The sequence below is a fragment of the Opisthocomus hoazin genome, chromosome Z (genome assembly GCF_030867145.1).
Source record: "Opisthocomus hoazin isolate bOpiHoa1 chromosome Z, bOpiHoa1.hap1, whole genome shotgun sequence".
Taxonomy (NCBI): domain Eukaryota; kingdom Metazoa; phylum Chordata; class Aves; order Opisthocomiformes; family Opisthocomidae; genus Opisthocomus; species Opisthocomus hoazin.
This window is the reverse complement of record NC_134454.1, coordinates 15,564,721-15,853,078: the sequence shown is the minus strand read 5'-3', so window position 1 is coordinate 15,853,078 and position 288,358 is coordinate 15,564,721. Positions and strand designations below refer to the sequence as shown.

The following is a 288,358-nucleotide window of genomic DNA, read 5'->3' as shown; positions in this document are numbered from 1 at the left end:
GTGCGCTCCGCACAAACTTCCTCCACACGGATTGTGAGCACTGGAGTTCATCTGGGTCTGTGGGTACCTGCTCATCATCTGTGTCACAGTAAACCAGCTCCCGCACAGCTAATTCCCTCAAGTACTGAATACCCCTTTCCATATTGGTCCATTTGCCAGGATAGCATACAAATCGTCACTGAAGGGGTACCTCTCCCTCACACCTGACAGAAGTCTCCTCCAGAGGCTGAGGACTTGTTCCTTTTTCCCAATGGCCTTGTCAATGCCCCCATCCCTGGCCAGGGATCCCAGCTGCTTGGCTTCCTTGCCCTCTAATTCCAAGCTGCTGGCCCCGTTATCCCAGCACCGCAGCAGCCAGGTGACAATGTGCTCACCTGGGTGGCGGCTGAAATCTTTCCTCATGTCTTGCGGCTCGCCCAGGGACAGGGACCGGGTGATGATCTCTGACTCTATCTCCCGCGATGACCCTGGCTCATCGTCATCCCTCCCGGAGCGATCTGTTCTCTTTGCATCTTTCTTTAGTTTTACGGGGGCGACTGCTACCGGCACAGGTTGGTGATTGGGCTCAGCCGCGATGCCTGCAGCTGGAGCTGCAGCAACTGCTGTGCCCACCGGGAGAGCCAGGACAACGCCAGTGGCTGCAGCAGCCATGGTGCTGGTTGGGGGGGCTGTGACTGCCTGCTGGGCTGGAGGGTCTGCAGGGCCGGCTGGGTGGGATAGTTCACTATCAGCTGGAGTCAAAGGCAGCCAAGTGGTACGCTACAATTGACATTGCTAATGCATTCTTCTCCATCCCTTTGGCAGCAGAGTGCAGGCCACAGTTTGCTTTCACCTGGAGGGGCATCCAGTACACCTGGAATCGACTGCCCCAGGGGTGGAAACACAGTCCCACCATTTGCCATGGACTGATCCAGACTGCACGGGATTGCTTTTGCTCAAGGACCTGGGTGTACCTGGTGGGTAATGCGGAAGGATGGGGAAGTCCGATGTGTACCTCATGGGGATTTGATTTTGGGTGAGAATAGTCCTTAAACAATAAATTGTATAAAGTTAATTGTTAAATAACCCTGTCACTCTCTGTTATCACTGGTATAATTGTTATATGTTATACCAGTAGTAGCATAGTAAGAATCGTCCAGATTAAGAAGGATGGACTTTATGATGAACCCTAGCAGAGCACAGAGATGATGGAACTGGACCTGGTTTTCAACAACTGGCACCCAGCAACTTCATCAACACCTCCTGCAGTCTGTGGGCACGGGCCGCACCAGACACATCAGCCGTGAGCTCCGGATGCAGCAAGTGACCGCCCACCACACATCACCTCTCCTGCCACGGAAGACCATTACGATAGATGGAGCCCGAAGTCCTGGATGAAATGAACTCAATGGACACTTCAGAGTGATGATCCATAGACTAAGGGAATGATATCTGGAGACAGGAGAAGTGGTGGTGATCAGTTGGACAATGGGGCACCTGGGCATGACGTAGATGGTATGGAATAAGGGGTGGATAATGTCCTGGGTTTGGCCAGGACAGGGTTAATTTTCACTGGAATCCAGGAAGGGGCACAGCCAGGTGGGCTGACCCCACCTGGCCAAACAGAGCAGGGTATTCCATACCATGTGCTGTCATGCTGGGTTCCGGCAGGGGGGAACTGAGCGGTGGGAAGTCAGTCGCAGCTTGGGAGGGCGTGGCAGCGGCAGCAGTCAGTGAGAGTAGCTCTCTGCTTTCTGTTTTGTGATGTGTATTCTCCTGATTGGTATCGTTGTTGTTCCTGTTTCCCCTGTTTGCTGTTCTGTTAAACTGCCCTTATCCCAACCCACCAGTTTCTGCCTCTTTCTTTCCATTCTCCTCTGCATCCCAGCGGGGGGAGGGGCGGTCGCGTGGCCCTTTTGTTGCCGGCCGCAGCCAAACCATAACAGCAGCGCAACTCTCCCTTTGTGTTTCTGTCTTTCTTGCTTTCTCTAATCAAAGCAGAATCTGACATCCTCAAGGTCCCAAAACACATCACCTAAGGCACCCACTACAGGGTCAGGGCTGGTCATGCTGCAGTGTACCATATCCCACTTCTGACACCAGAGTGCGAGGGCGTAAGGCAGCCCTGCCAAATTATGGGTTCAGGATACGGTAACAGACACCAGACCATCTGCTTCAGGGATAAACAGTTTAAGTAAGAGTACAAGAGAAAAATATCTATCACTAGTACAATTATCTGGGTTGCAGCAACAGCAAGTTGGGCTAGACCTAACACCCAGGCATGCAAAGACTTACACGGCCATGGCTGTCAGGCAGGCAGCAGGGCATGACCTCTTCTCCAGACAAGTGACCCGGACTGGCCAATGACCCTGGGGAATGCAGATCCCCTGGCTGGACTCTCCTTCTGATCATCCAGCCACAGAAGCACTGTTTGGGCTTGTTCACAAAACATCACAGCCCACCCCTGCTCCCTCTCTGTGCCAGGTCTGCCCTTGGTGCACATGGGGCCTGGGAATCCCGCACAGGCAGCATCGCCCCGCAGTCCTTTCTGGGCACAAGCCTGGAAGCGCTGTGTAAGGCAATGAGAGCCTCACAGCTCCATCATACGCACCGCCCTCAGAAATATCACCCTAGGCAATACCAGCCTTACAAGGACCCAGCTGGTCTTGCAAAGGCAAAACAACGGCTTGCGTATGGAAGCCGCTATGCAGAATGAAGGAATGAATACACAGGGTCCTGTGAACTGTGCGAAAATTCCTAGCAGACATGAAAAACATAAGCACAGGCTCAAAAGCAGAAAAAGCTCTCAGTTTAATCTACGAATGACCACAAACTTGGGGCTGACAACAAGCAGACTGAATTTATACCAGCCTTATGGCAGATGTTAACAACTAAGGAGAAGCCCAATAAAACAAAACAATAGCAGTATAGAAGAAGAAAGAAATTGAAAGAAGAGGTATAGAAAGAAAGCACGAAGCCTATGTTGAAAGATGAGGACAACTGTACCAGTAATTTTTTTCTTTTTGAAAGAAATAAAAATCTTCTAATAATGCCCAAGTTAGTGAACTATTAGAGTATCATTTGGCAGAGGCCTCTGAAAGACTTTCAGCTTGCCAACGTGCAAGTACCTTTCAAAGGTGAAAAACAGCTGAAACTAGAAACAGCGCTGGACCAATCCACTCTCAAAAGTCTCCTGCTCCTTTCACTTATGTATTTAAAATAAACTTTTACATTTTCCAGCTGCCCAGTTGTTTGTGTGAATACATCCTGCTCTCTTGCACCGTGCATGCAGACATTCAACGAATACTTATGGAATCTTCCAACATATTTGGAGACATCTACTCTCAATTTATTTATTTTACACGAACCGCAAGATTGATTAATTAATATTATACTGGTTTCTCTCATACATTTTATGGTGTTGAGAAAGCTTTAAATGTAAACTGTATATTTAAACTGTCTGCTGTGCTGTTTTAAACCCACAAACAACTTGTATGTGATCCACTGTTTCAAACTTCAGATTTTAACTTAACCACTTTTTAAAACATCAACTGCACGCTACTGTAAAAAAATAATTCAGTCAAAAACAGGCTGGTGAATAATGTCACGACATTTGTTAAGACAAGGAAATAGTGAAACCAAAATGATTCCCTCTTATTTTTCCACTGCTAGCTGCATAGCATGACTAACAACTTCAGGAGCTTGTTGCGCTGTCTTCTTCCTCATCTATATTGCAGGCACACTGCTGGTTCTAGTGGTTATAGCTGATGTTTCAACAACCACAGCTAAAAAAAAAAAAAAAAAAGATAATATTTAGCACTAAGTGTATCTGTTCTCCCACAAACTACAAAGGAAAGACAGTACTGTAACGATACATTAGATAGCTTTTCCTCTATCATAAAAACAGCATGTAACGCATGAAATAACCACCTCTATCACATTACTTGACATGCTCAATCACTTGAGTTTTGTCCTGCCAAGGGAATACGGTCCCAAAGGTGTAGCAACTGCTCTCCGACTTGTGGTTCCAGCTCCTAGAAATGAGCAGGAAATTAGAGAAGTTATTTCCACTGCTGCTACTGAACATATAGAAAGTACTTCTAACAAAAACTTACATGAAGTTACTGGTCATTGCTTTCAGTCTTTCTGAAAAAAGCTCACTTCTTTTGCTTTTGAGACATACATTAGAACTCCCTGCAGACAAAGGTTTTTTTTACCGGGGCTCAAGAGCAGACAAAAACTTCCACAAGCAATCCTGGCCCATAGGCTGGTTGTTTTTTTTTAATTCACAGTAAGATGTCAGTTCCTAAGAAGAGAATCCTGACTGAACACACCACCACCACGTACAAGAACATACGCACCACATACTTTCTACTTTCCACAGGCCACCTCCTTATTATTCTCCACACCTTGAAGTCTAATTCTGTCAAGTGTGGTGGAGAATGCAGAAAGGTAGGTCACAGGTACTACTGTGGCTCTTGGTGGAATCACAGACATTAAATTATGAACCAGTTGTTTTTAAGATTGTTAAGACTCTTCAGGTCAGAAGAGCCACTTCCAAGAGAAGCACTATTAACTCCATCACGTGATACGTTCCTTTCCCTGTTCTGACAGTATGTTCCTTTCATGATTCTTACAACTCGAGAATGTTTGAGGAAGTAGAAAGAAGATGATCCAACAAGTTTAGCTCTAGAATCTCATATCAAGGAGATGTTTTGGGAGGGGACTGGGGAGAACGCAGAAACTGACACAGAGAACTCTTGTGCCAATTCTCTTCCACCTTCTTGTAGCTGCATTTAGCTTGAACAGACTGGAGGACTGTCCTAAGCTTTATTCTGCCTTAAATCTCCAGATTCTCTTCAGTGTTTACAGGAAACTCAAAGCTATAATTATGAACAGTTAATTGGGTGTGACAGGCTGTCTTGTGGAACAAATCTGAACCAACCAGGGAACCAACCTCCAGAACCAAAATTACAAACTCCAAAAAACTTTTCTTTTTGGAAGCATCCAGCTTTACATCTTTTTTTTTTAAAATGCACATTAAGCAATAAACTGCTTTGATTTTATTAAAAAGCCTCCATTCATTCAACAGTGATGCATTAGCAGAACGTACAAATGTGCATCAATGAACCGTGTTTCAGATTAACAGACAGATGAGGACAGCTGAGACAAACATCAAGGCTAAACAAGCTAATAAACAATATACAGTTCTGCCAAGCAAAGACGACTTCAGAAGAGAATAACACTACCTGGCCATCTCTGCTTATTTGTACTTTCTTGTTGTCATTCCAAGGGTTGACCAAATGCTGTGCAAACTGAAAAGGAATGCTTTCTTTTCGGATCCACTCCACCTTAAATACTCCTCCAAAACCAGCAGATCCCCAGTCTGGACTTTTCTCACACCCTATCTCTGAAGCCATTCTAGCAAAACCCTGGAGCAAAAATTGAAATATGAAAGGAAAGACATAATTAGAGCCTATCTGCTTACGCTGGAATTCAATAAATGACTGGACTTCATGTGAAACTTTCAAATTAGTTTCAAAGTGATTCCCATACTCTCCCCCATGAAGCTGAATCTTTTAAAATGTTTACATCTAGAAAGTTAAATAAGTATCACTTGTTTTTCCACTTCAAACATGCCTTCTAGAGTTTGACTGCAGAGAATGTCTCTCAATCTCTCACAACTACCATTAGTTTTTTTAAGCTTTGTAACAGAGGTTGAAAAGGTGGTGTAAAAACATTTGAAGCATAAGGAATCAAGATGAACGTTCTATTACATAATAGTCCATTAGCTATTCCTTGTCAGTTGTCGATATTTTTGGCAGAAATCCTTTCCTTCCTATGTTCCCTCTACGTTAACAAACTTTTACATAGCATTAAGAGCGTAGCTGTTCTTCAAAGAAAGAAGTCAAAGTTGCTTTTACTTCCTTCTTCAATGAAGCAGGAAGAATTCCAACAAGACAAGTATTCAGAAAGAAAATGAAAGAAACCCCAAATCCAAGATTGCTTCTTTAAGAACACACCTACTTGCCCACACACCAAACAAAACAAACAAAAAAACCAAACCGTCACACACCCAACTTACGAACTATTAGGCCAATTTATACCTGTTATGACTTAAGAGTCCAAGAGATGCAGTGTACCGTGTAAGTTTTTAGCACACAGCACTGTTGTAAGACATGCAATCCTCTATAGATCAAGCCAGACTTAAATAGAAATGATCCAAAGGAACAGAGGAAAGGTTGGAAAGTAAAGAGACATTTGGTAGAAGAGAGTATTATTAGGAAAGTTAATCTCGCGTTCCCTTGAATGCCCAGTGCATTGACGAAACTGGAAGGGCAAGGCAACGTCAACCACCTACAATTCTGACTTCAGCATGTCTCCCCCTCCCAGCTTCCTCATCTAAGAGCACCACCAACACGACAGCCCATTTTCAGTGTCCGCTGCGATGCTGAAAATTACTTTCCGCTATCACATCTGCATGTCAAATCACCACAACTATATCTCACCGTAATCCTCTGTGATATCACCAAGATAGCTGTGTTTGAACTAGTTCACTAGATTTTAAGTTTGGCTGACTTTTATGAATACTTTATGTATGAAGAGGTAAGTTGAACCTTCTTTACCTGGAACATCTGAGTTTAGCCCTCTCTATACCACAGCTAACCTGCAACTTTGCACTACCAGGTCAAGTCTTTAACTTCAAATTGGCTACAATTTTGTCAACAAATTGTTGACAAATATCTTGCTAAACTTGAAGTCAAGACACAGCTCTGGAAGACTCATGGCCATGACTTTCCAGCTTCCTAACTTTTAGAAACTAGAGGTCAGGTAAAACAAATTTTATTAAAATTTGTAATAAAGACATCTACGAGTTTCCTGCCTTTATAAAGCTGTGACATAATTACAACTGCTTGTTCACTTACAGTATTTGTCTTGGCATGCAGAGAAAAGAGTAGCAATCCCCTGCTTTGTTTGGATTTTTTTGTTTGCTTTGTCGTCGGGTTAAGGGATATGTAGGGTGTAAACATTCTGACTCAAAATGTTTGGAGGCAATTCAGTCCTAGCCTTTGAGTGACAAACTGAGTTAGCTAAAAGGGTGTATTTCAGAGAACAATGAAGTACTCTTTCCTCAGCAACCAGACACATTTGTTTGCTACTCTACTTATTAGAAGGTCAGAAGCCATCAACAAAATCCTCCGTACCACACATTCATTTGTTGCACTGTGCTAAACTATGAACCAAAGCTAATATTTAGTACTAATTAAGGACTCACCTGAAAATGTCCAGACCCTTGAACAGAAAATATTAAGTAAACCATGCTGCTCTCCCAAAAGGCTCTATTGAGTTTTCGTTCATTACTTGGTGTAGTAGACCATATACCCTTCTGCTGAGAAGTATCAATGTTTTGCAGGTTGCTACTTTTAATTATAAAGTACCGAACTGGCATATTTGGTGTTGGTGAAGGAGATTTGGAACCCTGGAAAAATTAAATTAAATTAAACTAAACTACAATAAAATATCCAGGCTTTAGTTCTAAAGTTTTACACACATGAAGACAGAAATCCCTTGGCTGCACTCCTGCTCTCCTCCCTCAGATTCTACATGAAACACAGAATCTTATCTGCTGGTACTGCCTGAATTAGTTTTGAAATGTATTTTACATCTATTTGGCATTTGTAAGCACTTTCCAAAATAATTCTTCATTCGTGAGGGGCAGGTAACAAGTATAGCAGAACAGGTCTAAATAGTCTCGTGATTAATTACAATTCTTTGAAGCCTGACACACATTCAGAAGACATAAATTAATCATTCTAGGCTGTAGCCTGAAGCACACTACTTGTATTTCCACCTTCATGAAACATAAGTTTTCTTCTTTTCACATCAGCTGAATTTGAAAACTGAAAGACTTAAAAGGAATCAGTAAATCGTCCAATGAGTCTGTGCCTAGAGGAACAATGGGTTTTCCTCCTAGTGTGATATCTGTGTGATATTACTATACTTTACTATTAAAGTACACAGGGAAAATTATGCCAACAACATCACTAAAAATGTGTGCTTTGTTAAAATAACCATCACAAAAAAAGCAAGCAGTCACAACAAGGCAGATAACACATAACAGAATCAGTATCAACATATGCTATTACAGAAACAGGAAGGTAGAATCCAAAGAATTCAGAAGTGCATGTACTGTATACTAATTTAGAAAAAAAATTAGTACACCTTTACCATTAATTATATCAAGTTTAAAAAAAAAAATCCCATTTCTTCTGTTTGGGTAGTTTTACCTCAGCAGTCTGCAAAGAATGCTATTTTTACTGTATTAAACTAGCATAACAAGCACATTTAGTCTAGATTCCAAGTTCCAGAAAGAAATAAGTATTACGAGAATCTAAGTTAGATTCTTAATTTATCAGTACATAGTATCTGATTGTTGCTGAAAGATAGTAGTAAATCTATTTCTCAAATTCTATTAATTTTGAAGAGTGGGGTGATTTGTTTACAAGAACTCTACCTTTCCAGATATTGGAGAAGAAGGACTAGCACAGGGGCTAGGATAGCTACTGCTGTCTGTAGACTTCACTGATGATTGATCTGACCTGTCATCTGAAGTTCGTTTGGAGTGTAAAATGTTTTTTTCTTTGTACTTCTTTGGCTGGTGAAGTGCGGGAGGTGTAGATTTCATTAAAACTCTAAAAAGTAAAGGTAGATGCAGGACATACCAGGATTTTCATAAGCTGCCACAGAACAATTTATATTTACATATCAGCCTACTCCATGACTATATATATATATATATAATTACAGTAATTCCAAAACATACTAAACACTAACTAAAAAATACTGACCATGAATCGTTTTTGAATGCTAGGGTTGAATCTCTTCTGACCACAATTCATGGACAAGATTCCTGACTACTCTCTCGAACAGCATGGACACATATGAAATACTTCTCAACTACAACGCAGCACAGGACAGTATCAAATCTTTCAACTGCATTTCTATTGTTTCTTCCTTTTGGTTGCTAGCAGAAATTCAAGTGATGCTTTTATAGCTAAATAAATTACAACCTATAGTCTTTAGATCTTAAAAGCTTACTTTTCAGCATTAGAGGAGTCATCAGAGAATTCAGTTTCTGCTGAGCTTTTTCTACTGTTGGTTGACCTCCACGTAGATGCTAAAGGAAGTTCTTCAGAAGTCATAGGTCTTGGTCTCTGACCAATTCCTGAAGGCTGCTGCAAACCTGCAGACTGTTCTTCGGTACTTAAAACAGCTACAATTGCTCTTACAGTTGTTTCATCAACTTGAGACCACGGTTTAGAAGGAGCTCGCATACGACGCAGAAATAAGCTATGCCACTTCTGTCTGAGTTGCAACAGCAAACCAGCAGCCTGTAATGAATTTCAGTTGTGTTAAAGACTACTAAAAAGTAGATCAGACAGGTACGGGTACCGTATGTCCTTCCTATCAGGCAGCATCTGGCAGTCTAAAATGAACAGGGTCCAAACTGAAAGGCAAGACTAAAGTGCTGGGGAGTGAGAGAAAACCCCACATTTAAACTAAGCTGTTACCTTTTCCTTCCTTGGGTGCAAGATCATTTTTAAAACATTTTATTTCATTTAGCTCTGCATCAAACTTAAAATTATACGGTAAATCCACAAGACTTTTTATTTTTCACTTTCAAATTTTATTTTTCTTTAAAAAAAAAAATTTTCACGCTTCACGCCCTTCCTCTCAATTCATTCTGTATTCACACACTCTTCATTCACACCTGAAGGAAAAGAGCTCTAAGTGATATATTTTTCATCTGCAGAATTCTGCTCAAATGAGCTGAGTGAATTTAGCAGACTATGGTCTAATTCTGATGTTATCAGAAATGCTTCCATTTAAAAAAAAAAAAAAATTCACACCTTCAAATATCTCTAGAAAAGACAGTATTATTATTACATCTGGTAAGTCCAAGTGTTTCATAACCCATAAACTGCTCCATCTTCTACCACAGCCAGAGCTTCTCAATGACCTGAAGACTTAAAAAGGTTGCGTCTTCATTATTTCCTTTTTCCAAGATCAGACAGCAACTTTCTTTCAGCAACTCTAATTTTGGGTGCTCCATTTTGATCCAACTTTACGCCTTCTCTCAAAGAAGGAAATACAAATGTGCCATCATGCTGTTCACTCAACTCCCGCTCAGATTTTTGATTAACCCAGCTCATGCTAAGGCCTGACGTGTGCTGGGAGACACGCCATCGGGTCGAAGCGAGAGCACCATGCAGACAGGACAGGTGGCCACAGAGAGCTGAAGGGCCATTATGCAGCCACTGTCACCTGCAGCCATTATCTTTTGTCTGGCAGTTTCCTCAGAATCTGCTAACTGATGGAAATGGACTAAAGCTCCAAGCTGGAAGGAAAAAACATCAGCTTACCCAAAAACCCCTCCAAGCAGATCCAACAGCAGCTGGACTGCTGAGGCCTTCCTGCTCCCTGGTGTGATATGGGGGATGCCCGCACCATGATGGAGGAAGCAAGATGAGCACTCTCACCAACAGCTAGGTAACTAATAATTTTTTCTTTTTGTTCACAGGTGCACGAATTGAGAGTTACAGGTTATAAGTCATGAAATCTTATGACTTGGAATCGTCAATAAGTGAATTCACCCAACATACTAGTCTGGGCAAAAGGGGACTGAATCCCTGTTTGCTTGCTGTATTTCTTAAGAAGCTCATGAACTAAAGATTAAACCACAGAATACGTTGTCCTGTTAATCTGAGAGACACAAATAGACCGTGACAAGACATTCTTACAGAAAATTTGTGGTTACCAAAATGTTTCTGAAATCTTTTCAGGAAATATGACATAAACATCCTTCTAAAGAAACAAGCATTGGTGTGATAAATCACATACTTCAGGGTCCAGTTGGAGATGGAGCCATTCATCTAGCTTCAGCAGTGCCCCATTAGCAGTTGTTTTGTCCTCCATCTCACTGTCACTGCTATCATTACATATTCCATCCCCTGAATTAAATATAAAAGGTGCATTAACATTCCTCTATTATTTCCACTTACATACAAAAAACTGAACACTACTGTGTTACCAGCAATAAAACAAAATTTAAAAGGAAAGTGGGTTTAAAATGTAAACATTTGTAAAATCACTTTTTATCTTCTGCAAATACACCTCAATGAAAAGTCTCTGCTTCAGTTAGAACTCAAGTCTCCACACCCGCTGATGGCCCTGCTATGTAAGCGTCTGTGTTGATGTGATCTGACTCACTCGTGTACCTTCATCAATACCAACAAGCAAGTATCAAACTTTTGCCTGAAGCTGTTTGCAAAACCACACATTGCTCTACACTTTACTTCCTAGTAAAACAGCAGATTTAAACATCCATAAAGAAAAAAAATTAAACATATTATGGCTATTAAATAGGGCTGTCATTTTTGTAATTTTTTTTTTAAGTGCAACTGAATCAGCATAAACACTATTTTAAGAGTAACAGTTTAAGAGCAAGACAGGAAAGCTTCAAAAATAACTTGGACTCTTACTTTTATTCAAACTAGTATTACTAGAGAACTGGAAGAACAATAGCTACAGCCTTCCACTTAAATAAAAAATTCTATACATTCCCTATTACTTCTAGTTAATAGTATAGCTAATTGTCATTACAAGCTATCAGTAGAAAATAATCATTAAAAGGCACGTTTCAGCTGGAATTAACACAAATATTTGCCATTCTGATAGTTTCTATATTATTATTAATTTCGAATAATCTGCTTCAAAGTACAAACTAGTCTGTAGAAAAAACACATGTATTACACTTTTCAGCATTGCTATTGTCTTTAGACATTCTGTTTGTATTTTTTATTTCATTACAAACTACACTTCTGAGACTTCAGAACTAGGTAAGTGTATTTATGGATATGAATCTATAAGGATTCACAAAACTGAGACAATTTGTTACTGAGTCTATAAACTATTCTTGTACAGCTACAGGAACTATAGCTCTGTTGTTCTAAGAATTAGCAAATACACGCATTAAGGATTCTTGAAAAATAAGCCTTCCACATCACATAATAGTATATACCAATGGAAACATTCCAAATCCAAACCCCACTATACCTCGAAAGGATGAAGGTTCCTGCAAAGCATTACTTGGTAATCTCGCTGGTCCACAGAAGAGTGACACAGTGACAGGTGTTACAACAGAACAGCATCTGATATTTGCAATCCTGTGAGCTCTCGTCATCTCATCGTATATAAGCCAGTCTGTGGGGAGTGCCTGAACGGCTGCAGCTTGCCCATTTGCTGGAGGAATCTGTGCAAGAGCAAGTAAGACTAGGCTATTGTACCCTCTATTTGTAATTAAAATGAAATTTTAACATATTTCTTATGTATGTAGAAATAAATACATAAATTTTTGTATACGCATAAACTTACACACACAAATAAAAAGATCGAGAACTCAAATAGATTCACAAATTATCCTACCACCTTGAAACAAAATATTTTGCTTTAAAAAAGTATCTAAAAAAAAAAAACAGTTTCAGAGCAGAACTTCTTCCTGCTATTATAAGCAATGATTCTTACATCTTTAAAACAGTTTCATGACTAGGTTTTCTTACCACTTTGTCTCGTTCCATCTAGAAGAAGGACTAACTGAAATAAGTTTTGATGAAATAATACTGGAAAAATAAACCAATTCCAATTCTTTGTTCTACCAACTGCCAGGAAAAATATTTTCTAAAAACGTGGACATTCAATGCACCTGTTGTTTTTAAAGTACTGACAACTATGAAGAGACATTCCTAAAGCGTTTGATATAGTGCTCTTTTTTCATAGAATTACAGAATGCTTTGGGTTGGAAGGGACCTTTAGAGGTCATCTAGCCCTACCCCCCTGCAGCGAGCAGGGCCATCTTCAACTCGAGCAGGTTGCTCAGAGCCCCGTCCAACCTGGCCTTGAATGTTTCCAGGGACGGGGCCTCCACTGCTTCTTTGGGCAACCCGTCCCAGTGTTTCACCACCCTCGTGGTAAAAAATTTCTTTCTTGTATCTAATCTAAATCTCCCCTCTTTCAGCCTGAAGCCATCACCCCTTGTCCTATCACTGCATGCCTTTGTAAAAAGTCCCCCTCCAGCTCTCTTGCAGGCCCCTTCAGGTACTGGAACGCTGCTTTAAGGTCTCCCTGGAGCCTTCTCTTCTCCAGGCTGAACAGCCGCAGTGCTCTCACCCTCTCCTCAAAGCAGAGGTGCTCCAGCCCTTGGATCATCTTTTTGACCACTATAAATTCAAAGTGATTTTACCTTTTTATACTGAGGTTGACTAAGTACAGAGGTAGGATGGAGTCGCACTTTCTTCTCCTTTGGTCCAGTCAAAACCAGGCTTTCTCTGTCTGCATGCACTAGATTGGGATACATCCCAGCCACTAAGGCAGCTTTAACCACAGCCCAGTTTTCAGAGTTAGTATTAACATCTCTAATATCGGCTCCTCCTCTGGCTCTAACAAAACCTGAAGAAAGAAGAGGACAAAAATATGTTATATTTGCTTGTATTTAAGATCTACTTTTTTGCTTCTCAAAAGGAATTTGGGGGGAAAAAAAAAGTGAAATAAGCTACAAATTTATTGCATTTTTCACCACTGCCAACCTTCAACAGCACCAAGAAGAGCCCATTACACTGAACTCCTTCCTAATAATGGGTTTTATACTAACATAGAATAGAACTACTTTTTACAACACTGAGACATTTTCTGTGGAAACACTGTATTAGAATGTAAAAATCAAAAGGAAATGTATCTCACACTGAAAGCCAGTGGCATGTGGAACAACCAGGGCACTGTCAGTTAGATCAGCTGTTCCCCAGCCACACTCCCCCACTCCAGCATCTGCACCACGCCCAGAATGAAAATTTACTGGTTTGTTTCAAATTAAGGACAGGAAAGGACAGCAGTGAACACTATTCTTCTTACAATTTGTACACACTTGTACTAGGTATACACTTGACTCCAAAACTATGTTAAAATTTTTTCAAAGCTATTTACCTGAGGCTCTAAGCTGGCCAAGCAACTGTGTTCTCATTCCTACGATGATTTCCATCGTGGCTTGAGACAGAAAGTTCTTTTCACAGAAGGCTCTCTCCCAGCCATCACTGCGAGCCTTCTGCCACGCCTGTAAAGAATTTTTTTTTGTTTTTACATTTGCCTACTGATTTGGTTAGCTAAAATAACAAAAATGCACTTATTTACAAAAATGACATTTATGTCAATACAATGAAGGCAAAAACCACCCTGAGAGAACGGAAATGTATCAAACCAGATTTTTTTTTCTGGTTAACTACTAGATTCTCTTTACCTATCCCCTAAATTAATATAGTGATCATTATGTTATTATTGTAAGATCACTATATTAAGTTATTATAAAGATCATTATGTTAAGATCCTTATTTCAAGTTATCAGTGTAGCAAGATATAAAGCGGCACCTTGCTGGAATATTCAGAATTGAACCAGGTTTGAATACGTAAACAAAAAATCTGACAAAAAATATTCCCTCACAAATTTATGAGCCCAATATACAGGAAATCCACTAGGCAAAAATCAAGTTTGTTCTCTAAGGACTTAATCGTAGTCTATCATTCTACATCCAACTTGATTGGTACATCATTTACTTTGATATGTGATCTGTTGTCATTAGTACTCTTTCTGAAGATGAAATAATACCTGGAAAGCCCTGAGAAGCGCCATATGGTCACTAAACGTTCCTGCGGCAAAACGTTTTCTACACAGCATGGCTGCACGCTTCTGAGAGGCCAGCGTAGGTAGGACAAATGGGTCTCGATATGCAAGAGTGCAAGCAATAGTAAGAATAGGATCCAGGCACTTCAAAACTACAGCACACAACACCATTTTACCAAGGTGTGGCTCTACTGGTAATTCAGTGAGATGATAACCAAGTTCAGTCAGATCTTCCCAAGGGTCCATCGCATCTATTGTCTGTTTTTTTTTAAAAAAAAAAAAAAAAAAAAAGGAGGTGGGAGAGGGAAACTGGACTAAATTAATTTACAATAAAAGCAGAGAGGATGCGAGTACTGGCTATTAATTACACTTGTTCCCAAACGCCACAAAAGCAAGTCCAACTCTACACACTTTGAGATGAGATTTTTAAGTGCTCTCTTCCCTTAACATGGAAAAATACATCCACAGACACAAAATGAAAACAGACAACACACAAAAACTCAAAGCAACCTTAAGTAACTGAACAACAGCCTCAGTACAAACAAAACTCAGTACAACATGTTGCCACACCACAAACACAGAATCAAATACAATTCCCATCTAAATCTACTCCTCTGCTGACCTTAAGCATTTGCACAGCATTTCTCACAATTAAAGCTGGTGGAGGATCAGGAGCTTTCATAAGAAAGTCAACAATTGGACAGTTCACTGGAGCCAGAAGTTTTGTGTGTAAACAAAGCTCCTGCAAGTTAAAAAGCAAAAAAAGATTGTTAAGATTGTGGAAAAAAAACCCCACACACTTTTTTGGAGTTAATAGTATGGTTTCATGACAATACATTTTTTAAAAGTTAGAACTTATAACTGAGCGTGCACCTGAAGTGGCATTCTTAGAAGTTCTGGAGTCTGAAATTCCAACATATTCTGAAATCGGAGCCTGCTGAAGAGACGAAAACACACTCCGGGCTGACAGCGCCCAGCCCTTGAAAATAAAATGCACAAAATCATTGAAAATTGGAATTTATTTTTAAAAACAAAACAAAACAAAACAAAAACAACACACAGGCTTAGAATGGCAATGTAGAAGTAGGTCTAGGGAAAGGTAATTTTGTCATGAAGTGTAAGTCCCACATGCGAGGTAAGAGTTTTCCAGTACATGGATTATTTCTGATAGTATGGAAATTATTATTATAGTTTTACCCCAACACTGAAAGAACTGGAGAAACAAAAATAAGCCCTATCTAAAAACAAAGTGATGTGGGTTTTTTTGCTAACCTAAGATCAATCCAAATCTCAACTGTCCTTTGCTGCAAGAAATATAAGTCGTAAACTTCATTTCTTCCTCTTCACATCCCCCAAACAGTTGGAAGTTACTCTGGGAGTAAAAGGTAGAAGGAAGACCAAACAACTTGTAAATAATGGGACAGAGACAGCAAATGCTCACATTCACAGTCAGATTCCAGCAGGTTAATGCCAGTATCATATCACCAAACATAAGCATTTGTTGCTACATATCCTCTTAGCCCTCACCCAGTGATAGAAAGAATACGATAAAGGCCTGTTAAGTCATTAATAGTTTGGAGAAGGTGAATAAGGAATCAATACTCAACGTCTCATCTAACTCGGGGATGAAGGGGCATCAGCTGAAAACTAGCAATAGGCAGCCCTTTGCCCACAGATAACTTGTGAAACACCTCACTGGACCCTGTGGCTGCTAGTGCTACGTGGGAGAAAGAGGAAGGAGAACAAGTGCATGGAGGGAAAACAACCTAGACCTAATGTAAGCTTTGGGAAACGCCTGAGTGTCACTTCTCTGCAACTTGGGAAATGACTGCACAGAACAACGTGCTGACCCTTAGTTTTCTGCAGAGACTGAGCATAGGCCATGGTCCAACACTACACTGGACACTATGTTACTGGCTAGTAACATTACCCAGTGTGGCTGCTACTACGTTGTGCACTTTATCCTTAACAGTCTGGATGGTGGATATCTGCAAAGTAAAATTTAGTATGAAGCATTTATTACCTGCCTTTTCTCTGGATAGCACTGGCTTTTGAAATCCACACCATTTTTAGCATTGTAACACAACTCAGTGCATCAAAAGACTTCTATAAAAGCAAAGCAAGGAACATAAAACCAAGATTGAATAGGGTATATGAAATAAAAGTTATTATTTAAATCATCAACAGAAGTTCTCTAAAAAAAAATACTAAGCGCCAGCAGCTTCTGGCACAAAGGTATGTTTTCAAGTCCTTAGTTTCAACTGAATTTATGCCACCTTCTTTGCAGTATCTTTGTGCTACACAGTCTTCTAAATTACTGTTTTCTAGTGCATAGGTAATTTTAAGACAATAAGAGACACAGGTTGTGTTTTGTGGTATCACAAACCAAACAAAAATATGTTATTATATTGAAGTCTTCCTCTTTATCTCACTTGGAAATTATGTCCTTATTTCCCACATTTGATGCAAAATTACAAAAAAATTGTATTACCATAAGAACTCCAGAAATTGGGTGTGCGTATCTCCCGTGAAATCCCATTTTATTTTCTAAGCCATACACCTGGTCTTAAGCTGCCTCATTATGTTATCTAACTTTTCTTGAACAAGTCATTAGGGAATGGGCATTCAACACTTCAAAAATACAGACATATCAATCTATCAACCTGCAATAGCTTTTATAGGGTTTTTAAACAGCTAGCTATTTACAGTATTTGTCATTAAACAAATGGATATCAAAACTTCTCAGTGAGTTTTGTTGCTTGACATGCACTAGCTCTCAGCCTACTATGCAAAAAAAAAAACCAAAACAAAACAGTTCTCCAAAATTTATGTGTTATGGATTTTAAAATAATGCTAGGAAGTTTACTTCCCAAACAAAGTTTAAGCTAATCGTACCTCTTTCATCTTGCCTGAGTCAATAACAAATACCACATCATTGACTGTTATGCTGGTTTCTGCAATATTAGTAGAAAGAATCTGCAATTAAAAAAAAAACAAACACCCAACCTATAGTAACCGTAAAGTCAATTGACAAAATAGATCATATAGTATGTGACAAAGTCCTCTGATACTTGCTATTTTGCGGACGCCAGAAGGCGGACTTTTAAGCACCTTCTTCTGATCCGAAGTCTGCATATTTGAATGAAGCATGAAAACCTGGTATCTAACGCAAGACAAAGAGCATGTTTTAAGAATCTTCGAAAGAAACAAATCAAAACACAAGACAACTACAGAAACGACAGTTTTTACCTGTGAGCATTAGCAGCAAATCTCTTGTCATCAGAAAGAATACGGTCCCTCAGGCTAACTATCTCGTCATATCCAGGAAGAAATATTAAAATTGCTCCTAAAAAAGAAGTTGGTTTGCAGAGTTAAACAGAAAATTCACTTCAAATACATTTCAGTACTGCCTATACTAGCACTGGGAAGGTTTTACCTGTTTGGAATTACTGAAAGAAGCTGGATCCACAGCAATTTACTGGGAGTGTGCCTATATACCTACCGGCATCACAAGTATGACAAATGTTATAAAGCAAGTGCATAATCAGGTCCAGATCCACTTTTGCATCATCAAAACTGTGATGATAAGCTTTCAGTAGTTCTCTGTCCTCTGCACTAAGGTCACTACCACTTGTTTGGACCAAGGAACTTTCATCCAGATTTCCAAATTCCACTGAAGCACTAAAACATACAAACACACAGGCCATAGTCAAGGTTGTTTAGAGTTTGCATTCAGCCATCAATTCAAGATTACATCAAGACCAACAAGACTAGTCGTCCTGAATTTTAATTCTGAAGTGGAGCAGAACTGCATCTCCACAATACTATCACTGATTTAAGTGTTAACCCACCAAAGCGTTACTTTAATTTTACTATACTTCATTGAAACAAAACCACAAGCAAATGTGACAGAACTTGAAGTATAAAGACACCATTAATCTGTTAAGGAAAAATATTTAAAAGAATATTTAAAAATAAGTATTTAAAAGAAACGTATTTTCCAAAATCTTCTATACCATAACAGTTAAGCAGGTAGTACACTAAGAGAAACTGCACTAAGAGAAACTATAATAATACAGGTCTCTACAAAATTGTAACCAAACTATGATAACTGTATGTTAACAAAAAAAAACCCCAATTCTTAAATGGCCCAGTGTACATGTTACTCCTATAAAATTTCTTTAATATGGCCATCATGTACCAACAATATACAGATAAAAACCACACAAGAATAGATTTGTTTCCGCAATAAGCATCTGAAATTAGTAGTACATGGTATAGAATCTGCGTCTCCTCCACACATTTATTTAAGTTACTACAACCACATCCTGCCTAGATATATAATCCTGATAGGAATATCCATAGCAAGATGATAGATGCTAATAATATAAAAGAAGTCCTACACCACTAGAACTATATTTATCCTAGGAGTTATGCAAATGCAATCGCTATGATAATGAACAGAAATAAACTTTTTTTTTAGATAACTGTGTTTTCAAAACATTCATATTCTCAAATAAATCTTGCTATTTAAGCGAGATTTTAAAGCACAAAAAGTTTAAAAATGTTCTGATTAAAAGAAGACAAAACATAAATTTCCCTTTACCGTGTTACACAACTGTTTCTGCAGAGCAGTTATAGCTTACCTGTAGGACTCCAACAGGTCAACCACCTCTGTCTGTCCAAAGCGCTTCGCCCAGTCCAAAGCCATCCTGAAAAAGTTGCGTAAAGATCTTTATTAATTTCTCACTTCAAAAGATGCATATGAATAGCATATTACGCGAGGAGAGAGCTGACACCGCACTTTTCTACCAATTTCCGCACTACTGTTTAATCAGTGCTGCTACAGCTGGGTCTGCGACTTCCCATTTTAAAGTCCATAAACAGGCGTAACAGATACATGATTTTTAGACTCTTGCAAGTCTTTTACCAAGAACGAATCCCAGTTTGACACAGAAGTTCACATAAACATGCAGAAGGAAATGAGGAGGAAGAAAGTGCCATGCCTTCAGAAGCCACACACCAATGTGCCGAGACAAGCCATGCCTTTTTGCAGTACCCTTTACTAGCTCCTTTAACTCATCCCGAGAAGTCACAGCCCAGACGTTTTTCTCCAAAATGCACGCAAACATTGGGCTTTTTGATGTCTTATGGAAGTTGCCCCCCTCACAATGCAGTTCAGTCTGTTTTCCCTTTAAACCGCACTCCTCCCCAAGTTTTTCAAGTGGTAGTGCCAAATATCATACCCCTGGGAAAGATACCAATATGTATCTTTCCATATTACAATTATTTACTACAGTTCATGTTCATATGAAGACACAATTCATGGCCACAAAAATCTGAATTTTTACAGATTCATAAATATTTTTACATCATACAACTTTATTTACAGATATTACGCAGCAAACAGTTTTGCACCTGTAATACACTATTTTTAAATCCCATATAGGTTATTCTCTTAAAATAAGAATCAGCAAACATTTTGGGTCTAATTCAATCAATCCAGTGAGGACGATTCCAGTTTCATTTCTAACCAGTGTGTTAAATCAAACCTACTGAAACCAAAAGTGTGTATCCCACACTCAAGACTGTCTTCTGTAAATTCTAAATTGAATTCTTAATTAACAGTGTGATAAACAGGAGGTAGAAATTGTTTAGACTGTCAAAAACTATTAGTGCTTACAGAAGTCTGATAAGCTAGAAATTTCTATAGCATCTAATATGCTTTCTCATTCGTATATTGACAAATAAATCCATCTCTTTGCATTTACCAGCCATTGGATGACTTGCAGTGGATACTTGCTCCCATACTGATCAGTTGTTCTACTTGACTCAGAAAGCCTCTCCCTGAAGCAATCATTAGTGCAGTCGCGCTGGTTTCACTGTGCCTATAATCAACTGAAAAGTGAAAAAAAAAAAAGAATCAGCAAAACCCATATACATGTTGTTATTTTTTTCCTGTAAATGTAGTATGATTGTAACTTTGAAAACCTAGGCCAAAGAGAATTTGTCTCCTCACTCCACCCCACCAGTCAGTCCGTGTGAATTTAACTCTATTTCAGAAACATAACATCTGTCAGTACTTCAAAACAAGTACAACAACAAATAACTACAAAAATCATTAAGTTTGCTAACTCCATTCATTTTTTCAATAGGCATCAGAATTCAAAGGTAACAACCTTCAAAATTGGAGATAAAGTAGCCACAGAAATTCAAGTCACTTTGTGGTTGTTTATTTCTATGTAAAAGGATGAGAAACTTACCACTGACATTTTCGGTTAAAATGAGATGGAACACCTGAGCAAAGGAATCAATATCTTTATGCAACCAGATGTCAGAAAGACAAGAATCCATTTCTTTTATTAGCCATGGTTCAAGGCAATTCGCATCTTTTTCAGTCTGAAGAAAAAAACAATACTGAAAGATAAATCTGTTTTCAAAGAGTTGTCATTATTCTCACACACTAGACACAAAGAGTTTGAACAGTTAGTTTTCCAAGTAACATCCAGAAATACAGCATTCAGATATCAGTTAAAGCATTTCTTGTATCATATCCAAGTACTTTAACAACAGCAGTACAGTCATTTGATCTAAACAAGTTATGTACAACTGAAAAGCACACTTTAAGAGTAGTTCATGCTAACAAAAAAAAATCGTGTTTTCAAATACATTGATATCCCTCTAGAAACTCCATAGGAGTAGTATCTTTAGAAAACAGTTTTTAATTGGGTAGTAATAATATAATGCAGATTTAAACATCTCTTCCAACAAAAGGAAAAGCTTACCTGTTGATTAAATACTGTGTCACCACCATCATCCAACAGATTATACTCTTCAGTTGCACTTGGGACAGATCTCTGCCTCTGAGATTCCAGTTTGCTATTATTTTCTTGAGCAGAACACCACTCAGTAAGAGTGCTTTGCTGTTTTTCTTCTAGAATGCATAAAGTATTTCCAATAAATGTTTTACAGTCAATTATCCATTGTTTTCAGCTACAAAAAATTATTCTAGCAAGTCAAACTTTCACCTATTCAATCTCTTTTACGGAATCTAGAACGCTCTTACCAGTCCAATGTAAATCCCATAAGTAAGGGCACCCAAAGTTCACCATTGCAAACATCTGCTGTAAGAACAAGGTAAAACATACCCTTTGGGTGCTTAAGCCCCTAAGTCTCCAGTATTCCATCTTACAGCGTTCAAATGTGCTTCCTAAGTAAATAATTTCTACACAATTCTCAGTCCAGATCTTTCTCCAGAAGTGAAACACTGAAGAGAAGGGATATAGATAGCTCCTGCATGTGAAAACTAATTTCTTTGTACAAGTAGAAGAAACATTAAAAGACACCAGTGCCTTAACTGAACTTTTCTATCCACAGTGATCAGAGTCAAGCACCAGGATAAACATACATTTAGGATTTTATGTTACACCTTTGGATTTTGCCTTTTTTTTTTTTTTTTTGGGGGGGGGGGTGGGACGGGACATAGTGTTTGGTTTTTTTTAAATACACACTAGGATCACTGCTTTCAGTCGTCAGGAAAACTTCTCAAAACAATATATCTACTTAATCAATTGAAAAACAACTGTATGAAGTTCAAGTATGTTTATGCTTCTGGGCTACATACACGAAATACATCCATGTCTGAAGAACGCAGTGAAAAATGTTACTGATAAGAACCATTTCCATGCAAGATGTGCAAAATCCTGCCCTCTTTAATGGCTGCACTTTAATTTGCACCCAAAAGTCAGCTCTATCCCAGCTGAAACCAGGACAACACAGTATGTTCTGCAAAGCCCCCAGTCACATGCAATTCTACTCCATAATAATTAGGAAAAACAGAGCATTTATCAGCCATAAGCAAAAAGCATGCAACCACTGAAAGACAGTGAAAATATATTATTTTAAAGTTACACAAGCTACTTGAATAATGTAAACACTGAGAGCTAAAAGATACTCGCTGCCATCTAATCATGTCTCATTTAATATTCTGACTTTGAAAATCTAACAGAATCATCATATTTAGCTGTTCACTCAATGAGATCCACTGCCAATCCTAATAGTTAACAAGTCCACAAACCTCGCTGCTTCTCTTTTTTGTACTTTACCATCTCTTTGTTTGTATACCCAGTGCTTCGTAAAACATCCTCCAGAAACATCTCTTTAACTTCAAAAGGTCTTCCTTGTACTGAAAGCACACATAATTAATACAATATTAGATATTCCCTAGCTTCATTTATAATCTTAATTTCAGAAAAGCATTTTTGAAGACACAAAAAGTGAATTAAACATTATTAGGGCCTGATTTAAGGAATTACTGCTTTCCTTGAAAAGTCTTGTAAGTCTATCTTCATTGGGGTTTATTTTCTCAAAATTACTGGGCCAGTAAACTCAACAACACTTCAAAAGTGAAATGCCAGCTGGGTACATTGTTTCTCATTAACCTCTTCAATTCTATTGAGTGTTACAGCAAGAGATGCTCCTAAGATTCACAGTTATTAATTGCAATTTTATCCAAATGAGAAAAAGAAAAGAGCCATTTTTGTTTAGGGTTCCAAAAAAGAATTCACTGTGTAAACCTGCCACCTGGATTACAAAATATAACAGCAATTAATACAGCTTTAGTGCAAGATCCCACAAGCAGATTCCCACCTTTACATTAAACCACTTTTCTTCCATGAGAAGTATACCAGGAGAAGGACTTCTCTCAACTTTCGCAATCACTTCAGCCAGATTTGGCTTTTTTTACTGAATACTTGCTGATAAATGAGACACTCCAATGGTATTTATCTCCTAAATAATCTACCCTGAATTCTTTTTGAATATCACTGTTTTATAGACCTTATGTATGGATATTAAAGGAGGGGTTTTTTCACAGGAAGTATTAACATTTCTAGATCTTGATTTCTGGTACCTTAGCAGACATTTGCCACAGCTGAGGTTAAATCACCTAGGACTTATCTTCAGAAAGAACAAGCTACATTTCATATATTTTTAGAAGCTGTCATGGAGGAAGTCTTCCAACACGGATCACAAACTCTGTACCACAGGAACCCACAACCACAAAATGTTGGTTTCTGTGGTCAGGATTTTGTCAGCTATATTGTTGAAGGAGGATCAAATCTTTTTCACAGCATTAACAGACAAAGTATCTAAACTCTCTTCTTTTAATTCTTAAATTCTCGAAAGTGAAAAATGGAAAGTATCTCTTCAATTGTGATTAGCCTATGAAGACGAGTATATGATAATGGTATAACCACTGAGGTAAACGGGAGAAAGAGACTGTCATCGGCATTTCCTGAATAAACATATTGATCGAAACAAACAGGAAGCTACAAGAAGAGTAAACTGGAAAGCTACGCAACAATTACAGGCGAGGTTTCTTCCTTCCAAAAAAAAATCTGGAAAACACTGAAATCGTGTGTAATTTCCAGATTCCTGCCTCCAACAAGCTGCAAGCCTTACTTTTCTAGGCAGCAATTAGGAACGAAGAACTAAACACTTGTATCTGTAAAAAAATAGATGTCTTATCAGGAACATTCACTGAAATAAACTGACAACTTGCAGAGAAGATACTAAAGAGAGTGATCCAACCCATGTCCTGGGACTGTCAAGTTTCTTAAAAAAAAGCTGACATACAGACAGCCTACTTGACTGCTCTGAAAAGAAAGCATTTCTCTTAAAAGCATCTTTTCAAAACATTATACTCGGATATCATTGTTGAAAAAGGAAGAGGACTGCAAGGTGCCAGAGGAGGTCAGTCATGCAGAGAACTTGCAGGCCAGGAGTGTGACGGGGTGAGGGGGAAAGCATCTCCCACGCATCTGTGTTTTACCTCTACTAAAGGTCAGTCCAAATGAAATTACAACAGCAATAACAATAACTTTTCTTTGCATCTGAATGTAACCTAACTGCGGATTACTGAGTCTGAACATAAACTAATACAAACTGCCATGTCTTTTCTCAACGTTTACCTAGATCAACAGTTAGTAACTTCCTTTAAAATAAAGAACCATGTGATTAAAACACGAATACCCAATTTGCCTAGGACTGTAATACTGAAGTGACCAGGTGGACTTATCTGTGTTTTATCTGGTAACCAGTAGCAAACTTGGTGATGCCTGAAGAGTAGAACCTACCAGAACGAATTAATATATATCACTCTCTTGCAGATCCTAGAGCCAGGACATCCCTGCACTTACAGAACTCCCTGGGATAAAAACACTCTGAAGCAGATGCAAATAGTTAAGAAACCACAAAAACAAACAAGCATTGCTGTAACTCTCAGTGTATGCATCATGTTCTCTTACTCAGAACGGTTTGCTACAGTTTAATAAGATCTGTAAGTCCTAGGGCAGGTATACTCAGATTTAAGAGTTTACATAAATACTTACTGTATATTACTGGGCAACTTCCAAAATATCTAATAAAGAGATTTGCATCTAGAGCAGCACTAGAAATAATTAGTTTTAAATTAGTCTGTTTTTGCAACACGTCTCTCAGTTTTATTAACAAGAAGTCACTGAACCTATCCCTCTCATGTACTTCATCCTATAACAAAAGACGAAAAAAAAAAAACACACACACAACAGAGAAACATCACAGATGTAAGATTATAACTTTTCATAAATATGAACTTTTTTAAAAACTCAAATACATAATTTGCTGGTACATTACAGACACATTAGAATGTGTAAGTCTAGCTTAAGTAAGGATTTTCTTAAAAACTACCCAAAAGTCAAAAATATTTCAAAAAGTTTATATTATAGAGATATCTGAGCAGACTGCACTAGTAACGCACAAACCACATACACCTTGATTTTAGAGGTTAAAGTGAACTTCTGAAACTTCTAATTCTTATAATCTCGTTTTCAAGATAATGACACAAACCGCAAATCCTACAAATCTTATTTTCATAAAACCTGCTTCACAACTGATGAACATTTAAAGAAATGTATGATACCACATAGTCAGAAAAAAAATAGATTGCTTAGATCCATTAAATCATGTACAAAGCTTACCATTAATTAAGGCACATGACTAATTAGCCATCTTTGTTGGTGTGTTCTTTTGGTTCATTATATATTACAAACTTATGAAGCAGGGACCCAAATACAACATTTTTAGGCTGAAGTCAAGAATGCGTAAGTCATTCTCACACTTTTTTCCATTTTGATAAACATGCAAGGACCCAGAATTATTATGAATTTTTCTTGCAGTAAACATTCTAGTTCCACTGAATTATCAAACTCCACCATAGCAATATTCACACAATCATAAACAAACACACTTAAGTAATTTGCTGAAAATTAGACTACTCATTATCTTGAAAACATCTGGGAAAAAAAATGGACTGCAAACGCGGTATTGCTAAAACAAGCACATGATACAAGAAATTCTGACAGACACACTCACATTGAATCCTATCTACATAAGCCTCCCTAAGGCTTTTATGCTTTCTGACAGAGGAAGCTCAGAAAACCGTAGTGCTCTGTCCTTCACAACTGTATCATGATTCCAAAATTAATTACTGCCATGAACCTAAAATAAGGTACTTTTACAAAACAAACAAACCAAACCAAAACGAAACAGTGCATGCTACAATAAAGGCTCAGGAAGTACTTAACGTTAATTCAGACTCTATCCAAACAAGCACACCTTAAATGCTCAGCATGTTAATAAAAAAACTAGGATCTTATCTTCCAGTTAAGAAGCAATACACACTGCCCCACTTCACAGGAAATACAACATGATTCTTACCACAATAACATGGGTCACAGTTGAGAGAGTGCTGTCTCCTGCCATTAGCGTGCGAAGTAGTATGCCATTAGTGCAAAATGTTAACAGTGTCTTCGGAGAAACCCTATTGAAAATCCATAAAGATACTTCAGGTTTTCACACCATTTAAATGCTGCTAGCTTTCCACTACTTGCTGAAAATTAAAGGACTGAACAGCTGCTCACCAGAAGTGGAATTAGATTATAATTCTCTCCCCAAAGAATTCACGCATACTGCTTGTTGTTGAACTCTGCTTGTTTCCAGAGTTCCTAAGGAATATTAGTGATTATGCTCCAATACTTCAGACGATGGATTAATTAACAAAGTGAGATTCAAATGTACATAAATCAACAAATAAATGAAACAGAACCTTAAGAACCTCTCTATGTTGTTTAATTCACTGAAAAATTCAGTGTGGACTGTTTTGGAAAAAGAGGTTCCAATTCTTCACCATATGTTTGGATATAGTCTTTGTATTTGTTTGTATGTGGTGAGTTGACTCTGGCTGGACATCAGGTGCCCACCAAAGCCGCTCTATCACTCCCTTCAGCTGGACAGGGGAGAGAAAATACAATGAAAGGCTCATAGGTCGTGATGAGGACAGGGAGAGACCAGTCACCAGTTACCATCATGAATAAAACAGACTGAATTTGGGGAAATTAGTTTAACTTCTTGCCAATCAAATCAGAGTGGGATAATGAGAAATAAACTAAAAAAAAAATCTTTAAACACCTTCCCTCACCCCTGCCTTCTTCCCAGGCTCAACTTCACTCCTGAATTCTCTCTCTCCTCCCCCCGAGTGGCGCAGGGGGAAGGGGAATGGGGGCTGCAGTCAGCCCATCACACGTTGTCTCTGCCGCTCCTTTCTCCTCAGGGGGAGGACTCCTCACACTCTTCCCATCCTCCAGCTTGACATCCCTCTCACGGGAGACAGTCCTCCACAAACTGCTCCAATGTGAGTCCTTCCCACGGGCTGCAGCTCTTCACGAACTGCTCCAGGGTGGGTCCTTCCCATGGGGTGCAGACCTTCAGGGAACAGGCTGCTCCAGCGTGGGTCCCCCACAGGGTCACAAGCCGGGCCAGCAAACCTGTTCCAGCGTGGGCTCCTCTCTCCATGGGGCCACAGATCCCGGTAAGAGCCTGCTTCAGTGCAGGCTCTCCACAGGGTCACAGCTTCCTTCGAGCGTACATCTGCTCTGGTGTGGGGTCCTCCATGGGCTGCAGGTGGAGATCTGCTTGACTGTGGACCTCCACGGGCTGCAGGGGCACAGCCTGCCTCACCATGGTCGACATCACGAGCTGCAGGGGCATCTCTGCTCCAGCGCCTGGAGCACCTCCTCCCCCTCCTTCTGCACTGACCCTGGTGTCTGCAGGGCTGTTTCACATCATCTCACTCCTCTCTTCAGCTGCAGTTCTGCAGATTTTTTTTCCCCCCTTCTTAACTATGTTATTCCAAAGGTGCTACCACTGTCACTGATGGGCTCGGCCTTGGCCAGCGGCGGGTCTGTCTTGGAGCCGGCTGGCACTGGCTCTGTTGGACATGGGGGAAGCTTCTGGCAGCTTCTCACAGAAGCCACCCCTGTAGCCCCCTCACTACCAAAACCTTGCCACACAAACCCAATACACTATACTTGACTGAATCACAAAGAAATCAGCTGATCATTTTCAAATGCTCTAATTTTTCTCTTCAGGAATTTCAAACTCTTAAAAGTTACTATTCTCATACCTGTGGCAGAGTTAGCTGTGCAAGTAAAAATAGCAATTGCCACCCCTTTTCCAGCGCTGCCACCTTCAGTACCCAAAAGCTGCTTTGTATCATACTCTAGAACTCCTTCCTGGAAGACATGAGCTCACTGGTTACCAGATGCGTATTTCTTTCCAAGTTTGCAATTCATCCCTCCTTTCAAAAATCCTCCTAGATATCAAATTCAGGGACCACACCGAAGACAGAAATGCTTTAATTTACCCATCTCTGCTCTTCTCTCTTCTTCAGCAGCCTTCCAGAAATCATCATCACTGTCCAACAGATAATAAAACTTCAAAATTAGACCCCTGTGTTACTGTAAACACACTCACCTCACATCTTTTTCGCCCAGTCAGAAATACTGCCATCTCTTCCTTTTGCGTGAATCTGTGGATTCTTCTTAAGCAGGTTTTCTGCACTGCTTCCAGTAATTCTTCCATTTTGATACGACCTAGACTTTGTTCTTCTTCAGCCAGCATATACCTCCACACACTGATCATCCACCTTGTTTGCAATTCATCTTCACTAGCTCTTTTCAACCCTTGTGAACTTTTGTACACATATTCAAATTCTTCTTTAACTTGGCTTTGCTGCTCAAGTGCATTCATGCTCATCAGCTATGTGGTATCTTTACCCATACAAGCAACATAACCAGCTATACCTTTTCCCATGTGCTTCTCAACCATATTCCAGCCGCTGCCCATTCCTGGAAATCCTGCTATCCATACAGTTCAAAGAATCCAGAAACCACACACAATCTTCAGACTTTCATCTAACCCTCCTCTGCTTCAGGAACAACTTCCCCAGGTGACCTAGAAAGCTCCACTTTTGTATCACTTCACGCTTTAAACATAAGAGCTGAAACAGAGCAAATTTAACCCAAACTACACTGGTAAATAATGCTCAACTTCATAATTCACTTCCGAATTTTGCTTATTTCCTTTTATGTCCCCTATCAGCTCTCACAACCTAGCATTTGTTACAGCGTGCTGGTCTTCCTACCTATCTTCAAAACTTGCAGAACTTTTGGATCTACACATGTTAAAAGTAGGGAGAAAAAAAAGACAGAAAAGTGTAGACTTGATCTGAAAATGAGACAAGGAATTCCACACACACCCCCAAGAAGAAATAAAGAAAGCACATGCAATTCACTTACATAAGACAGCTTACTACGTGAAACTGCAACATACAGTAGGAAAACTGTCCTTTTCACTCTGAAATATTCCACTACCTGAAATAACATACCCTACTGATTCCTTACATACTGAGCTTTTACTAGGCTGTATCCCAAAGACACTGTGGTTTAAATGTGCACAAGACTACAGATATCAACACAAGATCAATTGACTTTAAGAAATATCATTAGTACCTGCTTTCTAATCGAATCTGATAACCAATTGTCTGGCCAATCTTCTCTCTCCTTTCTGCTGCCACTCTTTCAGCCACAGCAATAGCTGCCAAACGTCTTGTCTGAGTGCAAAATATACGACAGGGAGTTCCATTTTTGTAACAGTCGTCAAGAAGGAACTGAGGGATCTGTAAAAAAGTGGTTTAAATGTAATTCTTAGTTTGATAAAGTCATCGGTTTTTTTTACCACAGTGAAACAATTTAACTGCGTCTTACTACTGCACAGGTTGCAAAAGGATTCACAATAGGATTATCACTGCAAACATACTTGAAGGGGTAGAAAGGCAGCAAAAATAAATTTCTGACTAAGTTTCAAAAAAAAAAAAAAAAGAAGTTGAAGCTTCTCTCTCCTGCTTCAAAGAAATCTATTTAAAAAATACCTGTAGGTCTATCAGAAAACTGTGCAGAACCATTTATGCTTTTAGTAAGTATCTGCTGGTTTAGTATTTCAAAAGCAAGCAAATGAACTAGAACGCAGGACTTCTGGCTATATAAGAAAACAAAAGCCTTAAAACTAGCGTAAAGAAATCCCTTATTACAGAAATATTACAAAATTGGCATTAGCTTTGTATAAATCCTGTTATATTTTTTATTTCATTAAAGAAACATACTTGAGTAGTTTTTCCTGATCCAGTCTCTCCTACAATCAAAACAACTTTGTTGTCCTTTATTATTTTGACTATTTCTTCCTGTTTTTCAAAAACTGGCAGTGATTGCCTGAAGGAATCAAACTCTGATTCCCCTCTCTTCACTGGAACCTGCGGGATACCGTTGTTAAGTCGTCCGCTTGTCTTGTGCACTTCTCTGTTTTCTGTGAAGAGACGTTTACAATTTACTTAGATACAAAAGAAGGTAAATAAAACACTGCTTAAAAATCATGCACAAAAATGAACATTCCTGACTTTATATGCATCCCTACAAAGTGACAAACCCATCACAATTTTAAAAGACATATTAATAGTAATGTATCCTGTTACAGTGCTTAAAAGAAATATTGTTCAAAGGAGTTATTACTTTCATAGATATTTTGAACAGACTATCTGAATGCATTGTTCAAAGTCAAAAAAGGTCATGAAGAGCAAACAGAGAAACTAAATCCCAGAAAAGCAGCCTGGCATATTTTCTTGGCCTTTGTATCATGTTTACACATTCACTATATAGTCACTGCATAGTAACCTTTAAGTTACTCCAAACTGACAGGCATGCCTCCTTTGAGTCAGTCACTCACAACTTAATGCTCTAATCCATAAGATTTGTCTTAAATCATACAAATTGAACCATGCTGTACCCAGTCCCCCGGACCCACACAACACAGTGTGATATATTAGAGAGCAATACTTAAGTAGCCAAAGAACCTGCACGTCTTCAGTGCCTACTTTAAATTCAGTATTGTAAATGCTATTCTACAATTCCTTAATGATTACTTCTCAGAAAAATGAAAAGCTTGCTGTAAATTCAATTATACATATTTAATGTGATGAACAGATTAATATATTAACAGATTAAGATATTAAATTACAAGCACTGTGTTACCAAGGCAGACACAGGTTAAAAGATTAAAAGAGCCAAAAACCATTCTGGAGAAGTAAAGAAAGATAAATTTTACGGTATTCATTAGTTTATGCCTTACATTTCTAAGGAATTGCTTTTCAGCACTTGCATTATAGTTTCCTTCTGTTCACTAAACAATCCTATTAAACAAATGAAACAACTGAAAAAGAAAACTAGCAAAGGCAGCACTTAAGAGCATGAACCACCATAAATCAGAAACAGCCAGTGAAAGCAGGCATACTGCTACAAGTGTTTTCTGCGTACTACACCCAGCTTTGTACACAGAAACACAACACAAAACTCTTACACTCCTAAAGTAAATAACCTTGCTAAAAGCATTCTTTAAGAAAAAAAACACAATATATCAGAAGTCTGTCTTCCAGTGAACTCTTTGATATTCTAGAAATCAGGAAGTCTAGATGGTAGTCCCTTAGGGACCAAATCTATTTTAGAAGTCAATGAAACAAAAAAAAAGCTTCTTATTTTATCAAGAACATGAATTTCTATAAGCAGAATGGCCTGCCCCATTTTCTCATAATGGTGTTCTTATACAGCAGTCACAGTAACACCGCACTTCAATTTCACCTCATGGAACTCGTAGGAACAAACATTTCAGAAATGTACTCCCAAATAAAATTGATTGGAACTAGCTCAAAGATTCAAAACCAACTTGGCACAAGCAAGACAGTGGAATGTGGGTGACATCACTGCCTAAGTTTCTCATGACACCAGTTTTAAAAGACCGTAGATTAACAATTAAAAGCCAAGAAAATGAATGGGGTTGTTTGGAGGGAAAGGTGTCATTTGGGACAGGAGAGGAGACAGAAAAGAAAGGACTTTGTTTTCTGGTTGGGTTGTGGGTTGTTCTTTTTTTTTAAGCAGTGTGGATTCACAAATCCGTATCAGAAGATACACTGAACATACCAGATTCAACAGCACATGCACTGCCTCGCTCCGTCTTTGGCAGAAGTTCTGTTCGTTCTTTATTTGTGACAGGAAATCTCTGAATTAAATTCCGAACAGCATGTTTCGTACTGGGAGTCAAGCAACAAGTCATTACTGCACGTGTTAGTTCTGATCCATTCTTCTTCCTTACAGTCAGGTATCGACTTGCTCCTTTTCTGGGAGGAAAAAAAATAACGTATTTTAGAATAAATAAATAACCTATTTACCTCAATGTAATGATCTTTATCATAATTCTTTCAAGATGGCTGTCAAATTGTTTTCAAATTGTTTTCAAATGTTCCTGGGGTGCATCAAGAAGAGTGTGGCCAGCAGGACAAGGGAGGTTCTCCTTCCCCTCTACACTGCCCTGGTGAGGCCTCATCTGGAGTACTGTGTCCGGTTCTGGGCTCCCCAGTTCAAGAAAGATGAAGAGCTACTGGAGAGAGTCCAGCGGAGGGCTACAAGGATGGTGAGGGGACTGGAGCATCTCCCCTACGAGGAGAGGTTGAGGGAACTGGGCTTGTTCAGCCTGAAGAAGAGAAGGCTGAGAGGGGACCTTATAAATGCCTACAAATATCTGAAGGGTGGGTGTCAGGAGGATGGGGCCAAGCTCTTTTCAGTGGTGCCCAGTGACAGGACAAGGGGCAATGGGCACAAACTGAGGCACAGGAAGTTCCGTCTGAACATGAGGAAGAACTTCTTCCCTCTGAGGGTGACGGAGCACTGGCACAGGCTGCCCAGGGAGGTTGTGGAGTCTCCTTCTCTGGAGATATTCAAGACCCGCCTGGACAAGGTCCTCTACAGCCTGCTGTGGGTGACCCTGCTTCGGCAGGGGGGTTGGACTAGATGACTCACAGAGGTCCCTTCCAACCCCTACTATTCTGTGATTCTGTGATTCTGTCATAACTAGAAACTTCCAAATAATGTTCTGTGTAGCACAACGCACACGAAAATAGCAGAAGCATCCAAATACCCACCACCAAAACCACCCTCTATTCACATGCAGTAGTGCAGCACGAGCACTACAGACTTTGGATGACTACACCCAGCACAGCCTTACAATTAGGCCTCCGTAATGTAACGCTGCTCTGCTGCCTTTCCGTTAAAGGTGTCTCACTGCATCTGCTCCCCAAAAGACAGCCAGCTCCCTCAACCACACTGTCAATCAGTACCAAGAGGTATTACACAAAACTCCTTTCTAGACTAATTTAAGAGATTTAGACGTTAAAAATCAACAAATAGCCATAACGGACACAGAAGCAGCCTTCCAGTGGTATTCCAAGCCTTAATGAAATCCAACAGATCAGATTCCCAGGACCTTCATTATCAAAGATTTACAAGGTAGAATTAGGGCCAAAACACTTCATCATAACGCTGCACTTGTTTTTAGGCCGAACTCGGATACTGAAAGGCGGAGAACTGTTCTAAGTACATTTGAAGCTGAACTACCTTGTGCCTGGGCTGCAACGACATAATCAACACTCTCAAAACGTCTCCTAAGGATAAGAACAGAAGGTCCCATGGTGAGCCCCACGGCTGGCAGGGGTAGTACAGCAGTGCACATGTATGGGATGCAGCACTCGGGTGCTGTCAGGGGTGGCTTCTGCGAGGAGAGGCCAAGGCCACCCTGTGTTGGACACAGCCAGCTCCAGCGACCCACCATGGGCACAGCTGAGCCCCTCAGCCATGATGGTGGCAACTCTGTTATAACATATTTAAGAAAGGGAAAAAATGCTGCAGAGCAGCTGTGAGAGAAATGGGTGAGGACAACGTGGGAGAAACAGCCCTACAGACACCAAGGTCAGTGAAGAAGGAGGGGGAATAGGAGCCCCAGGTACAGCAGGAGAGATTCCCCCCCAAACGTACAGAAGAGACCTCAGTGGAGCAGGTTTATTCTGAAAGGAACTTCAGCCTGCAAGAAAGACCCCATGCTATTTTCTCCCCATGTCCTGTTCAGGAGGTAGAGTGAGAGGCCAAGGTGCCTGGGGACCTGGCAATCAGCCGCCAAGGTCAACCCACCACAACATGGTTGCTTTCTAAGTTGTTGGCTGGCGTTCACCTCCTGGGCAGTGCAAGATAACATTTCAGAATAGCAAAAATACTGAAGCTGGAACAGTACTTGCATATGCATGTCCAGGGAAAGGTTGGCAGAATTGGAAAAATAAACTGCAATGCTTCCCATGACAATGCTCCCAGTCTTCAGTAGTTTGTCTGTCAGCCACTTAGAACCACAGAACCATCGGGACTGGGACAGACCTCTACACCTCATCTGATCCAACCCTCTTGCTCAAGCATGGACACCTACAGCCAGGTGCCCAGGACCATGTCCAGATGGCTCTTGACTGTCTCCAAGGATGGAGACTCCACCACAGAATCACAGAATCACAGAATGGTAGGGGTTGGAAGGGACCTCTGTGGGTCATCTAGTCCAACCACCTCCCTGGTCAGCCTGCACCAGTGCTTGCTCACCCTCACAGTGACAAAGAAAGTGTTTCATAATATTCCAAGAAAAACTCCTGTGTTTCAGTGTGTACCCACTGCCTCTGGTCCTCTCACTGGGCACCACTGGAAAGAGCCTGGCTCCATTCTCTTTGCACTCTCCCTGCAGGTATTGGTATACATTGATGAGGTCCCCCTGAGCCCTCTCTTCTCCAGGCTGAACAGCCCCAGCTCTCTCAGCCTTTCCTCCTCGGAGAGATGTTACAGCCCCTTCATCATCTTGGTGGCCCTTCACTGCACTCTCCCCAGCATGTCCATGTCTCTCTCCCACTGGTAATCCCAGCACTGGACTCAGCACTCCAGGTGTGGCATCACCAGTGCTGAGCAGAAGGGAAGGATGCCCTCCCTTCACCTGCTGGCAACTCTCCTCCTCACTGGGGGCCTGGGGGGAATTCAGGAGACAGCCCTGATGTTGCGTGGTACACTGGTGTGTTACCAACACCCTTCTAGCTACCCACACAAAGCACAGCGCTATGAGGGCTGCTATGGGGAACGTTAACTCCATCCCAGCCAGACCCAGTACACTACACTGCTAACAACGTTTAGAGGAAAGCATACTAGCTACCAAGAGTTTATAACAAGTTTCTTCAAGTGTTCAAAATACGCATGCTTAACTCAAAGGAAAAAACTGATCACAAAATATTGTCCTATGGTTCCCAAACAATAGCTTTCCTTGTTTATCAACTCTGTGCAACAAGTACAGACAGACTAATGAATATTAACACTAAAATCATACTCTTTCTAGAAACTCCATGATGAAAGCCAATCATGATCAATCTTTTAAAGACTGATCATTCCAAAAGTTATTGCAAGCATAAACACTGAGGAAATCTGGGGAGACGAAAGACGAGTAGAACATCTGAATTTATTTTAAAAGGAAATCCATGTTTCTTAAATATGTTACGCATTATTACAGTCAACAAAAGTATACCGTTTATGTCTTCCCAGGTGAATATTCCCTTTTTCTTAGCTTGTTAAACGCCAGCTCAACTATCCACCAAGCTTCGTGTCACCCTGGACACCCCACATTTAAAAAAAAAAAAACACACACAAAACAGAAACAGGGGGTAATTGTCCCACTCTGTACTGCACTGGTGTGGCCCCACCTCAAGCACCGTGTGCAGTGTTGGGTCCCTCAATGTAAGAAGGACCCCATACTATGGGAAAGTGTCCAGAGGAGACTGACCAAGATGGTGAAAGGTCTCGAGGGCAAGACTTCTGTGAGAAGAGGCTGAGGTCACTTGGTTTGTTCAGCTTGGAGACTACCAGGCTGAGGAGTGACCCCATCGCAGTCTACACCTTCCTCAAGCGGGGCAGTGGAGGAGGAGGTGCTGATCTCCTCTCTCTGGTGACCAGCAACAGGACACGGGGAAATGGAATGAAGCTGCGTCAGGGGAAGTTCAGATTGGACATTAGGAAACGGTTCTTCACTGAGAGGGTGGTCGGTCCTTGGAACAGGCTCCCCGGGGAAGTGGTCACCGCATGAAGCCTGTCAGGGCTCAAGGAGCATCTGGATGACTCATTCAGTTACATGGTTTACTTCTAGGTAGTCCTGCGAGAAGCAGGGAGTCGGACTCAATAATCTTATGGGTCCCTTCCAACTTGAGCTATTCTATGAAACAACGACTAAAAATACCACAGAATCTACTAGGGAGCTGCTCAGAGACACTCACAAAGCTCTACAAAGAATCAGCATGTCTACCAATTACGCTTAAGCACATGCACCGCACAACCCAAGCATGTTCCTGCTAACCGTTTGCAGACACCAGACAGGGGAACACTCTATGTTCCCAAAATATGATGTAAAGATACATAAGTTCAGCCGAATTTATTGTCTCAGGCATTTGTGCCAAATATCAGCTATACCACTCCTGAGACTGGAACCACACCGGAAGCGCAACTTCACTTGAACAGCACTAAGCTTGAATAAGATCTTCTCAGACCAAGCTACACGTTCAACACAACCAGTGCTGAACAGCATTTACTCCCTCATTAACTACAGGTCAGAGTACTGGCGATTTACACTACTTCTGCAAGAATCACGAAGTATCACCAAAAATGAGGAACTGCAAATGCTGCTGTGGATTTCCATCAGTCCACACATACCCAAGTTACACATGGCACTCCACCCATCTGGGTTTTTCCTGCAACCTTCCCTGTCCTGTAGCTTTGCCACCTGAACTCCCAGGGGAACTGGATTCTCAGCTTTCACGCAAGCTCATCAGGTCAACAAACAAGGGTTTTCTCTTCAAAGCTCAGAGCAGGGTAAGAGAAAGAAACATCATAATACCTGCATACAAACCCTTTTCTCCTGCACTTCTCAACAGAAGCACTCTTTTGGATGTGCTACTCCAGGTTACATCTCACGCGTCAAGGTATGAGATTCTATGCCCCTATTCTACGGGCACACAGTAGTGCATGAAAAACAGAACAGATTTTGGTGAGAAGTCTTTTCCATGGACCCGTGAAATCCACAAACAGTGTAAGCGCATCCTACCTCAAACTAAGCACAAGTTTGGTTTTTTTAAGGACACATAGAATCATAGCATGGTAAGGGTTGGAAGCAATTTTAAAGATCATCTGGCTCCAACCCCGCTGCCCAAAGCAGGGACAATATCCACTAGACCAGGTTGCTCAGAGCTCCATCCAACCTGGCCTTGAACACTGCCAGGGAGGGGGCAGCCACAGCTTCTCTGGCCAACCTGTGCCTGTGTTTCACCACGCTCATGGTGAAGAATTTCTTCCTAATATCTAATCTAAATCTGCCCTCTTTTAGTTTAGAGCTGTTCCCCCTTGTCCTATCACTACACACCCTTGTGAAAAGTCCCTCTCCATCCTTCCTGTAGGCCTCCTTCAGCTACTGGAAGGCTGCTATAAGGTCACTCCGCAGCCTTCTCTTCTCCAGGCTGAACAGCCCCAACTCCCTCAGCCTGTCCTCATAGGAGAGGTGCTCCATCCCTCTGATCATCTTCGTGGCCCTCCTCTGGACCCACTCCAACACATCCATGTCCTTCCTATGTTGGGGGCTCCAGAGCTGGACGCAGGACTCCAGGTGGGGTCTCATGAGAGTGGAGTAAAGGGGCAGAATCCCCTCCCTCGACCTGCTGGCCATGCTCCTTTTGATGCAGCCCAGGATGCGGTTGGCTTTCTGGGCTGCAAGCGCACATTGCTGCCTCATGTTGAGCTTCTCATCCATCAGTACCCCCAAGTCCTTCTCCTCAGGGCTGCTCTTGAGCCACTCTCCGCCCAGCCTGTACTGGCATTTGGGATTACCCTGACCCACGTGCAGGACCTTGCACCTGGCCTTGTTGAACTTCATGCAGGCCCACCTCTCCAGCCTGATGAGGTCCCTCTGAATGGCATCCCTTCCCTCCAGCGTGTCAACCACACCACACAGCTTGGTGTCGTTGGCAGACTTGCTGAGGGTGCACTCAGTCCCACTGTCCATGTCGCTGACAAAGATGTTGAACAGCACCGGCCCCAGTAGCAACCCCTGAGGCACACCACTCGTCACTGGTCTCCACCTGGACATCAAGCCATTGACTGTAACTCTTTGTGTGCGTCCATCAAGCCAGTTCCTTGTCCAACGAGTGGTCCATCTGTCAGATCCATGTCCTTCCAATTTAGAGACAAGGACATCACGCGGGACAGTCTAGATGACCCACAGAGGTCCCTTCCAACCCCTACTATTCTGTGATTCTGTGAATGCCTTGCGCAAGGCCAGGCAGATGATGTCAGTTGCCTGTCCTTTGTCCACCAACACTGTAACCCCATCATAGAAGGATACCAAGTTGGTCAGGCACTATTTGCCCTTGGTGAAGCCATGTTGGCTGTCCCCAGTCACCTCCTTGTTATCCATGTGCCTTAGCATGTTTTCGAGGAGGATCTGCTTCATCGTCTTGCCAGGCACAGAGGTGAGGTTGACTGGCCTGTAGTTCCCCGGGTCTTCTTTTTTTCCCTTTTTAAACATGGGGGTGATGTTGGCCCTTCTCCAGTCAGTGGGGACCTCCCCAGACCGCCACGACCTCTCAAATGTGATAGAGAGTGGTTTGGCAACTTCATCCGCCAGTTCCCTCAGGGCCCTCGGGTGCATCTCATCAGGCCTCATGGAACTTGTGCACCTTCAGGTTCCTTAGGCAGTCTCGAACCTGATCTTCTCCTACAGTGGGTGGTTCTTCATTCTCCCAGTCCCCGCCTTTGCCTTCTGCAACTTGGGTGGTGTGGCTAGAGCACTTGCCGTTGAAGACTGAGACAAAAAAGTCGTTAAGCACCTCAGCTTTCTCCACATCCCGAGTAACCAGGTCTCCAGCTTCCTTCCAGAGAGGGCCCACACTTTCCCCAGGCTTCCTTCTCTCACTGACATACCTACAGCAGGCTTTCTTGTTCTCTCTGACATCCCTGGCCAGATTTAATTCTGTCACGGCTCTAGCTTTCCTAATTTGCTCCCTGGCTACATAAAGCACAGCACAAAGACAGTATTTTCAATCTTACTTTTTAAACTGTTTTCTCCAGTGCTACTCCCTGCAACTGCGCAGGACGTGCTAGAAACACAGATCAGTTTAACGACAGTCATGAATTTGCATACATTTGCTCCAAAAAGAGAAAATAATAAAAAATCAGACTCCAACTCACCCTTTACTTTTAGATATCAGTCCAAGGGACTGGCAGAGCCGGTGAACAAACGCCCTTTCAGTACTAGTGAACGAAGACGGAAATTCCATTTCTAGAAAAGACAACGAAAAACACCAACGTCACAACGTCATGCGCAGCCTTCGTGACGCACCGCCTCGACGCCACAGGTCTGACCACGTTCCCCCAGGGACAAGGGCACCGACGGCAGCCGCGCCTTCGCGCCGGTAAGCGACGCCGGGCCCGCGCGCGAGCCGCCTCACCAGGCCGCAGGCAGCGGAGCGGAACCCATGCGGCGCCCCCGGGCCCAGACGCCTCCCGCCGCCGGCCCAGGCCCGGCGCTCGCCGTCGGCCCGCCCGTCGGGGCCCGCCCCACCGCGCCCAGGCCGCCGCTACGCACCTTGCTCTTCCCCGTACCGGAACCGCTCCAGGGCGAGGTTCACCGCGATCTCCACCTCCTCGTCGACGCGGACATCCTTCAGCCCCTTGCCCCGGCCGCGGCCCGGCGCGCGGCCCGTCGCGGCGGGGGCGCCCGAGCCCCCCGAGCCCCCCGAGCCCCCCGAGCCCGGGCCGGGCTGACGCGAAGAGGCGCCACCGGGTCGCCACATAGCGCAGGGTCCCAGGCGGGTGGCAGGCGCGGCGCGGCCGGCGGAGGAGCGAGGGCGGGCCGGCGCAGCGCCGTGACGCCAACGCGCGGGGCGGGGCGGGGCGGCTCCCGCCCGGCGGAGGCTCCGCCCCCGGGGGCGGTCGAGGGAGTCACCTCAGCGCCCCGCGGCGGGCGGCGGGCGCGGGGCGGTGGCGGAGGGTTCGCGCATTGTGCTGGGGCGGCTGGCGCGGGGAGGCGGTGCGGGGGGCTGTGGCGCGTTGCCGGCCGTTGGCACCGCGGTGAAGGGGAGAGGCGAGTGACGGAGCCGGCCTCCCGCAGCAGCCGGGAGAGGTGGCAGCGGTGCCGGCGGCTGCAGCGGGACTGACGGCGGCGTGGCGCGTGCCCGGAGCTGCTGGCAGCCGCGTACAAAACTGTGTCACAAACGGAAGGAAAACGTGGTTTGGTTTGATTTTTTCCACGAGGCTGTGAACGGTGTGTGCCACTGAAACAGCGCGCGGTTGGCACCGACTGAAGAAGTAGCACTGATACCTGTCTGGTCACAAAACACGTCGTTTACCTGGATGGCGTTCAGTGTGGGTGGGTGAGATCACTGCAGCCCTCGGCCTCTTCGCTGTGAAGTGTTACTTGCCCCCGATTTTGCAAAAGGCAAGTAATTTTTGGAGATGGCGCTGGAAGGGGAAGTTGTGTCGCCATTCAGCAGCGTGGGGGATTTGTTGGTGTCGTGAGGATTCTCTGGTTCAGTAAAGAACCCTTTGGCTGAAACCATCCCCCCTTCCCTGTTGCCCTTTGAATCCAAGCTGAAGACACGAAAAAAACCCCACCCTCCTGGACATGACACAGGGTTGACTGCTGAAGGTTGCTGCTTTGGAAACATCATTCAGTCAGGAGAAGAAATACTTTGAGGAGCAAACTACTCCTCAAGTGTGAACTCAAGTGGAGAACTAAATAAATAGCAAATAAACACTGATGGTCTGATGTAGCTGCCTGAAAAATATCTCTTAAAAGACCTCTGCCAAAGCTGTGTAGCAAAGCTGTATACAAAGCTCACTTCGGCATAATTCTGCACTGAGAAGTGGCACTGGAGCTGAAGGTTTGCTCTATTGTAAGGTTGGTTTTAAAATTTTCTCTTTTTTTTTTTTTTAATCCAGGTCCCTTCCTATACATCTTCAACCAACGTACTTAATGCTATTTGCTTGCAGCTGTTTCTGTGACATGCAGTGTTGTCATGTTAGAGCGCATCACATTTATTATGAAAAATTAAACTCCTTAGCTTAACAAGGTAAGGATACCTCTTACCTTCCTTAGTATCAACAGTAATAAATGAGACATCATGACTCGTTTGAAAGAGTCACGTCAGAAATCTTTAATGATGAACCCAGATCTGTTACCAGTTCCTGTGTCCCAAGGGCATCATCTTGCCTTCCTACCAAAAAACCATGTGATTCTGCAAAGTGATTCCTTGAGCCCTATTCTGATCTGAGTTTGCAACCTTGTGTACGCAAAAGCTCACAGAGATAACTAGCTGTTATGTTAGGTCTCATCTATATAGTTAAGAGCAGGATGAAGCCTGAGTGCAACCTGCCTAACAAATTTCTTAATATATAGCTTGCTTCTTTTCATTGTTGTGTTGACTCTCCAATGCTATTAAGTGTGAATAAAAGAGGAAAGTATAGTCACTCAAACAAAAAGACATGTCTCGAAGCACACAGGGAGGACAGACATGGAGAAACAGAGAATCATTTTTATATACTCCTCCTGAAAAATAAAGCTGCAGCCTGAATTCACAGCTAATGTAACTCGGCTGGTAGCATGACACTAGAGGCTGGTCTGTCTCCAGGAGCTTAAGAGAGGAACTCATAAAATATTAGTAAACAAAGGGAAGCCTGACTTAGTAAACTAATAGTGTTTGAATTTAACACATTGTAAAGATGAGTGGAGCGCTGGCACACTGAGCATGATTTAAACTATCTGCTTGATATAGATAGTCACTACAAATATGGCCCAAAAAACCCTCAAACAGCCAATAAATCATTCTTCCCAAACTGCTGACACAAATTAGAGGAGTCAGCATTTAGGTAACAAATCTACTGAACGCAGAAGGAAGATTTGCTTGATAAAGAGTTGCCACCCAGACACTGCAGGCGGCAACGAGTGTCGTGCCGTGCCCAGTGAACTAGTTGTCTGCAATCCACACTGAGCGTACGAAAAAAAAGAGTGAAGACAGAATTGTGCCTTAAGCCCATGTCTTGGGGCAGCTGTGCAAACTGGTCTCCTGTTTCGGTGAATTTACTTCCAAAAACAGTGTGACTCTGGACCCCCTTTGAGGTTGCCCTCCAGCTCCAACTGGCTTGTGCACAGTGGCAGCCCTGGAAGAAGGAGCAGCAACAGACCTTCTGGAGCACATGGGATCCAAATGTCCCCACACTAGCGTGGCACAGGGCATGCCCCAGTTGAGTGTCACACAGGTACAGCTTCGCAGCAGTTATGTCTTCTCTCAGGCTTTTGAGAAAAGACCTTTACAGACAGGTCTGTGTCTACAAGCAAAGGCAGTACTCTTCAGCATTCAGCCAGGTCTTCACCCAGTCTAGCATTCTAGCTCCAGCTCAGGTACATATTATCATAGAATCACAGGTTGGAAAAGACCTCTAAGATCATCAAGTCCAACCGTCACCCCAACACCACCATGCCTACTAAAACATATCCCAAAGTGCCACATCTACACGTTTTTTGAACACTTCCAGGGATGGGGACTCCACCACCTCCCTGGGCAGCCTGTTCCAATGCCCAACCACTCTTTCAGTAAAGAAATTTTTCCTAATATCCAATCTAAACCTCCCCTGATGCAACTTGAGGCCATTGCCTCTTGTCCTGTTGCTAGTTACTTGGGAGAAGAGACCAACACCTGCTGCACTACAACCTCCTTTCAGGTAGTTGTAGAGAGCAATAAGGTCCCCCCTCAGCCTCCTCTTCTCCAGTCTGAACAGCCCCAGCTCCCTCAGCCGCTCCTCGTAAGACTTGTTCTCCAGACCCCTCACCAGCCTCGTTGCCCTTCTCTGGACACGCTCCAGCCCCTCAATGTCCTTCTTGTAGTGAGGGGCCCAAAACTGAACACAGTACTCCAGGTGTGGCCTCACCAGTGCCGAGTACAGGGGCACTATCCCCTCCCTGCTCCTGCTGGCCACACTATTCCTGATCCAAGCCAGGATGCTGTTGGCCTTCTTGGCCACCTGGGCACACTGCTGGCTCATGTTCAGCCGGCTGTCGACCAGCACCCCCAGGTCCTTTTCTGCTGGTGTCCTGGGTTCGGCCAGGACAGAGTTAATTTTCACCAGAATCCAGGAAGGGGCACAGCCGGCTGGCCTGACCCAACCCCAACCTGGCCAAACAGAGCCCGGTATTCCGAGCGATCATTTCCATACCTCGGACCCTATGTCTTAGAATTTGTTAATAATCGAACCCAGCCCGTGGGGAAAACCGGAGGGGATACCTTCCCCCACTCTTTCGCCCCCCCTCTCTCCTTCAGGCTGGTCCTAAAGGCTTTTGAGAATTTCGAGTACCCATGGAATGCTCAGGGCAGCACTCTCCTTTTGTTATGCCTCCTGAATGGATTGCAGGTCTTGTTTAGGGTTAAACAAGTCGTTAAGAACATCATGCAGAGACCTGCCCCGAGGCTGGATAGCTGTGAGTGGCTGGGTGTGTGGGACAGCATGGGCAGGTGTCTAGAGCAGTGGGCACCTGCGGTGTGTTTTAAACTCACCCCTGAACAAATACAGCATCTGGACAATCTGGTAAAATATCTGCAAAAAGTGAGCTGCCACCCTGGGAACTCCAGAGAGACACAAATCACTGCAATGTACTGGGGTCTGGCCCACGCCTACCAAGCCCTGTTCAACCTGATTCAGTGCCCTAAAGGGGAAAGGGGAGGAAATGAAGCGGCAGGCACTGCGACTGGCGCTGCCCCCCCAGCCGGCCCTGCAGCCCCTCCAGCCCAGCAGGCAGTCACAGCCCCCCCGACCGGCACCACGGCTGCTGCAGCCACAGCTGCAGGGTCTGCCTTGGTTTCCCCAGCGGGCACAGCAGTTGCTCCAGTTCCAGCCACAGGCACAGTGACTGAGCCCAGTGACCAACCTGTGCCGGTAGCAGTTGCCCCCGTAAAACTAAAGAAAGACGCAAAGAGAGCGGATCGCTCCGGGAGGGATGACGATGAGCCAGGGTCATCGCGGGAGATAGAGACAGAGATCATCACCCGGTCCCTGTCCCTGGGCGAGCTGCGAGACATGAGGAAAGATTTCAGCCGCCACCCAGGCAAGCACATTGCCACCTGGCTGCTGCGGTGCTGGGATAACGGGGCCAGCAGCTTGGAATTAGAGGGCAAGGAAGCCAAGCAGCTGGGATCCCTGGCCAGGGATGGGGGCATTGACAAGGCCATTGGGAAAAAGGAACAAGTCCTCAGCCTCTGGAGGAGACTTCTGTCAGGTGTGAGGGAGAGGTACCCCTTCAATGACGATTTGTATGCTATCCTGGCAAATGGACCAATATGGAAAGGGGTATTCAGTACTTGAGGGAATTAGCTGTGCGGGAGCTGGTTTACTGTGACACAGATGATGAGCAGGTACCCACAGACCCAGATGAACTCCAGTGCTCACAATCCGTGTGGAGGAAGTTTGTGCGGAGCGCACCATCCTCACATGCCAACTCACTGGCAATAGTAGACTGGAAAGGTAAGGAGGCACCAACAGTGGATGAGGTGGCTGTCAGATTCCGGCAATATGAGGAAAGTCTCTCTTCCTCCCTTGTCTCAGCCGTGGAAAAACTGGTCAAGCGACTAGAAAAGAATATGTCCTACTCCCCACCTGTACAGGCCAGTGTCTCAGCTATTAGGGGCAGGCGTTTCTCTGCTCAGGAGAGGGAATACAGAGGCTGTACACCCCGGGGCACCCTGTGGTTCTACCTGCGTGACCACGGAGAGGACATGAGGAAGTGGGATGGAAAACCCACCTCAAGTCTAGAGGCACGAGTGCGTGAGTTGCGAGGTAAAACAATCACAAAAGGGGATTCTTCTAGGAAAAATGCTGCTCCAGTTTCCAGCAGCCAGCTCTCCAGACCAGGTAGACAGTTTGATCTTGATTCCGATCCTCTGGAAGGGACCTCCAAGTCATTTTTACAGCAGGTGAGCAGCAAATTCTCTGACCAGGATTAGAGGGGCCCTGCCTCCAGCCAGGTGGAGGAAAGGGACAACCGGGTTTATTGGACGGTGTGGATTCGGTGGCCTGGCATGTCAGATCCACAAGAGTATAAAGCTCTAGTGGACACTGGTGCACAGTGTACTTTAATGCCATCTGATTTCAAAGGGTCAGAGTCCATTTGCATTTCAGGATTGACAGGGGCATCCCAAGAGCTGAGTGTATTGGAGGCTGAAGTGAGCCTCACTGGGCAGGACTGGCAGAAGCACCCCATTGTAACTGGCCCTGAGGCTCCGTGCATCCTTGGGATAGACTATCTTAGGAGAGGGTATTTCAAGGACCCAAAGGGGTATTGGTGGGCTTTTGGCATAGCTGCTGTGGAGACGGAAGATATTAAACAGCTGTCCATTTTGCCTGGTCTCTCGGAGGATCCTTCCGTTGTGGGATTGGTGAGGGCTGAAGAACAACAGGTGCCAATCGCAACCACAACGGTGCACCGGCGACAGTATCGTACCAACCGAGACTCCCTTCTCCCCATTCATCATCTGATCCGCCAGCTGGAGAGTCAAGGAGTGATCAGCAAAACTCACTCACCCTTTAATACTCCCCTATGGCCAGTGAGAAAATCTACTGGAGAGTGGAGACTGACAATAGACTACCGTGGCCTGAATGAAGTCACACCACCACTGAGTGCTGCCATGCCAGACATGCTAGAACTTCAGTATCAGCTGGAGTCAAAGGCAGCCAAGTGGTATGCTACAATTGACATCGCTAATGCATTCTTCTCCATCCCTTTGGCAGCAGAGTGCAGGCCACAGTTTGCTTTCACCTGGAGGGGCATCCAGTACACCTGGAATCGACTGCCCCAGGGGTGGAAACACAGTCCCACCATTTGCCATGGGCTGATCCAGACTGCACTGGAAAAGGGTGAAGCTCCAGAACATCTGCAGTACATCGGTGACATCATTGTATGGGGTGACACAGCGGAGAAAGTTTTTGAGAAAGGGGAGAAAATAGTTCAGAACCTTCTGAAAGCCGGTTTCGCCATTAAGCGAAGTAAAGTCAAGGGACCTGCGCAAGAGATCCAGTTTCTAGGAATAAAATGGCAGGATGGGCGCCGTCAAATCCCAGTGGATGTCATCAACAAAATAGCAGCTATGTCCCCACCAACCAGCAAAAAGGAAGCACAAGCCTTCTTAGGTGTTGTGGGATTTTGGAGGATGCACATCCCAAATTACAGCCAGATTGTGAGCCCTCTGTACCACGTGACCCGGAAGAAGAATGATTTTGAATGGGGCCCTGAGCAACGACAGGCATTTGAACAAATTAAACGGGAGGTAGTTCATGCTGTAGCCCTTGGTCCAGTCCGGTCAGGGCAAGATGTTAAAAATGTGCTCTACACCGCAGCCGGGGAGAATGGCCCAACCTGGAGTCTCTGGCAGAAAGCACCAGGGGAGACTCGAGGTCGACCCCTGGGGTTCTGGAGCCGGGGATACAAAGGATCCGAGGCCCGCTATACTCCCACTGAAAAAGAGATTCTGGCAGCATATGAAGGCGTTCGAGCTACTTCAGAAGTGGTCGGCACTGAAGCACAGCTCCTCCTAGCACCACGGTTGCCGGTCCTGGGCTGGATGTTCAAAGAGAGGGTCCCCTCTACGCATCATGCCACCGATGCTACGTGGAGTAAGTGGGTCGCGCTGGCCACCCAGCGCACCTGAATGGGAAACCCCAGTCGCCCAGGAGTTCTGGAAGTAATCATGGACTGGCCAGAAGGCAAAGATTTTGGAGCATCGCCAGAGGAGGAGGTGACACGTGCTGAAGAGGCCCCACTGTATAACCAGCTGCCAGAAGATGAGAAAGAGTATGCCCTGTTCACGGATGGGTCCTGTCGCATTGTGGGGAAGCAGCGGAGGTGGAAGGCTGCCGTATGGAGCCCTACACGACAAGTCGCGGAAACTGCCGAGGGAGAAGGAGAGTCCAGCCATTTTGCTGAGGTGAAAGCCATCCAGCTGGCTTTAGACATTGCCGGTTGAGAGAAGTGGCCAGTGCTCTATCTTTACACCGACTCTTGGATGGTGGCCAATGCCTTGTGGGGGTGGCTGCAGCAATGGAAGAAGAACAACTGGCAGCGCAGAGGCAAACCTATCTGGGCTGCCCCATTGTGGCAAGATATTGCTGCCCGTCTGGAGCAGTTGGTTGTAAAAATCTGTCATGTGGACGCCCATGTCCCTAAGAGTCGGGCCACTGAAGAACATCAAAACAAACAGCAGGTGGATCAGGCTGCCAAGATTGAAGTGGCTCAGGTGGATCTGGACTGGCAACATAAGGGTGAACTCTTTATAGCTCGGTGGGCCCATGATACCTTAGGCAACCAAGGAAGAGACGCGACATACAGATGGGCTCATGACCGAGGGGTGGACTTGACCATGGACACCATCGCACAGGTTATCCATGAATGTGAAACATGCGCTGCAATCAAGCAAGCCAAGCAGGTAAAACCTCAGTGGTATGGAGGACGATGGCTAAAATATAAATATGGGGAGGCTTGGCAGATTGACTACATCACACTGCCACAAACCCGCCAAGGCAAGCGCTATGTGCTCACAATGGTGGAGGCCACCACCGGATGGCTGGAAACCTACCCTGTGCCCCATGCCACTGCCCTGAATACCATCCTGGGCCTGGAAAAACAAGTCCTGTGGCGACATGGCACTCCGGAAAGAATCGAGTCGGACAACGGGACTCACTTTCGCAACAGCCTCATAGACACCTGCGCCAAAGAACATGGTATTGAGTGGGTGTATCACATCCCCTACCACTCACCAGCCTCTGGAAAGATCGAACGTTACAATGGGCTGCTAAAAACCACTTTGAGAGCAATGCGGGGTGGGAGTTTCAAAAACTGGGATACTCATTTAGCAAAGGCCACCTGATTGGTTAACACCAGAGGGTCCACCAACCGGGCTGGTCCTGCCCAGTCAAAACCTCAGCGCCCCATAGAAGGGGATGAAGTGCCTGTAGTGCACATGCGGAACATGTTAGGGAAAATGGTTTGGGTTAATCCTGCCTCGGGCAAAGGCAAACCCGTCCACGGGATTTCTTTTGCTCAAGGACCTGGGTGTACCTGGTGGGTAATGCGGAAGGATGGGGAAGTCCGATGTGTATCTCATGGGGATTTGATTTTGGGTGAGAATAGTCCTTAAACAATAAATTGTATAAAGTTAATTGTTAAATAACCCTGTCACTCTCTGTTATCACTGTTATAATTGTTATATCTTGTACCAGTAGTAGCATAGTAAGAATCGTCCAGATTAAAGAAGGATGGACTTTTTTGATGAAAACCTAGCAGAGCACAGTCATGATCGAACTCGACCTTGTTTTCACCAACTGCCACCCAGCAACTTCATCAATATCAACATCTCCTGCAGACTGTGAGCTCCGGATGCAGCAGGTGACCGCCCAACACCACACATCACCTCTCCTGCCACGGAAGACCATTACAACAGATGGAGCCCGAAGTCATGGATGAAATGAACTCAATGGACACTTCAGAGTGATGATCCATAGACTAAGGGAATGATATCTGGAGACAGGAGAAGTGGTGGCGATCAACTGGACAATGGGGGACCTGGGCATGACGTAGATGGTATGGAATAAGGGGCGGATAATGTCCTGGGTTCAGCCAGGACAGGGTTAATTTTCACCAGAATCCAGGAAGGGGCACAGCCGGATGGCCTGACCCAACCCCAACCTGCCCAAACAGAGCCCAGTATTCCATACCATGTGCCATCATGCTGGGTTCCGGGGGGGGGCAGGGCACGGCGGGAACTCACTTGCAGCTTGGGAGCACGCGGCGCCGGTCCTGTCCGAGAGAGCGGGTCTGTTGTACAGTCTGTTTTGTCGTGATTTCTCCTTATCTGTATCATTGTTGTTCCTGTTCCCTCTGTTTGCTGTGCTGTTAAACTGCCCTTATCCCGACCCACCGGTTTCTGCCTTTTTATTTTCATTCTCCTCCGCACGCTGGCGGGGGGAGGGGCGGACACGTGGTGCTTTTTGTTGCCGGTGGCAGCCGAAACCAAAACACCTGGGCAGCTTTCCAGCCACTCTTCCCCAAGCCTGTAGCGTTGCGTGGGGTTGTTGTGACCCAAGTGCAGGACCCGGCATTTGGCCTTGTTGAACTTATACAGTTAGCCTCGGCCCATTGATCCAGCCTGTCCATATCCCTCTGCAGAGCCTCCCTACCCTGGAGCAGATCAACACTCCCTCCCAGCTTGGTGTCATCTGCAAACTTACTGAGGGAGCACTCAATCCCCTCATCCAGATCATTGATAAAGATGTTACACAAGACCTGACCCAAAACTGAGCCCTGGGGAACAGCACTTGTGACCGGCCGCCATCTGGATTTAACTCCATTCACCACCACTCTCTGCGCTCGGCCATTCAGCCAGTTCTTTATCTAGCAGAGAGTACACCCATCCAAACCATGGGCAGCTAGTTTCTCCAGGAGGATGCTGTGGGGAACAGTGTCAAAGGCCTTGCTAAAGTCCGGGTAGACAATATCCACAGCCTTTCCCTCATCCACTAGGTTGGTCACCTGGTCATAGAAGGAGATCAGGTTGGTCAAGCAGGACCTGCCTTTCACGAACGGATGCTGGCTGGGCCTGATCCCCTGGTTGTCCTTCATGCGCCCAGTGAGCGCACTCAGGATGAATCGATGAATTGAGAAGTACAAAAGGAACATACAACAGATCATTCTGAAAAACATATATACACACTGGTTTTTGCCTTTTTTTCTATCCAAATTCTTAGACATGGTGGTTTATATATATTCCTTATACATTTTCTGCTAATAAAATTACTAGCTGTAGATTTCCTTATTAGAATTAACAACTTGTAAGACTTTTTAAAACCCTTTTTCAGGGTTGGCCTCGGAAATACCTTCTGGCTAAGGCTTACACAAAACAACTCCCAGAGTAAGAGTTATTTCCTTCTATCACCATATCTCCAAATGCCCATATATTTTTTATGAGAACCATTAAGAGACAGCAGCATTTTATGCCAAAATATATCTGCATGTTTAAATACAATTATGCATTCTTGTTTTACCCTCCTCAGAGGCACTTCTATGACGTAGCAGTTTTTGCTGGCTTGTTTTTAATTTGCAGAATATTTTGTCTCTCATGAATACTGTAAAATTCTACAAAAGATGCCACTACTGAGAGAAAAAGAACTGTGAATTTATGAAGCAAAATTATCCATTATGTACTGTGTAAGTGTATTGTGTCAGATTTGACTGCAAAATAATTAATCTTTTTGTGAATTTTTGTTTTTAAAGATATTAATGGTTAGGGTTGTAAGATTTGTTATCTCTTGAAATATGATGCAGGAATCGCTGATGAGTTAATATTACTTTGCAAGATCAGGTTAGTGAAAGAGCAAAAGATTTATGGGTTTTTTTCAGTTCCTTGATTACAAAAAAGACATTGTGGTATGTTTTTAGTTCAGACATCATAGTAAATTTGTAACCAGAGAGGTATTGGCTGTTATGGTTATTAGTGAACCCACAAAATGAGTTACATACTTAGAAGTATTTAGGGAAGTATGGCTAATGCAAAATTGTACTGGGAGATATTTGTTTGATAAATTACCAGTGATCAAAATGGGCATCTGTTGCTTGACTGCACACAACTGTAAACACTGATAGTTCCCCAGAATTTTTGCTGCTGATGTGGGCTGTATGTGGATGATTGCCTCCTCCCCATTTATGTTACCTCTTGTATCATGTACTGACACATAATTTCTTGTTCAGCTGTCTCTTCCCTTATTCACTCTCATTTTTATTTCTTTTTGAGACAGAAGGAGAAAAGTCTATTGATCAGTTTAATCAATGGTGAATCAGTGTGTGTGTAGAGAAATATTTACATGTGTGCTTCTATCTGTCTGCCTCAGTCCTTCCTTAAATAATGTTTGAACCTTTTGAACAGTTTAAACCAAAAATTAAGGAGGAGGTAAGTCTCAGATGCCAAATTCCTCAAAGCTTAATGAAACTAGGCAGCAGAGTAGAAGATAGAAATCCTGCTCCTACTCAGCTGAATAGAAAGGCTGCAGCATGAGCTTGCACTCCTTATTACGTAATGGAAAGAGTTAAAAAATGCATCAAGTCCAGGACAAATTTTAATCAAAGTTTGTATCACAGTAACTCTAGAAAATCCAACTAACCACATACTTCTGTTAGGGATTTGTGGAACCAATTCTTTTATTCATTGCCACTCTTTTCTAAGTTACGCAAATTTTTTCCTCTGCCCTCGTTCACTGCCAAAACATGTCCTCACAAAGGGTTTCAGGACAAGGGTGGTGGGCAGCCTCACAGGCAGGGCAGTATCATTTGGTAACATACAAGTTTGTTGGCCGTAAGGTAAAGAAGAAAGTGACAAGCTATAGTTCAAGTCTGCAGCCTTTGTCCTGGAAAAATATTGCCATGGCTAGTTACATCTGAGTCTGTCTAAAAGCACAGGAGTGTATCTGCCTGAACAGACTACTCCTGTTCCAAGCCAAGACATGGGAACCACTAGAATTCAAGGAAACCTCCTTACACACTCCCAACTCACCTCACTTCTGAATCATTTGTCTCACTGAGGTTCATTTCGTTTAGGTTCCAAGATAGGAGTTTATTTCCTTTTTTTTTTCCCTGAATAAAACACTCACAACAACAATATGATTCTAGAAGGTAAAGTCACACTTCTTTGTCCAGTGGAGAGAACTGCTGAGAGCAGGAGTTAGCATCGACCTCGGCTGGTACATCTACACCACACTGGACACACAGCATAAAGGTATTAATCTCATTGTAGGAAGAAGTGGAGTTGCACTACAATGGTGCCGTGTGCACTAGCACACCCTGGCTACCTTGCTTAAAGGAATATTATTAAATTTAAACTTACTGCTGGAAATCTTAAGTTACTGGTTGTTTTGTTTGTTGGTTTTTAAGAAGGTTAATCTTGGAGTGCTATGGCTGAAAGCTATGTAGCAGGAAATTTTTTTCTTTTTTGGTCAATTGGTTTTGGTCATTTGGCAGCTTTCTGTGTAGAGTCACTTTAACTTTCTTCTACAAAACCATCTGTAGTTAAATTTTGAGAGGTGTACAACGGTTTTCTTTTACTATTGTTCAACACCTAACTGGAGATAGTCTTGACTTTCAGAGACCACCCAAACTTGAAAGCCCTGTTGATCGGTCGGGCAGTCTTAGGAGTCCAGCACCTTTGGAAATCAGGTGTCTCACGCCCATCTTTCAGAGATCTCAGATTTTGTGTATATAAATATTGGAGAATAAATGAAGCTAGTACTACTACAGCATTGTTATTAATTTTTGCAATGGCTCTCTGGTTTATTTTTGTATTTGTATTTGGAAATAAGGGCATTATGGAAACTTGATTGTAGAAAATAATACTGAAAAATTGTGGATTCATTTAACTTAGGTGAAAAGATAAACAAAAAACAGACTGACAGTTAAGAACCCCAGTTTCAAACTCTCTTCTTTTGAGAAGCATTATGCCTATTTTCCAAGAGTGGATAGGCAGCAGTATGGAGGTCTCACTCCTTGCCCTCCTTCCTTGTTCTCTATTCATAATTTTCTGGACACCACACACTCTTCCCACCAGGGACAGTGAGAATGCATTTCAGAAGGGGTTGTGCCTTCTACTGCACAGTATGTTCTCCATTTTAAACATGTTTTTTTGCCATCTGAAACTCACATTTTTGGCTGCAGGAGTGAACAGCCATATAATTCATAGCTGGCATCAGAACGTGGGTAACTACAGCTTAGACTGCTGCTTCTCAACCAATGTGGCACATCTCCATTTTAAAAGTTAGATGTGGGTCACGATACAAGCCAGCAAGCTCAGCTGGTTTTACTGTCTTGCATGCCATACCACAGCTAGCATATCAGCTGTTCCTATCAGCTAGGAGGAACTAATGCAAGCCATTTTTTATTAGGAAAAGTCAGAAACCATTGCACTAGGTTTTCTTGGCATTTACCTTGAAGATGCAAAAAATGAACTGCAACTGATCCCCTAGAAGGGGGAAAGCTAGCAGGAATAACTTGACATATAAATAACCAACTCAGAAAGTTCATTAGCAAGGAGCAGAGAGAATATAAGGAATGGATGAATTCCTGATTTGCAAAGAAAGCTACTGCATGAAGCATAAACAAAAGATGAAGTGCCAACTGGGAAATTTAGCTGGATTACAGAAGATGTGGGGGATTAGTCTAAAAAGAGAAAAAGGTAAGAACTGGCTAACTGTGAGGCTTGGCAGATAGCACCAGGATGGAGGTAGATCATTCTTGGAAATTCTTATGGCTGTGTTTTGGACCCAATTTTGCTACATTGGTATTGGTGGCTTCGCCAGGGAACGCTTCTTTAGGACTCTGTATGGTTACGAATTTTCATTCTTAGTAAGAAGAGGCATGTGCTATATGCACAGAATGTGTGCAAGAATTCTTGTGTGTGGTGTTGAACAGCTAGTCTATGGGATCCGGCTGGAGAAAATGGTCTTGTGAGTGCCCAGCTCATCCAATCCTCAATGTGAAACAAACACCTTCAGTAAACAACTGGTCTCACACACGAGCAACATCCTACACAGGACTGAGAAAAAGCATGTCCTAAGACTAAGAGTGACACCATTGTATGTCAAGAGACAGAATGTGATGTAAATCTTCAAAGACTGCACACTACAGCCAGAAAGAAGGATACCTGCAGTACTCTCTACTTGCATTGTCTTGAAAGAGTACGGAACTGTGTGGGCTCCATACCCTGGTGCTCTGGTCATCCAGCAAGAACCAGCGTGAGCAACCTAGTTGGGTTGCAGAGACTGAGAGAATATGAGAGTGAGTGTGCGCACGCTTGCATTTGCAAGTAGTTTTAGTTAATAGAACACCACAGAGACTCTTTGCCTTCTAATGACTTACTTCATCAAGGTACAATAAATATTAGTAGTTAGAACTATTGCCATCAGTTATTATACTTGAAAGGGACTGTGCAACATGAGAAGTGTGATAACGTTGCTGACTTTACATATTCATGAGCCATTGTCAACAACAAGGAGGATCAGGTTGTTATGTAGGAAGAACTGGACGTCTCCGAAGACTGAAGTAATAGGAGAAGGGTAATATCTGATAGTGGGAGAGAAATGCATGTGCTTAATAACAAGATAGTTTTTTCCATATACAGAAGTAGGTTAGGAAAAAACTTAGCTGACCTCATTAATCACAGGATGATAGCATAAGAAACATAATGTTACTGTGAGGCAAATGCTGTTCTAGGCTGTTTCAGAATACGTGTTTCCAGTAGAGACAACAGACATTACCACTGACGCTGCTGGTGTATCAGTTCTTTTCACACGAATAGGAAAGACAGGACTGATTAAAACTTAATTAGGTGTTGAAAAGGGTGCCAAGGATATGAAAGGAAGCAAAGAAGCTATCCTATACACATGAGATGAGACTGTTTTTTCGTGAAAGACGAAAATGTTTTTTCATCTGGCAACACGAAGGCTGCAAAGAAAACTACTTTTCTCGAAATGCAAAGTAGACAGAAGGACGGGGCAAGGTGTAAGCCACGAACAAGTTCCGAGCGCTATCTGACAACGAATTTCTGGAGAAGAAAAAGCAAATTATGTGCTGTTCAGGTAAAGCCTGTTCAGTGGAAAGGAACTGGATGCACCAAGCGGGGCTGAAGCTCTGCGCCCCAGGACGCTCCCGCTGGGTCTGACACCCCGCCACATGGCCTGAGGTGCGGACACGGGGACACTGCAAGCGCTGGGTTTTGTCTCGGTTCGTCCCAGATTGCCTCCCGCAGGCCTGCCAACGCCGACCCGGGCCGCAGCACACCCGAGGCCGGGAGCTGGGCCTGCCGGGCGGACGGGAAGCAAGCGACCCCCGGGCCCCCCGGCCGAGCGAGGGCTGCCCAGCGCTCCGTGGCTGGGCTCCGGCGGCTAGGCCGCTCGCTCCCGGCGCCGCCGCGGTTCCTGGCACCGGGAGAGGCCGGCGGGAAGGCGGCCCGAGGCGCAGGCGAGGTCGGGCGCTGCGCGGCGGCGGTGCGGCCCCCGGGGGGTTGGGGGTGTCCCGGCCGAGGCGGGAGGCGGGGCTGCAGCGCGCCCGGCCAGGCCAACTCCGGCCCCCGGCTGCGGGGCCCCGGGCCTGCACACGCCCGCCCGCCGCCGCGGGGCCGCGCCTGGGCTCGGCGGGGCCGGGTCTGCCCGCCCCCGCGCCGGCGTCGCGCTACCGCTCGCACTTGGCGAGCGCGGCGGGACCGGGAGCCCCGGGCGCCTGAGGCGGCCTTGCCTCCTCCTCCTCCTCCTCCTCCTCCTCCTCCTCCCTCCTCCTGCGGAGGCGGGCGCATGATGGCGGCAGCCGCCGTAGCGGAGGCGAGCAGCGCCGGCAGCAGCAGCGATACCTCCAGCACGGGCGAGGAGGAGAGGATGAGGCGCCTCTTCCAGACCTGCGACGGCGATGGGGATGGCTTCATCAGCAGGTACCGACGGCGGGAACAGGTTGTTTGCGCCGCTGGTACGGAGCCGTCCCGTCCTTACGCACACCCTCCCCCCCCCACCCCGGCCGCCCCTGAAGCGGCGTCTCAACTTCTCGGCCAGTCGGAGCGGGTCTGCCCAGCACAGCAGCCGCAGCGGCCGCCGGCCCGGACCCGCTGCGGCGGACCCTCGGGCTGCCCCCCGCCGCCACCAGCCCCCGGCCGCTGGCAGCCCCCCGCCCGCCTGACCCCCGGCCTGCCGGCTGCGCCTCCAGCCCTCTGACCCGGGCAGGGGTTGACCGCCTGATATTTTACCAATATCCTTGTTACGCCGTCTCGCTTAAATTCTTCCGCTGGTCCCCAGCTAGTTTTGGAGTTGTGACCCGGGCTGGTAGATTTTGAGGGGAAGGTGGTGAGCTGGTACGTGTGCAGTAGATGGTTGGAAATAAGCCGTCCGTAATGAAGTGTTCACCTATCTGGAAGTACTGGCAGCACGTTTTGGTCAGGGCTGGGTTTTGTTGGAAGGGTGTTTCTGGAGCTAGTGATCTGCTCTGACACCACAGTTTAAAAAATACTGAACTTCGAAAGGCAAGATTTTCCAGAGATGGTGGCAACTTGCATTTTCCAGAGGACGGGGCTAGACTGTTCCGAGTGGTGCCTAGCGACAGGACAAGGGGCAACGGGCACAAACCGAAGCATAGGAAGTTCTGTCTGAACATGAGGAAGAACTTCTTCCCTCTGAGGGTGACGGAGCCCTGGCACAGGCTGCCCAGGGAGGCTGTGGAGTCTGCTTCTCTGGAGATATTCAAGACCCGCCTGGACAAGGTCCTGTGCAGCCTGCTGTAGGTGACCCTGCTTCAGCAGGGGGTTGGACTAGATGACCCACAGAGGTCCCTTCCAACCCCGAACATTCTGTGATTCTGTGAAACCTGTGCTAGTTGCAGTTAGTAAGTGCCTCTAGAGAGCGGAGTCAGAGTGAAGGAGTTTCTTAAGTCTGTCATCTAAACCTGAAATCTAAGAATATGACCCTGCAAAAAGGCTAAGTAAACTTAAGTCCCCACTGTCATCTCTTTGGCGCCAGAAAGTTGTTGAAAATCTGTTAACAGCTGGCAGTCACTTTAAAAATAAGATTAAAGGGTCATGATATTTCTTATCTAAACAGCTCCCTGAACACTCTTTTTTCCCCATCCTAATGATTATTTTGACAGTTATGGTTCTGAAATGTAAACTTTTAAAATGTATGCTTTCCAACCAGTGTGTTAAGATTGCTTCTCTTTCCATTTGTTTACTGTCTTCATGGAAATTATTCTGGTGTCTGAAAACTTAGGATGTTCACTTAAAGTGTACGCTGCCTCCTCCGAGCACACTCACTGGTCTGTCCTGTGATGCTTTTCTGCAATGTAAACTCAATAGACTTCTGTCTGTTTATAATTTAAAGACCTTGCTGGAGGAAGGTTAATGGTTTAGTGCTTCGTATGGACAGTTGAGAGATGCTACCATGACACAAGCCACTCATTTCTGATTGACTTTTCTACATTGCCTGAATTTTGTTCCAAATTTGTGTTCGGTACATTTCAAAATGAGTGTTTCTGAGTGTTGCTTGAAATACACTGTTGAAAGCTCTCAAAACTCCAGGGCATGTCTGAGGAGTGACATTGGATTCCGGCAGGAAATGGAAATGAAGCCCAGGGGCTAGAGGTTCAAAGTCCTTTAGGAGATGGTGGGTCTGTTGTTGAAGGTTGCTAACACCTTGCTGCAGAAGGGAGCCTTCAAGCCACAGAACTGGTATGGCCTTGATCAGAGAAAATAGTGTTATAAATTAATGTCTTCCCTTAAATTTCCATATTTGTGAGAAAGTAGTGAATGAATATTTAACAAATGATCTTTGGCATGAGAGGGCGTTGTTTACTTTTCTTGACTTCGTTGGCTAGCCTGTGTAATCAGTCTAGGAATGCGTTCCTTGCTTTGTGTCCTGTCGCAGTTTCCCTCATGATCTATTTTATGGCAATGGCTTATGCAGGAGCAGACTTGCCCGGTGGTTTCTGGATATATTTGTAGTATGCACCACCATTGTCTTACAGACAGCTCTTTCTGATTCATGGACACACAGCGTCCCTGCTAAAAGTATAGCTACTAGGGTTTTGTTGTTATTTACAGTCTTAGTATTTGGGTAATTTCATTGTTTTATAATGTAATGAATTAAAATAGAGGCAAAAAAGTTACATCTGCTCTTACACTAAAGTTAATCTTGCAATTCCGTGCATACTGTTTGTCTTGCTTATGCTTTTCCTTTTTTTCATGCAGGCTAGTTGCTTGGTTTTCCTGTTCCCTCTTGCCCTGCTTCCTTGGACTTTCCTTTGCTCATCCCTGAGGGCAACAGTTTCTTTGTTGCCTGCCTTGTAGGCGCAGTGGAGATGGTACGCTGACTTCCGCATGTTACTGTGCCTTTTACAGCAGGTTAAACATTGCAATAGAGCTTAAAACAGAGTAGCCAGCACTGTAAAATTGGCAGCTTCCTTATGGAATAGTAGCCTTCCGTAGTTTGAGCGTCTTTTTCAGAACTTACTTATTTTCAGTGCAGTGGGGCTGCAGTTTGCGGTTTTGCAGCTGTTATTCAGCATAAGTTGTCTTATCTTTCAGAACGAGTATCCCTTCTCTTCTGCTTGCAGGGCTGAAGCTTGGTCAGTCATTTGTTTGCGTAACACATGCAGCAGTTTGTTTGTAAGATTTCTTTCTTTCAAACTCCAGATCTGTTACGGAAGAAATTTTTTTTCTTGCAGAAAAGGCAAGCATTTTCTATGCATGTTTATTTTGTTCATATTGCATGGGGAAAAGAGCTATTTGCATTCCTAATGAAGTGACATGGTGTCTCAGCTGTGGAAACGCTTTGTTGTGCATCAAACTGTAAACCTCTTCAAATAATAGCAGGGAAGTAAAGGCACAGATGGAGAGGAGGAGCATGTCCTGAGATACTGATTAATTTTCAGGATCTCACCTGAGATACTGGTTAATTTTCAGGTTCTAAATAGTCAGGACGATAAAAGTGTAATTAAATCTGTACCGTTAGTGGTTATAAGCAAGAAGAAGCTGAGTGATGGAATATCAAATGCTAAGCCTGTGTCTCTGAGCATTGCACTTGACGTGTGCATATTGAAATTTTGCAACATCTAGCAAGACAAAAGCACTAAAGACACAAGAATCAACACAAGAATTTTAAATTCTTGGTTTGTACTGAAATGGCTTTTTCTTCCTTTGGGATTGATATTAGTTATTTAATTATACTAACATCTTGCAAGTTTTTGGCCTTCTTCTGATACTTCAACACTGAAAGGTAACTTTACAGAAAAAAAAACCCAAAACTGCAAAACAGTCCATCAGGCTGTGTTCTGAAGGCTGGTTTCTGAACGCTTGAGATCAGCTGCATCAGCCTTGCTGGGAGCAAAATGTAGCCTTAAACACTGTTTACAGCAGAACTTTGTTTTTGCAGCTGTAGCTGAATTGCGTTGTTATTAACAAAAAGCTGTTAACTGTAAAAACACTAATTGCATTGATTTGTTTTGCTTTTTATTCTGTTTGCTTTGAAAAGCTTCAGAATTTGATGTTATGGTTAAAAATATATGCAGCTTCAGAGGCTTGGTGCATTGAGGAAGACACTTGTGCCCCCTTTTTTTTTTTTGAGGCCGTTACATGTGGGCTCGGTTGGTGTCAGTGGGGAAAGTGAGAGCATGCTGGGGTTTTACAGGTGACGGGCTAGATGGATGTATTCTTTAGAATCTTAATTTCCTTGTAGCTTTATTATGTGTGGATTGTACTGAAGTTCCATTTAGCGCTTAATGAATTTCATCTTTACTGCAGAATTCACTAAACAGATTTCCAGATTATTCTATTCTAGCACTGCAAAATCTAAATAAGCTAGCTTTGAATTAGCAGGAAATACTTCTGCTTGAAAAATGAAGCTATGAGCTGTGGAGATAATGGATGAAGAAAAAATTAATTTCATTAATAACTTAAAAACGTGCTAGTTTTCTGATTTTAACTTTTAAGCATGGATAAGTAATTTCTAGGGTAATGAAGTAGAAAGGTAAAGCTAGTGATTAATACAGAGGGACAATTGTCATCATATTAAAAATAATGGAATGAAATTATGTTTATAGAATTCGTTTGAAAATATTTTCCTCTGTGTACACGGATATTTTTTTTACACCAGAATGTCTTACAGAACATCTCTGGTAAAAGTAGAGTAAGGTGTTTAAAACCCTGTAAACCTACTAGTTTTGTCTTGAGTTTATACAGCCTGTGATATGCTGAAATACTGCCTCCTTTGCTAGGCCTTCACAGAAGCAGTTAAAAGGAACCTGTTGGATCTGATTAGTTTTAGTGATACGTAGCTTTGGGAACTCAAAACCTTTGCAAGGACAAGCTGATACTGCTCTTTTTGATCGGCTGCAGTAGCAGGGCATTCCCAGCTTTCTTGCTGAGGGTATTTTGGCACCAGCCTAAGTGTTTCTGCATCTAGTGGCCACATGCCATTAGAAAAGATAAAAAAAAGTGTTTTCAAGAAGACAAAATATGTATCTATTCATTGTGATTTTAGGGGAAGAGATTCTGTGGTCTCTGTTACTCTCCGCCACAACCATTACCATTAAACCTTTTTTAGGTGGTTGCTTTTCCTAATGTGCTTGAACGTCTGTGCTTAACATCTAGAGATACCTGTTGAAGCACAAAAGGACTGATTAAATGAAAGGAACAAAATCAGTGTGGGTTGTCTGTGACCACTGAAGTTACTGTCTTGGCTGTTGTGCTGTTGTTATGTGGGGTATACAATATTCAAAACACGTGCTGTGTCATAGCAGGTCAGTAATTCTGGCTGACATCCGTTTACGGTTTTTGGTGTATGATTAAATAAGCTGGGTTTTTGTAGCTGTGGAAGAAACTGTTTATTGCTGTAATCCAGATTGCAAACTAGTGTTCATGTAAATTCATTTATTAACTTGGTTGAACTAGATCCATTTACAGGATTCCTGATTTTTTTTTTTCCTTGAAATTTACTGTAAGTAAAACAAGTACTGTTGAGAAAGGTTAAATGCCTGAACTGAGTGCCTTGGAGTCTTCTTAAATGGGTTGAGAGTAGCCTTATAACTGTAGAATTTTGGAATAAAAATAATCCTTTAGTTATTTAGCACATATGGTCCTTATGTAAAACATGAGATGGTTTACTCTTTATTGCCTGAATGTGGGCCAAACTTTTAATTGATTGTAGTATAGTCGCACAGAATTTGTCCCATTGAGTTTGGCTTGGTGGAGCCTCAGGAGAGAATACACATTAAACAGAACTATGAAATGACAAAAGTGTCTCTGTTTATTGTGTTTAAAAAGTAGTATAAATGTTACATTTTCCTTAAAACAATCTTTTGGTAGTACTTTTTTTACTTTCTCTTTTAAAAACAGGTAATTATTGCAGAGAGTTTGGAGTGAATATAGATGTTTCCCAAGACTGACTTTTCTCCTTGCAACTATTGGAACAGGATACAGTATACTTTACGGTGTAGCTCCATATGAAACCACAAATCAGGTTCATACAAAGCATTGTCAGAGATCTTGTCCAAGCATTTTGTTTTAAAATTAATATATAAATTGGAGGTAGTGAACTGAATGTCATAGAAGATGAGTAAATGATGAGCTCAGAACTGCACTGCACGATGTTAGGAGGGGGTTAAAAAACATGAAGAAGATACTGGTGTGGAGTAAATTGTGATGAACTTGTGAAAGGTCCTGTAAAGAAAATAAGTAAATGAAACAAGTGCATAGTATTTAGTAAGATATTTAGTGAGAACTAAATGGATAGATACTGAGTTCCGGATTCATCAGTAGGGTAACTGTTACACTTTCACTGGAGTTGAAGAAGCCAGAGGTTTGGCCTTGTGTGGTTAGTAGCCTGCCTCTTCTGCTACTCTTCATCCTGCAGCGGCACACTGTGTTAATATTGAGGTGAAACATTCACTGTTCTCAAGGGAGCTGACTGCAACTTGTCAAGGTCTTCAGCCATATAAAGAATGTATCTGCTGCGTGCCCATGAGGTTCTCAAACTCCTCCTTTCTGCTGTGTATTTCTGTGTTTAGCAATTAATAGTTTCCCAGTGTTGGTGAGAGTCATCAAGCCGAGTGCAAACGACTCTGTTGACAAGAGAAAAAGGCCCTTTTTCTCAAAGGCGGTACTTTCCAAAGCAGTTTTGACAGTGGTCAAAGACAGTGGACAAGAAAGCATATAGGAAGAAAACATGAGCAGGCTTTTCCTGTCACTGTATTTTATTTCTTTAACTTCTGATTATGCTGTGCTGTGATTAAATTGTTTTCCTTTTCACACGCAGCATTAGGACAACTAGGGGAAAGGTGAGCTGAGGCTCTTGTGTAGGGGTAGTAATGTGGACTTGGAGTGTAATGTTGAAATGATGCCTTTTCTGAAATAAGCCCAATGTATAGACTTTAGAAAAAGATCTGAACAAGGAGCTTTTTTATCATTTGGTTCATATGTACACTAGTAACCTACCGGAGACTCTTCTGACTTGGTAATTGCCTCTAAAATTATACTGAGCTCTGTAAATGCATGAACATAGGCAGGTTTGTCAAAGATTTTTATCAGCCTCTTTTGCTGTTGAGGACATAAAGTTTTACATATTGTACATGCAATTCTGAAGTCCCATGGTGGTAAAACACGGGTTTTACCCATAAGATGATCATTTATGAGCCCATGCAAATACGTTCAGTCAGCATCTCTGAAAACTTAATCTGGACATGAGTTAGTATTCTGCATGTAGATGCTTTCTAGTCCTTGCAGGCTATTCTGTGCTGGCTGGAAGCAGCATCAGGAACAAAATGTCTAGGCAGAGGCTGCTGTGAGTGCTCAGATGTCAGCAGTCTAGGGAATGATAAAGCCATATATCCTACAAGCAAGAGATTTAAAAAAGATTGACTCTAACAGAACAGATGGAAATAAAAAACTGTCTTTGAAGACTTATGAGAGAAGTAGTGTTATTTTGCTAGTTTTGCAGGTACTGGAGTTTCAAACTTCAAAAGCAGTTTGGTCCCAGTACTGTACAGTCCTAAGTCTGGCCTCAGTCCAGCTATCTAACAAGGGAACATCATTTAGAAGCAGTCTGCAAAATGTCACCAAGATGGGGACGGGGCTTTGCTTAGTCCTTGTGTTCAGTCTGGCTCTTCATGTTGCTGGTCCCTTCTTACTGTGGAGTTGGAAAAGTTGTGACACCTCAGTAGAAGATTTTATTTTCACTTGAGGTCTGGACCATTTGCTCTGTGCTTTCTTTCACCACCTGAAAGCTTCAAGCAACTCCGTTTTAGGAATTCCGGCAAAAAATGCCTGAGCCTTGGTAAAACTGACTTTGTCCTTGCACTAGTTTTTGAGTGTGTCTTGAAAACAGTTTCAGCTCCTGGGTTCTGTTCCTAGACTTAGTTTTATTTTTCATCCATCTCCATTAGGAAGCTGTCACAGGGTCTGTGATCCGTGTAACTGAAGGAGTGCTTTTAGATGGATACAGCACAATACTTACTGTATGCCAAATAAGATGGTGAGTGGAAGCACTGTGCTGTTTTTTACAGGACTGTCGTCTGTTTTCTCTGTTTCCTTGGGACTTACCTTAGTCAGTGTTCGACAGCTGCGTAGAATTTTGTGGAATTTTCTCCACAGGTCCTCCCAGAGCATCATAACTCTGTCCAGTTCTGGGCTCCCCACTTCAAGAAAGATGAGGAGATACTGGAGAGAGTCAAGCAGAGGGCTACGAGGGTGATGAGGGGACTGGAGCATCTCTCCTACGAGGAGAGGCTGAGGGAGCTGGGCTTGTTTAGCCTGAAGAAGAGAAGGCTGAGAGGGGACCTGATAAATGCTTATAAATATCTGAAGGGTGGGTGTCAGGAGGATGGGGCCAGACTCTTTTCAGTGGTGCCCAGCGACAGGACAAGGGGCAATGGGCACAAACTGAAGCACAGGAAGTTCCATCTGAACATGAGGAAGAATGTTTTCACTTTGAGGGTGATGGAGCCCTGGCACAGGCTGCCCAGGGAGGTTGTGGAGTCTCCTTCTCTGGAGATATTCAAGACCTGCCTGGACAAGGTCCTGTGCAGCCTGCTGTGGGTGACCCTGCTTCGGCAGGGGGGTTGGGCTAGATGACCACAGAGGTCCCTTCCAGCCCCAAACATTCTGTGATTCTGTGATAACCAAAAAAGGAATAAGTTATGGAGGAAGACAGATGCACCAGTATAAATGAGAAGCCAGAGAGACACCCTGTGTGCTTACTTTAGGATGAAGAAAAAAGTATCCCTTTGTTAAATATTGTGTCTGGAAAGCATAGGAAAAGTCAACATTCATTAAAGGCTTAGTCTGTATTTGTTATAACCAATATATAGTCAGAGGAGTATATCCAAACTTGAATTTTCTAAACCTTTTGGTTTTTTTAATTAGTTAGCTGGAGCTATTAATGGCATGGTTATCGTTGGCATTAATAACCTGGGAAAAGTGACCTAAGTATATGTCTCGGGCTTGTTGTTACGTGGTGTTATTGTGTTCTCTTTCTTGGGAGCTTGATGTCCAGGTAGATTGTAGTGTGGAAAAACTGAGCAGACAGTAAGTCACTTGAGAAGACAATTGTCAAACTTTTGGATTCCTTTGAAAGTTACCGTCCAGGTAACTTGTAAGTGCGGAAGTTGTTTCTTATCTGTATTAATTTTTATTCAATTTTACTAATTTTTAATGAGGTTGTTGCTAATACCATGTTGTATGGATTATTACTGTAACAGGATTGAACCGCTCTTGAAAGTCAGTAGTTCCCTTTTGTGGCCTTGAAGGGGGAAGTAGCTGTTAAACTGGGATTTTTTGCCTTGTGTTTTCTTGGGTTTCTTGGTGGCAATTCTGAAAGTTTGTAACTTCACTAGCATACTTACTACTCTCATCTCAAGGGTGATGGGGAGCAGGGGACCACACAAGATGCTTTTGTACCTGGCCTTTCTAGCAAATCCATAGCCCTGGGTTTATAACATAGGAACCACTGGTGGCTGTACTAGCAGTATGACTGGGACTACAGTAAATATTAGAATTTGTCTTATTCATGTATGGTTGCATCTTCTGCTGCTCATGGCAGACAAGGCAGTTAGCATTCTGCTTAACCAGTGCTGGTTAGCTCTTGTTTCTAAGGAGCAACTCGCTAGATGTTTTCAGCATTAATTTGCCAAAACCTATAGTTTGAAATTAATGAATGGGTTGGCTGTTTTGGGAGGCACTTGGGTCAAAGAAGAGTTCTGCCAGTGGGTGGTTAACTCCTTGTGTTCCTTTGTCTCCTATTGTTTGTCCAGTTTGAGGATGCCACGTGCAAGTATTTTGCTGGTGATTATGGGTAGATTCTAAAACAATTAAAAAAGAATTGTGTGTCTTAGATTGGTGGAGTAGGGTGGTTAGTGTCTGACATTGATTCGAGCAACAGGTCATGTGTGTTTTGATGGCGAGCAAGGAGCCTCACAAGATGCTTGGGCACCTGGCTGTTCTTGCATATGTACCACCCTAAGCTAGGTATATGCAGTCCTTATGAAATTAACTGGAAAAATAAGTGGAGGTTTCATGTTTATTTGAAGTCAGCTTATGCTGCCGAATGAGTTGTTCCTCTGTGCGTGGTCCTGAAATTTTGCTCTGTCTGCGCTAGAATTTGGTCAAAGAACTGCCCTGGCTGAAAGCTAGCTCATTTCTTGCCAGTGTGGTCAGTTCATGGTTCTGGCTTGTTATAAGACTGTGTGACTTTTAGTGTTGGCACCAGACAGGCGTGAGAAACTCAAGCTTGGGGTTTAGTTGTGATCCCTCTGATGACGTCTGCTTGGATTTTTAAACATGGTTCGCTTCGAATGCTCTGAACTAAGAAACAGCCCTAAAAGTTAATTCATGACCATGAAAATGCCGTTGTTTTAAGAGGCATAAAACTACAGCAGAAGTTTTATTTAGAGTCTTGGTATCTCAGCTGGCAAATGAAAGAAATTAACAAGGTTAGTGTTGTGCCTAATATTGTGTTGTCCAAAGGATGGCCTTCAGATGGCATCTGGAGAAAAACAGTTACACTATGGATACATGGCTTTTCAAGTCCACCTTATTTTTCCTGTGAATGTTCATAGGCATGTTTTAGAATAAATAGCACATATTTGGAATTCGTCCTAGCATAGTGACAGTTTGCATGCATGACCTTGTATGTTAATTAATGTAGCTGTAATTAACTGTAATTATTGTAATCAGCACGTTTGATGTCTCTTTTGATAGTTTTTCTGTGGCAGTACTTTCTTATATTGAATAGAACAAAGCAGTTTTTATGTGGTATTTGCAGTTATTCAATGAAATCCCTCATGCAATTTTTAAGGGTGAGTTAGGTAAGAAAGACCAGACTACCTCTGAACGAAAGCTATGCTCCCAGTAGTTCCTACCCTGTGGTAGAGTCTGTAGGTTGAACTGATACTGTGTTTTAGCAAAATTTGAAGCTAGTAAGAGGCACACAGGAAAGCACAGAATGGCAGAGATTCTGTTGACAAGCTCTGCTTCTCTGTTGATAAACAGACCTTTGCTTGCCTGCAACAGTTCTGTCTCCAGAGATGACAGCCTTCGCCAGAAATGGACACGCTGTTCCCCCAGGTCACGAGATGCAGTTTGTGTTAACAGTTTGATGTAGATGTTCCAAGTACACCGCTGAAGTTATTTCTCGTGAGCAGAACGTGCATTTGTTGTGCCATCTGTAGAACATGCGTTTCTGTTCTGGAAGCTACTGTGGCAAACTGACAGGCTTGTCCACGTTGAGTATGACACAGGGGCGAGACGCACGCTCCGTAGTGGGAGGTATTGACTGTCGAAGGAACCTTCCCCCTGCTTTCGTGAGGGACGGAGGGGTGGTCTAGGCTGCGTGCCTGGAGTAGCATGGTGAGAGGCGGCCAAGCCAGGACGGAGCAGTGGAGTGAAGGCCTGGCTGGTTGAGTTAATGGATAAAGCATACCGGGCTCTGTTGACCCTGTCTCTTTCCTGCTGCTGCTCAACATGGTGGAGCTGGGTCAGGTTGCAAGTCAGTTGTGAACTGGCAGAACATGCAAGGCTGAAAATGAAACTAGCAAGGAGTTTTAAATTTTAACAAGAAATTGTGCCAGAGGATACGGAAACAGTAACAGGAAAACCAGGGAAAGGCTACCCAAGAGAGGGAGCCAGTGAGCTGTTGACGGCTCATGCTGAGAACCATGAGCTGTTTTCTCTTTTTTTATTTCCGACACTGAAAATATCAAATATGGTGAGATGGTTCCTGCAGATAGGACCGGTTACAAATACCTTGGAAGGAAATGGGAAGAAACAAGTTAGAGAGTACTTGGATTTGTTTCAATTAGTTGTACTTGAAAATCTTGATGTAAGATTCTTAAAGACAGCCTCAGAACTATTTTGCAGGTTTTTTCCTGAAATCTTCCAAAAGAAAGAACTAACAGAAAACGGGGAAAGATAAAATATGCTTCTTCTCTTTAAAATTGTGGTGAGATGGGGATCAGTCTACAGACAGCCTATAACAGGCTGAATATGGATTTGTTAAGAAAAAGTTGTGTCAAACCCATTTGATCTTTCTCAAGTCTAGTAAGAGCAGTTAGCAGTGGAAGTGAAAAAATAGATGCCTTCTGTTTTGTCATATTAAGACTTTTGATGTTGTTTTGTGATGGTTTTAGGCAAGCCAGAGGAACAGAGTAAGGGAGAGGGTTTGGTTTGTGGGGTGTTTTTTTCAAGCTGTACTTAGAGATCATTAGATACCAATAGTTTGTTTTACAAATAAAAGTTGGTATCAAACTGAAATTGGAAGGATGGCCTGGGCCAGGTCAGTACTATTAAGCATTAGTGACCTGGATGACATGATAACGAGTAAGCTTTCTGAAATTTGAGATGCCACCAAGCTAAGGAAGATTGGAAACATGCTGGGGGATAAAACCAGAGTCAAAATTGGTGTTCAAAAATTGAAGATATGGCTTGAAAAAAAACAAGTGAGTTGAAGTAGGGATAAATGCACAGCAGCACACCTGGTGGTAAAAATACAGGATGTGCAATTGAAGAAAAACCTCTGAGATTTGTAGCAGTTCTCAGGTTAAGCTTGAATTAGCAGTTTCATACTATTGTGAGACAGGACTTCTGCTTCCAATTCTTCTGCCGTTTTCAGTGTATGCTTTAAGCTGGTGTCTGGTTGGCAGAGGAGTTGGAGATAGACAAGAGTGGCTCACTGAAGATGAGTCATTTCCATGGTCACATTATGTGGTGTATTTCTGTGGAGTCACATTTTAATAACATAAGGCTAGTTCAGTTGACCTGTACAAGTCTGAGAATGGAGTTCTGCACTACTCTTCTTTAGATTTAAATCACAACTGAAATCTCCTTGCTTTTCCTTTACCTTTTCTGTTTCCCAGAGCAGACACCTACCAGCTTCCTTCCCTCCAAGCTATTATCTCTCTTTTTCTTCTCCTGAAGCTTCACTTGATCCTGTAACAGCAGCTGTGTACCCTGTTTCTCCTCACTGTGCCATGCTGGGAGAGTAGATCATGTTTGAGAATCTAGGAGTAGTTTTTCTTTAGAATAGTTTGAAACAATATTGTGCTCCTAGTGCAGAGGTTAATCATTTCTGTACTTTAAAAATGCTGACATAATGTGGTCAGTGCTATGCGCCTCTGTTCTCTCTCCTTCCTGATCCAGGCTAATTTCTACCTGTGAACATGACCACCTCGCTTATTTCTGCAGCACTTTTCTTATTTTTTTGAGTCAGATGCATTTTCTCCACTGTTAGTACTTCATTGCCTGTCTTCTGCTGTTAGGTTATTTGCTGAGTTTTGCGATTTGTCTCCTGTGCTTGTGTTAAGCAAATGTGCAAGACTCCATGTAGTGCCATATAGACTCCAAATACGCAAAACCCAGTGGCTGTGGAATAAATACCTCAAATACCCTCTTGTGGGACTGTGGTCTGGTTTAGTGATCTTAGTGACCGTTTCCCCCCCCCCCCCCCCCCCGCCTTTTGCTTTCAACTTTATGTTTAAATTTTGCTTTCATTCCTTCATATTTGGGGGAAAAATGGACAAATAAACCCTGTAACTAGCAAATATCAACCAATGTTCTTATGTCTTCTGAAGTTTTCATGTAGCATGAAAAAAACATCTGCGTGAATTCCCTTTCTGGTCACAGTGAGATGCTGAAGCTGAAGCCTCAGTGCGAGTTTTCAAATCTCAATATCAACAGTATTGTTGCTCAGCATTTTAACAAGTGTGTCCAGCTAATTTGCCTATTCTGCATCACATCCTGCCTAACATTCATTACTTGCCAAAAACGTCAGCTTAGTTTCAGATGTCTCGTTTACAACTTTTGCCTTGCACTGACAATATATTTGATACACAGAAAAGAGAGAGTATTGGGACAGTAAATAGGAAATGGACTTTTACATAAAAATTAACAATGTGGGTGTTACTGCATGTCTTTTGCATTCATTTAAAAAGTGATTTGTAAGTGTAGATGAATGCTACTAGCTACTGTAGTACTGTGGAGTTTAAAAAAAGAATACTCTGGAAACAAAATTCATTTTGTTAAACAATGTATTGACTATTCCAAATATACATGTAAGAAATTTATTTTTTAGACATCGATTTATCAGCTTTTCTATGTATGAATAGTAATGATGAGAATGAACACACTTTATTAAATGGAGATTAGAACGGAGGGCCTTCTTCCCTAACAGCAGCTGCCATGCAGAGGTATTGTTGCTGTAAGTTTGCAGTTCTTCATTATTTGCCCTTTCTTCAGAGCATCCAGGTAGTAGTAGGTGGAAAATTCCAGCAGTTCTGAAGTTGTCCTGATTATTAGTTCAGAAGCTGTAACTTTACTATTGCTGGGCGTCTTCCTTTAAAAGATAACATAGAAATGTTGAATGACTCTATCAGGATGGTCCGCACCCGGGATAGTAATAGCTTCTGCGTTGTTAAACCATCTAAATTAGTAATAATTGAGGCAACTGGAAAATCAAAAAATACCTGTTAAAGTATTTGTAAGTGAAACAGTCTGTGGAAACTGGTAACTGTTGAGATCGTGATAAAGGTAATGAAATTTCGTGTTTCTGAGTGTAAATTGATTAAAAAAACAGAAATTTATTGCTTGTGGCCATTGCTGGTTCTGGAAATTAGTTCTTCAGAAAAGCATGCTAAATAGGAACTAATATGGATGGTTGTCTCCTTTCCCGGACTACCAGACTGCTGTGTCTGCTAGCGAACTTTGCTGAATGGTTTTTCTGGCTTGTAAAGTCAAAACATCTGTCAGGCCTTACGTGGAATGCAAAACTACATAAATTCTCCCTCCAGCACCACGTGTGGGTGAGGACCTTGTTTTAATCATGCTTTACAGACAAGGCAGTGGACATAGTCTTCTAGTCTGGTAACCTTCAAAAGTGATCTCTGTATTTGGGTGCTTACTTAGAGATGTTTGGTTTGCCAAAGATCATAGTGTAATACAGAGAGCTTCTGTAATATACATTCTCTGTTACATATGCATTCTAGATATATCAGATGGCTTTGGAATCGTAGTGAGTTACTCCTGTTGGTACAGATTGAGAAATAGGCATTTTGTACAATCTGCTTCATGTGATGTTTAGGGCATGTTATCTAGCAATTTCTTCCCCCATTTAAAATTCTGATGGAGGTTATCCTCTACTCTGGGCAAAAGATGTCACTCTCTGAGCCTTCTGCAAGTTCTAACTGAAGATTATGCTCTGTGGAAACCTGCCTGTACTTTGTTGCGCAGTTGTTGCTGGCTGTTTGCTCAATTTTCCTCCCAAAACTTTACCCGAAATATTGGTCCATGCAGTCTTTGTGTGATGCTATATTTTATCAGCTGTACATTTGTACTTAGATTCATAGAATCATTAAGGTTGGAAAAGACCTCTAAGACCATCAAGTCCAACACCACCATGCCTGCTAAACCGTATCCCAAAGTGCCACATCTACAGGTTTTTTGAACATTTCCAGGGATGGTGACTCCACCACCTCCCTGGGCAGCCTGTTCCAATGCCTGACCACTCTTTCAGTAAAGAAATTTTTCCTAATATCCAATCTAAACCTCCCCTGGTGCAACTTGAGGCCATTGCATCTCGTCCTATTGCTAAAACCGCTCCATAATCTTGCCCGGCACCGAGGTCAGGCTGACAGGCCTGTAGTTCTCGGGATCCTCCTTCTGGCCCTTGTTGTAGATGGGTCTTATATGGGCAAGCCTCCAGTTGTCTGGGACCTCCCCTGTTAGCCAGGACTGCTGGTGGATGATGGAGAGTGGCTTGGCCAGCTCCTCTGCCAGTTCCCTCAGCACTCTGGGGTGGATCCCATCCAGTCCCATAGACTTGTGAGTGTCCAGGTGCCACAGCAGGTCGGTAACTTGCTTTAAGTTGTAAGATGATGAGCTTTTATCTGAAGGTTTTTTCAATGGCGGCAAATAAGTGAGCTGGAGGACAGCTTTTTTTGTAAGGTTTGTTAATGAATGTATTCATGTGAAGTTTTAGTAGTGGTCAATGTGATGGAATTGCTCTGTCAGTTGAAGGTCTCCACATGGAAGAGAGTTGTCACAGGTCCTGTGTCACAAAGGTCAAGATGTCGTTGCCTGTCCTGGTAGGACAGGGAGTTCTGGAAAGTGAAGAAGATAAGCAGGCTGTCTAATGATACAGGTAAACCAGAGGCTAGTTTGCCTCTGAAGGGAATGGTGTTGTTATTGGCCAAGTGCTGGCTTACCTTCCTATATAGTGAACGCGTGTGCGGAGCTAGGTACATTAAAACTATTCCCTTTATTATGATCAGTTTTGTACTGGTTTAAATGCCTGCTGAGACAGCCCCAGGGGAGGAAAATGTGGGGAGACAGGTGGGAGAGTGGGATCATCGCTTTTGACAGCAGCAAGCTGAGCTAGTGTATACCAGATTCTTGCTTGTTTGTATGGAGAAGGAGAAAACAGCAAAGAAAGCTGGAGACAGACCGCTTTGGGAAGCCAGAACGATGGGCAGGAAAGAGGACTCGAAAGATAGATAGAATTTCAGAGTAGAAAGCTGCTTCTCATCTAGAGGGAAGCTGATTGGAAAGGCAGAAAAAATTGGTGATTTGCAGGAAGCAAATGGTGATTTGGCAGAAAGAAGTGAGGTACTTGTTGAAGGATTTTATTTGACCTAAGTCCGAATCAAAGACTGGTGAAGAAATTAGAGGTGGAAAGTATGTTTTTGTTTTGGTTGCATCCTGCTTTTATGTGCTGTCTCAACTAAGAGCAGCGTTCAAATTCTGCATGCTTCACGCCTTCATTCATGTCTTATGAATTTAGACTGTTGTTGCCTTTGCTAGATCACCACATGGTGAAATTCTGGAGGGAGGTTGAGCTTAAGGTATGGGGAAGACTTACTTACTTGTCTTCAGGCTTCGTGAACGCAGTGACACTGGCTTAAGCCTGCAGAGGCCAAGTAGTTGAAGCCCAGGCACTGAGGTCTGGAGAATGCTCAGCTGGAGGTGGGGACATCTGGTAGCATTTTCTGTCACATGGCAGCCTTTGTTAAGACCAGATTTCTCTTCTCTTTTGCAAGGACCTACACCTTCTTAACATGAAAGCAAAACCAGGTATTTGAGGAAAGTAGTCTTTTAGTGTGAGTAGCAAATGTGAGTTGTTTGAGAAAAAAACAATTCTGACATTGTTGTGAGGATTGATTGCCTGTGGTTGCTCAAAGAAAAGTCAAGGCTAGGGAACTGGTGTAATTCTGTGATTTATGCAGTGAGGGGCTTGACTTGCTGTGAGAGTCAGAGCAGATGGGGCACTGCATGAGGCCCCGAAACGCATCAGTCGGGTAAGTGTCTGGCAGCAGGTGCTCTGGAGATTGGTGGCTACACCAGGGAACTAAATTAAACACACTCCTACCAAGGGTGAAAGTGACCCAACTCCGGTGATTCCAGTATGTATTTTACATCAGCAACTTCTTACTGCTTCGTTTCCTGGGGATGCTATGGAGTGCTCCATTAGACAGGCATTTGCAGATTAGTCCTTTTTAAATTAATATTTCAAATAGATCACTGTTTAGCTACAGAATTGGTCTAGAAGTGACTCACAGCACAACTGTGTGGAATGGGTTTTCTTACGTTGCTTGTTTATTTACTCTGCTTGCCTCTAGGGAACTTGGGTGCACGTTTAATTTTGACTTTTCTTCTTCAAAGTTATTTGTGCACCTGGACTTCTTGTTGCATAAGCAAAGATTAAATGTTTCCTGGCCAAGTGACTATACCTTTTTAGTAGCTGAAAATTTAAATAGTGTTAAGTAAATATATAGTTGCCTTTGGTGCTATATAGTGGCTGCAGAACCATCCTTGCCAGACTTCCTTTATAGATTTGGTGGAACATAAGATGGGAAAAGAACAGGAAAATTACTCCACTGGTTCCGTTCAGGCTCACAGCCAACCCCTTGCAGGTATTGTGCAGCTTGCATGTGTGCTTACGTGGGTAGTTCCTCATGCTTACCAAAGCAAAAATCAGAACAAGGCAAAAGTGAGTAAGCAGGCAGTATGGCTATTCTAGGAAAGAGAAAGACTATGTTACTGATCCTGTTTTGGTGTCTAACAGAAGTTTCACTCATTTTAAGTTTGATCTTCCATTTACAAAACAAACCCAAAAACAAATAGAAAAATAACAACCACCGAACACTTTTATGTTGTAATTTTTAGAGTATTCACATGTACGCTTGATTTATATGTTTAACTGCCCAATATTATTATAGGATGCAGTACATATGACAGTATTTTTGTGCTTAATTTCCCTTGGGGGAGAAAATCTAAATGTTTCAAATGTCTATCATTAGGTTCATTTTTTAATTGTTAGAGAAATCCTGTAAATGGGGCACAAAAAGTGAAATTAAGCCTTACCAAGACTAAAAACCTTCTAAATATTTTAAAATATTACAAATTACAGTATTCATAAACCTAACTGTTTAAGTCCTGTAAGTCTTATCTACTCAAATCCTGTGGTTTTTTTTGAAAACTCTGTCTGTGTCTTCTAGTTGTTGTTTTTTTTCCAGTGCTCATCAGCTTAATGTGAGCAAGACTGATTTGTCATCAGACAGTGTTTAATAAAACTGTTCTGTAACAGGGTGGCGGGTGTTCATATGTTACATGTTAGCTCATACTTTCAGAGCATCTGAGTAGCTTTAAACGCACAGGCCTTTAGACTCTGAAAAATTCCTACCTGGTAACATAGCTGAGAATTCATTTGAAATATGTTTAGATGGGTTGAGTGGGTTCTCTAACATAGAGACGTCCTGTTCCAGTCTCCTGTGTGTCTGTCACCATAAAACGGATCCAAATTTTGTGGTAGTTAGTACAAAGATGTCAGTTAACTGCCACAGAAAGAGAACATTTAGGTTTAAGAGCAGATGTGCTGGAATTATGTACATCTCCCTGCCAAAAAGAAGCTTTCGTCTGTAATGAACTGGTGTCTTAGGAGAGACTTTTGTAGTCGTCTTGATTTTAAAAGTTGAATCAAAGTAGGTGGCTGGATTATTTTATAAATAAAGTTATTTTTGACAAAAAAAAAAGAGGATTCTTTCTTTTTATTATTAAGCAGAGGGAACATACCTACATTAGAACCCTTCACTGGTTGTGGAATTTTATGTTCCCAAGCATGAAGGGCTGCTTCAACTACATCAGTAGCAAACGGAATGCTAGGGACAATGTGGGGCCGCTGCTAAATGAGGCGGGTGTCCTGGTGACGGAGGATGCAGAGAAGGCAGAGCTACTGAATGCCTTCTTTGCTTCAGTCTTCAGTGCTGAGGCAGGCCCTCAGGAATCCCAGGCCCCGGAGGTAAGAGAGGAAGCCTACAGAGAGGATGACTTTCCCTTGATCAAGGAGAACTGCGTGAGGGATCGCTTAAGCAATCTGGACGTCCACAAATCCATGGGCCCTGATGGAATGCACCCACGAGTGCCGAGGGAGCTGGCCGATGTCATTGCTGAACCACTCTCCATCATCTTTGAGAGGTCCTGGAGGACAGGAGAGGTGCCCGAGGACTGGAGAAAGGCCAATGTCACTCCAATCTTCAAAAAGGGCAAGAAGGAGGACCCAGGGAACTACAGGCCGGTCAGACTCACCTCCATCCCGGGAAAGGTTATGGAGCAGCTCGTCCTGGACGTCATCATCAAGCAAGTGGAGGGAAAGAAGGTTATCAGGAGTAGTCAGCATGGTTTCACCAAGTGGAAATCATGCTTGACCAATCTGATAGCTTTCTACGATGACATGACTGGCTGGGTAGATGAGGGGAGAGCCGTGGATGTTGTCTACCTAGACTTCAGCAAGGCTTTTGACGCTGTCTCCCATAACATCCTCCTAGGGAAGCTCAGGAAGTGTGGGCTGGATGAGTGGACAGTGACGTGGACTGAGAACTGGCTGAATGGCAGAACTCAGAGGGTTGTCATCAGCAGCGCTGAGTCTAGTTGGAGGCTGGTAACTAGTGGTGTCCCCCAGGGGTCAGTACTGGGCCCAGTCTTGTTCAACTTCTTCATCAGTGACCTGAATGAAGGGACAGAGTGCACCCTCAGCAAGTTTGCTGATGACACAGAACTAGGAGGAATGGTGGATACGCTAGCAGGCGTGCTGCCATTCAGCGAGACCTGGACAGGCAAGGTCCTGCACCTGGGGAGGAACAACTCCAGTCACGCACCAGTATAGACTTGGGGTGGACCTGCTGGAGGGCAGCTCTGTGGAGAGGGAGCTGGGAGTGCTGGTGGATGAGAAGTTGACCGTGAGCCAGCAGTGTGCCCTGGCTGCCAAGAAGGCCAATAGGATCCTGGGGTGCATCAAGAAGAGTGTGGCCAGCAGGTCAAGGGAGGTTCTGCTCCCCCTCTACTCTGCCCTAGTGAGGCCCCATCTGAAGTCCTGCGTCCAGTTCTGGGCTCCCCAGTTCAAGAAAGACGAGGAGCTACTGGAGAGACTCCAGCGGAGGGCTATGAGGATGGTGAGGGGACTGGAGCATCTGTCCTGCAAGGAAAGGCTGAGGGAGCTGGGCTTGTTCAGCCTGAAGAAAAGGCTGAGAGGGGACCTAATAAATGCTTATCAATATCTAAAGGGTGGGTGTCAGGAGGACGGGGCCAAACTCTTTTCAGTGGTGCCCGGCGACAGCACAAGGGGCAATGGGCACAAACTGAAGCAGAGGAAGTTCCGTCTGAAGATGAGGAAGAACTTCTTCCCTCTGAGGATGACGGAGCCCTGGCACAGGCTGCCCAGGGAGGCTGTGGAGTCTCCTTCTCTGGAGATATTCAAGACCTGCCTGGACAAGGTCCTGTGCAGCCTGCTGTAGGTGACCCTGCTTCGGCAGGAGGGTTGGGCTAGATGACCCACAGAGGTCCCTTCCAACCCCGAACATTCTGTGACTCTGTGATTCTGTGTGATTTTATTTTTATTATGTTTCAGAATGTTTTTGAGACTATTTTCTTTTAAAGCTACCAGTTACAATTAGTTGTGCTTCTCAACATATAGATCTTTACATGCAGAAATGCCTGCAGATCTACGTGGGAATGTTTCCAGACTTTAAAATTAAAATGTTCATCTTTACTTAAAAATAAAAATCCTTTTGATAATGTTTGTAGATGGAGATTAGGAAAACTTGTGTCATTTCGGATTGCGTTATGCACTCCAAGTAAGTGAAATCTATTTTCAGTCATGCTCGTAGACCTCAGTTACTTGAGTAGTCTCTGACTTACTGTTTTTTGTAATTCATTACATCTGTTTTCGTGCTTCTGTAGGTTGCTTCAGGCAGTGTCCTTAGGCTGCAGATGCTACAAATGATACTCAGTTCTTATTTGCCTAAGAGGGGAGAAAGCTTAGCACCTTTTGACTGCTGGGAACCGGACAGTGATTTGTAGATGCCCTGGGTGGGCTGCAGGGAGATAGAAGACAACCAGACAGCTATTTGGAGGTGCCCTGCGTGGGCTGCAAGGGAGATGGAGGCTTTCAGCTGCCCGAGGCAGGGTAGTGGGAGGCCTGCCACCATCACCACCGCCTCCTTCCACCCCAGCTGGCCTCTCCGGGTGCAAGGGCAGCAGACCTCTGTCCTGGAAGCCCTGGGCAGATTCAACTCTACACTGCTGCTGCTCCTGATACTTATTCCCAAATTAACTCTCCTCTGGGGTGTCCATCAGTCCGTGTTGCTATAGACATAGCTTAATTGCATCTGTCATTCCCCTTGTAAAAATGTGAATGCTTTGTCATCCTTATTTTTCTTTGCAACAGCCTTGTGAGATTAATTGGTATTGTTGTCTTGATTTTTAAAAAAGAGGAACTGAGCTATGCTAGGACTATTTATTTATTTATTCGTTGACCAGATTCAAAGCTAAGAACAAAACTCTGACCAAAATTTTAGCTGCAGGTATCAGTCACCTATATTTGGCCTATATAATGTAATTAATTTGCTTATAATAAAGCCATTTCTTGTCATAAGTGAAGATTTTATTTATTTAATGCTAAAATACATGGTCATAGTGTACTTACTATTATTACACTCCAGTTTTACAGTAAATATCTCTGCCAGAAGTCTGTTGCAGCAGCGCTGGAATTCCCGTGTGAAGCAGACTTACAAAGCAGCACCTAATGTAACCAACGGCTTTTTCTGGCGGCTGCGTCTCTCTGAGTAGCAGCAAAATGAGGCAGGCCTGAGTCTGTCAGCTTTGTCTCCTGCTGGGTGTGAAAACTGTGAGCATCTGGAAAGGAGCAGAGGTGCTTTCTCTGTGTGCTCAGGAAGATTATTTGGTCTGGGTTTACAGTTGCAGGGTTCTGTTTGCCTAAGAACAGCGAGTTCTTTAGTGGTTTACATTTTGAAAAAACACAGTATGACTGTCTTAAAAAAAACCCTTCCCTTTTCTGGGGGGTTGATTTAGTCTCTGATGAAGGAAATGACTGAGGAATTTCACTGAGCAGCACATCCACCACCGTTGGAGAGTATCAGGTGTTTGTCTAATAGTCCACTTACATTCATATCCAATTAACATCCAATACCTTCTTTCCTGTTGTTCCCTGAGCAGACTTGTTAATGGTTATTCACCTTTCGTTAGTTATCAACTTCTGATTAATGATTTTTTTTTTACCAGCTGCTACTGTTGAGAATTCTTTCAAAATACTTAGTCTTACCTCAGTTTCAAAAAAGAAAAAAGACAGAGGTGAGGAATGTTATTTCCTGAGACTAGTACTATACCCTAAATTGAGCCTAAGGTATGTTCTTGAGGATTTTGTCTTCACATAAAAAAGAAAACGTCATTGATCATGGTGTTACTGACTTTTCTTTTGCCTGGATAGTATGTTTAGGGTTATTTGCATGCATCTCTCCTAAGAGCACATTGTATGAATTTGTAAATGTATCGTATGCTGAAATATCTTCCATGTTGATTTGGTTGCAGCTGTCTTTTGGCCAATTGCAGTTGGTGCCAGAGTATTTTTCATAGTACTGCCCTCCTCCCCCTTTTATGAGTTTCATTAAACAATTGTACCAAGCAAGCTTCTTAAGAGGGTTTTGTATTCAGAATGTTTGGAGGCGGGCTTGAAGCCAGTTGATTGAAATAATATTTCTCTTTTTCTGCTGTTTTCTTTGTATGTTTTCCTCTTTAGCTTACTGCTGTTCAGTGGCAAAAGGGATTTCTTTGGCCTGACCTGAGTAAAATGGAAATTTAAGTAGTCATTGATCTAGTCAGAAGATAATTATTTTAATTGTTATTATGTCACCTTTTCAGAAGATGCTGTGAAGATCAACAGCAGGATTCAGCTCTCCCTTTTGTCTGTCTCTGCTAGTAGAAGTATAATAGTGGCATGAAAATAGAGATTAACACTTAAAGAAAAATATTCCCCCCCTTTCCATAGTCTATGTTGTAATTTCTTGGCACCATCATAGTTCCTTTGTTGGATTAACAAAAACTATAGTTGTCTTATTGGTTTTAAATGTCTGTGCATTAATGCATTTCCAGATTAGACAGAGTTAGTATTCCTTTGCTTCTAAACTAAATTGTTGTTTTTTTCTTCTCTGTTCCCACTTCTCCCATCTTTTTTCCACTCTGTCCTTCCCCTGACCCCCTTTACCCTCTAAAAATATCCTTAGGAATGACTTGCTGATGATATGCCGCCAGCTGAATATGGAGGAGTCTGTCGCAGAGATCATGCACCAGCTGGGAGCAGATGAAAATGGAAAAATTTCCTTCCAGGATTTTAGTCAGTGCCGCATGGAACTGGTACGAGAAATCAGGAAGGAAGAAGTGGAGCTTTCTGTGAAATCGGATGACTCTTGTAGAAAGAAAAATTTGAGGGATAGGATAGCTTCCTGGCCAACTAGCAGCAATAACAGTTTAGGTAGGTATAACTTTTAAATGTCCTGTTGGTGTAATGTAACAAAAGATAAACTCTGGGGGTTTTGTCACCAATTTTATTGGCATCAGGATTTCCCCTAATGAGCTTTGTGAGTATACTTTGGCATAATTTCGTCATATATTATAGTGTTGTAACTGATGCAGTCTGATCAACAATAGGTAGGCTAGAATGTGTGCAGAACATCCTCTTTTAAAAACCCTAGCTGCACAAGACAACTATCTTTCTTGAAAGGACAGGAGCTGCAGAGCTCAGCTGGTAAGTGAAATCCAGTGAGCAATTTGTTGTCTGTAAAGCCCAGACAGGTGTGTAGGTAGAAATACTAAAAAAAAGGAGAGAAATAATCTTAGTCTTTTGTCTTTGAGATGTAATATACTGTAGGAATGTGGATGTTTCTTGGACGCTTTAAAAATCTTTCCACTTAGTGGGTGTTTGAGTGCTGGAAGTGCCTTGTGATTTTGAGAATACAAGAAATCTCCTTTCCTTTTGCTCTCGCTCCGCCTGGCAGGGGGAAGGGAGGGAAAGGGAAGAAAAAATAACTTGCTGTGCTATGTACAGGAACACGGGATGTGGGAAGGATCATTGCACTGTGATCAATCGGCATTAGATCAGAAATGTTAACACCTACAAAATACTTACTTTCATCCTGTAACAGATGCACATTGTCAGTGCTCTAGCTCCCTACAGCAGCTGCATACTAGCTAAACGTGACTGCTGGCCCATGATCTGGGACTGACCTATGTCCGTGCCTCAGATGAAGGCCCTCAACCTCTGACTGTATTTAGTTAGAGCACTGTCCCCCCAACCTTTTGTTTAGACTACATGAGCCTGGATTTTTTTAAACTACTTCTTTAACAAGAGTTTCTCCATTAGTCATCCTAATAGTCTTTCTTTGCATGTGTCCTAAATTAAGTTAGGAATACTTTTTACAGTCAGATATACTTCATATATCTTCCTGGAGAGTTTGCTTATCTGTGTTCTGGCTCCTCATGTAGCTGACCTGTTGTCAGAGTCCGGGTCTCTCTGACCAGGTTCTTCTAGATATTTCTTGCGTGAAGGTTGCCATGGGTTTTTTTTGCTCAAAAGTTGAGTTAAGACCAAAGATTTTTCCTGTCTTGGTATATTTTGCTCTGTGCTAATGAAGCCTGACTGTTTTACTGTACTGTCTTTTCAAACCTATAGGGAATTCATGGGTTTTGTACTTGTTCTGCCTTTAGTCTTGTAGATTCTGTAAGACTTTTTAGTAATTAAAGAACATACGGAGATGCTCCCTCGTGTAAACAGAAAACAGAATGGGAGGAAATAATAATAATGAGCATTTAGAATCCAACTTTTTTATTTGGCTGTAAAAGAAAACCTTTGTGGCAGCACTGTTGAAGATGTTCTACAGATCTTTTTTTAGAGAGGCAAGGAAATACCACTGTAATGTATTTCTGTAAGATAAACACTGCACAAGAGTATGAACATAATGAGAGCTGGGGAATGATGGATACTTGCAGTCAAGCTTGAATTGTCATCTGCATATGCTTTCATGCCTTTCATGTCTTTGAGGTCCCACGTATGTAGTAATTTGTGATCAAAGATTTGATTGTGTTATATTGACTGTTTGCTATTGCTTTCTAAACATTAATACAAGAGCAAATCAAACAAATTCAAACATATGAACTTGGTGGATGTTCTTTTTTTGTGTATCCTTTTTTTTTTGGACAAAGAACACAGTTTTTAATAAACATTATTTCAAAGATAGTTTACAGGGCTTTTTTCAAGACTAATTTCTGCATAATGTGTCAGCTGCTGATAATCCTTGCAAGCTGTTATCATGTTTCCATGTGGGGTGCATAAATTACAAAATTTCAAAAATTCATTTGGCTCCCACTGAGTAGCAGGCATCCTGGTGATCTGAAGTAAAGGAATCCAGCCTGTGTCATGGATATTATGCTGCGAGTGTGTATGTAATTATGCAGACATTACCAGTCAGACTGCCTTTTGTACAGGCTTTTCTTATAGCTGTTCACAACTTCTTAACAAAGAGTGCAAAAACGTATGCACATATCTAAATAAAATATTGTCTTTGCTACCTATAATTTTTGCATTTCATTATAAAGAAAGTAACTGGGAAAAAATGTTCTAAGAAATAATTGCATCTAAATGACTACTGAACTTTGTCTCGCCCATCATTATTTATCACTGGTAAGATTATTCTAATAATTTTGCCCAACTTTGCCCAACAGATGTTTCTTCTTCTGTGTTTCCAGGTGGGATGCAAAAGTAAGGAAACTGGTTCACTGGTGTAGTGAAAGTACAGGACTCAGGTTTATTAATACGCAGTCACGTATGTGCTCAGTAAACCAAACCTGCATCCCTATCTACCGTCTTGATAATCAGATGAGTGTATAGATTTAAAAGTTTAATCTTTTATTCGCATGCGTGAAAAAGGACATTTTCCAAGTTATTAAAATGATGATTTTTGCTGCTTGGATATCAGCAACTCTAAGCTACTATAATGTATCGTAGTTCCTACTCTACACTGTTAATGTCAATGGGAGCTTTAACAGTTATTTGCAAGTAATAACCAGTAATTTTTCTAGAAGTGAAATGGAATGTGAACTCTGTTAATTCTTCTGACCTTGTTTAAAATATAATAAAATTGAATAAAATATCTTTTGAGAGTGTTGCTGGAGTCTTGCAGTGACCGTATGCTACCTGACTCTTTGACATATCATTTCAGTAGGAAATATGGGAAGACTGTCAGTTACTGATCAGATCTGTGGGTCCTGTTTCCAGTTATGGAAACTGAAAGCCATGATGGATACAATAAATATGTGTGAATCATCTAGTGAGTGATGGAAGTATATTGCTTGGCAAGTGAGAGCCTATAATACAGCAGAACTCCACCTCTAATGATTTAATGCAAGAAGTTACCTGAACGGTTGTGGCTTCTGTCATGTTTTTCAGTGTTACATAGTTTTATATGTCTTATAGAAAAGCTAGAATTAGAATTATTTCTATTCCATGTTGTATAGATTTGTCTAGCTCTTTACAGGTAATCAGCAATTTGCCATTTTTTCCCATGATAAAGGACAGTCTATTTCTAGTACCCATTGTTTTTGAGAATGAACAAGAAATGGTACTGTTTATTACTAAATTCTTTCTTTAGACAGGTGAATGGTTTCCTGTCCCACTGAGAGCTGCATGTACTTACTGGTCTGATTTCATATTCTTGATAAGTAGTTATGAATACCGCAGTCCATAAGCAATCTTTGGCTGTAGGTTAGTAGTTAGTAATTAATTCATAGCCAGCTCTCCTGTTCTCTTTACTGAAAATAAGTCCCTTGAAAGTGTGCTATGATAATTTATTTATATTGTGGATCAAGCATGAGAATTAATCAAAGGAATGGTAGAATTTCAGCCTCAGATTAAGCGTTTGGGTAAACATGAGAGGCAGGCCAGATGGGGCTAATCATTACTTTTGCTTTGCATTAATTCCATGTTTGATCTTACTGCAAATAAATTGCTTTCAAGAAACTGATGCAGTGATTACATTTATTTATGCTATATTTAATTAAAAACTACAGAGCTCATGGACTCAAAGGTATGCTGCAGATTTTCTTGAGATTTATGAGCAAAGCTTCACCTTAGGTTCGTTTTGCTGGAAAAGCTGAGAATATCTGCTAGGCCAAATTTAGCTACATACGAACTTCTGTTAGCCATAAGTGGTTCAGTTTATTACTTTTAAACATTCTTTTGATACCACTGTATTTGTGCAAACCAGCAGAATATAGTTAATTTTTGGGGTGTGGGAGTTTGGGGTTTTTTTTTGGAAACATAGAGTGCCGAGTTCTGTGAGCAGCAGAACACATGGATCTGGATTTCCAAGTGATTTGTAATTGACAGCTGACTAATCTTAATAAAAATTGCAATGTACAGTATATCCTAGAATGATAGAATGGTTTGCACTGGAAGGGACCTTCAAGATCCCCTAGTTCCAACCCCCGTGCTGTGGGCAGGGACACCTTCCACTAGACCAGGTTGCTCAAAGCCCCATCCAACCTGGCCGTGAACACTGCCAGGGAGGGGGCAGCCACAGCTTCTCTGGGCAACCTGTGCCAGTGCCTCACCACCCTCATAGCAAAGAATTTTTTCCTTGTATGTAATCTAAATCTCCCTTCCTGCAGCTTGAAGCCACCATCACCCCTTGTCCTACCCCTGCATGCCCTTGTAAAAAGTCCCTCTCCAGCTCTCTTGCAGGGCCCCATCAGGTACTGCAAGGCCACAGTGAGGTCTCCCCAGAGCCTTCTCTTCTCTAGGCTGAACAGCCCCAGCTCTCTCACCCTTTTCTGTTAAACACTAGTGAATATACAAAGGATGGAAGTGATCCCTGCAGAATGGGTTCTCTGGTGTCTAATAGGGCAACAAACTTGGTTGAAACTTTCTTATGTTTTGAATATTTGTAAAATATAAGAACAGCTACTCTGCATTAGACCAGAAGTTATTCTGAAATGGTATCCTGTCTCTTAGAGTGGTGAAAAGCTAATGGTTAGAGAAGATAATAGGAATGAGGTGAGCGTGTAATGATGCTTCTCCATTAAATTTCAGTTCAGGGACTTTGAACTAGAGATAGTTGCACTCATTGATACATGCATTGCCTCCCTCCCTCTGTAATACTGTCTTACAGAACTGAGTCTCTGACCCGTGCTGGTCTTTGGCATTCATGATGTCCTGCAGCTAGGAGTAGCACAGCTTACCCTTTTGTTGTATGAGGAACAAACTCTTTTTGCTTTGCTTCAGTTTCCTGACCTCCTTCTTCCATGTGTGTGGTTTGGGGGTTTTTTTCTCCCCGCCCCCCCCCGTGTGTCTAATCAAGGTTGAGCATTGTATCACATTGCATTATTTTTCTCAGGAGGAGCACTAACAGTCTGTCATCTCTGTGTCTTACATAGAACTTGCAGGAATTTAGTATATTTGAGATTTTGACACTAATATCAACTATCTTAGAAATTATCGAAGAGCTTAAAAAATTGGAGGGAGAGGGGAAGACAGAGAGACAAGTGGGCAGAGCATGCCCAAGGGTGAAACACAGGAAGCTGCCCTTCTTGACAGCTGCTGCTACCAAGAGTCAATAGAATGGTTGGCCCAAACACAAGCATGTAGCTAGAGCTGGAGCATGGTCCTTAGCCTTCTTAGCACCACAGATCTGGCTTGTTCCAGGGTAGCATTACTGCTGTCCATGCTTCTTTGTCAACTCCAGTGGCAAGACATGGAGCTATGGCTTGCCATATGGAGTGTGGAACTGCATTACAGCATCACTTCTTCACTTTTTTCCTGGTTTGTGCTTTCTACACAAACTGCTACAAGCTTGAGAAACCAAAAGGATTCAGCTGGGATTTTCACAGAGGCCGTGCTTCATTTGGCTCAAGGATGAGCACTGTGATACATCCCACTTTCTAGCTTTTGTAAAACATGGCTTGCCTCTCAACACATTCCTGCTAACCCTCTCCTGATTTACGTGGTGACATGCTTTTCCCCTGCCCGCTTCTAATATCACCAATGGTTCATAAAACAGCAAGCAACAAAATGACAATGACAGACCACAAAATGAGGATGTTTTGTTTGTTTTCTTGGGTACACATGAATTGCCAAATTGAGATGGTCTTGAGTGGAAGATAGTTCGGGGGAAGCTGATTGTTTATATATAGAGAAAATTGCCATGTGAAGGAAAATATTTTTTTTTTCAAAAGTACAGTGCATACAGTGTAGATGCTGTGCTTGGATGGTATGTTGGAACTTCATCTAGTGTCTCTATGTTTTCAGGTTTTGTGTGCCCTTTTCGCTATTACTATATACACCTTTTTTTTACTAGAGACTATTAATTTCCAGGAAGAAAAGGATTATTGTCTCCCTTACTATAAACTTAAAATGAAATACTAGGTTGAGTTCCTGAGTACAATGCAGTTGTTAGCCATTAGTGTTCTGGCAAAATTTAGTTTGGTAATTCAACAGCACCACGTTTCAGGAGACCTTAGTATCTAGACTGCTAATAAGTCAGTCCCTTCATCCATTTCTTGTGTCTGAATAGAGGAAATGGTTGTCATGTCTCAACGATAAATCATTTCAGATTCAAGGAGAGGTGTATGAAGGTGTCCTGGATAGTGTGCTTTTTTTGGTTTTCTGTTTTGTCCTTTCCTATATGGCCAGTGCCAGTCTGCTGGCAAGTACTGAAACCATGATAGTTTACATATACACATTTCTACAGTAATTGAAATAAATTTGAAGAAGGTCATTTGACTGAAATTCCACAAACATTTGTTAATAATAATACTGCATGGCTTGGGCTACTGGTTTAAGAAGCCCAGCTTCTTCATGCACAAAGCTGTGCTGCATGACTGGCAAATTGTAATGAGAGAAGCTTTTTCTTCCACCATATACATCACTAAATGTTTTACTTCCTCAAGACTTTATAAGGAATGAGTTACCTGATACAAACTTTGATTGCCTACTTAGGATTTTTTCTTAGCAAGCTCATTTTTTTATCTGTCCTAATTTTCGTGTAGGTATTCAGTTTATTTTTCTTAAGATTTTAGGTAGGCTTTATATTTGGTAAAAATCTGCTTAGAAAAATATGTCATGGAGTGTTAAAACCCAAACGCATAAAAACCGAGATGTTACTTTAGTAAGTGAGAGTGCTGTTAAGTTCCAAATTGTTCTAATTTCTTTAAACGTGTATTTAAGTATTTCCCAGAGTTAATCTATTGTTATACCCTGTAGTGAGTCTGGCAGCACAAAACTGCAGAATTCCTGATTCTGAATGTGTCAGTATTGAGGATACTTCAGTGAACTTGAAATACTGTTGAGGTTTTGTGATGATTTGAAGAAACATACCAGTACGAAGTGAAGATGTTATAACGGTAGTTCAGGGACACAGGGGAGATGAAACGTAAGCTGACTGCCCTTGGTGTGCATACTACACTTACGATAATGCCTGTAAAACTGCATGAGCCTTCAGCAGGCGTGGAGAAAAATAATTCGAGAAGATTTATTTCGCCGAGTGATGTCTACAAGAGAATTCCTGTCTATTGTGAGTATTAGTTTTATATGTTCTCAAAGGCAAAGAATTGTACTCTTTCAGTCAAATCTTGATTTCTCTTTCCATTTGTTCTTCATCATATTTTCATGCCAAAAACGTTATACTCTATTAGGTCATTTGTTTGATACTGGTGAGTATTTCTGTGATCTCTGTAATCCTATCAAGCCTATGCATTGTATGTTCCTAGTACTAGTGAAGGCACGTAAAATGCTGCTCATATTCTATCGAAGCATACTTGCTTGTCTTGGCATAATACCAAAGTGTTACTTTTTGTTCTTTGAGGGGTTTAGAAAACACTAAATATAAACAAAAATTATTGAAGGTGTCAGATGCATTTTTCTGAGAAGTCCAATTTATTATAGCAAAAATGATTGATTTGGTTCAGTTTTCCTCTTAGATCTAATTTCATGAAACAGATTTTTCCCATGGACCAAGCTGCCTTAGTTAGGGTGGTGTATAGCTGTGGCTTCCTCCCCTTGGAGTTTGTTATCCTCACTTCCAATTCTAATGAAAAAAGGACTAAAGCAACATAGCCTAACACAGTACCTACTATGGAGTGTTCGTCAAACCGGGTAAGAGTAATGTGGGAGGAACAACACCTAGACAGTGATCCCACAACGCTTGTCTCAGAGATTCCTCATTTCCCATAACTACTTCTTCCGTAGCAAATTATTTCCTTGTAGGGCACTGGAGAAGAGTTGCAAAAAGTTCTGATGAGAACTTTCGCTAGGACTGAATGCTGATTTGAGAATGCAATTAAAAATTATGCCTCTGAAGACTGTTTTTCCACAAAAAGAAAAGCTCTTGTATTCTGAATTCTCCTAGAACTTGTAATGGATGTTTAACAGACAGCTTTGTGTATTTTTAAATAAATGTTCTCACCCACCTGTGCATGCGAAGATCAGTTATCATCACTCTGTTGCTGTGGTATCATTCATATTGTTTTGTCATCTGATGCAAAATAATAAATAGGTTTTAAAGTGTGTTTCCTGTTAAATAGGAAAGAGTTACTGTAGTTGACAGGCTTCAGGCATGTAGTAGGTGATAACCATCGACAGTGAAGCTGGAGCCTTTGGTCTTTGACTCCTGTATGGGAGGTGGTTCCCTGACTTGCATAGAGCCTTTTGTGGTTGTCTTGTTGTTTTAAGCAGGTTTTAAGTAGGTTCCATTGCAGACATAAACAGTTCTACCAGAAGGTTTTTGTGAACAAAAAAGCTGTCCCCACTTCCTCATTAGTTTCCTGTAACTCTTCTGGGAAAAATATCACAGACAACAGGATGTGAGAGAAAACCCTTGTTTTCTGATGTGTTATGAAGAACATTGGTGTTATGGAGACACATGATGTTATGTACAAAATAATGGAAATGGTTTCAGTAAGCTCTGAATACGACTTTATAATTTTCACTTTGGTGGTCCGATTGGCTCAGTATAAAGTTGATCCTTCTTTGGACCATAGCTTCTTTTCAGTTGTTTTGTTTTACTATACTTCATATGCTGCTTGAGCAATCAGAGCTCTCTTCAGCTTCTGAATTTTCTCTAAAACGTATTTGGCCCTTACAATTTTTGCATCAGCTTATGGGGGTTGAATGTGTGAATATCTAAAGACTGATTTCCCATTCCTCTTGGTTTCCTGCCTTGCCCCCCATTTTTTGTAGCTAGGCCTACTCCTTGATGTCTTGTTCAGCTGACTACAAAGTGCAAAATGACCATTCTTTGTTAATTTTGTATGTTTTTCCCTTCATTCTGTGGTGCTTTTAGCTCCAAAAACATTATTACTGAAGTTAGTAGGGAGCTTTGAAATGACTAGTGCTTTTCGCAAACCTCTGTGCTTTCAAGGAATACTAGAATAAGCATTCAAAATTCCCACTCTTTTTCATAGGTTGTCACATGTTAACTGTTGAATGAAAGATCTGCAAAAAAAATGCTGAAAAATAGCCATTCTTCTGGTAAGATAATGCTTTTGGAATACAAAAGGATTCTGTCTTCAGTCAGTCAGAATCTGAGTTTTGAATATTGAATAAAATGGAAGAGGTAAAGAGAGGAACTGCCTGGCTCACCTTAGAATACTGCAGAGTCACTGACTGCCTAAATCTATAACCTGTTTATGCCTACTGAGTGATCCGATGTGTGTAACAAGATGGTGGAATCAGATGGCCCATATCTCTAGGAATTATTGTATACATGTAGTAAGGCATGAAGAAAACATTTTAAATTAATTATGCCACTTCTGATTACAAAATCGTGGCTAACTGAAACAGATTTTGGGACCAGAGGCTAGCACTGAACTGAGAGGACCTAATTCTCTGTGCAGTCAGCAGTAAAATCATCGTATTCTATAACGAAATTTCTCCCAGAAGCTGCGAGTTGTGCCCAGTGCGCATATAAATTCTATTCTGTGTGAAATGTTAGAGTTCCTCAAATAAGTTTAAGTGACTAAATGTCTCTGGTACCTCATGGAAAACAGTCACCAGGCATTGGACCTGTGCTGTAAAGACTCTCCTCATTAAATGAGGTGTAGCTATGTGACCTAAAGGGTGGCTGTGCTCATAGCATCTTATGTTGTCAACTGTCTTCATGTTTCACATTGATAAGCAAGACTCATTTGAGAAGCTAATGCAGGACTAATCTTACAATACCTCACATTTCCTTATATCCCAGGTCCTTTCAGGAACTAATACATCTTCAGCACTCTGCCATCTTGATAGATTATCTTTCCTACTTTGTGAGCAAGGATGAAATCACATAATGCTTGGTCCGTCAGCATAGCCTGGTAAAGTTAACCTTTACTAAACAAAAAAGCCTGGCTGTATGGGTAGGGTTGTAGTTATGGCAGGCACCTACTTCTCTGTTGCAGAGTACAAGCCTTCTAGGCAGAAATTAGTAGAGAAGATTAAATGCCATTTTCTTTCAGGTCAGCATGATGGTGTGACACCAGTACCAGAACACAGATCTCTGTGCTGTTACTGAGAGCTTTTCAGGTGATAAAGGAAGATTTAGCTAGCAAGAAGTCTTAATGCAGGTGGGCAGGATATCCTATCATAGTGATATCTGTCAAGGGAATTGATTAAATTTACTTCAGACAGGTTTGGTACAGTTCATCAACTGAAATTTTATCTGTGATTATGGAATCTTGTATGTTTATGTGTCATCAAACTAAGCTGCATTTTGTTTTTCTTAAATGTTATGTCATATGTCAAAGTTTAAATTATTCCAAGCTCTAAGGAAAGAAGAACTGAGGCTGAATAAATGAACAGGAAAACCTGCAAAAGACAAAATCTTTAAATAAATGTTTCAGACAAGATTTAGGTTGCTCTTCTGTGACTGACCTGACTTTTTTTAATGGATCCACATAGATGCCCTACCCATGTACTCTACGAAAGGCTTGAAACAAAAAGTTCCTGTTATGTACTGAATGTTTGCCGTAACATGAATTTCACCCAGAATTAATTACAGGTCAAGACAGGCAAGTGCTAGTAGTACTAGGAAGGCAATTAAAGGAATACTTGTGCAGAAGCTTCTGTAAAATCAGAAGCTTTTATATTGCACTTTTAGAGAAGTCTGATATATCCATTCAGTCCAAAAAGAATTGATTTATCTGGCTTACTGTGGAAGTGAAACATTACTTAGATAATTTGAAAACAATTATATGCTCTTATATTACTTGGCTAACACAAGATATTATGCAACTAATTTTTTTTTCCTGCTTCGTAGCTGTAATAACATAAATATTCTAGCATGCGTATCATCTGGGATTTTTCATTATAATAGTTTTGTTTCCTTTAATACAGAACTTTTGTGTTTCATATGATTGTAAGTGTAGAGCAACAAGGAAAACTATTATGGGATGTGTGTAGTTCTGTAAAGACTAACTCTTAGTCACAGATTTAGGAACTATAGATTCCTAGTTACCAGGTCAGCTATCAGCTTTTAGTGTGCCATCATACCTAATGATCCCTTCTTTCTGATTACTACTGTAAGAGCAAAAGTTGCATGTTAATGGCAGCAACATACAAGAGGTGTATGTTAATTCCTGACTGAATTTTCAGTTACAGCTGAAATCTTGGTTTTGAGAACTCTGGAGTTTTGCTGCAGAGCTGAGACTTGAAAGGTGCATGACCCAGGAGGACCACGTCTTAACAGGCAAAGTTGTGGAATCTGTTGGGAAAATGTGGGCAAATTTAGAGACTAGTGTTAAGCCCAAAATAAAATCGTGTAAATGCCTTCCTTTGTAGCAGTCATCTCTCCTTGCATTTTTAGTATGTATATTTTAAATTAAGAGTACAGGGTTGAACTTCTAAGAAAACTTGGGTTAAAAATACAGTCACAATATAGTCATAAAAAACTAATCTTTCCTGGACCCATCTGTGACTGACAGGTGACTTCTGAGCCAGCTGAGTGCTGTGAATGCTTCCAGCCTGATAGCAGATGGTGCAGTCTATGAAGGCCACTTTGGTCTTCAACAAAGCTACTGTTATTAATGGAATGAATGTGAAAGCTCTTTTGCAGAACAATGTAATTCGTGTAACAGAAATTTAGTGCACGTAGTCTGTTGAAATATGTGCCGTATTTAGTTCTGTATGAAGAGGAATATCTGTATGGTATAACCAGCTTTCTTAATTCTGTGGCTGTGCTTGTGCAGATGTAGTTGTTTCGTGTCAAGCCTGGCAGACGGCAGAACTGATCCCCGGTCGCCCTCAGGCTCCTGAGACGTTTCTGCTGCTCGTGGGCCGCTTGTTTTTTTGCTGTACTGCATACCGTGGCCACAAGAGGGCAGAGACACCTAACATTGTGCACAGCCACCAGTCACGGTACTCTGTTCGCAGTGTGGTGTCGCTGGCAGCAGTGTCTTAGTTCAGCTCTGTTGGGGAGCTTGCAGCATCTAGCTAGATTAAGTACGATGGTGCATGCTCTTGGTGAAAAGTAATTGAATTAATCGTTAATTGTTACCTGTATCTGTGGTAATGAATCGTGGTAATTAGAATAAGATGTAATTCTTTTGTGTTTTGTGTTATTTTCTACTTACATGTTTAAAGATTAGCATATACTTATTACAGTAAGGCAGGGAAACTACCTCTGGGTATCCTAAGTTGGTTTGTCATGCATAGCTGTTTTACATGGTGTTGGGATGTTGACCTAAACCTACAGATTTGTTGCTGTCTTGCTTCCCTTCTGCCTGGTTTTCTATTTGCACTTTCGTAGCTTCAACTTTCTTGGCAAGGGGGAGGCATTCTCCTAATAGTCCATTATATAGTTTATTGTTTCTGCCTCCTATTGTACTGAATAAGTAATAATGACTGGTTAGTAACTTCTCCCTTAGAATGCTAATGAATATTTGACAGAGACAGCTAGCTCATAAAAAGGAAAAGCTTTCAAACTAACAGGATGGCATTACGGACAATTACTTATGGTTTGATGATTGCATGGTGGATTTAGAGTTTTGCTCTAGTCTGTAGCTCTGGATTCTGTTCTGGCTTTTCTATTAACTTAGAATGTGTGCTTGGACAAGTCACTTTATCATTTTTAATCTTCATTATGCTACATGTGAAATTTTACAGTGCTGCCCAGGGTTATTAAATAATGTAGTGTCTACTGTGGAATGTTTTGACAAAGGAAATCACAGAATCCAGAATGGTAGGGGTTGGAAGGGACCTCTGTGGGTCATGTAGTCCAACCCCCCTGCCGAAGCAGGGTCACCTACAGCAGGCTGCACAGGACCTTGTCCAGGCGGGTCTTGAATATCTCCAGAGAAGGAGACTCCACAACCTCCCTGGGCAGCCTGTGCCAGGGCTCCGTCACCCTCAGAGGGAAGAAGTTCTTCCTCATGTTCAGACGGAACTTCCTATGCTTCGGTTTGTGCCCAATTCTTGAGCCTAAAACATAACAGGATTTTAAAAGGAGTGGGACAGTTGTATGGGAAGCAGAAGCACCCAGGAATGAAACAGTTACTGATAAAATAAGAAATTTTTGTTGATTTTGTTTTTGGGTTTAAGCCTGTCTCTGGCTGTAGGGAATTGCAAGGATTGTACATGGAGAGACAGCAACCCTACAGCCTCATGATACAGAAATTTTCTCTGAAGCATTCATTGTTTGTCACTAACTATGTGATCATATTCTTGCACTGATTTGTAATGAAGCACCTTGGGATTGATGGGTCTTTGAAACTTGAACTGAAACAAGCAATCCTGAGCTAAACCTGAAAGGCGGTGCTAACATAAGAAGTGATGAACTATACACCTAAAAGATTCACTTATTCTGTTGGCATTCAGTAAACAAAAAGAGGTGAATTATGGTTTTCTTCTTCTGTTCTGTGATCAGCGCTCGTTTTCAGTCTGATATAGTAAGTGACACCTACTCAGTGGTCCTTAGCTATGGTAAATTACACTAAATAATATATGCAGATGCTTTTATTTTTCCTTCTAGATCTTGTAATTTAATAAATGATCTGTCCATTAAAGATGTTACTACTTTTTTTTTTTCCTGGCATTTGCAGCATGTGCAAGATGAGGAGTAATGCTCGTGGAGCTGTTTGCATTTTTTCTCTGGGAAGACAAGCCGGCTTATTCATGTGTCAGCAGTGTCCCCTGGCAGCTAAAAGGGCCGACCCTGTTCTGGTGTGCATCAAGCACAGCACAGCTAGCTGCTCAAGGGAGGAGATTGTCTCACTCTGTACTGCACATGTGTGGTCCCACCTCAAGCATTCTGTACGGTTTGGGACATTTGGGTGCCTCAACGTAAGAAGGACACCAAACTATGGGATTGTGTCCAGAGGAGGGCGACCAAGATGCTGAAAGGTCTTGAGGGCAAGACTTACGTGTGGCATGGCTGAGGTCACTTGGTTTGTTCAGCTTGGAGACTACCAGGCTGAGGAGTGACCCCATCGCAGTCTACACCTTCCTCAAGCGGGGCAGTGGAGGAGGAGGTGCTGATCTCCTCTCTCTGGTGACCAGCAACAGGACACGGGGAAATGGAATGAAGCTGCGTCAGGGGAAGTTCAGATTGGACATTAGGAAACGGTTCTTCACTGAGAGGGTGGTCGGTCCTTGGAACAGGCTCCCCAGGGAAGTGGTCACCGCATGAAGCCTGTCAGGGCTCAAGGAGCATCTGGATGACTCATTTAGTAATATGGTTTAGTTTTAAGCAGTCCTGTGAGGAGCAGGGAGTTGGACTCAATGATCCTTATGGGTCCCTTCCAACTTCAGATATTTTATGCTTCTATGTGTTCTTTTTACACAGTCCAAACTAGAATATTTTTCCATTTCTGCGTTTCAGGTGCCTTCTCTGGAGCTAGAGAAAGCTGGGAGTATGATTCAGGAGCCAGAGACCTTCAGAGTCCGGAACTCCAGAGTCATTTTACGCTACAAAAGTTGTTGGAGTATGGTGGAAGCAATGTGACTCAACAGGCTGCTCTGCAAAGACTTCTAGCTCAGACCTCAAATTTTAGCAACTCTGTTGGAGGAAGCTACTTAGAACTTGCCAACACTGTAAGTGCATTTTGCTTCTGCTTTTAAGTTTTGTACAAATTTTTTCCTTTCTTTTTTTTTCAAAGAAGCATATTAATTCCTTGAAGAATTAAGGAGGCCTTAGAGCCTCCGAGCCTTCATGGAAACAGTGCCACGCTGCTGTTGCCTTTCACTTACAAGAAAAACAATGTGATTTTAGCAGTTTGTAGGTATAGAGTATTTCCAAAGCTTGTATAACTGAGTTTCATCAAAAAGGGTATGAGTCTGTGAGGAGCCAAACTGAAGTTCTTAATTTATACAATTTTACCAGAAGAAGAGTTGTGTCTGAAAACTTCCTGCCATTGATTTTTTTAAATATGGTATCGGATTGTTCAGAAATATTGTGCAGAAAAATTCTTCCTGTGTTATTTCATTACTGCCCACTAAATTTTTGATAATTGTTTGAAAACTTTGGTGTGCTAGCACTGTCCCTTTTTATTTCTACAGGCATGAACTATTCTCTGTTGTAAAAAAACACGTAATTGTTGAAGAAGTAGGGCATTATTTTTCGCTTCCACACCAGTGTATTAGGATCAAGTTTGTGTTCCAGTTTTAAGTCAGGTGTGTTATAAAAGACCATCCGTTGTGTAGCATGTTTCTGATTTATGTTGCACAGGACTTTACATGGAGAAGTGAAAGATGCTAAAATGAAAGTGGAAAGTTTCTCATTTTTAAAATGACTGTTTATTGGCATGCTTGACTTAAATTAAATAGACTCCTACTTCATGGTATCGTAGGATAATTCAAGCTGTAAAAGAACCTCAGGAGGTCTTCTAGTCCAACAGCCTGCTCACAACTTAACACTAGTTGAAATGATTGCTGGCAACAGAGGAAAATCAACTTCTTTAATCTGCATTATTTGAAAAGAAAATTGTGAAAACTATTCTGAAAGTGTTTTCAAAAGCCTTCTAAATTTTATTTAAGTTCTTGAGCATGAGCTAATATAGGATCTAAAGTTTCCATACACAGAATAAAAATATGTAGATATTAAAATTTATCTAAGAGAGAGAAGAGTTCAAGGAATTTGACAGTTCCTTAAAGGAACTGTGTCCTCATTTTCCCTAGGAAGGATAGTAAGCGATCAGCTGCGATAAATCATAAACTCTTTAATCTTCAAAACTGAACAGAAGCATATGGAAGCTGGAAAGAGTGGAAAACAAGCAGGCACACATGTATTTTAAAGAGGGTAAGATGCAGGACTTCGGAAACTATAGGCTGGTTAGCAGCTTTGTTTGTATGTTCCAGTAGTTTTCTGAAGGTGTGAGCAATTTTAAGGGAGTAAGAGAGAACATGCAGACTTGTAAAAGAACAATCAAGTCCACCCAACCTAGTACCTCCTTTAACGGAATAGTAGACTTTGGAGATGGAAGAGAAACAGTAGATGTCATGTTTCTCCAGTAAGACATCTGACGGTGCCTTGAGTAATGTTGTCATCATCAAGGCAACAAACATCATCTAAATTTAACTACTAATAGGTGGATATTGAACTGGTTTGAAAATTGCGAGGCACTGTTTTTTCGAATGTGTCCTGAGCTCCATTCTGTCCTGTGTACTCTGACTTGTACAAAGACACTGCCAAACTGAAATCAAAGTAACACTGGTAAAACAAGTGCTTCCCCACACTGAAAACTGCTCTCACAATAATCCATTAAAAAGGTGCAAGTCTAGGTCTAAGGAAGATAGTGAGTGAATCAACATACAATTTCCTGTTTAGTTATACTTGTTCCATAGCCTTGGCTGATTTGTTTAAAAAATTGCCATTTTGAAAAGACATGAGCTGTTTCACATTTGGTTATTTTAAAGGATGTAGAATGTACTTTTAACAGAAGTTTAAGTGGAGCTGCTTAAGACCAACATAGCTGTGCAAAAAGAGGGGCTTGCATACTTTTGTATCTAGATTAAGAACTGTGAGTTGCTGTGTCTTTTTTGGATCTGGAGTTCATTCAGATTTCAAGGTGGGTATGTATTAATAAGTCCTCTGTCTATGCTTCTTGCTGATGATTCAGAAATTATAGGCTTTGCTAACCTGTTGCACATTTGCAAATATGAAGACATAGGTGTGCAGTGTTACTGAAGAAAGCACAGTGTGAAGGCTACTGCATTGCCATGACCTGTAGAAAACTTAAAAATAAAAATGCTGAAGGCTTATAAGAAATAAAGTCCCCAGGTATTATGGCTTTCTTTTTATTCCCATCTCTAAATTCCTTCTGTGCTTACTGTCATGAAAGATGCCTGATCGTTGTTCTAACTAGCTTCTGTTACGCTTCTGCTTTTAAATATTCTTTCCGTGTTCTTTCAAACCATAGTAGAATCAGCAGTCTCTCATTTATATGTGGATGAATACAAGAACATCTCCATTTGACTCCTGCAGAGCACTGGTGTCATGGGTCATATGTAAATTTTTGCTTTGGCGTTATTAAAATGGCGAGCGAAAGGAATGGGAAATAATTGAGAGAATGGTTTACTTTGTTTTTCACTATTTATATTTATTCCCTTTGCACAATTTTTAATACTGAGGGCCATGCTTACTGCAGTCTAAATTTATACTGTTTAAAGAGGTAAACATAGCCTTTGTAGAGCTGTGATTTAATATGGGTACTTCCTTGTCTGTCTCTTTCTCAGATTGTTTTACCTAACTGCATTTGACACAGTGACAAGCCGAGCTGCTCCCTTGCATTCATTCTCAGAAATGACAGATCTCAGCTTTCACATTTTTATGGGTTGAATCCAGGGAACTTTTCCAGTTGTACACGAGGAGCTGGGCAGATGCCTTTATACTGTAACCAGGGTTACTTAAAAAAAAAACAAACAAAAACTGAGGGAGGTTTAATATCTGCATTTCCTACCCTCAGGATTTGATTGTATCCCATTTTGTAAAGCTGTGTAATAGAAAGACAAAGGTATAAAAACTGACTCTGTGGACACTTCTCTCTGGAACTCTAAATGGTCCAAAAGTTAACTGGAGAGGTTTATCTTTTTTAGAATGCTTACAAAAAAGCAGAGCAGAGCCTTGCTGTGTCATCCTGCTCCTGGATGAACAGTTCCTGGTAGCTTCTCCCAAATGCATCTACACAGACCATATGGACACACTGTTGAAAGGAATGGTTTTTACATTTCTTTGTAGATATTTAGACTTTAGACTCAGAGGTCTAACAAAGTAACTACTGTATGGGTGAGCATAAATCATTTAGGTGCTTTCTGGTTAGATGTCATCTGATTGTTTTTCTCTCAGCACCTTGAAGTGATTTTCCCTATTGGAGTGTCAATTCTTGTTACTTAATTTCCTGGTTTTCTTTCTGACGGCATTCTTTTGATTTTAAACTGTGCAGTCAGTCTAAAGACATCCCTGTGGTGATTATGTACTTCTACAGCATAGGTTATACTCCTCAGTCAAGACAGAGGGTCTCCACACTGCCATTAACATTTAAGTTTTCCATTTTCAAAAGCTAAATGAACATCAGTCCCCTATCACTTTGCTTAGTTTTTATAAAATTAATTTTTAATGCCTTTTTAAAATCCTGTGAATGTACAGCCATACAGGGCTTTGTAAAACCATAATACCTGCTCTAAAGCATTATTTCTACTCCTTCACATGAGCAATGCAATTTTTAAGTGCTGTTTGAAATTTAACCATTCATACTCATTGCATGTGTTTTTATATGTTCATTTCACATCCTTTTGCTATGTTTTGGTTTATTAACACATGTTCAGATTCAGCTTTTGTTCTACCTGAATAATTTGTTCTGTAGTTTTATAAGGTTTTACACCTACATATTAAGAATGCATTTCTCTCTATAGCTCTTCACCTTGGTACCAATATTTATGACTAACATACTAACCTTTAACGTGACCTGTCACCACTTATTGATGATGTAACTGTTCATGCCAGTAGGTTAAATACTACAACAAATATCTCTGATAGGAACCCTTGTGTGTGTTCCAAATGTACTCATTTATGAGCTTGTTTTGTATTGCATTGGGATGTAAATAATTTAAATATTCTTCATGGGTAGAAAAGAATTCAAGTGTTTCAAAGGATTTCTTTGTGCGTGTGCATGTTTGGGAGTTGTTTTTTGCTTGTACTTGAATCTTCAAAGTTGGACAAGGATCACTAATGGGAATAGTCATATAACTGTAGTGAAACAGCTGATTCATGTGGTGTCACATCTGTTCACTTCCCAGGCGGCCGTGCGATCTCGATGTGTTCCCTGTGGTGCTATTATGAGGGATAGCACTCTGTTGTAGGAGCTGAAGTATTGCTGTTCTCAGGAAATATCACACGGTGCAGTATCTTGATGTGATAGGCATATTTCACATTAGAATTCCAGTGAAGTGCAAGAACCTGAAGCAGTAAGATTTGGATGTGTTTAATTCTCTTTTCTTATTCTTCTTGCACGTGATTAGAATAGACTAGATTTACGTGATCTTTTTGTAGTAGAATGTGTGCACATAAATGCTAATACATGTCTGTGTGCTTACTGTTAGTTTCTGTTGCCTTAATTCAGTATTGTTTAAAGATGAACATATTTGTTGTCACAAGTAGCTACATTTATAAAAGTAAAACCAATTTGGATTGTTTCGTTCGCCGTGATGATATGATCTCATATCTTTTAGCTGTAAATAACTCTGGTTTGCTAAGCAAGTCTCTGCACAAAGATCTTACATTTTTTAAATTTGACCCAATTTATTTATAAATGTGGGTTTTTTGACTATCCATACCCTGGACTGGTGTGGTCCAGGATCCTTGAATCTCTGTTTTTTGCTTCCAAAGACACTTCAGCTATATTGGAAGCTCTTTGACTGCACCTTCCTTGCCAGAGCTCTTTTGTTTGAAAACATTTAGAAAGACTTGATGAGGGTATGGTTGACTTGCAGAGGGGAAGAGTACAGCTATATTTTTGAGAATAGTGTGTGGTAGGATTTCTTCACGACCGTGTACTTTTAGAAGCTCATGTTGCTATTTGCTCCTCAGAGCAGTCATGGAAGTGCCACAGATGCGGCTGTTCTTACTGACTCACAGAGAAGGGCCTATTTACAGAGTTGCCAGCATCGCTGCCTGCAGCACCCTGTTCTTCTGGCCAACAACTAAGCAGGCATAATCCTGCTTTGTCTTGTGCAGGGCTGTCAATGCAAGATGGATGGATGTTGTCTAGGTAGGAGGGCATTAGCGCAGATTGCTCCACCTGCCAAATCTGCATTTACTTCTCATCTTAAGAGGAGCTGGTTTTGGAATGTCTCTGTCAAGAACAAAGCAGAAAGCTAATGCAACAAGATTCTTAATGCATCTTCTTGTAACTACTCTGGTATATGCTCTTCCTCAGCTGCTCCTGCCTGATTTGTGTCTCACATGTGCGTACCACATTCAGAGGTACTAAAAACTTTGTTGAACGTGGAAATGGACGCTTTTGATTGTGCATCTGTGTGACAGGGTATGCTTTCTGTGCAGCAGAATTAAGGTGACTAAACCGAATTTAGTTCTGACTGTGGACTCTCTGTGCCAAATGCAGATATCACCTCTGTTGGGTACACAGCCCAAAAGTTTATAAAATACGACGGCATACTGGAAGTACTCATAGCAAAGCAATGTGTAGTTGTATTAGCATTAGTTTCTCAGCATGATCACTAGCAGATGGGAACTTAATGTCTTTGTCTTGGGAAATGTCACGTTCTCTGCAAATAGATATTCTTACTGCGATACCTCTTCATTACTCAGACTCAGTGAATGTTTGCATTGCTAATTTTTCCTCCTTAAGAGAGCTGAGCTGCAAGTTACGACAGACAGAACTGTTGTTTTGAGGAAGACGTTCTTTTTAGTTGGCATAATTTACACTGAGTGATAATATTCCAGAAGTCACTATTACATTTTTCAGGGACAGACGATTTTTCCTTTCCCACCTAGATGATCTGCTCCTTAATCAGGCAAACCTAACTTGTGTCATCCCATTTATATGAATAGCTTTTCGGTAGAAAAGAGCACACTTAGTATTATCATTGTGTTTACATTTATGTCAGACTGCAGTGCAGCTGGTTCTGGATAACTGCTTGAAACATCATTAAAGGGCTGTTTTATTCTGAGTCACAATAACAATTTGTGTGCTCTGAGATGCATGTGAATGTGAATGAAGTGATCCGCATGTAAATTCTGTAGAGCTGTCATGTTATTGAGCATACAATGATTTCTTGCCTTGCCTTAATATTGTAAAATGTATTTAGTACTTTAGCAAGAGAATATTATAGAGATGCTTGGTATTTGGCCTATATTCACATATGACATTCTGTGATGAAATTCAAAATGCTGAATTTAATATTTTTGTCCATCCCTTTCTCCAGCACTTCAGACCATTTGACAATACATCAATAATTCTGTTACTTCCTACCTTACCTCCCAGTTTGGCTGTAAGACAGCCAGCTGATATTTTTAGTGTGCTTTGCTGTGTGACTAGCAGGGGATGTGCCTACATCACCAACACTCTTCCCTTACAAAGACTGATGTGGTCAGATTATCTGCTGATAACAGATATTTGCTTGTCCATCTTATATACATAAGTTTTTATTTGGCACAAGTCACTAGTGTTATCATGTTCAGAGAGTAAAAATTACACTGCTTAAAAAACCCATACCACTCACCCTCCCAAAAAGCTGTGAACCTCATATGTATACTGTGATTTTTTTAAGCTACATCTTTGGATTATTTTAATTAAGCTAGTAAATGTAGATTTTAAAATTGACTCCTTAAGAGTCAAGAAAGATTGTCTGGTTGCCGAAAGCAAAAATAATTTAGTAGGGAATGGGGGAAAAAAGGGCTTCATATAGATTTGTGGCAGTCTAGGTATACTCCTACAGCTATCCTAAATATGAACGTGAATGATTTTCTCTATTGTTTAATTTATAGCCATCAGCTGTAAATTAAATGTGAGTTTTATTGAAATCACACAGGTATTTCTTTTGGGAAATGGTCTTTCAAGGGAAAGTATCAAGGAAGACTGAAGACAGAACCGTACTGTGAAAGGTAATTCGGTGGTTGGTTTGTAGGCTATTGCTGTTTGATGTCCCTGTTAATGAGAACCCACTTTAAATTCTCTCATTTAATTTCTAAAGGTTTTTAGGGTTTTATAACTCAGTAATATTAGTATGTCCTTTTCTGGCAAAGTCTGCCCCTTGTTCTTCTCCCCCCTCTCTCCAAATCTTCTCTGTTTTTAAATGAAGCTTGTTTGTTTCTTGGCTTGGGAAGCTCAGCTCCTTCAACTTCCCCACCCCTTCCCTTATAGACAAGGAAATTTGGCTTCAAAGCATCAGGTATCCCGTGCTCTCAAGGCACATCTTTTTGGATGGGAGAGAGTTATGCCTTTCTAGTCCCTCCACATAAGGCTAGTGTGGATAAGAAACACTTACATTCTTTGTATTTCAAGGAATTTATTCAGTGCCATAGCAGCTTTGTAGGCTATGTCAGAATTCAGTTACTTGTGCACAGATTGATTTTTCCCAAGTTATTTTGCTGGGGAGTCTGTTCTGTATTCAGGAACCAGTGCATAGTGTTACAGTAAACCACGGGAGCCAAGTCTCTTCCTCTGCTCCCCTGGCAGCCATTTGTTTTCCATGTCCTACATGCAAGTTGTATTACAATTTCTTTCTCATGCCAATAAAAGCTGTTACTGTAAAAATGTAGCCTAATGATTCCTTCAGCTGGAACCCTTGTAGGTAGGAAGGCCTGAAGTTGAGGAAGATTCTAGTGGTGTGGACAGTAGAGCCTACTGTTTATAAAAAATCTGTGCCCAGGATAACCTTGCCTTTTGTGCGTTTGCTTCCAAACTAGGCATTGTTTCTATTCTACCAGGCTAAAAATAGAGTCCAAGAATTCCATTAGTGCAAGAACTGATTATTGGAATATAGATCCAGGAGGCTTGGCTTGTTAGAAAGCCGGCACAAGGCCAGTTTTGTCTGACAGGCGTTTTTTATGTTTAGTGATGTAGGAAACTGTTTGCTGTTTGTCTTTGATTTCAAGCCAGCATTGTAAGAGAGTTTGTCTGAAGCAGGCATCAGGTATAATAGGATTGTGCATTGAGTTTATACAGTCCTGGCTTCCATGGCCCTCTAACAGTGCTCAGTTATTTATTTTTCTCGTGTAAGTTAAGATGGACATTATGGATTAAGTCTGCCAGGACTCATCTACTTTATATGAAATGTAGTTTTTCTGTCTTTTGAACTTACCGGATAATAACAGACAAAAAGGGAAGTTATAAGCTTTCTTGAAAATTTCCTTTGGTAGCATATATGCTGAGGGTTTGAGGTTTGGTTTGGGTTTTTTTTTTGAATTCTGTTACTATTTCCATCTGCAGACAATCACAGCACAACGTGATGGATGTCAGCACAGGGCACATTTGTTCAGGCAGCCTTTTAATAGATCCTTTTGACTGAGGCTTTTAACTGGATCTTTTATGTGACAGTTGAGCAGTATCTCTTACAAGCATATAATGAAGGTGAAGTGCACAGAATGATGGGTTTTGACCTAGCTCTGCGGTTGTAATTGGATGGTGTTGGATGATGGGAACTGGCGTGTGGCAATTGGGTGCTATAGAAAAGGGGGTCTTAACAAGAGTGTGAAAGTGGGTGTTTTGAAAGTCTATGGAGAAAGTTTCAAAACTTCTACTTTAACTTAGTTGCAAGGATTTTGTATCTTCCCCCCACCCCCACCCCCATTGCTTATAAACTGTCTTTAAGCATTCCATTTTGTTTGCTGTAGTTAAAGAAGCTCTGGCTCCAGTGCAGGTGTTCAGATCTTTTTACCTTTCTAAACTTATTTTTTCCCCGGTTGCCTGAAATGAAGAACAATTCACCTGGCACATTGGGCCGGCACCACTGCACACAGCTATACAGAATATAGTATTATTGGCAGTGGTAAGCTGACCCTGGGGCCTGGGATTTGTCTGTTGAAGCAACATTAACCTCCTGGATTCTGGTGTGCGAGAAAGATTACCATGCAGCTCTTGTCACAGGGCCTTCTGCCTTACCAGATTTTCTGCCTGTTCTCCGAGTGTGAACTGTTGACCTGACGCAGTTGCAGTTGGCCAGGCTGAGCTGCTGTGTATCCTCATTTATTAAAAAGAATAGAAGACTTGTTCCCCTCTCCCTTCTGCACACGTACTAAACCCTTACGTTTTGGTTACATGTTAAATAGCAATTTTGATAATAAAGTGAAAATCTTAACCGCAGTGCACAGTTGAAAATGGACTCGAAGTGCTTTTGCAGTTCAGTGCTCGTTCGGTTATAATGGAGCAATCAACCGTTATCCTGCCAACCCAGCGCGACAAGGCAGGGTTTCCGTAGAAGCCTGTCGGTGCGGTGGTTAAACTCATCAAGATGCTTCTGCTCCCTCGAATTGTTTCTGTGTCGCTGTCAGGTCTGGGACATTGACCTGAGGCAGTGCAGGATGCTGCCACTGTTCAAACTCTCTGCTTCTCTTCATGTTCTGGGTTTTTTTTTTTAATGAAGATATGGTTGTCAGCACAGCTGTTTTGGGGAACTATTTTGGTGCCAGTGCAGAGAAAATGGGAGATGAGTAATTCTGCACAGGCGCTGTTTTGTGCTTATTGTTTCTACTTTTTGTGAAGAACTGTTTCAGCATGATTGCTTCATTTTGGGCTAGAAAACCACTTTATCACTTCTCAGCTGGGAGAGAGATTATGATAATAGCTATGTTGCAGTGTATTGGTAAACTCCATTTTTCATCATGCTAGGAAGAAATCAAAGTAAACTTTGAATTTCAGTACAGGCAATGTCTGCTCTCTGCAGAGTTCAGAATGAAGTAAGAACCCAAAAGATGTATCCGAGTGAGGTTTGTGCCTTTAAGCTAAATAGCCATCTCTAATTTCCTACACTGAGTTTTGTGTTATCTACTTGAAGCTATGATTTTAGGAAAGTGACTGGAGAAAAAGACGTTGAATCTTTCTACCCTATGAATTTTTAAAGAGATTATAAGTGCATATTGAGTCTAATTTTTACATTAATATTGATTGTATGGTGTGCATTATCGAAAAAGAAGGAAAAGTCTTTATTTCTGTAGCACCTACTGTGATGTCAGGTGTTTCTTCATAATGATGAAGTGTCTTGTGCCAGGATTCCGAATTGTGAAGACAGAAAAAATGACTCGGTTATTTTTAGAGATGGGTTTGTTTATTTGCTTTGGTTTAGTTGGTTGACAGACCCTTATCTGAGAGTAAATATTTGGCAAGTAATTTCTAAATCTAATGAAGTAACAGACTATCCAGATGAGGCCTGAAAGTAAAGAAGATTGTAGCTTTGTAATCATGTTTCATGAACCTGAAGGAAGTGTAAGTGGCTTGAGAAAAGTGTAAACAGATCTTGGACTGTAGAACTGAACAGACCATACAATAAAGTCAGAGATACCATAAATGCTGAAGCAGGGTTGATTCACTGTCTGTCCCAATGTAAAATGAAACTGACAGATACTGAAGGCTGAAGGCGATGTGGATGAGGCAGAGGTAAAGCAGTCTTGAAGATTATGATGAGAAGCTTAAATGCAGGAAAATATATAGGAAAAAAAATCTCTGGAGCGATTTAAAAGGAACATGGCAAAGCAGTTAGAAGGGCAAAAACCTGAATTTTATAGACCAGACAGGGGGTGGGGGGATGGGGCGCATTGTAAAACAGGGAGCTTGGATTTTATTTTTAGCTGTCCAGGAAGAGGGGAAAAAAAAAACCACCACAGACCTTTAGAAATATAAAGAAATACTTGTATTTACTGGATAGTATACAGTTAGGGAGTTGAGAAGTGATCTGTAGACTGACTTTCTGATCTTCATGAGCAGCCACTGAATGATGCAGCCAAGGAAGACAGCAAGTAAAATAAACTTCAGATGAGGGCTGTATGAATTCAATTACAATAATCTTAAATCTGTTGATGGTAGAATAGATCAGATTGAAAACTAGGGGATTTGATTCACCAGAGGTTTTATATATATCATTTCAGCTCACATTATTTTTGAAGTAATTTTTGTTACAATTTCTGCCAAAATGAAAGCTCCTGAACCCCGTAAGTGCTCATTGAACTTGATGCTCTTGTTATTTAAATGCTCATGCCAGCCAGAAAGTCTTGTAAAGCTTCAAGCAGGGATCTGTCAGACGCTTACCTTGGATTTGCCAGAATTAATCTGATTGAAAAGGTTTCAAATGGAACATTTCAGTGAACCTAAACTTTCAATTACTTATATATACAAACATCTATATGTACATTTATGTAGGTAAGTGTGTGTACACACATGTATATGAGTGTATATATATGTGTATACTCATTTGTGTAAATATGTATAGTATATATATAAACATCACACACACTACATATACATGAATATGTGTGTCTGTATAGATGTAGTCAGAAGGTACCCATCAGTTCATCTGTTAAACATTCAGAAGAGGTCTTGACCACAGATGGTGAAATGCGATGCTTGGCTAGGTGAGGGGTGAAGCGTCCAAGTGCAGCTCTGATGTAAATCAGGGGCCACGATCCCTCCCCCTTCCTTGTGTCCCTGTGGGCACTTACATGGTCACTGATCCAGGCCAGGGAGCTGTGTGTTCAGAATTCTGGTGCAAATGGTAGTCAGAGTAGAGAGGAATCTTATAACTAGGGAGAATAATTACAGACTGACCACGCATAGATATCTTGGGGCCAAGTTCAAGAGTAAAAGAGAAGTGGGCAGCTGATGAATTGGGTTGCTGAATGGTTGCAGAGAGATCATGACTGTGGAGTGGGGACAGAAGCTGGAAATGAGAGTGTGTGAAGGACAAGATACAAACACAAGAGAGTTTAGGAGTAAGGAAAGAATGTAAATGAGGAAATTTCACTATCAGGGATTGGGAAAAGTAGGAGAGACTTAGCAGGGGAGTCCTTGCGAATCTTTCTTATGCAAGTGAGAATTTTTGAAAGAGATTCAGTTCAAAACTGATAAATGTGAGGGAATACAGGTTCTAATAAAGTAGAAGAGTAGATATCTTAAAGGTAGGATTAATCCACAATCCTTTTACTAAGAGTGGTCATATTTTTAGTGCAATAAGTATGCAAAACCACAGGCTGTATCTGAAGAAGTTAAATCAGAATGGCTACCAAGATTGTTGGGACTGGAAGTGAAATGAGTGAATTTACACTGTGGTTAGTACCTGAAGGAATGCATGACTGCACTGAGGGAATGCTGGACAATGAAGAAAAGCTAAGCAGAAGTGTGATGGCATGAATTGTAGTTTACAGGATGCCCTTGTTTGTGTTTCTAAACACAGAGCAAATGGAGATGATAATGAGGTGTCTGCAACATGAAAATTGTACAAATTGCTGCTGTCTCTCCCTGTTGTCCTCGCAGACAAGTATCTAGTGGGATCAGCAGGCACACATTGACTTCCTGGTCCTTTTGCTGTCCTGACCTGATGTGAAGGCTCTGTGGGGTCAAAGGGAGTCAAAATGAATGTGATGGCTTTGGATTAAATGACAGAAAATGAGAGGGGCTGTTTGACAGGTTGTGAGTGGCTTCGTGGCGTGAAATACTGGAGGATGGAAAAAGGCATCAAATGTGAACTCCCAAAGCGACTGGTCAGGTCAAGGATGTGACTTTTTAAGTGGATTAAGTATTCGAGGAAGGGTGAACAGGTGAGAGTAGCTGATTGAAGTGCTATTTGGAAATGACATTATTCATGTTATCTGTTTTAGACTAATCGAGATGGTGTGACTGAAGGAAAGAAGATGTTTGCTTGTGTTTTCTTCAGAGTGCTTGATAAGGTTGCTTGCAATTGTTTCAGAAGAGTTGGATTTTTACTTTCAACATAGGTGCGTGATGTTCACTAGCATTAATGAGAATGGTTTGCATCAAGAAGAACCTGGCAACCCTTTCAGCCTCTCCCTTTTAAATCACAGCGCATTTGTGCTATTGAATGAAGAATTTTCTGGAAACACTATCCAACTACTGTACTGAATTTCTGCTTCCAAGTTTAGCCTTCATGCCAGCCTCCTGAGTGCTACTGTTTTGTCCATGGAAATTTAGACTTTGGCACTACACCTGTGTATTTTGTGCCAGAGTAGAACAAAGGCGTGTTGTACTCCAGTTGTGTGTAGTACATTTATTATATTGAAACAAACACAAACTAAACGCTCAGTGGACTTCAGTTAGTTGCATTTCAATTACAGAGCTAATTAAACAGAAGCAACCAAGAAGGCCTTATTTCATACATCCTAGAATTGTGAACAGCTAATTGTACATGTTGTATGCAGAGTGAAACTGCTTCTCAGAAAATGGTACAAACTATGCTGAAGAATACGTGATACATGCATATTTAATAGATAATTGCTTTTATGCTGCAGTTTTCACTCTGCAGCAGTCAAAACAAGGCTCTCTCACGTGGCAATTGTCACATCTGCTCCAATAACTGTTACGAAATAGAGTATTGTAATTACTGAGACATGTTATGAAGAAGAAGCCTTGTAAAATAACTACAGTGCTAATTTTTTCCATATTCTGTGCAGTTTCAAAAGTAAAGGTGAGAAGGGCAAGAGCTGTATCTTGTCCCGAAAGAATCCTTTCACACCAGGTGACAGCATAGATCTTATTCAATGATTATTCAGATACAATCAAAAAGTAGACTTCTCAGTGAATGTTGTATACATGTCAATGATTCTTTTACTACAGTTTAAAAAGAGTAAATGGATGGAATAGAGTGGCCATAAGATTATTAAATCAACAATCAGCAAACTGGCCACACTAATGGTTGTTACTGGATAATTGTGAAATTATCTTGGGAAGAATCTGTCAGTGCAAATGCGCTTACCTGCAAGCAGTATGCATCACGAGTGCTTTAGAGGTGCAGAAAGCAGTAATTGATCAGAATGCACTGAGACCCCGTACACCAGTACAGGCTCGGGGCGGACCTGCTGGAGAGCAGCTCTGCAGATAGGGACCTGGGTGTCCTGGTGGATGAGAAGTTGACCAGTGTGCCCTGGTTGCCAAGAAGGCCAATGGGATCCTGGGGTGCATCAAGAGGAGTGTGGCCAGCAGGTCGAGGGAGGTTCTCCTTCCCCTCTACACTGCCCTAGTGAGGCCCCGTCTGGAGTCCTGCGTCCAGTTCTGGGCTCCCCAGTTCAAGAAAGATGAGGAGCTACTGGAGAGAGTCCAGCGGAGGGCTATGAGGATGATGAGGGGACTGGAGCATCTCTTCTATGAGGAGAGGCTGAGGGAGCTGGGCTTGTTCAGCCTGAAGAAGAGAAGGCTGAGAGGGGACCTAATAAATGCTTATAAATATCTTAAGGGTGGGTGTCGGGAGGATGGGGCCAAACTCTTTTCAGTGGTGCCCAGGGACAGGACAAGGGGCAATGGGCACAAACTGAAGCACAGGAAGTTCCAGCTGGATATGAGGAAGAACTTCTTCCCTCTGAGGGTGACAGAGCACTGGAACAGGCTGCTCAGGGAGGTTGTGGAGTCTCCTTCTCTGGAGATATTCAAGACCTGCCTGGACAAGGTCCTGTGCAGCCTGCTGTAGGTGACCCTGCTTCGGCAGGAGGGTTGGATAGATGACCCATAGAGGTCCCTTCCAATCCCGAACATTCTGTGATTCTGAGACTGGGTGGCAGACCAGGCCAGTGTCTCTGTCTTGACCGGACGTGTTTGGTGGATGTTGTTTCTGAAAGCCTCGGTGGCAGTCACGTTTGGTTTTCCAGCTTGTTGTTTCCCCCTTCTCGTTTGTGTCATAGCACATGTGGAGGCATCCCCTGAGACCACGTCCTCTTGGGCCAAGAAATGTACATCTGTACGTTGAGAGATTCTTCTTCCCATTCCCATCCCGACCTCCTCCCCAACTGCAGAGGCTAAAAAGGGAGACAGGCACAAGGTTGAGGGCAAGGCAGCGTCGCTGTTCTAGGCGAGGAACTGAGTCAGGGAGAGAATGAACAGGCAGCCGCCAGACAGAAGCAGAGAGGGACTGAGCCCAGCAGGCACTTCTCTCACGCTGGATCACAGGGTGCTCTGTTCTTTTCCTGGCAGTGCAACATTGGCATACTTGAGATTTTCCTTTGTTTTCTTTGAAGCCTGACCTTCGCGCAAGCCAATGGGAAAATATACTTTGGCATCAACAAAGTTCTTGGTACCCTGCTACTGTATTAGATCACTTACATGTATTTGAAAACGGTGAAGCTGCCTGGAGACTATTAGTCAGGTCTATGTGGGAAGCTAATTTTGTGATGTTTTCATTCAGTTAGGAAATGGAGTCGGAAAAATGCTAAATAATACAACATTTCACAGAGGAACAAGTTTTACATCTTCAGGTATTCAGAATATGTTCTCGATGCTACTGAATATTTAAAAAACGTGCTGTGCTAATAACTATTTTAGAAGAATGATTACGTTTAGTCTTAGCTAGCCAGCTAGCCTACTCCACAATAAAGAAATGCCTGCCAAGTTTATAAGGACACTGAAACAAGCAGTGCCAGTACTTACGGGTTAGTTAAAAGTATCAGCCAATGCTTTCCAGCTGAGAAATGTGCAATCCTGTACCACCCAGTGCAAGCATGCGGAGATTGCAATGGGAGTCAGCTGGGGTTAAAGCAAAATGATTTTTCATCAGAGTTTGGTTTACATGAGTTTGCATGTGATTTACAATTAATTTTCAAACTTTAAATAAACTTTTTTCTGAAAGTATCCGCATGTGTCTGCCATGTTCTTGTGTGCATCTGAAACTGTGAATTCTGCTGTTGTTTTTCAGTCAGTACCTCTGCCTCTTTCCACTGTGTTACTGTACAGAGCAAGGAGGAGGCAGAAAAAAATCCTGTGCAGCATATGGGTACAGTACGGAGTGGATCTAGCTCAGGTCCTCAAGTGTCCTGCACCGCTATGCTGGGGTTGCATCAGTAGTGCCATGTGCTCTGGTCCGTCTGGTGGCTAGTCTGCTGGGAACGGGGAGGGTTGGGCAGTGTACCAACGTAGTGTGGGAAATGCAGTATCCTGAAGCCCAAATTAATATGGCTTTTCCTTTAGAAAAGGAGAACCTTAGAACTTTAAGTAGTTCTGAGACTCATGCCTGTGTTGGTGAACCTGTGATACGTGTGACACAACCAGATAAAGATCAGGTCAGAGCAGACTGTAAGAAGATTATCGTAGAATTGTAGAATCATTAAGGTTGGAAAAGACCTCTAAGATCATCAAGTCCAGCTGTCACCCCAACACCACCATGCCTGCTAAACCATGTCCCAAAGTGCCACATCTACACGTTTTTTAAACACCGCCAGGGAAGGTCACTCCACCACCTCCCTGGGCAGCCTGTTCCCATGTCTGACCTCTCTTTCAGTAAAGAGATTTTTCCTAATATCCCATCAAAACCGCACCTCCCCTGGTGCAACTTGAGGCCATTGCCTCTCATTCTATCGCTAGTTACTTGGGAGAAGAGACCAACACCTGCCTCACTGCAACCTCCTTTCAGGTAGTTGTAGAGGAGCGATAAGGTCCCCCCTCAGCCTCCTCTTCTCCAGTCTGAACAGCCCCAGCTCCCTCAGCTGCTCCTCATAAGAGTTGTTCTCCAGACCCCTCACCAGCCTCGTTGCCCTTCTCTGGACACGCTCCAGCCCCTCAATGTCCTTCTTGTAGTGAGGGGCCCAAAACTGAACACAGTACTCCAGGTGTGGCCTCACCAGTGCCGAGTACAGGGGCACCATCACCTCCCCGCTCCTGCCATATAAAAGCTGATAGGGGTGGTGACGCCAGATCCAAAGACTTTGTCCCTCTTCCCGTTCATGAAGGCGCAGCCTGGAAGAGGTACAGCGCTTGTACGTGTGCCGCGCCCGCCGCAGGGATTTCGGCATGGAAGCAGTGGGTTGTTTCTCACGTATGAGAAATGAGGCGAGTCGTTACCTGTGCTCCTGCATCTGCAGCGCCGTTCATCGCGTTTTAACGCGCAGGAAATCGCCGTGCGGAGCTGCCGCGGGTCTGCCGTGCCGTGCCGTGCCGTGCCGTGCCGTGCCGTGCCGTGCCGTGCCGTGCCGTGCCGTGCCGTGCGTGTTGCGCGCCGCGCCGCGGCGCTGCGTGCGTGAGCCATCGGCCGCCTGCCGGCAGGGGGCGCCGCCGGCCGCGGGTGGGGGGCGGTGCTGTGCGCGGGGCGGGCGCGGGGGTGACGGTGGGACGGGGGGGGGGGGGGAGAGGGAAACCCCGAAATACGGGCTGCTGGAGAGCGAGCGGGAGAGCGGGAAAAACAAGGGGGTAGAGGGCGGAAAGGCTGGAGAGTAAACCTGGAGGGTGGAAGTCAAAAGCCCTGTGGAGAGATTGCGGCGTTGCCGGCTGCCCCCCGGGCCGGGAGGGGCTAAGGCGGCTGCTGCTGGGCGCGGGGGAGGGGCAGGGACGCGGGGGTGCCACCGCTTGTTGGTAGCTTTGAGCAGTTAGCATATTGAGTCTTGCTCTTACTGCGCTTTCTGTGTTGTCACCTGGACGAGTTACCCCTGTGTCTGAAAACTGATGTTAGTCTGTAGTTAACAGAGGAGGGGGGGGAAAAAAAAAACATCACAAGGTGATTTTCCAAATGTAGCTCTTGGGGAGCACGGTTTGCCGTGTAAATGTTTTTGACAGGGTGCGAGAATTGTGCCACTTGCATAGCGTTTGTTCCTGCTTCTCACCGTTTATTTTTTTTTAAACTCATTTGACACTTTAATAACACATTGTATTAAGATGATCAGGTAGATTTCGGCTGCGGAGCATGGTATTTCCTACTTCTAACTCCAGAAGTGTATCACAATCCACCGCCGTGGAGCGTGAGGAGCCGTCACTGTGTTTTAGGGGATGGAGGGAAGGGGAAGGGAGGTTGCTGGTTCTCGCAGTGGGTGCGGCGCATCCACACATCCAGCTTGTTAAGGATTTTTCTGGATGATTAGTTGAATCCTGAAAGCAAATGTTTTTTTTCCTCCCTTCTTCCAGTAGCATCTCCCGAAAGTCTTGGTAAAATGTCAGTGTGTTACATAAAATCTGCAGCTTTCTAATGGTGCTTTTGGGCTTACTGTGACCTTTTGGAATCATTACAACCCCCACCCCCTAAAGCCCCCCAACTTTCCTTACTTAATTGCACGTGGGAATAGGGAAATAGGAATCCAATTTATTGTTATCCAGGTGGCATTTCCTGTTACTTAGCTTTATAGTTTTCTGCATGGTAATTAGTATGCAGAAAGCTGGAAAGATGCCTGTAATTCCAAAATGAACTCTCTGTAGCTCTCTCCCTCCCACTTGCACTCTCCTTTTAGTACCGCCCCTTCCATGCACCCTTTAGCCAGCAGCGAGACAGCTGTGTTTGATCATAAACCACTTAAACTCCAGGCTCACTGGCAGGGGAAACTTTAGCGTGAAGTGCAGCAGTGGTTTGTCTCGGGGAGGGGAGCTTGCTTCTCTTTTCCCTTCTCCCTCTCCAAACACTGAAGGCTGTAACAGCACTCTCCTCTTAATTTCTCGGTGAACTTGCGTGAAGCTCATCAAATTTTTCTGAGTACATTAAGCAGCATTGGGAGATGCCCTTAAACAGAGTTGCAGAAAAGAGCAGCGTAAAACAGACAGCAGAGATGAAGCACGCCTTGCAGATGGACTAAGAGAGCCCTGGGATCCTGGCAAGCAATTCCTTCCCTGCGTTCTCTTGAGCACTTCACAGTATTAACAAGTCTCTCGTAGCAATGGATTCTCTGTGAAGCCAGAACCAGTTTGGCTCTTTTGGAAGATCTTGCATCATTAATTTGAACTATCAGTGTGGACTAAACATGGCTGTCTAGAGCAAAATGTGTAAGACGGAAAAATTTTGGAGAAGAAAGTATTGAATCAGTTGAACAAATCTTCGAAGCATTAAGATCTGCAGAAATCGTCAAGCCCTGAGAAGTCTAATCATGAATTCTGGAGTTGCTATGAAATATGGAAATGACTCCCCTGCAGAGCTGAGTGAGGTAAGCAGTTTCTGTGCCCTTCATTATGCTTTAAAAAGAAACGCTCCCCTTTTGGGCTTTCAGTCTGCAAGCAGTGCAATTAAAAATTAATAGAATGTGTATCTTGCTATAACTTGCCGTGCCAGTCAGGAAATGACCTGAACTTTTCTGCGGCTTTACTCTGAATAAGTGGTGAAAAGCAAATGATTGTAACCATGTAGAGACATTTTTCCTGTTATCCTGCAGCAGAGATTGCCTTGCCTCCCAAGAGCTGTGTTTATACCCAACATTCATCTTTGCAGTAGATGAAATACAGAGATCTCAGCTGAGATTAAGCAGATGGTGACTAATTTAGGAGGGAAGTGGGGTGAACGGAAGATGACAAGTATTTGTTGGTAAGACAACAGCATTGGCGGAAGTTGTATTTTCTTGTGTTTAGCCAATGTGATGTTGTTTCTTTAGGTTAGATGAATTGGGTTACTTTCCTTCCTTGCCTAAAAGAAAATAATCCATGGGAAACTTTCTGCTTTTCCATTGGAAGCCATAGTAAACTGTTATTTCTTACAGTTGTATGTATGTCTGGGTTTTGTGTAATATCATTGTGTTTTTAATAAATTTGAAATTAAAACCATATCAAGTGTTATGCAAATGCTTACTAAATATTTTAGAAGTGGCATATTTTGTCAGGTACTGAAATGTCTTAGATATGTCATTCTCATGGGCTTTACTGAGAACGGATAATTTAGTTATGCTATGAAATCCCAAGCATTTGATTAAGATCATTTTGTAGAAAATTGAATCTGCAGTTTTTATTGTCCCAGTTTAACTGAAATGCTTCTCTTTTCCTTTTGCCCATTTCTTTGATACACCTTTTACTGTAACATATCCTTTGTTTACTTTGTATGTTTGGTATTTTAGGAATATTACATAGGATACGCTTGGCAGAATGAGGGAGTTAACGATTTCTGGAGTTAACTGTACGGAGAAAGGAGACACTGCGGTACAGAATGGAAAAAAAAATCGGTAGGCTAGTGAGGGGCACGACAGGGCAGGGGGAAGCAGAGTAAACGTGTGAGACCTAAGCAAGTGCAGTACCCTGCCACGCAAGAGGAACAGTAGGTTTGTGACTGGGCAGTTCTTGTGAAAGAAATTTCATGTGTGTTTCTCCGTTAAGTATGAAATAGTTCAGCTACTGTTACTTTTTCAAATGATTGCTTAGAGATTCTGTATTGGTCATGTGGCATAAATGGAGTTCATGAACTTGACCCAAAAGCCCAGGATACTTCTGGTAGGAGCCTGCCACAGTGTTTCTGGCTACAGTTGCGTTGGTGGCCTGCTGATCACTGCTTTCTATCTCCTCAACATTTAGTTTTCAAGACTGTGCAGGATCATATAAAACGTGGAGTGTCACAAGGATTTGATACTTGGGTTGTTACTCGGAGCAGGCAGTATTTACTCGTAGTACTGCTACCTTGAAATATTACCTATTCCAGTTTACTTCGCATGTCCACAAAGTAAGATTTTTGTTGTAAGAAATACTATTTTCTTCTGATGTTCTAACATGCAAAATATTGAAAGAAGTCTGTGACTGTGCACCATGCAACATTTTTGTTGGATTTTTTTTTTTTTTTTTTTTCCCCCAGCAGTCTTACTTTACTACTTAGTTTACATTTGTACTCTGGCACTACAGGTGAGTTAGAAATAGGCCCCTTTATGACTGCAGATGTACCAGGGAAGATCTTACACTCCTGACTTTCCCCAGCTGCTAATCATCGTTTCCCTGCGGCTGGTCTTCATCTTTGGGGTTTGAGCTGCTTGCGTGTTAGCCTGTGTCGCTCAAAGGGCCAGTCCAGCTGGTCTTGGGTAAAACAGTGCGTTTTGAATGAAACATGGAGGCCTCACAGAAGCGTCACATCCCATCTCTCACGGCGGAGAAGATGCGTGAGTACTCTGAGGTGCAGGTAGTTGCTCAACTCTAACCTTTAATTACTCAACGAGCTCCCTGTAATTTGTGTGCTCATATTAGGCCTTTTCCTATTGGTGACTGATTCTGTTTTGCTTGGTGTAATTGAAGATGGAAAGCCCTGGCTAAAGACTGTATCTATGGCTTATGTATCTGTGTTTCTCACCTCTTCGTCATGCTCTCTCCCTTTTCCTTCCTTTCTGCCTATGTCTTCTGCATGCCATGCTTATTTTTGGTCGATGGAAGACAGTAGCATTGTGTTCGTTTAAATAATGGAAAAAATTGGAATTGGCTGCAATAGGAATTTGATTAAATGGCTGCTGGCTTAATGTGTTTTCACCTGCATCTCTATCCCTATAGTCAGCTCAAATTTTCACATTACAGTGGGCTGCTACCGGTGTATACGTCTGAATGGCAAATATATTAACAGACCAAGAAAGACTACGATTCGCATGATCCACAGTGGGTTTTGGTGTAGGTGCCTTGGTCTCTTTATCTCAGTACATGGAGCTCTAGGCATGAAACTACTGTTATTAAAATAAACAGGAAAACTACAAAGCCCTGAAGATATAATAAATGCATTCTTCAATGGATGCATTAGACAAAATAGAAAATGAAGTTATTGCAACTCATTCCATTTGTATTGAAACTTTCTACTTGATATTTACATCTCTCTTTGGGAAATGGGCAAAAATTAAGGCATATCTTTTTTTCAAGGCACACTGTAATTGTAGAAACTGGTGTGTGTTTGCTGTTTGCTAATCTTAAACTCTTGTCCAGGTAAACAAATCTTGCTAGTCTTTATCTGCTCCCCTGCCCCCATCCCAAGGTCATGCAGAAAGCAGAAAAAAAAATTTCTGTTGTAGGTCAGTCAGACTTCTACAAAACTCATGCTCTGTGGTTTCCTAGCTCCAGAGTTCAAGCTGTAGTTTGTTGATACATATATCAGTACATGTTACTCCATTTCTTCTGCTCTTCTCTCCCTTCAGCCTTCTGTTTCTTCTGTCCAAAGAAAGAAAGATTAACCAATGTGCTCTTTGCATGGTGTATTCAGTGTTTTATAACTGAATAGACAGGTAGAAGCAAGGTTTGCTTGGTGGTGGTGGTAGGTTTGAGGTTTTTTTCATATATGATACATTAAGAGAGGCAAATTTAAAAAATTTAGAGTCTGCAGATGAATGTTGCTGTAATCCATGAGAAGATACAATGCCCTTTGGTACCTTTGTAAATAAGTAACAGCAGCCAATCAACCTCATTTCTACTATTATGACCTGGGCATGACACCCGTATTAGGCAAGTGCTCTTTGGATCCCTTCAATTTTCGTCATAAAATTGATCCTTTCAATTTTTAGTTCTACAATACTGTAAAAATTTAATGTAATCACAAGGCATATTTTTAAAGCTGCTGAAAACATGTAAAGGTAGACATTTCGGTGCACAGAAACTGCAGTTACAGACGGTTTTTTACATAGTTAAAAATGAAACTTTGTATCAGAATTTATATGCTTTGCACATACTCATTCAGTTTTTGTGCAGGAAGAGATGTTCATCTAGAACGAGCTGGATTGTCTAATCTATATTTTCTTCTTCTTCTTCCAAATTCAAAGACACTACCTGGCTTTAAGCCCCAGCATTCTGGGGAGGTATCACTACATACTAGCTTTGTTCTTACACACTCCCCTGGCCATCCCCTGTGAAGATGGTGCGCTGAGGTAGGGAGATCTGTGGTCTGACCTAGTACACCCGTTGGGCTGAATGTGGCCAGCAGTTACACCCATGCCTGATTCTGGGGCAGTTTAAATTAGTAGTGTAGGAATGTGAAGGAAATATCAATACTGACCTTAATGATATTTTTCTCAGTTCTATACTTAAGGGCCAAATTATATCCTTGGATTAAGAGCCAATGTATGTTCTCAGATACAATTTTCATTAAAGTGAGCCTCGTGAATTTACTGAAGGTAAGACAATGCCTAAGAGATTTTGTTGTGGGGTAAAGGCTGGTATTATAGTATTGCAATACATTCAGCACTTTAGTTGCAGATGATTTGTATAACGTTTATTGTATTCTTTTAACACTTGTTATATAAATTGGTAGCGTATAACTTCTAAAAAGGCTATTTTCTGCACAGCAAAATTAGAAGACAACATGCTGCTTTAGGTGCATACGTTGTACCTTCTGCTTCTTTGTGCTTGGAAGTCAAGTGTTTAGGATGTGAATGTTGTGGCTTACAGCGTTAGATACAGCTACATATTCTTTAATCTTTTACATTGACTGGAATAAACAGAAGGGCTGTTTGTCTTGCAAAAATGAGTAACTTATTTATTTTTTTGTTTATTTTAACAATGGCATATTTAAAATTTTGGGAAGGGGAAAGGAAGATAGGTTTCAAAGTTTATATTTGCATAGGAGGCAGAATAATGAGTTCATAAGAAGAGTTTCACCAAAATCTTATGTGTAATACCGGGTGTGAAGAAGTAAAGAGACAGCTAAGTTGGAAAGGCTTAAATCGTTATTTTTTTTTACAATTTTACAGTGGGACAATATTGCATTTTCTTTTAAGATTTGTGTTCCAATGCTGCTAAACTTAGAAATTACACTTTGAGGAAAAAACGATATAGAAGAAGAGTTACAGACAGAAAAGGGGCTGCATGGCTTAAAGTTGTGTACATGAGGCCAGTGAGTAAGTTTGCGGGGTGAGGTGAGTAACCAGCAGAAGAGCAGGATATTGGGCCAAGCCTCAATGGCACTGGAGAAGTTCAGCAGTGGCAGTCCCCACCCTGAGGTACTTTCCCATGTGTCTCTCTCTTCTTTTAGAACACGCGTCAGCTTGTGCTCGCACTGTAGATACATGTGAGGAAGTAGCACTGATGGAGAGGGGCACAGGTTTTGTATGCATTCAATACTAGGATTAAACTTCAAACAATCTCTCTGTTTTTATCTTCTTGGGTTTGGTAGTCTTCTCGTTAATACAATCAATGAGTATATGTCACCCTAATATTGCATCTGCCTTGTGAATGGTCTCTGGCCATGCAACAAGTATGCCAGTATACTCCCAGTACTTCTTGTGAGCAGGTAAACATCATCTCCTACTGCAATTCGGTCTCTGCTGCAAGACATGGCCTTGGCCATCAGTGTCAAAGGTGTATACAACTTGTAACGTACAAGAGTGTACTGCATCTTGCCACCAGATAAGGTGTATGTTTTCCCCAGTCAGAAGATGTTTTGGGAAGTGTGATAAATCCTTATTGTTAATCCTTTAAAATATTGCAGCCTTGCAATAGAACAGAGTGGAATGTGGTTACCAAAAACTGAATATGGAGTATTTTTAATCATTTTAACCTTGAAAAAGTTGCGTAACTGATTTCTTTGGTAACAGCAGACAAACCAAAAAGGTGAACAGTGTTTGTGAACTGCAAAAGTCTTAGAAAAGCGAGCACAGCAACCCAATATGCTTCGATCAAAGTATCTTAAGGCAAAAATTTCTTAAATGGATTCTAGTGGAAAGCAGGATAAAACTTTCATCTGGTGGTAGCAATAATACCTGTAGCCTTACAAGAGTGTTCTCAGCTTTGTTGCTTCAGACATGCTGAGGTAGAGCTTACAAATCTTCTTTGGGTAAATTCTCACATCTTTGCTGGTTCAAATGGGCTTTGTGAAGTACTGGTGAACCTTGCAAACCTGACATTTTCCCATAATGTTGTCTTGAGGGGTGCTGAGACAGTAGATGTGTACAGAATTTATAGAATTACTGTGTGTCTCAGTTACACTGATGTATCTACCTAAATTTAAAGAAAATATTTCAGAGGGAAACTTGAATAGACGTCCTCCTGGATAGTGACCGTCAAATCTGAATGCAACTCTTAGACTGCACACACTTCCGTTCTGTTTCATAGATATACTACAGATTTATTATCTCTATGGAAAATCTAATTTATTTGTATAGCTTATTTTGAAGTCTTAGGTAAGATTATATAGGTGAAAGCATCCTTTGAAAGGGGAAGGTCAGCTTTTCTAGAGTCATTTGGACATCTACAGCTTTTTAATAAACAGGTTTACTGGTATGTTATCTGTGAGCTGTACTGCTGTTTTTAGGAACATGGGTTAAAAGATGAATGTAAATCCATAGTCGAGCTGAAGGGGCTCTGGCATGATCAACGTATGTAACTTACAGTGTGACTGATTCATGGTATTTCCAGTTTAAAAAATGTATCATCTTCAAAGAATTTTTTTCTGGATTTGTGTGAGCTGCTTATCAGGCACGGAGTGTGTTCCAGGCTTGGATGTTATTAAATTGAAGCACTGTAAAAAGATTAGTCAAAATGCCCAGACACTGTCAGCACAGATAATGCTCTTCTCCAGCCTCCTAATAAAAAAAGACACAGATTATGTAACTTATCTGCCTGATATTTTAATATTCCTGGCTCCTAAAAAGAACATATTTGCAAAATGCCTTATGGGCTGAAAAATCAGTTAAGACAAATGTATGCTGTGAAAGTAGCATTAGCAATGTATTGGATCCTCTAAATGCTTTTAGAGACTTCATGTTTTTATTCTTAGAAAAAAAAGCCAGATTTAATTCCTGGGAGATTTCTGGAGATAAAGGTCATCATCCTTTCCCCCTTCCTCTTCCAAACTGTGATGGAAGAATGTATTTTTGTCCTTGATCAGGCTTGGACATACCAGGATGTGGCTCTGTGTGGAAACAATTGCAAGATTCTCCTTTCAGAAGGTATTTTTGTGCGTTCCTCTGCAATCCATGGTTTCATAGTATCTAAAGGAACACATAAACAAAAGCTTCTGCGCAGTAGATTGCAGAGTTAATGTTTGCAAAAGCTGAAGTGTCTATGCTGTATGTATGCGTGAAGAGGGGACATGGAGAGAGTTTTTGTAATGTCATTGGACAGCTGTGATGGGGTATACTGAGGCAAGTTTGTTCTGGAGCTCTGAGTAGTTTGATGTACAATTGAGAAGGAGATGTTTTCCTGTCATTTCTGGGTTTTTTTCCCCGTATTTAGGTTTTATTGTCTTTGTGACACTGTGTAGTATATCTAGTTGCAAGTTTTACTTGTGCTGTGAATTTCTGCTTCCTAATTAGTAAGGAAAACCCTATCTGAGCTTTTCTGTTACATGTGGTAATATACCAACTTACGTACTCTGTGGGGAAATGTGATGATTCTCTGTGATGGAAGGACGGAGGTTTGCTGTGGGGATCTGGTGCTGGTGCAGACAGTGTTTTGACACTGGTGGCAGTCTGCGTTAGTCCCATGTCAGGATTTGCCATATAAATGAGCCTTCTGCATGAATGATTATATTTCTGAAGATTTAGATTTCTACCATCTCTAATTAACAGAGATATTTATTAAGACTCTGGAAACTGGCTTACATACTCCAACTCTTGTAATTACACATGAAAATTTGTCATTGAAATTAAAATGTCAATTGACACAAATATTTTCAGTCCTGCCAAATTTAAAGAAATACAGAAAGAAATATTTTTTCAATATGCTTAGATATACCCCACCTATGTATAAATTTTTGTCCTAGATTGTAAAGTTGACTAGAGAGTATTCTTTTTTTTTGCAACTGAAAGCTTCTGAAAGCACATGGTTGTTATCTAAAATTCTAGAGAAAAAATATAAATTGGTTTTATTTACCCTCAGTTTTTCAATGTTTCTATTTGTGATTACTTTTTTTTTTTCAGGTAAGACATTAACCCAGCATCCTGGTTGAAGAGGGCCCTCGGGGGTAGAATAGAGATGGCATCAAAGCTATTTGGGACTTGGGCTTCTCTGTGCACATCTCCCCCTGCTTCTCTGTGCACATCTTTTCTTTGTCTTGCCTGCCTTGACTGAAAACTTTCCTAAACTAAGAATAGTTTCTTATTGCTAGTATGGTGAATATGTGGTGGGACATTATTTGCATATACATAATTAATGATTATTCAAGTCACTTAAAGATCCCGAGACATTTATAGTGAAAAGTCAGATGTCACCAAAGTGTTGTGGTAGAATTTAGAATCTGGCATTACAGATGCATATGTGAGCTGGAAGCAATCACGGTAACAGGTAACAGTTTCCACAGTGGTATTAAGTCATCCCAGTGCACTTCTCCATTTCATGGTGTGAAATGCTGTTTGGAGCGCTGCTTGTGTGCTGTTGAACTGCTGCCTTGAAATGCACATGGAAAACGCTACTTCTCTCAGTGCAAGGCTATATTATACAAAATATTTTAAAACAATATGTATGTAAATATTTAGCTTTAGGAGGTGAACCCGAAATTGAAGCAGAAAAGCTTGTGGTGTTTAAATTTGCGTTTATTTTTAAACATGACTTAACTTAGCTCATATGTTTCTTTCTGCCATATCCAGATGTCTTTGTTTTGAAGTTAAATATTTCTAAATGCAGACAAAAATGTGATCAGTGTATGATGACTGAAGAATTACTAGTATTAATTACTGTCTTAAGAGCTTTTTATTTTGAGTGTGCCATTAACTGTTGTGCTTGTGTTTTTCCACTATTTTCAGCTAAATGAGAAGGTGTTGTAAAGAACAGATAATTACTAATGGCTGCTACCATAATAATAAACACAATTTATGTTATTAAAGCGTAGAAAATTGAAGAAAATAAGGTGGATATAGTTTACTCCTGTTAAAATACTAGGTTTGTCTTTGTGTGTTAAAGGAGTATAGTAATTAAGGAAATACCAAAATTTTGGTTGGCCATTCCTTTATCATAGAATGATAGGTTGGAAAAGACCTCTAAGATCATCAAGTCCAACCATCACCCCAACACCACCATGCCTGCTAAACCGTATCTCAAAGTGCCACATCTACACGTTTTTTGAACACCTCCGGAGATGGTGACTCCACTGCTGCCCTGGGCAGCCTGTTCCCTTGTCTGACCTCTCTTTTAGTAAATAAATTTTTCCTAATATCTGTTCTAAACCTCCCCTGATGCAACTTGAGGCCATGCCTCTCATCCTATTGCTGGTTACCTGGGAGAAGAGACCAACACCCACCTCACTACAACCTCCTTTCAGGTAGTTGTAGAGAGCAATAAGGTCCGCCCTCAGCTTGCTCTTCTCCAGTCTGAACAGTCCCAGCTCCCTCAGTTGCTCCTCATAAGACTTGTTCTCTAGACCCCTCACCAGCCTTGTTGCCCTTCTCTGGACACACTCCAGCCCCTCAGTGTCCTTCTTGTAGTGAGGGGCCCAAAACTGAACACAGTACTCCAGGTGCGGCCACCAGTGCCGAGTACTGGGGCACGATCCCCTCCCTGCTCCTGCTGGCCACACCATTCCTGGTACAAGCCAGGATGCCGTTGGCCTTCTTGGCCACCTGGGCACACTGCTGGCTCATGTTCAGCCAGCTGTCGACCAGCACCCCGAGGTCCTTTTCTGCCGGGCAGCTTTCCAGCCACTCCTCCACAAGCCTGTAGCGTTGCGTGGGGTTGTTGTGAGCCAAGTGCAGGACCCGGCATTTCGCCTTGTTGAAACTCATACAGTTGGCCTCAGCCCATCAATCCAGCCTGTCCATATCCCTCTGCAGAGCCTTCCTACCCTGGAGCAGATCAACACTCCCTCCCAGCTTGGTGTCATCTGCAAACTTACTGAGGGAGCACTCAATCCCCTCATCCAGATCATTGATAAAGATGTTACACAAGACCGGACCCAAAACTGAGCCCTAAATAAATTAAGCTTTTAAAAAGAACTGTATTGTAATGCAATGACAGTTAATTTTTTTTTTTGGTGGAACTGATACTAACATCTATTCATGTTTCTTCCTAATGTAAACTCCGGTTGTATTCTGCCCTTGCAAAGCTCTGCCAATTGAAATTTGAGTCTTTCATAAGGTGAATTTCTTGGAAAGATTGTCAGGCGGAATGTTACATTTGTTTCCACCAACGAAGCTAGTGAAACAGAAAAAGTTTCCTCATGTTAAAAATATCAGAACATCTGGTGATTCCTTCTGCTGCCATGCAGGTTTGCAACAGAAATTGGAATTTGCCAGGGTATTAGCATTTATGTGATTTTTCTTTTAACTGATCTTGCGAAGGTATTCAGGGAAGGAGGCAAAAATGTTTGCAAGTGCTCAGTGCAAGATTTGTCTAGATCACTGCAGCTTGAGCTTCTGCAGCGAGGATTTCACTAAGTTAGCTTGATCTTGGATGTTAGTGGAAGTTTTCGCAGTTGTTCCCTGGGTTTTTTGATTAGGCTACAGTCAGTGTGACACGGTGTGAAGATGGCTGCTCTTCTCTGGTTCCAGACAATTCCCACTCTTACCCATCCAGACCAGGCTTGTCACTTTCTGAAGATCATGATTTCTGATTAAAAGTTGCGAAGGACAAGAGCTGGACTTGGAAATCGGGAAAAGGCACAAGGGAGAGGGGACTCTAGCTGGCAGGTACAAAGGAGGCTGGAAGGAGAAACCAGAACTTGAAGTGAGGAGGTGGCATAGAAGGACAGGGTAGCAGAGGTCCCTGGGAGTGCTCCTTGGGTGGGAAGTTGGGTACGTTATGAGGGGGTCTGTGCTGGGAGGTGAGAATGGGAACCTGTGAGTTTGGGGAGAGCAGGCAGCTGAGAAGGCTATGGGTGAGAACTGTCTGTGGGCCATGGAACAGAGAACTGGGGATAGAGGAGGATGGAGAAGAAGCCCAGAAAGGAGACGCCTTCAGCCTAGACCTGAATATACGTGAGTCTAGGAGATCTATGGAAGTTTCCCAGCTGTGCAGAGAAAAAACATTGTGCAGTTGTAGTATCCATTTTAATACAGTAGTGCAAAGGCTTTGAATTATGTTTGTATTAACACTGTAAATCCAGCACTTCTAAGTTTCAGCTGTTGGGTTTCGAACCATGATAATGTTTTTTTTAAAAAAAAAAATGGTTGGTTGTGGTATTATTGATTGCATGCTGAATTTTGTACATTATCATCACTAACCTTTGTAGAATTTTGGAAATGCTTCAGCAGATTGTTGCTGGATTTTATTGCCGGTTACCAGGGTATCACTAGAATGTAATACATCACTATGTAGAAATTTGCATCAGGCTTATGGAAAATGGCCATCTGCTGATAACTGAAAAGAAATACTGTTTTAAAAATAGGCCATTTATACATTTTTAGATGTGAGGATATTTCAGTGTTTGCTAGAATCGTAACAGCACCTCTGGTTTCTGATCTGCCAGAGCAACTTTTTGAAACATTTCCAAAAGACTGAATTATTTAGTTGCAGTGATGGAATTACAGTTGTCAACACAGAACTATGATACATGGTTGTGATAACAGAGAAATATAATTCAATACTGTACTATGTGATCAGACCAGAATTGTTTCATTGATGACTCAGTGCCCTTCCAAGCCATGTTGATGGAGGTTTGGATGAAGCTGGTGTTCCCACAAAACAGCACAGCTGCCTATCTTGCTATCTTGCAAAGTCTGTCCTTTGCAAACCATAAGCCCAAACGTACCATTTGCTTGCAAAGACATCATGTTATCTGACCTTCATCTACAAGAGGCTGAGATAACCCTACCCTAAACTGTTTTTGTTTGCTATTAAGAGTTATCCTTCTGAGGGCTGAATGCATCTAGTTTTATAATCTTTTGCGCTTCGCATCCTACCTAAATTGCACAGGTTGCTTACTCTTAAACTGTTGCCCTATATGAAGTAGTAGAATCTAGCGTGTTGCTAACTGTAGTTGCAGTTGATACTACCATTCCTCAAGTGATACATCAGCTATATAATTTTTCCCTGGACTGCCCAGGCTAGTGTGCTTGAGGTGGGTTTTGCAGCCATGTGCAGAAACCAAAGTTGTTGTTGTCATCTGCAGAAAAGGCCAGGTACCTGCTTAAAAATGGTGTGCTGAGGGCCGTCTTTTGCTGTGGCTAAATCTGCGTGAGATAAGTTTGTTTTTCTGCCCCTTCATCTCTTTTTCCCTTTTGCTTACATAGCATAGTACTGCGTAACTTTTGCAAGTTACTGATGCTGCTGTTGTCTGATGATTACATGTTTCTCTCATGATGATTGGTGTACCAGAAGTCGGTGTTTGGCCAGGTGTAACTATCCTCGTGGAAGGTCTGGCCCATACTAGATAAGCACGCAGTTTCTTTCAGTGAAGTCAGTATGTAAATAAATCTTTGAGGGGAAATTTACCTCTGCCTGTAGCATGATGTGTCAGTTGGCTGCTGTGAATGATACCAGTATGATAACAATATTGAGCTGACTATAATACATGAAGGAGAAAAATTGTTACAATATTTCCAGTGATGCTTTTCTTCTGGTTTAAAGAATAGATAGAGTCTCTCTGTTTCTCCTCCTCCACTGATGGATATCTTCCCTGTGGTGCAAAGTAGAAAAAAGTGTATTTATTCATAACAGTCAAGCCATGATGACATGAAGATCTGTATTAATTTACTCTGTGAGAGATCTCTGCAAAACACAGAACTTTTTTTTTCATGCTTTTTAAAACATACACATTCTGTCTCATATCCTACAAGGCTGAATACCTGTGAACATCCATAGTTATCTTTCTTTGTAAAACTCCTTGCAGCTGAATTTCAATAACTACCTCTTCTGCAATGGAAATAAATATGGTAATTGCTTTTCATGAAAGTAGGTTTTCTCCTTTCCTGTGAGAATTTCTTTAACTTCCTATATTTCTGTGTTGTGTGTTATGCTGAATTTCTGTTTATGTCTTATTTAAACAGTTTTAAACCTAACAAATGATGCCGAAGAGGTATAGGTAAGTGTCATATCTCGTTCAGAATGTTACATGGTAATATTCTTCAGGAATGAGATTTCAGTTTCAACTACAGAATCACAGAATGGTTGAGGCTAGCAGGGACCTCTGGATATCATCTCGTCCAAACCCAGGTTCAAGTGGGGTCACCTAGAGCCAGTTGCCCAGTACCATGTCCAGATGTCTTCTGAATATCTCCAAGGATGGAGACTCTACCACCTCCCTGGCCAACCTGTGCCAGTGCTCGTTTACCCTCAATGGGAAAAAGTGTTTCCTGATGTTCAGAGGGGACCTCCTGTTTTTCAGTGTGTACCCACTGCCTCTGGTCCTGTCACTGGGCACCACTGAGAAGAGCCTGGCTCCCTCCTCTTTGCACCCTCCCTGCAGGTATTTTCTTTACACCCTCCCTGCAGGTATTTATACACATTGATGAGCTCCCTCCTGATCCTTCCCTTCTCCAGGCTGAACAGTCCCAGATCTCTCAGCCTTGCCTCCTAGGAGAGATGCTCCAGTCCCTTCATCCTCTTGGTGGCCCTTGTCTGGACTGTCTTCAGTGTGTCCATGTCTGTCTTGTACTGGGGAGCCCAGCACTGGACCCAGAACTCCAGCTGTGGCATCACCAGTGCTGAGTAGAGGGGAAGGGTCACCTCTCTTGACTTCTGGCAATATTTTGTCTGAGGCAGCCCAGAATACCATTCACCTTCTTTGCAGCAGGGGCATGTTGCTGCTTCATGATCAATTTGGCATCCACCAGGACCCCAGGTCCTTTTCTGCCAAGCTGCTTTCCAGCTGGGCAGCCCCCAGCCTGTGCAGGTGCCTGGGGCTGTTCCCCCCCAGGTGCAGGACTTTGCACTTCCCCTTGTTGAACTGCGTGAGGTTCCCATCAGCTCATTTCTGCAGCCTGTCCAGGTCCCACTGGATGGAAGCATGACCCTCTGGCTCATCAACCTCTCCTACCAGTTTGGTGTCATTTGCAAACTTGCTGAGGGTACACGCTGCCCCATCATCCAGATCATTAATGAAGATATGAAACAGTATTGGACCCCTGGGGTAACTGCTAGTTACCGTCCTCCAAACAGACTTTGTTCTACTGATAATCAATCTCTGGGCCAGGCCATTCAGCTGGTTTTCAGCCCACCTCACTATTTGCTCATCTAGCCCACACATCAGCAGGTTGTCTAGGCAGATCTCATGAGAGACACTTTCAGAGGCACTCCTGAAGTCCAGGTAGACAATGTCCACTGCTGTCCTCTCGTCTGCCATGCCACTGTAGAAGCTGATCAAGTTGGTTAAGTGTGACTTGTTCTTGGTGAAGCCATGCTTATGACCCCTGATGATTTTCTTGTCTGTCATGTGCCTGGAAATTATTTTAAGGATTAGCTGCTCCATGATTTTCCCACAGATCAAGGTGAGGCTGACCAGCCTGTAGTCCCCCAGGTGCTTCTTCTTGACCTTGTTGGAGATAGGGTGACATTTGGTTTTCTTCAGTCTTTGGGCGCTTCACCATAATCAATCAAAGATTATGAAGAGTACTCTCACAATGACATCTGGCAATTCCCTCAGCACTTGTGGGTGCATCCCATCAGGGTATGCTCTTATGTGTGTCTGATTTGCTTAAGTCTTCCCTGATCCTCTTCCACCAAGAGTACATCTTCCTTGCTCCGACCTTTCCCCCTGGTCGCTGGGGCCTGGGGTTCCTGAAGGACGGTCTTGCTAGTAAAGATTGAGGTGAAGAAGACATTCAGTACTGCAGCCTCTTCCATGTCCTGTGTCACCAGGTCCCCTGCCTCATTCAGCAGTGGTCCACATTTTCCCTAGCCTTCCTTTTGTCACCTGCCTACTTACAGAAACCCTTCTTGTTGCCTTTGACATCCCTGCCCAGGTTCAATTCTGTTTGAGCTTTGCTTTCCTAACCTCATCCCTACATGCTTGGACTGTCTCTGTTTTCTTCCCACATTATCTGCCCTTGCTTCCACCTTCTGCATGCTTCCTTTTTGTGCTCGAATTTTGCCAGAAGCTCCTTGTTCATCCATGCAGGCCTGCAGGCATTTTGGCCTGACTTTCTGCTCTCTGGGATGGACTTCTCTTGAGCTTGGAGGAGGTGATCCTTGAACATCAACCAGCTTTCTTGGGCCTCTTTCCCTCCAGAGCCAAATCCCACTGGACTTTTCCAAAGAGCTGTTTGAGGAAGGCAAAGTATGCTCTCCTGAAGTCTGGGTTGTCATGTTGATTTTTGCCCTCCTCTCAGGGTCCTGAACTCCACAATCTGGTGGTCATCAGAGTGATCAAATAATATTTCTGTAAGTGCATGAACTATTGTGCATTTGAAGATGTTAGGAGTATAGTATACATTGGAACCAAAAACGAAAAAAAAAATTAAAAAGCACTAGGGAACTTTCTGTGAATAAACAAAATACTCACTTGCGGGAACATTTAGTAAGTTGATTCTGTGAGAAACTGTCTGAGTGGCAGGGGAAAGTAGTATCCTACTGTGATTAATTCCTTGTAAAAAATATACATCAGAAATTGTCAGTTTATTTAAATATTTCATTTCATTCTGCAGAATGCTATGGTTAGGATCTAGTAGATTTTGCATGGTTCTACTTTAAAAACGAAACAAAAAATAAATAGCAAATACAAAGGATGACCTATATTACTTCAAAAAAAAAAAAAAAAAAAGGAAAAGAGGAAAACATTTCCACTGTTCCTCTTTGTCCCCTTGCTGTTAATTTTGTGTCTGTTATAGTGGCTTTTCATGGAAGAAATTTTCCGTCCAAGAGAACAAAGGAAGAATTTTGCAGGTTTAGTTTTTACCAGATTTTGACATTGTGTATGTTCTATCACATGTATTGCTACCTTCATAAGGATTTGAAAAAGCAGTACTACAGAAATCATGGTAGGAAAGTTTAGATTTAGATATTTAGATTGTGTTTTTGAAATGCAGTGATGTGGGAGTTTCTAGTGATGAGTTTGCTGTTAATTCAGAATCCAGCTCAGTCTGTTCACCTAAATCATATTTGAAATTAAGCTTGCATTTGAAAGATGTATTCATAGTAAATTCAATCTAAGAAGAATCTGAAGAATTCCTGATGTGGGTATAGGTGCCCTGGTTGTTTAGCACTGCATAATGCCAAATTCCCTGGAGATGATAGACCTATCTGCATATCTGTGTGTTATTGTCAGTGACTAGTGGGACACCATTTCTGAGAAACAGGAGGTTCTACAGTGATCAAAATACATGCATAATCTGGTTAATTCATAGTTTATAAGCACAGCTCCTAATTAATTAAAATAAAGTTAAAATTCTGTAATCTCCTGCTCCTTTCCCTTGGAAGACACTGTCTCTTAACACCACTGTTCTATCATAGCTGTGTGAACGCTCAGTTTGGTACTTGGCACGATGAGGAGGAAGAAGTGGGAAGATGGCTAGAGGAAATCAACCTCAAAGTTCTGATAAAAAGTTAAATGAGTTTCTCATTTGTAAACATTTGCCATTATTGCTGATTCATGACTTCAGAGGGGTTTCGGGGCATGATTCTCACAACTGAGTTAGTGTTCATTTTAAAAATCTAACAGTAGAGAGGTTTTGTCCCTACTTCTGGACTGTTTAAACTCAATCTGTGCTCTTATATTCATGTGGTCTCTTCCTTTTTGATGTGTCATCACCAGAACTTAATGGCTTTTAGTGTGAAAAAAAACTGCAAACACACAAACAAGTAATATTAAGTTGCTGCAGATCAACAAAATATCTATGGTAAAACATGCTATATGTATGAGAAGTTATGATAATGTAAAATGTATAAATTTAAAAAAAAATATTCCCTACTTATAGGAAATGTAGATAAAAACGTAAGAGGACACTCAGGAATTTTTGAACTATTTTTGAAAAGGGTTTTTTTGGCTATTTTGTACCACCTATGGATTTCTCATTCCTTTCTTCTGCAATTGAAAATACATTATCAAAACCAGGTTTGCCATTGGGTCACTGAGAAATTAAAATGATGAATTTGTGTGGTCTTTTGGTGTCAATAAAATAATTCACTGTCTAGTTATTGTTCTGTTTTTCAGTATTTTCAGGATTATTTTTTTCCCATCCAACTGGGCTATGTCTAAAGCTGCGCTTTTTATTTGGCGGAGTGGGAATCGTGAAGAGTTGGTAACCTTAGATTATCTATCTGACTTCTCCTGGAGTGGTTAAAGGACAAAGTTGACAAGATTCAGTGGACATTAGTTAGGCTAAAGTGTAATACCCTGTCTCTTGTACACAAAAGATAAATAGAACAACTGATAGAGTAAGCTTTGTGTTAAATTTGAAATGCCAGTAATATACAGTACCATTGCCATGACAGTGATGCATTGTGCTTCATAGTGCATTTCATTTGAGGAGCTGAAATAAGCTGTACACCATTATTGATGCAATTCTGTCACTGTAGTATAAGAGAAGTTACATTTCAATTTGTTAATTACATTATGTTATATGCTTTATCAGAAATCTCGTTAGTCAGACTGATAACTCTGTTCCAGTTGCCTGGCTTGGACTTGCAGAGAGTAATGTGTCTTATTGGGGCATAGTTATGAAATTACACTTAAGAAAATATTTTATAGAAAAGGCTTTTAGAGGATTTTAATGATAGGCTGAGCTGGGACAGCTTTACTTTTTAAGAATGACAGTGTTGCAGCTTTTAAGCAGATTTGATGGCATTGCTTGAACAGACGTTGTGATTTAGTAATTTTGAGAGAATAGGTTAAAAAAAAAAGGTGACCATGACACATATAATTTTTAGACCACGGTGTCTCCTACTTATGTACTTAAAGATAAATTGTTAGCAAAACTGTTGGCAGTCCTTTCTCTCCTACCTCATAATAGTTGTATTTAGAGCCTGGAGGCTCAATCAGCAGATGTTTATTGAATTTTATGGTTTGCCTCTGGGTAGGCTTTTCTACTTTTTTTTTCTGTGCCCGCAGTTCATTCTCTTGCCTGTCTTACAGCTTTACTAAATGCCATGTGTGTTCTCAGCTTTCATTAACCCGTTCTTTCAGCCCTCTTGCAGTTGGTAATTCATTGTTGCTGCCCTTGATGCCTTTGCTTTTTACACGTGCCCATCTCCCTTTTCTCTGTCTCTGTATTTAATGTTACACTACAAGACTGCGCACAGTCCTCTGGAGTGCTCATGGATAGTCTTCAGAAAAGGAAGAAGGAATCCTGCGTCTTGCAGGGCTGACTGCATGAGGCTGCAACTGCGTGGGGAAAGGGGCCGATCCTGTTGGCACAATGGCATGTTTCTGCCCTGTAATTAATTTGCGTGATGTTGTAGCAAATGAATAGTCACAATTCAGTGACTGTTAGTCAGTGTAATAACGAAATACAATGAGCAATAGTGCTAAGGCTAGCACAGACATGGGCAGGGTGACCCCAGGTGCTGTTGGCCCAGCCGTAATGCAGTGCTGTGCTTTGGCTCAAAACCACTCCTGGTTGTATTTAGATTTAGAGTTCCTCAGGATTACACAGGACTTAACATCCTAACAATAAAGTACGATTTCTGGAGAACTTACGGTTAAGTGTTTTGCCTTAGGAACTGCTTTTTTGCTGTAGAGTACTCTGACAAGTCAAGCTTCATCAGCAGATATTTGACGTTGCGTGGTTTTCCTGGAGAACTCACAAGTGCTGATGGCCAGGTTGAGTTTTGCTGAGATTCCAGTGTGTCAGATTACAATTTTTCAAATAGCTGTTTCTTTAGATTTTAATTTGGATTACTACTGTGCTGACTGTAACTGATAATAGGTTGTATGAGGACACCTTTACCTTTTCCCTGTGATCCCTCCCACAATTTTCTGAAATATGCTCCTCTTCAGTAACTTTCCTGCTGTAGCTTTTGAGAGCTGTCTGCATGTGGTTAGTTTTGGTCATTCTGAGCTAGATTCCAAATAGTCATTTGCAAATGTTGTATGTCTAGTAGTTCCCTAGCCCCAGTGCCATTACCATTTCTGCTCCGTGCCTACAGTCTCTTATGGCAGCTGAAACAGAGAAGAAAACATAACAGTGTTTTGATGTTATTCTACCAAATACTCTTGTTTTCTTATAAAAGAATAAATGGCTTTGAACTTTAACTTAGTTCTGTTCAGTCCAGTGGTCTACTAACTTCTCTTTAGCATTTTAATAGAAATTATGAAAAATAATTCATCTAGATAAACTGAGACCTTTGTGACCAGAGTGAGGTCATGGACGTTTTAGCATTGCTACACTCCTTAGTGGTACTAACCCAAGTGTTTTTCTTTCACTGCTGCTGCATTTCATGCATAAAATTTTATATGCAGAAAGATAAAGACCTTGCAACCTCCTAATTAGCAAATCTAATAAGTGGTACACAATTTATGGTTATGTGCCAAGTACGTTGATTATGATTATGAAGTCAATATAATAATGCAATATAATAATTGCAATATAATAATGCAATTTGTCAATATAAATCAAAATCTTCCTCATTTAGAGCAAATTTTTATAAGCCTTATGAAAACATTGCTTCTCACTGGGCTGAAATAAAATCAACTATGAAGGAAAAAGAGAATGCAAAGGACAGAGTACAGTTCTTTGATTGGTCATGTTCCAAGAAATATTTTTTGCAAGCCTGGCAGTACGTTCAAATTTTAATTGCAACATATCCATTTATAATTTGCAAACATAAAAATAATATCCTTTTTTTTGGGGGGGTGAGTCTGTTTTTGTCAAAGTGCTTTTAAAATGGAATAAAGTGCAGTCCTAAAGCATCTGAAAGCTGCTGTTTCTATAGTACTGCTGAGAGGGTTCTGTCTGGTTTTGGCAGATAGAGTACTTCTGTCTAAGACTGGGTGACATTAAAAAGGTAATTAATTGATGTTGCTTGATCAATAGTTGCTAGCAAAAAATATTGATTGTCTTAGTAATAGACTAATAAAGATCACGTGATTTTGTGTTAGTTGGGTAGATAAGGATTTACAAGCATTTTTCCTTGCAACAATTTTATCTTTTCTCCTTTATTTCTCACTTCCATTTGAATTCTTAAGCTTTTCTTGGATTCATGTTGCTATGTTTGAGAGGGAAGTTATTTCTTTTCCATCAGAACCTTATTCTTGAACCTGATTTTTTATAACCAAACAAGGCAGTGCCGATACTAGCATTTTTAAGCACTCTGTCATACTAATATAACCTACAAAGAAAGTTATCAGAGCCACCAGAACAACAGGGCTCACAACGTCTTCTGGTTTGCTGACAAGTACTATGCACTTACAAAGCTGCTATTGCAGTTAGGAACCCTGATAGGCAATGGCTGAATTTTAGTATCGCAGTGCATATTCAGTGGGTCCTAGACTGCAGTTCAGTGACACAGTAAATTTGACTTCAAGAGCCGCATAGAGTGTAGAGGGGAGAGAGAGGGAGCGAAAAGGGAGAGGGAGAGGAAGGAAACAAGGAAAAATTTGTACTCGTTGTTTGGAGTTGTTAAAAATACTTTGATGTGTTCATTTTTTGCCAGCACGCTTCATACCAGGTCAGGTAAGGCCTGAACTACCTTACTTTTATGCCCGATTGTCTGTTGTCTGTGCTCCAATAGTCAGTATAAAGGTACAAGCTGGTATAAATGCTGTTATCATTCCTTCTGGATTATTCATTGGAAATACAGACATGTGAGCCTGTCCAATACAGATGGAATTTGTTCTGCTAGGGGTCTGGTGGTGTTGAGATACGGTTTTAATAACTGCGCTACCACCGTCTAAGCAGTAGCGTTTAGACATCTAGAAAGTACAGAAACAGGGCAGGGGAGGTGGGCACAGAGGTGCTTGAGCTCAGTGCTCTGCTTCCAGTGTTGCATTGCTGTAAGGGCAAAGTATGGAAGGAGATAAAAATCATAGTAGAAGGTGCTCTTCCTACAGATAATCTCAAAAATTTCTGCTATTTTTTCACAGAAGACTGGAGGATAGAGCTATATGGAGAAGGCAAGCTTCAAAGAGAAGCAATTATAGAAGACAGTAGTTTTTTTTACGTATTCGGACTCGTGTGTTAACACAGTAAAACATTAAAAGAAGCTAACATTTGAGGATATGACTAATCTTGCAAATGATCAATGTTTACTGAGGTGGGTTTACACATGTTCTTAGTGAGTTTTTACATGAAAACTGAAGTTACCAGTATGAAAACAATTCCTATTTTTATTAAAAAGCTTGATGAAGATTTTAGTACAGCTTTTTCGAAGTGTTCCGTGGCTGAATGAAAACCGGACTAGTGTCATGTGATTCTCTTGAAAAGTTTTTACAAGTGTTGGGAAACATTGTACAACTTTTTGAAAACCGTTTCAGAAAAAGATGTTGTTTGTAATTTGGGGAAAAAAAAATCAAAAGTAGTCCCATTTTCCACTTCATCAAAGCTTGTGAACTGATTGACTGTGGGTGGAGTCCATACACAGAGAAAAAATACATTTTAAATTCCTTTAGGAAAAGGCAAATCAGTGTACTGAAGCTGAACACAAGTGAAAGATAACTGCTTTCCTTCTGGGTCCCAAATGACAACATATATGATATATTACAGAGCTTTGTGATGCGGTAGCTGCAGGACATGAGCAAAACCACATGGGAATTTAATATCCTTGAGCCTTCTAAAGCTGCAATCCAGTCAACTGTTGTTTGTGCCATATAGCTTTCAAGAATTACAGCAGAATTCTTTGGACCTTTTTTAATGTGTAAGATTCTTGGCATGAATTCCAGTCAAGGTGGAGCAGAAAGCCATTAGAGACAGCAGAGATTCCAAATGGCTAATTGTTTTAAAAGGAAGAGCAGTAAGTGCATGTAGTGTATTTATACCAGGGCAAGGGGAAACTTGGTGATCCCTCCCTTCCCATGCTTAATTTAATCAGAAAAGAAATTACTCTTATTTGTGTCTATTTATCTACCTTTACAGGGTTGTTCTCAGCATTACTTAGTGTTTGTACAGTGTTTTGAAAACACAAAACACTGTGTATCTTCTACATATCATTTACCCCTTTAAAACATCACATGTATTGGAAAAAAAGATAGCTGTTTTTTATTTAAGTTAGGAGAGGGTCCTCTGTAGAAAAACTGTTTGCTGATGGAAAAAACCAGACATTGTTTGGATTTTTTTTTTTATTCTTTTTAAGCTAAACTATTTGCAGAATCATATTTTGAGAAATGAGGCTGACACATTCTGCTCCGAAAGTATCTGGATTTCATTTTTTCATTTGTTGCACAATTGATTTGAACCTCCGGAGTCTGGCCATTTGTTTCTCGTAATCTGTTGGTCAGTAATATTCTAGCTTTGTCCTCACCTTGTTGTAGTCTAAATGGACCGCTGTACTAACTTTTTTGGCTCTTGGAATATTTTATCTTGGGGCTTCAGCAGCCTCTCTAAAATGTTTCCCCCCATTCCCTTTTCCCCTGCCTCCAGTTTTGAATATATGGGGAATCCAGATTTTTTGAGCAATGCCATGCACTATTTCTGTTGCTGTTGTACCCATATCTTTTCCTTTGTTAACAGTGTGATACTAAATACGTTTTTCCCCATGTTTTTCTTCATGTTTTCCTACTCCTTTGAGCCCAGCTTTCTCTGGCAGTTTTCCAGAGAAAAGGATGTTGTTCCCCCAAAGGATTACTTGAATTATAATTTAAAACGTGACCATCTCAGGGTCTGTTTCTTTGTATCAAAATACTGGTCTTTGTTAGACTGAACGCACTAGAGAACATGTCTGACATGTCTGAAGTCTTACAGCCACCGTGAAAGTGGGTAGGATTAATTTTTTAAAAAGGCCCCTCTCTACTTTCTACCCATTCTCATCTCATTAGTTTCTGGTCTTTTCTGAAGACTGATCATTTGACCTATTAAACAAATACGCTGTTTCACTGTGGTAGTAATAATAATCTAAAAGCAATTACTTGGGCAGCTGTCCGAAGGGCTCTGGTATTTTGAAAACCTTATCTGCTATGAATCATGGAGCAGACTTGGCTGTTATTGAAAATCCAGACTGCCCAGTGTTCCAAAGTAATTTTCTGTCTGGCATCTTCTCAACAGGGCATAGCTATCAACGAAGCAAGAGAGATGGCAGTAATTAGACCAAGTCCTTATCTCTGCTCTGATATGTAGCTAACAATAAAGGATGTGGGAAATAAATGTACTCATATTAATGCATCCGTTTATACAGCATGTCTTTAAAGCAGGTAGCTGTACAGGAGAGTTTTCACTCTCATAGTAGATTTTCGCAGATTTTAGATTTTCTTTTTAAAGAATTAGCTTTCTCATAAACACAGTGTTTCCGTGTTTCTCTCTGATTTAAATTATATTGTTTGATAATAGCGTACTTCTGTAGCTTTGGCTGAGGTTCTTAGGATAAGAGTCTTTAACTCTCGGGCACATGATCTCTCCTTGGCACTTGGTTCTCTGGAAAAGTTTGTTTTATTAATGCCTATTTAATCTCAAATCAATCAAGAATTTATGTTGCATTGAATCTTGTCCAGGTTTTATCTGTGCCTCATGGTTACATCATGCTTTCTTGACTACAGCAAGTTCACTGTCTTGATAAAGCAAAGATTTAAGGGAGCTACTCTCCCCTGATGACTCATCTCCTGAAGAAGAACGAAAGAGTTTAACACAGGAGTCAATTATTCTTTAACAGACAGTGATTGGCCTTGATGGAGGTGAAAGCTGTGGATGAAATAAAACAAGAATGTGAAGCTCATTTCATAAAAACAATCCTGGTATAATCAGCTTGGCTTTCAGGGGTCAGGGGTTTATACAAGTCATGAGGAGTCATAATTTACACAAACCATGTCTTTCTTATCGTATTGACTGTATCTTTTAAGAGCCCTAATTATGCAATGCAAGTAATCATCAGGGGAGTTTGGGTTTAGGGTATATATTCAAAGTAATTTTTTTTTTAATTGCTAGAGCTTTGTCTTACATACTTTGAGTAAGTGCAGTAGTAAATGCTTAATTTAAAGGAATGCTGTCAACCAGAAACATACTCCTTTTTTATTTTTTTTTTTTTTTAGTTGACTGGAGCCTCAGAGACTATGCCAATTTCCTTGCCAGCATTGTGATTTCATGGCCACTCTGCTTTTTGCTTTTTTCAGGGTGTTTTTCTTTCCAGCAGACAATAAGAAAAATGATTATTTTATAATAAGCTTAGTAAAATATGTAAAATGTAGACTGCATGGAGTTAACTATTTTCCACAAGTAATAATGAATCTTCATAGCTCTGGTGTTGTGCCCTCTTTTTTTTTTTTAATTTAGGGATTTTCTGAACCTTCTCAGCATTCAGATTCTCGATTCTTTTGTTATAATATACTACATTCCCTAGTTAGCTGAAACTCCGGTTTCGAATGTGCCATGTTGAGGAGCTGACAGACAAGCTCCCGCACATCCTGCTGCAGCTGTCTGAGAGGCTGCCAGTCGCCAGCTGTCTGCAAAACCTCGGCTGGAGGCTGCTCTTTCCAACAGATGTCTCTGCTTTAACTTTTCTCAGTATAAAGCCCATCTCCTTTTGTTTTAAATCCCCCTTAATTAGGAGTATTGCCCTCCCTTTAGCGAAGAAATTCAGGTAGGACATCCAGAAGTGTTTAAGCTCACCACTGCTGGGAATGCTTGGTCTGCCATTGATGTATGAGACGTCAGTGTCCTGTGACACCCCATGGATAATATAATGATTTCTGCTCTTGCTTTAATGCAGCCTGGCTGGTCTATCATGAACTCTCAACTGAATCTTAGATGACCGTTCTTTCTGAAAGGATTCTCCAGTTCAATTTCGTCCATGCTCTCCCTTCACGTAGCCTGGCGGATAGTTTTACAACACATGCTGCTGCTCTCCTTTGCTTTCTTTGCTTCTTTCCACAAACAGTATGCATCCTTCAATATCTGTGTTCAACTCATTGTTTTCCTGTAGTGCCTGTTAGCTGTATATGCTGTGGATGCATAAATGTATAGACTTGCCAGTTGTTCCCACTTATGTCCTCCAAGTCCTAGCTGTGTTCTGCAGGCACAGCTCAGCTGCTGTGAGCTCTTGCCACACTGCACAATGCTCTTTTGCGTTACAAAATGTGGCCGTTGACGTGTAAATTAGTGGCTGCCCGAGGTCAGCGGCTGACTCTTGTGTTCTTTGTTTTAAAAAGCAGTATCCTGCCACTGACTGCATTGAAATTGGGAGCAAACTTTCCCTGCAGCATGGAACAAACTTTCAGTAGCATTTTCTGAATATCACTGCAGCAGCTGATATTGATGCCATGACAAATTCACGGAACAAAAGTAATCTTTACAAATATATCTGACAAGTTGCTCAGTACTAGGAAAGACTTTAAATGTATCTTTAAAAAAAAATCCCAGAAACAATCCTTGCATTTTTTCAATAAATAAATTTTTAATATTTATATGTGTTTCTGTGTCTGTAAGCATATTTTAAAATACTTTCAGGCAAGACATTAAACAGTACTTTCTTGTACTGTTTAGTTCTTGTATTGATGATTGGATCTTGCAATACTACTGGTAACAGTGTATTATCTTGGTGTTGCTTGCTATGAACTTGGGTCTCGGGAAGGGTCCATTTCTTTCCTCTTCTAAGTACCTATTTGATCAGGTTTAAGGGAGCAGCTGGAATGCATTGAGCTTGGCCCGGGGGCAAATGAGGAACGAGTTGAAAGCTTGTGGGTTAGAATTAAGGGACAGGCTCACACAGGTGACATTACGGTGGGTGTGTACTACAGGCCACCTGACCAGGAGGAGGAGGTTAATGAGGCCTTCTACAGGCAGCTGCAAGCAGCCTCACAATCACAGGCCCTGGTTCTCATGGGGAACTTCAACCACCCTGACATCAGCTGGGAAGACCATACAGCTAGGCAGGCGCAATCCAGGAGGTTCCTACAGAGCATCGATGATAACTTTCTGATGCAAGTGGTGGAGGAACCAACAAGGAAAGGCGCTCTGCTGGACCTTGTGTTAACAAACAAGGAGGGACTGGTGGAGGATGTGAAGGTTGGAGGTAGACTCGGCTGCAGTGACCATGAAATGGTCGAGTTCAGGATCCTGCGTGGAGGAAGCAGGGCAATAAGCAGGATCAAAACCTTGGACCTCAGGAGGGCTGACTTTGCCCTCTTCAAGGAGCTACCGGGAGGAATCCCTTGGGCCAGGGCTCTCAAAGGCAGGGGGGTCCAAGAGTGCTGGTTGCTTTTTAAACGTCACTTCCTCCATGCTCAGGAGCAATGCATCCCCCTGAGAAAGAAATGGAGCAAAGGAGGCAGGAGACCTGCATGGTTAAACAAGGAGCTTCTAGTGGAGATCAGGTGGAAGAGAAAGGTCCATGGAATGTGGAAAGAGGGACAGGCCACTTGGGAAGAGTACAGGAACGTGGTCAGAGCGTGCAGGGATGCAACGAGGAAGGCCAAAGCCCACCTGGAATTGAAGCTGGCAAGGGATGTCAAAAATAACAGAAGGGCTTCTTCAACTACATCAGCAGCAAAAGGAAGGCTCGAGACAATGTGGGGCCGCTGCTAAATGAGGCGGGTGTCCTGGTGACGGAGGATGCGGAGAAGGCAGAGCTACTGAATGCCTTCTTTGCTGCAGTCTTCAGTGCTAAGACTGGCCCTCAGGAATCCCAGGCCCTGGAGGTAAGAGAAGAAGCCTGCAGAGAGGACGACTTTCTCTTGGTCGAGGAGGACTGTGTGAGGGATCGCTTAAGCGATCTGGACACCCACAAATCCATGGGCCCCAATGGAATGCACCCACGAGTGCTGAGGGAGCTGGCGGATGTCATTGCTGAGCCACTCTCCATCATCTTTGAGAGGTCCTGGAGGACAGGAGAGGTGCCCGAGGACTGGAGAAAGGCCAATGTCACTCCAATCTTCAAAAAGGGCAAGAAGGAGGACCCAGGGAACTACAGGCCTGTCAGACTCACCTCCATCCCGGGAAAGCTGATGGAGCAGCTTATCCTGGAGGCCATCATCAAGCAAGTGGAGGAAAAGAAGGTTATCAGGAGTAGTCAGCATGGATTCACCAAGGGGAAATCATGCCTGACCAATCTAATAGCTTTCTACGATGACATGACTGGCTGGGTAGTCGAAGGGAGAGCTAGACTTCAGCAAGGCTTTTGATACAGTCTCCCATAATATCCTCCTAGGGAAGCTGAGGAAGTGTGGGCTGGATGAGTGGTCGGTGAAGTGGATTGAGAACTGGCTGAATGGCAGAACTCAGAGGGTTGTCATCAGTGGCGCTGAGTCTAGTTGGAGGCTGGTAACAAGGGGTGTCTCTCAGGGATCAGTACTGGGCCCAGACTTGTTTAACTTCTTCATCAACGACCTGGATGAAGAGTTGGAATGTACCCTCAGCAAGTTTGCTGATGACACCAAACTGGGAGGTGTGGTAGATACACCAGAAGGCTGTGCTGTCTTTGAGTGTGAGCTGGACAGGCTGGAGAGTTGGGCAGAGAGGAACCTGATGATGTTCAACAAAGGCAAATGCAGGGTCCTGCACCTGGGGAGGAACAACCCAATGCACCAGTACAGGCTTGGGGCAGACCTGCTGGAGAGCAGCTCTGCAGAGAGGGACCTGGGTGTCCTGGTGGACGACAGGTTAACCATGAGCCAGCAGTGTGCCCTGGCTGCCAAGAAAGCCAATGGGATCCTGGGGTGCATCAAGAAGAGTGTGGCCAGCAGGACGAGGGAGGTTGTCCTTCCCCTCTACACTGCCCTAGTGAGGCCTCATCTGGAGTACTGTGTCCAGTTCTGGGCGTCCCAGTTCAAGAAAGATGAAGAGCTACTGGAGAGAGTCCAGCGGAGGGCTACGAGCATGATGAGGGGACTGGAACATCTCTCCTGTGAGGAGAGGCTGAGGGAGCTGGGCTTGTTCAGCCTGAAGAAGAGAAGGCTGAGAGGGGACCTAATAAATGCTTATCAATATCTAAAGGGTGGGTGTCAGGAGGATGGGGCCAGACTCTTCTCAGTGGTGCCCAGGGACAGGACAAGGGGCAATGGGCACAAACTGAAGCACAGGAAGTTCCGTCTGAACATGAGGAAGAACTTCTTCCCTCTGAGGGTGACGGAGCCCTGGCACAGGCTGCCCAGGGAGGTTGTGGAGTCTCCTTCTCTGGAGATATTCAAGACCCGCCTGGACAAGGTCCTGTGCAGCCTGCTGTAGGTGACCCTGCTTCGGCAGGAGGGTTGGATAGATGACCCATAGAGGTCCCTTCCAACCCCTACCCTTCAGTGATTCTGTGATTATGTGATCAGCTGTTTTAACAATGATTTTCCAATAGTCGGTGGTATAATGGTGATTCAATCTGACAGATATGGCAACTAAACCCTGTCTTTGAATTCAGAAGAATCATACCATGCGTTTCTCTGTGTTGGTCACAGTTTGCATGTTGCTTTGAGGCTCCACAAGCTGTTCCACAGACTTCTATAACCATGTACAAATAAAACGTTCTGTTCTCTGAGATTTTTGAAGTCTTGGTAGACAAAATGTTAGAAATTTACTTTAATGCATCTAAGGTTGTAATAGATAAACATAAAGTGAAACTGTAATACTTATGCGTCCCGTTTATTTCACTGGTAGGCTAATCTGAGACTTTAAGGATGTGGTATTGTGCCAAGTACTGCCAGCATTTGCTGAAGTTAAAGTTTATCAAAAAACTTGATGTTTTGGTCAGTCCACCATCTCTTGCCTACTGTACTGAAAGGAGTGTGTGCTAATGCCACCTTAGTGTAAAATATCTTGATGGAGTCAGAGCACAGGTAAACACAGGAACATATAGGATATAGAACACATAGGACACCATAGTTTAGAAGGAAGTTGCCGAGGTTCTGGCAGTGTCCTCTGCTGACTCTGCACAAAGAATGGCAGCCTGTGGCAGAAGGGACAGCTGGAGAGCGGTAGCTTCATAAAAAGCTTCCACAACATCTTGTCCGAGTCTGTGAAACCAAGTTCTCTGCTAATGTCTCTCTTTGGTTGTGTTGCTGGGAAACTGCAAATGCCATGCTGAGGGACTACATGCTCTGTTTATACACACACTTGCAAAGATATTGTGGTTACTGATGCAAGTGAAGTGCTCTCAGGTACAGTTTTCTAGCTCTTACGCTTGTTATGAGAGGCTTAATCCTGGTACACATGCATTCTTTTCTTGGGTCTTGTCTATGTCAGTGGGTTTGCTGGCTTTCTGAATGGATGTGTCACTAAGTATGCAGCATAATTATTCTTAGTCTTCTTGCCAATTTAACTGGAGATGTGTTAACATCTTTGGCAGTTCAGTTATAATAGCTAGAAACATGCTTTCTCTTTGCAGTTTGCTGAGGTGGGTGTGCTATCAAAACTCCTGAAGTGTAGACCTGATGCGGAATTCCTGTTTATTTCCTGTACATGAATGAGGAATGCAAAGTTGTGCTCCAACTGTACGTTACTTGACAGTGCAGAAGAAAACATTGATACCACAGGAAGAACCCCCTTAAAGCAGCATCAATCAGTTTCTGCAACATATCACTCTTTGTTATTGTTGTTGTTCTTTTTCCCTTCTGTGTAAATTGTGCCAGATTTTCTGGAAATATTTACATGGAGACTGGACATTCTGTGAAAGCTTGGTCTGTGCTAAATGCAGATCTTTTTTGCGCTTTGGAGTTTTATGTTTACAGTACCTCTCAGCACCTAGAGAAGTATGTGAAGGAAGCTTGATAATATGTTTAAGGAGACTGATTACAAACAGACTGCTAAAGTAGCAAAGGCCTAGGTGCTTTTACCCCTCTTTTTCTACATATTGGCATGCCCAGCACCTTAATATGAGGACAGAAAATTTTCTTTAAACGAAGAATGAAGTAGACACCTTATGGAGTGTTTTGCAAAATGCCTTACAAACACAAACTGAATGTGCTTAAAATAAAAGCTGTTAGAGAACCTATGAATTGATACCATAGGTACCGTCACAGCTGCTGTACTCTTAGCCTGGCAAGCAAAAGTCCGGGTTTACCTTAAAGCATAGCATCCCCAAGCTATTGGCTACTTTTTGCACATAACTTTTTGTCACTTGCTTTAGAATTTGTCTCGTATCACCTGGCATGAATTTTTTTATTAGTTTCCACAAATCAGAATAGAAACTTCTCTTGTTCAGTTGAATTGTTATTTTTACAGCCAGCTTCTGTTGGTAGCAGAAGAAAGAGCAGTAAAGTATTCCCCGTGCTTTTGCTACTTGGTGACACCCTTCATACCACACCGTTTGCTCCCCAAGGACCACTGTGCAATACGGGGCAGAGAGACTCCGTGAATGGGACTGCACATCAGACCCAATAGTACCTGGATCATGGAGTCTGCAGCCTTGCTCTGGAGAGTAAAACCCTCTTCAGATCTTTGCTGCAGAGTTAAGTGTTGACACAAAGTGTCATGATTTCAAATGTTCATAGTACTTTGATGCAACAAAGCTCTGTTCCAGATGGAAGTCCTCAAACTCATCTCTGAAGTGTCTCAACCAGGTGAACTTTTTGTCTGTATGTTAACTTATGGTTCTTTTCTTGTGCCAAGTACCCTTGCCACTAGAAATGTCTCAGATCTATTTAAATGAACAGAAAAAAAATCCATTATCTAGCTCATATTATCAAATAAAATACAGATAATAGAGCTCACAAAATTATTGTAGGGAAATGGTTTCTAAAACACATAGAACCATCTGCTTTAAGTAAGCCATTTCCTAAATAGCATAAATTTATTATATCAGCATTTAATAAATAATGGTTTGGGGGTTTATTTTTTTAAAACACAACAATGGCTTCAGTTATGTGCATTCTATTCCAACAGAAAAAGTTAAGTCTGTAGGTTTTATTTACTTACTTTTTACGGTCCAGACATTCGCTTTGCAAGTATGCAGCATTTCTGAAAATAAGTTCTTCTAGTCACCAACAGACTTAATTCATACTACTGTGATGTGGTTATAACATCTGCCAGTCAGAAGCAGGGTGCTTATTGCAGTGAACTAATCCCTGTCTACAGCAGATTCCTGAGGCTTAGAAGTTAATGGCATGAATAACTTAATTCTTTTCAGAGTAGTGTTAATATTTTCACTTTCTGAAGGTAGCAGGAGGATTGAGTAGCTCATTCCATTGGTACATTGCTTTGAGAGTGTCTGCGGAGTAACAGACTGCTCTATTAACGTTACTCTGTAGCTTGCTCTTTTATAAAAAACACTGTATTTGGAAAAATAAATAAATAAATTTTGGAAAAAAAAAAAAAAAATTGTGGGGACTGTTTTTCCCTTACAGGCTTTGCCACAAACTGATCATGAAGATCATGAGATGCTCTGAAGGTTTTCAGTCATCTTGGAAATATCCTTACAGGAGTTAAATACTATGCTCCTTTTATACTTTGAATATCCTGTCCAATAAAAAAGGCCTAAGGTCACCTAGTTTTGGGGACTTCTCTGTGTTATTTAGTCCTTAAATTATGTTTTCAGTATTTCCATTTATTATGGAGACTCATAGGTACTCGTATGTAATTGTTTATTCTTGAATACCAATTTCCAGCTGTCCTGTTTAATGTAATACAGATTTCAGTAAAAAGATCACTAAAGAAGTGTACACTTCAACAGTTGCTGCCCTGAGTTGATACTAAGCTCTGGGATTGTACAATGCATTGTACATAAGGACTGCATCTTAATTTTCCTCTGTCTTGCGGTGTTTGTAACATAATAAGGAAATCAAAAGTACAACAGAACCATGTGATAAAAATAGTATTATTAAATCATTTATCCCTTTGGAATTTTAATTTTAAAACAAGTAGTAGGAATTATTGCCTGGCTTGGGAGGGAGTTAAAGTTGCACAGTTATATCCCTAAAATGACTTGTTTTGGCTTAGAATTGAACTAATTTATCTAAGTAAAAATAATATGGTAATTTTATGCATCATAATATCTATTTTTACAGCCATGAATATACATTTCATTCTCAGAGAAACCCTGAGGAATTGCCGGTTTGCAAATAGTGAAACTGAGCTATAACATGTCAATTATGAAATTGTTCCTACTCATCTAATTTTTGCTACTCTGAAGTTAAACACTGCTGCCAGTGATATGCCATTGCTTAGTTCTCACCACAGAATTGCCATTGATTCTGTAAATAGTTTTAGTCAAATTGCTCAGTTTTTGCTTCTGAATTCCCTGTTTTTTCATGCACACAGTATTTTTGCAGTTGATATTTTTCCAGAGATACTTTCCTTTTATCTTTATGTTTAAGTGCAAGCATCTACATGTGATTTTTTTTTTTTTTAAAAACAAACTTAATTAAAACAAACAAGGGAGGAACACAGGTTAAAAGCAGTAGTGTAGAATGAATATTAGAACTACTCCTTCCATTTAAGTGCAGGGTGTTCTCTGGGTTTTTTATTTGCTGTTATTTATATTTTTCCTGCTGCTAAAATACCACTGAATATGCAAAGTGGATACTGGAGAAAACACTGTGAACTCCAAGCTGTGATCACATGAAGCTTACAAGAAAGCTCATGGATTTCTGTCACTGTTTTTTTTTTAATCTGTTGCTTAGGGAAGCAGGCATCAGGTATAGTTTAACCAAAAGCAGGAGGAAAAAAGGAAGGACAGGACAGGTGGAAGGGAAATTTCATCCTTTACATCTCACATCTAGTTCAAGATTGTGTACAGTTTGTAGAGCTGAGCTTTTCAGGTACTTTGTGTTCCAGTTCAAGCCACCATCCGTGCAGTCAAGTATGTCTGACCTTCAGCCAAAGCCTAGCAAAACAGACCAACGTGATACCAACCTGTACTTGCAGGTAACAAGGGTAGTTGTGTGTTACCTCTGACTGTGGTTTGCAGTGCACGAAGAGCAGCAGTGAGAAATATAGCACTTCTAAGGAAAAAGAATTTGCAATTGGAGGAAGGAGCAAAAAACGTGAGACTACAGGATACGTGAAAACACTGTCATGGTCTGAATGGGCTTAATTGTTAATAATGTGCCTGAGTCTTCAGCTGATGGAACAGCAGAAGAGTAGGAGAGACAAATATGTATCTATCCTCTTAGAGCTGAATCCATTTAGTTCATAGACCGGAGTCCAACACAATTGTGAATGAGAATATATTTCACGTTAACAAAATAAAAGTGTAGGAAAAACGGGGAAGAGGCATTCCCATTAGAAGCATGCTCACATAAGGACTTACACTGACAAAACTGTAGTGCTTTATTGACAGACTATATAGTTGCATTGTCTATTACTGTACGTCATCCTCTATTACTTGGTCTTGGACAAGAGGTATACTGTGTGTATAATGTGTAGTTCTGCCCCCCTGCCCTTGTGGATTTCAGTTATAAAATTACACACACACACACACACACCCTGCTAAAGAAGCCCAATCCTCACATCAGTGATCTGGCTTGCTACTGTGATTTTCAGGTATTTAGGTGATTAAATTAATTGCACATTCCTTGGAGGAATCTGTACCTCATTCTGTGAAGTGTGCTTTATATGCCAAGAAGCACTAGCCGGGGCCTTCCAGATAGGAATCTCTGTATGCTGTAGTAGTCCCTATTGTAATTTAAAATCAATGCGGTATTCCTTTACAGCTGAGTTTTAGGGAAGAATCTATGGAAGCTAAATATCTAAATCCCAGGGAAATCAGTTTGTACTCTGAAAATGGAAAACTCCAGTTTCTATTTCTGGAGGCAGATTCCAAGATTGTCTCTAAATCTGTGCAAAACTGTAATTCTGTTTCAAGTAAGCTTTCTTCAGCATATCTTTTCAGTTCAGAGAAATGTTTTAAGCTTCCTTGTGATGTTTGAGGGAGGTACCAATACAGTCGAATATTAACCTCCATACGTAAACAAAAAGGAAAGGTGTTGCTGAGTATGTGCTCTGCTTTTTTTCATGTAGCAATTTATAGCTACTAATACATAAATAGCCAGGGTGCTAATTTAGTGGCCTAAAATACCTGAAGTTAGATGGCTAAATATACTTTTAGTATATGTGTCTAATAAAGTCACAAAAAACAGTAAGTCAAGTCAGCTTCCCTCCTTTTCTTAATTTAGTTCTTCAAATAGCAGCCTATCCCAACAGTTAGTAGGAGGGATGCTGATGATGGTCTTCTGTATTCTTTCAGGCATTCCTCAGTCCTCTCAAATCTGTTTTCTAATTTGTCCACATGAAGAATATTTTAACTTTTGAGCCATTGAATAGTTCAAAAAGATACCGCTTCACACCTGAGGTGTTGAAGTTTTTCTCTTCTGCCAGAAGGGCTAGTGGTAGATGTAAATGAGTGTTTTAATTTCTTTGGCATTTTTAAAATTTCTGTAGATTCTCTCCATATCATGTTTCAGATGACGATCAAAGAGGTAAAGTAATGCCGTATACCTTTGCTTGGCATTGGAGAACCCTTTAACTATATTTTTTGGAAGTCCATGTTAAGCAATTTGACCTCAGAGCTTGGTCTCTCATTTAAGGAATAAACACAGCAGACTTGTTTTTCCGTACTCTCCTGTGTGTGCGGTGTGTTAGCTAGTTACTGGTTACCAGTTGTGTGCCAGTCTGGCTTCAGTGTGCCTGGGACATCTGAAGCTGGGAAAGTTCCAGTGGCGGCAGCAATTTCAGTTCTGGTTAGTGCCAAGTCCTTTTTTTTAACAGTCCTTCCAGGCGACTTAGGTGAACAACAACTTCAACAGTATTTCCATGCAAGACACACTGCCTAGCTAAAAGAGCTGTCATACTCTGGGGCTGCTCAAGCTAGCAGTTTCTGGAAAACAGCTTAAGAAAACAGTCCCATTTGAAAAAAAAAGTTGATGACATCTAATGTACGTGTGAAAAAAAAATTGTATCTACTATTATCTAGAGTGCTGTAATTAATTAACACCCTTGTGATGAAAGGAAGTAGAGTTATTCCCATACTATGTGTGAGAAAACAGTAGGAGCTTGTCCACACAGGGCTGTTTTGCAGTTGTGCTGTTAGCCAGTGCACTGCTGTATTTAAACAGCTGTAATTACACTGGTAGAATTCCCTGAGTGTGACTCTCCTCTGAGTAAAAATATGCCCTTTTTCTGGTTTGAGGTGTACAGCTTTGGAAGCAATTTGAACTGAGCCAAAAAAAGAAAAATAACACCAACTTTGTGGCTAAATACAAAATAAGACGAAATACACAGTAAGTTGTACTCAGTAACTACAGTGTTTTAAACATTTCCCTCATCCTGTATAGCTTTCCTGGCTAGACAAGCCTTGAATAGGTTAGTAGTGTGCTTGTGTCACTCTTTGTTCTGCTTGTTAATACTGTATTACTGTTTCTTTGTGTCCATCTGTCTGCTCCCTGTATCATTTCTACACATCTTCTCGGTATTTTGCTTGGCCTAGAGGGTTGCTTTTGCAGAAGAGTTCATACATCCAACGGTAGTGTAAAAGCAGATCTAAGAGCAGTAGTCTGACCTGTGTCACCTTTATTACAGGATGTATAATATTTATTTGTATTAATGTTAAATGTTAAATACAATCCTATTAACATTTAGGTGAAATGTGAAATATCCATGTGGAAAGCTCTGCAGCTCAAGTCTAACCTGTTAGATCAAACCTACTCCCATGCAAAAGAATCTGCTGCAGACTGAGCGAATTCTGCTCGTATTATAGAACAGGGAAAAAAAATGGAAAAAGAGAAGACATTAAATGCAGTAGGAATTGTGTCTTAATCTATTTTTCTGCATTTCTGTGGGTATTTTGGTCATATGGCTAGGTTAAGTCAACTCAAGTGTTCTTCTTTGCAATCTGGTGTAGCTGGCATTTTTGCTTTTGTTTAGAAGATGCAGATATTTTTTTATGGTTTCTTGATGACCTTGGAAATTACATCAACTGGAAACTATACATTGCACATGGAATGATCTAGAAAATTACCTGTTCTGTATCTCTGACAGTTTAAGAGTGCTTCATAATGTATATTTTGTTATACAATCTAGCTACGTGCTTCCCAAGTGTTGGAGTCTTTAGCATTTTCTTCAGGAGGTGATTACACAACTCTTCTGAATTTTGTTGTCAGGAACTCCTTTTTTTAAGCTTTAAGTATTCTTTGTTTTACTCCAACATTCTTACATTTACCTTCTTTTAACTCTCTGCATTTCTGGTTTTTTGTGTGCAGAAGAGAAATGTGATTTTTCTTTTTTTAATTGCAACAATGATGCTAATTTGAGTGCAGTAGCCAAATTTTCAAGTTAGTAACTTGAAAATTCAGCTGCCAGGTAGTTCTTCCTGGACAATCATTAATTCCCAGTCTTCAAACTGATTTCCTCATTTCTTTTTCTTTCTTCTTTCCACCCTGAACATGGTTAAATTACATGGTTGCTTAGGTAGGTTTACATACTTAGTAACAATTTGTAGTAGTAAGTTAATGTTAACCCAAGTACTATTCAGCAGAGTAACCTTTGTCTCTCAAAGCTATAATTATTTTCTTGCATTTCAGTGAGATTTCCAGCTGTTTCTAAATGCTTATGCTCATATTTTTCTTCATCTGCATGTTGGTTCATATTAACTCATGTATGAATTGGGACAAGCCCATCACTCACAGGAAAATGAGAAAAATGGCCTCTTCTCTTCCCAGTGAAGAGAGGAAAGCAGAATTTAAAACTTCTTACAACTCTTCACAAGCGTTCTCTTTCACAAGACAAGTGCTGTTTTTTTAATGTGGCTGCATGTGGCTGTGTACATCTTTACATCTGGATGCTGTTTGAGAAGTCTTTAATAGTCTTGCAGTCACACTGCAAGACGATAAAGCGTTAGACCAGAAGTATTGCTTGTGAAGAGCACTTACAACTCCTGAATAACACCCAGTGCAATTTCACAGTAGGGAAGTTGTCCAAGGATTTAGACCAGAGAATATCTCATCTTTCACTATATATTCTGTACATGTGAGTTTCCTTTTTTTTTTCTTTAAATAACTTCTAATGACTGTCTTATCCTAGAGGTAGTAACTTGTGTAAACTTTTATCTGTGATCATTTTAAGGTGGCAGTATTTACCTCCTGTGGTGTTGGCAGGTTAAAAGGAGAGAGGATGGAAACCTGTATGAGGAGGAAGTCTACTTGTTAACTTGGTTAGAAGAGCCAAGGTTTTTGGTTGTGGTGATTTTTTTTCTTTTTAAAAAATGATGATATAAAATCTGTGTCAGTACAAAGATTTGCATGTCAGCACTTGACTTGTTATTACTTTGTTGGTTTCTTGCCTTGTGTTTCTGACCCATGGCAAATGTTTCCAACCTAACACTGCAAAGAGTCCTTGAATACTCCTGATCCTTTCAAGAAGTGTCCTTGGGTAGCCACCAGTGCAGACACAAGAGAAGAGGTGCCAAAAATGTGTCTTGGAGAATTATGTAAGCAAGCAAGTTCTCTCTGGAAACATAGTATTTGGAAATCTTCCCATGTCATCACAGCAGTTACACCCCATAATCCCATCCTGATCCATACGGGACTTTCCGACTGAAGATTAGAGCAGCAGGGTTGGCTGGTAGGTTGTGCTTTCGTCAGCATTTATGTAATTTTCTAGTTATGTGAAAGTGCAAACCCTTTGATTTTTGAAACTCGTTACTGATTAGTGCTGGCCTGAAGAGTTGCTTGTTTAAAGGGTAGAACTGTGTTCAGTGGCTGATAACTGATGCATGAATTTTGTGAATCAAACTACCATTTCTTCATTATTTTGTTGAGGCCAGTGGCTGAAAACCATTTGACATGTTTACCTTGTTTGAAGGAGAAAATTGTCTTAACCGATATGATTACATTTAGTTTTCCCATTTTAGCATTCAAACACTTTGTATTATATTATAAAATGTGAGGTACTGGAGAAGAAGAGGAATGTTCAGTTTTGAGCATTTAACGTGCCTAAAATTAGATTTAGTCCTAATGTGATGAACATTTGTGCATGTCATTGATTTGCTTGTTTATTTCATAGTTGATAATTCCATTTTTCAAAAGTAAGCATACGTATTTATTTTTGCTCTGAGGTCCAAGTTCTAACCTGTTACAGGAAGTTGGACCTTTGATTACCGTTACTGAAAATTAGCAACAGGTATGCAAAAGCAGAGTTTAATTCTAATCTTTATTGTGCTTACTACTGCTTAAAAAAAAACCCAAACAAACAAGAAACAAAAAAACCCACAACTGGTAGAGAATCCTAACACTGGATCCTAAGAAACTGTCGTTCTGAGGAAACCTTTCTGCACTAAGAGAACATAAACAGCTACTACTACCCATGGACAAACTACCTTTGTTTAAGGAAACATAACTTAATATGTTCCTTCTTTACTTTTGTTTCATCATTAAAATGCACAGTCCAGGATGGATGCTAGAATATGATGTTATCTGTGTATTAAAATAATTTTTTTTGCATCTGACTGCTCAGGGTGCATATGTTGCCTTGACTCGTGATAATCCCATGCAATGATTTGAGCACAATTCTTATTTCTTGACCTCTGATGTTAATCTAGCAAGAATTAGTTTACTGCTGATGATAGTTGACAGGAAGAACAGGAAAAACTGAAAAAAAGCTTTTCTTTTCCTAGTTCATTTGATTTTGCTGCTGTTGCTGAAGGGCGTAGTTCAGATACAGGATGCGGGGTAACTGCAAGTATATTTCCATTCCATTTAACAGTCTAAGAATTTTTCAGGTTTTTCTTTAAAGCCCCCTCCCAAGACACATGTGGCTCATGCCACATTTTTTTCCTGCTTACACGTACATCTTTTCTTTAGCTTTCCTAAATCAATATACTTCATGAGAATGGAGAGGTCAGTGAGAGAAATGGTTTTCTCAAATTACATACTGCTCATATGTGGCTGTGTTTGTATGCGTATTACAGCTGTTGCTTTGTCTCAGTGACAAGTCTGAATCTAGATCATTTTATTCAGCCTCTGATCTTCATAGTCTTTAGTAAAATAACCCCTAATACAGTCATATATAGAGAGACCTTAAAATCAGTTTATGTTCCTTTCAAGTAATCCAGGGACCTAAAGCCATTTTGCTCTGACGGGGATTCTGCTCTGTCCTCTTGTTTTGTTCTGGCTTTCTTGAGCAGAATCTGGCCATTTCTATAAGATAAAAAAATTCTTACCAAAAATAACTTTTAATTGTTTTACAAATAGTATACAGTGGAAGGACTAAAGAAGGCTTACTCTGGCAATGCATAAGTGCTGGAAGATGTTTAGTAAAACATTTTTATGCAAATAGAACTATCTAAAAGTGTTTTGTCGTGGTTAGTTCAGCTGTTCACAATGATAAAATACTTTGTGTTTTGCAGGACGTAATGTTTCTATTGAACAGCTGCAGAGTCAGTGACGAATGCTCCTCTAGAATTAGGTGAAGGTGGAGCATTGGCCACCATCGATAGTGGGTCAGATCTGTAGTATGGAGAGAAGCTGCACACAAAGGGAGCTTTTGAAGACTTGATTTACTGACGTGCTTTTCACAAGACCTGTGTAACTGTATGTTGCAATCCATACAGCTGTAGCAAACAACTGGACTAAGGATTCAACAGCGCCTCTGTATGGGAGCTGGACTGCAGATAATTGCGAACATTAGATTCCTGGCCTGGTGTTCAGGCCATGCTCAGATTTTGGACTGCCGTGTTCTCTACAGCAAATTCCATGAGGGCTCGTAGGTCATTGTGAAACCAGCCTGAAGTGAGTCTGGAAGTGGCTTCTGCTTATCTCATACTTCCAAACAAGACATAAGACAAATTAAATAGCTATCTGTCTCAACTATTCTGTGCCACTCAGGGTTTTGAATACTTGCTTGAATTAAGGGATGAGTGGTTATAGATACAGGCCAGTTTTAAATAGTGTTTTAATACTGAGCCTGTGGTAGCTGGTGGCTTGTCTCTGACTAAATTCTGCCAGGTTCTGTTTCATGGAGCAGAAGCTGTATATCAGAATTATTCATGCAGGGAAGGACCTGAGGATATCCCTAAACAGACTTCTTGCTCGCAGCAGAGTCGATACTGAATTCAGACCAGGCAGCTCAAGGCTTTACTCACTTAGGTCTGGAATCCTCTAAGGAGATTTCCTCTAACAGCATCTCTTGTCAACCCTTTCTGCTGTTTGGCTGTCCTCACACAGAAAAGGTTGTTCCATACATCTGGCTGGAACCTCCTCTGTTTCCACTGATTTCCATTATCCCTTGTCCTCCCACCATGCACCTCAGTAGAGAACGTGGGTATATCTGCTTGATAACTTCTGCAAAGGCTGTGTGAGGTTACCCAAAGCTGCGTCATGTCGAATCTGAACAAGCCAAGTTCTCACAGCCTTTCCTCAAGCACTTCAGCCTCCTGACCATCTTGTTGGCCTTTGGCTAGATTTGTTCAAGTTTATTAACATTTTTCATGTACTGTGAGGCCCAAAACCAAACACATACTTCCAGATGTAGTCTAAAGAGTGCAGAGTAAATAAATGGGAGTATTCATCTAGCTTGATCTCCTGTCTGCATTTATGTTGGTAAAATCCAGGTTGCTTCAGTCTTCATTGCTGCCATTGTGCCCTGCTGGCTCTCCACTAAGACTTACAGCCCCTTTTTAACAGAGCTGTTGCCCAGTCAGTCAGTTCTCATCATGCCCCATTGCAGAGTTTAGTTAGTCTCATTGCATTTCTCCTTGTTGAATTTAATGACGTTGCTGCTGGCCCACTCCTCCAGCCTATTTATGTCCCTTTCAATGGCAACCCTGCCCTTGAGTGTATCATGGAAATGGAGGATGACAGAGATCATTAATAATGGTAGCCAAAGTTTAATCAAAGAAAGAACAAAAGATACCGTAATCTTTGTATCATACCTTCTCCATTAAAATATAGCCATTTTCAGGCACAGTGCTACAGTGCACCAAGCAGCTGTGAATGGTAAATTGGAGGGAAGTCAATATACCTCTGTTTTCTCTACTAAGAGTAATATTCAAACTAAGAGATAGTTCTACTTGCATAAAAATGTTTTACTACTTTACTTTCTCTACTAAGAGAAAACACGTAGTTATCTGGAGGTACATAGATATTATCCATTGTCACGCAGCTTCTGTGTTGTCACTGAGCATACTTTGCTGTTGGCTTCTGTCAGTTACTGGTTTTCTTTTCAGCCATCAATTAATATACATGAAGTATACTCCTATGTAGGAGAAATTGAGTGGGGTTTCCCACATTATTCTTAATGGAAGGGGCTGGAAGATAAGCCTGTTTTTTCACTCCCAATGTGGTATGTATTTATGTATGTATGTATAGCAAAGCTTTATTTAATATCTGCTTTCCTTGTCTGAAATAGGAAGTCAAAAAATGCAATGAGAAATTGAGAAAAATAGAAAGAATGAAAAAATCTTTGATGGACTACATAAAACTTCCAGAGAAATATCCCACGTTGGTACTAAATACTAAACTGTATTGTCAGACATACAGGGCTCAGTTACACATTACTGTGAAGTGTATTTTCAGGATACTTGTCTGGAGTCAAAGATCTGATAAACTTTTATAGATAATGGAGAACATTTCTGGGACTGCTCATTCTGAAATGGAACCACTTGTGCCAATAGGAACCTAAGATTTAAAAAGAAAAGCATTCAAGAAGAACCTTTCTTTTATGCGTGTAGCCTAGGTGTTTATAAAGATTTCTAAGAAACAAAGGCATACTTAGAAGTAAATTAAAATCTCGTTATGGGTGAACTACTGAAAGTACGGTTCAAGTATAGTTTAAAGTAATTCTGAAAAAAAAAGTAATACCAGGAAGATCAAAGTTGATAATTGTCCTCAGTGAATGCCATAGTGATATCCAAGTTACTGACACATACTGAAGTGGGGGAAGTGGTTCAGAGGCTTTTGTTGTTGCTGTTATCTCTTTTGGAAGAGCTTTTAAAAGTCTTTGATTATATGGATCTTTTTGCATAAAGCCTCTTTCCTCCTCTTATGTCGTCTGTATTTCTTCTGTAATTTCTTTTGTGCCTTTTTGTGATACCTTCTGTGAATTTCATAGGACCTGACTTCTCTTATGCAGGTAATGAGTTACTGGTTTATATAGGCTCCAGAGACATGCTATATCATTTTCTTTGTGATCCCCTGTAATGAATCTTTTTCGTTAGTGATTAAGTTTTACTAAAACTTTTGGTTTCATTGTGACTTCTCATTTTGACAGCTAAGTGTAGCATTACTTGGTTGTTATGGCATGCTGTCTTGTTTAATTGGCTTTAAAATGTCTTCCTTACCTCTTACTTCTATTGGTGGTCAAGCTAAAATAAGACTCTAGAAATGAGCAAGTTAATGTTCCAGTGTTAAGCACTGTATAAGTTGTAAATGTTGTGCAGTTTGCTATTGTTAATAAAGAATGTTTTATTCAAATGGGAAGACAGTCTTCTAGTTTGGGGAATTTCTGAAGAAACATAAAACTGCTTTGACTAGAATGGCTCTCATAACTCTCTTGGCCTTTGGTGACCACTCTAGATTGTTCCTGGTAGGGCACCTATTACAGATACTATTTTTACCTTTGATTGGAAGATGCAGTGTCCAGAAATTTTTTTCAGAAAGCACAACTTGAAATGTTTTGCACAATAAACTGGGCTTGGTCAACTGAATTTAAGTATCATTTCAGATTTAAATCAGTAAAGATTTTACCTAAAGAAGTAACAAACGCCAGCTTTTCTGAGACTTTTTATTTTCTGTTTTTTTGAGTAGATCACAGAGGTATTCATGAACACATAGGGAACAACTCAGTTTAAAAAGTCAACTGATGGCAGAGGTTGGATTAATTGAATACATAATCCAGTTAAAATGCCTGGGTTTTAAATTACAGGGAAAGTTACTGAAGCTGATCCTCACTGAAGAGGATCTTTTGAAATTGGGTGATTGTATGCTTTATCACTGTTGCAGTTCTAGCTATGTTAACTTTCTGTCAGATCAGGGACAAATTTTGAAACTATGGTAGTTACCTGGAGTTTGCCAGACTAACTGACGAATTGGATACAGAATTTCTAGAATCATAGAATCATTCACATTGGAAAAGACCCATTAAATCATCCAGTCTGACCGTTAACCTAACAGTACCAAGTCCACCACTGAACCACGTCCCTGAAGCGCCATGTCTACACATCTTTTAAATACCTCGAGGGATGGTGACTCAACCACGTCCCTGGGCAGCCTGTTCCAATGCTTGATAGCCCTTTCAAGGAAGAAATTTTTTCCTGATACCAAACCTAAACCTCCCCTGGTGCAACTTGATGCCATTTCCTCTTGTCCTGTCACTTGCTACTTGACAAAAGAGACTGACATTCACCTCACTACAGAATATGACAGAACGCTGAAGCTTGGCTATGGCTTTTCATGTCTGGATGCCTTTTTAAATGTAGTCGTTTTTACAGGGCATTGTAAGCTTTTTCTGTGTGATTTACGTGGCAGAAGAATGGGAAGTGGTTTGTTTTCTGAAGAATGAAAGATGCTGAAAATGACATGCAGTTCCTGGTGCTACCGGTGAAAACAAAATATCAGGACAACTACAGTTTGCCTCTTTTAAATTTCAGATTTGAACAGGCTTTGCAAAACATAGTGCCAGTTAATGAGTTGTTCATCACAAAGAAGACCGAACATTAGTGCAAATAGAGTTGACATAGATGTCAGATGTAGATTGGACATTCGAAGATATGCTGACCTGGTTAAATAGTCTCAAAGCAAATTTAGAACAGAATGTATACTAAAACCTTCCTGATTACTGGTAAAACTCCACTCCTAAATCACAACCTCTCAAGTCATTCCTTAAAGAGTTACTGATGAGTTGGCAAGAACAGACTGCTATGCTATTTAAAGTGTTGCAGCTGTCAAGAAAATTTGCCTGAATTTGAGCAGGATTTCCTTCTGGAAATTAGACTAACAAGGATGTAGCAGAAGTGGTTAAATGATGTTTCGTAACAGACTTGGCTGCACAGAAGGAATGTAACAGGTAAAAGGTCATATCCTGTAAACGAAGCTCTCATTTCTCACTTGCCGGTAGTTAACGAATTGTAACCAGACACAGCATGCACTGTGGTCGAACGTGGGATTTCAAGAGAAGGTTTTAGTGGATGAATTGAATTCCGTAGTGCTTACACAAGACATGTAGAAATCTTGGATTACAATGGGGAGGCATGAAGACTCTTCATCTCTTATGATTAGAAAAATACTGCTTGTCTTGATTGTGCCACATAGTTTGAGCATTAACATGGGCTGGTCAGACAGTTTTTTGCTTCTTACAGAAAGTGGGGCCAGATATAAGCAAGTGTTAGCACGACCTGGAAGACACTGATGGAAGACATATAGCAATCCAGAATATTTTCTGTGTTTCTGAGGTAATGAAAATCTCGTCTTTGACAGCAGTGCTGCAGCGTTGTTACAGTCAAATGGATTTAGTCTATGCACAACTGTTGCTTTTCTCTGGACCTACTGCATGACAGAATCCCTCCGTAATGAGTGGAACTGCTTCACGAAAAAGCATAGAGTGATTGACCCATCACTCCCAAAACCATCCTCCTTAGGACCCGCTGGAAAGATACAGGAGGTAAGTGTATGGTGGTGTTCTCTGATGCTTTGTATGAGAGGAAGTCATGTTTTGCTGTCTTTCACTTCTGGGTGTACAAAACATACTGGGTTTTGTCAATATTACCTTAAGAAAAAAGAGAAAAAAGGGAAATCTCTGTGTGTTGCTTGAGAGGCCAATATTTTGTTTGTTTTGACAAGGTAAATCCAGTGATTTTTCCCTTCACTCTTTTTTCCCTCAAAAATAAAGAAATTTCAGAAACCTGCTCATATGTGGATAGAAAAACTCTTTTGAAAGTTGGGTTAGAAGTTAAATTTGTTAATTTAGAATTAAGTTAGAATGAAGTTAATGCAGAATTGAATTTTAAAAGAGCAAATACTATACTGATGGATACTTCCATATCCTGAATGACAATAAACCTTTCGATTTGGTAACGCCTTGTTGCTCTTAATGTGGTTATTTACTCTTAGCTACTGGAGCAAAGCCATATTTCTTCTCTCATGATATAGAGATGTAGTGGAACCCTGTGGAATTTAGTTCTGTATATTTGTGTCACTGCACACAAATGGCATAGGCAACTGGAAAAGGTCCACCTGCTTAATTTTCAGTTCCCCACAGTCTCTCAGAGCACAGCCAGGTTGAATGTTTAAAATCTTGCATGGGAAGAAGACCCAGCCAAGCCATTGTCTCCCAGGAAGGAAGAGATAACTGGCTGTCCAGATCTTTGTGAGTCCTAGCAGCTGCTGGGCTGATGCATTCTCTGGATTGGGGATTTTAGGAGGCTGGTAGCTAGACTATTTTTTTGTTAACTGAACTCTATTTGCCTATAAAAATAGTGGGTAAAATATAAGGGGTAATAAAACAAACATCAGCTGTCTCCAAGGGAAGCATTGTTTAAGAAGAAAAAATAATACCTTTGGATTAAAAATGGGGTTTATGTTTTTCTGGAAATCCTTTTGAATATTATGTTAATATTCTATCCTGTTGTATAGTGTATTATGTTAGTATTCCTGCAGTGTTTATACATCTTTTTTCTGTTACCATTGGGGTTTTTTTGCTTTTTGACTCTTGTGAGAATATTGATTCACAAATTATTTAAAATTGAGTACAGTTCTGCAGACTAGAACCAAAGCAAGCTATCCAGGCTGTGCTTTTGAGGGCATGATCTTGAGTACACTCACTAGAACAATATTGCTAATCAGTATTACAAGGAGAGAATAAAGTACAAGTAAAGTTCTAAATGAGACCCTCAGAACACTCTTTCTAAAATAAACACCTATGAAAAGAGAAATATCTCAAGCAGTAAGAGTGTGTGGGCTCCCCTGGGTCCCTTTATGCTCTCTCTATCTCAGTGAAGCTTAAAATAATGTCACGCTCTGTTGCAAAAAGAGAAATGGACTCTTTCCCCTTTTAAACAGAGAAAAAAACAAAAACTTCGTATCTGATGCTGCTTGCTTTCTGCTGCCCCAATCAATTGCCATTCACAGTGTGCCAGGAAAACTGCTGATCATCCCCTGATCCAATAAGCAGTGCAGGAGTTAGTGATTCACACTCCACAAACCGCTACTGTCACTAGCACCTGAGCTGCTTCCTCTCAGAGATCAGCTGCTGACATCTTTCAAAACTTGAACTTGTCAGTCCTCAGACTTGCCTCTGCATCAGTTACGTTCCATCACATTTTGCAGTTTTCACTGTGATAGTAAGAGCTGAAGACCAGTTATTATTTTTCTAAATTTGCAATGTAGAGGAGAGAAAGCAGCTTTGCAAAGGAGCTGATGTCATGTTGGAGCTCACCATGCTGGTTTCTGAGTGTTAACTCTCCTCTGCAGGAATAACATCTTGAATTTGCGTTTTATGGGTAGAGGTTGAGTTTGAGATCAAAGATCATAAGGTACCAGGGCTTTTCTGATCCTCCTATTCTGTTAGAACTGTAATTTAGGCATTACTTTCGTTTATTACCTAGTGTAGAGGAGGTACTAGTGAAACTGTCAGCTGCTGTGCTAGAGAACCAACAAAGGCTAAGTTGCAGTGGGGTACCGACTGGCTCCAGTGTGCTGTGATCCTTTTTGTAACAGATTAAATACAGAGGATATAGAATAGCAGAGAGATAAAGACATAAGTCAGCTGAAGAATGGAAAACAGAGACTAGTATTCCTTTCCAGTATCTCAGTATAGCACGAAACCCTTCTGCTGTTGGAAGTCCAGGAAAAATTTCCCTGAGAAAGAAAGGTGAATATATGGTTATTTTAGAAATGGGCCAATTGCGTACATAGAGCACTACATCTATTAAATGCTAACAGAAAAAACTTACCCATTAGCCTGTGTGTGTAATTAATATTAAGTATGCATACAAATGCAAACAGGGCTCCTTAGTGAATATCACTGTGTCATAGAGGTATAGCAGTCTTTAGATTCTACTAAAACAGTAATACTGATGGCATCTTAGAACAGAACAATTCTAGTTGTAAGGACCTACAACAATCATCTAGTCCAACCGCTTGACTACTGCAGGGCTGACCAAAAGTTGAATAAAATTATGAAAAGCATTGTCCAAATGCCTTTTAAACACTGACAGGCATGGGGCATCAACCATGTCTCTAGGAAACCTGTTCCAGTGTTTGACCACCCTCTCGGTAAATAAATGATTCCTAATGTCCGGTCTAAACCTCCCCTGACACAGCTTTGAACCACTCCTAGATGTCCTGTCACTGTATCCCAGGCAGAAGAGCTCAGCACTTCCCTCTCCATGTCCCCTCCTCAGCCCAAAGTCCTCAGCCACTCCTCACACGACATGTCTTCCAGCCTTTCCACGAGCTTTGTTGCTGTCCTCTGTATGTATTCACATTGTTCTTAAATCATGGGGCCCAGAACTGCACACAGTGCTCAAGGTGAGGCCACACCAACACTAAATACAACGGCACAGTCACCTCCTTGGCCAGCTGGCTGGGCTGGGTCTGATGCACCCCAGGCTGCAGAGGTTTTGCCCCCTTGGCTGCCAGGGCAGCTGCTGTCTCACACTGAGCCTGCTGCCAGCCAGCACCCCCAGGTCCCCTTCTGCAGGGCTGCTCTCCAGCCACTCCTCTCCCAGTTTATACTTGTGCCTGGTGTTACTCCATTCCAGCTGCAGAATCTGGCATTTGTCCTTGTGAAATTTCATGCCATTGAGGATTGGTTGCCTAGTGCTCCAATCTATCTAGAACCCTCTGCAAGGCCTGTCGTCTCTTGAGAGAGTCAACAGCACCTCCCGGCTTGGTATCATTAACAAACTTACTAATGGTGCATTCAACTCCTGCATCCAGATCATTGATGAGTGTATGGAACAGAACTAGCCCTAGGACTGAGCCCTGAGGAACACCGCTGGTGACCAGTCACCAGCCAGATGTAGCCCCATTCACTACAACCTGTTGAGCTCTGCCCTTCAGCCAGCTCTTCACCCAGTGCACTGTGAACCTGCTCATCCCACAGTTGGCCAACTTGTCCAGAAGGATGCCATGAAGGACAGCATCAAAAGCCTTACAAAAATCCAGAGAAACCACATCCACCACCTTCCCTTCATCCCCTAGGCAGGTGACCTTACTGTAGAAGGATATCAAATTAGTTAAACAGGACTTCCCCTTTGTGAACCCATGTTGCCTGTGCCTGATGGTGGCACTGTTCTTTAAATGCCTTTCAGTAGTACCCAGTATGATCTGCTCCGTAATTTTTCCAGGAAATGAGGTTAGACTAACAGGTCTGTAGTTCCCTGGGTCTTCCCTCACACCCTTGTTATAAATTTGACTAACATTGGCTAGCTTCCGGTCAGCAGGGACCTCCCCAGACTCCCAAGACCGTTGGGAGATGATTAAGAGGGGTCCTACGGTAGCATCTGCTGGCTCCTTCAGTACCCTGGGATGAATGCCATCAGGCCCCATAGACTTGTGAACGTTCAGCTGACACAGCTGGTCCCTTACAATTTCAGTGTCCGCGAATGGAAAGTCACTGTTCCCGCACTTGTGGTCCTCTGACTCTGGGGACCGAACATCCCAAGGTCTAGCCATATTATTAAAGACTGAGTCAAAAAAAGCATTGAATGCCTCCCCCTTTTCTTCATCCCTATTAGTCATACGACCATCTTCAACAAGTATCTGTCTGATGTTTTCTTTAGACCTCCTTTTGCTATAAACATACTTAAGAAAGCCTTTCTTGTTGTCTAATACAGCACTGGCCAGTTTCAACTCTTATTCGGCTTTGGCCTTTCATGTCTTCTCCCTGCATATATGAACCACAGCTCTGTAATATTCCTGCAAAGCCTGACCTTGCTTCCAGAGATTCTACAATTTGTTCTTCCTCTTGAGCTCCACGAGTAGTTCCCTGTTCAGCCAAGCTGGTCTTGTGCCCTGCTTACTTGACTTATGACACAGTGGAGTTGCCTGATCCTGTGCTTCTAAAAGGTGATTCTTAAAAACTGACCAACACTCATGGACTTCTAAGCCCTCAAAAGCAGCTTCCAAGGTACGCTGCTAAGTAACTCCCTGAATAGCTTTAAGTGTGCTCTCTTGAAGTCCGGCATAGCAATTCTGCTGTCCTTTTTTCCCATTACACTGAAAATTTAAACTCAACCATTTGATGATCACAGTGGCCAGGAGAGCCTTCTGCCATCACAGGCCTCATGAGTCCTTCTCTATTCACAAATAACAATTGTAGAATCACAGAATCATAGAATACTTTGTGACAAGAAGTTCTCTGCCACAAACTTCAAGAACTTCCAAGACCTGCTCATCACTGCAGTATAATATTCCCACGTGATGACTAGGAAGTTGAAATCTCCCACAAGGACAAGGGCTACCAATCCAGAGATATCTTCAAAATGCATGTGGAATAACTCATCAGTGCTAACATTCTGGATGGGCAGTCAGTGGCAGACATCCACTATAACATCTCCGTTGTTTTCCATCCCCCTAATCCTCACCCAGAGGCTCTCAACCACATCACCACTAACTGTAAGGGCTATACAATCAAACCTCTCTCTCACATACAGTGCGACACCTCCACACCGCCTGCTCTGCCTGTCCCTCCTGAACAGCCTGTAGCCCTGTATCCCAGCACTCCAGTCATGGGAATCATTCCACCAAGTCTCATTAATACCAATGATTTCATGGTTCTGGGAACTAACCAACGCTTCCAGTTCATCCTGTTTGTTTCTCATACTGAATGTTTTGGTGTACAGATATTTCAGATATGCTCCTGAGCTCTTCGGGCTCCCAGGAGCAGCGTAAATGTTCCCGCTAGCATTACCACCCTCAGGCAATGCCACGCCAACCCTTGCCTTGCCTTCAGCAATCCTGTTGGTATCCCCTTCCCCTGCTGATTCTACTTTAAAGTGCTCTGGATCAGTCCCACCAGCTTATGTCCAGAAATACGTTTTCCCCATTGGGACAGGTGGATCTCGTCAGGCCACAGCATACCTTGTGCCTCGAAGACTCTTCCATGGTCTAAGAACCCAAAGTTTTAGCAGAGGCACCAGTCCTGGACCCAGGTATTGATATTTTGGGCTCGCCTGTTTCTTCCAAAATCTCTCCCTATTACTGGGAGGATTGAGGAAAACACTGCTTGTGCTCCTGAAATTTTTAACATTCTTGCCAGGGCCCTGAAATCTGTTTTGTTTTGATCGACCTTAGACTTTTTGTGCAACATCGTTGGTAACCACAATCTTCTCCGATTTCAGCTGAGACCTTTTTTTATCTTAAGGACAGAGACTATTTTGACTAGGCATTTTGTCTTAAAATTAAAGACTACGTCAAACAGAACACTTATCTCATGATAACCTTTCAAATACATGCACAGTTGCAGAGCTACTTATTTGTGGACTGTGATGACAGTGGTACTGTTGTGTTTATAGATTAGTTTTCTGCTTTTACTCTGCCTTTGGTTCCATGCATATGTAGAAAAACTTTGCATAAAGAAATGGTAGTGAGAATTGATCTAAAACAGTAATTAACTGTGGGTTCAGCTAATATTGAGGCTGAAGTTTAATAATTCAGGAGTGTTGCCCTGGATTACCAAAATATTTTGGGCTCTTGATCCTACTGTAATACAGTATTAGAAATATTAGAAATTGCTAGCTGTGTATGATAGTGTGTTAGCTATTGTACATGTCTGTGTGCATGCATGCTAACTTGCTCATGTTACAGCTCTGAAAAATAAAGAAATGCCTGCTTCAGATATTGCTGCCGGAACTCTGCCAATTTAACAAATAGACCTTCTCCTTAAACTGCAAAGAGAATAGGTGCTCTCAGAGATGAAAAATTAAGTAATTTTAAAAGTTTGTCAGATGTTCTTCCAAGTCCTCCTATTTTCATAGTTTTGTTTTAAGTGAGGACAGGGAGCTGGGACAACAAGCTGTTTTGGTGAACAAAACCACTGAGCAACATTTAAGCAGAAATCTGATAGTTAATACTTGCTACTAGGAAGGGTCTTTTTTCTTTCAAAATGTTTACTGTGAAAAATGAGTAACAGTAAGTTTTGTCTACTTCCACTTGCGTAATATCCTTCTGCTCCTAATACTTTAAACTTTGAAAGTACCTGAACAACATTAAGGAGTAATACTGTGTTGTGTATTTCAGTTTACTGGTGATTTGCTGCTAGCTTATTCTTGAAACGGTTAGATATTTTGTGTTCAAAATGGACATTATTTGGAATCGCTTATGTGTAAGGCTAAGGTGAGCCTGGTTGAAGGAGGGCTTGCTACAAGTTCGAAAGGTTTTAAATATGCCTGACACAATGATTGAGGATTGTTCAGCATTCAAAATAATCCTTCTGCTATTCTTTTTACACCTTCTTGTGATGTTTTTTCTTCAGATGATTTACTAGTTTGTTGCACATTGAAATACATGGGTAGACGTCACAAAGCTTGCACATTTATTGATTTATTCCTGTCCATGTGGTTGTTTTATACGTGAACCTGGTAGTGTGCACAGCTTCAGTCACTGAGAATTACCTCAGTAATAATCCCAATAGTTTAAAAAAACAATAAAAAACCCTCTCCTAAATTTAGCCAAATTTGTATAGCTGCTATTTCCACAAAATTCTTCAGTGATGGAATACGGGTAGAAATTTTATAATTTAGTGTTTTATTTCTTGATATTGAAAATTGTTCTTGTGTTGCTTATTATGTTTTGTGATCTGCATGTAAATGACCCTTTCCTTTTGGATGACTGAAATGCTGACATCCCAGTCACTAAACAACTGTACATCTCACTGTTCATGAGAGGTTGGCGTCATAGGCTCCTGGGGACTGTTGTGTCCCCCAGCAGAACAGTTCATCTTGCTTTACTCCCAGCTCACATTTAAATGCCCCTAGGAAGTATGGTAGCTAGAAGCAGGCTCTGTGGATTGTGCTTGTGTCAGTCGAATTTCTGATGCTGAAAGGTGGTCAGGAAATCTAGGTACATGAACTGAAAACCTTCTGAGCTTCGTTTGATTTACTGGGCATGTTCAGAGGGTCTTTCAGAGGGCATGGGCACACACCCACTGCCTTGGCAGTGTTACGGTTTCATCATGACTTTGTGAGAGTCAAGATTGTTCTCTGCTGTGGCAAGGCTGCTCTGATGGGTATTGCCCTCTGCTTGAGTACTCACAGGGAGTACGGTGCTCCGGAATACTCCGGGTAACTTCAAATTTATTTATTTGGCTTTGGTAAGGGAAAGATCAGGAAGCTTGGTTACACTTGAATTCTATTCAGATACATGCTCAAACGTATCATCGCTTATTTGCTGACATCTCAGTGCACAGGTGTGACCAGTACCCCCTGCTCCCAACCCCTGGAAATGCTGTTAGCATAATTAACACCATTTTACAAGGCAAGCAGCCATTCTCTGTGACAAAGCGGGTCACATGCTCATTCCCTTTCCCTCATTACCAGGCCCGGAAGGTCCTGTGCACCAAGTAGACAAACCAAACAGATTTCTCCCCCCCCCCCCCCCCCCCCGCCTCAAGATTCCTGGGCACCAGGCCAATTACTCCTTCCTTGCTGGCCTTGAAGGTCCCAGGCACCTAGCCAAGGCAGTGCTGGTGGTGGCCCCATCACAGAGCAGGGAACCGTAACAGCACCCAGAGCACTGTCCATAAAACCGAGCAGTTACCAGTACTAAGTGGGAAACTGGGACCAGAGCTGCTCCTGGACAGTGAGACCAGGACCCTCCGGTGGCCAGGGACACCTCCACCATCATCTGCTTCTTCCACGGACTGAGTGACTCATGTTCCTTTACATGATCTTTGAGTCTAGATTATGATTGTTATACTGATACAGCAAACCATCTATTAAGATATGACCCAATCTGCAATCTACAGAGGGTCCAGGTAGTTAGAAATTATGTTAAATTGTCTTATAAATTCCCTATTAGGCTACTTACAGATAGTACTGTATTGATTCTACTTGTAGAAGTCCTGTGCCATTCTAATCACAATTTCTGTGCTATACTAATCTTAGTATTCTGATAGGATTAAGTGCCATAATTATTCTGCCATGCCAAGGATCCCTAAAAGAACCAGTCCATCCCCTCAATGTCGGGTCACAACAGATTGTAGTATTTCATACACAGAATACATTTGAATTCTCAATTTCATTAAGGGTCATGAAAAATTATGTCTGTGATCTTGAGTTATCACGAGAGCATCAGCAAAAATCTCTCCACTAGCTTTGTTTTTCCCTTGAGCTTTGTGGACTGTTGTCACCAACAAGTATTTCCTTCTTTTGAAAGAGACTTTATTCTGTTTCTGCTTGAAAACCTTCAGTGCAACAGAGGGTTCTGCCAGCATGACAAGTTCAGTCCTTCTCCATATTTTGAATGTATCTGAATAAAAGTTGGTAGCGTATTGTATTCTTTAGGTAATTTTGAGACATTGTCCGTTGCTTTATTTTGTGAAAAGATGTGCAGAGAGAAATGGAGTAGTAGACAAATCAGAACACAGATACTCGCACTAATGATGTCGCTTGCTGCTGGCCATTGATTAAAGGATCCTTCCACTTCCGTTGTCACCTAAGTGCCATTGTTTAGTGTTAGTGTCACAGGGTGGAAAATCTTTTAATGACGCAGTGTTCATGTAATGTTTAAACTTCTGCTGATGTGCTGCTACAGACATGAAGAAAATTCGACTTTTTTATTTTTTTGGTAGACATAACTTGTCTAGGTCTTGTAGCTTTCAGTTAACCCACTTTGGGCTCAATTTTGACTGGGATATAAATCGTAGGGATTCACAGTGCTGTTACATAGCCTACTTGTCTGTGCTAATCAAGTCTCACATTTCAGCTGCAATCCTTTCTTCCAAGAGTACTTCTAACAGTACTAATCTCATCAGGGCATTACATAAACAGAGGACAACCAAAATGTTGCTGGTGGCAGGAGCAGTAGTCCTGGGGGCTTGATTCATTACCCAGGAGTGAAGGGCATTCCACTCTTATTCACTAGTCTTCATACCTGTGTTTGTGCCACTGAGCTGCTCTGGAGAAAGCCCTGTGCAGGATTTGTCCGTTGCCTCTTTAGATTAGATTCTCCCTTGCAGCCTTGGTTTCTTTGGTGATGGAAAGAAACAGTACCGTTGGTAGCATATGAGTGAATCTTTTCCTGCTGTAGGCACAAAACTCCCTCTCCTGTAATGCTCACTGGGTGATTTCATCTGATACCATTGCCAAAGTGGTAGGTGAGGCTACAGCTGGATGGAAATACCTCTGCTGCTCGTCTCTCCCCTCTCTGCTCCCACAGTATTTTCTGTACTCTCTCAAATGCGGGTTCCTTCACATGCTGCATTCTTGGCTGTTTTTATGTACGAAACCTGTATGATGATGTGATTCCAGCTTTAAGAATTTTAAACTCCTCAGAAATCCTAATCTTGTCCTCCTTGTTTTGCACTTTCTGTTAACCGCGCTGTATTACGTTCTCCCAAAGGAAAGTCTTCCTTTGCAAATTACTTTTTTTCCCATTCCCGTGATGTTTACTACAAAACTTATGTGCTGTTTAGCTACCTAAATCCCAAAGATACCTTGGTAAAACCACAGTGTGTATGCTTAAGGTACTCTCCTTGCTGACTGATCACTGATCTAATCACCTGCTTCTTCTGCTGTACTGTGCTGGACTTGCACTTACAGTCCTCTACAGTCCTCAGCTTTGATAGAACTTCTCTCAATCTGTTTTCCTCTTCTTTTCCTCCTACTCTTTGTGCTCTTCCAGATTCTATTCCTTTTCAGCCAAGATGACACTGGATTTTGTTGATGTTAGTGAAAACAAGCAGCACTGAATTTGAGGGGAAGTGAGGTAAAAGGAATTGTTCTTGCCCACTCAGGCAGCAGCCAGACAAGCTGGCGTACAAGCCAAACGATTTGGCGTGGGTGAGGAGGTGGAAGGCTCTGGGCAGAGAGCAGGAGCAGGGCTGGCTCTTTCCTGTACTGAGAGGAGAGTTTCTATTTCACTGGTGGCTGCTCTGCTTCTGGAGGCTTATGCTCTTCTGCCTGCAAGGCACCACGTCCTGTTTGGGCTGAATCAATTGGCTGCACAGACAGTGAGGGTCTGGAAGCAAGCTTGTGGGAGTGGGACCAAACAGATCTGTGTTCAAATGGAAAATCTTTAATAGGGAAAGCAAGCTTTGGGGAGTTGTAAAATTTATACTGATAAATGAGAACACAATTTCTTAAGACCTGTAAAAGTGGTAGGCCCATATGACATCAGACCAGAAGTCCAGCTACCCCCCAGTACAGGGAAGACATGGACCTGTTGGAGCAGGTCCAGGGGAGGGCCACAAAAATGATCAGAGGGCTGGAACACCTCCCCTGTGAGGAAAGGCTGAGAGAGTTGGGGCTGAACAGCCTGGAGAAGAGAAGGCTGTGGGGACACCTTGTAGCAGCCTTCCAGTACCTAAAGGAGACCTACAGGAAAGATGGGGACAGTGTTTTTAGCAGGGCCTGTAGTGATAGGACAAGGTGTAATGGTTTTAAACTAAAAGAGGGTAGATTCAGACTGGCTATAAGGAAGAAATGTTTTACAGTGAGAGTGACGAAACAGTGGAACAGGTTGCCCAGAGAAGTGGTAGATGTCCCGTCCCTGGAAACATTCAAGGTCAGGTTGGACGGGGCTCTGCGCAACCTGATCTGGTCGAAGATGTCCCAGCTCATTTTATGGGGGTTTGGACCAGATGACCTTTAAAGGTCCCTTCTGACCCAAACTGTTCTATGATTTCTGTGATTCTGTGGTCTGGTTTCAGATAGTGACTGAGAATAGATGCTTGCTTGAAAGTAAGACAGTGAGGTACTGCTGTCCTTCACCAGTCGTATTCAGCAGGGGACTTCCTGAGCTAGAGCTGTTTTGCTGGTAGGGTGTTCTGCTTAATGGTTTTTGAAGAATTTTTCTTGCATTAATGGAAAAGTTAGTTCTTGAATCTATGTAAACTGAAAGTATCAGCAAAGTTTCAGGGCAGTGGTCTCAAGGTCTGCTGGCATACTGTGTAAAGGTACCTTTAGTTTATATTGAACCTGGCATCTGATTGTTTCCAGTGTCGCAACTTTATTTTTGTATTATGAGACAATAAAGAGTCATTCCTTGATTTTCTTTTCCTTAACAGTCTTTTTTTATACTCTAATTACTTTTCTTGTTGTAGCCTTGGATTGTCCTTGCCATCCATTTTTATTTTATTTTTAGCTCACTAATGTCTTTGCATACCTGAATTAGTTATCGTTTAATAGCCTCACCCTCAGACTAACACATTGGTTTTTGTTTGTTCAATCCTTTTCCCAGAAACATTTCCAAAACAGATTGTCTTAATGTTTTATCCTTATTTTATTTTACAGTTAAAGGTATTTTTTCTTGCCTTAGCATGTGATTTGTCTGTATTAATTTTTCAATCTTGTATTTGGCCTTGCTGGGATAGAGTTAATTTTCTTCACAGCAGCTCGTATGGTGCTGTGTTTTACATTTTTAATCAAAGTAATGCAGATAACACACTAATGTTTTAGCTGTTGCTGAACAGTGCTTGCACAGGATCCAGGGTTTTTCTGTTTCTCACTTTGCCCGCCCCCAGTGAATAGACTTGGGGGGGTGCACAAGGAGTTGGGAGGGGACACAACCAGGCAGATGACCTGAACTATCCAAAGAGGTATTCCATGCCATGTAAAGTCATGCTCAGCAGGAAGAAGAAAGAGGAGGGGGTTTGAAGGGGTTAGCCATATTCTGCTCAGGAACTGGCTAGGCATTGGTCGGCCTGTGGGATGTGGCAAGCAAATACCTTTGCCTTGCTTGTTTACTTGTGTTTTCTTTCTCTCTTTTTCTCCTTCACATATTAAACAATATTTATCTCAACCCACAACTTTTCTTGCTTTTACTCTTCCTTTCCTCTTACCCTGTCCCATGAGCAATACCTGTGTGGTGCTTAGCTGCCTACTGGGGTTAAACCACAACATCTCTATAGACATTTTCTTATAGACATTTTCTATAGACACTTTCTTATTTAATACAATGTGTTTGGTTCCACCTTCTTGAGGAACAGAGTCTGTGTTCTGACTCTACAGACAGAGGTGTAAAAGGGGTTAAGGGTTAGACTTGCAAGTGCTGCACTGTCACTTTCATTAAAACAGAACAAAAAGAACATTGTGTTTAGCTATAAAGATGGTGAATAGCCGAAAGCCTCTAACTGGAACCAGTTATTAGAATTTGAGGTTTTAATGTTAACTCCTTGATTTTTTGTAAGCTATGATATCAGTCAGATACAGCTTTGCAACATTTCATGTCTATAGCTCACTGGAGATCATACTGCATCACCTCAGCGTTCTTCCTAACAGCTTTGGCAGACACTGAAACACAGGAGGTTTCTCCAGAGCATCAGGAAACAATTTTCCCTGTGAGGGCACGTAGTGGGTTTGCGTGGCAAGGTTTTGGTAGTGGAGGGATGCAGAGGTGGCTTCTGTGAAAAGCTGCCAGAGGCTTCCCCGGTGTCCAACAAAGCCAGTGCCAGCCAGCTCCATGATGGACCCACCACTGGGCAAGGCCAAGCCCATCAGCAGTGCTGGTAGCACCTCTGGGATAAAATACTTGTAAAATACTTGAGAAGGGGGGAAAAACCCATGCAACAGCAACTGCAGCCGGGAGAGAGGAGTGAGACGATGTGAGAGAAACAACCCTGCAGACACTAAGGGTGGTGAAGAAGGAGGGAGAGGAGGTGCTCCAGGCTCCAGAGCAGGGATACCTCTGCAGCCTGTGGAGGAGAAGACCGTGGTGAGGCAGGCTGTCCCCCTGCAGCCCATGGAGGTCCACGGTGGAGCAGACACCCATCTGCAGCCCATGGAGGACCACACACCAGAGCAGGTGGATGTCCAAAGGAAGCTGTGACCCCATGGAAAGCCCACGCTGGAGCAGGCTTCTGGCAGGACCTGTGGCCCTATGGAGAGAGGAGCTCACGCCAGAGCAGGTTTGCTGGCAGGGCTTGTGACCCCGTGGAGGACCCACGCTGGAGCAGCCTGTTCCTGAAGGACTGTGACCGGTGCGAAGGACCCATGCTGGAGCAATTTGTGGAGGACTGTCTTCTGTGAGTGGAGGAGACATGCTGGAGCAGGGGAAGAGTGTGAGGAGTGTGAGGGAGGTTCTCCTTCCCCTCTACTCTGCCCTAGTGAGGCCCCGTCTGGAGTACTCTGTGCAGTTCTGGGCCCCCGAGTTCAAGAAAGATGAGGAGCTGCTGGAGAGTGTCCAGCGCAGGACTACGAGGATGATGAGGGGGCTAGAGCATCTCTCCTACGAGGAAAGGCTGAGGGAGCTGGACTTGTTTAGCCTGAAGAAGAGAAGTCTGCAAGGGGACCTTATCTCAAGAGTGGGTGTCAGGAGGATTGGGCCAAACTCTTTTCAGTGATGCCCAGCGACAGGACAAGGGGCAATGGGCACAAACCGAAGCAGAGGAAGTTCTGTCTGAAGATGAGGAAGAACTTCTTCCCTCTGAGGGTGACGGAGCCCTGGAACAGGCTGCCCAGGGAGGCTGTGGAGTCTCCTTCTCTGGAGATATTCAAGACCCGCCTGGACAAGGTCCTGTGCAGCCTCCTGTAGGTGACCCTGCTTCGGCAGGGGGGTTGGAAAACGGAAACACACATCAGAAACCAAGCCCACTCGGAGGGATTGCACAGTTTGGCATTCAGCGTCACCGCACCTTGCGTATGGGAGGTGGCCTAACGCAACAGCCATGGATCCTGCTGCACAGTTTATGGCAACTGAAAGAAAATTTGATTCTCGTAGGTGACCCTGCTTCGGCAGGAGGGTTGGATAGATGACCCACAGAGGTCTTTTCCAACCCCAAACATTCTGTGATTCTGTGTGATTCTGTGAGTCCTCCCGCTGAGGAGGAAGGAGCGGCAGAGACAATGTGTGATGAACTGACTGTAACCCCCATTCCCCGTCCCCCTTGGCAGGGGGAGGAGGCAGAGGAGCCAGGAGTGAAGCTGAGCCCAGGAAGTGGGAGAAAGGTGTTTTTTAGATTTGTTTTTATTTCTCATTAGTTTACTCTCACTTTTGATTGGCAGTAAATTGATTTTCCCCAAGCTGATTCTGTTTTGCCCATGACAGCAATTACTGAGTGATTTCCCTGTCCCTCTCTCGACCCATGAGCCTTTCGTTGTATTTTCTCTCCCCTGTCCAGCTGAGGAGGGTAGTGATGGAGCGGCTTTGGTGGGCACCTGGTGTCCAGCCAGGGTCAACCCACCACAGGGCGACCAAACACTGACACAGGTTGCCCACAGAGGTTGTGGAGTCTCCATCCCTGGAGATGTTCAAAAGCCATCTGGACACAATCCTGGGCAACCAGGTCCAGATGACCCTGCTTGAGCAGGCAATTGGACCGGATGACCTCTGGGGGTCCCCTCCATCCTCAACCATTCCGTCATTCTGTGATATTATTTTAAAGGGCTAATGTTATGATGAAATATTACCTTTGATGCATATTAATCTGAGGAGCTGCTTTTACTATTAATAAAGATTTTACCAGACACTGCTGGGGATGTTGTAAAAGAGAACTGGTTAATAATAAAAGAAAAGAGCAATAGGGGTTAATTTTGTCAAAGAGCTTTAGAAAAATCGTTTACTTTCCAAACTCAGGATGTGAGGTTGTTCAGATGAAGGATAGTGATAGCAGGGGGACATGATTCTGTAAATACTTGTTTATTAAAATATTCTGAAGTAAGGTTAATATGGCTGCTAGTTGGAGGAAATGTGTTCAGAAACCAGGGTGCATATCAGTGTTAAGTTTAGTGCATGTGCAGACAAATCTGTTTTACATGGGTGGAAGTACTGAAATAATGCTGAAGAAAGTTTTGAGGCAACATAAGACGAAAATTGCTGGGGACATCTTTCTGTAATAGTAATTGTACTCATATAACAGTGTAAAAGGGAATAATTTTGTGACACCAGTGAGAGATTGACTCTGAAATGGGGCTGTTTGTAATGGGAAAATATTTTTGAGTGACAGTAGTTTTGGGTGACAGATTACTTAGGCTTAAATTTAGACTAGAATCCATTACCTCTCTGATGCTTATATAGTAAATAAGGAGTGTTAAGAATCACATCTGATACTGAAAAATGGAAGTGTAAAATTCACTTAATTACTTTTTTTGTTATCTCACACCTGAGTAGATTATGTGATCTGCTCTTACTATATATGCATATAGTAGATATATATCTGCACATAGACTATGTAAACCTCTTGAGGGAAAGTCAAAACCATTTTTAAAAGAGGTTATCTTGAGGTCTCAGTCATGCTTTCAGGCATAGTGAGTTTTCATGGCTGAGACTGTCCAGCTGCTGCTACCACCTTTCTGAGGTTGTTTTTGTCTGTACGAGGTCTGGCCCAGCTGGACATCAACTGGGCTTCTCAGCCACGTCGTTTGCGTTGTTACCCAGTGATGCAGCCAGAAGCTGGGAATGATTGACGCTCGGTGGCGATGGCTGTGAGCTGCCGTGGCTCAGGAAGAGGTGTATATTCTGGAGGTAATCAGAGAGGTTGGCTAGGGGAAGAACTGCTTCAGCTGCACTGTCTAACCCTTCCTGGCAGTGGGAGTCAGCGCCGTTGGCCGGGCCTTCTGCCCTCCTTTCACAGTACGGAAGGGATACAGCTGTAGTTTTTGTTACAACAAGAAATGTTTTCATATTTCATCATAAATTCCTAATGGAAAGGAGACAAGGTTGTTTTCACAGCAGCTGAGCTAAACCCCTGCAATCGTCTGCTATAATCCACCTTACCTAGTTTACCCAATGCTAAACAAAAACTGCAATCCAAGAGCTGTTATTTGCCAAGTTTTCTGAACACCAAAACACATCTTTTTTGTGATTAAGATAGCGATACTGAAATCCACACAACCTTGCTTTTTCAACCATGCATCTGTTTAAAACTATTTCCCCATATGAAATGTGGAATACAGTGTGAGTATGGAGTCAGTACAACTTAATAGGATTAAAAAAATGAGAAGCTTGAATAATACTTGGATAGCTCTTTACAATTAAATCAATGACCTGTGATCAGAGCATTCTGCTGGAAACTTCTCCTGCAAGCCATACTACCTGTTAGCCTATAAAACCACATCTCTGTTTGCTTAAGGATTACGTGCTCTTGCACTCTGTCTCCATATTTTTATATAAAAATTAAAAGTAAGAAAATAGTATTCCTGCATAAAATGTTTTGTGCTGACAGAGTTTACCCTAAGGGATTACTGTCTTTGGAAAAGAACAAACACAGCAGTTGTCTTGAGTTTATACGCTTGTAGTTATTATACAATTATGAATTGAACATGTCTCTACTAAATGCTGAAAGTGTTCTCAGAAAGTTACGACGGACTGAGTCTGATGTTCAATAGGGATTAGGCCACAAGTGTCTCCAGAATACAGAGACCTGAAATACTGTGTCCCTCAGTATGATGGGTGTCAGGTTGGAAGCTCCCAAAAAACATGCCTAAGCATCAGTAAAATAGAAGACCCCTTGTATTTTGTTAAGGATATTATCTCTGCATTTTTGTGTCAGTGTTAAACATCTAGATCATATGTGTAACTCAAAAAGAAAACCTGGAACATGAAAAGCAGATGGTGGGTTTGTTCCATATATTGTAGAAATACCTCTGCTTTTAGTACTTGAATGGTGGTTGTCTTAGTGATAAATGAAGCAGAAATGAATATAGTCGCTAACTTATTAGCTCATATAGCAACAGGAAAAAAAAAACAACATAAAAAAAGCCCTTTTCTTTAACCATACAGTTAACTTATTATTATCTGAGGAGGCAGAAGGAGAAGGTGCACAGAGTTGAAAAGTGCAGTTACAGCACTGTGGATTTTCTAACTCTACTCGTCCTTCAGCTGTTTTGTCTCCACATTCCAAGCACTTTGTAGTGCTGAAGCTGTTCCAAACAGTTTTTATTGTGTGAAATAACTAGGAATATAGATACAGTATGCAAAAGCTTTTTGTCTGTTGCTTACTCTCCTAATTACTACTGCACTTGAAAGGCTGGGAGAGATAGTTAACTTGAAGATAGATTTCTGAGGTAGACCACTTTGGCAGTCTTCTTTTGTTTTGAGTCATGAGAAGTGTTCCCCAGGTGCTCCCCAGAGGTCAGTACTCGGCCCAGTCTTGTTCAACTTCTTCATCAGTGGCCAGGATGAAGGGACAGAGTGCACCCTCAGCAAGTTGCCTGATGACACGAAACTGGGAGGAGTGGTGGATACACCAGAAGGCTGTGCTGCCATTCAGCGAGACCTGAACAGGCTGGAAAGTTGGATGCAGAGGAACCTGATGAAATTCAACAAGGGCAAGTGCAGGGTCCTGCACCTCGGGAGGAACAACCCCATGCACCAGTACAGGCTTGGGGCGGACCTGCTGGAAAGCAGCTCTGCAGAGAGGGACCTGGATGTCCTGGTGGACGACAGGTTGACCATGAGCCAGCAGTGTGCCCTGGCTGCCAACAAGTCCAATGGGATCAGGGGATGCATCAAGAGGAGTGTGGCCAGCAGGTCGAGGGAGGTTCTCCTCCCCCTCTACTCTGCCCTAGTGAGGCCTCATCTGGAGTACTGTGTCCAGTTCTGGGCTCCCCAGTTCAAGAAAGACGAGGAGCTACTGGAGAGAGTCCAGCGGAGGGCTATGAGGATGATGAGGGGACTGGAGCATCTCTCCTGTGAGGAGATGCTGAGGGAGCTGGGCTTGTTCAGCCTAAAGAAGAGAAGGCTGAGAGGGGACCTAATAAATACTTATCAATATCTTAAGGGTGGGTATCAAGAGAACGGGGCCAGACTCTTCTCAGTGGTGCCCAGTGATAGGACAAGGGGCAATGGGAACAAACTGAAGCACAGGAAGTTCCAGCTGACCATGGGGAAGAACTTCTTCCCTCTGAGGGTGATGGAGCCCTGGAACAGGCTGCCCAGGGAGGTTGTGGAGTCTCCTTCTCTGGAGACACTCAAAACCAGCCTGGACGCGGTCCTGTGCAGCCTCCTGTAGGTGACCCTGCTTTGGCAGGGGGTTGGACTAGGTGATTCCCAGAGGTCCCTTCCAACCCCTACCATTCTGTGATTCAGTGTTTCTCTGTGTTTGAATGCCCGTGAGTATCAGGAATGTATTAAATTTAAAAAAAAAAAAGCAAGCTTTAAAAATCTTGTAGATTTGTAAAATATAACAGTTAAATTAATTCATTGGAAAATCCTGTCTTCTAAAGAAAGAAATATTTAAAAATTAAATTTAAAATTCAGAATTTAAATCTCAATTTTAAATCTATTTCTCTCTGTATATGGGCTCAGACTGTAAAACAAATTGGTTGAAATAATCATATATCGGTTTAGTTATGTACAAAACCTAATGTAATGAAAAATGTGAAAATTGAAATAATTTTATCTTGTCAATGTAATTGGCTTTGCCTCTGTGACACAAAAATGTCTTTGTACTTACAAAACATACCTGCAATGTAAATTTCACTAAAATGTTAGTGTTGAAAGGGTAAGTGTCCACTGGTATATCTGAATAATTTATTTGACAATGCCAAAAACAACTAGAAGTTGAAGAAATGTGTCGCTCGGGGTGTTTCATTTAGGTGGTACAACTGTGGGACGCCTTGCTCTCACAAGACTTGTGGAAGCCCACTGAAGTCGTGGAATAGAACTGCCTTGGGCCATCCCCAGGTGTTCATCCTAAGGCGGGGTGCAAGTCTTTGAGCTAAAACAGTGCATTTGGCTTTGTCTGCTGTCTGGAGAGCTGCTGGCTCGGCAGCTGCAACTGTTGGTGCTGATGCCTGGGTGCTGCGTCCACTGCGTGCACTCCGTGAGGCACTACGCAGACAACTGCTCTGCTCGAGGGTGGGCTGATTCGGCTGCTTTGTGCAAGTTGGTGAGGGACTGCTCCGTCAGCACAGCCCTGGGGTGGTAGCATGGGGCAGTAATCTCTGGATCCAGAGGAGGACATCCCTCCGTCTTCTGGGGAGAGTTTGGGAGGTGCAGAATCTGCCTGATGCAGCATGCTTCAAATTAGCATTGTAGGTGAATGTTTCAAAATGGATCTGGCAAAACCAGTGTTGGTGAGTTACCATATCAAACTTGTCACAGAGGCAGATAATTGCTAGGTGGGGTTATCCAGCCTGTGTTATGCAGGAGGTCAGATTAGATCATCGCTGTTTCTTCTGGTTTTAAATTCTGTGACTCTAATGCAACCAGTTGTTCCATGCAATCACTGTCCATACTTGTTTATCACTGACACACCCAAATCGGCTTGCATCCCTATGTGGCTCACACTGTAACAGACCTGTCTGTTTCCAGGGCATGAAGAGCTTTCCCATAGGTCACCGTGGTAAGCAAAATGGAACTTTAAAAATTATATACTTGCGAGACATGGAATTAATTCAGGAGGAGAGAGGGCAATTGAAAATTATGGAATTTTGAATTAGAAATCTGAGTACTCTTAACTAACTTAAGCTAAATCGGTAGACCTGTTTTAAACTGAGGCAGCACTTCACTCAAATTTAGAAACAGGAATAACAAAACCACAAATGCAGAATTGTGTGTTATATAAAATTATGTTATTGTGTATTGTGTATGTTATTATTATATATTATGTATATTATAAAATATAACATGTTATTATATATTATTATGTTCTTAATACAGAATTAAGGACAAACTAGATGGGTCAGCTTGCAGTAAGCTGCAGTTGTTTGAAAGCCTTTTGTATGATGTTGACTGCATTCAAATGAACGTTAAGTCTGTTTCCGTCGTTGGATTTCAGAGTACTAGTCGTTGGCCAAAAGGCTGGTACAATCGGATGTACTTGGTATTCCTGAAAAGAATGCCTTTTTGTAGTTCAGGTGTGTGTAAGCAGCCCTATACTTGTTCTGGTAAACTTTCATCTCTCCCTTTATTTTCACAAATGCTGGTTACAGGCATGGATTTACCTGTGCATGCAGTTTTAGGCCAAATCTGAAGGCATGAGTAGCAAAAGTTTAACCCTCTTTTCATGAAAATTACGAAGAGAGAGATAAAAGGCTAGGTTTTCAGACAGAGTTTGTATGCATGAAATATGTAAAAGCTGTTACATGAATGTGTATATATAAAAGTACAAAAGAAACTAATTGTTGAAAAAGTTTTTTTTTTTTAAGCTTGTGTGAATAGAAGTTAATTTTTAGCTCTGCAGATTGAAATCTGTTGGTCGTATTGAACTGGTTAGCGTTACTGCAGTGCTGTCTGCCGTGTTTGTGAGATAGAAAGCTCTCCTCTCCCTGAGTTCATTGCTTCCCGGAAATGATTGTTTTGCCAGGCATATTGCTTTTTGAAGAAGGGAAGGGAAGACATGATTTTCAAAGAAGGACAAGACTGGAATGCATGTCAGAGAACTGCTCCCATTTTTAATAAGGTTTCAGTCAGCACCACTCTGCACTTACTGCCCTGCCCCAATTTATCTCTCTGTTAGAATACTTAGTTTTATTTGGAGCAATTCAATGGTAGAGTTACTATGGGTAGGATGATCATCATGCAATCAGTTTGCTGGTGACTGTAGATTTCCCTCCTTTATTTGCAGGGTCTGGGGTAGGATGATGAGTCTGTTGAGTGTTTTCCTCAATCAAATACTGCATTTGAGATGGTATTTAAATTTTTCTCAATAAAGCTCATTAAAAATTACTAATAAGGCTTATTTTTGATGGAAAATTGCCTAAATATTGCACTCACTGTTACCTTTGATACATTCCAAACATTTTTTAAATGTCTTTCTGACAGATGGTCTGCATAGGTCTTCTCTGGAATCAGCTATTCCCATTAACAGAGGGAACATAAATAGGTCAGATAAAGCCACTAACTGTTCTAATGTAATTCAGGAGCACTGGGCATAACACAGGCTTTTGGTACAACAGCACATCTTTCTAATTATTGTCTGAGGAATATGTTGCAGCCTATCCAAAGGAAATTTGTGCGCAGAGCTGTTGTTTTTATTGTATTTTTCTCTGACACCCCTTGCTGGTTTTGTTTATATAGTTTGGCTGGATATTTGGTGTGGTTTGGCTGGATATTGATTTAATTTCTCTGAAACAAAAAAACAGATTTAAAAAGTAATGATCAAAAAATCTTTCTAAAATCCAGTTTGCCTTTAAAAGAAGATGAAGAAGGTTTAAAGGCTGAAGTAAACATGACGATTTGCTACAGAGGCTATTTTTGAGCTTACCATTTCTGCAAGGTGCCCAGGGATTACGCTGGTATTACTATTTTAATTGTTTGCTAGCTGTAAACAGGTATATTTTGGGGAAGTGGGGAGGTGGTTATAGCTACTTACAGCTTTCAGTGTTATCATTACTGTTTGGCAGAATGCCCTTCTGTGTCTCAGGTGAAATGTTTTCCAAATGTGAGTGCTTCAGAGGCTGGTCTGTCATTGGCTTTGGCCATTTCATTGCACTATAAATGTGAAGTTTTTAACATTTTCCTTCAGAAGTTCCTTTTGATAGTATAAGGCTTAGTTGTTCCTGGTGGTGTAAACCATTGTCAGAAGCACCTACCTCTGGTCTGATGCTTTCAATACAATTTTATTGAAATGCTTTGACAATGTCAATGTGCTGGTCAGAACCTTGTGTATTTGAGGATACATTTAAAGGACGATATCAGAGAGTTTTTCACTTTAGTTACTAGGGAGCAGTTTAAGCAAGTTTATGCAGCCAATTTCAGTAGGTTTGTTTATTTAAAGCACAAAAGGGGGAAAGAAACCCAGAAGGAAACTGTTGAGCACAAAAGCAGCTGAAGCAAATAAATCCTGAAAAGTTGCACATAATCTAAACCACCTTTTAAAATACTGCAGTTTGATGATGAAGCCAGAGCAGCTCCTCAGGGTTACAGAGGCATGTTGGTATCAGTTATGAGGAAAGGAATTGGAAGCACAGCTTGGCATATATCACAAATGCACAGCTCAACAGTGGTGTGGCACTTGGGGCAGGGGCAGAGTCTGAAACAGCGTTGGAACAGAGCAATTGTAGAGAAATTGTGAAGAATAAACTGGAGATACCTGTGCACTTAATAGTAGCATAGTAGAACAGCAGGACTACGTGGATAACATTCGTTTGGGTTTTTTTTTAAATCACATAATGGTAAAATCTTGCCAGTCAGGACTGTCATAGAATGTATACAGAGACAGTGACTTGGAGAGATAAAACTAGACTGACTACCAGTGCCGTTCACCTGGTGTGTGAGGTTAGGAGCACCAAAACAGTCTGCCCAAGGAAGCTCAGTGTCACTCAAGACACCGAACAGCCATTATTTGTGGAAGTATTGTCAAATAATTCCATTTTCTTTAAATACATTGCTAATCTTGAAGTAATGAACAAGATTTAATTTTCTTTGCGGTATTCAATCAAATTTCCAAATTACTTCTTATAACAGGAACATGTATCTATACAAAAATATTCATATGTTCCAGTGTTTAACTCCATATGTGCAAGTGTATGTATTTAGGGAATTCAGTTTTCAGTAAATCAGTTTTTAAATCTCAGAATTAGTTTTCAGTAAAATAGCTCACAACTGAAATTTGTCATTCGTATTCAAACCAAAAAGTGTGCTGAAATTTATCATCCAGCCATGCAGTGTCAATTAATACAGGGTTTTTTTGTTTACAATTTCTGCAAGAGATGGGCATTCTTTTGCAAATTATTGGCTCTTTTAGAGGAGCTTCTTTCCATAAGAAAGTGCTTTGTAATGTTTTTATACAAAACCATAGGGAAAGAGACAAAAATACTAGTTTTTTCTAGAGAAAGGCTTGCAAGCAGCAGTGACAAATAACGTGCATTTTCAAATATAAAGCATCATATGTGGATAATAACGTGACAGTCTATGTTGCGACACACTGGAGTTGGCTGTGTTGTTAGGATCGGCAACCCAGAACTTTATTTGGAACGGATTTTAGTGTGGTGACATTCGTAAGCTGAGTATTGACAATGATATGTGATTTTATTGCTCTTCTGCTGAGTTTTAGGAACCACATACATCTTGTACATGTCATGTTTTCATGGTTTCTTGTTTTTTCATTAATGACAATGCCGACTATAGATTGAGGTTTAAGAACTCAGATATTTCACAGAAAAGGAGACTAGAGTACATTCTGGATGCCCCATGAGTGGATAAAATCGTATGCTTTAATTTACCTTATTAAATAATGTAGTACTGCTTCATCAAAGTCATGTTTAGCACTGCAAACACAGATGAATGTGCATGTCTTTAGATTCAAATAATAGTTTCCCTTTCTCTGCTGTTTCTATCCTGTGACTTCTTATATTGAACTGTAGAGCATTCTGTCCTCTGTTGTTGCATATGTGTGTTTATTATTGTAGGTTTGTTACTTGGAAATTTACTACAAATGTAAGCGCTTGAAAATAAATCTTTTGCCAATCTGGAAATGTGATATGCAAAAGGAATGCTCTTCAGCCTCCAGATAAGGTCCGCAAAGTACCACTGAGACGTAAAGTAATCTGTGGTTTGGGTCATCCTGAAAGCTCTTATTGATATGAGATGAGTCTCAATGGAGAAGTCCTGCTGTTACGTGCTCATCGTATACCGACTGAGAGCAGGGGGATCGACTTAGAGAGGAGGCTGAAGCTGAGATATTTCCTATGCTGCAGAGACTGAGAGTGTGAAAGGAGCTAATGCTTCATTAAGCTGCACTGATTAAAAAATTGCAGTGTTCGTTAGGCATGATATGGTCTGTTCACTGCTAATGGGACAAGTAAGCAGTTTATTAAGGTAAGGGCATTGTTCTTCAGAAGCAGATATGAGAAGCTTTGTTTGTTTTGTATGTGGGTTTTTGTAAAGTGCAGTTTGCTGCCTTGCTATCTGAAAAGAAATTGGCTGCTCTGTAACATAGCATTGTCAGAGAAACAACTGGAATGCAGAAATGCCTTTGAACTCAGGATGGATTTGTTTTTGCTTCCCAGGCAGTCAGCATCAGTGTTTTTAACAAAAGGGAGGAGTCTGATTACCACAAGGTTTCCTGTTTGTGTGGATAAGGAGCTTTCATAAAGAAACAGGAAAACAGAAATTCTCACAAATAATCAGTATTCTGCTGCATTTTGTGACTTTCTGTACAAATCATAAAAGAAGCAGAAATAAGTATCTGCAAAATACGGACGGCTGTGCAGAAGGTAGTGAGAGAAAAGTACGGCCAAAAATGCAGAATTATGCAAAATGCCTCTCCATTAATGGGCTTACGTGGTTGATGGTATTTGGCGAGAGATGTGTTGATGGGTGTTCATGCTGGTCCCTACGGGGGCTACAGGATAGCCTGAGGTTTGTAGGTGAAGAAGGAGGGGGTAGAGCGGGAGGAGGTTTTCCTCCCGTTCGAGGAAGGCAACTTTCCTGCTGTTTGGGGAGCATGGCACTTACTCAGCGTGTACTTGAAGGACTAGTTGCTGGACTGGCCACTCCTCCTTTCCAGGGCATTTAGCTCTCGCCCCTTCCTTTCCCAAGTATGTATACACATACGTGCACACGCTCATGAACAAGGAAGGCTTTCCAGAGGAAGCACACAGTTGCTGAAAGAACTCCTGTCTCTGCGTAGGATTTCTCCCGGAGAGGCTTTCAGGGTGTCGGTAGGCTGGCAGGGTGCTCCGGTGGCCAGGGCTCCTGGGGTGCTGCCGACTGCCCTGGGGCTGCTGCCGTTCACCTTCCGCTCGTGTGGGGACCGAACAAAACCCGCAGCCAGAAGTACAGCTCGGGGTGAGAAAACAAACCCTATGGTCTAGGTGAGTTAGTTGATTTGTGTTTCTTCTAAAAGCAGGAGGGAGCAGTCATCGTGTCCTGTTGCAGCTCTGTAGACATGAGGGCGGAATACTAAGGCATCTTTATTTCCTCTGGTTTGTGTTCCCCCCTCTTGCTCTCACAACTTTGTTTGACTTGAATGTTGTGCTATGGTCACACCACGGCGATGCCGTGCGTTTATTTCCTGACCTGCAGGTTTGTCTTTGTGGCCGTGGGGACTTTGGCCAGGCGGGGTAAAGGAGGGAGAAGTTAGCGGAGGGGAACCTGGAGGGCTGCAGTGGGCGGACAGCTTGTTTTTCTGCAAGAAGTCGTGTGCTGGGACAGCCCTGACGCCAGCCATGTGTACTCACCCCAGTGCTGAGGGTGAGAGACCCAGATAAGGCAGCAAGAGAGCAGATGATTGGTGACAGGGTGGATTTTTTATGCCTCCCCCCGCCATTTTTCTGCAGCTAAAGCTTATTTCATCTGCTTTATAATGGGACAAGTACCGAGGGGGACCGCAGACGGGTGCCAGCCTGTGTGAACAAAACATAACTTTTCTTAATCAAAGTTTTAATGTAGGAGTGTTGGTCTTCGGATAATAAATATTTCTATCCTGCATGTCTAACCTCTGCATGATCTTAACTGGGAGGAGCAGCAACTTAAAACATTATTCTGATTTTTTCTGCACTGTAAATACCTTTATGTTTGTGTGAACAGGGGAGTGAGTGATTAGCTCACCGAGTATCTCAGAAAGGATTAGGACAAGTCTTATAAATCATAAACTCTCTGTCGCCCTTGTGCACTGAGATTGCTACCCTGTATTTCAGAGGTGAATGTAGGTTACAGGGAGAGGAAGTGCTGGTGGTGCTGGGTGGTAATTAAGCGGCCTGAATATAAAGATTTCAGATATGTGAAATACTGGGAATGGGAGCTCCAGCAAGAGAATGGAAGGAGAGCACATACTAGACATACAGGTGAGATGAATTACATGACTGAGCTGACCATGGAAACTTTAAAAATGAGAAAGAATTTTTACTTTCTAGGAAGGTTAAATTAGTGAAGGATCTAGAGAGCTACAGGGAAACTTTGTACTCTTAAAAAATAAACAAAACAAAACCTCATGTCACAGTAAATTTATTCTTTCCTTTGATCTGAAATCTGCTCCATAGCTTTTAATGACCTCCATCCTCACAATTAATGGAAGAGAAATAATTAACAGGCTTATTTTATATAAAATGTTCAGAAGATTTTTGCAGAGGCTGTGTAGTGGAAATAAATACAGCATCTTGAACTCCTTAACTAAAATGCCTTTTTTTAAAGTAATTGTTTAACAAATTCTGCCTGTACTTGTGTTAAAGTACTGATTGCAGTGAATATGGTGTTGACAACATTTTAAAATGGCTTTTTACCATATTTTACCTGAGTATAAAGAATTTATATCATTATATTTTGATCAGCATGATAACTTGCATTGCCAGCTGGAAACATGGCAGAGGTCAGCTGCAAGCATAAACCTGTTTTCGGTTATCAGTCGTTTTAGTTCACATCAGTATATTTATTGTAATGCCAAATACAGACTGGTTGTAAATGGTGTTCTGATGTGAACCTGCCTGGCAGTACAGCAGAGCTAGAGACAAATAAAACATACGAGATAGTACTTAATTACAATAATCATTAGCATTTAGACCACACACCTGAACACACTGTATTTGGAGGGAACTTAATTTCTGTGCATTCTGGACTAGAGCGTAAACTCTTTTGGACCAGACTACATAGGTGTTTTCTGTGTGTGGCGGGGCCTACACAAAATGGTCTGTTGCAACAGATAATAGTAATAAAGTTTTCTCATAAAAAACATACCATTCTTTTTAATAACCATTTCCCCTTTAATCTCAGTTATTGTATAACAGCTATTGTTACAGCCTTAGCCCGCTTCCACATCTTTGCATACATTAGATTCTTTTGTTAGTAAACAAAGCAAACCTTCACCAGTCAGCTCTTGCGCATGCTAGTACAGGTAAGCCCCAGCAGCCTCTAATGCGTTTGCTTTGTCTCCATCTTACGAGAAAGGGCGCAAAGGGCAATCGTGAAGACTCCTGGAACCCTCTCTAATTTAGTGCTGCTGTGATAGCCACAGAGCTCATGAGAATTGCAGCAGTTGTGGCAAGGGGAGGAATTGTACACGATTTGCTCAAACAGGAAAAGTTCTTGCTACCGACTAAACAATAAACAAGGTAGAAAAGGACAGTCCGTTTCACTCTTCACCTCCACCTGTGCGTTAGGGGTCATGATCGTGCCTGTGCCACATCCAGAATTGCTTCTAAACTTCATTTTTTGCTCCGAGTTGGTCAGCGCTTCTGAAGAATGCTGCAAACACTATCTCTGCTTTCTTAAATGGTTGTTACTTGCTTTGGGAGGCTGAGACGAGACAGAAGGGATTTATAGTACAGGATCCTCTTCTCCATTTGCTTCCCTGAGGCTTAGCTACTTTCCTGTTGTTGAGGAAGTTGGGAGGGAGCTGTGTTCCAAAGCATGCTCTTGGGAAATCCAAAGAACCTTTTCCAAAGATAACTGTGCTTTAAAAAATTTTTTTTTTTTTTTTTTTCCAGTCTGGTTCCTAAGTTTGAAGGCTTTTTAGCAGTTACAGTAAGAGAAAGATGTACAGCAGCCTTCCCTCTCACTGTATGTTTCTTTGGTATTGTCTGGGTAACATTTCAAACAGTCCTTGCTTTGTTTCATGCCTAGCTTACTGTTTCGTTGGTGCAGGCCTTTCAAAGTGTCTGACCTTGTTTGTTTGTTTTATTCTTTCCACTTCATTTTGGAGGTGCTTGAGCTGATTTACATTAGCACTGTATCCATGCTCTATGAATCAGTGTACACCAAAACTTCACACCTAGAGAAGAAGCCACCACCTTTTTGCTGTGTTCCCTTTCCTCCTGTTAAAGAGCGGTCGTTACAAACTTTGAGTGAGAGTGGGAGGTGTGATGCCTACAGTGCCCTTTGCCGCTCTAGGCACATTCACCATTTACCAATCTAATATTAAGTCCGTTTTCCACCTTGTGTCAGCAGCGACAGAAGTTCAAGCACATTGTTCACTTCCTTCATTGCTATCACAAGGGCAGCGGTTGCATAGACAGGACTCAGGTGGTTTTATTTTTAGCAGTACATTGTCTGCTCCTGCTCAGTATGTGGTACAGATTACCTCAGCCCAAATACAGTAAGGAATAAGGAATAATTTTAATCTTCCATATGGACTATGTAAATATTACTGTCTTTATTTCCTCTGAAATGCAGGAATTTAATCTATACTAAAGACAACACCTCCGATAGGTTGCCTTTCTGATCCAATGTGGTAAATCCTCTATTTCCAGTCAAAACACACACTTTATTGTTGCTATTAGAGACCTCCTTTCACATCCCTTTGTCATTGTGTAACACTGTAGCAAAGTGAACAAGGAGAGCTAGTATGTGTGGGGTCTAAATGTTCAGCCATGTCCACAGGCCTTCCTCTTGTACATTCTTCCTCTTCCTTGTTTGAAGTCATTGCATGCTTTACAGCTGTCACTGGGACACTGGCCTGTGCCTGGAGAGGCAAGCAAGCACGTCTTAACGCTCTTGTTTGCTCACATGTTCTTTCTGATTGTCTTTTATTAACACCCCCCACCCAGTTGTTAACACAGTCTGTCACTCAGAGAGGGGAGAAATTTCGCCTCCCTATGGACAGAATGCTGTGGGAAGCATAAGCAAGCAGCTGGAAACCAAGAGTGAAAGATTACAGCCCAACAGCAGACTTGCGCATTTCTCACTAGGGTTGCCATTCTGCTTTTCAGCATTTGGGTACACAATAGTTATTTTTACACCACTAGTTTTCAGAATTAAATTTGGGGAAATCTGTCACAGTCCTGCTTACCTGACGGCTATTTTTTCCTCCTCTAGGAGATGCCTTCAGGAATTCAAAAAACATGCAAAAGCGAGCCGTTCCCCATGGAACTCTATACACCTGAATGAAACACCTGCACAAAAAAAAAATCTCCACAGAGACAGCAGAGGTGTTTTGAGAGGTGGTACAAGTTAGGATGTGAAGACAACAGCATCTTTCCATGTCATTTTAGGTGTCTCGGGGGAGTTATGCAAACAGTCACAATGACCAAAGCACAAAGCAGGTCATTAATGATACAGAAAGACATTGGAGAGGAAGAAACAACAAGCTTCACGAAGAATCTTGCTGTGAAGCAAGCAGAGATAGCCCTTCTGTCTTGCTGATGAGTGTTGCCAAAAGGATGGCGCTAGCTTTCCCACTCCGAGGGAGATGGAGGTCAGGCAAAGAGAGAGATCATTGATACATTCCTTATTAGCGATGTGGACAGAAGGCACCCGTAGGCAGTACGGTGTGTGATTGATGCCCAACAGTCTGGGTGTGACTGACTCCAAACATAAGGCAGGTAGGAAGAAGCAGCATAGATCTGTGGGCAACTGTGAAGGTCCAGGTATGTGTTGACAAGATGGTGATAGCAAGGTACTCAAGGTGTGACCCACTGAGTTTCCTAGTGAGTCATGAAGTTTCCTAGTGAGTCATTATGGATCGTTATGAGGACTGAGAAAATAGATGTTTCCCTGAAGTATCTCAGCTGAGAGACTTTTCTGTTCTGGAGGAGCCTTTCCGAAGGAGGAATAGATGCCATTCTCTGACAATGGAAACAGCATTTGTCCCTTTGATCTTTATGCTGGGACTTGTTTCACTGTTGCAGGCTAGTTCCATGCTCTTGACTAAGAACCAGGGTTCATGGTCATAGTATCTCCTGGGCTTTCTTCCTAAGCAGAGTTTGCTTGGCTTCCTCTAGGATTTGACAGTTAGCTTTGCTATCGGTTTTGTCCATTTTTTTCTTCCCTTAGAGCTTCCATACAAAACAGAAGTTTAATAATAAAGAATCTGGAAGAAGTTTCATGGCCATGGCCTTTAGCCAGTTTTCACTCCTACAGAAGGAGCCTTTTGGACATGGTAAAATTCATTTCAGATGAGTTGTGAAAGCTACAGTGCATGTGACCCCTGTGTGCTATACCCGTAAGTCATTTTGTGTTCTAGCCATTACAGAATAAGGGGCAGATCAGTATTTGATGATTTTCCAAGTTGCTTCTCTCTGAAATTAGTTGTGCATTAGTCAGACCTGCAGGGGCAAACCTTTTTCTTGCTGAGTTGGATTACAGCCAGCATTAAAGCAGCAAACTCAGAATCGCTCGTCTGGAAGTGAACTGCCTCCTTTTTTAAAAGCTATTTTTAGGCGATTGTTGAAGTCTCCTCCTCTGGCATGGAGTACATTTTCTGTGTTTTAGTGAGTTATATAGCATCTCATTTACGTTTTGGAAAGCTCATTTTAACAGGCTGAATTAGCACATCTTTTCAGTTCATACGTTTAGGTAGATTTAAAAAACAGTGCTAGACTTAGTTACTTCCTGCTCCTGCTTGGTCATTTATCCTCTTTGTCATTGTTGCTGTTGTAATCACGCAGTGAAACAAAATTAGGCTTTGGAGTGTATTTGGAAGAAGGGAGAGGGCCAAGGTGCTGTAACAGATTCATTCTCTCACCTGGGAACACACTGGGTCGCCCTGTGCTGTGGGGCACTGTGTGCGTTGACCCCCTCCAGCAGCCAAGCCCCCGGCCAGCGCTTTCCTCACTGCCCTGCAGCAGGATGGGGGAGAGAATCAGGACAGGCCTTCTGTGGTGAGCCTGGAAAGACACCAAAGGCAAGATTAGAAGAATGCAAATCAAAACTAGTCTAGGCTATCCGGTTAATGGTTTTACATGCTTTTCCAGAGTGTTGCTCATTTATGACAAGGATGACTCTTCTAAAGAATTCAGGCACAATTCTTTTATTCTTACCAGAGATATATTTTAAAAGAAGCTATTAGCTTATGCACAAGAGGTAATAATGCAATAATAAAAATCTGTTGGTATAAATCTAGTTGTGCTGGTAAGTTTTCTTTGTTCTAAATGCAAGTTATATTTTTTAAGACTTTTAGGGAAAGAATAGCTCTATACTTGAGGTTTTTCTGGGGCTTTTTTCCTTTTTTTGTTTTCAAATACACTTTTGTGTTCTAAAGACAAGAGATTAAGAGGTCTAAATGCAAGGACAGTTTTTAAAGGTGTCATAGAACACTGGCTGTGGCAAAGGCCTCAGAGATTATTTGCTCAGCTGTTTCAGTTAGTGCAGAATTTCTCTCTATTCTGTTCCTAACACTAGTGCTCAGCATACCTTTGTATGTAGACCTTTGTATACTACTATTGTGTAGTATTTTAGAACCTTTTCCAACACTTCAATGTGTCTTGAATAATGGAAACTCAAAAATGTGTCTTGGGAGATTGTTCAGATTGAACATAATCATATAGTCAGAAAAAAAATCACGATATACATCCCTTTCTTACTCTTCCTTACCTAAATTCTTGTGGGCCAAAATGCATTTCCTCATTGGGTCCATACCCTGGAATTAGCTGCTCATGCTCCTTGCCATTTAGCCAGATTATGGAGCTCAACTTCACATGCATCACAGATGTACAAATCCGTTTTGATGAAGGTAGCAGTTGAGAGTAAGTAGATGGGCACACAAAGCAATCAGGTGAGTAGCTTTATGCTTCTCAATGTTTTTTTTTCTGAATTTCCCTCAGTACTTCAGTCTGTGCTTTGTATTCAGTTTCTGAGGACTGAATGGATTATTCCAGATGGCTTCTTACCTGAGCTGCACAGGCAAGAACTGTCATCTTCTTGATCCCCTAACAGGACCCCTTCCATAACGACACAGTTCTTTCTCCAGCTGCTTCTCTTTGTGTGTCCCTCAGGCCCTCCTACGTGCTAACTCACTCTTAGTGGAGTATCCTCTCATCTGATATTATCTGGCCTTCTTCCAAATTCACTTTAATTTCCAAACCATCTTTGCAGGTCTTTTGTATTGTTTCTTAATCTTCACTGATGTTTCCAGCACCACCCCACTTACTCTCATTTGCAGATGTCATTAGTTCATTTTTAGTTCCCTTTTATAGGTACTGAAGAGGTTAGATAAGATGGGACTCACCAGTTAATACCTCTGCACATGTTAGTACCTTGTTTGTTTGCTGTGTAATGGCATTGTTTATGTCTAAGTTCATTAAATTTGAAATTAAGTGTTCCGGAGGCACTTGAAGTTTCTGCTTAAATTGAATATATTCTGTGGTTGCAACATGTAGGGCTTTTTTGTTTGGGTGTTTGACTGGGTTTTTTGTTTTGTTTTTTAATAAAATAGTGATGGGAGAATGGGAGATAAGCCACTTCCTGCTGTAGCCTTGTTGCATTTCTGTAAGTGTGCTTGGGAAGACTTTTTCATTATTCCTTTTTTTTTTTTACCTCTTAGCAGCTGGGCATTATTGGTAGAGCTGTTTAGCTAACAAAAGCCATTGTGTTTTTAAATCCGTTGTGCCTTGTACTCTAGATCCATTATTTTCTACACCCATTATGGTTATGCATCCAGTTTGGGGCCTGCTGGTACCCTAGAGTTGAGTGACTCCAGTGGAGGGCTACCAAGATGATCAGACGCTGGAGCACTTGGTGTGGGAGGAGGCTTCTTCAGTCTGAAGAAAGGATGGCTACAGACAGAAGCCTCCTATGCCGGCAGGGTGATTATTATGGCAAGTAAGTCAGGCTCTTGCTGAGGTGCATAGTGGGAGGGTGCATAGACAATATCCATAAATTGAATCACAGGATCATAGGATAGTTTCCGTTGGAAGGGACCTTCAAAGATCAGGTAGTCCAACCCCCGTGCAGTGAGCAAGGACATTTTCAATGAGATCCGGCTGTGCAGAGCCCCGTCCAACCTGACCTTGATGTTTCCAGGGTCAGATAATCTACCACCTCTCTTGGGCAACACTGTTCCGCTGTTTCACCATCCTCGTAGTAAAAAATTTCTTCTTTATATCTAGTCTGAATCTATCCTCCCTTAGTTTAAAAGTATTACCCCTTGTCCTGTCACTACAGGCCCTGCTAAAAAGCCTGTCCTCATCCCTAAGCCCCATTTCAATACTGAAAGACCACAGTAAGGTCTCCCCGCAGCCTTCTCTTCTCCAGGCTGAACAGCCCCAACTCTCCCAGCCTTTCCTCATAGCAGAGGTGTTCCACCCCTTGGACCATTTTTGTAGCCCTCCTTTGGACCCGCTCCAACAGGTCCATGTCTTTCCTGTGCTGAGGGCTCCAGAGCTGGACGCAGGACTCCAGGTGGGGTCTCACCAGAGCAGAGCAGAGGGGTGGAATCACCTCCCGTGACCTACTGGCCATGCTTCTCTTGGTGCAGCCCAGAAGTTAACTGAATAGATGGGAAAAAAAGTTTGCTGTGAAGACAGTGAAGCACGTAAACTGGTTGCTCAGAGAGGTGATGTGGTCTCCTTCCATGGAGGCTTTGAAGACCCAACTGTACAAAAACTGCTGAACAACCTTGACTCTGCTGTGAGCAGGAGATTGGGCCAGAGACCTACCATCCAATGTGAATCATTCTACATTCATCAGCCTTATACCACTCCTGATCATTCACATTGTCCATGTGTCTGGGTTTGCTTCCCTGTGTGAGTAACAGTAAGTACATTGGATTAGCTGTAGTTTCATAGGCCTTCTCAAATCCAGGTTGCATTTCCAAACATACCTCCTATGTACACTGACAGATGTATTTTTATCTACTGGTAGGTGCTTTGTAAAGAACTAAATTGGTCGTCTTTTAAAATGAGGGTAAGAACTCTGTTTGTCAGCTCATCTTATATTTCCATGATGTCTGACAACAGCACGCATTACTATGATTAATTTATAATAGAAAACAGGGCGTTCTGAAACGACAGCAGGACTTCCATGAAATGTGGACAAGTTGGAACTAACATAAGCTATATATACTATTTCAATTCCCATCTGAGGTCCTGCTTTCTTAGCTATAAATCATGTACAGCCCCTTTTACATACTCTGTTCTGGACACTAGTGTTCAGTGCAGCTTGTGTATGTCGTTGTTCCTTTTTAATTTACTTTCTCCTCTGTGTTCTATCTGCTGCATTAAAATATTTTAAGGTACAGGATGAGATCCATAAAGTCTTTTTTGTTTGCTTCAGGTACAGGAGGGCTTTGTAAGCTTTTCTTGCTTCTCTGTTCAGCAGAGACAGATTGAAATATCTTGAGTTTAATACCTACTACACAAGTTCAAAAAAAGCGTTACCAAATTTTAATGTCTACAATGGGAAAAAGCCTCATTTCCATATTCATTGTAGTACAACAATAGGAGCTTTTCTTTTATTCCCTCCATGTTTTTTGCTTCAGACAGATAAAATCACTGGTGCATTTGTGGTTTTATGTGAATGAAATGTCTCTCCTCAATTACTATTTCAAAACAAGCTTGCTAACTCCCATTGTCCTGACCTAAAAAATCCATTATTTGTCACCAAAAATCTGGCAATGTCACCTCACTTTTCATTTTTAGAAAAAGGAGTATTGACCTTAGAGTTTTATTAGTTGCTAAGATCTAACCATTTTTGTATCAGTGCTGTAGTGCACAGTAGAATAGCATAGTAAGCAGTGTTAACACTATGTTTTGCCTGCCAAAATACATCCATAAAATTCACTGGGGGCCAGGATGGTTGAATGATTAGAGCATTGGTCTGGGAAATGAAACACCTGGCTTCCAATGCCAGGTCTGCCGTTCCCTGTCTGATGTTTGCAAAAGAAAAGCAATTTCATTTATTCATGCCTATGGAGAGAAATATCATTACACACTTCTGTAAAGTGTTTATATGGTACTTCTCACTTAAAAATTTTTCAGTATTATTCATTTTATGTTCTGACTTAGCTTAGAATATCCCAAGGATTCTTAAACAGTAGCATGTGGTTTTTGCAGACTTCAGTTCAGGAGAGTTGACCATAATGAGCCTCCCGACTCAGTCTTTAAATGTGATAGAGGAGTTTCTAGATGTAATGCTATTGTCAGTATTGTTTGGAAGGTCAGACTAAATGACTTGAGCTTCAAGAACATGAAATTATCTGGGGTGTTTTTTTTGTTGTTTGTTTGTTTTTTGTTGGGGAGATTGGGGGAGTGTTGTTTAGTTAGTTATTGGGGCTTTTTTAGTGTAACATGTAAACTGCATCAGTTAAACACCACAATGCTATTTTGGTTTTACCTAGCTGAGAGACTTAATTGAAGAGCGAATGAGGACTTTTTCTTAAATCTCTGCCTGTGTAATAATTTTTTTTTAAATTGTGTGAAAGATCATCATGTAATTCTGTCACACTGGGCATGGAAGAGTCTCCGCTCTTCCCATGGTCTGTGGGCAGTGTGGAAGAGGAGATGTAATAGTTTCAAAGTGGATGATTCAGACTGGTGGGAGAAACAGCTTCATCCCATGTGTAAAGACTAGAAACCCAAAATCAGCTTGGATAGAAATTAAGGTACAATGTGTAAGGCCTACTGGGATTTTAGAGGGCTGGGACATTCCCATCTGTGTACATTCTGCCTGTGGCTGAGGAGCGGGTTGAGCAGACAGAGCGGTTGATTCTCACAGTTTCCATAATTTTTTTTGGCAGTTCAAATCTGTCCATTGATAGTCACATAGCTGAGGATGTGAAACAAAACTCAATTTTCCCTTGGCTGATTGTGCTGCATTTGTACCTCCTGCAGTATATAGTTCTGGGATATGGGGTAACGCTGGAACTGTTAAGTCGGTAACACTCCAAAAATGTGCATGAGTTGTGCAGAAAGATGTTTGTGTTTAAATGTAATGTGCATGCCTGGAGCCATCTGGTTTATACTGTCCTCAAATTTGTTTCCAGATCTCTGTATTATTTTCTGATTTTGTAATGTAGTGGAACATTTGCTATTAATTAGAAAAGTCCTTAATGTCATTACTCTAGAAAGGCAGCTAACTTAAATCTCAGGAAACTCAAGTATATTAATTCAAAGCAGGGTGGTCTAATTCACAGCACCATTTATAGACCAAGTCCACAGTCTGCCATCACAACCTTTGGGGAATAGGGGGGTGACTATGTAAGCCCTACAGCTGAATGTCTCTCTAGGTGCTTTTACACAGCCTGATAAGGAAGCTATGAGCTGCTGTTGCTGCATCCTCATACGAAAAGGAAGAGGAGGCAAAACTGACAATTCCAGAGTATGACTGGTGGGCAGTACTGAATTATACAGCCAGCTGCTTCTACCTGGGAGGAGGGACATAAAATAGGTGTCACAAATCTTCTGTCACCACTGGGGATTCTGGATCACTGTGACTCAGAAAAAGCTCTGCTAGTCACAATACATCAGCATTCCTGCTCTGCTTTCTAACAGCAGCCAAACTGGCATTTATTCTTATCCATATGTGGAAAAGGGGGAAAGACAGGGGAGATAGGGCTACTGTGGTATGCCACGTGTTGCACTCCTGTAGGCTTCCTCTTCAGTCTCATGCTTTTGCCAGGCAGTGGAACTGACCTCAGCAAAAAGTTTTAACCAGGTTAGTACAAATCCAGTTTTGACCCACAGCAGCTTGAGGAGACTCTGTAATGTTCTGCTGGTGCCGGGAGGGACTGTTTCAGTCTTATAATATGTGTATAAATGGAGCTTCAATGGAAGTTTTGGGTATGTAGGAACTGTGCATGGTCAGAGCAGATTATGAAGTTCTCTAGTTCTCTGCTGTTGAGGCTGTACAAATGAGAAGTCTCAGTAACAGGATTAAAGAGCACTACAAATTACATTTATAAAAATACTCTGCTGCAATTATTTGAGAAGATAAATTTGAGAATTTCATATAGTTGTTGGACACAATCTGAGGAAAGATTTCTTCCCTTCCTGCCCCTCACCTCCCTTCCTTCAAGAAGTACCTGCAACTGAATTCAACTGGATGTTAATGTATGGTATGTTAGGAATATGAAAAATTGCACTAAAATTTACATATACGTGACAGTTAAACCACACCATACATGCAGTTACACTTTTGAGATTACAATTTCTTTGAAGTAGGAGGTAAACACTAGAACTGAGACTTGTTTGATCTCCAGTATGGAAGTTTGATGGAATATGTTTTTTTAGAAAATTTCTGTATCAGTCCAGGCCTTAGAAGTAGCTCTTTCAAAGTGTGTCCTAACAGAAGCTGACACCTTTTTACTGTAGCAATATATAATGTATATCAGTACATTTTTATTTGGAGTGACACAGACTTTCAGATACACGGTCTGGTTCTGGAACCTTAGGACAAGAGAAGAAAACTACTTACTTTCCCCATTTTTCTGGGTCAAATCCAATTTTATTTTTTCTCCTTGTTATATTGGACTTTTGGATTCCTGCTGATCAGATTGCCTTACAGTGACATTAGAGCAACTAAGCTGGCAGCATGGTATGCCATTATGTGGCTCAAGTAGGAGTAAATTCACAGTGGCATCTGTAGCTCTTCTATGCTTCCAGTCGTTGAGCCTGCAAGAGTACTTTGCAGAGTGCTTTATATGCTCAGTGACTGAAATAGAACTGTGTCTGGAGGGTTAAGTTGAGATCACAACATAATGTTTCTTCCTTTAAAAGGAAACTGTTGGCTTGCTTTTAGTTATTTCCCTGGTCTTAACCCCCTCAGAAATTTCAACATCTGCATGGCTAGAAGAAAGAGTCGCTAATACAGTCTGAAGTTCACTTAGGCAAATTGAGTAAACAGTTAAGCATATGCTTCAGAATCAACTCCGTGGGTCCCAGGTTCTGCGGTGAAACTTCCTCCAACGTGGAAATAGTGGGGCCTCTGGTGGGATTAGAGGAGGAGTAAAAGACACAGCGATGATGAGTCTGTTGCTAGGACTGCAAGCCTTGTAGCAAGGTAGAATGCTACCCTGTGTGCGCAGGACTGTGGGGAGACTGGGAGGAGGGATGTGCACATTTGGCTGATCGGGGTTCACTTTGCAGGCCCCAAATTGTTGCTGCTTCTATCAAGCTAACTGCTTCCAGCTTTTCTGCTTGTACTTCAGTGGGAGCTGTGTGAATTGTTTCAAGCTTGGCTGTTTCTTGATAATAGTTTTGTGTAAAATTCAGTCTCTGTCCATCTAACGACAAATTCAGCTTCTGAGAATCAGATGAGGCATAGCTGTGTATGAAAGTTAGCCAGCAGTACCTTTTTGTGTAGTTTCTTTGAGCAGACACAATGCTTTTATGTTACCTGAATATGGACTGAGAAAGATGGGGGGTGGGGTTGGGAGAAGGAGGAACGAGCACCTTCTTATTGCAGAGTAAGACTATCCTTGTGAAGAATTAATGACAGCTTAATTAATGTTAGTTTTCTACAACTACCACTTTTTTAAAAAAAAATGAATTGTTACAGCAGGGTTTCAAAAGTTTGTGTTTCAGTCTATGTTCCAAAATACTCTGGCACGTGATTCAGCAGTGAGGTGCACTTCAGCTAAGTTAAATCATGAAGCATTACACAATTTTGAGGAGGTTAAAGAAAAAAAAAAAAAAACCAACAGAAATGACAGGTTACTTTTTAATTTTGCTGTTCTTTTCCAGCAATAACACATTTTAGACTTTGCCCTTGCTGTTATAAATCTGATCCTTGTCACGAAGTCTTTTTAAAAATACCTCTTTATCGACTTCAATTTCTGGAAAGAGGCTTTGAGATTTTACGCTCTCTGGGGATTACGTATCTGTGGCAGCTGAGAATGTTGCCTCTGCTGCATACTCAGCATTGCAGCTGGAATAGGCAAAAATGGTGCCTGCAAACAGAGACAATATTTATTGCTCCCTGCAATTAGGTAAATAGCTGCATCAGTGCATAACAGCAGGAGGGAGAGGGTTAATGAGGGGGCTAATTCTGTCCTCAGAGGGACCACAGGGCTGATTGGAAACAGCTGCTGTACCGCAGCCCCCAGACTGCACAGAGCGATGCTGCGGTGAGCCCGGCAGCTTTGGCGAACAGAGGGAGCAGCAGGAGAATGGTACATGGGGAAAATACTAAAAAATCCAGAAAGGAAAGGACATCAAAAACTATCCCAGGCCTGGTTCCTTGAGAGAGGAGAAATAGTAACAGGGAGAAGAGAAGGAAGGGAGAGTTTGGGCTGGAACTGCAGTCTTGAGGAGGGGGTGCAGCCATCTGCATGCCCTTGACCTCTCTGTCTGACAAGGCTTACAATGAAGTGAACATGGTATAGTGTATGTGTAGCTTGGGTGTTAAAACAGCGCAGCTGTGTTAATGGCGTGCTTAGCTGAGCTGGCTGGCTCTGTTAGAAAGTTGGGGAAATGTTGCCCAGGATGGATCCTGGCTACATGTGGCAGCGATTCACCAGAACTGCATATTTCTGATGGCATTTGTCAAAACGTGAATGAAAATATGAGTTTGCTTCATTGATGTCAGCAACGTAAGATTCAAGTTATCCATAGCTCTGTAGGATATGAATAATTCGTGTAGTTGTCATCTCTGGTACATACCATGATGTTGTCACCTGAAAGCTGGCTTCTTTCTACACCTGTCGTGTGCATAGACATGCCTTGTGTTCCTGCGCACATACTGGTAGTTGTTACCAGCATTCATACACAACGCCTTTCAGCAGATGCCTGTGTCTGCATTTTGAACGGATGCTTGCTTCTGTGGCAGAGGATACTCGTTAAAGCCCCAGAAATGCTTTAGCTTAAGCTGCAGCCTACTTGCTTCAGAGAGAGGAAACTGCTAGTGCCTTTCCCACTGCTTTCTCCTAAAGACAAACATTTTTTCCTGCAATTGATATAGATAGCTGAGGAGGGAGGGGAAACCAACTTCGAACTTGTCAGCACAAAGAACCATGGGATATACCCCAGAGATATACTTGAGAACACAAGGATTGCTTATATACAGGCTAGATTGACCCAAATGTTAACATAGCAGAGGCCAGTGATGTAACATAAGCATAGATTTAGGTTGCTGACAGCAAAAAATGGTTAGCCTTGTCAGCTGTGTGGCCAAGCACTGTCGCACGGGGCTGTAATGTGTTGAGCACCAGAACTGCAAAACCAGAGTGCGCGAAAGAAAGGCAGAAGGGGGGATCAAAAGTGAAAGAGCACCTTCTGTTAAATAAATTAGGGCATGTCAGCCTCAGATGATAAGAGAGAAAAAGGGGTGTATGTTTTGAGAGAGCTTTATAAATTCACAAGTGATACAGAGAAGACCAAAAGGGGCAAAAGTAGTCCTTGAGGTCCAGAACATGCTAAGCAATACCAGGCAAGCATTGCAAATGTGTAGCCAGTTCTTACACTTTTTCTTCAACTTCTGTGATTCACCTCTCTCAGAGGCAGCATTCTGGACTGTCAACCTGTGGTCTGGCCTGATACAGCACTTCTTAAGTATGCTGTTTGAACCAGGAAACTTGCTTTAAGATGGGAAGAATATGATCCTTTTCACTGATATTTCTTCAGTTAGATTGGAGTGGTTACTGTTTCATTATTTAAATTATTTTAAAGACAATACTTTTTAGCATATTGAGATTTTAGAGCGCAGAGGAGCTATTTTTGAGAATGTAAATTAAAAATAAAATAATGCAACAAGGTAACTCTTCACCTGAATTATGAAGTATCATGTTACACAAATGGTGAAGCCATGGAATATGAAAAAAAGTAATTTCCACTTTCATTCTGCCAAATTATGTGATTAATATGCCATATGCTATATAAAGATACAAATGAGTGCTATATGAGTGAGGAACACGTTCTATGCAGAATTAACACGGAATAGCTTTAGCTTTGGTATCAGCAAACATTTGGTTCTATGTAATGTGCAGGGCTGAAAAATAAGCCATATGTTAAATGGATTAAGGCACTGTTGATCCTTTTCTGTCAGGACAATTAACATGAGTAAAATATTTGCCCTACTTTAAACAGATAAGGAGATACTATATTGTGTTCCTCTTAAGATTGATGTTCCTATATGGGCTGGCAGAGAGCACAAGATTTATTTCCAGAATCTGATGCAGATTTATAGCTGTGCCAGTTACTGCTTGAAAGCTTTTTATGAGCCTTGTTCACAGCGAGTGTTTTTTTGTGTATGTTAGTGAAAGTGGTCATAAGGATGCAGATATTTTGGAGTGCTAAATGGGATGTGTGACATGTACAATGCCTTTAAATTACAAATTTTATATTGTCATGACCCCTGATTTTCTTTTATATATGTGCATATGTGGGCGTGCATTTGTATGATATAAACATAAAAAATGTATTTTATTAAATGCTTTAGAAGTAACTTCCTGTGCTGTCCTGACTTCCTTAGAGAATTAGTAATGTTTTTTGTGTTATTATTTGATGATTTAAAGCAAAGAAAATTACACTCAAGGAGAGAGTGACAATCTCAGGGGATGTGCACTTTCCGTGGAACTGTGCTCTGGACTCATAAATATCTATGTGGCTCCTGTTTATTTAATAGAATTGCATGGGTGAAATACGGGGTTGAATTTGGTATTCAGAGTCCAAGATAAGGAGTGAACCTGCCTTGGGCTTGGTGGAGACACTCACATAATGGTGGAAATACTATGTAAATTAATCTCAAAATATTAGAGCAGTTGCTATTTTTAATTTTTGTTTGACTGAAGTGTTCAACTTTGCTAATTATAAGCATCTGTAATTTCATTAAGTGCAATTAAATTTTGAGTGTGTGTATATACCAGTGAAGATAAATTGTCCAATAGACACTCTGAAACACTTAAATCTTAACTTCTATTCTTTTTCAGAGAAATTGCAGGGAAAAGGTCATATAAAATGAGTAGTCTTAATCAAAATACATAGTAGTCTGGTTAGAAAATGTCTTTTCCATTTGCAGAAAATTTTGACATTTAAGAAAATTGTTATGCACTTTCTCCTGACGAGCAAGGGATTTTTTTTTTATGTCAATTGAAGAAGAAAACAGAGACATCCTCACTTGAAGAGGAACTAAAGCTCATCTGCCAAGTCCCTGCATCTGAACTTATGATACAAAAGAATAAAAATGAGCTCGTTATGGGAGGAGAGATTGTGAGAAACAGATTTAATCTTGTACTAGGATTTACCAGACACCTTTCCCCACTCAAGAGTTGTGCAGACAGAGTTGTGAACTGGGCTGAGATTCTAGCCATTACATTCGTGAATGACACTTAATTTGATTAGCTTCAGGTTTGTAATTACTGGCTACTTGTACCTTTGAATTATTTGTGATGCTATCTTTACAAATTGCTATCACCAGTTGACTCAAATGTTCTAGCATGGTTTTGTCATGCTACAGACACTGGATTCTCTGCGAATTTTACAACTACTTCCTTTTATATTTGGAGAAGCCTGCTAAATAAATGGCTTTAAAAGTATGAAGCCACCTGAACAAAATGCTATGCCTGACACTATAGACAAAGATACCATGTTGGATTATTAGTCCAGGGCACAAAAACCAGACAATACTACTCCTGAGTGAATAATATATCCAGGTATTACTGAAATACTAAAAAATCTATCTACATTAATTCCTATTCAGTAAACAGATTGAAGTGTGCCAGCTGTGCAGACTTGCCTGTGCTAGTGCAATTGATGATAAACATTTATCAGTGTTTATTTTGACCTTTTCAGTTGTCTGTGCGTAGGAGGTTGCATTGCTTACAATATAAGCCATATAGTGACTCTAAAAGAAAAATACATTCATGCAGCTGAATTTTTTTCAAAAAGTCTGGTTCATGAATGGTATATCTCTGGTCTGTCTACTTACTTCTAAAGGTAGTTTACATCAGGAACGAGTTTGAGGCATCATGCAGAAATCTAGCATAAGGTTTTCTGATGGTTAGCACCAGATATGAACCTGCAAATAACTGGTATCAGCTGGAGCACAACAAGATGGTGGAGGGTTTTTTCAGTTTCTCAGTCCTCCAAGTCACTGTTTTGGTCTGACACAAAAAAAACTAATGGTTTTCATTAATGCAATTTTTTTTTCACATTTTTCCAGAGAGAGGAAGAGGGTTTAATTTAAATTCTTCAAGAAGAGATTTATGTCAAATGATTTATGTGATAGACAGCAAGAACTTTTCTGGATAGACCTATGGACTGTTTTTAGAAGGAAGGGAGTTTGTTAGGATAGAACATAGAAATTGTGCTTGAAATTTTTCTTTATTTAACATGCTTTCATCAAGAACTGAGGTTAGTTGTTTTTCTAAGCATTAAAAAAAATATTAATCACTGGTGTATTAAAGCCCAGCTAAGCAGATGCTTCGTATCTTTTTCTGTTGCAAACAAACTCCTGTAACAGTGTTGTAGTAACTCTCTTTTTGAACCTTTTCTTTGTAACATATGCATTTTTAAAGCTGATTGATCACAGAGCCTTATCAGGGCTGTGTTTTGCAACAGTGATTGTTTTCTATCCAATTTGTTAAAATTATAGTTTCAGTAATAACATCCAATGCAGTGGGAAAACTCCACAGGAAGTAATGGAAAGGATCCCGCAGTTTGCCACCCATTTGCAAAGCTTTCAGTGAAATCAGTCTGCTTTTCCCTGGTGTGTTGACCAGGTAATAAGAAAGAGGAGGCAATGAAAGCTGCAGGACCTGAGAAGTCTGGAAATACCAGAATGCACTGGATATTGCTTGTGAGTGAAATACTCAAAGATAACTTTTACAAAGGTTTATGTCATGTAGCTAGAAGGAAATTCCTCTGTCTTCCTGCAGGGACTGAAGTAATAGCAGTGCAGGTAGTTTTGCTCTCTGGGGGTTTGTATTAATTTTGAAGATGTTTCGCTTGGGGAAATCGTGCATCCAGTCTTGGACTGGTTAGCTGCTAAAGATTGCTAGGCAAAAGAACTGAGGTCTGCCTAAAACGGCAGTGACTTGTGCTAAGACGGGACCTGCGACAGTGAGACACCGACCTGGCAAAGTAGCACAGACAACTCTGAGATTTACAGCCAGGAGTGTAAGTGTGGGTGGTGCTTGGTAAACCACGTACAACTTGAGTCTTGTTTATAGTATGCTATCTTTCTAAAAACGTTTTAAAAACAGTACTTTCTTGAAAGCTAGGAGGTCACCGGAGATCTCAACTCATTTTCTGCTTGTTCTCCACTGACCCTGGGGGCCATGTAATTGGTGGGTGCGATTACAGGTGGAACGGGTCCTGGGAAGGATGGCCATCAGAAGCCCTGTGAAGAGGGGTTGGGTGATGGCCTGAGGTTAAAGACGCAGGGAGGGGAATATGAAGATTTCAGAGATGCAGCTGACCTTGAAATGATGAAGTAATTAAGAACTACACTAAATGGCTTTTGTTAAGCAAGCACATGCTCATCCAGAGAATTTTGCTGCCCCAACTAGGGGCTCTAAAGTTGTTTAGCTGCTTCTAAAAATCATTTCAGAGCTATAGTTTTGGAAGGTACAAAATGGACGTTGTGATAAAGCACTTTCGGGCATGAGCTGCCTAAGAAAACCTGGGAAGGTGTTTTCTTGCTATGAATTTCAAATAATTGGACAAGCACATTCTAGGAGGTTTAGCTGATGAGTTTGGTGGGGTTTTTTGTTTCTCTTTTTTTTTTTTTCCCCCACTGCTGAAGCATCAGATTTGGTCTTACGGTGGAAACAGAGTGCTGGATGTGATGGATCACTGATTTCACCTAGCAACACAAATTTTGTTTCTCTAAATTTACGGTGACAGCAGATCATGCGGGTCATACTGTAGACAAAGATGCGTGCACAGCTTTGTTGCTAGTCCGTAGTCTTACCTTTGGAAACCAGAAATAATCTTCTGGTCGAGAAGTTTTGAAAAGAACACAAGAACCATGGTATGCTTTTAAAAATTATTATTAAATAGCATAATAAGTAGTATAATTTTTTAGTGGCTCTTGAATGGTGATATTTGGTTTGAAAGACCTGGATTTTTCACAGTCAGAAGAGACTGAAGTTCAAGGAGCAAGTTAAGGTGATACAAATAACGTGGGCTGCCCAGCAACGGGAAAGTTAAGGTTCTTAAGAATCCCAAAAGAGTAAACTTTGTGTATTCAGATTTTTGTCTCTTTTGACTACTTTTAGGTCTCCTTTTTAGGCTTTTCTTCTCATGTCACCTAAAATTTTCTTTTCCATGAAGGTGTAAACATCTGTTGTAATAGAAGCAGAGCCATTAGTCTGGTGCTCAGGCACACTCAGAAGTACTAAAACTGATCCTGCTCACCAGAATAGCATTTGCTTACCTGTTTTTTGAACAATCTGGTCATGTTTTTTCGTTATCAAACACTTTTTACTGTGATTAAGGTGGGAGTTTTTTGTTAGTTTGTTTTAAGAAATGGTTTGAAATCTTCACAAGTCCCTGCAAATTACAATTTCCAGTTAAAAAAAAATTCACTTGAAATTGTTTATAAGTAATGCACACAGATTGAACACATCTGCACATTTTTCAAATTAAAGCAAAGTATGTCTTACAAACACTTGGTCTTTGTTTTTCTAGAATTTGGATGGCTCCATCCTGGCTTGTGTTGGCACATTATTTGTTTAGTATTGCACAAGCGTATGAAGTAACTGTCTAGTATCCAATATGACAATAATTACTTTAGCAGTATAGTCACAAAATGTCCATTTTGTATGTCACTCTAAAAATCTGTAGGCTTTTTATTAGAAGAAGGCAGTTGTTTCAAACATATAGTTTCAGGCCATGTTTGTAGGCGCATCCAGCAATTCAGTGGTGCCGCTTTTTCAGTCATTTTGACTTTGCCTTAGGTAATTATTTAAAGGGCTGTTCACTGTGGCATTTCAGGGCTATGCTCTAGAGATCACAGAACTGAAATTGTCTAGGGAATATCGAGCTGTCCTGTCACTGCTTCTGGGAGATGGTTGTTCTTTTAAGTTTTTCCACTCCGTCTTGTCAGTGCATTCAGAGAAATGGACTTTGATTACATTTATTTCCTCACATGAACCATAAAAATGCACCTTTCATGGAGCATGGCCAGGAGAAGGTGGCATGAAAATTGTGTAGAACTGAGAAGAAAAATGGTTGAGAGTAGCTACACATTGACGTAATGATCACTTTAAGTAAGTGTACTATTTGCAAGTAGTGCTGTTTTGTGCTCCTGATAAAATCTAATCTGGACAATGCCTTTGAGTTTTTGTGTACAGCCAGTGTCTGTAACACCGGTTTCATATCTTTAACTTCTCTCTTAGAAAGATTTTTAAGCTTTGCCAAGATTTTTCTTGATTTTGAAATTATTTTTTTTAAGAAATTTCTTGGTTTTGTGAACCTGTGCTGTAATTTGTTTTAGGTTTTTTGTTCTGTGTACGTTTTTTCCTCTTGTACCTTTATTACATGTCTTTGGCATATATGCTGTGTGTTAGCATGACAGGTTCTCATTCACCTCAGCAGATGAGCGCCAGCCTTGTCCAAGCTTTTCCTGGGCTGACCCTGATACTGTTCTCTGCTGTTATTAATGAAAGGTAGCAACGCACAGCGCAGTCACAGTCCCAAGATTCCTGAAGTCAAAATGCAAGCAAGGTTTTGTTGTTTTGTGTCTTAAAATGTGTTTTCATTACGGACTTACATTACCCACCTTTTATTTCCTTGAGAGCTATTGTAGGTTTTAGTCATATTTCACTCTTTCCTTTGAAGAAGGAAAAATACAGTGTATAGGCATTTGTTGTTTTGCCCTTTCTGCAGTTCTAGCTGGGATTCTGAATGTATTTTCAATGCTATCCTCTACACCTCCCATCTCTCATCTTACAAAGCAGCTTGGGTTTTCATATCCGGTGTAGTGTCCAGTGTCATTTGATAACAAAAACATGGGGAGGTTTTCAGAGATAGGGCAGCGTTCTGAATATTTGATCAGGTGTTTTTCTGTATACTGCCTGTCATCAAAATAAGTAGTAGCAATACACAGAAAACATCCGCGTTGTGGGCTGTTTGCACTAAACCATGCAAAATGAAACTGGGAAACAAAAGAGAGAAGACTATGTCAGAGCCCAGCACTGTCTGACCAGGTTATTTTAGATATTCCATGCATGGAGGTTGCCATGTTTAACATTAGATTTACTTATTTGGACATAGTTGATGTTACATGGAGTTTCTGATTTAGATGAGTGGTACAAAACAAATTGGAAACATGATACAAGCGTAAGTTACGTGTAGCAGAATATAACAATTGCAATACACAGTTCAATCGTGGCACCAATACGATTCCCATTACCAGTCTTTATAATACGCTCACTGTCACAATGCTGGGCATCCACAGTCTTGCTAGGAAGGCATCCATGGGTTGAAGCCAGCTCAAGTCCTTTACTCTCTTTGAAATTCTTTTGCTAGTTTTCTGGGTTCTACACACTGGGTTGTGCTGAGCCACATATACACCTCCCTCTTGTTGCCCTGGCTAACTCAGGGAGACATTCACACTCTTTTAATGAACATAGGGAGAAACCTTTACATCACCAGCTGATCCACTCAGCTGTTGGTAGTGGTTTATACAAAGCAAAGACCACTCTCAGGTCCCCTTGGTGCTGAGATCACTTCAGCTTCTTGGCAACAGCTGCGAGCAGTCCCAGCCTGCGTTGTTCCCCGAGCTTCAGGGGTATGTCTCTCTGGCGCATCTCTGCTGAGCATTCTTACATGGTAGGGGTTTACTGGTCAGTCACAGAAGATGCACATAGAACAAATAAATTGGTCTTTTAGTGTCTGGCTGGTCTATATTGCTATCTCCTTACCGCGATGTTGATGCTTTTATGGCTCCCTTGTTATGTCAAGAAGTTACATTTCTGACCGTCTATTCCCAAGCTGATGTGCAGCCGTTCTGTAGCTGAGGAAGGCAGGAAACAAGAGGAAAAAGATAAGATTAGTTCTTTAATTTCACAGAGAAGGACGTACTTAGGTCTGTTTTGTGATTTCTGTGTTGAAAATAGCAAACATATGCAGTGACTACAGCTGATATTAGCAATATGGTTTAATTAGTCTGGTTCCAGGCTCAGGGAAAGAAAAATGTGGATCAGACTTAGTAATGAGGATCACAGTTCACAATGGCAGGGAAAAATGCTGAGTGTAAGAGTAATTGCATTGCTTTGCAGTGCTTTAACCTTAACCTGTCATTTTTTCAGCACTCTCCTTCATTGCCCCTTGCATGTTTCTCTTTTTTTGTTCATGGCCTCAGAACACTTCCAGCAATCTGTACTACAGACATGTCAGTAGTCCTCTGCTCCCTTGGCATGTGGTTCATATTACTGTCCCATCCACTTTTGTATTCTTTTCCCCACAAAATTCTTGAGAAACCGAACTGCCAGTAAATACTGTTTTAATTATACCCACATAGAATATTTCACAAAGCCCAGCACCAAAAGCAGTGTTTAAAGCACGGTGCGAAATATACATCATTAAATCATGTCTGCAGTATTGTATGAAATGTTTGTAGAAGCAAATATAATGGGGAAGAGACTGCAGTCGTAAAGGAGGCTGGAGGAGAGGTCAGGATGTTGCTTTTCCTAAGCTTGTGCTTTTTATTTTTTAATTTTTGTGTCTTTCAAAACTCAGATGTACAGTGCTTTGCGTTTTAAAGATAGCATGCTATACACTGTTACTTTATAATAATAATAATAGTAATAGAAATAATTGTTGTTGTATATTTAATATGTAAAATCCTGGCAGGATAGTATTGGGTATAAAATGTGGTGCATATACATTTCAAAAAACAACCTGCTGTTGTCCTTGCAAAAAATTTCATAGAAATGTAGCTTCTAAGTTAAGGTAGGTGATGCATTTTTTTCTTAATACCGTGCATCTAATTTATTTTCTGAATGAATTCTTATTTCCTTGGATGATAGTAGAGAAGCAAGTTGGCCTTTTCAGTCATTGCTCTCGCATGTGTTGACCTTGTCTGTCCTGTTGGACAGTTTGGAGGCATCAGCATCACATAGTTGGCTTTCTCCTGGTGTAATTCAATACTAGCTCTATTGGATCAGTAAAAAGTTCATGAATACAGGCTTTGTCAATGAACTCTTTTCTCTCTCTATAATGTAGTTCTCTGTGGGAGCTGTTGCTTAAAGGTTCAGACCAGTGTGTTGTACAGACAGAAATCTTTGTGGTATCTGCATTAATTTTTACAGACTTCTGAGGTTTTGATCTGTGTCATAATCTTGTGTCATTAAGAGGCAGCCCACCTTGAACTAGAAATGTCTGTTATAAAGGTTAGTGATAGTAACTCTGCCTTGTCTATCACTGTTTGCTGAGGGGAGAAAAAAAGCAGTATGCCCCATGGCTACTTCCACTGTCCTTTTTTTCTCCACTGTTGTATCCCATAGTGATTCAATGCTGCAAAGTTACAGTCGCGACTGGTCTGCTGCCTTCCAGTCGAGATTCTTAAATGGAATCTTTCCAACTTTAGTATTTTGGATTATTAAATTTGCATTCAAAATGTGAGCTTTTTTTCACTGGAATGACTTTTTTTGTTAACTGTAGCTCTTTGCTTGGATGCATCCTTGTTTGTTTTACAGCAGCATCCAAACATCCGTGTTCCAGTTCTCACCCTGCTGTGTGCTATACAAGCGCACTGGGAAGCGTCATCTGTGGGAACACTCACACCTGAAGGGAAGGTGCAGCAATACTTTGTTAACACCTTTTTTAAGGGAGGAAAGCTTGGCTCTGCCAAGAATACACAGCTACACTAGCTGTGTTAACCTTATTACGTGTTGCAGCAGTAGCTGGAGGCACTGCTTGCGTACGACTTACTGCAGTGTGCACTGGGTGCGCACATGAAACCGAAGAGCATCCTGGGCAGCCCTCCTCTGCATGTGATGACTTCCTGTTGTCCAGTCTGCCCTTTCTGTAACTTTCTTTTATTTTAATTATTTTATTAGTACTTGGAAACTGCACCAGTCTTATCTTTTCCTTATGAAAGGACAGGATAATTTTGGATAGCAAAAGATGCAACAAACTTTCCTTGTAATTAGTAAAGAAATCCTTTGGTTGCTGGAAAAGAGAGACGCTATATTGAACAGGGAGGCTGTTGTAACTCACATATTGGATACCCTTGTTTGGCAGGAGCTGCCGGGCCAGGCAGTAGTGTTGCTATAAAACTAGACACAATTCATGCTGTTTCTTACCCAGTTTGGTGTGTGCTAGGGGATCTGATGAAGAGCTGAGGTGACTGCCGTGTGGGAAGAGGACAAAGACAAATCCATAGGAAGTCTGCCTCATTAGTACCACTGTTCAAAGAACAAGTTGGTTTTCGTTGAGATTTTTTAAATTAATGGTGTCCTTTTATATTACAGCGCCATGTGTATGGACATTATTGCTCTGGTATTTAATTAAAACCACAGCTGGTGATCATTTAATTGTAGTGTACGAAAGGGAATGATACTTGACTATGTAGCATTGTTTTATTCAATTTAGAGAACTGAAGCCGTTTTTTCATGTGTTATTTGAAAGCCGTGGTGAAGGATGCAAAACCTGATGAACAAAGTGATGAGCTTGATTATAACACTTCCCCTCTATTAAGCAAATAAGGTGAAGCAGTGGCTTATAAATTCACCAGCTTTCCTGAAAATTGGAAGTCGATTATGAACAGATTGGTACGATTAGGCTGGTTTTGTTTCTCCATACTGTAAAACCAGTGCATAGTTTCCTGTGGTAGGAATAACAGCTTTCTGCTGAAGGCCAAGAGTACTTAAAGATATTCAGGGTGTTTCTGGGTTATTACAAGATTTCAGTGTACATACTTGAAAGAAGCTATGTAGCATATGCCCATAGCAGGCCTGAGTTACGGCTTCTTAACTTGAAAAGAGAGGCTGCCTCAAGAATCTTAAACCTATGCAGCATAAAATTGTATGCGTGCGTATTTGTGCTTAAATGCGTAACTGCACACATGTAAGACATTTTTGTAGCTGATGTAATAAAAATGCTTTCAACTGAACCCACAAATGAGGATGTCCAAAGCTTCTAGCATAACTAGTTAAACTGCCCTTAAAACTGCAGAATTCACATCTAAAAATCTTTCTAAAATGATTTTTTCTGTTCTGAGGCCAGAGATGGCCTTTTCTGCAGCAGTGGGAATACTGTATGGGAAGGAGCTGTTGCCAAGTGATCTAGCCTCTCTGCTGCCATGTAGCTACTTTCACACACCAGTGCGTGAAAACAGCTGTGGTTTTGCTGGCTTCCCGTATTGTAAAGGTAAAACTGGTATCAAAATAGGACTCATTAGCAGATTGACTGGAAATGGAACAAGAAAAGTAACTTAGAAGTGACCCGCCCAATACAATGACAGAGCAAAGGACTGAAGCTGGCCGGAGGACTAGAAACAGGGCTTGTGTTTCAGTCTGAATCTTGGCAGCAGAGTGTGTGCTGTGTTGCTTGATCTGGTGTGAAAGGACACGTTTGTTTTCTCAGCCAGTATAACTTGGAGTTGTCTCCTTACTGCTACAAAGAAAGACTTCAGATTCAGTGGCTAATTTTTCTCCTGGACATTTCGGTTGTAGCTGTCAGTACTGAGTATTGAATTCTAGCTGATGCCTTCAGTGTAACAATGAATGGGATATTTCAGGACAGAAAGAGAGTGTTAATGAGTTACAAGTATAGGATTCTTTTAAGAATTGTTCTTGATTTTGAAGTTATGTAGCTAACATAATTTAGAAGATGTTAGTTATCCTAGTCTGCTACATATTTCCACGTGCTGTGAGTTAAATGTAGAACATATTTTTCATCAAAAGGCTCTACTGCAGAAAGAAAAACAGTTCAGGTTCTCCATGTGTGGCTTCAGTAGATTAGAATCATTGAAACTCACTGACGTGGGACTGAGGAGAACAACTGCACAGCAGTAGCTCAAAGAGGAGTAAGCTGTAATTGCAAAATAAAACTGAATCCTATGCATGGAGCTATTTCCTTCACGAAACTGATAACCTCTGTATGTCTGAAGGCATCAAAACATGATACACCTTCTTTCATAATACAAATCTGAGTCAACATTTAATGTAAAGTTTTATAACACAAGACTCAAACTACTTCCTATTAAACTAAAGTTAGAACTAATCTGCGCATTTCCAGCTGAATTATACTTCATTGTATTTATCCTTATAATGCATTTTCTGATGAAGGAATGCGTATGCTGTCTGGAGAGGAGAATTCCATGTGAAAAAGTATTTAGTAGCATGTGGACTTCTTTTAGACTTTTGTTATACTAAATTCCTATTCCCTGCTGCAGAAATCCACAGATATTGTAGCTATGGTATAATACTATATCTTTTTTCATGCTACATGGCTTGTGAATTGGCTAATTTGTTTCTTTCCTTTTGTCTTCTAGCTTCATTTAGCAGCCCTGGCTTCATTAAAGGGAGACATAGTGGAGCTTAATAAACGTCTACAACAAACAGAAAGGGAACGTGACCTTTTGGAAAAGAAGTTGGCAAAAGCACAGGTGAGGAATAGTTCAAGACTGTGAAGATGGTCCTTGGGTTTGTGTTGTTCTTCAGAGAGGAATATGGTATGCAGGGAGAGGATAAAATATCTGAACAATGTCATAAGTGAAAAGAATTTTAAGACTGCAAGAAACATAGTTGCTGTGGGTTTTAAGTTTTATGTGATGATGACATTCTTCTGAAGAATACCAAGAGCTAGATTACTTTTGTTTTGAAGCCAATATAAATAGCAACTGCTTTGAAATATTTTAGAATATTAAAATTGCAGCATACTCTCAGTGGATTAGGTAACCAATTGCAGAGCCTTCCACTCCTGGGTCAGATTCAAACACAGCACAAATTAGCTCTGAACAAAAACTATTGCCATTTGTCTGTGCTTTGGTGGTATGTGAGAAATTATTTGTGATCTCAGTCTAGCTTCTAGTAAGCCAGTTTATATGTATCTGTTGTGGAAAACACAGTCAGTGGAAAGCCAAGGGATTAAATAAGAGTAAGGTCTGAACTCTAATACTTTCAGAGCTCTTAAAAAAACCCCTGTCTTCCCAGTCTTTTCAGATAAAGATAAATGTAGAGAGACAAATAAAAGCTGAACTATTGTTCTTAGTATTTCTCTCCTCTATAAATGAAAACTTTGTTTTCAGATACCGTAATTGTGGCAAATGCCTTTTATAAGTACTTTACATTTCAAAACTAATTCAAAATATATACTAATTTATACTTGCAGAGAGACAGTCAAATCATTTTGTGCTGTAAATTATAGCATCTTATGTGTTGCCCAGAGAGGTTGTGGAATCTCCAACACTGAAACTACTTAGGCCACCTGGACCTGGTTTTGGGCAGCCTGCTCTAGGTGACCCTTCTTGAGTTGGGTAAGGGGTTGGATGAAAGGTGTCCAGAGGTCCCTGTCAACCTCAACCTTCTGTGATTTTGCGAAGTAAGAGTCTTCAATATTCGGTATATTTTGGTAGGGGCTTGTATCTGTGTGTTACTTAAGCCAAATGTAGAAATGTTTAAGCAGTCTGGATTTTAAGGCTCTTACTTCAGGCCTCCAGCTGTATTTTGGTCCTTGATGCTTTTTTCAGCTACCTTTAACATTTTGGGGCTTGTAAGTTATACTCTTAATTGATGCAACATCCAGAAATAAAAAGCACTTTCATGTTTTTATTCCCCTCAATATGTGAGCCAGATCTGTGCTGGGGGTTAACATTGTTTATCAGCTATAATCCTGAAAGCCTTTTCTAATTTCTACTGCACTCGGAGACTGAGTCCTCTTTCTGACATACAGTTTGATATGAGGCTGCATTTGAAATCATTAAACAGTTGGATGTATGCACTGTGTCCAAACGATCCACATCTTTCTGCATGACTACACTGACTTTGTTGTTATTTATAACTCTGCAGTGTCTTGTGCTAACCACGGGTTTTTGTTAGTGTTTTAGTTTTATTTCCAGATCTTTGTTTAAAAATACATGTATCACCTCTCAACCAATGAAGAGTGCCTTGTAGGTGCTCCCATACAGTAATGAATCCTAGTTGATGGTGACTCAGATGAAGGATCAGTCCTTAATCCCAAGTAACATGTGCTCTGTTAACATGAGATTGTTTGGTATTTTCTTTGATGAGTTACCAATCACACATCTCTATGTAGTGCTCAATTTGTACTGCTGAGAGTTTTCAGATGATCTTGGGCTGTATGCTTGTGAACACCAGTGTAGTGACAACTGTTACCAGAACTGTGAGTAACACAAAATCGGAATATCTGAAAGCTAGCATGCTAGCTATCTTTCAGATAAAAAAAATTACTTTTTTAAAGTTTTATTGTTTTAGGTCTTTTCAATTGTCTTTTAAAAAAAGCCCTGCAGTGGATAGAAATGTTTTGGGATGTGCATTAATAAAATACAGTCTTTCTTAAGGAATAAGCCATTAAACAAGCACAACTCATATATTCAATGTGTTGGCTATGTTTTAAGTACTGAGACAGACTCTGGTAAAACCAGTTTACCTTTTTTTCTTTATCTAACTGCATCACTTCCAAGTAGATGCTCCACTTAACATAATTTTTTGAACTTTTCCTCCCACTCCACAGAGATTCATCCAAACTCATATCGTATCACATCATATCACTTTTTTCCTCTACAACCTCTGTCTAATGCATTTCTTCCTCACTAATGCGAATCAGAGGTTCAGAAGGCATAAATTAAATAAGAGGTGTTTGAGGTTCTGCATAACCATATTTAGATGACAGTGGGTCAGTATTAAATCTCTATTCTGCGTCTGGACTATACTTACAAAGGCAGCACATGTTTCAGTTCAGCTGGCGTGGTAGATGCTCTCTGGAACAAATAGGTAATATCTTTCCCATCATTCCATAAGGCATGCAAGACGCTTTGGAAGAAAGGATTAGAGATTTGCAGAGTGCAGGTGATTTGGGGAGCCACAATTCAAATAATAGATGACAAATGGTGAAGAAAGATAGTTGGATAGCCTGTACTTAAAATTTTACGAAAAGACATAATTGGTTATTCAGTTGTTGTATCATGCTCATTTCCAAAACTGCAGTCTGTGGAGCCCTGCTATAGCCTTTGCCTCTATTATTTCCGTAAAATAGCAGATCTCCTTGTCTCTATGTTTGTACTGGTGTACAATTTGGCAAAGGAATGATCTCTTGAATGAAATTTGCTATAAAGTACTGGTCAACCACAGCTAAAGTCTTCTTCCAAAAATCTTTCTGTGGTTATGAGAAGAAAAGTAGTGCTTTCTACTAGCTCTGTCTGGCACGGTATCCTGGCTTTGATAATGATAAATAGTGGATGTCTGAAGGGGAAGCATAAGAAACGCATTGAGGGAGTTGTCCTCCTTCATACTCCCCCACCTTTCTGCCAACATCTGTGAGCAGGAGGCTGCATCACATTTAATAGTGCTCTATGGTCCTGTCCTCCATGGATTTATCTAATCTTCTTTCTAATCCATCTACATTCTTGGCATTTCCTACATCCTGTGACATTGAGTTCTGCAGTTTTATGATAGAATGTGGGATTTAATAACATGCTGAATGTTTCAGCAAATAGAACAGGAACAAACAATTCACTTACTACATCTTTTTTATCATCCCATGCCCTTCCACCACGTAGTCCTGCTCTCACATTCTTTGTGCTTAGTCCTTATAATTTTGGAATTTTATAGTAGCTCTAGACATGGGGTAACAAAGACTACATCCTGTATCACACAGCAATAAGCCCCATTACAGCAGTAATAATTCTTTACCATCTCCTCTCGATTATTCAGAATACAGGGAGGGACAGCAGAATTTCAGTATAAGAATAAAACCAACACTCTGTAAGCATATAAGAACAGGAATGCTTCAGTTTCTCATTTAACAAGGTAACTTGAAATAGAAATGCACAGTGTTTAGACGAACATTGAAATTACTCATTCAGTTGTGTGATGTCCTTATCTCACATGGATTAGTCCTGTGTACTTGTGTTCTTCCACATCAAGTATACACAGCATATACCAGCAAACAATTAATTCTGACTATGCATATTTTTGTGATTCAGGATTTGGCACAATGGACTTGTGTTTATACTTAAAATTAGATGAATTGATTACAACTTTAAAATCTGCCACTCCTCTTAAATTAAAATACTGTATTAGTTGAGTGAAGATTTTTAGCTCCTGTCCTGTTAGACAGGTTTATCATCGTGGCTTATTCAGGTGGTGACTTGTATTCTTGGTGAACAATGCCATAGCCAGTGTTTGTCTCTGCAGGGCCTGAGGCACTAGGGAATCTTACTGGGCACTGCTGCTGGTGGTTCTTTTATGTCCTCTGTCTGAACACTGCAAATTTAACATAAAGGTTTGCACTGGTAGTGTTTCTTGCGCTAGGAATTTGTGTACATTAATAGGCAGTAGAATCATGTGTTGAGACAATGTCCTTGGGTTTAAATATTTTCTCTTATCATCCCTCTCCCTCATACTCTTCTTGCTCTTGTGGTTGTTTCCCCGCATCAAGAGGTCAGACAAAGGTGTTTCCAGGCATTATTAATTTATGCTGTGATTGAAATAACCTTTTCAGTTTGTACCAGAACCCAGCCAAGGGTCACTTACAATGAGAACTGTACTGGAAACTTCTCTCCTGACCTCAATTGATCATCTTTTGCAGCCTCTCAGTGGATGATCCCTGTGTTTGCTTCCTCAGAGAATTAGAGCTCTTAATGGTTTTGATCAGAACAGAAGTATGAGGCTGGAAGAGGGATGAGGAAAAGGGTGTAAGGCATTCATCTTAAGAAGTTTGTGTGACTGACATGCAAGTTAATTGCAAGAGCTGAATGTGTACACCTTGGAAAGAAACTGGTGGCAGATTATTATTCTGAGACTCAAAGGACACAGAAACTAAAGAGGGTGATGAACAGATTCAGTATGCCAGAAAACAACTTTAGCAATGGGCACTAAAACATCCATTTGTTTCTTTTTTCTTTTAAGCTTTGAGATGAATGTGCCTTAATAAGGAGCAACTCTGTATAACCAGAAGAATTTTCCATTGATGCATTTTGGGACTCATACTGAACTATGTTTCCGTTGTTTGGATGCTTCTACTTTTTTTATACAATCATAAAACAGTTTGGGTTGGAAGGCACCTTTCAAGGTCATCTAGTCCAACCCCCCCTGCAAGGAGCAGGGACATCTTCAACCAGATCATGTTGCTTAGAGCCCCATCCAACCTGACCTTGAATGTTTCCAGGGATGGGGTATCTACCACCTCCCTGGGCAACCTCTTCCAGAGTTTCCTTGTGAAATATTTCTTCCTTATAGCTAGTCTAAATCTACACTCCCTTAGTTTAAAGCCATTAGTCCTTGTCCTATTGCATCAGGCCCTGCTAAAATGTTTGTCCCCACCTTTCTCATGAGCCCCCTTTAAGTACTGAAAGGCCACAGTAAGGTCTCCCCAGAGCCTTCCTTCCTCTAGGCTGAACAAGCCCAACTCTCTCAGCCTGTCCTCATAGGAGAGGTGCTCCATCCCTCGGATCATTTTTGGCCTCCTCTGGACCCACTCCAGCAGGTCCATGTCCTTCTTGTGCTGAGGGCTCCAGAGCTGGACGCAGGACTCCAGGTGGGGTCTCACCAGAGCGGCGTAGAGGGGCAGAATCACCTCTCTCGACCTGCTGGCCACGCTTCTCTTGGTGCAGCCCAGGATACAGTTGGTCTTCTGAGCTGCGAGTGCACATTGCCAGGTCATGTCCAGTTTTTCATCCACCAGTACCCCCAAGTCCCTCTCAGCAGGGCTGCTCTCGATCCTTTCATCCCCCAGCCTGTATTGATAGCGGGGATTACCCCGACCCAGCTGTAGGACCTTGCATTTGGTCTTGTTGAACCTCATGAGGTTCACACAGGCCCACCTCTCCAGCTTGTCCAGGCCTCTCTGGATGGGATCTTGCTGAGGTTGCACTCAATCCAGCTGCCTGTGTAACTGATGAAGATATTAAATGTTACTAAAGCCAATATGGACCTCTGAGGGACACCACTCATCACTGATCTCCATCTGGACACTGAGCTGTTGACCACTACCCTCTGGATACAACCATCCAGCCAGTTCCTCATCCACTGAAGAGCATGTCCATCAAATCCATGTCTCTCCAGTTTAGAGAGAAGGATGTTGTGGGGGACAGTGTCAAAGGCCTTACAGAAGTCCAGACAGACTGGACCTTTTTAGATGAGACTTGGCATCACTGGCCAGCACTTACAAAACGTAACTCTGTACCCACCTCCAAGGCACAGCAGTCCTTAGCATCATGTCCTGTCTTTCACAATGGTTTGCTTTCTGCCTTTGCCAGTTACTTTTGCTCAAGATAATCGAAGAGCCCTTTTAAAAAATCAAATATATAGCCTTTGTCTTACATTACCAGATTGCTGGTTGCTCACAAAGTATATCTGTTGCTAAATGATGATCATCCTGAAAAATGGTGACTGAGAAATGTCTGGAAAAAACAGAAAACAAGTCTGGTAATGTGGCTGAGGTCCATTAGCAATAGTCCACATATCTTCAGTCATGATAAACAACTTCTGCTGTTCAGTGCACAGCTTAGAAAGACAAAAATTGTTGTGATGTGTTTTTTATTTATTGTCTGAAAATAATTATTAGACACTCCATCTGAAACATCCTTTTGGTTTGAAAGAAAAAAAACAGGACATATAACTGATTGATCTGGATAATGCTTAGGTAGCGTTTGTGGGCATCAGTGTGTGTGAGAGGCAATTTAGGTTTAGAAAGGCAGAATAAGCCACTCCTTAATTGCACTTAAATCTGTTCTAAAGCTTTTGTTAAACAGTTTCTCTGTGTTATTTCTGCACTTTGAAAGCCGTGGTAGTTCTTCAGTCAGATACGATGTTAAGATACAGAAACGTGAGAGATAAGTTGTGGAATGATCCTACAATAAAAAGTAATTATAATATATGTGTGTATGAGGTGGATTGAGAACTGGCTGAATGGCAGAACTCAGAGGGTTGTCGTCAGCGGCACTGAGTCTACTTGGAGGCTGGTAACTAGTGGTGTCCCTCAGGGGTCAGTACTGGGCCCAGTCTTGTTTAACTTCTTCATCAACGACCTGGATGAAGAGTTAGAATGTACCCTCAGCAAGTTTGCTGAGGACACCAAACTGGGAGGTGTGGTAGATACACCGAAGGCTGTGCTGCCATTCAGCATGACCTGGATAGGCTGGAAAGTTGGGCAGAGAGGAACCTGATGAGGTTCAACAAAGGCAAATGCAGGGTCCTGCACCTGGGGAGGAACAACCCCATATATCAGTACAGGCTTGGGGCTGACCTGCTGGAGAGCAGCTCTGTGGAGAGGGACCTGGGTGTACTGGTGGACGACAGGTTAACCATGAGCCAGCAGTGTGCCCTGGCTGCCAAGAAGGCCAGTGGGATCCTGGGATGCATTAGGAGGAGTGTGGCCAGCAGGTCGAGGGAGGTTCTCCTTCCCCCCTACACTGTCCTGGTGAGGCCCCATCTGGAGTCCTGTGTCCAGTTCTGGGCTCCCCAGTTCAAGAAAGATGAAGAGCTACTGGAGAGAGTCCAGCGGAGGGCTACAAGGATGGTGAGGGGGCTGGAACATCTCTCCTAGGAGGAGAGGCTGAGGGAGCTGGGCTTGTTCAGCCTGAAGAAGAGAAGGCTGCGAGGGGACCTAATAAATGCTTATAAATATCTGAAGGGTGGGTGTCAGGAGGATGGGGCCAAGCTCTTTTCAGTGGTGCCCAGTGACAGAACAAGGGGCAATGGGCACAAACTGAGGCACAGGATGTTCCGTCTGAACCCGAGGAAGAACTTCTTCCCTCTGAGGGTGACGGAGCCCTGGAACAGGCTGCCCAGGGAGGTTGTGGAGTCTCCTTCTCTGGAGATATTCAAGACCCGCCTGGACAAGGTCCTCTACAGCCTACTGCCTCTACAGCCTACTGTAGGTGACCCTTCTTTGGCAGGAGGGTTGGACTAGATGACCCACAGAGGTCCCTTCCAACCCCAACCATTCTGTGATTCTGTGATAACCATGTCAGTTACCAGCAGGAAATCTTAAAAGCCAGGTGAGCATTGTCAGTCTTCTAAAATGTGACCCTTTGCTGTCCTCTTCATTGTGATGATATGGTCTGTTTGTCTTAGTGTAGGTGAAAGTGCTTTTGACTCCAGCTGGAGTAATAAACTATTTTGTTGTAGTCTGTGGAAGGGTGCTCTAATGTCTGGTGTACCTTTCAATGTGCATATTCCTGGAACTTAAAAATATTGAAAGAAATTTTATTTAAAATTTATAAGAAAAATGTTATTGAAGCTTAATGCAAATTTTAGTTCTCAAGCAGCCTTTTATGTAGATAATGTTCTCAAGCTGTGAATGTTAATGGCCAAAAAATATGAGGGCAAACTATGAAAATTCTGGCATGCCTGCTAGTTTGGGTATAATTTTCATATTTATGATACAAAAGGTTGAGGGAATTACCTCTGTAGAGAGTGTTTACTTGATTTGAAAAAATAGGTTTTGATGCAGCAATGTTGGAGGACCTGATACATTACTATAAATTAGAGCCTTTAGAAATGCTACTGGGGTATTACATTGCAGATCTTGAATTAACAAGCATGGGTTTTAGATCATCAGTTGGCTTGCGGGTTTTCTTTTATTGACAGCATAATACATACTGTTCTGTGGTTGCAAGGAGGCTTGGCTGTTTCCCGCAGGGTGTCAGAAGCAAACAGTTAGAAGTCTTGCTCTTTCCAGCCGTTACCAAGCATAACTTCAATCAGCATACGCTGCTGGATTGTAATTGCAGTAGATTGTAATTTTCAGTTGTAACTGAAGTAGAGTGTTTGCTGGCGTGAAGAGTAAGCCAGAGAGGCTGCATTTAAAATTCTGTTGTAAAGAAAAAGGAGGATTTTGTGATACATATAAAAAAGAAGCAGCCATGTAGCCTTTTAGTTGTGCAAATAATAAGCATTTTATTGTAGAGGATTAAAATAATAAAAATTATGCTATGCTATCTGTAAAGGCTAATAAAAACAAATATACCAGAGAATAATTCATAACCTCAAATGTGGTTACTTTTCTTTATAATAATGTGGTTTCTGCTTTAGGACTTCTAATTCAGAGCACACTGGGAAGATCCTTGAAGATTGATGACGCATCATGTATCTCACGGATTCAAAGATGAGATCTTTATAGCTATTTTGAGTTGCAAATGGCATTTTTTATTCAGGCAGGAAGGGTAACTTCTGCTTTTTGGGAAAAAATAATTATGAAAGTACACTAAAATCTTTTAGTTCCTGTCAATATTTTGCATCTGTCCTTTTCTCTTGCAAAGACAGTGTTGGTTTGATGAGTAAGAAAACCATTAATGCTGTGCACTTTTGCCTTGTATCTGGTCTCTGCGCAGTTGTTCATAAGACCCTTTCTGTTCCTTGCTTCTCTGCCTTAGTGTGAACAGTCCCACCTAATGAGAGAGCATGAAGATGTGCAGGAGCGAACAACACTACGCTACGAGGAACGAATCACAGAGCTGCACAGTATCATTGCTGAATTAAACAAGAAAATTGATCGACTGCAGGGAACAACAATAAGGTACAGCAACTTCCTGGAAATTCTGGGCCAATGCAAGAGAGGTGTAAAACATGGTGTGAATTGTACTCTAAATATAATTTGATGGTGACTTCAAAGTAGTTAGGCTCATTGTGGCTGGTACTGAGTAGTTGCCCATAATTAAGGTGTGTGTTCTGCAGACTGTCGTCCTGAGGCTCAAAAGTGCTACATTCTTGCTGGCAAAATCACACTTAGCAAAGCCTAACCAGCACTGCAAAGAGCTGCACTGTGCCATCCAAATATTCCTTCAGTGTAACATACATGCCAGGGTACCAGATAAGTGATAGCAATGGGGGGTAAAGGAAGATGTAGCCACCCAGCCTGCACCTCTGCTTTTAACTTTATTTTGTGGCATCCTATAGATCTCCTAAGCCAAATCACTTGTGGCGAGAAATGTGCCTCAAATGGATTTCAGTAGGTTTTGCATCTACTTGTACTGGTATTTGTGACAAAACATAATGGTACAAATCACGTTGTTGCCTGTCCTTGGAGCAGCAAAGCCTGGGACATTAAACTAGGTCATTATTTGTTACTTAAATGTAAAATTTACATTTGACTACAGAAAAACATTTATTTTTCCTCATTTGCTTTTACCCGTTAGTCTGGAGAAAGTTGGACTAGAACAAGGAAGGAGCTTCTTAAACTTTAGGTTGTGAGGATGCATCTAAACTACTAGAATCTATGGATTTTCTAGAGAACATCAAATTAGATTTGACAGTCGCATAGGTAATGTTGAAATGGTGCTCTACCCATGTAGCAATTTTGCAGTTTTCCTTGCCTATTAGCTGCAAGTTTTTTGATGACTGCTTCATTTGTTCTTCTTTGTAAACGCTTCTACTAGCACAAGGCAATGTTGTTACAACTACTCACTTAACCATCCATGAAAATATTTACATGCAAAAAGAAGAAGGTTTGATGTACCATAAATAACAGAAAGTATCATCATGCATATATATCACTATACAAGCAGTGACAGAATCACATTATGTTCATGTTATTTAAGAAGATAAGTACTGCCAAGTCTGAGATGATCGTAACTAGTGATGATCATCATGAGATTTTTCAGTTAAGTATTTTCTAAACTGATAGTACTTCTTCGAAAAAAGATCCCTGTGACTCCTTTGTTCAATCATGCTTGATACCTCTGCAGACAAACTTTGCATTCATATTGTTTTGACTCACTTTTCTTTTCAGCATGATACTGGATGCCCATCCTGCCCTCCTCTCTGGTAAAACTCTACCAATTGACAAAACTTATGAAAAGCAGATTTTAAGAAGCATGAGAGCTGCATTGGTATTTTTTTCTCAAATGGCAGAACAACTCTATGACATTTAAGAACAAGATTACATAGAATCCATAAAAATAGTTTGTCTGGAGTTGCTGTGGCAAGCTAAATGCCAAGTGGTGTTCAGTTACAAAATATTGGAATCTAGTGGATACTGTGAGTGTTCAGCCATGACCATAAACAAGTCAGCTGGGTCATGCACAGGAGAGTGAGGCATAAGAACCAAGCTTGATGGGAAGTGCATGCTGCTTCTCATAAAAAGCACAGTTTTGCTGCCCTTTTGCGGGGTGCAGGCTTTTGAAGGCATCAGAACAATACTGCTGCAACCATGCCACACCACGGTCATGCCCCACCTACTTGATCTTATTGTATGAGAGCTCATTTTGCTCAGACAGCTAGGATGCCTTCTCTGGTTTCGTTTGTTTTAGTGTTACTAGCAAGAACAAAAATGTTTGTTAGGTTAGTTGGCTTTTTGTTTCCTTTAATGACTGGCATAGCTTGTTTTCTTTGGCAGGTCAATAATTTGGTATCTGGGGAACAGAGGAGTAATATTCCTCCTAAAAATGGCAAGCAGAGGTAGAATTGGAGGGATTCCATAGGGTTTGTAAAGACAACTGAAAGAAGGAGAACTTCTAGTTCCTGCTGTGACTTTCTGTAAATCCACTCTGGTATCTGCTTGCGTCACTCTTGAGAAGCTGTTCCACCCCACAGAGCAAGAGTGGTGTAATTGCCATCCTTGGTGGGACAGGTGTGACTCACAGCACTCCACCCTTGGCAATGGGGACTGTGAGCCCCACAGCTGGGACAGCACAGTCCTGGGAGAAAGGGTTCTGGGAGCGCGGCCCTGCTGGGGCCTTGGCATTTATGCTTACCTCTAAAATGGAACACAGGAGGGATTTTAGTTTTTGATTTAACTCTTGGATGCCTGCAAGTAATACTGAGTGGAGGCTTTACTTGTGGTATCAGAAAATTTAGGTTGTCTTTCTGGAAACAGTTTTCTTGAGTTTACATTAACTGCATAACAGATAAATGTTTCCTTAGTGCTGACACAGAGATTTTTCAGTATTTGCGTCTATTGTTTTCAGGCTGCAAAAATAAACTAACATGTAGCTTGAGGTACTGCTGCTTTATGACATTCTTCGTGGTTCCTTCCAAAACACAAAAATATTCTGGAAACAATTAGAAGAAACCAGAGTTTTTGACTGTCCTCCTTAAGCTGTATTATCTTTAAATTTGTAGCTCTTGTCTGAATGCAAATAGTACCCTCATAAAATAGGGTAGAAAGTAAGCAGAAAGAGCGTTTAAATCTGAATAAGGTATTGCAACAGTGTTGGCAGGCTGTATAGGCTGGTTAATATTCTCCATTCCAAGAATTTTTCTCTCTTTCTTTGTTGGTGGTTTGGAGGTTTTTTTGCCCTTGTGATGTCAGGGGTTTTACACAGCTTGAAGTGTAATGGCTTTTGCTCATGTGGTTTAGTAACGCCAGCCCTAGAAGAAAGCTTAAGTCACACGTCAATGCCTGTGCCACTTCCCAGGTATATCTGATACACTGATCTCGGTAACAGTAATCTTACAGGAGTAATTTCAGAAGTTTACAGGACTGTTCTAGGCTTGCTAGCCATTTCTTGGGTACAACAAGTTCCGTGTGTTTGGCCACGTGAAGTTAGCTGCTGCTCTTGCACTATGTTCTTCCAGCATTCCCTAAGGAAAATGAGGTCACCATGGTTGTGGGAGCAAGCCATCATTCATCTGCGATTGCCTCATCTCCCTGCTGCCTCTCTGGACACCCCAGCTGGTTTGGAAGCCCAACCTCACCAAAAAAAAAGCTGAAACGCAGCTGTAACTGATTTGACAATGAAGCTAAAAAGATAGTTGCCTATACTCATACCCCGTAAGCAGGCGAGCTTCTTGCTTGCTTAGTTCATGTGTGGCACTGCAGAATTTACCCACTACCAGCTCAAGAAGGTAGCAGTTTGACACTAAAGAAGTGGTCCACTAGGATGAGGATGCTTCTTTTATTTGAGCAGTCTGGAAACATAAACCTTGGCTCTGTTTTTTCTTGGAAATTTATAAAAGTGTGACAGCATCTCACTATTCTTGTCTGTGTTATTAGGGAGAGAGTAGAAGGAGGTGGCAAGTGCAAAGCACGTTTTGTCAGCTTCTTTTAGAGTGAATAGCTGTCATGGTTTGACCCAGCAGCTTTCACTGAGTGCTGCTAGCTTGGGGCTCCTGTTAGCGTGTGCAATGGATGCTGGTAGCTGTGTTACCCCTACTTTCTGCTGTTTCAATTTGTAGAAGACAAATTTTTTGCGTTTCAGAGGTTCTCTGTATTTTTACAAGATGTATGCCTACTCCTGTTTTCTCTGTAAGTGTGTACAACTTAGAAGATAGCAAGGCCAAAAGTAGCTTCCCAATTGCAGAGTCATATTGTAAATACTTGGATATAAAGGATACACCTTATAACTCTGAGGCACAGAAAGGATTTACAAATTACGAAATAGTGTACTAAAAGGGAGTTATATCTATGTTAAAGGTGACTACTCCTGACTTCAGAAGTCTTCAATATTGCCTTAGATTCATTCAAACTCTATTCTTTTTTTCTTAATCATGTCTTTGGCTGGCAAAATCATCTGTAACTTGGTTGTGCAGAAACAACTTTGGCCTATGACTAACGGTCTTTTTTAGATGTCACATTGATGTTCAGCAAAGGAAAAAAGGAAGAGATCAAATTGCTTTTAGTTCTAAACCAGCGGCTGTTTGGGTACATCTGTGCAACTGTAAAAATAATAATCAACTTCTAACAATATCAAACAGAAATATACTCCGTTGAATATTGGTGCCTGCTAAGGATTATTTAAAACAGTTGTCAGGAACCTAGTAACCCATTGCTATAAAACCGTTTGTTCAGACTTACAACTTTTAATCTGAAATACATTCAAACAGCTTCACAAGAAATAACACATGGCACTTATAGTCATATTTACACAGTGACCTGGAGGTCTCATTCTAGCTTCTACGTATTTGCTAGGTGGAAGCTGCTAGGATTCAATTCAAATGGCAGCATGGGTGTGATAGTGTTGGCTTCAGCATACAATGCCCAGCCCCACCTGCCTTCAGTGTTTAACTCCCATGTTGTCTCAAGTCTGTCGCTATTTGTTCACCAGTGAGCTAGTTCAGAGGGACCTCAAGTCTGTGTACATAGGGAGCAGTCAATCTCTGGTTGCAGTGCACATACACCTGTAGTATTTTCTATCTGAGGGTCTCAGAACACTTGAAAAGTACTTGTTCAAGTAAAATGATTGTTGAAAATATGCTGGCACCTCAAGTGTGAAACTATGCACTGTTTGCAGCCGTGAAGAGAATGTACACCTTGCCAGCGTCCTGGCAGAACTCATCAGTGGTGTGAAAGGATGCTGAAAGTGTGCTGGTTTGCTCACTCTTTGATAAAGTTTTTCTCAGTGTCTGTACAGAAGTTTGACCCTTGGTCAAAGGGTCACCCGAACATGAGGAAAGCAATAAGTGCAAACATACCTGTAAAACACACCTTTTTAGCTCCAGCATTGATCCCAGGCCACTCTGTGTTTAGAACAGCTTGGTCTGATCTTAATTGCCTCCAACTCACCATGACATTCCAGCAACTGGGATCCATCAGGGCCTGTAGGAGAACAAATATCTGCTTTCTCTTTCCAGGCCCTAAAAGGGGGAGTTGCAATGCCTCCACCTTCTGGGTGGTGTGTCAGGAGTTCAGTGCCTAGTCATCATCAGACATTGACTGAATTGCATTTCCAGTGCCACTGGAGGACTCTTCTCCTGTTCTGGGGAAAGGGGAGTCTCAAACAGTATCTTCTTCGCCTGCTGTAGGTGACCCTGCTTCGGCAGGAGGGTTGGACTAGATGACCCACAGAGGTCCCTTCCAACCCCTACCATTCTGTGATTCTTTTACTGCCAGCTTCAGTTTTAAAGGTAGAATTTATATTTGTGGTGCATTGCTCCCCTCAGATTACCCCTTGTGTTATCAGCCCTCAGTTTGCCCCCTATGAAACTGGAAAAATCAATTGACCTTGCTGTCGCTTTACCAGAAATGGATTTTTGATCTTTCTGGTGAGGTCTTAGAAGCATTTAGTTCACGCAGAAACTGAATTCTGGCTTGAGCGATTAGAAGGGTGTGGCTCATAGCATCATAGAATCATGGTAAGGGTTGGAAGGGACCTTAGGATCATCTAGTTCCAACCCCCCTGCCATGGGCAGGGACATCTTCCACTAGACCAGGTTGCTCAGAGCTCCATCCAACCACAGCTTCTCTGGTCAACCTGTTCCAGTGCCTCTCCACCCTCATGGTGAAGAATGTCTTCCTAATACCTAATCTAAATCCGCCCTCTTTTAGTTTAGAGCTGTTCCCCCTTGTCCTATCGCTACACACCCTTGTAAAGAGCCCCTCTCCATCCTTCCTGTAGGCCCCCTTCAGATACTGGAAGGCTGCTATAAGGTCACCCCGCAGCCTTCTCTTCTCCAGGCTGAACAGCCCCAACTCCCTCAGCCTGTCCGCCTAGGAGAGGTGCTCCAGCCCTCTGATCATCTTTGTGGCCCTCCTCTGGACCCGCTCCAACACATCTATGTCCTTCCTATGTTGGGGGCCCCAGAGCTGCATGCAGGACTCCAGGCGGGGTCTCACAAGAGCAGGGTAAAGGGGCAGAATCCCCTCCCTCGACCTGCTGGCCACGTTTCTCTTGATGCAGCCCAGGATGCGGTTGGCTTTCTGGGCTGCAAGCGCACATTGCCAGCTTATGTTGAGCTTCTCATCCACCAGTACCCCAAAGTCCTTCTCCTCAGCCACTCTCCAGCCAGCCTGTACTTGTGTTTGGGATTGCCCCAACCCATGTGCAGGACCTTGCACCTGGCCTTGTTGAAATTCATGCGGTTCACGCAGGCCCACCTCTCCAGCCTGTCGAGGTCCCTCTGAATGGCATCCCTTCCCTCCAGCGTATCATACTTTTTAGCTGCCCCGAGACGCTGAGGGTGCTTAAACTGAAAAAAACATCACTAGTGCTAGCTAAATAAAGCTGTGTTGGATTTTAAACAGAAAATCTGTGCAACAAGAGCCATAAGAAGAGTGGTGAGAAATTATTATTGTATGGCATTGTTTTACGATCGATACAGCCTCTTGTCCATTTGTAGAAGTAATTCAGGTTCAAAAATGTAGGACTAACTTTTCACAAATGAAAAAATGAATAACCTTCATATGAAAAAAATGCAACTGTTTGAGTGCTTGGTAATTGTTTTTGTCCAAAGCTAATTACTGCTGGCTTGTGCTGTGGCTAATAATAAATGAGTTCATGGAACATTAACTCACGCTTATGTGTCTTCACTACATTGTTTTAATTCCTGCTCTTCATGATTTAGTTCTCATACTTTCTTAAACATGTATTTCGTGGTACCTTAAAGACCTTTTTTATGATCTAAATCTTAATTTTAACCAGCTGACCTCCATTTTTTGTTTCATAATAGTCAGTAAGTGCTTCTGATAAAGTCAGGCTTCTTTGCACTGAGACAAATGTAAGGGATAGAAGAGCATAATAGTTCCTGTAGAAAATACATCTCAGTACCTTGGGAAACTCTGCTTCGCAAGCAAGCTGAAATTCCTTTTTTGAGTTGGCCCAGTTCAGAAATTGTCACCTCTGCTACCTTGAAAGTAGACTTTACTTCTGTCATTGTTCCCTGTATGTATTGGCCATCTTCTCTGCTATTTTGGCCGGCAAATTCAGACACACCTCCTGGCTAAACCCTGCATTATTTCTGCAAGAAACACTCATCACCATGTAGCATACACACAAGAAAATTAACATTACAGGTGCCCCTCCCAGATGCAGATCCCCAGATAGTTCTTTGCTATTTCTTGTTGTTACCAAATCCAGACAGTTCCATTCTTACACTTCCCTGCTGAATCTGCAGCGAAATGAATCTCTGCATTTGATTTAGCATGTAACAAAATGATGACTGTTTGCCTACTTATCAGAGGGGCTCTGCACCTGGACAAGCTGGTGTTTTTTTCAGGTTTAAAATACATACTTTAATGTCAAAACAGTCACTGTGGAAGTAAAAAAAAAAATTCTGGGTTGAATCAGCAAGTGGATCAAAAGAAAAAATGTTTACAAATGTTCTCAAGCAAAGCTGTTATTCATTTACTTATCTTATTTCCCAGTACTTTGAACTCTTTGTGTGGAGACAGAAGGGAAAAGCCCTAATTTTTTAAGCTCATTAGCTTTAGCTGAAGTATTCTGTGTCCTCCATTATTTTGGTAGAACCAGCTTGACAAATAAGTTAAAACCTAGGTAACCGAGGCTTTTTGTTTTCAGCTGACTCCAGCAGTTCAGCGCTATACTTGCTTATCTGTTCTCTTCCTTTTGAGAAGCAAAAATGAAAAACCTAGCTGTCCTCAAGAGCATTTTGATACACATATGCAGGTATGTGCGTGTGCACACTTGCTTTGCACACAAGCCAATGGCATCCTCGAACTGAGAAATAAACCAAAAACGGTTATTCCTTATCCACTTTGGGATCAAAAGCCACCTGTGCTGATGCAGAATTGTCGTTTGGGGAGTTATTGCAGAGCATTATGTGGTCTTCTTGCACTCAGTTCCACCCATTGTTTCATTGTACAGTGGTCTGGAGTAATAATGAACTTGGGAATAAAGAAATGGAAACCAGGCACTGGCTGCTGCAAGTGGGTGTTGTGGGCATAGCACTGTTGCTTTGTGGCGTAGGGTATAAACCCTCCTCTGCTGTCTGGACAAAGCACTTACACTTGTGTGGATTGTATCCTGTGGGGCAGCTTACAGGTCTGAAATAAGTGTCACAGAGGATTTTATTTTCTGCCTTTGCTCTCTCCCCCAGGGAAGAAGATGAATATTCAGAGCTGCGGTCAGAGCTCAGCCAAAGCCAGCATGAGGTTAATGAAGACTCACGCAGCATGGACCAGAATTCTGTTTCAGTACCAGAGAATCAGTCCACCATGGTCACTGCAGACATGGGTGAGTTACGCTTCTTAGTAAACATGGTGCCTTCTCACAGCAGAAAGGCATCATAGCCTTTGAAATGCAAATCCAAAAGTTTGATGAGGAAATAAATGAATCTAGGCTCTGTTAATCACAACAAATGCTGAAATTCTCCATGACTATGAACTTCTATGTGAAATAACCTCTGTGCCTTGATGTGGAATAGCTATGGAGTCTGAAATAGAATGATTGTATGGGAGAGCTCATGACTTTTGGGAAAGAAGAGGAGGAAAGAAGCTATTCACATACCTTACACGTGCCTCTGAAGTAGTCTAACTGTAGAAAAAAATTGCAGACAGAAAGAAAGTTGGGGGAAAAAGTGTAGGGAAGGGAACTGTTTGTCCGGTTCTTTTACAGAGTAAATATAGAGGATGTCTGCACTTTTTGAAAATTGAGGGCCTGTTTAAAGTATGGAATAGGGATAGCTTACTGAACTGGATTTAGACAAGGATAAATCTGACAGAAGCCATTCCAATACAGTGCAAGGAGGGAGCACCTCCAGTCTGTAACTAATTTTTTTCTGGTTAAGAGCTAAGAAGGCAAGCATCTTTCCTTCAGAATTTTGTCTGTTTTGTCATCCAAGCACAATTACTGATCATTTGAAGAACCTTCAAGTATGGAATAATTACTCTGACAGAAGTTTGCGATAGAAGCATGAGCAGATGCTAGGCCTTCAGTACGAAGATATTTCAAGTGTTTGGGCACAATTGCTGCACACCATAGCAGATTAGCAGAACTCTTGTGTAGTCCTCACTATGACTGATTTCCAAAATTCTCTTCAGAATACTATTTCTCTTAGTTTGTATTTAAAATGAAATAGTTGGTCTTCATTTTCTTCCCTAGTTAAACTAGCTGGGTGCCCAGGAGCTTCTGTGAGTGATACTGTAAATGAGCAGTGTTTTAGGAGATGATTGAAATAGCAGTCTTAAGCCCTGTTGCAGAGCAACCGTGTTACATGAGGCTTTCATGATTATAATGCAACGTACAATATTTACTTCCATACATAAGAAACTGTGTTAAAACAGTTCCCATTTGTTTGGAACAGTGCAGTTCATTATTGCAAACTTTTTGCTGTTCTTTCCGGTAGTGTGCCTTTTAGAGGAATGGACCTGAGAGTAGGCTGACTTTTGGCCATAGTATTCAATGTCTTCAAGTAGAGTTTAATAATGTAGAAAACATGTTGATATTGTAAGCAAACGTATAAAGAGATTTTCTGTATAATTTCTTAAACTGAAATTAATACACCAGTTCTGGAGCTGCATTGGTTTATACATGCAAGATCCGCCACAGCATGTTTGTATTTCAGTGTCTCTAAATTCTAGAAGCCTTGACAGAACAGTATTAATAATAACATATTCACAAAATGTCTGTCATACAGAATTCGAAGTATACTTAACAAAATGTTATATGAAGTCAAGGTATGTTAGTAGAGGCTTTTATATCCTTAAAAATGAATATTTTTACTTTCAAAAATTGATGCTTATTATTACATTCCCACTTGAACATATTCTAACGTGAGAACATTTTTTTCCTTTAGTTTTCTTTCCTTTTTCCTTCCCTTTCATTTGACAAAAACATTCAGACTAATTTATTTTTCAGCATTTATTTTTTTGGGTTAGGGCTTTCATTTTGCTCTTCATTGGGTGGAGCTGAACTAGGGTTTGTGTACATTAATAGCGTGTTATCCATTTAAGTTTTTGCTAACAGTGGGAAACATGGCAATAAAATGAAGTACAACAATGGACAAAATAAGAATGTTAACTCTGTTCTTGCATTTTTTCCCTGTTTTTCTTCTATACATAGACTCTGTCCTTTTTGGGTTTCCATATTCCTGTGAGAATAAATCCTTTTGTGTGTATATGTATGTGTGTGTATGTACACACGTATTTATACACAAATATGTGTGGGTTTTTGTCCCTCTAGATACAGGTATATAAGGAAGAAAAATTATGACCTAATAACCATGTGCATGGCCTTGCTTACTGCCCTAATGGAATGAGCATCAGTGACTTACTAAAAACAGTAATATGTCATGATACACTAATGCATGTGGATATGCAGCTCTATTGCTACAGGCAATAAAACAAGAGCTAAAACTATGAACATTCTCCAGTATGTCTTGCAGAGCTTGCAATTGGTTTGTGCTGGTTTTCTGTCAGAAATGAGATTCTCATTATTGTAAACTCTTATTTTCTGGGGAAAATGTTATTGTAGGAACAAAACTCAACGTACAAGGTCTTGTGAAGGTCATTTAAATGGACAAAATGTCTGTTGTAGAAGGTGTTATGGAAACAAATATATTCAAGCTAGTTAAATAGAGGTTTTTACAGGGAAGTGTCCTGCATGGTATATGCTGCTCATAAGTGAGTGTTACTCTAAAGAGATTTTTGGTATTATTACAACAGATGGGTGGCTGCTAGCCAGGAACCAGTGAATATGTCTTCAAGAGTAAAGTTTTGTATGTGTTGCCCATTCACATTTTTCATACAGTACTGTGACTTCGTTCTAAACTCTTCTTTTTGGTCAGCAATAGGTTCATGTTTATGTGCATTGGGCTGTGGAGTTAGATTTGTGGTAACAGTTTACAGTTTTTTACTTTCTAATCATCTCCTCCCTTCATCCAACTGCTTTCAGTCTTTTCTTGCACAGAGATTTCAAGGTAGTCTGCAATAATCTGATGTCTCATGTCTTAAATTTCAGACACTGTTCAATGCTGCACTGCTTTAGTCCCCTGTAAGAACCACAGCTATGAGGCTATTAGAGAATTCTGACCATGGTGAAATGCTTGCAGCAGTAGTATCAAAATAATGCTTCCAGCAAGAGTGCCTGACACTGTTTTAGTAAGGCATAGGAACTGCTGACGCACTGCTGTCTCATAGTGCACCACTCGTGCTGTACAGTTGGTAGTTATTGCAAAGTCTTAACTAGTAAGCCAGAAATACTAACTAGCACGTCTGACAGACAGCACAAGGGTGAATTTGACCACATGTCTGCCTTAGAAACTGCCACTGTGTCACCAAATATGAGCGTAAGAAAAATGAAAATAATTTGTGAAGTGAGCTAGCAAGGTACTGAGACGTGCTTGTTTTCACAGAAATGGAGGACGCTGTGGCAGTGCCCAAGGCACTGGAAGAGCTTTGCCAAAAGACGGAGAAGGAAATCACTCTCTGCCACATTTTATAATTAAAATAGTGTGGTTGTGTATGCTTCTAATATGGTTGTAGTATGGAACATAGCAAAGAACAGGGTGTGCTGTTAGGATCCCTGAATATTCTGCAGCTGCATTTGAAGGAGAAATGGCTGTAAAAATGAAACATAGGCTCTAAGGTCGTTGGTAAGGATCCTTTCTATAAACACTAGGATTTTTTAAATCAGGGAGTGCCTCAGTACAACCACAAAAATTCCTCTGAAAAACATCAAGTCGTAATGTCAATGGATGTACGAGGCAGAAAAAAACATTGAATTTACAGAGAAAAATCTTTGAGGGTAATACAATCAGGATAATGCCAAAAAGAACAAGAAAAAAGAAATGGCATAGTATGTGAACGTGTGGTGTCTTAAAATGTTGTCCTTCAGAAAACAGAGGTTTTTGAAGACAGAATGAACCTTCAGATAAGTAGTGGGAGTGTTATTTGTCAGATGGATGTAACTCGTCATTTCAGCTGATGGTATGGTTATGGTATTTAAGACTATCAGTTGATGAGGAAAAAGTGGCAGATTGCAAGGACATTCCTTGAACAATATCAGTCCTAGCTGTTCTGCAGCAGGCACTTCCTGGGTTAGAGTTTGTTTTTTCAGAGTCACTAACTGTTGCGGTATTTGTTTTGTTTTGTTTTGCTTTCTTTTAGATAACTGTAGTGACTTGAATTCAGAACTGCAAAGAGTGCTGACAGGTCTGGAAAATGTTGTCTGTGGGAGGAAGAAAAGCAGCTGCAGTTTATCGGTAGCAGAAGTGGACAGACATATTGAACAACTGACTACCGCCAGCGAACATTGTGATTTAGCCATTAAGGTAACGGTAACATTACGCTCTCAATGCAGTGGGGTCATTGCCTGAGACACCTGATCACATTCAGTAGTAATAGCACTTTACTTCCAAAGGTGTCAAAGAACTTCACAGAAATCAATTCCAGCTCATGGTAGGTGTTGGGCAAGCAGTAGTACACCTGTTTTACACTGAATTCTCCAAGGGACGGGAGGACCTACTAATAGACTTTTGGTCTCAAATCAGAAATGTGTTTGTCTTGTGCTCGTCTCAGAGATAAGAGAAACAGGGACACTCAGCAGTTAATTTGCTTTCTGAAGGTTATCCAGCAAACAAGTTGTCACTTGCCTAAGGTCACACAGTTCGTCATTGGCTGGTAACTGAACACACAGTATGTAATGTTTGCTGAAATTTGAAGATAAAGTGTCATAAACTATGCATAAGTTGTGACTCTGCTGTCTTAAAACACGAAGGTAGTATTTAACACAAAGTATGTGTGGTATATTAATTCTAATGAGACAAGCCAGACACAGGAACAAATAATTCAGCTGATACTTGGCTTTATTGTGCGTGTAACAGAACAAGAAGAGTGATGAAGGGATTGCAATTCAGTACCTGAAAGCAAGGGAACTGTGGAGTATCTTACTATAAACAGGGAAAAAGCTGAACAATTTTTTTGTGTCAGATGGAAAGGTGTCAGTGACTCATTTACATAGGAAAAAATATACTGACAATTTGCTTTTGAAGTGGAGAGGTCTGTGACCGTTCTAGACGGCTTTAGACAGCCCTTTGGCATACTGCTGGGAAGGTCTGCCCTGTCCCTGGTGGTGCCTGAGGAATATAATGGCCTGTAAAGAAATGGGTGTTGAGTAGTAGTTTGAAGAATGTGAGTATATTTGAGAGAGAAACAGACTGACTTCTGGGTCTCTTGGGAGCAGTCTTACGGCAGTTTATTCGAGTGTCTCAGAGAATTGAGATCAATACTTTGAATGTTGCTCAGTATTATCTGGAGTTTTGGGGTTGAGTGCTCTCAGAAGTCAGTATTAACCAAGAGAGGGATTGTGGATCCTGGAACACAGATAGAGATTGGTCTGTGTGAGGTCCACAGAGGTCTCTGAAGTGAGCTGAGATGAAAACTTCTGCAGAAGGTGGTTTCACCAAAATGTCAAAATAGCTGCCGTAAGCTTAATTCTCAGGCTTTTTATTTTAAATTCATTATTTACTGTTGACAAAAATTAACTACAATCAAACTTTTATATTGATAATTAACTGTCAGCAGTTTCTTTCTGGTCCAAATGCAGGCCTTATGTTTTCATGTGATCTCTACATGCATAGCCATTTTTGGGGAAAGCTTTTCCCCACTGCCTGCGCTGTAGAGCCTGGGATAGTTTGTATTTGACAAATGATAGCATGCAAAGGTTATTAAACTTTCAGGAAGATAGGAATCTCTCTGACATGCTCCAGTTATGTGCTAGGGAATTGTGTCACCAGTGTGTTTAATATGGCAAAACCTACACGTAGAGCCCCTCTCCACAATTCCACCCATGGCTGCAGGTCATCTCTCCTTTCCTGCTTCCTCAGACAGAGAACTGAGAGATTTTTAAAACAGGTGGAATCAGGAACGGAAACCTGAAATATTCTGCCTTTTGCTTTGGCTGTTGGCTTTTTTCTTCACAGGTGGACCAATGTGTTTGAATGTTTTGAATCCTTCTGGTTTGATGGTCAAATTTCATTGGGTTTCTTTTAATGCTGTTTAATGCTGTTCCTGGTGAATTTTTTTTTTTTTTTTTTTTGCTTCTTTTATACAAATCATGTGACCCTAACTAGCTCAGTTGTTTCTGTCCCACAAAGAATAAAAAGACCTTGAAATCGGATTTGTCAGATTGTCTGATAAACCGAACAGTTACAAAACTATCCTTTGTTTAAGAAAATTTCCACAGAGGAGGCTGGTTAATGCTTCATATATTTTGAAGAGTAAATAATTGTCAGTAACAGATACTAAAACTCTACCAATTAAAAAAAGATGTAAATTTTTCCAAACATGAACCATTTCCAACATGAGAACAGCTGCACTAGGTTGAACCAAGTATCTGTCTGTCTAGTGGCAGATGACAATGAAAAGACTACATCAAAAGGGACATGCATAGTATGGAACTACAGGGAACTACAGGCCGGTCAGCCTCACCTCCATCCCGGGAAAGGTGATGGAGCAGCTTATCCTGGAGGCCATCATCAAGCAAGTGGAACAAAAGAAGGTTATCAGGAGTAGTCAGCATGGTTTCACCAAGGGGAAATCATGCCTGACCAATCTAATAGCTTTCTACGATGACATGACTGGCTGGGCAGGTGAAGGGAGAGCTGTAGATGTTGTCTACCTCGACTTCAGCAAGGCTTTCGACACAGTCTCCCATGATATCCTCCTAGGGAAGTTCAGGAAGTGTGGGCTGGATGAGTGGTCGGTGAAGTGGATTGAGAACTGGCTGAATGGCAGAACTCAGAGGGTTGTCATCAGCGGCACTGAGTCTAGTTGGAGGCTGGTAACTAGTGATGTCCCTCAGGGGTCAGTACTGGGCCCAGTCTTGTTTAACTTCTTCATCAACAACCTGGATGAAGAGTTGGAATGTACCCTCAGCAAGTTTGCTGATGACGCCAAACTGGGAGGTGTGGTAGATACACCAGAAGGCTGTGCTGCCATTCAGCGTGACCTGGACAGGCTGGAAAGTTGGGCAGAGAGGAACCTGATGAGGTTCAACAAAGGCAAATGCAGGGTCCTGCACCTGGGGAGGAACAACCTCATGCATCAGTACAGGCTTGGGGCGGACCTGCTGGAAAGCAGCTCTGCGGAGAGGGACCTGGGTGTCCTGGTGGACAACAGGTTAACCATGAGCCAGCAGTGTGCCCTGGCTGCCAAGAAGGCCAATGGGATCCTGGGGTACATCAAGAAGAGTGTGGCCAGCAGGATGAGGGAGGTTCTCCTTCCCCCCTACACTGCCCTGGTGAGGCCCCATCTGGAGTACTGTGTCCAGTTCTGGGCTCCCCAGTTCAAGAAAGATGAAGAGCTACTGGAGAGAGTCCAGTGGAGGGCTACAAGGATGATGAGGGGACTGGAACATCTCCCCTATGAGGAGAGGCTGAGGGAGATGAGCTTGTTCAGCCTGAAGAAGAGAAGGCTGCAAGGGGACCTAATAAATGCTTATCAATATCTGAAGGGTGGGTGTCAGGAGGATGGGGCCAAGCTCTTTTCAGTGGTGCCCAGGGACAGGACAAGGGGCAACGGGCACAAACTGAAGAATAGGAAGTTCAGTCTGAACATGAGGAAGAATTTCTTCCCTCTGAGGGTGACGGAGCCCTGGCACAGGCTGCCCAGGGAGGTTGTGGAGTCTTCTTCTCTGGAGATATTCAAGGCCCGCCTGGACGCGGTCCTGTGCATCCTATGTAGGTGACTCTTCTTCGGCACGAGGGTTGGGCTAGATGACCCATAGAGGTCCCTTCCAACCCCTACCATTCTGTGATTCTGTGATTCTGTGATTCTGTCCTGCCTCTCCTTCCTTCAAACATGCTCCTAGCTAGGTCGGTTTAGGAACTTATTAAGCTGGAGGTGATGTCTTTGTGTTTAGTCGTCATGGGTGGAATTTTCTTCTATGTTTGTATCTAATGTGGCTTTTAACCCATCTAAAAACTCTATAAATTGTGGTAGGAATAAATTCTACTGTTGAGTTATGCCTCGTGAAAAAGTACTTCTTTTCGCTTGTTTTAAACCTGATGCTTGCTGATTGCATCTGATATCATGTCTGTAACACAACACCTCTTGTAGGGAAACTAAGTTAGGGAGTACTGATGGCAGTGTCTGAGAAGACTGGAATTACCACGATATAACATCCTGCCCTGTGCTCAGAACATTACACTGTAATTCGATCCTATAATCCGTGAAATTATACCTGAATTTGTCTGCTGTGCAGCAGCATGCCAGATAAAACTGCTCTGTAATTCTGCTTTCAAGAAAAATAAACAAGCTGGTAGTTTATGTAGATATAGCCATGGACCATATTTCTGTTTTATTTATGATGAAGGCTGGTAGCATTTTGGTGGTCAGACCAGAGAACTATGTAATAGTTTAGTCAGAAAAAGGATATTGATCACATCAAAATGAAGGAGCGTAGAAGCAAGCAGAGATGTCCCTCGACTTTGTTAAGGACTATAGCGCAGCCCTTAGTATGACTGTCAGACCCATGCTGCTGCTGTCACTGCCTGAACTTTGTGCTTGTGTGGGCAGATGGTAGCAATGGAGCCTGGAGAAACAGCAGCAGCCTCTCTGTCTGCAGAGAGTGGAGTTGAGCCACTGCTGCTGCTTCCTTGTGACAGTCCTTCCTCTTGCAGTGTTGCTCCAGGCTTATCACCCCCAGGAGTGCTCTGAGGAGGAATCTTTTCCTTTTCTGTCTTGGGAAAGGGAGGGCTGGGAAAAACTAGGAGCATGGAGGCAGCAGCAGAACTTGGCATTAGAGGGGTGAGGAAACAGCAGGGGAAACGCCTGAAAGAGGAGAGGAGTCTGGGGAGAAGAAGGAAGAGCAGAAGACAGCAGTGAAGAAGCACTGTTCAAAACAAAGCTGGTGTCATCAGGAGAGAATGCTCCTGACATTACAGAGGTTTTCTGTGAGATTAACCGCCCTGTGCTTATTCAGAACTTGAACTCATCCTCCTGTTGTGTTGAAATAACTTACCTTGTCATAGTTTGAGACCTATAGGTCCAAGTGAAATTAACGCAAGGGAGAGCTGTGGCTGCTTTCATCTTACAGAAATGACGCAAGGCACTGCTCTTTCGGAAAAGTAATTTAAGCTTACTGCCAAATATGTAAGCAGAATTATAGTGTAAACACCCTGTCAATGGAGTTTTATATTTATGACTCTAAACATATTGCAGTTTTATGGAAGAGAGACTTGAAATATGATTTAAAAGGATAAACTGAACCTGACTGCAAAATTTTTGTTCCTGCTTCTTCCATAGACATTTTGAACTAGTTGTTAAAAAAGGATTTTTTCATTTTGTAGGAGTGTCTTTTCCTCCTCACTAAGGAGTCCTGCTGTAGCCACGATTTATTCTTTAAGATTAATGTACTGGTAACAATAAATAACCAACTTTTCATTATAATGGACAAATAATGAAATTTCACTGATACCTCAGTGTCAGACAGTGCTGCAAAAAATGGAAAGATTTCTTGCAGAAGAAAAGCAGAGTTGTATTTTCAGCTTGATTTGTCATTTTCAGCTGTATTCTGGTTGGTTCTTTTAGTCCCTCCCAAATTAAGGACATAAACTTCAGTTAGCAATTTCTGTTTTATATAAAAAATTAGTCCTTTTGAATAAAACAAGTAGACTATTTTTAACCTTGCTACATGAGTTATTTATATTCCATATTAAACTTCAGAGTATAGGCTTAGCTATACTTGTTCTTGGGTTATCCAGTGAAATGAAACTTGCTATGCTGCCAGTTACATCTTGTATTCACTTATTTTCCGTGTTTCTTCCTACCATTTCAGTGCAGACTGCTTTCAGAGAGATTCAAAAGCTTATGAGCAATGATTGAAGGGTTTTTGCTTGTTGCAAAGGTCTTCCATAAGTGAAAAAATTTAACACAGGCACAGCAGACTCTGTGTAGTAGAATCAGAACTGCACATAATTACCTGACACGTTGGGCATTATGCTGTGTTACAACATGTTGAATGACCAGTCTGACGGTAAGCTTGGGCACAGCAGTATTCCCTTGCTCGTGGTGTGTGCGTGTGGTTTAGTTTCGCCCACTGGAAGTTGCTGAATATCCTTCATGCTGAACGGTGCCTATGAGGCACAGTTCTGAGCAAGGGGATGGGGTGGGGAATGCTGAGTGGTATTACATGTCCCAGAGAAAACCAGTCTTTTTTAGGCACTAGAAAGGCTGTAACACCTTCTGGTATAAAGTAACCCTAACCAAGGCTTATTATCTTTCTTTTATCTCTTTGCCCCCTCTAGGAAAGAACATGCTCAGGGAAGTGGGAGAGGAGAGTCCTCTGGTTTTACTGTCCCACTCTTTTCCTTAGCTTTTTGTGGAGTTGGTCTAGAATTAAGAAAGGCCTCATGCCATGCACATTCACAGGCTGCTACTTTCTGCGTATTGCTCAGGCAGGAAAACAATCAGCGCAGCGCTCACCCAGGACAAGGAGTCATTAATTTGTTTTAAAGTGTTCTGAGATGAAACTAGTGGGATTGCTGTCACTCACGGGTGACATGTTTTGTTTGTGTGTAAAACATCCATCTGCTTTGGTGTTGGTCAGTATGAAATATTTTAATAAAATGGTCAAACTATCAAACAAAATAAGAAATAATTTTGTTTGATATTACTTATCGAACAAAAGAAGCACACTAATGGTGTTGTGGGGCTGGAAGTGTACAGATAAGTGTATATATAGTTGCCTGTTACACATTTCTCTCCTGTGTACCATTAATCTTGTTCAATCATCTTTCTCTGCTTCTTTCTGGTTTTTGATGACTGTATTTTTGCAGACTGTAGAAGAGATTGAGGGTGTACTGGGACGTGACCTTTATCCAAACCTATCTGAAGAGAGATCTCGATGGGAAAAGGAGCTAGCTGGCTTGCGGGAAGAGAATGAGAGCCTCACGGCCATGCTGTGTAGCAAAGAGGAGGAGCTGAACAGGACCAAGGCCACCATGAATGCCATTCGTGAAGAAAGGGACAGACTGCGTAGAAGGGTAAGGCTGCTGCATAGATGATGGCTTTTTATTCCCCCTAGCCTGCATAATTTTGCCACCAGAACAAGCTTCTCTTTAATGTCGCTTCCTGTACTAGCTGTAGGGCTTCTTGTTTTTAAAGCTGAGCTGTACAATTTACAGAACTAGGACAAACCTGAACATAATTGAAAAAGAGTGTGTGATGAATAGCCACGGTGTGCAACAACCTGATGTTAGAGATCGTGTCTTAACAGAAAACCTGATACTCATCTCCAAGGAAGCGTGTGTAACTTGCCTGTAGAGAAAGCAGATGTTCATTTAGTGAATCTTCCTGTGGGGCATTTTTTTTCCTTTAAACAACAAATATTTCTTTGTTTTTGGTGGGAATTCAATTTGTGATTAGGAGAAAGAAACAGAGCAGGACTCCTGTCAGTGGGTAATAATTCTTAGAACTGAACAATGAGTAGTCCCAGCCATGTCCTACTTCCCTGTCTGCATTTTATGATGCTGCAAGGTCAGATAAAGGCCTTGTGCTTTGTGTAGAGTCCAAAGTAAAAAAAGAAACCTGGAAATTTGTTCACAACAAAGATGAAAGATCCAAGAGAACGTGACCTCAATCTCTGTTACTTTTAAAATTTGTAAACTTTGTCCCTGTTAAATCTGCAGAGTTCTGGCTAGATATGAAATAATTTTGGTTTTAAAACAGGCAGTTTCAAGTTCGTGTTGAATTTGAGCGACAGTTTAGACCGGTGTATCTTGGTAAAATTGTTGGAAGAGTTGCTCTTCACCTACTAGCAGCAGATTGACCTTTTGAGTAGATATTGTGTTTCTAAAACAACATTGTTCTGTAGTGACTGTATCATTTTAGCATGGAGCTGCGTTGTGCGAGACTTCCAATCTTCATACATCAAGCCACAAATTACCTTTGCAAAATTCTGTAGCCCCTCATAACACTGAAAGCTATGTGTGAGGAGGGAGGAACAGTAATCTGCTATCATATAAAACAAGACCACCACAAATTTTCCTGTTTCATATAAAACAAGACCACTACAAATTTTCCTTTGTAAAATTTAGCTTTATTATATACCGTAAGTGTAAGTCATTTTCAGTCCTGAAGTTTTTGGACTGGTTTTATAGTGACACTTGTTTTTAAACAGAGGCAGTACTACCCTGTGAACTACAGAAGCAGCATTTATGCACCTGGTGAGTTATTGCAGGATTGAGGCGGAGGAAGGCGACAGAGAATAGAAGCATGTGCTGGTGATAGTTGCTTACACGAATGCAGATAATGACACTACATATGATACAGATCGATATTGGGATATCAGACAAGAAAATAATAGATGGCCTTGAGGACAGAATTAATAGAAAAAGGGTTAAATTTTGACAGGTATGGAATGCAATTTAAGGTGCTTAAGATATTGGTAACAAGAATTTATGCTGACAGCCAGGAGCTCCGCAGTTAAAAAGCAGAAAAGGAGAAAGGATTGGTGTTTGTACTCCCAGGGATCAGCTCAGCTGAGCTGTTGATGCATGGTGGCAAATTCAATCCTACAATGTACCAGATAAGTTATTTCCAGTAGGGATTGGAGAGACTGTATAAAGAGTGGTGAAATCTGATCTGGAATGTTATACATAGTTCTTATCTCTTATGCTTGAAAAGGTTCAGTTCAAATTGTCAAAAAAAGGTGTACAAGATGGTCAGAAAAATGGGAGACTTACTTGGAGAAGTGACTTAATGACATTGTCCTGTTCAACTTGGCAAAGCAAAATCTGAATCTGATTTCTCTTTACAAGTACTGGAGCAAGAGTAAGAATGGGACCTAATGGCTGTTCAAACGTAGGGACAAAACTGGAACAAGAACAGATAAATATAAACCACTCGTGGCTATATTAGGCCAGAAATTAGATTATGAGGTGCCTAGCAGACAAGAGAATTGTGATTCTGAAGAAATAGTAAGGAGTAAGACTGCTGACTAACTACTTTGAAAATGGAGCTTTAAAATATTGAAGTTATGTTTGTGTAATGAGAAGTATGACTATGCAAGGATACCTGTTAAAACCAAGATTGTTACATTAGGATCGTATCTAAAGGAAAGCAAAAAAATGTACTTCTAATTGGCCCAGTTAATACAGCTGCATTAATTCTAAAGCTAGCCTTAGTATCTCTGCATAGAACTGTTATGTTTTGTCTGGCTGCCAGCAGTAGCAGAGGGTTGAATTAGATGATGAGGAAAATGCCATTTATTTCTCTGTGTGTGCATACTGCTTGACTCGGTCAGCCTACGTTGGTATCCCCAGTGAACCAAGCATTTGTGGAGCCACACAAGTACTGGCTGTGTTACTGAATGTTTTTCATGGTTTCCTTGGTATAGGCAGGGCCTGGGACTGAAAGGATAGTTTGCTAATCATGCTGATCTAGTAATTGCTGGCATGTCTATTGGAACTGTTAGCAAGGGTGCTGCATGTGTTACTGATGTCTCTCTGTTGTGGAAGCATCTCTGGTGGAAACAAAATTGAGGTCATCAAGTTGTTTCATGTAAGTGGCTTGAGCAGTTGTCAGTCACAGCAGCAGTGGGACATTACTGAACTGAATTGTGTTCAGACCACTGACCATGGAGCGGGTAAATCTTGAATTCCTTTGTAAAGACTGTGAGCTGTCTTTCGTGTACAGCAAGCCAGTTTAAATGTTCATTCTTCTTTAATTAAGGAAATTCTTCTTGGGAAGATTAGATGGATGTCTTGCTCAGTGGATGATGGGTTAATGCTGGACTGGCACAGAGCGGAACAAAATGAAGTAGCTTCTATATTCTGGTACTCCTGGCAGGTGGTTTTTTCAGTTGTTTTCATTTAATTTGCACCTACAGAGGACTTTGTTGAAATATGATTTTTAATATCATCCTGAACTTGCAGAGCAATTGGTTTATTGCCCCCACCAGAGATGTTTGTTCATGGCTTATGACCCTGTCAGAAACACTACGTAATTGTTGCACTGGAAACCATATTTGCATTTTTCTTGTAACTTTGTGCCCATACTTGCAACAAAATAAATGTTTTCTTTGACCTGTTAAATATTTTCTGTGTGCCACCTGAACTCAGAGCCACTTCAGATTATTTCCCTGGAGAGCGGCAAAGGAGATCCAACTAAAATTTAGTTATTGTTCTTCTCAAATTAAATTGGGTGAAGTGAATAAGCTTGAGGTTGACCAGATCAATAGGTCTGATACTTTAGACCAATGTCAGTAATCAAGCAGAGTGCTTTCAATACATTTTTCTCAGGCTTGTTGGAGATTTAATTTAATTAGGTATTTACTGTGCTCAGTTTACAGATTGAGCCACTTTCAAGAACAGTAGCTAAGAAACAACATACATATGGAGTTTGTTTCTCACAGGTCATTAATAAATGAGGTAATCGCTTATTTCTGTAGGATGCCCGCAGTGCAGAAGCTAATTTTCTAACGTGAAGGTTTATTTTACCTTTGTATGATACTGCTTTATTAAAAACAAAATCTATTTACATCTGTGCCAGTCAGTGCATTAGAAACTGCTTGTACATAGCTGACCACAATCTTGAATCCAGTCATACAGACAAGATGCTGCGGAACTTCCATACCAGTTCATGGGATTAATATTATTATTATTACATGAGAACAAGGCTGTAACCAGGTCAGCACTATTTACAACTGCTGTATGTAATAACAGGCTTAAATAGTAGTAGAAGAGGTCATATTTGCATTACACAAAATCTCTTGTATCCACCAAGGGAGTGAGACGAGCAGTGCTGATACAGCACATAAACTCGATCATGACTACACAGTGAGACGTGTTTTTTCTCAGTTATTGCCAATGCAAGCTGCCAGATGAGTAGTGCCTCAGCACAGTTCCAAGCAGCCGCTTGGCGTAAGAAGCAGCGAGTGTGGACAGTGTTCGGGTTTTCCTAAGGCTGTTCTGAAGAACTAAGTCTAAAGTGAAAAGGTGGTTCCAGCTCTGGAAGTCTGTTAAATCAGTTCTCTGCATAAACCATATGTCAACTTGTTCAATTAATCACATACTTTTAGTTGTGAGGATTATTCTGCATCTGCTCCAAACTCAGCTGAATTCACCAAACTGACCAGCAGAAAAATCAGACTTAATATTTTGCCTGTCTTTGACTTAAGACTTTAAACGTAATCTGCAGAGGAGTAGAAAAGTGCCATTTTAATGTGTGATCCTTCCAGCTGCCCCCATTGCCCCCACTCCAAGAAACTTCATTTTAGCGTTAGAGCTCTCCCAGAACACCCTGTTCTTGCGAGGAGTTGAAACGTACCCAAGCCACAGCAGGAGGCAGGTCCGTGGCCTCACAGGCATACTAGAGCCCACACTGCTCTCAGATGACACAGAGCTGGCACGAGCTGCTCCACTGTCCTTGTTTTGGCGTCATTCATGTTGGGATTAGAAAGTATTGTTCTGGATTGCTGGAGCACACTGAGATGTTACGGGCCTTTAGAGATGATTATCAGCTTGCACCGCTTAAAATGATCCTTGAACTGCTCTGTCTCCTTGTCTCTTGGTGCGCACGAGAAACCTGAGGTAGCAGCCAAAAGCTGTTTCCATTCTCTGTCTCGCTCAGCTGCATGGTATTTGCTTATGCAGCATTAACTCTGCTTAGCTGTTAATGAACTAGAGCTTTGCTTCTGTTTCCAAGCTTGTATGCAAATGCTTAGTGATTAATCTGAAATTAAATGAGAAAAAGCCAAAGATAGGCTTACTGCCCTCACTTGTGTTTGTTTCTGCTGTGTGCTAGCCAGTGTCAGAACACTTTGGTTGTGCTCAGAACTCTTAGGGAATCTACGCTTCACCTCCTATGCCACATCCTGCCACATCCTTGGTTTTCACTGCCTTGTGTTCTTTATAGAGGTACAGCACCCAAATCTTTCCACATGGAGCACTTTGTCAGGGACTTCTGTCTGAAAGGTGTGAAAAGCGGAGGAGCACTTGCTTAGAAACGTATCTGGTATCACTCAGTGCACTGTAGCCTCTCCTGCTACTTAAGAAGGCCATATGTGTAAACCCCAGCAGCATCCCTGTTCTCCCATAGCTTGTGGCGTCTGTGTGTTGTTCCCTTTCTCATTCCTCAAAATAATTGTTCAAACTGCAGATTGATTTTCAGATCTGCCAGAGGAATAGCGTTCCTAGTGACAGTTAAGTTCTTACATATTTGTTAAGCAGACATCTTAGCAGAGGAGAGAGATTCTGTAAATACCTCCTTTGAACTGGTGAGTTCAGGTCTAAGCTCGTTGAGCTCCAGAGAATTCATTGAGGAAATGGCCCTTGTAAATACCAGGAAAGACGTCTTTACCATACTCAGTCAACCACAACAGACAATCTGCGGGAAATCAGACCTTGTTAGCTCTGGTGCTCCCAATTTAAGAGGGACTGAAAATTATCTGGCTGAAAATAATCACCACTAGGTCTGATTGAAAGGTGAGGGGTGCTTTAGGCTGGGAATGGCCTTCACCACTCAGGGCAGTTTAAATTGTCACACTGGTATTTCATTTTCCATCTCTCCCTCCGCAGATTTGCAGTATGCATGAATAAATTAGAAAGTGGGAGAGGTGTATTCACTTCCTGTGGTACTTCATCTTCCTCCTCTGTAAAACAGGGGAAAAAAAAATTAAGTGGTATTAAAATGATGGGAAAAAATGTTGCTACTTGAAGGGTTCAAAGACACTGCATGAAGAAACAGGTCACACGTAGGGTAGAAAGAAAAGAATCACAGGCATGCCCCTTATTTGAAACTGGTTTAGGAACAAAAGCATCAGGTGTCCTTTGAATGCAGAAATCAGTGACAAAACCAGGCAGTTTGTAGCTGTGTTTTTGTATTTATGGTATGTTAACTAATTGTGTAGCTGTGAGTATGTATATGTAAAATACAAAGAGTGAAAACATTCTTAGATTCATGATTATAGATAATGAGCGTATTCCACTGAAGTATTTTCTATAACTCACTATTCATTTGTACAAACATATCCATGATGCCTATTAATCACTTATGAAGTCTTTCATAAATCCAACATTACTGTAGTGTGTCATCCCCTTTTCTTTTCTACACTGGTTGTCTTTTTATTTAGTTCTTAAGGTACCCGTGAGAAGTTATGCTTTATTTTTGCCTATTTCCTACTCCAATTCTTAACATTCAAAGCAAAAAATTAGAAATGCAGCTAAACAATTGGGTCATATTGCTAAACATCAAATATTAATAAATAAAATTTCCAGTTATTAAAGTTTATATTAATAACTTGAGAATGTCCATTTGCTCCTGACTTGTCTTGGCATCCATTGCTCTGAAATCTGATGGCTCTATTGCTGTGTGTCTCACTTAATGCTCCTGATCCTGCTCTTCCCAAGGTTCCAGCACTTCTTTGCTTCTGTAATTCTTTGGACTTCCTCCAGCTGTTTAGAGGATCTTTGCTCTTTTCTTTTTTTAATTGTGGATTTCACAGATATTTCCCTGGATTTCTCCTTTTTCCCATCTGTTCTCACCTCTTTTTTTTTTCTGATCATATCATTAGATCTGCCTGTCAGCCACTTTCCATGTCAATTTAGAATCTTAGGACTTTATGGCAAATTTTGTACTCTTATGGATGTTTCCATCTTTAAACTACTATGATGCGAGGGCTGAAGAAATCTTTCTTTAAATCCATCTTTGTTACTCATCCTCAACTCACAAATCCACACTTTTCTGTTTTTCAGTGGAACTTTTTTAATTTTGTTTCTTTACTTGCCTTCAGCCATTGGGTTGTGCCAATTTTGTCATCCATTTCCTGTAAGATCTGTCCTTGCTTTCTCTCCCACTTCCAAGTGTTTGTTGTGTCTCATGTGCATTACTGCACTTACCTTCATTCTACTAATAAATGGAACCTTTAGAGTAATTTGTATTACATTGGTAATGACACTTGAGACTGGTAGAAGTATTCAGCAGAGTTTCAGACAGTTTTTGATAATACTTTTTAGTAGTCCTTTCATAACACATGCATTCACCAATCCAGAAAAGAAACTGGCTCTTCTGAACACTTTTTTTCTTGATTCCTGTTCATTGGTCTTCCTTTATTTTTCCTGTAGAATTACTGCTAGTGTGGAAAAGTACTTTCTGAGGAGATAGTATATACAGCTCTCTTTATGGTGGAGATTTAGGTGACCAGAAATAGTTACCTAAGCTGTCTCTGGGCAGTCTGGTGGGTGGGCAACCCAGTCACGAGATTCTGGCTTGGTGAATGTGTGAATTGTGAGATCGGTGATTTTACAGGTCACACAAACTTGCCCTGTTATCCTGCTCAGAATTACCATCCAGTGCTCAGTGTTGTTTAAGTTTGTGCAGTTATTTATAGCAATTAATTCAGCATGCAGTTTCTCAAATGAGGGCCTGAATCAGTAAATACATCAAGAAGCATGAATAAGCAGAGAATGTCTTTAAGTTGTGGTTGCTTTTATGATACAGTATTAAAGCAGTGACTTGCATAGATTGATAACTGTGCTGTGCTATGACTTTTCTTTCATAAATGCTTTCCTGAGCAAAGCTTTGCCTGGCTACGGTCTTAGCGGTGTTCTTTTTTCTTTATGTTGCTAATGTTGTTTTACAGATCATTAAGAATAATTGGTGTTGTAATCATGGCCAGTAGTCGCTGCTCAGTAAAAAAACATAGACTAAAGGAAACCTATCTGCATTAAAGTTTTATAAAATATTGTCCTTACATAAGGTGGTTTTAAACTATGGAGTCAATGAATGCTTAGCCCTTTAAACAACTTCAGCACTCTGTTTCCTGGTTGCGCTTAAACTTAGAACGTTAACTTGCTTTTGGACTGAAATCTTCCAGGACTAGCTTCTGGGCATAGGTGAATATCTTAGCAATTTTTTGAATCAGACATTGAGACAGGGATTTGATTTTATGAAGAATACACCCCTAACGGTTTTCTTGTTTGTTTGCTTTTAAACAAAGCTGTGGCTTAAGCACTTGGGGAATTAAGTTTGGAACATCCCAAGTTGAAAGAAATAGTAATAAATGTGATTTTGATTTAATGAACTTTTGAGGTTGCTATTTTTTCCAGTGTTTATGCCACAGTACAAATCCTATCTGCACTAGCATTCCACATCTGCAAGCAGAAACGTGCATACGTGGTTTATTTCAGTTTTATGCATATCAGCAGGCTGAAATGATTGGTTTGCATCAGTAGAGCACTTCTGCCCTTAAGGTTTGCATTAGTGCAGCAATACCCATGTTGAAATTATATATGTCTGTATGAACAAAGGAGGCCTCAGCTGCAAGTATGTGGAAGATACACGCTATGAATGTGCACTTTATACACACTGCCCAGTTAACTTCATGATGTAGTTACAGCTAAGATGTGTAGTTCTGGGGCAAGCACCCATATCCATCTTTTCAGCAAGTTACTTTGAACATTGGGGATTTGATTTGAGGTTTTATGTACTTTATCTTTTCTCTTTTTTTTTAACGGAGACACCAACAGAGTTGTGTGGATTCATTTTGTTTAAGGTGTAGCACTCCTCCACAACTGAACAGGGAAGTTATGAGTGCAGTTAGCATTTTTGTGATGTTATTGTTGCCACCTACAGCTTTTTATTAGTAACATGCAGTTGTTCTGCTCTGTTATGTAAGGCACACAGGTTTTTTTCTTTCTTGCCATTTGCACATACCTAAAAATTCTGTTATTTTGACAGTAAGTCCTCAGGCAACCTGACCTTCAGTTTTCATACAAGTGAGGGAGAGGCAGGAGTACTCTTCAAAGAAGAAGAGGCAGACTGTAGGGGATCTCAGGAGGCATAGGATACTGCTTTGGTGACTGGAGGGAGTTCCAGCTTGAACTCTTTCACTGGTGCGGTAGATTGAAGGGATCTGTATGTGTTGTGCAGAGGACATGCTGACTGCCTCTTCTTCAGGCAGAGATTGCTAAAGCACTGACCGTGCGCTTGGTGAGCCTACAGCTGAAGAAGGCGTAAGCTTTAATGCAACTTTAATTTTGGTATTTTTTTACCAAGGAATTTCAGCTTGCTTAATCACTTCTTTGTACAAATGCATTGCATTTAGTATAAAATCCCACCTTGTTCCAGAGAACAGGAATCAGAGTTGCATTTCGTGCTGCAGGGGGATGTCAAATGGACTCAAGTTTTGTGTCACTGGACTTATGGTAACATTTCATCAGTTCTGTTTTGCAGATGGACTGTTCCAACAAAATTGGCATAGAAACTTGCATATTAAAGTAAACATTCTATATTCAGGGAAGGTTCCTTTTCAGATGGTTTCCTCCCCCTTCTCTTGTCTCACACTCTTTGTTTGAGATTCTCTGGGAAAAATGAGATCTGTCACTTCACCTTGTGGCGTAATTGTTGTGTTAAGCAGACCATTTATTCTTTGTTAAGAATTATTCCAAGGTAAACACTATAATCTTCAGCTTGGCTATAGTTTGGCTCCTACAGAGTTTTTTTTGTTTTTTTTTTTACTCTGTAGTCCTGAAAATCTTTGGACATCAGTATCTGGTGTGTTATGAGCACTGTGCAGTATTTGCAGTGTATATTTACAGAGAGCTTCTGCAGACTGGTGTTTTGGGCACTTCACTGGCATTTTCTTGTCTATACGTTACTCACTATATGGTGGCTTTACTTAACTGTAGTTTTGAAAGCATGATTAACTTTTTAATTTCTTTGACCTTTCAGTTTGACAAAGTCTTCCTGTGAAATGTATTGAAGTGCAGAGTTCTTTCAACACTGGAGCTTTCCATTAACAGCAGAATCTTCATTTGATTTGTTTAGGCATCGTAATCTTAAACTGAAGCATTAGCTTTACCCCAGAGAGAGTACTTTCCATACCTATAGTACAACTGTACTGAAGGCATTATATAAAACATGCTGAAACTTTGAGTAATTACCTTACAGTATTACATTTGCACATTTCGACATTGCAAACAGTTAAAAAAAGCTAGACAACAATGGAATTTTAAGACAACCTCCATTCGTCTGCTCTCCATGTGAAAGCTTCAGGGCCACCGTGGGACAAAATACACCTATGCTCAAGCCAGAAGCAACTAGGCATGGCTAGACAATGAGAAAATCTCCAAACTATTTAAACAAAAAGAGTGGAAAAAACAGAGTGTTTTGTTTTATTGTAGGTTCGGGAACTGCAAACACGTTTGCAAAGTGTGCAGGCAACAGGCCAGTCCAGCCCAAGTCGTCTCACTTCTGCCAACCGACCCATTAACCCCAGCACGGGAGAGCTGAGCACAAGCAGCAGTAGCAATGACATTCCCATAGCCAAGGTGAGTTGTTGTGTGTTGCAGTAATGCTTCTTATTACCTGGGAGAAGCAGGCTTCATTCTGCACAGCTGTTGTGCAAGCACAGGATTAACTGGGAGATAACTGGAATCCCCAGAGAGTTTTCTGAGGTCCGAAGCAGGCTGGTGAACTGGAGCTGCAGAAAGGAATTAAGCGCTAATGATTGTAATTCTCTTGATTAGAACTCAGGTGTCAATTTTACAGTAGCGCACTTCACGTTTGCAAGGGTAGCTAGTGAACAAATGCATTTTCTGTAATCTTTATGGAGTGCGGGTTCCTGTGTAACCTGTGCAGCATTCCGACTTGCAGATTGCTGAAAGAGTGAAGTTGTCAAAGACGAGATCAGAGTCTTCATCATCTGATAGACCTGTCTTAGGATCAGAAATCAGCAGCATAGGGGTAAGGAATAATAATTATGTGCATGCATGATACCTTCTGAAGATGACCAGTGTTCCATTAAAAGCAGCATTGTTTTCTTACTAAATTAATATATGAGCTAACTGAAAATACTTAAAGAGTTATTTTGAGAAAAATATTTCAACAGAGAATATTTCGCCCAGTATTAAGATCTCATTTTCTCATAACTGGGGGTTAGAAATCATTCTTTGAGTCCCTTCAAGAGGATAATTTTTGAGCCAATTCCTCCAAAATGTTATTCTTCAAGAAAAGATTATTCAGTTGCATTTCACAACTTCCAATCAACAAATAACTGGGTTCTGCTTTGTAGTGCCAATGTAAGTCCATAATGCTGCTGTTACTGGGTGTTAGTATTTGTTTCACTGAAGAACTTACCTCTGACCTTTCACTAAGCTTTCGAGAAACCAAATGACTTACACACTAGGCTTTTTAAATGCATGATGAAATAGTGGGCTTCACCCTTTGGTGAATTTTAAATCAAATCAAAATAGCTTCTTAAAGTGGAAACATTTAGATGTTCTATTCAATGTAAAATTCATAGCAAAAGCTGAATAATGAATGCCTTGAAGTGAGTTCGTGCAAGCAAATGCAGCTCTCAATGCAGACTGCCTGTGGGAGGAATCCAGTGGTTATCTATTCACAATAATCTATTAACTGCCCTCTGCAGGTGTCTAGTACTGTGGCTGAACATTTGGCACATTCCCTCCAAGACTGCTCAAACATCCAGGAAATCTTCCAGACTCTTTATTCACATGGGTCTGCTATCTCTGAAAGTAAAATCCGAGAGTTTGAAGTAGAGACTGAGAGGTTAAATAGGTAAGGTAATATGCTCAAGTGTGTTGTCTGCTATTAACTTTGTTAAAGTTACTACTTTTTTATTCTTTTTAAATATTTCTTAGTTCTGTCCCAGCTCAACTGTGACAGCTGCAAAAAAACGTGGAATGTGGTTGATGAAGAAAAGATGGAATTGTACACTAAGGATTGCTTCTGTTAATGTGACAGTTTGGTCATGCATTATTAGATCAGCACAGCACCTTCACCTGTGACCGTTTGCACTGTAGAGTGTGCTTCTCTATGGCTGACCAAGTAGACATGGCATCTTTTTCATAAGACACGTCACTGCTAGAGATAAGGATTCCCATAACTTGCTCTCCATCATTATGGAATTAGCTTGCTTTCTTTTGTCGTGACGAAACAGCATTATAGCATTAACTGTATCAATGAATGTACTGATGTATGGCGGTGTGGCATATATACCAGTAAATAGAATTCTGTTTGCACAAGAAAGATTACAGCTTACAGTTAAAATACTGCTGGTGTTATCCTTCAACAAGCTCTATCAAAACTAATGCTTCATGTCATCTTTGCACATAAAATTAAAAATGCGGATCAGGAACATGAGAATTGTGTCTCAGCATGTTTCCTTCCAAGTGCTCTCTTCCCCACGGCTATCTCAAACTTAGTCTGATCAGTACAATATCTCTTTTATTTGCAGCTCATGTTTTTGTAGTGCTGCAAAATGTGAGCCTGTTTTTTTCTTTTTTTCTGTGCACTGCGTAATTATGCTTTGACAGCATGTATCCATGAGGATATCAAGGATATCATGAGGTGTCAAAGAAGATGTGGGAGGTGAAGCATCTGAGAGTTCTAGCAGCTGGGGAAGCCAGGGCTTTACTCTGATTGTTGAATAAATGGTGTACTAGCCCTTGTTCTTCTTGTGTTTGTTAACAAGTCGGTAATTTTAGAGTTTTGGATGGCATTGATTTCTTCATGAGCTACCTGTCCAAATTTTGAAATAATTTCCCTGCCTGCTTTTGGTGTATGTCCAGCTCTTACGATTAGGCGTAGTACATTGATGCATAGTGCAGTTGTCAGCAGCGAGAATAAACAGTAATACTGATACCCTGAAGCCTCATTTTCAGATTCAGAGTTAACCTCGTTGAGAAGAATATTACAGTTAAGTTCTGATACAAGCTGCTGTTTGACTCTTGCCAGAAGTTTTGGAGATTTCATTGCCTCACTGAAACTTCATTCATATTTTGGAAGTTACCTCTCTAATCACAACTAAGATATTGCTTCAAGTGAAACGGTTGTTCTGGATGTTCCAAAGAAAGGGGGCGTTTATGCAGCTGCATGACGCCTACACGCACCCACACAGTGCACTAATGAATATGCCACTTAAAACAAGAAACAAACATGCCAGCAGAAAGTGAGGAACGGAGGCAGAAAAATTAAGTGAAAGGTTAATATGAAACTGTCCTGCGCAGTCTTGTGGCTGCGAAATAAGGGTACAGCTTTCTGCTTGCTGCTGTTGCACAGGGTTATGATTGCATTTTATGGGAAGGAGAGGAGAAGGAGAAGAGGCTGTGCTAAGAGAAATTACTGTCCTCTTGGCTCTTGATATGGGGCATAGAACCGATAGATTTTGCCATTTTCCTTTAAAAACCTTGTGTAGACCAAATGGTATTTGTTGTTTTAAATGTTGATTGTTCTAGAGTTTTCAGGACAGTGTCTGCAAGCTAAGCTTGAAGGTTGCAAATTACTTCCTTTTCTACAGCCGTATCGAGCACTTGAAATCGCAGAACGACTTGTTGACGATAACACTGGAAGAGTGCAAGAGCAACGCGGAGAGGATGAGCATGCTTGTTGGGAAGTACGAGTCCAATGCCACAGCCCTCAGGCTTGCATTGCAGTACAGGTATGTACCTACACAGAACGTGTCTCAGAAACAAGAAGAGGGGGCAGGGGAGACTGGATAGAAGTCTGTGACTTTTTGTTTCCTCCCTGAAAAAATGCCCCTTTGGTTAAACTGTCACCGAAATTGGGAGTAAAACTCCTTAACACCAATGCAGCATTAAAAAGCAGCCATTCTTTATTACAGCACCGGATGCACGGGTGATCGCTCCTCCTAACGTGCATGCCATATGTTGCCTCACCCCAAGCTTATATCACCCTGTTACATGCATGTGCATTAAGTTTCCCAGAATGTTCATACACATTTATTGTTTCCTGGAACTAATTATCATATTTTCATAGTCATTATGCACGCGGCCAGGGTCTTTGGGGCTTCCATGGGGTCCTCAGCGATCTCTGGTGGTCCCTTGTGGCTGTAGAAGTGGTACTTCTTAGTGTCCTTTCCATGAATTCGGAGTCTTTCCTCCCATATATGGTCATGAGTTGGCTCACTGAGAAGTTTGTGGATTTCTCCGGATCTTGGTGTCTGCTGGTTTATCTACACTTTTTTAGGCTGTGCTTGTTACATGTCCTTTGGTGCATTCTTGCCTGAGCCCTCTGATTGTCAGTCCTTTGTTTTCTGCTAAATCTTTGTGAAATTCCCTATCGTTCTTATGCATCATGTACACCTCCTGTACAACATGTAGCCCCTCTATACATCACACCATGCACCCTGTTTTACAACAAAACTACTTCACAAACTACAGAACTGAAGTTACTGATACAAGTGCACTGCAATCCTAGTTCACCAGCAGTAGTGAACTCAATCTAATAGAAATATACAGATTTATCTTTTCATTTTTAAATACTGAATTAACATTTGAGTTAGGGATTGCGTATCAGCTTGAACTGTCTCTGCTGCATCCAAGCTTAAGATACAGGTTCTCTATATTAGGCTGGCACCTCTCACAAGACCAGTGGACCGAAGAGTAGCTTTGTACTTCACATAGTTCAGAGTGACTTTATAGTACATCAGTTGGAATTGTGGATGAATGGCTTGGTATTTGGTATCTAAATTTACTTTAAACTATGCATGAAAAGATGATGTAATTTAAACCCTTTAACTACAGCTAATCTGGAACAGGCGGTTGTGGTCTGAAGACAAATTGTGTGCCGTTTAAAGAATGTGTACTGTTACTATCAGCCTTGAGAAAATTACAAGGAAATGTAAATTGCAAATAGGTATATTAAAGTCTATATTTTCAAAAACATTAGAATATAACAGGAACAAGTGACTCACAACTGTATGTAGAAGCTGTTGTGTTGTGAGGAGGAAAGTCTTACAGCTAGGACAGAGCAAGAAGTACTTTTCTTATCTTTGCTTTTCTTCTTCCTATACTTTGCATGGTATAGTTAAATAGTAAAGTACAGAATACAGTATTTTGTGCAGTAAGAAGGCATGAAAAAAGTTGCTCAAAGGGATCATGTTGACCACCATTTGTATTGTTGACTGTTCCAGACATGCTTCTGGAGCTCGCTTCACATCAGGTCATTCTCTTCTGTTCTGCTTTGTTTCATTATTTGAGGCCAACCTGGGACCATCATAAGGAAGGAGACACTGTTGAATTCTGTGATAGAAGCTACATGTGTTATGTCGTTGAATAATCCTGCTGCTAGACAAGTAGTAGAGAGTCATGCAGTTTGTCAGCTACCTCTTTTTTTTGTTGCTTTTGCAGGTATTCTGCCCCTCTAAACTGCAGATACGTTTTGTGTGACTTTTGTTTTCTGTGGTTTGTCTTCTCTTTCAGTGAACAGTGCATAGAAGCATATGAACTCCTGTTGGCATTGGCAGAAAGTGAGCAGAGTCTCATTCTTGGGCAGTTCAGAGCTGCAGGTGTTGGTTCTGTTGGTAAGATGTCAATGAATCACTTTTTTTTCTTTTTTTTTTGCATGTCAGTTAGCATTAGAGTTAGTTGGAACAGTGAGTCATCTCATGACCCATCACTAAAGAATGCTGCTCGGTCTTATCTTGTTTTTAACTAATTAAATCATTTTATACACCCAAAATATAGGGGACAAGAAAAAGAGAGACTGGAATTAAATCATGGAATTCACCAGCAATTTAAATTAACCTACGTATACTATCACAAGGGGATGCCTATTCTGGCAGTGGTGAGGCTGCTACAGGCATGCAACTGTACAGAGTGGAATTGTTAAACAATACTCATGAGCATATGTGGCTTAGGGCCGTACAGCTGTGGTAACTGCAAGTACAGATTTTGTTTGAACCAGCAACATTGACACCCCCCCCCCAGAAGTTGAGTATAGTCTATGAAAAACTGGGATTAAGACAATACAAAGGTAGCATTGAGTAGTTACCAAAAAACATTTTAAAATGGCTGTGTTTTTTCACTCCACATTTTACCTTTGCTCTGAAATTTTAAAACATTCTATCTTATCTTTTACTGTGTTGTTGGGGATATTATCATATATGTTCTGGGTTTTTCTTACATTGTGGATGGTAAATCTTGTGGGTAGGTGCTCTTATTTTTACTATGCTGCTCACTGAGTAATGGAATAACCCACTATCATAGGTACAGTTCAGAAGTGTTTGGAGCTTGATGTTGCTGCTGGCTCCACTTTTCTCATAGAAAGAGGCATTTACACAATGAACATACATTAATCTGAGTTTTATAGTCCTATGTTTTATAGTCCTGTTTCTTTTATTGATATGAGAAGGTAGCCCTAGTAATACTCAGGTAGAAAGAGGAGAAACCTTCAGAGAGAGAATAGCTCTTCATGCTGTGCTGAGACATAGTAACTGCCTGGCTGAGACAGTATTGCAGCACTAGCTTCTTGGGAATCACTGAAATGTGGACAGAAAGCTTTCAGAGGCAGAGTGACCATCTGGCTTTAGAGCCAAGGACTGACATGGTCCGCCTCTTGTTTCAGATGACTAGATGCTCTCAGCCCACAGTTACTATCCTGCAAACCATGCCCCTTATTTTGTTTCTCTCCCAGTGCTATGATCAGGCCCTTGTGTACCTGTCTTGGCATATGCAGTGTGTGCCGTATACTAAAAGTTAGAGTGGGTGCCTGAGATTTTCACCCACCTTTCTTCCAGACTCTGGTCATTCCTTTCCATGATGCACTAGGGAGCTTTGCTTGCTGGCAGAGGTCGGTGGCCAGCAGAAGTGAATTTAGTCTTGGATTTTCTGTTCACATAGGTGGCAGAAAGAAATCTTAGAAGGGAGAAGTACTTTGGGTTTAAGCAGGGTTTCACCTCACATGCATTTTATGAAAGAGAGTATAGTTTAGCTTTTATATAGGTGTCTATCTACAGCTCTTAATTATGGTATTAACAGTTACAGCCCAGTGATAGAAACAGTGCCAATTTCCCATTATATAACACAGCTTGGAGGAAGTTGTGTTTGGTTCACGCACCTTTACTTCACCATGAAATTTGATTAAAACACCTAGATAAATTAGCAGATATTTGGTTTGAAGACCACTAAAGTTTTATATCAACATCTGTGAGTGGAAAATTCATGAAAGTTGCTTCTGCATCACTTAGAGCTGAGCACATCCAGCTGCTCTTAACAGAACATTCTCCCTTCCTTTCTTCCACATTAATGTTATTTCTGGTGCATGCACTCGCTTAGCAAGTGTGAAGTATACGTAATTGCTCTTTGACGCGAATAAGGATGAAGTGAAAGCCTGACCTAGAGCAAACTGGTTTTTTTATCCTCTCTGACATCTTTGCATTGTGTTGGATAAAGTGTGAGTATATTGTAGCTTTGTTCAGACTTTCACTGTAGCCACTAATGTGTCTTACTTTAATGATTTGACTACAGCTGGTGTTAGGACTACAAGAATAGTGACAGTGGTCGTTTCTGTCCTGCCTCTGCTGAAGGATCGCTTACCAGCTGCATAGACGCTACATAACCACTAGAAGTTACAGCAAATTAATAAACACCAGTGCTAGTTTTCTTTTGGTTTAGTATGCATGACTGTAAACTTTGAAAGGCTGCTTCTAAGCAGTAAGGCAATTCTTCCAGCTGGAAAGGTAACCTGTAATAAGGTGTTCTGGCAAACCATTAGGCTTGAGGTAAAGGTGCTTGTGAGAAGAAGCACTGGAAATGACCACACTGAAACAGCACTGGACTGACTGGAGTAAGACTTGCGATTCAGGCTGAGATTTTTCCATTGTATTATTAATTTGAGCATCCTAAACTAATCGTAATGCACAGTGCACACCCTTACAAACAGGCAAGCTAGCTAAGGTAAAACATCACTTAAGATGTATACTTGGAGCAGCAAGTACCTGGAGCTTGTGGTTGGGAGGGAGAAGCATTCAGGCCAGTAGCCCAGTTATCACTGACGCTCACACAGAAGTGAAGTTGCTTTTACATCACAGATAGGTAATTTATTGTCATCATCTTGGTATAAACTAAGAGCGTGTTAAAGCATCTCTACTCTTGCCTTAATTTCTGTCACCCTTCTCAAAGCTCTGAAACAGATTGTTTGCTTGAAAACTAGGGGACCAGACAGGTGATGAAAACGTCACCCAGATGCTTAAGAGAGCTCATGACTGCAGGAAGACAGCTGAGAACGCAGCAAAAGCCTTGCTGATGAAACTAGACGGGAGCTGCGGGGGAGCCTATGCAATCACTGGCTGTAGCGTGCAGCCCTGGGAAAGCCTGTCATCCAACAGCCACACAAGGTAACTGCAACCCATCTGCTCTCCTGATCCCCAAGTGTTTGATTTCAGACCAAAAGGTATGTTGTATTTTATTTGCTGAACTATCTCACTCACCTCAGTCCACTGGATTTTTTCTTTGATTTAGAAGTCACCATGCCTCAGTGGTCTAATTGTCTTTAGACTCTGAGCAACTCCAGCCAGGAAGGGTTTTGTATAAATTTGGTGCAAATGGGTGACTCTGAACTTTGTTCTTCCTCATAAAGGGCAGAACCATTATGTTTGTTTTACTTCAGTGACTTTCTTGCGGTTTTACTCGAACTCAGATCATGTACTTCTCATTCATATCATCTGTTGTATGCAGACAGCACAGATATACCAAGAACCTGAGATCAGAAGTATGCTTCCTTCAGCATTTTGGAGTGCTCAGGAATTATTCTCAAAATGTTGCGAATCCAGCCATTTTGTTTTAAACCATTACCTTTCCCTTCTCATTCCCCTTTGCCCTGCTCCAAATTCTTCCTTCCCATGCTATTCTTTCACACGTGGAGTGGCAAATGATCATCATGACAGACGGAGTGAATTCTTCCAGGAAAGGCTGGATATTGCAGTTTCTCTGAAGACCTATAAAATAATGAAACTTAAACGAGCTGTTCTTGCAGAAGTGTTTCACTTCAGATACATCTGCTAGTAGCTTCATTTTGAGTCATTGCCTGCCTGCAGTGTAATTGTACTCTGTGCAGTGAATATTTGTGCTTGTGTATGGATATGAATTTGGCAAGCATCCTGGATAAATATAGATGAACGTTTTTCTTTTTAAAAGTTATTTTGGTTTCTCAGATTCACTCTAGAACTTCATTTTAATTCAGTTTTTGAGCCAGTTCTTTATTCAAATGCTGTCATTTTTTGACAGTTTTAGAAGTTTATTTTAGTACTATATAATTTCCTCTTCTTGCTGATGCCTCCTCCAAAGGATCTTATTTCCTGCCATGTGACTAGCATGGAACAGCTAAAAAGTGAGCAAAAAGGTAGCCTGAGGGAACAGGGTCCAAATGTGAGGTAAACTTTAACATTTTATTCAGCGAAGTTTTATGCTGCGCTTTCAGTCCAAGAAGGCTGCACCTTTGTTCAGAAGTTAATGTGGCAGCATCTGTGCTAGTAGCGCATTGATCGCTAATTGTACCAACAGTACTTACTGGCCTTGGAAAGAAGCTACACAGAGCTGTTTGTTTCAAATACTTGACTTGGCTCAGTCTACATGCGCTTACTCCATATCTACACTTGCACATCAACATGTTGGAAATGGCCATACGTTGCAACACCTCTACCTAGGCCGAGCTTGTTTTACATTCTGTTATTTGAAAGGGTCATTTTCGGTTGTCCATAACTACCTCAGTGTTTTTCTTCCTTATGAGATATCTGGTAAGTAGTCAAGGCGTCATTTTTTTTTTCTTGAAAACAATTTCAAGAAGAAAAATCATCCCTCATGCTCATTGTTTACCATGAACTTTTGGTGGTCAGCTGGCAAGGTGTGTGTCTGTGTCCACGTAACGTGTTGGCTGAGTGGATAAAGTTTCAGTGGAGTATGATTAAAATGGAATAGGATTTCAATTTCTTCCGTATAAACTGTGCCTTGAAAAGTAAAAATGGAAATGTAAATGTGCTCTGTGTGCAAGAGAGGTGTTTTAGCTTGAGTCGTTATCATTGCAAGGTAATTTTTTCTGGCATGGAGCAAGATACTGTACTGAATAAGGCAACTATTATTATCTGCTTTGATACATGTGGAACATGAGACAGAAAACCTTCTCTCACTCACCCGAAGGGCACACAGCGAGTCAGGAACTTGTCATAGGGACAACCTGATCTGATCATCACTTACACATTGTTGTCCCTCTCCCCTCCTCCCATGCCCAGTGTAACTCATCTTTGTCTAAACAGACATAGCAGTGAAAATTTTTCTGAAAATTTAGCTGCTCCATGAAATACAAATCTTCTTTCCTTCTGTTGTGTTCAAGTGATATGTGGTAGAGGTGTTTTCAGATTTCTCCTTCCTGTGGACCCTGTCTCAAAACAGAGGCATCCCCTCTTCAGCTTACAGGCACATGACACTGTGCCAGCCCGTAGATAGAAAATCTGTGTTGGTTCAAAAGGCACACACTTTTCTATATCAGTGGATATTCTGTCTCAGGTTTAAAATAATGAAGATTTTGTCCTTAACTCTCCTCTCCCTATCATTCTGGATCCTTTTTGTTACTCTCCAGAGCCCTACTCTGCCTGCTTTTTGGAGTTCTCCTGCCTGTGTTGGCAGCTCTCTCAAGCCATTCATGCGTGCTTCCCTGTCACTTGGCTCCCTGCTGCTCTAGACGGACATCCCGTTGCCACAGACCTCCAACCCTCTATGATTCTTTGATGTTGATGGTTTCTATTTCCTTTCCTTTTCCATTACAATAGCAATCCAAGTAGAGATAGGAAAGCAGACAGCAGATTTCTAGCTGTTACTGCAGGCTTAATGTTTTTTATTTGTCTTAAGGAACTTGACAGTCAATAAAACTGAGGAGCACAACAAACCCACATCACTAGTGAGTGCTCTGTGAACCACCATTTGGGGACCACCGCACTGAAATGAAAACATTTTTACATTATGTGGCTCAAACATACTCTGAATCTGCAAGACTGATCTTTTGCCATAGGCAAAACTGCTCTTTTAGTGTTGGAGGCTTTTAGTTGCAGATGTATATTGCTACCTTTTCCCTTTGAAACCAGCTGAATAAAGAGGTAGTGGGATGATGAAAACTCTCCTTTGCTGAGACTTGTGACAAATGAGTAATTCTCCCTGCTGTTCGAAATCCTGTAGAATAGGGACTTATAATGGAATTGTTGACCCATCTTTAGCTTTGGCATTTCAAATGAGATTTTGAATGTCAAATCACTGAACGCATTACTGAGAATAAACGCTTGGTGAGCCACTAGTGACAAGTGGTTAAAGACTGTAAAAGGGAGCAGCTGAAATGAAAAGAAATGAAATGCAAAGAAAGAGCATCACAGAGGTTGTTACTGGTGAAGTGAATAAAAATAATAGCAAGCATCTCAACTCATTTGTCTGGCAGCAGCACAATAATGTTGCCAATTCATTTTCAGAAAATAGAAATAGGTCTGCAGCGTAGTTGGTAGTCATAATTATTTTAATGGACAGAAGCTAACTACAGAATACATATTGCCAACAAGGTTTGACTGACTGCACCTTAAAAAGAAGGAAACAAAAGAGAAGGACTCCAATTGCAACACTTAGTGAAAATGATGGATTTTAATCCCTGCAGTGTTAGTAAGCCCAACCTTACGTTTGGTTTCATGGATGGAAAGATCTGGTCTCTTACATGCAAAGGGAATTCTTTTCAGTATCACAAAATACCTGAACTCAGCCAAATGTAGGACTCTATCTCTCATCAGAATCACTTTAGATTTCAGATAAGTAGCTGACAGACGGAATTATCTTGGCTGAAGTGTGCAAATAAGTTATTTAGAAATATCCGAACAGACATCTTAATGTTATGGATGTAACACTTCATTGCTGGACTGAACTAGTCCTGGAAGCAGGGTGGTTTCACCAAAGGTTCTGATGTTAGCCAAATGTATTGTTGTTTGTCTTTTGGCTGGTTGGAGTGTTTTTCGGTTTCTCAGGAAGTTATTTTATTTTGCCATTGTGCAGTTTCAGATCTTAAGCCGCAATGTTTGCCTAGAAGATGGTTGTCCTTTGTATGCTGTGTATCAAATGCATTCTTCAAAGTGTAAGGTTGCATGCAGACATTCAAACAAGTTTTGTGGATTCAGTTCCGACAGCGTTATTTTAGTTCTATTAGCTTCGTATTATCTGCCCCGTGACTGAATTGCAGATTTATTTATTGTCTTGATTTTTAACAGATTAACTGAAGCTTATACATGGTTTTATGGACAAAATTTTGTAGTGTACAGAAGTTGCTCACAGAGAGGCATTTTGGAAGCCTCATTTGTATCCATCCACTGCATTTTATGCACACACACACGTGCGTGTGAACACACACATGCATGCCAGCAAATAAAACTGCATGTTTCACTATACCAACCTGCATATTTTCCACAGGCTGTTTATGAAAATTAATTTGACATCATCCAGGCATTACATCATTGTAAAAGATTTGAGGGATGAAGTGAGTGGGAAAAATGTTTCTCTTTGCTTGTTCTGAATACAACAGAAGTGAGAATGAGCACATTGGTGTTGTATTCCTTGCAGGTGTGATGAAACTGTGATCCTTTCTCTGTCTTCTTATCTACATGCTTGAGAAATGAGAAACTGCACATCTTTTGCAACAGTTTCATGTGGTTTTTGGATGGATGCATTATACTACATACGCATACTGTCGGTCTGTTTTCCTTTGCCCTGATTGCTGTTAGAAGGGAGAGCAATGTCTGCAGTGGGATCATATGCTCACCAGCTGTGGGCCCTGAAATAGAGCAGTGATGGACTAGCATTATGGCTGTGGAGAGTTTGTGTCTGGCGGGGTTTTTGGGGGAACACACCCTGGCAGAGCTGTGCTGTGGAAGTTCAGAAACACTGCAGTGCTGTTTCCGTCCCTCATCTTGCAGCCTCATTTTTACGGCAGTCCAAAGTAGGCTTTGTGTCCCAGCTTTCTGCAACCCATACCGCTTCCAGTCTTCTCGTCAGGGGATTGCTGCTGAATGTTGGGGGAGAGGGAAGGTTCTTGTCCCTTGATCTGCTGGATGAGACAACTTCCTCGCTAAGCTCCTCTCATCTTCTTAAAAAAAAAAAAAAAAAGAAAAAAGAAGAAGAAGAGCAGCTTGCTAGCAGCTCACCAGAGCAGCCAACTCAGCTGCAGACAGGCGGGCAGGCAGGCAGCCAGGACTGAAGTAAAAGCAGGCTGAGTGTCACTGGCAAAAACCCAGACTGCCTTCCTTAGTTTGGACTGCTCTCCCCTAAAATACATGTGCATAGCCGTGGATCCTTAAGAGCCAAAATCTGTGAATATCCAGTGAGCACAACGTCCAACACAACATAACAATAGACTTTCAGCAGTTTTGCTCAGGTTTCGTTCCCATCAGGAGAGCTAGGTTTTCTTTCCTTTGCAAGTGAAAACTGAGAGGAGCTCTTTGTGTCCCGAGATTTGAAGCCTGTGTAGGCTGTCCCTCCTCCAACAACAGCTGTTTCACATTTAATCCAGAAAATCTGTGCAATTGCTGTCTTTGGGTGCTGAGGAAACTTGCAAAATTACTTCAGTACAGAGTGAAGTATTTCTCAAATTGTCTATCCCCATGATTTTTATATCAATATCTACTTCAGAGAGGTAAAGCAAGATTTATTAAGTGTTTCAAGATTCTCTAATGGAGAAGTAAGTATGAACAAAAATTTGTTTCAACCTGGAAGTGTTTCTCAGTAGTGAAGGTACTGGGTGTTTTTAGCTTCACTGCAGATGGAAACGGATGAAAACAAAAGCAAAGACCAGTTTACAGGTGTGATAAATATGGCACCTATTATCCTGAAGAAAGGGAAGAAATAATGGGAAATTGACAGAGAACTGTAATAAAGAACTGTAATGCGATATTTCATGAGAGGGAAGGGTTTTGAGAAATCTTTGTAGACCTGCCAATCCTCCACCTCCTCCAAGGCTGTGCTTGGAATTTGTGGGAAGATTGGCAATTATTTGGGGCACTTAAAAATCAGTGTAGCTTTAGCTGAAGTAGAACCAAAACAAAAGAGAAAAATCAAGCCTGTCTTGATAGGCTTACCCTTTTTCACATGCATAATATATCTTAGGACATCATCCTGACTCTCACAGCGTGTAGCGGGTGGGGCTTTTTTCCTTCCTACAAAAATGTTGAACCGCAGTGCAATTTGATACAGAAAGTGATTTATTCCCCTGCTGATAACTGAGATAATCTAGCATTCCAGACAAGCACAGTTAATGGATGACTTATCCTTCACCCGGCAGCTGATTACAGGACCTCAGGAGACAGCAAGCAGCTTTGAGTGAGGTTATAGAAACAACACGACATTTTATTTTCCTTTTAGTGTTATTGCAACTATATTGAGCCCTGGAATGCTACGGCTGTATCGGTCTCGGCCCCCTGCAGCACTGGCGTGCATGTAGGTGGGTAGGCAGCATGATCCAGCCTTGCTCTAAGACATTAGTCCTCCCTTTCTGCGATCTCTGTGTAAACATTCGTGGGGCAGACTAATGGCAGTCATTTGCTTGATGCCTGTAAACAGGAGAAGTTCCACCAAGTCTAATGATGACTTTTTCTTAAAAATCCTGCTCACTTATGCATTGGTTTTAAACCCCTCCAGCCCTGAAGGAATGTCGATGTACTGACGAATGCACCTTAACATAAATTGAAAGATGGTACCTCCTGGCATCTGCCACTGGAATTTTGCTCAGGTCGATTCATACAAGCATCCGTTAAAATACCTGAGAAGATAACTGGTATTGCCGTCAGCAGTGGTAAATGAGGTCAGGGCCAATTCTTTATTCTTAGCAAATGCTTCTTCCCAAAGAAGACTCAGACTCAGGGGCTGAGCAGCAGAGGGGAGCTTGCCCTGCTAGGGTATTGCTAAGAAATCATGAGTAGCTTTTTTTAAAAAACAAACATAAAAAAAGACTTCTTTCAGAAGACACCATTCCAGAGAAACTAATTTACTTACATGTCACTAAATATCTGGCTTTGCAAAGAAGTTGTTACGTGATTCAATTTCCTCATGCAGCATAGAGAATTAATTTATTTTCTGAGTTTGTCACACCCCTCTGCATCTTCTGAGCATTGCAATGTCCAGTCCACGCTATGTGTGTCCTTTCTATGAACTTTTAAGTATGACTCAGATGTGTTAATAAAGTACTGGGAGAGTGCTTGATATAAAAATACAGATTTTGCTCCAAATGTGCTTTTAATACAGTTATTTCTCTTTCCAGTACTACCAGCTCAACTGCAAGCAGTTGTGATACGGAATTTACGAAGGAGGATGAGCAGCGGCTGAAGGATTACATCCAGCAGTTGAAAAATGACAGGGCAGCAGTGAAACTGACAATGCTGGAGCTGGAAAGCATCCACATTGATCCCCTTAGTTACGACGTTAAACCTCGTGGAGACAGCCAGAGGCTAGACCTGGAAAATGCAGTCTTGATGCAGGAACTTATGGCAATGAAGGTATTTTATTTATATCCAACAGGTTAACTGCACTGCTGACAGTGCCCCTGCACTACAAAACATTCTCAGTCACACATTTGGGAGGCTTTGATAATGATCACTGGGTAATAAAGGGTACCTTCGTTGAAACAAATAATCAGGGCTGAAAATGCGGTAGTCAGAAAGTGACAGAAGGCAGTGCATTAACAGTGACGAGCTATGTGTGTTTTGAATTAGGCAACGACTTCATCCATGGCTCTAAACTTGGAATGCTCTCCTTGACAAACCAGATGCTCTCTCTAAGAGATACGGCAGCTGAGTTGCTTGAGGGTGACCAAAAGCATGATACAGCACTTCCCAAGAGACTGTTCAGTACTTTACTTACAAGCTTGCAAATGTGCATCTTGAATATTTGTGAACTGAAGCAGAACAAATTCACCTCCTTTAATATTACCATGGGAGGAAGAATGGTCTGTCAGAAGCTATCGTCCCTAATGCTCTCCAGCAGTCGGTCACAAGTCCAGAGCTGTTCTAGGCACTGTGTTGCAATCTGTAGCTCAGTTCAGAACCCGAGCAAAGAGTGTGGTGTGTTGTGACTGGCAGTTCTAAAGACGTGATCTAGAAAAACTGAGCTTTATTGACCAGGAATAGAGCTTATATCATTTTAAATCTGTCTTCTGTGTTGACTTTGAGGGAGGTGAACTAAAGCATCAGAACGCATTAAAGGCAATACAAGCGCATCTCTGCATTTAGAAATTGTCTGGTTTTGGTTCAGCTTAGATAAGTTTAATTTCCGCATGTTAGCAAGTCCTATTTCAGTCAACTAACGGCAGGTATGTCAGGTGATGGTATCATGTGGGACAGCAAATCCTAACAGTTCTGCAAGCTTCTAAAGCTGTAGATTTTTGTTCGCATGTTCTATTCCTGGTTAACTGGTAGCTTAGTAATGATAATTATGTTCTTAGCAGTGCTGCCTTTCCATGATAACAAATACTGTTTGCAATAATGCATTCATTAGTTGCAGTTCAGAAAAAAGATTGCCTGCTACCGTTAGAAGATTTCAAATTACTTGAGTTATTTGAATATATTGTGGCCAACAGCAATGTATTCCCCATAATTAAAGATGCAAGATGTACTGGAAGCCATTTGTAGATAATTAGATGTATATTTCAGATATCACGCTTCCTTCTCCTCTTTTGCCTCCAGATTGTCCCTAAAATGTCTTGTACACAATTCTTACCTCTATTTTTAAGTTGGTTGGTACTGGCAAACTGCAGAGCTATCTCTTGTGATTAGTGCCCTTGCATTCCCTAACCTGGAAGGAATACCAACAGTTACATGTCTTAATTTCTGTCAGTTTTGAGTGCTGGTAGTCCTTTTGTTCACTGATCTATCATCTGACTTGTTTTTGACATATGTTGTCCACTCATAACTTATGGCTGGACCTAGCACACTGGGTTTTCACTGCAGGAATTGTCCCTAGAAGAAGAAGAAATCTGTCTTCTTGGTTGGTTTGTGTGCAGCGCATATTGGAACAGACACACATTTTACACTGGTGGCTGAAGTCACCTTCAGTCCTTTCTGGTGCAGGGAAACTGACAGTACTGTTCTTCTTTATAATTTGTTGTGCTTTGCTGGAATTCACAACTGCAGGAAATCCCTAGGTTTCTGAAAGGGATATGGTGAAAACTCAAGTTTGTCAAAGCTTGGCATGAACTTCTTGGTAAGTGTTCTTCTGCTACAGAAATAGAACCCCCCTGCCTTTCTTCTATTCACAAAGCATTACAAAAGGGACAGCTACACTCTGCGTGCTTTGGTCCCAAGGGAATGTACTACCTTGTTAGCATCTGTGGTTGTTGCTCAGGTCTGCATTACACCTTGCTCAAATGTTCAGCAAGCCGTAACATAGCTGCACCTAAGGGCAGGACTCATGGATGTCTTGGCTTTCTGAGTGCATTTTTTGTATCTATTATTTGGAACTTGTGCCTCATACAGAATAGCGTATGCATTTGCTGTCTTCTGAGAATTTAAATTTCCTTACAGTTTTTTATTTAACTCGAAGCATATGGACTCATCTGTGCTGCAAACAACTTCATCATGTAGCAGCTCTTAATTTGCTCCCTCTTTTCCACATGCTTAGCAAGGATGATACAGCTTGATTGAGCTACTCAAGGATTTCCTGCATTGCTGGGTCTTACAGCCTGCTGCGTCTTCCTGAAACTTGTGTCTGTGTTGGAATCTCTGCTGCGTCTTTTGGCACCTTTCATTTATGACTCCAAGTAAAAACTGATCACCACGTCAGTCATATTGCTCCTTGCGTCCTGTGTTATGCTGATAATGTTCTAAAAATGCCTTTACACCATTAGTTCTTCATTATTGATGAAAATGATCCGTAAAAAGATGGTTTGGGGATAGTTCCTCTGTTGCCCTGTTTATTTTTTTTACTGACCCAGAGTGTAAGACACAGTGGTCCACTAGTACTTCTGTGAAATCCAGTTCTTTGCTTCAAGCAATAATTAACCAGGTTTCCAAGTATATTCTTGGCTGCAGTTTGTCATCATTCAGTGGTCTTGCTTTGAGGTCAGTTGTTGTCATGCCCCAGTTAGCAAGGAGATTACTTCTGATGGGTGTAAATAATTCTTGGTTTACAGCCTTTCTGCATTTCAAAGGACTTAATCTAGATAAGAAGTCTCAGCTTTCTACACTGATAATTTTTCCTCTTTTGTGTACAGATGGTGATAATATTGCTCATAATGTGCTTTGAGACTACACTCTCTTTGTGGAAAACGTTAAGAATCCTGTTGTCCACCTTCGTTACAGCATTTCGTGCTCTTATAGATGTATATAGTAAAATGCTTTTAACTACAGCATGACATTTATCTGCTCTGAGATTGGTTTTACTTCTGAAGGCTCGTATATTCCACCTTGTGTGCTGTGATCCTCCTGGAGTCCCTTTTCATGGCTTTTAAAACTTTTTGCCATGTGAGAGTCCTTGCTATTTTATTCTTCTGGTGTGACCACATCCAACACAAATTTTAATTTGAGGATGCTGCGGTGTTTCTGATTATATTGAATGAGGACTGTTTAATTTTCATTCAGGTTTTCACCCAAGTTAAGAATTACAGTGTTACTGCAATTACAAAATATTCCTCAATATTCAGCCAATTAGTCCAACTGCTAGATTTGGTGCTTGAAGCTTGTGAATTTGCATGGGTTGTATAAATCTTCTGCAACCAACTGGAAGAGTGAACAGTTGCTACCTTCTCCTTCAGGGTTTCATTTTGTAAATGCAGCTTGTGCTTTAGGCCCACGCTCTGAAGAAGCAAATATGTTGAACTGCTGAATGTTTCAGCAGCATCCCATAATTAGGAAAAAAGAGGATAGCAAATATACAAAGGTTATGTTGTCATTGAAGTGAGATTTAGACGCTACCTTTAGAAAACAAATTTTCATGGAAAAAATGACTTCGTATGTGAAGACTAATTAACTCTGAGTAAACCTGAGCTACTTAACTTTTCCTGCATGAAACATTACTGTTGCCACCCTGCCTCACAGATTGTACGTGTCCATACCAGAATCCTCAACTGTAGTTTTAACTTCAACCTTTCAACTCCTTCCTGTTCTTTTTTTGAGAGCCAATAAGACACTGGCTGACAGTTCTTCCACTTTTCCCCTGCTTTGTCTTTGCTTCTCTACTTCAAAGCCACATTGTCTTTACACAAGAAAACTAACGCATGGGGAGTGCTTTTGGGATCCGTGATACGTCTTCTGGGACAGGATGCAAACTTGTGAATTCATATATGATGATCTAAGCTTACTGTCTTCATAGACAAAGGACTTAACCATTGATCCTCAAATTTATTTTGAGCTAGGATATGTAGTGCAAACAAACATCTAGTCTTTAAGTCAAAACTTTTCAATGATGGGAGAAATCCGGTTCCATAGGATTCATTGTTGCTGTGATTAAATTCACCTTTTTCTTTTGGGAAATAAATGTCTCTTATTTCTAGGCTGAATTTGCCTAGGTTCAGCTTCCAGCCTGGGAAGATCTTGTCATGACCCTCCCACACAGATAGCCCTCTTTCAAGAGTATCTTCTGTTCACATAAGTGACAAAATATTCTGCTCAAATTACTTCTCAGCCTTCACTAAGCAGGCTAAGTAGATTAATGGCTTTAGCACTAGAGGCTTAAGAAGCTAAATGCATACGCTTTAGTATACCAGACAATCCAGTTCAACTCCTATAACTAAATTTCCCCATCATTATTTATCAGTATTATTTACATTTTTACTGTTGACAAAGGAAATTAATGGTAAGTTTGCTTAACAAATAAATTTCCGTAAACCGCATTGAATGAAGCTGATTGTGCTTCTAACCTTCAGTTCACAAACATGTAGATAAATAAATGAATTATTTTAAAGCTCACAGAAACCTTTCTAAGCCTGAGGGGTTTTAGGATATGGATTTTATTTTTGCGTGGTTGGTGATTCTGAATAAGCCAATGATTACCTGTGATTACTATATGCTGCTTGTAACTGTGCTACATCTGCGTGCACTGCTTACACTTGATCCAAACAGCAAATTCTTGGTAGGAATGTAGATTCTTTTCTACAGAAGCAATTAGTCTAAATGTGTGCCAAGATTTCTATTTGTATAAACTTTGTTAATAATGGATATAATACAAACAGCACTGTTTTTTAAGGGTAAGGTAAGATACCTCTGATATTTTTGTGACTAGATCATGGTTTTTTGTTTAAAAGAAAAATTTAAAATAGTGATTTGTTCCTAGGCTAGCGAAACAACAAGAAACTTCTATCTTTCAGAGATGTTTACACAGTGAACAAGTCTAGAACTGGACTGTAATACAGACAATGGCTGCATGAACTCAGTATTCACCATGAGGTGACCTAGGGCATGGCAAGCTCAACAGTAAGAACATGATTCTGGGCTGGCTTTTTTTTTTTTTTTCGTTTGATAGTCTTTTTTTATTTGATGGTGTTTTTTGACACGTAATGTAAATTACGTTTTAGGACTATCTCTTTAAATGTTTTGTAGATGTTGTGTTTTCCTTGGTTCAGAAAATAACTAGACATTTCATGGAAGAAACTTTCTGAAGTGTTGTGAAACACAAAGAACCTTCTGGTTCAGGACACCCAGCAGCTGGTTTTCATGGGAGGCTGGGAACAAATGCTGAAAGAAGGGTCACTGCACTTATGCCTTCTTCACATGCTTCTGCCCAGCCACTGTCAGAGCAGATCTTAAAGCAGAGATCTGTCCCCAGATAGCAGTTGTGTTACAGTATTTGACAGCCCTGTCATAAATGTCAGAGTGGCAGAAGAATTACACACAAGAACTAGCTTTCAGAATTGAGCTTCTTTCTAAGTACCAGTGTCTACCTTCTGTGGATCATATTTATGCAATACAAGTGAGTGCAATTTTGTCAACCTCCCATTGTGTGTAGCTGGGATTCTGACCATCTGGAGGAGCGAAATTAAAAATCGACTTCCATTGGTGCCATACCACTTGCCCTTTTTGACTAACTCGTTCTACCACAGAGGCTGGTATTAGGAGGCAGGCGTATGGGATCGCTGTTTTCTGTCCTAGCCCTTCAAACCTATTCCACTGTAATGAGTAAATCCAGCTCTAAATCTTATGCATCAATAAGAAACAAATCTGGCATTTAGGGAGCTGTTTGACAAGACAGTCAGATACTCCTGGTTTTAGGGCGATGGTCTCTCAAGGGCAAGGTAGAACCAAAGAAATTTCAGCACATGTGGCAACCCTCTCAGATCCCTGATACTCTAGTTTCAGCACCACATTAGCTGCTCTGTTGCCTGCGAGCTTATTTCTGAGTCTGACTAGGGATGGCATAGCTTGTCATACTCACTTAGTCTCAACAATTACTGGTCTTTTGACAAATACACTATGTGATTATAAAAAGCCTTCTGGATGCTGATAGTGTTCTCCATGGAAAGAACACTCCAGTAACAGGAGTGGATGAAAAACTTGTTTAACCTCATCTTCCTTTAGGTATGTAGTCCCATGAAGCAGCATGCTGATAATGTTTCTTCAACAGGAGGAGATGGCAGAGCTCAAGGCACAGCTTTACCTGCTGGAGAAGGAGAAGAAGGCATTGGAATTGAAACTGAGCACTCGAGAGGCCCAGGAGCAGGCCTACCTCGTCCATATTGAGCACTTGAAGTCTGAAGTGGAAGAGCAAAAAGAGCAGAGGATGAGGTCTCTCAGCTCAACCAGCAGCGGAAGCAAAGACAAACTGGGCAAGGTCAGGAGTCAAACAAATTTCCAAAATCAGCATAAACGCTATTTATTGTACCCCTCCCCTTCCTATAGCAGTCTTCAGCATGTTAATCATTGCTCTCTTTTGTTTATATGTACGTCTTTTCTCTCTGCTTCAGTTGTTAGGCGGTTCTTTCCATGCTGCGACTTATGAGGACTTTGCAGAATTGCTGTTAAGCCTGGGCTAAAATAAGGTTGTCGTTTTGGGGAGGAGTACAACAAAGCCATTCTTGCCAAACATACTGTGGCTGAACGCGTTGTGTCTTGCCTGTTGCCACTCACTGGTAACAGTGGAAGAGAGTTTAATCAAAATGCCATCCTCCCCCTGCTCCAAACACAAAATATGAAAAAATAGAGATCATTTTTGTGAAGCAGTTACAGCATTGTAATGGCAGTCTCTTTTTCCAAGTCAGACAGTTTGTAATGATTTAAGAATGAAGACTGTTCCTTCCTCAGTGTAATGCTAAGTAAACCCATTTCTGCATTGACATTAATAATTTGCATGAAGAAACAGTGAACCCTAGAAAGTCTTAAATCCCGTTATTGTAGTGCTGTGTCCCCAGACAAAATCAGTAATATGTTTAAAAACAAAATCCAGAGCTAGTGTGTAACTGTGTCTTTCTTACCTGTTTTCTGGCAAAGCATCTTCCGAATTGTTTGATCCAGTGCTTCTTTGTTTCAGGTATGGTGTCAAAAGTAATATAAGGCACCAGCAGTTATGCACACTGTAGCAGAATTCTGCAAATGAGTGAGCTGTGGTGGTTTAGGAAACATTTAGAAGGATTTGTGAAGTGTTAATCCTTCAGTGCACTTCTTGGTGTGTTGAGACACTGCCATGTTGTTAGGGCATTGTGATGTTTATTTCACCTCCATTTTAAAAGTAGCTGTGAACTAAGAGGTTTCCAAAGTTTTCCCATTAAGACGGTAAGTAACTTCAAATTCGATGGCCTTTCCTCGTTTCTCAGGAATGCAGTGATGGCACCGCAACACCGTTAACACTGGCTGAGCTGAGACCCTACAACGAGAGTGAACTGACTGCTGAACTGACCAACGCGCTCAGGCGGTAAGCATCTTCCCTCCACAGAGATGTGACTTGTTCTGCAGGTCCTGGGAGAGGTTTGGTTGTGAGCCGTCGCTCTTACCCTCAAGTGATTTTAAGAGTGAGCACAGATTTTTCCTGTGAGAAAGAAAAGGATCGAAGTTCTAACCTTCCCTGCTCCTTTGCTGTTGTTCTTCAGCTGATGAAAGTCCTCACATGGTGCTCAGCTCCATTCTCCTTGAGGTTCTCTATAATTCAGATTAACTGTCTCCCTAAGAAACCCTCAAAATATCAGGAATGTCCATATTCAGGCAAGAATATGAGGCACAGAACAGTGATGTGACTTGCTTGAGGGCATGCAGAAAACCTTTAGTGAAGACAGGATTTGAAGTGTGATCTTTGGTTAAGAAGCTTGGTCGCAGATTAGAACTTGGGTTGGAGCTACAGGAGTGGGAACTGCAGTGATTTTGATGACTCAGGTGCTGCGTTTGCCTCCTGAGTACGTAAGTAAAGCCACAGTTCAATTACGAGTGACATTGTTGTGTGAAGTATTAGCTTTCAAACGAGAGAGAAAATTGATGTCTTGACAAACTCCTTTTATCAGCAGCCAGGTTTTAAGCCAAAGCTTTCAGTACAGTTATACATTAACTAGGTATTTGTTTGTGCAGCAATTTTTTGCTGCACCAGCAATGTGGTAAACTTCATGACAAAGATATTCGCTGTTTCAATAGATGTTTCAGTACTTGTTCTACCTTTTCTAAGACACGACTGTGTAATATCTAATCTGCTTATTGTATTTAGAACCCGTCCAAAATGCTACTAAGAATTTTGGCTGGGAAGAGTGTATTTTGCTTTTCTGGTGTTTGCACCCACTTTAATGGTGGAACATCCTCTCAGGCAGCTGTGGTGTTTCATTCCTGAAGTGCTTTTTTCATAGGTGCAACTTGTAGTGTACCTAGGGACACTTAAGCCTGAAAGGCATTATGTAAAAATGTAAGATCGTTACCACTGCAGAATCAATACATCTCATACCATTTGCTTAACCGTCTGGCAGTTGCTGAGTATTTAGTTTGCTTGATGCAGGAAAAAAAAATCTGTGGTTAAAATAATCAAAACTGTCATTTGTGTGTGGGCAGATAAAACCCATCAACAAAGTCATTTGCAAAAACATTGCATAGAGCCATTGGCCTTCCTCATACCCCCACGCTCCAGCCCCGGTGTGAGCAGCTCCACTGGCATTTTCTGCCTTCACTCAGGCTCCGGCTGCTTCCTGTTCTTGTTATTTGCTCCCGGGTTTCGAGAAGATGCCAGTGACCTTAGTTAGCGGACGCTGGCATATAGTCATGAAATGTGGTTTGCTAACAACACAGAGAAAAAAACTTTGCTTTATCTACTAGGCCTTAAGTTGATTAGCATGGATTTCCAGCCAGGGGCCTAGTAAGTACAGTTTGTCAGGCAGGAATGGGGAAGAAAAATAATCGGATTAAACTGTACATAAATTTTGGAGTGAAGACTCTCTGTGTAATGGAAATATGACTGTACTAAATGTGATTGCTGCTGCCAGTGGGGCTAAAGCACAGTTCCCGCAGGCTGTGTGGACAGGGTGTTTTTGTCCCTAATCAGTGTGCCAGCCAAATCAGGCTGAATGCTCGGTTCTCCTTATCCTCAAGTCTTCTCTCTGAAAGTCAGTAGGATGTCTGTCTAGCACACGGAGGGAGCTTGCTGCAACCTGTTTAGCCACAGCTATGCTAAAAAATACCAGCAGTTCCTAACTGCCATCCTGGACAAAACGGAGCCTCAGATATCACAGTGAAATTTACACCATCGTAGAGCCACAAAGGAGTTTCAAAAATAATCAAAATGCATTTTCCTCTCTGCAAGTGCTACGGCAGTGCGGAATGCTCCGAAGTGAATGTAATGTCTTTAGGGACAAAGTGGATTTAACTCTTGGCACTTCGCATGTGCCAGTCCCTCAATGCTCTTCCCGCTGCTCTGGGAAAACAAGTGCTGGCGCTGTGTGTGAATCTGGAGAAATCCTGGTGGCTCCCCATAGCACCCTCCTCGCCCACCAGGGAAGTATGACCAACATTCGAAATAAAAAGCACTTTGCCTGGTGTCTGTGCTTGCTGCGGGGCAGGAGGGAGATGTGAAAGAAGTGAGTATTACACACTGCATCTGTGGTCTAGAGACAATATTCAAATGCCGATGTTCAGGAGTGTTTCAGTGCTGGCTGCAATTAGTGCACACATCCAGCAATTGGACTTATCTGTTGTTACACCAGGCAGTAGACACACTGGTGCAGGGGACAGCAGCTCCAAGGGTAGGGGCAAAAATCCGTTTGCTGTTCAGCCTGTCTGTTTGTCAGCGAATGTGATACCAGTCAGCAGCCCTGCTTGCTGCCTCCTCCCCATCCTGCCTTGGCAGAGACAAGAGCCTCAACAGCTCCCCCCTCTGCTGCTTTCCCATTCTGTCCTCCTCGTGCTGTGGAACTGTCAGGTTCTTCTCAGCTGAATAGGGTGAAACCCACATAAAACAGCAGGAGACATCTGCGGTTTGGATTTTGGTGTGGTTTGGCAGCATTTATTTGTTCACAGTCTGCAAATGGCTCTGCAGCGGAACGGTCTCATCCACAGAGGCAGCCTATCTTCTCTCTGCAGATGTGGATTTTCTCGTAAATCTGGAATCCAGCAGCATGTTGTGAAACTCCCCGAGCTGTCATTGGTAGTGCCCATCAGCAGAAATTCAAGGCAGGAGCCTTCATTTATTGTTTCATAACCTATTTGTTCTAGCAGGACTCAGAGGTTTCCCATAGCAGTGTTTAGCATTAAAACCCATCTTACAGGCTTTCCACAGAAATTGCTTTCCTTTCCATGACCACTACGCTAACTAGGAGAAATGTAAATTATCTGAAATTTCCATGTTGTAAAAGTTACATCTAGGTTATCAAATTTCTGGTATTGCAGGCTAAGGCTACTAATTTAGAGACACATCCTGTTCCAGCCAAACATAAACGCTTTATGGCAGAGTCTTTAGGAATTTTGTTTTCCCCTCTCTCCTTTCTTGATGGAGTGATGGAATGTTTCAATGGACATGAAGCCTCGATTTTTTTCTTGAGTTTGACACATCCATAATAAGCTTGTTGGAAGGAAATACTTTATTCTTGGGAGGGCAAAAATGTATTCCCAGCAGCCTCGTGGCCTGGCACTGACACCTCGATGATCGTGCCAGAGGCCACTTTTATGAGAGAGGATCTGATTGAAATACCTCAAAATGAGGCACATTACACAGTCTCTGAAGGGCACCTTAAAATGACATCTTCCTTGTTAGTGTGTTCTGCTCTGCTGCAGCAGGGGAAGGGAGCGCTGTGGATGAGTGGTATGAGTTTATAACTTGGTAGGCACATACAAGGTTATAAAGGCATTAGACATGGCAGGAAGGAGGCAGAAAGAAGAATTCCAGACAGGAAATGCTCTTGCTTTAGCAGGGTGATAATAATGGTGATACAACTAATCTTTTCTTTTTTTCTGCCAAGTTCTTTCATCCTGTGAAAAATGGCCAAGCTGGCAAGACTGAACCTTCTCCCTCTCCCCAGGCCTTAATAGAAATGCTTTGATTGTTGAGGTCCTCCAGCAGTCTCTGCTTGTATCTCCAGTTGCTGATATAGCTTTTCCATCTGCATAGGGCTGTAATTTGTGCATGTATTTAGACAATCCTTTATAAGCAGTAAAATATTTGGGCAGGAAGGATCTGACAATACTAGGTAAGGACCATGGCAGACAAAACACTTTGTCACTAGACTGACTGTTCAGACCTCAGCTGGGTCATCAGTTGGCACAAAATTGTGATCTCCGATGGCTGTGCAGGGTTGCAGGAATTGTGTCAGTCTAGATGTGTTTCAGTATCTCGCTCACAAAAGGGTGACTTTGCATCTGGAAACACAGCAAAGAAGCTATATATTTACCATGTTTGATGACTTTTGAACTGAGAGATAACTGAGTAAGTGATGCTACTAATTGGGGAGTGCCATGGAAAGGGAGAAGAGTGGTAATCAGTAGGACTGGCAAACAGTTCTTTGTCTCTTAAGAAAAACTACATTTCGTACAGAGCTGTGGTCCTGGAAACTGCAGGTATTTCTAGTAGGACATAGAAAATTCATCCTGTTGCAATAGGTTCCATGTGTCTGTTGAGACACAGGAACGTTCTTCGCAGTCTTAGATCCCTATGCCTGTCCAAAGACCACAACCCTGTGTTGTGCCAAACTTCTGATTTTGAGAGAGCAACCGTTTCAACAGAAAGCTGAGCCAAGGCATGGCAGTGACTATTTCCTGACACAGTGTCAGCCAGAGATTAATCAAGCCACCTTCCTTTATTTGAAACTTCAGCTGACTTCACGTGATGACATCTTAGCTTGACGTGTTTTCAAGGGCCACCCTTATTTTCATGATAGAAGGATCCAGGAGTAGGTGGAAGCATCTCTGAAATTGAGGCCTGTCTTGACCAGCAGTAAGGCTAAGTCTTGGAAATGAACAGAGGAATGCCTAAAACACATATTGTAATGATTCAGATTTAAAATTGCCCTTAAGAATTGAATCAGCAAAATCCTCTTTCTGTTTGGCCACAGTACAGGATGAACATACAGTGGATAAAAGTGGGGGGAGGGAGGTGGGGGTTGGTGTTCAGGAGCTACAGCTGAGTTTTTGCAGCATGTCCTCGGCTGCTTTTTGTCAGTTACATTTGCTTATTTCTGTTGTCTCATTATCCAGTAAATAGGGAGATACACAGCTCTGAGACATTTGAAAGCCAGAGACTGGCATGGATTACAGACATTGCAAGTTTCTGGGATCTCTGTGTCTTTTTTGCTGACTGTGCAGTCTCCTGCTGTGGTTTCCCTTGGGTGCCTGAGGGGTTCAGGAGGCATGGCGTGTCTCTGGAAATCCCCCCCCGGAGAGCCCCACTGAGAGAAACCTTTTCAGAAGAAGAGAAATGACTCACGGTGGTACAAGGGACAGATTCCTCAGAAGTGCCTCGGGTAGCTATTTTTTCTATGTGTATCACAGATAACTGTCATTTTTCACTTTATTTTTGACATGGAATAAGTAGTTCTCCTTCCTGCTGCATGGTTATCTGAACTGCTGAGCTGCCGTGCACTTGGATGTAAGCATCATGGGCTGCTCCAAATAGCTCCAGGTCTGGAGAGCTTCCCGGCCGGGCTGGCAAGGCTGAGTGGGAGGTTTGAGCAGTGATGTGGCAGGCGTGCTGCTGCCTCCATCCAGGCCAGTTCTCCCTTTTTGCTGCTGGTCCGTTGTTTCCAGGACCACACCTGGCCTGTCTCCCCGCTGCCGGTGGGGTAGTACATGCCTGTGGTACCGTCTGGTTTTTGAGATCTGCCATAAGCATGTGACGATCAGCAAAATAAAAGCAGTACAGCATCTTACAGCAAATCATTTTTTAAAGCACTCTCCTCCTTTTCTGTGGTCAGGAAAGGCTGCCTGTGCATGGGTAGCAGGCGGCACGGGTGTTCTCAAGCCCACTGATGCCCAGCAGGGTGAGACAGGAAGACCTGACGTTTGAAGAGGGTGATTTTGGCACTCATGTAGTGTTGTTTAGTTCTCCAATATATGAGATTCTTTTCCTTAGCAGGCCAACCCAGACCAGTGAGGCAGGCACGCATTCAGATTGGCTTGGGGATTCTGCGTGCAGGCCTGATGTAAGGCATTAGTATAAACTGCCGATGAAAAGATAATTTATCTGCATTCCTTTTAAATGTCCAGCTGTTATCTCCTGAGAGGAGCTGAATGCCTAGATAAACAATCGTGGGTCACCCTGTTCATCTGGACTCGGCCAAGGCAGAGAGGGGAGTGAGGGAACATGCCAGGAGGATATTAGGAAAGAGTCTAGGAGCGAGGCGTGGGGTGGAAGGTGTGTGCCCCCCCCCCTCAAAGCAGGGACCATGCAGAATGTTAGGGGCCATGCAGGAGGTGCTTCTCCTCCCTCCCCTCCCAAACCCCACATGCCTGGGGGCTGGCCAGCCTGCGTGGGCACCTATGCCCAGGAAACTTTGGGCCTCTGTCCCTCTGGGCTGGCTGCCCCGCTGCTGTGGTGGGGCTTCACGGATGCGAAGCTAACGGTGCCGCTCCGACATGGGAGTCAGAACTTGAAGGGGTCTGCTTGTAGCAGGCAGTGCTCCCTGGCAGGGATTGCAAGGTATAGGATCATCAGGCCCCGAAGGTCCCTGACTTCTCTGCCCAGCTGTGGGAAACTTTCTCACCTCCTGATTTGGTGAGAGCTTGTTACTCCCCAGATTTGGCAAGAGCTGTGGGTGCTCTTGGCCCCAGGGCAGAGGGGTGATAGCTTGTGCTTTCTCAAGAGGGGGAGTTAACTGGGTGCACTCCAAACCAGGGGTAGAAAGATCAGCCTTCTGCATTGCAGGGAGGAGCATCTTCATGTTTGCAGCACTGGGGAATTCTTGATGAAATGAGCAATGGCAGGAAAATCCACTTGGGAAGACTTCTGGCATATGAAACATAAACACGTCTCGAAAAGCCCAGACAGGAGGGAAAATACAAGGTGAGCAAGACCTTGCTGACATGATTCTGGGCAAACACGGTGTCATTGTGCGGAGGCCGAACTGACAGGAACTGCAGAAATGTGCCTGATGTTGTATAGCTTCCTTTACGGCCCTGGCAGAATTCCCCGCTCTCTGCAGTGGGGGAAAACCTTGGGCCCTGCCCACTTGCCTTCCTATTCAGACCATCCCATAAGTCTGAAACAAAAAGCCCTTGAAAACCGCTTAGCAACTGCCCACTGGCTGCGTTGACTGTGAGAATACAAAACAAAAGTCGTTGTTACCAGCATATTAGGCATTTCACTGAAAACAGTGGTTTTAGCAGATGTTGGAGTGGGCTGTGGGCCTCCGAATACACTTGTTCTGAGCTTTTCCTTGGAAAGGGAGCAGTCGGGGATCCCCCCAGCTGACTGCTGGAGTGCCCCGCGGCAGAGAGCTGTTGTGATGGACGGGAGCCATGCCCTCAGACCAGAAGCTTGTTCCCTCTTCTGGGAATACGTGCTGATGCTCTCTGCACACAAGGTGTGGTGGCTGTGCGTGCCGCAGCTCCGGCGGCTGTAGCCGGTTGGAAGAGGAACTGTTGGGAGCAGAAGCTGTGCTGGCTTCTGCGGTCCCATTGACTCGTGACTCGGGGAGTCGCAGAAACAGCGTTTTCCTAAAAATACTTGCTTCTCCTTCCGTCTTCCCATCAAAATACACACATGAATGCTTTCTCAGGAGCCATACGGGTCGGTATTACAGCCCTGGGCATGACAGCAGTGTGAGTTTGATGTGGAAGCTCCTGTGCAAGTTTGCTTCTCAGACTCTGGAAGAGTGTCTGGCAGCAGAAGGCCGTGCCGCAGCCATACGCCGATCCCTGTCGGGAGGGTGTTCGTATGGTTGTTGCATCAAATGCAGTTCCGTCCCTGGTTTGCAGCTTTGACACATTCTTATCCTGGAAAAATGATGCATATGACTAGGACTATTGTTTTAAAATATTCTTATTAAGCCTATAGTGGCTGATTCCTCATATCCTGATGATTTATAATTGCAACCAGGAAAGGGAAGTGGTGCTAGAAATCCAGTAAAGACAGCTAACCCTGGAACGCATTAATGGAATACAGATGGCACCTCAGGATTCATTATCACTCGCGCTCACTGCCCAGCTAAGCAATCAGTTTTGGAGAGACACAGATAAGGACAATTCTTTCTGTACAAACTGAGGTAATTAGTGACAGAAATGGAGAGAAGTAGGAATAGTTAGAGGCACAGGATTTTTACAAAGGGATAGAGCATTCACTGGCCAGCCAGTAAGGTACAGCTCTGAGGTCTCTCATCTGCTACTAAAATAGAAGGTGCAGCATTCCAGGGAAAACTTTGCATGTTTTTCGCATGTAATAGTCATTGACCAAGTGTATATGCATCTTTAATTCCCAGAATAAAACAAGGTGTTTACCGTGCCTTTGCTGTTGCTGCTATGTCTGTCTACTCAGGCGTTACTTTTCTATGAAATGCCTCTTGATGTAAAGATATTTAGATAGGCATGTTTTAAATCAGGAACAGTAAGTGTAAAAGTAGATCCCTATGTGTTGTTTTCGTAAGGTTTTGGGACATTTCAGCACATGCATTCAAACCGCCCATTGCTTTCCCTGAGATTAAAGTGGGAGTAGGCACTGGATAGTGCTGTTTTCACTGACTTCAAGACACTGAGAAAAGCCAAAAGAACTGTCTGGATCTTGTCGGCTCAGAGAATACATGTGTTTTACTGGTGTAAATGTAAATTTGAGGCATCTATAATAGATTTAAAGGATTACCCACTGTCACCTATTTAGCTAGATGGTTCAGAACTAGCATCTGAATAACTAGCTTGTGGAGGCTCAGGGTGCTTACCACCCTGCTGGCTCTGTATCTTTGGCAAGCAGCAAGACAAGGATGTTATAGGCCAAATGCAGAGAAACGCCTCTTGCCATTTAGCCGAGTTCGGTTGAAAGATGTGAGTGCAAAAGCAGACGAAAAGTGATGTAATAGTTTTATCAGGTAACAGTCACCATGACAGCCAAACTTTAACGTGCATGACAAGTTCCTCCAAGTCTTCCCACTGTGTTTCTTTTCCACGCAGCTTTTGTTACAGCAAGTGTGTGAAGGACTCCAGCTGCAGTAAACTGTAGCTCCACAGGGTTCTTTCCCATGGGACTGTGCGCAGTGTCTTCACAACTACACCTTTTCTTCCACGTAATGTTAAATCAGCCTCATGTGATTTTTAGTTTTCTTCTCTCCCCCTGTCCAAATACTGCAAATGGTTATTTCGCTGGACCTTCTGTTCACACTGGGTCGCAGTGCTGGGCCCGGTGCTGCCGAGCCTTCCCCACAGCCGCGGGCTGCAGCGTCCCTTGGAGCAGACAAACACCAAATTTACCCCGCGCTGTGCTGTCGTATCAGTAGTGCCACACACGCGTGAGATAACAGGTCTGGCCTCTGCCAAGTCTGGTCTTCTATTGCGAGTGAAAACTGGGATTTTTGTTCCAATTTTCTTTGCAGAAGACAGATTTTGACTGCAGACTGTGCTGAGTCTGTCTGACTGCTCATTTAGGCTATAAAAAATAAAATTTATATTTGAGGTGGGTGGCAGTGAGCTTTTAACCACTGGGGAAAAAGATTGTATAATTTGAAAACTGAGAGTGTGTTCCTTCAGTGGGAGGACGCATAAAGAATACTGATGATTCCTCATCAACAAGGCCGCTGTTATGTGGTTTTTAATTTGGCCAGTAAGCCGGGGCCCACAGTGCGCTGGGAGAGACTGCTGGCTTGGAATATTTCCCCGTCGGACCTGGTGAAAGCCCTTCTGTTGGGTGTGCAGTGCCCGCGTCCAGCGGCCGCTCGCTGCCGTCAGTGGGCCAGCCTCTGGACTGTGCGATGGATGGGCAGGGGCAGCGCCCGGGGGGGCTCGGCAGAACCCGGGGGGCCTGCGCAGGCTTCGGGGTGCTCGTTCCCGTGGGCTTACGCCCAGGCGAAATCTGGTCTGGTCACTTAGCGGCACTGCAACAAAAACGGGAGGGAAAGGCGGATCACTGCGAAGCAGCTCTAGGCAGCAAGGGGCGGACAAGCGTCTCCACGCATGCAAAGTTCCCGAGTGTCAGGTTTGATGCTGCAAAATCTGACTTTGTCCCAGTTTAGCCCAGCTCCACGTCATTTGTATCCCCTTTTATTTTACTTTTAAATCTAATGTTTTTCTCTCTGGGCTGCCTGTGCTATGAGGACGGGTCGCAGAGAACGGCTCCTGGGTCTCCACACCAGCACCCTTGTGCGAGGGACGGGACAGTCCCACGTCTGTATGGGAGCGGGCTGCAGGCGCCCACCAGCTCTGCAGCGGGGAGCTCCCTGGAGGAACCCCTGCCTCGTGCCACGCGCTCACCTCTGATGGGACACGCTTTACAAAGCCAGCTTAAACCCCAAGATGTAACGCTGAGTCCTCCCCAGAACTTCTGCCTTGTTCGCTTTTTCTTTCCCTCATAGAGGTATTTATAACGTAAAAATATTGTAAGGTGCCTGACTTCCACTTGGGCACACTTCATGTAATTAGTTTTTGGTTCATAATTGGTAAGTAAATATCAGTAACTATATTGGCATTTTAAACCTGACTACTGTGGCTTATTTGACAGAAAGAGTGCCTCATAGGGGAAAATGCCTGTGCTCTCTCTTCTTCTGTATTTCTTGTGCTTGCCCTTTTCTGTCTGTACTTTGTTCTTAACTTCTTCTGTTTCCCACTACCACATGGACGGGACTTGCTTCCTAAAAAATGTTCGTGATCTACTGTAATACAGACTGTAGTACCAGTTGCTAAGGTAAATTCGAGGTAGTAACAGAAATCAGTGGAATTGCTCTGAGGGTGGTGAAACACTGGCACAGGTTGCCCAGAGATATGGCGGATGCCCCATCCATCCCTAGAAACATTCAAGGCCAGGCTGGACAGGGCTCTGAGCAACCTGGTCTGGTCGAAGATGTCCCTGCTCACTGCAGGGTGGTTGGGCTGGATGACCTCTAAAGGTGCCCTCCAACCCAAAGCATTCTACGATTCTGTGACTCTATAGTAATTTCTAAGTAAAAATAAATTTGTTTAGTAAATTATCTTTAATAGCAATCCTGGTATGCTATTTTAAATTAAAATTCCTATATGATTACCATGGTGTTTAACTTCCCTTGGTAGTTTTCTTTGCGATCTCATTCAAACACAGTAGGTGGCATGTGCCAGGTATTCTTAAATTTTTATCTATGTATATTTGTGATTATTTCTTAGTGTGAACACTACATACAATATGTATAAGACGATGATCCACCAGAGCAGTTTGTTTTCTCTTTTGTCTGCTGCATCTCTGATCCTGTATACTAAAATGATGAATGTTATAAAAATCAACCTTTGGAAAAGTTTAATGTAAGAACTACCTCCTGTATTATCCAGGTAGTAGTAAGGAAAACATTTTCAGCCTGTCAACCCAGCACACGACAACCATTCATGCACTTGAAAACTGAAGTGTTGTTTCTGTTTTGAAAATAATTTTCTCCCTCCTTTTCACCTGATCCAGGGAGAAGAAACTGAAAGCTAGAGTGCAGGAGTTGGTGAGTGCTTTGGAGAGACTCACAAAGAGCAGTGAAATCAGACATCAGCAGTCTGCAGAATTTGTTAATGACCTCAAAAGGGCAAACAGGTAAAGGATTTACTAGCAGATGGACGCACCATTTACTTTTTTTGCCATGTTCTGGTAACGCACTGTAATCCTCCCTCTACCTTAATGAGCAGTTTCTGCATCCTTGCGTTCACACGAGTTGACTGTTCAAGGTTATAGTTAGAGATGGGGGAGGTCTGAACCTCCCATGTAGGACAGTGAAAACTACACAGCTGAGAAGAGAGTGGGGGAAATAGGTTACTCTGAGTTGCTAGTAAATGCATTATTATTAAACAAACAAAAAACTCCATTTAGTCAGATTTATGAGTCTGTTATTTTGTTTAAAATTGCTCCATTGTCTTTGACTCTAGCCTCTTTATTAATAAGCTGGCTTTGATAATGACACTGAAATTTTATTGCTCACTCAGTAGATTTTACTGGCGCTGTGTTTGGAAAGACTGTAACTGCCATTCCTGCAAGGAGTCTATCACTCACAATGTAGTTTTCATAAATAAATTATACTTGAAAGCCCTTGCGGGGAGGACCAGTGCCCATCCCAAGCTTTCCTGCCAAGTCAGGTGGAGGCACAGAATATACTGAGCAGCTGACAAATTAGCACAAGGTGCCATCTTGTGAATAGAACTGTTATTTTGTTTTTTAGTGGAAAAATGCAAAATCAGTGCTGGATTTTGTAAGCAGATTCTGGCCATGCAATGTTACGTGTTTAATGTTATATCCTGACTCACAAACGGTGCTCTGCAAGGTCATCATCAGCAACCTCTAGATGGCTCTCTGAACCGTGTTTAAAAATGCTTTCAGTAACAAGGTTACTGGTAAAGGTGTGTACTTGTCCCCCAAAAATTGAGAGATTAGCTATTGATCTGGGTTTAGATCTAATGCATTTTAAAGCACTAGTAAATTTTAAGACAAACAGCACCCAAACTTTGGAGTTCTGTGAAGGTGGGGTTTTTGGGTGGATTTTTGTAGCCCTTGCTAGGAACAAACCTTTTTTGAGTGACCTTGTATCGCCTTGTGTTTCTAACAGCAACTTGGTAGCAGCTTATGAAAAAGCAAAGAAAAAGCATCAAAATAAGCTGAAGAAACTGGAATCGCAAATGATGGCCATGGTGGAGAGACACGAAACACAAGTGAGGATGCTCAAACAAAGAATAGCTTTACTAGAAGAAGAGAACTCTAGGCCACACACCAATGAAACTTCACTTTAAATGCATCTCTTTCAAAGATGCTTAGTGCCATTACAAATTTCTTTCTTTTGGAGGCTTTCAGGTAGCTTCAAATACTAAATGCTCTGACTGTCAATGCTGACACACTTAAGCACCTTCTCTGGGATCCCAGAGAGGTGTCATGGGGATAATGTAAGTGTTAACCTTAAGTACTGTTTCATAATGTAAAATGGCAGTGCCTGAATTATCATGCTATAATTATGTACGTTGTCTGTGTCATTATGTCTGTAGTCATACAGCTTCTCTTCCATTTTAAGTATGTCCCATGGGTAACAGTGCCACACAGCAAAATAATTTGTGTTACGAAGTTTTAATTTGGGCAGTTTGGAGATAATTTTGAGAGTTTTCCTGATCCTTGAGCTCCCTCAGCATACAGCTCTATATTGTACCCTCAAGACTTGCTGCTGTGGTTAAATCAACTAAACAGGCAGCTGCAGAGTGGGGAGATGATAGGCTGGCTTGCTTTTTTGCACCGTACTTGCAGTACTGGTGCTCATGGTGCAGATCAGGTAGGAAAACTCCTGTTGATTTGGGGGAAAAAACCTAGAAACTCTAGCTGCATCTCTGAAAACTGATAATGGTGTCCTTCTTCCAGTTTGTAAGAGGACTAAAGGCTGTGAGTTTCATCATGCCAGACAGACAGTCTGTGCCAAGGTTGGGTAAGAAATTGTACGGGATCTCCTGGTATTTACATTGCATGGTGTTTGCAGTTATTTTGTGAACAGCTGGTTTTTTCTTGTTAATACATTAAAGCCAAGGTTTTCTTTAAACAGCTGGGCCATTTTTGTCATGTGTAGTGCTTATTACAGTTTCCTGTGATCAAGAGGTAGAATGTCTTCTTTTTACACTTGTTTTGACCAAAAAAAGGTACTTATTACAATTGTACCTGTTTAATATTGAATACATAGCCACAAAACTGTAAATATGTAGGAGTATGGATATAGAGCCACAAACAGAATGTGAATGGTGAAGTCTTCATACAGCTTCTTAAGTTAGTTTTTGTTACTGCTAGCATTCTCTTTTGTTTAAGTCACATCACGTTACTATGTTATTAAACCAACTGAGTTGAAAATGCTGACCTATGATGGTAATGAACATTAAGCAAAGCATGGAGATCAGGTTGATTTCTCTAGGGAGAAAAACACAGGAGCTTACCGTAGCACCCGTTTCATTCAGAATCCGCTTCTTTTTGACTATGTAATACAGCTTCCATGTTTTTTTTAACATACCAAACTAGAGTCCATTAACTTCATTAGCCTGTTACCGTGTTACACCTCTACTTCATATTTTTCAGGCTCTGTTTTTGAGTGAATCTTATTTCAGGAGGTATCTATTGTTTTTGCTTCATATGTTGAGTTGCACCTCAGGTTTTATTAGTGAATTTAGAATTGTAACTTCTCTCATTTATTCCTCCAATTTCTAGTACCACAGAAATATTTTTAGGGGACATGAACCATTTTTGTCTACTCTGGGGTGAGGCCAGACAGCCAAAATAGTTGTAGGAATCTGTGTTCAGAATATGGCATTATTGTTAATTGGTCTTGGTTACATCTGAAACTGTAGCAGTTTGTGTTCATGACATCTCTTATTACTGTAGCTGCTCTTTTCTTCTTCTCTTAGGGTAGTGATTCCTAGTTCTCTACAGTCTGATACATCAGCTACAAGGCCAATACCATACATAACTGATTGCAATAGAAAGTTAAAACAATGCTGATTTCAAAATTAAATTGTAGGTGGTGATGTCCTGGGACTGGTTTTGATCAGTCCCCTTTCTCAAGATAATTGCACTTCTTAATTTGCAATACAAATACAATGCAAATTTTTGCAAAGCAGCCTGTTGAGGGAGCAAGCACAATGATTCTTCCTGTCTTTATGGTTTTTCTAAGTATCTAACTACGGTGTTTTCCTTCCTTGGCCAACAAGCTTGTCATGAAAAAGAATGTGGAGTTTTGCTATAAGCTTCAGTGGTAGCTGATCATACTTGTTTCTGGAGAAACACAAAGAAAATTATCCACTGTGTACTGTGGCAAAAACGCAGTTACAGTTTTGTCTTCGTGCATCTAAAATACCCATGTAACTTGAGGTCATTTCAAACTGTCCGTGTGAAATACCTTTCACTTAAAGTGACTAGAAACCACTGCTTTGCTGGATCTCCTCTTAGGCTCATTTTTTTCTAGTTCTTGGTAGCTAGAGCAGCTGTTAAACATAATACAATGACGCTTAAAGCATTTGAATGGAAACCTGTTTCTAAAGGACAGATACAAGTTAAGAAAGCATAAAATGCACCGGGGTTTTAAGGCATAAAAAGCTGCAGTGTCCCTTAGGGCCTTTTTCAGGCCTAACACTTTGCTGATTCTGCACAAACTGAACGGTGGTTTACGCATTTACGGCATAGGGTTCCTTGCCAACTGTTGTTCTAAAAGTGTTTCAGAATAAATTATAAATAATCAGTAAGTGTAAGCCACTGCCCCTTTCTTCCATAGGGCTCACAGATGAAAAAGCAAGACTGGTGTCACAGCCCCTCAGCAGTAGCTGCAGTTGGCCAGGCCACCCGTTGTTTTGCCTGAGCAAGCAGCTACTGCTTCATTTGTTGGCAGACTGGAAAAGGCCAATAGGGAAGTGGTTAAAGGTTTACTGTTATTGTGAACACTGTTTAATATTAACGATTAGCTGCAGTTCCAGTGCACCTGTTAAAATGGCACTAACCCTGAGAATAAACACCAAAAACCGAACTCCTTTTACACAACTGTTTGAAATACCAGTATAGCATCCAGCAGACAAGTGTGCAAATCACCTTGAGTTACAGCAACCCAACTCACTGAACACTTGTTGCAGAATTAATACATTTGCAAAGCAAGAAAAATAGGTGGTTCTTGCCAAAAGAACCTAAGTTGTTCACTCATTAATTAATCTTAGGGTTTTCTTTTGATTTTCTACGTCACCAGAGTGCATGAAACTTTGTACTTCTGAGTGTCTTCAGAAAAAAAGTAATTCTTTTCTAATTAAATGTATAAATCTTCACCAGCTTGAATGTACTGTTAGCTATTGCAAAGCACACGTGACTAAGTTTGCATTAATGTCAGTATTGTTCTACTGGTTTTATTAGGATTTTCTCCTCCTTTAATACTGTACCATACATTGTAATTTTAGAAACTTCTCACCTTACTGAATTAGTTCTAAATGTGTTGCTGCTTTTTAGTTTCCTAGCTGCTGTAAAATAGCTATTTTGTGTTTATTTGATATAGAATTGTAAAAACTGCATTTATTTATACAGAGACATTTATAATACTTATTTTACAAATGTTCTTATATTCTGAATAAATTTCTAATGCTGTTTCTTTGCCTTGGGGGTTACTTTACCATACCTTGTCATCTTATTGTTGAACGAGTCTGCTTAAAGGTACCACAGACAACTTCTCCAAGATAGGTTTTAGCTGAGCTCAAGAGCATTAGTGCTTGCCACAAACCCTCTACAATTTCAATAAACACTTCATTGAAATGGAAGGGGACGTATGAAACTGCTTCCATACATCGACTTCTTTTAATAACAAGTTATATAGACCACCTCCACCCCCCAAAAAATTGCTATTTCATTAATACTTTATAAGCACTCACTGCAGTTCACATACTTCATTTCTCCAGTAACTCTAACAACTGTAAAAAATTTTTTTTTTTTGCTTTCCATTGTATTTGATGGGCCCATCATCCACCTTTACAATTGACTTTAAAAAAATAATACTTCTTTTCGTGGTACTATATATGATCAGTGCTGCTGATTGGCTTAAGGCAACATTTAAACATTCTACAGTGAAAGAATAACCTGTGCCAGCAGCACAGGCTTTACATTTCACACTGATCGGCAATGCTTACATTCATACTTCAGTACTTCAGTAAGTTTATACATAAAGTCATTTAATTTTACAGAGCAAAATTACAGTATAGAAGAAAATGTCCACTTAGTCATAGCCTTTTAAATGGTGTGCTTCAGTTTCTGAATCAGTGAGTAACAAATAAAATCACAATCATTGATACAACAGATGTTACAGGTAGTTACAGATTTTATTTACTAAAACTGAAGAGCTAACGCAAACTTTCTTCCAAGATAACATAATGGAAATTCAATAAAATCTGTAACTTCACAAGGTTTGAACCCCATTAGCTGTATGTACTTTCTACTTAATTAGCACTGATATGCCACTTACATATCAGCAAGGAAAACAGATCAAGTTCTTGAGCTTTAAACAGGAGGAAGACATAACCCTTCATGCATGAGCCATACAAACACTGGCTCCCTATTTTCTACAAGGCATGCAATGCTGCACAGAAAAGTGTTATCTTTGGGCAGCAATACCTGAGTCAGCCTGGGACCTGGAACATGGGCAGCAATCTAGCATTATGCCAAAATTAATGAACAAAAGCCCACCTTCTTCTGTGGAGTCTATTTTGCTTTTTAATGTTAAAGTGCCTTGCAAACCCAGCTAAACTATCCTCAGGGCTGAATTACAGCTTCCACATAACTGCAGTGCCATGCAGACATAGTAAAGTTACTTAAGGATCCTCTTTTATGTATAGGCTTGAGAAGTATTTGCTGCAAGCTCTTAATCATGCAGTTTTGCATACTTTTACAGCATAACAAAAATAGGTACCCAACCAGTAAGATACATATGGTTCGTCTCTCTAGTTTAGTAATTTTGTTCAAACATGCTTAAAAAAAAATTTGCTAAGTAAGTTTTTGTTACACTCAGAAGTGTGTTGTAGAGAACTGATTTTGCAGGATCAATATTCTTAAAAAGCTATAAATGCCTTGTTTTAGAATGATTAATGCTCCATGAGCTGTAATCATTTGCTTAAAGGCACTGAACTGTAACGCATAATGGAAACTAGAAGCTAGTTCTTCTGATCAACAATATAAATGCTTAACAATGACAAAATACTCAACATTGCTTTCAGTAAATTTCGTAGTGGACCTATTCAAATTTAGACATTCTGTACCCTGTGAAATTCTGATAATTACTCAAAAGCAAGCATTCTTTTTTTTCCTGCAAGTATTGAAGGAGGAAGCGAAGACACTTTTACTTCCTTCCAGAAGTATCCCAGAGCTGAGAACAATTTAAAGATAAGGGTTTCTGTAAAGCTGAATCTATACAATAAGTTCAGTCTAGCTTAACCTAACATTTTCAATGAAAAGACAAGTTAAAACCCCAGCATTTAATTTTAATGCACTACTACTACTCCAGAATACTTCCTCTTGTACGATCTTGAATACGGCCAATGTAATTGCTACATTTGTTGTCTTCCTTTTAAGTTCACAATCTACTTGAAACAGTGAAGTGTACACACAGCACAAGTCCTACTGCATCCATCAGTGCTTATGTACAGGATTAACAACAGTGCAAATACTAGCAATTAGTCTACTTTCATTCTTGAACTACACTATTGCTATAAATGCATACGAACAAAAAACCTGTTATGCAAGAGACATTTCCGAGCCTAATTTACTGTAAAAGCACCTTCAGTTGGTTTACAGAAATTTACCATAACTTAAATAATTTTGGTTGCTTCAAAAGCTGAAGTATTGTAATAACAAAAACAAGCTGAACTTATGAACTCATGTATAAGCACCAGATTATTTAACATTTACAGAGCAAGACTTCATTTCTGTAAATAAACTGATTTTAAATCAACAAGATAGGCTATTCTACCAGTTCTCAATAATTTTCAGCTCCCTAAAACATTTAGAATATAACCTCCTAATTTAAAAGATGAAGGCACGTGACTTTACTGCTTGAAAAAAACTCTGTTGCTCAGGATTTATGAAAAACACTTTGCTGAGGATTAAACAGTTCACCGACCCAACAACTGGACACCCAGTCACCCATGGAGCAGCAGTGCTGTCTTGCAC

The 288,358-nt window shown here is 41.5% G+C and overlaps 2 protein-coding genes across 6 annotated transcripts; one reads left to right on the top strand and one right to left on the bottom strand.

Moving 5' to 3' along the window:
* Positions 1–3,571: 3,571 nt before the first annotated feature.
* YTHDC2 (YTH N6-methyladenosine RNA binding protein C2) lies at positions 3,572–39,866 on the bottom strand. Of its 2 annotated transcripts, XM_075410675.1 has the most exons (30): positions 39,659–39,866; positions 39,262–39,352; positions 32,110–32,306; positions 30,246–30,445; positions 29,596–29,762; positions 26,465–26,567; positions 25,099–25,255; positions 22,785–22,892; positions 21,493–21,641; positions 20,971–21,106; positions 20,479–20,605; positions 19,354–19,419; positions 18,210–18,388; positions 17,957–18,053; positions 17,783–17,870; positions 17,603–17,683; positions 16,731–16,813; positions 15,581–15,686; positions 15,330–15,449; positions 14,693–14,965; positions 14,017–14,143; positions 13,280–13,485; positions 12,097–12,292; positions 10,882–10,991; positions 9,079–9,371; positions 8,495–8,672; positions 7,256–7,459; positions 5,229–5,411; positions 3,910–4,013; positions 3,572–3,764 (listed from the first exon to the last, which is right to left on the bottom strand). In XM_075410675.1, exons 1-29 carry the CDS (start codon positions 39,864–39,866, stop codon positions 3,933–3,935), a joined length of 4,314 nt encoding a protein of 1,437 aa, XP_075266790.1. In that variant the 3' UTR covers positions 3,572–3,764; positions 3,910–3,932. The 2 variants fall into 2 exon arrangements, with proteins under 2 accessions (XP_075266790.1, XP_075266791.1); XM_075410676.1 differs by lacking the exons at positions 3,572–3,764; positions 3,910–4,013; positions 5,229–5,411; positions 8,495–8,672 and having other exon boundaries at positions 7,322–7,459; positions 39,659–39,732.
* Positions 39,867–55,423: 15,557 nt separating this feature from the next.
* MCC (MCC regulator of Wnt signaling pathway) lies at positions 55,424–285,796 on the top strand. 4 transcript variants are annotated; one of them, XM_075411845.1, is made up of 19 exons: positions 55,424–55,574; positions 78,734–78,981; positions 93,350–93,561; positions 209,119–209,232; positions 218,185–218,327; positions 226,523–226,659; positions 230,532–230,695; positions 237,203–237,409; positions 247,550–247,696; positions 248,022–248,111; positions 248,797–248,945; positions 250,687–250,827; positions 252,611–252,711; positions 255,342–255,525; positions 262,458–262,692; positions 268,748–268,954; positions 269,934–270,031; positions 281,132–281,254; positions 282,258–285,796. In XM_075411845.1, the coding sequence occupies exons 1-19, from the start codon at positions 55,441–55,443 to the stop codon at positions 282,436–282,438; spliced, it is 3,015 nt and encodes a 1,004-aa protein (XP_075267960.1). In that variant the 5' UTR covers positions 55,424–55,440; the 3' UTR covers positions 282,439–285,796. The 4 variants fall into 4 exon arrangements, with proteins under 4 accessions (XP_075267960.1, XP_075267959.1, XP_075267961.1 ...); XM_075411844.1 differs by lacking the exon at positions 78,734–78,981 and having other exon boundaries at positions 55,497–55,574; positions 282,258–285,795; XM_075411846.1 differs by lacking the exons at positions 55,424–55,574; positions 78,734–78,981; positions 93,350–93,561 and adding an exon at positions 111,917–112,528 and having other exon boundaries at positions 282,258–285,794.
* Positions 285,797–288,358: the final 2,562 nt, after the last annotated feature.

Excerpts from the sequence above, each read along its gene's own strand:
- YTHDC2 (XM_075410675.1), bottom strand. The coding sequence starts at position 39,866 with ATGTGGCGACCCGGTGGCGCCTCTTCGCGTCAGCCCGGCCCGGGCTCG. Across the intron at positions 26,568-29,595 it reads CAGATTCGATTAGAAAGCAG|GGTTTCTCCGAAGACACTGT; the intron begins GTACTAATGATA and ends GATTTTCAATAG. Across the intron at positions 12,293-13,279 it reads GTCAACCTCAGTATAAAAAG|ATTCCTCCAGCAAATGGGCA; the intron begins GTAAAATCACTT and ends GCTCTTGCACAG.
- MCC (XM_075411845.1), top strand. The coding sequence starts at position 55,441 with ATGATGGCGGCAGCCGCCGTAGCGGAGGCGAGCAGCGCCGGCAGCAGC. Across the intron at positions 237,410-247,549 it reads GGGACAGACTGCGTAGAAGG|GTTCGGGAACTGCAAACACG; the intron begins GTAAGGCTGCTG and ends GTTTTATTGTAG. Across the intron at positions 281,255-282,257 it reads GACCTCAAAAGGGCAAACAG|CAACTTGGTAGCAGCTTATG; the intron begins GTAAAGGATTTA and ends TGTTTCTAACAG.